We start from the raw sequence: 288,358 nt of genomic DNA on the forward strand, positions 1-288,358 counted from the left end.
CCGCAGCTGACCAGGTTAATATTGTCGCTGGCAGATGTGGACCCTCTCGGCAGACATGGATCTTATGCGACAGGCAAAGATTCACAGAGTGCGCAATGAAATTTAGAAAATTCGACTTGAGGGCAAAGAGGGGAAAAATGTGGTAATAAAGAACTTTATGGGACAAAATGAGCTTCCTTTGGTGGACACTCTTTGTTAATGTTGAAACACATCTATAAACCATGTATCCAAAAGTAATTAATAATTAAATAATGGGTGTTTTAGCTGCACCTATGGCTAACAGGTGTATAAAATGTTGTTTTAACAGTTTGGGAAAGGTCTGTTTTCAGCATTACTGTGCACCGCTGCATATTTGTAACCAAAAAGTTACAAATGTACACACACAGGCACACTCGTTTGTGAAATGCCCAGATTAGTTAGGGCTTTTATAACTAATAAGGGAGGCAAGTCCATTTTAACGTCCATGGTTTTGAAATGGTCCAGCAAGCTCATGGTCAAATGTCCACATACTTTTGACAATAGAGTGTAGTTTTCCACACCCCTTATACCCTATATTTATTATAGCAATTATTTTAGAGGTGACACTAAGTACCGCTGGCACAGAAGTTATGGATGTAGCTTGTGATTAGATTCCCCTACACTGTTGGGACATGGTTCAGCCTTCAAGGATGAAGGAACTCAATATATAGTGTATAAGACAGCAAAAGAGGCTGCATATCATTTACACTCTCAGAAAATTGTGTTTGGTTAACCAGGAGACATATGGCCAAGAGACCGGGGAATAGGTATTCTGGCACATCCAGATGTGTGATAGCCATGGGAGGGTAAATGATCTGTGTAAATCCACCCACTATGGCAACCACATTAGATTATGATGTTAAAGAGATGAAAGTATCATAATTCAAAGCATGATTAGGACATGTCTAATTGAAATTGCCATCATTAACATCTTGTGCATATTTGTCATGCCAATAAGCTACATTTGAATTTGAATTGAGAGTTGGGAGGGGGTGGTGTACATGGTGGTATATCTAAGCATGTCTATGCTGTTGAGGTGTGATGATTCAGACTCACAGTAGCGATGAAGGCTCACTCACACTGTCTCACTCTTACTGCGGTGACAGAGGTGTTTAAGCTTTTAATCCTCTCTTATGTAGTATTCTTCTCCTAATCCCAATTTCTTCTCTTTCTGTCCTTCACAGCACTGTGGATGACTATTCACCCCACCAAAAGGTAAGATGAAGTGAAATCTGGCACTGGGATGAAATAATGTTTTTTTAAATGTCTAAATGATAAAATATTGAATCTTAAAAGACTATCTTAGCACTGGCCATTTAACGCCAGGACACACATGCCACTACTCTGTGCAGTGACGTTGCTTTAAGAATTTTGGCCTATGTTTTCTGCAAGCTGCACAAAGTGCTATACAATCAACAGTAAAACCAAACTAAAAATAGATTAATGTTGACAAACAAATACACATTTTATAAGAAAGCCTGCTCTGCAATCCAAATGCTGTATCTGTAAATGATCATTGTATGCTGGCTGTTACGATCCAGCTGTTTGGTGCCAGATTAATTTCTGTCTATTTTTTTAGTGCATATGTGATTATCATGAACATTAACGTCTACACATGTTCCTGTATTAAAAGGAAAACACAATTCACTTATAATTAGAGTCTAGGAGCAGTTGTTGTTATGTAGTTGCAGATTTAAAACATTTGTTATTTGGGGCTCTTAGATGGCGCAGCGGTAACACACCAGAGCTGAAATCTCGAACTTGTGAGTTCAAATCTCAGCTCTGCTACTGACAGGCTGGGTGCCAATACGGACTACGATTGGCTTATCCGTTGGGTTGGATGCGGAGGGGATTTTCTCATAACTGATTTACAATTACAACCTCTGCAGGCCGATCAATGGTGCCTCTACAGAGACAGGGGTTGATGGGGATCAGTGCACGAGACTGAGCCCCATATAAACCTGCCTCGTGCAGAAGCAGAAAATGGACCAGACCTAGCCCGGCACCTAGTGTGGCAACAAAAAAGCTGGCAAAACTGACACATCAGTCATCTACGCCTTTCATGCCCCCTCTGTCTGCCAAAATGGCAACACAGAAAGACACTACTCTGAGCATGATTCTTTTTTTAATAGCATGTTCAGTTTAGCTCTTGTAATGTACTGTTTGCTATTAACTCAATATAAAATCTACATTCATGATGCTGAATGGTTTCTGCTTACTGTGTTTATGTTCATCTTGCTGTTCTACATTACTGCCATGTTCACAATATTACACAGTTTTTCATTAAATAAGCATTAACCTTGTTTTCAATTATTTATCTGCCCGACAATATAAACAAAAGTGTGTATTCACTGGACTGCCTTATTTTATTGCAGAACAAAGCTCTGTTCCAGCAGCTGAGTCTGAAGGAGAATGGTGTTCAGCTCCGTGGAGCACACAGTGACAACAGAGAAGGTGAGTTATTTATTGGACATCAATCTAAGAGCTAATTGGTACATGGAATAAAATAACTGCCACAAACATGTATGTCATGGGCAGAGGTAGCTCAGCTGTTAAGGTACTGGATTAGTAATCAGAAGGTTGCTGGTTCAAGCCTAACCACTGTTAAGTTGCTACTGTTGGGTCCCTGAGCAAGGTCCTTAATCCTCAATTGCTCTCATTGTATTCAGTCATAATTGTTAGTCGCTTTGGATAAAAGCATCTGTTAAATGCTGTAAATGTCATGGTGATACTCATAACTATTTTTTGCATTCTTCTTGTGTGGAGTTATTTTATGCAGTGAGAATTTTGTAAGAATGTTGTTTTTTCTGTAAATAAGACCGTCTGCTGGGCCAAAAAGCAACTTTGATTAATTCAGTGCTGTAAAACGTTCTGTCATTTAACTTTGTGTCCTTATTAAGTATAATGAACTACAGCTGGCAACATATCTGTGCTTGTTTGACTGCACCCATTTCACTGAGCCAAAATAAATAAAAAGGGAAAATCTAGGACACTCTTTGAACATCTCAGAAATTGAATTATGGATAAAAATATAAAGTCTTTTTAAAGAACTTCAGGTGCCAATGGTCATGAGCCAATGGCCCTCTTGCCCAGGCCGGAGAGAAAAACCAAATTGTCAACTTATGTTAAGAAAAACGATTGTCCAGACCTTTTTTAGGACACATTGGCCACACAGTGGACAAAAACTCAACTTGCAGGCAGTCCAACAACATTAATGTATAGTGATTTTAGGCAATAAGGTGAGAGGTTTTGCCCACATTTATAAGTGTTGTTGTTCACAAATGCCAAATCGGCCAAAGGTTAGGAACCTGAATTAGAAGATCACTGTTCACAGTTGAGAAACCCAGATTCAAATTTGGCAGCCTAGGCAAAATTATTGACTAATTCAGCATTAACCAATTAGTATTGCCATGTTAATGTAAACTCAGAATTGGTCAAATTTGGTTTTGGACCCATACTTACTGACAAAGATTTACACCCCCATCCTTTTTGTTATTTACTTAGTGGATTAATGACTTACATTCATTATTAGCATCCATTTACATTACAGCATTTGAAAAATGTAATTATCCAAAGTGACTTACAACTTAAACAAAACACATTTCCATGCAACTGATGGGTAGAGGCATTATTTAAGGCTTAGTTAAATGCCACCAACTGTTGTAGCTTGGCAGTTGTCAGGCTTGAATGGTTGATCTTCAGATGAATAGCCCAGTACCTTAACTGCTCAGCCATCATTGCCCAAGTAGAAGTTACTTTCAGCTGTGAGTTGCTTCTAATGAACCATTTGTACAGAAATAATAATAAAAAAATTACAAACTGTGGCTTTAACTGTTACTAGCCTGCTTTAGATTGCATGTAGATAGATAGAGAGCATCATGCACCAAGTTCAAAGACTGAAAAGATCTGAAATCTGCAGACAGCTGGTCTCAAAATGGTTTGCATTGATTGATTTTCTATTATTTTACCAAACTGGACTTGGATCTTTCATGGATTTGTGGATAATATTCACATAGTACAAGAGTACTGAAATTACTATGCATAAATGATACAGTTCTCTTTAAACGATCTTTCTTTGAGCAGATAATAAGGTACAAAGCAGCACTGTGTGTAGTACTGTTTATACAAACAATAGTACCACTGGAACTTTGATGTGATGTGATTATAATTAGCTACACCGATTCTGTCTCATAGCTTAAACTCTTTGTTTTTCTGGATCTCTTTTTCAGTGATGTGCCGTGTGTATGTGAGCTCAGATTCGTATCTCAGTGTGAGGCTAAGAACAACAGTAGTGGCTCAAGAGCTGATACACATCGTAGCTCAGAGGATGGAGAAACCTGCAGAGGAAATGGTGCTGGTGGCACAGACGTACAGTGGAGGTTTGCTTTATATTGGATCTACACATAATCATACAGTATATAGTAAACTTCAAATTGTTGGCACCCTTGGTAAAAATGGGCTAATTACAATATGTTAATATCAAAGCACAGAGTCTTCTCCTCTAACACTTAATAATAATGGATAATCCAGAGAAAGACCGTCAACAGCACTCCTCAATACAGCATCTCTGAAGACCCCTTAAACTCAAAACTCCCCTATTAGTCTTACACTAGGAAGGTTGCCAAGACCTTTTGGAGAAAACAGCCCCAACTTATCCCCTATTCTTTACAATACTTAACAGTTGGTAGAAGGTTATGCTTTGTATAACTATTCTTCTTTTTATACCAAGCTTTTATGCCAAGCTACAGTCTTAAGATTTACTATCTAACCATAGAACCTAGACCCAGTCAAAGTTTCAGTACCGTTCTGGAACACCAACAGTTTGTTGGCTTGAAGTTGATGTCTAATTGTGGATTTAGAGTGTCTTTAAACCACCAACTATGACGCTTGAAAACATTCTTACTATCCTCCTCTCTGTGCATGGGTACAAATTGCACTTGAATCTTCTTACAAACAGATTCAACACAATTCCTTTGTTTTAATTTTTATCCCAACACGGCATTTTCTGGTTTAAAGCTTTTTTTTATAACTATTACCTAGTTTATAAAGGTCAACACACTTTTGTCTCTTTTTGTTTAACAGTGTTTACATTTTAGGTCAGATTTATCTTACTTTGTTTAGAGAATTATTTAATAAAAAAATTTTATGACCTTTTTACCCATATTACAAAAAATCTGAAAATTACTATACACATTTACATTTTATCTGACAGTGTATGTATGTATAACTTTAATTACATGTTGTGTGTTTAGAGAAACGGATCCTTCAGCCGCATGACTGCATTATCTCTGAGAATCTGACACTGCCATTCAGACTAATGGCCTGCTGGAAGGACATGAATGAGATTCTGGTATGTTGAACCTGAAAGTCCATCACAGGGCAGACACTCACACATACATATTCCCCCCATACACACACTCACAAAGTGTGTACCTTCAATTGGCCTGACTTCATGTCTTTGGACTTTGCAAGACATATAATTAATCCTTTCTCTTAATTTTGTCTGTGGTGCAGCCTCCTCTTACAGACTGTGTGGAATTAGCACAGCGACCTTCACGCCTCCTGGGCATCAACACTTGGGACGTGTCTGTGGCTCTCACCAACCTCGACTGGGCGCTTTTTAACTCTGTGCATGAGGTAAAGAATTTCAAATGAATCACAGCCATTTTAACTGCTCATAAATAAAAAGATGACAGACTCGCTTGCCAAATAATGAGAATCATTTTATAAAATGACAGTGGGAAAAAATGTTATCTGCTGATGTTCTCAGCAATCATTGAAGCCAAAATTCAACCCGATGCACATTAGGTTTGCTGGAAAGCATCATAAACCACATTTGCACATTAGAAAGTCATGTTGTCTGACAAGATGCTTGCTTATTTACTTACTTGTTAATACTTTAGCCTTGTAGCCCCAGGATCAAAGCTAAGAAAGCTAATATCAGATACTGTAAAAAGTCCAGTCAGAATGCAATGCAGAGAACACACATCTGTGATATTCTTTTTATTATATTCTTTTTATTTTTTCTGTTTTCTCTTTGCAGCAAGAGCTGGTCTATTACACGTTCAGTCGTCAGGCGAGCAGCGGGCACACAGTGGCACTGGAGCAGCTCCTGCAGCGCTGTAACGAGGTTCAGCAGTGGGTGATGTCAGAGGTGCTGTTGTGTTCCTCGCTCGGAAAACGTGTACAGCTACTGAAAAAGTTCATCAAGATCGCTGCACAGTAAGAGCCTCATTCTCTACACCTAATGACATTTTATTACATTCTAAATATAACGCAACTTTATCTCGTTTGGGATGATACACTACAGCTGTGGGTTAATATAATACATTTGGGGTAGTGGTCTGTACACAACATACATTTAACTTCTTAAAACAGAATTTGAGAGTGTGGGGTAACATTTACCAGCAAATTCAACTCTTGTATTAAGCAAATTAATATAGACAGTGCAGTGGGTAGTGCTGTCACCTCACAACAAGAAAGTCAGGGTCCTTTCTGTGTGGAGTTTGCATGTTCTCCCTGTGTTCGCATGGGTTTCCACCAGATGCTCTGGTTTATTCCCACAGTCCAAAGACATGCAGTCAGGCCACTTGGAGCTACTAAAAACTGCCTTGTGTGTAGCTATGTGTGTGTGTGTTTGCCCTGTGATGAAGTGGCGACCTGTCCAGGGTGTTTCCTGCCTTTCACCCAATGAATCAGTCCCACCAATACTGTGTCCAGAATGAAGTGGTGGTGAAACAAACAATTAATTAATGAATCAATATATTAGTTGTCTGCTGTTTTAAGGTAAAAGTTTGAAATGAAAAAATTTTAAATTAGTTTTTCTTATTTTTATATGATGGAATACGTGCTGAGATGAGGGTCTGAACTTTTGACATTTTTAGAAATTTGACATTTAAAAGGAAAGAGGGTCTAAACAAGCTGCTTCATTGGCCGATAGCACTGAGTAAAAAAGGCATATTTTACATGAACATACACTTACATTCCCATTGTAACATAAACAATTGTGAAGAGGGAAAAAAGGAAAATATTTACATAATGTTGCTATACATTACAGATCATACACAGATCTGTTTTTGATGGGTTCTTGTCTCACCAGCATATAAAGTGCATTAGATGAGTCTGAGGAATGGACATCAAATCCTGCAGGGTAAAATAAGACCCCTGATAGCTTGATGTTTGTAATGTATATATGTGATATGTTTACATAGTTAAATTAAAATTTTCTAGTAAAAGTCATAAAAGCGCCTACATTTTTCATTAAGATTACAGTTAAGCCCCCAACACAGGAGGTTGTCTTCAAAATTTAAAAAGCAAGTGACCAGTATGTGCTTGACTTTAAAGGAAAATAGTATTGGAAGAAAGGTTTTGGTAATACAATGCAGTACTAAAAACTAACATAGGCTTATTATTATTATTATTATTATTTGATGGTGGCACAGTGGTTTGGTGGGCAGCACTGTCGCCTCACAGCAAGAAGGTCCTGGGTTTGATTCCCAGGTTGAGTGGTATGGGTCCTTTCTGTGTGGAGTTTGCAAGTTCTCCCTGTGTCCATGTATGTTTCCTCCGGGTGCTCAGTCTAAAGAAATGCAGTCAGGCTAATTAGAGATACTAAATTGCCCATAGGTATGTGTGTATATATGTGTGTGTGTGTGAGAGAGAGAGAGTGTGTTTGTCCTGTGATGAACTGGCGACCTGTCCAATATGTTTCCTACCTTTCACCAATGAACTGTACCCACTGTCACCCTGAATCTTATAAAGTGGTTGTAAACCAGACAATGAATGAATATTATTATTTAAGTATTATTATTACTGCTACTATTATATAAACACCACATTATGGATTTAACCTTTATGTCTGTTTCTTCATAGCTGTAAAGCACAGAGGAATCTGAACTCATCATTTGCGATCATAATGGGGCTGAACACAGCAGCAGTGAGTCGACTCAATCAGACCTGGGAGGTAAGAGACAAGCCCCTTTACATAAATTTATGAAAGTACACTCTTTTTACATCTTAACACTGCACAATAACACTCCAACATTTTAAACATTCGGGTTCTGTTTATTCTCTTTCAGAAAGTTCCTGGAAAATTCAAGAAGCTTTTCTCTGAACTCGAGTTATTAACTGTAAGTAAAACACATTATGCTAAGAGAAACTAAATGTATTTTATATTGATTTATGCTGCAGTGTTCATCATGTACTGTCTGGCATTGTAGACAGAGTGTCCTGATTGTGCGTTCTCTGTTGCAGGACCCGTCTCTAAACCACAAAGCCTACAGAGATGCCTTTAGGAAGATGAAACCACCCAAAATTCCTTTCATGCCCCTGCTGTTGAAAGGTAAGCTCTCAGCTTGCTGACTGTATGCTTACACAAATTAAAATGTTTGACTAAAGAAGTGTGACAAAATCAGTGTGTACAATTATCACAACTACTGGAACATTCTAAAATGAAGTCATTGGTTAATATATTAATCATCAATCATAGTATTGTGTAGTGCAGTATTGCACTTGTCAGTCTCAGTATCTTGTCAAAAACATCTATACTACAGTTCTGTTTATCTATTTATGTTTCCTGACCAAAGGCCCAAAAAATTATTCTCACAAGCTAGCCATTATTTGTTAAGAGAAGAAACTACCAACCAGCCGTAGCTCAGATTTGCAAAAACACTTGCAAAAAGTTTAATTTAGGGAAACTGGGCGGCACGGTGGCTCAGTGGGTAGCACTGTCGCCTCACAGCAAGAAGGTCCTGGGTTCGATCCCCAGGTGGGGGTCCTTTCTGTTGGAGTTTGCATGTTCTCCCCGTGTTTGTGTGGGTTTCCTCCAGGAGCTTTGGTTTCCTCTCACAGTCCAAAGACGTACAAGTGAGGTGAATTGGAGATGCAAAATTGTCCATCACTGTGTTTGACATTAAACTTGTGAACTGATAAATCTTGTGTAACCAGTAACTACCGTTTCTGTCATGAATGTAACCAAAGTGTGTAAAACATGACGTTAAAATCCTAATAAATACATTTAGGGAAACTTCCCCCACAGTATTGCTAATTTTAAGATTATTTTAACTATAGTTCTAAATATTTACCTCTGAGCAGAAGTTGCCTGCAATGGCTCAATGGCAGCAAAAATATTCATTTTTGAATTTACTTACAGTCTTAAAATACATAAAGATTATTATCCTTAATTAATTCCAGACAATTACAGATATATTTTAATCACAGTTAATAAATGTACCGACGGTGTTGAGGTGGAATACTGAGGTATTGACAATAAGAATCATACTGAAAGGGTGTGAAGCAAAGAACTAAAAGATATCAGCTACTCGGTCCACCATAACATTTATACATAATAACAGTCCAACGCTTCTCTCTGGACCCTAACTTATAAAAAAGGAAATAACAGAAGTAGTAAGGGAGCTGATCCGAACTCCAAGAGTCATTTGACCAACAGGCAATTAACCAATAGGCAATTAACAAGAGTGCTCTCTGAAATATCACAATGTATCGCAGATCCAGACGTCTGCCTTACCAGCTGGGTTGATAGCAAAACAAAGACTTAGCAGCACTCTGAACTTCTGTGCTGTGCTTCAGCACTTATAACCTATGGGATGTGTAGCCTTCGTAGAACTACAACGGGTCATTCTATACTTCTTGCCGTGGGAGGTAGCAGTCGAAGATAAGCACCCCTTTACACTAAGGTTCTGGTCCTACCAGATTATGTACTTCCTTGAAGTTAGAGTCAAACATTAGTTACAAACAGTTACACTAGCAGATTAAATAACCACCACTGATTAGAAAATCCAAAACAAATCTGGATTCATGGTCCAGAACTAGGTACCACTTCTCTACAAACTATTGTAATATTGATGTAACAGGTAGATTGGCATATCAACAACAACTGTATTAATGGGTGCATTTTGTATTTATCTACATTGTCTCTTTAATACCCTTATACAGCTATTCCCAAAGTAACCTATAAATATAACAGGATTTTATAAATAGTTATAGATAGTTTATCTTGGCTAACTGTTTTAAATTCCTTGTTGCAGACATCACCTTCATTCATGAAGGCAACAAAACATTTCACGATAACCTCGTCAACTTTGAAAAGCTGGTACGTGACTCACATAAAGTTTCCCAATCACACCTGTAGCTTTTTAATAAAAATGTCTGGAAACATGCATTTGGTGGCACCGCTGGATGCATTATCATTTTTCTTTGTTCTTTCTCAGCACATGATTGCAGACACTGTCCGACTCATCCGTCACTGTCAGACTGAACAAACAGGTGTGTATCTCCTCCTATTGGGAAAAATGCTTCATATAGTCTAAACCAGGGTTTTTCAAATAAAAAAAATGGGTTACAGAGAAAAAAAAAAAAAAATTAAATAAACTTGTACACGAACACCCCCTTGTGAAGGGTTTATGTTACATCTTGTATAGAGAGAGTAAAATTCATTGTGTTGCCTGGGTTGCTTAAAAATGGACAAAATGTGGGTCGCTTAAAAAAAAGGTTGGAAAAGCCATGTTCTCCACTTCATTTATTTTTGATAAGTCTATTAATTTGGTCTGTCAGTAGACCAGAATGAAAACATAAAACAAAAACAATTGTTTTGTTAAAATGAAGGTTGCATCATGTTTTATGACAAAATACACCAACAAGGCATAACATTATGACCACTGACAGGTGACGTGAATAACACTGATTATCTCTTCATCACGGCACCTGTTAGTGGGTGGGATATATTAGGCAGCAAGTGAACATTTTATCCCCAAAGTTGTGTTAGGAGCAGGAAAAATGGGCGAGCGTAAGGATCTGAGCGAGTTTGAAAAAGGCCAGTTGTGATGCCTAGGCAACTGGGTCAGAGCATCTCCAAAACTGCAGCCCTTGTGGGGTGTTCCTGGTCTGCAGTGGTCAGTATCTAGCAAAAGTGGTTCAAGGAGGAAACAGTGGTAAACCGGCGACAGGGTCATGGGCGGCCAAGGCTCATTGATGAACATGGGGAGCGAAGGCTGGCCTGTGTGGTCCGATCCAACAGACGAGCTACTGTAGCTGAAATTGCTGAAGACGTTAATGCTGGTTCTGATAAAAAGGTGTCAGAATACACAGTGCATCACAGTTGCAGGGCTGTTTTGGCAGCAAAAGGGGGACCAACACAATATTAGGAAGGTGGTCATAATGTAATGCCTGATCAGTGTATGTTGCCATTTGCAGTTATGCATTTAAGCTACTTAGGTGTAGCATTCAAAAAAAAAAAATTTTTTTTAACTTTTTTTCAAACAACCCACATTTTGTCCATGATTTTTACTGCGACCCAGACATCACAAGCAATGCATCAAGACAAAACACAAAACGAAATATACTTAATTAATAAAAAAGAATAGTTTATTTATTTATTTATTTATTTCTGCGGCTCATTTAAAAAAATAAAGCCTGCTATCGGGGACAACAGTTGCCACTTGGTGTTGGTGAGAATTAAACTCCTAACTTTCTGATCAGTGGTCAAGTATCACCACTGAGTCAACTCTGCTCTCTGAATCAAATCAGTGTTTGATAAATGTTGATGAATCAGCTTCACTCACATGTGCTTCATGTGCATCTTTGTTTTCCCAGGAGGTGAAGCTGCACAGAGTGATAGTGTGGATGTGAGAGCCAGTGTGCACTACCTTCACATCATTGACAATCAGCAGACTCTTTTCGAGCTGTCTCACAGACTGGAGCCCAGAGCGTAACAGCGCCATCTGATGGACATTCAATAATAATGCAGCAGAACGCGTGGCACTACTGAGACTGATTCTCCCAGCACTGACTGAATGAACTGGCATGGTTGTTGGTGGCATGCACTGGATGGATGGAGGGTTTCAGCCTCTTCACAGCCAAATCGAAGACAAGACTGAATGAGAATTTATAATGGTTTTATTATGGACTGTCAATGCAGAGTCATTAGTAGTCTGTGGGTAAACGACCCAACATGGCAAGTGTGAAGTTTTTCAATATTGTTTTGTTGAAGCGTCTAATATTCATAATGAGGAATAATGTGTTGTTATTTATGTATTTGTTGAGTACAAGTAACGGTAAATGGGAACTTCAAAGGAGCTTTTAGGGTTGTGCTTGACTTTAAGGTTCAGTACAGAACAGGCATTGGAACTAGTTTTGCTATTTAATTATCTGTGAATAGTATTTAATTATATTAACAAAAAAATATTAGCGTAGATGTCCCAGGCTTAGTCTATCAAACATATAGCCTAAAACCTTCTTCAGGAATAAATATACCTATGTTTTTATTCTGATTCCAAATTCCCAGAGGTGGGTAGTAACACATTATAAACACTTTTTTATTCAATTGAATGGGACCACAGTTGACTATTTTTAATAGTGTAAAATTGTACCACGTAAAAAAAAAAAAAACATAAAGCTGAGCTGTGCTGATCGTTTCATGCTTACTCCAGGCTATCTTTCCTAAAATGCCTCACAGTGGTGTAAACAAGCCCTTCCCATCTGCCATCCCATTTTCTTTGCCAGTCCATGAACACTCAAAGTAACAAATATTCATATTCAAATATTAAATATTTAAAATATTTGCATACTGTATGTAGTGAACACTAAACCATTTGGTATCCCTGAGTAAAACTAAATAGAATTGGGTGGATTACTGTGAGTAAGTAGAACTGACAGCGTTTCTATAATGTGTCGTGCCTCTACCCACCTTTGCTAATTATTTATGCTTAATTGACCAGACTTGGTAAACATAACCTGTTGAGTTTGGATGTTTGGATAACCGTGTCCATTCTTCATATGTGCCACAATGTTGATTCAACCCAGGAGAGAGAAGGAAATCCCTGACCCAGAGATGTAATACAGAGGTTAATACTGTACATACCTCACACATATCTTTGTCATTCTAAATATTGTTGGTTGTTGTGATTTCATTTGGATTTAATAACAGAAAGCTGTAATTGCTTTTGTGACAGCAGTATTATTTAATACTTTGTTCTTTTGGACTGTGCAATGCTTCAGACTTCTGATCCACTGGATAATGGAGTGCAGTGTTTTCTCACATGAGCCATCAGGTTTTTCTTCTGACTTCATATTGGACTACACATTTCATTTAAAAAGCTGGTGACGCATGCACATTGTATTTGCACTTTTATCTTTGTTTATACAGTAATGTGTAAGATTGTATATAGTTTATATATGTACATGTTTATTGTGAAGCATCTGCAGACACATTTCTGTGCCAAATATAATTATGGGAGAGTGATTTATTATTGAAGATAGTAAAACCTTGTTTAGCCTTACCTGCAGTTATAACAGATCCATTCCACAAAGAGATGTCGTGCTCTAGTACACACATGTTCACTGGATTATATTGTTTGTGTGGTTAAGTTCCTTTTACTGTTAAAACTATTAGAACTAGTCTTTGTTCAGGACTAATAAAGGGAATATAAATTGTAAATTGGTTTAGTGAAATCCCTGTCACTTGTTTTAGAGACATTTAATAAAAAGTCATGAATAATTAGCTGTATTTTGCAATAAAAATACATCATTTTTTCATATTTGGCTCTAATAAATAAATACTGCACATTTCCTACTGCCATTCAATTGCATTGGATTGAAGCATTATTATTTATTTATTTTTATTTATGTTCAAGTTCAGCCTCAAGGACAATATAGGTGCAGATTAAACTATCCAAACAAATCATTTAATGTGTAATATCTGTAATATTTCAATATGCCTGTTGTATTTTGTTGCTCTTTCTTCATGTTCAGCTGGTTTGCATGTGCTAAAGACGCTCACAAATTCACTGGTTGGTGTAATCTGCAAATGTAAATAGAAATAGATATGCTTATGTTTCAAACCCCAAAATGCAAAGCAATATGGTCACCCCGTTTTGTGTGTTTATCCTTGTTGATATAGAAACCACATCCAACTTTTCTATAATATGCATTTTTACAGCAAATGAGTGAATAAAACATTCATGTAATATGACTCAGTCTGTAGTGGAGTGTCTGTGGTTATCTGTAAATAACAGACAGACAGTTTGGAGTTTCGTCTGTTTAAGGAAAGATTTTCAAAAAACTGTTAATAGTCAGTGTGTCAGCAGGTAGACTGGAAATGGGAGGCAGTGGCTTATTCTCTTAGTGGGCACAAAATTAGGTGGATTACTGTGAGTAAGTAGAACTGACAGCATTTCTATAATGTGTCGTGCCTCTACCCACCTTTGCTGATTATTTATGCTTAATTTACCAGACCTGGTAAACATAACCTGTTGAGTTTGGATGTTTGGATAACCGTGTCCATTCTTCATATGTGCCACAATGCTGATTCAACCCAGGAGAGAGAAGGAAATCCCTGACCCAGAGATGTCACACAGAGGTTAATACTGTACATACCTCACACATATCTTTGTCATTCTAAATATTGTTGGTTGTTGTGATTTCATTTGGACTTAATAACAGAAAGCTGTAATTGCTTTTGTGACAGCAGTATTATTTAATACTTTGTTCTTTTGGACTGTGCAATGCTTCAGACTTCTGATCCACTGGATAATGGAGTGCAGTGTTTTCTCACATGAGCCATCAGGTTTTTCTTCTGACTTCATATTGGACTACACATTTCATTTAAAAGCTGGTGACGCATGCACATTGTATTTGCACTTTTATCTTAGTTTATACAGTAATGTGTAAGATTGTATATAGTTTACATATGTACATGTTTATTGTGAAGCATCTGCAGACACATTTCAGAATCAGAATCTTTATTGTTCGCCAAGTACCAGATGTACAAGGAATTTCTTTTGGTGCCAACATACATACATCAAGTTAAATAATTGAAAAGAAACACTATATATAAACATAGAATAAGATATATAGCAGTGACATGAATAGTACAGCATCAGTCATTGTGCAATGAAGATGTGCAGTACAGTACACTGACAGACTTTAAGTAAAAAAAGAAAAGGTATATCATATATAAACAATAAAAAAAACAATATAGCAGCAACATGAACAGTACAGCATCAAAGTGTGCAATGGATGTGTACAGTATGGTACTGACAGACTTCAAGTAGAAAGATTGTGCAATAAAGATTATTTACAGTAGGTAAGGTGCATATGTGCATTAACTGTATAAGTGAATATATATATATTTCTGTGCCAACTATAATTATGGGAGAGTGATTTATTATTGAAGATAGTAAAACCTTGTTTAGCCTTACCTGCAGTTATAACAGATCCACTCCACAAAGAGATGTCGTGCTCTAGTACACACATGTTCACTGGATTATATTGTTTGTGTGGTTAAGTTCCTTTTACTATTAAAACTATCAGAACTAGTCTTTGCTCAGGACTAATAAAAAGAATATAAATTATGGACTGGTTTACTAAAATCACTGACAATCATTTAGACACATTTATTAAAAGGTCATGAATAATTAGCTGTATTTTGCAGTAAAAATACATAATTTTTTTCACATTTGGCTCTAATAAATAAATACTGCACATTTCTTACTGCCATCCAATTGCATTAGATTAAAGCATTATTATTTATTTACTTTTATTTATGTTTATGTTCAACCTGAAGGACAGTATCAGTGCAGATTAAACTATCCAAACAAATCATTTAATGTGTAATATCTGTAATATTTCAATATGCCTGTTGTATTTTGTTGCTCTTTCTTCATGTTCAGCTGGTTTGCATGCGCTAAAGACGCTCACAAATTCACTGGTTGTTGTAATCTGCAAATGTAAATAGAAATAGATATGCTTATGTTCCAAACCCCAAAATGCAAAGCAATATGGTCACCCCGTTTTGTGTGTTTATCCTTGTTGATATAGAAACCACATCCAACTTTTCTATAATATGCATTTTTACAGCAAATGAGTGAATAAAACATTCATGTAATATGACTCAGTCTGTAGTGGAGTGTCTGTGGTTATCTGTAAATAACAGACAGACAGTTTGGAGTTTCGTCTGTTTAAGGAAAGATTTTCAAAAAACTGTTAATAGTCAGTGTGTCAGCAGGTAGACTGGAAATGGGAGGCAGTGGCTTATTCTCTTAGTGGGCACAAAATTAGGTGGATTACTGTGAGTAAGTAGAACTGACAGCGTTTCTATAATGTGTCGTGCCTCTACCCACCTTTGCTGATTATTTATGCTTAATTGACCAGACTTGGTAAACATAACCTGTTGAGTTTGGATGTTTGGATAACCGTGTCCATTCTTCATATGTGCCACAATGCTGATTCAACCCAGGAGAGAGAAGGAAATCCCTGACCCAGAGATGTAATACAGAGGTCAATACTGTACATACCTCACATACTGTATATCTTTGTCATTCTAAATATTGTTGGTTGTTGTGATTTCATTTGGATTTAATAACAGAAAGCTGTAATTGCTTTTGTGACAGCAGTATTATTTAATACTTTGTTCTTTTTGACTGTGCAATGCTTCAGACTTCTGATCCACTGGATAATGGAGTGCAGTGTTTTCTCACATGAGCCATCAGGTTTTTCTTCTGACTTCATATTGGACTACACATTTCATTTAAAAAGCTGGTGACGCAAATATTTTTTCATATTTGGCTCTAATAAATAAACACTGCACATTTCCTACTGCCATTCAATTGCATTAGATTGAAGCATTATTATTTATTTATTTTTATTTATGTTCATGTTCAACCTGAAGGACAATATTGGTGCAGATTAAACTAGCCAAACAAATCATTTAATGTGTAATATCTGTAATATTTCAATATGCCTGTTGTATTTTGTTGCTCTTTCTTCATGTTCAGCTGGTTTGCATGCGCTAAAGACGCTCACAAATTCACTGGTTGTTGTAATCTGCAAATGTAAATAGAAATAGATATGCTTATGTTTCAAACCCCAAAATGCAAAGCAATATGGTCACCCCGTTTTGTGTGTTTATCCTTGTTGATATAGAAACCACATCCAACTTTTCTATAATATGCATTTTTACAGCAAATGAGTGAATAAAACATTCATGTAATATGACTCAGTCTGTAGTGGAGTGTCTGTGGTTATCTGTAAATAACAGAAAGATATTGTGTGTACAGAAGCATATTCATGCTGGAAAGGGAAAACACTCACTCAGACTGATGGCAGGTTAAAAGCATATCATTTATGTGCTATCATTAATTTTATACAACTCAATTACTTTCCAAACTTATTAGAATGGGTGCCCACATACTTATGGCTTCTGGATCTGCATGTGAAAACCCTGTCTGGGTATCTGAGCAGTCTGTCTAATTAAATGAAAATAGAAATGAATATACAAAGTCAGCACATCTATCCAGCTGCATGTGGGCTGTGTTCATTAAAATCTTGCTGACTTGAGGTCTGAATAAAAAAAACACATTACATTTACTTTGACTTTTACTTGATTGCAGACAGGATGAACCTGAGATATTTCATGTTTTGTCTGCTTAACTTCATTTCATTTATTGATAAACATCCATTTCTGCATTTCAGGCAACACATTCCAAAAAAAGTTGGGACAGTAAAGCATTTATCACTTTGTAATGTTGTTATTCCTTTTCACCACACATAAAATATGTTTTGGCACCGAGGATACCAAGTGATTTAATGTTTCAGCTTTTATTTTGTCTCACTCTTCCTGCAAACACGTCTTAAGATGTGCAACAGTACTGGGTCGTTATTGTTGCATTTTTTGTTTCAAAATTCTCCACAAATTCTCTATTGGGGACAGGTCAGGACTGCAGGCAGGCCAGTCCAGTAGCCGTACCCTCTTCTTCCACAGCCATGCCTTTGTAATGTGTGCAGCATGTGATTTTGCATTGTCTTGTTGAAAAATGCATGGATGTCCCTGGAAAAGATGACGTCTTGAAGGCAGCATATGTTGCTCTAAGATCTCTAAGACCCTGGCTTTTGGACTTGTTGCTGATCACAGTCTGGATGGTCCTTTTCGTCTTTGGTCCGGAGCACACAGCATCCATTTTTACCTGAAATGCTGATTCATCTGACCACACTACGTATTTCCACTGTGTGATGGTCCATCCTAGATGCCTCTGAGCCCAGAGAAATTGATGCCGCTTCTAGACATGGTTAACATAGGTTAGCTTCTTTTTTGCACTGTAAAGTTTTAAGTGGTATTTGTGCATGTAACTCCGTATTGTAGTGCTTGACAAACGTTGGTCAAAGTAATCCCTCACCCATGTGGTTATATCAAGTATTGTTGAGTGGGGGTTCTTGATGCAGTGCCGTCTGAGGGATCAAAGATCACAGGCATTCAGCTTAAGCTTGCACCCCTGGCCTTTATGCACTCAAATTCCTTCTGATTCCTTGAATGGTTTAATGATATTATTTACTGTAGAGGGAGAAATATGCAAATCTCTTACAATATTTCTTTGAGGTTCATTGTTTTTAAACATTTCAATCATTTTCATACATTTGTTGACAAACTGGAGATCCTCTGATCATCTTTGCTCATCAAAGACTCAGCCTTTCCTGGATGCTGCTTTTGTACCAAACCATGATTACAATCACCTGTTAGGAAGCTTGCAGCTAGCAAGAATTTTTACCAAATCCATAGACAGGAGAAATTGAGTTCTTTATAAGTATACGGTGAAGTTTCTGAAAATCATGGATGCACATGTCAACCCAGTTTGAAAAGTGGTGTGAAAGATTTTATAACGTCAACTTTGAAACACTGTGAGCTGGTGATATCTCTGCATTAATATTAATATGGATAATTTATGTGCATCTATTCAGAGGTACATTGAATAGTGGCCTCATGCCAAAGTCAGGAAAAAAGACAAAGCTAAGGGCAACTTAGCTGGTTGCTCAGGCATAATGCAAAATCCAGCCGTCAATCAAGCTTTATGTTACAGTAAGTTAAAAGTAAGCACAGGTGTTAATTACGATCAAGGAATTGAAAAGTCATGCTTGTTACAGCTGTTCTACAGCTGTTGGTGTGTCTGTTAGGTGGAGCTATGGCATACATGGAGTGCATTATTACCTTTCCTGCTGGGAAACTATAAAAGAGGAAGGACGAAGAAAAAAGAGGTGTGGAGAGAGGGTGTATAGTGTTTTATTTAGATAGTCAGTGTTAATTTATCCTAGTGAATTAGAGGTGAACTGTACAGTCCCTGACAGAAGTTCTGTCGCTTATCCATGTTGTGGAAACAAAAGCTTATAACCTGACTTTAAATTCATCCATTGGTTTTAGAAATGACTCATATGAAAGCTGAAACCCTCCCAAATGAGGTTTAATTTACGAAAATAAATTTGCTTCACTGCAGAAATATTGATCATTTAATGAACACAGAAAGGTCAGATTTTGGCAAGACAAAAGTTTTGTCGCCCACAGAAAGTAATGTGAAAATCAAACAAATAATTTACTTCAAATATAAAGATATGTTTCATAACATTGGTGAATGAAGTTGTGGTGCTATTAGAGCCATATTTAATATTTTGTGTGACTTCCATGAGCTTTAAGGACTGCATCCATGCGGTTCGACAATGATTCATACAATTTATTGATGAAGTCATCAGGAATAGCAAAGAATGCAGTCTTACATGCCTTGGTTTTGTCTTCCAAGCTTCCTCTTTCATCCTACCCCAAACATGCTCAATGATGTTCATGTCTGGTGACTGGGCTGGCCAGTCCTGGAGCACCTTGATCTTCTTCGCCTTGAGGAACTTTGATGTAGAGATGGATGTATGAGATGGAGCACCATCCTGCTGCAAAATTTGACCCCTTTTATGATTGGGAATGTAAGAGGTAGCTAATACTTCTTGATATTTTAGGCTATTGATATTGCCTTCCACCTTGCAAATGTTTCGCACACCCCCATACTGAATGTAACCCCAGACCATGATCTTTCCACCACCAAACTTAACAGTTTTCTGGGTGAATCTTGGATCCATACGGGCTCCAGTAGGTCTCCTGCAGTATTTGCGGCGGCTGTGGTGTAATTCAACTGAAGATTCATCTGAGAAATCCACCTTCTGCCACTTTTCCAGCGTCCATCCGTTTAGCAGGCTGTGGGCCTTTTAATTGCCTTTTGTTTAGTGCTGGCTTCTTGGCACTGATTCGACCATGGAGGCCATTTCGAGACAGAATCCTACAAACTGTTCTAGTTGACACAGGGACTTGAGGTGACCAGGCCTGGTGGAGCTCTGCTGCAGTGGAAGAGGGGCTGGCTTTGGATTTTCTAACCAACAAACGTTCCTCCTTAGCAGTTGTCTTGCGGGGTCTGCCGGACCTGGGCTTGTCAAAAACATCTCCAGTCTCTTCAAATCTTTTTTTAATTCTTTGTACTTGACGCTGAGACACATTAAAGGTGCCAGCCACCTCTGCAGTGGATCTGGTCTTCAGCCTCTTGATAATCAAGGCTTTGGTCGCAGGGTGGATTTTTGGCATGTTGTCAGAGGTGAAGTTGCAGTTCAAGTGAAGGTCTGGGGTGCTGGGGTTCTTTTTATACACACCCACTAATTAACCGATCAATTAGTGAGCACAGGTGAGGCTGTAAACTAGGATTGGGTGCATTATATGACAAGGCGACAAAACTTTTGTCTTGCCAAAATCTGACCTTTCTGTGTTCATTAAATGATCAATATTTCTGCAGTGAAGCAAATTTATTTTCTTAAATTAAACCTCATTTGGGAGGGTTTCAGCTTTCATATGAGTCATTTCTAAAACCAATGGATGAATTTAAAGTCAGGTTATAAGCTTTTGTTTCCACAACATGGATAAGCGACAGAACTTCTGTCAGGGACTGTAGATACTGTAAATACTGTGTGTGTTGTATAATCGTATAACCTAAGCTGACATGTACCATATTTGGGGGCTCATCTGTAACAAATGTTTATTATGTTTATTTATAATGTACAAAAGTAGATCATTTAATAAATCAATTTCTCCAGGGGTAAGCCAGGCCAAAACAACAAACAAAACCCAACACTTCCCTGACTTCCAACCCAAATCTTCTAACTAACCTGTAAACAAAAATAAAACAAAAAGACAAGCTTCTACCATGACTCCCTAACTATCACAAAACCAAGGGGAAAAAAAAACAAAATTTTCTTATTATTAATTATGTATTAAAACAAAGTATTATAGATATTAATATTATAGAACAAAAAATAATATGCTATTAATATTTTAACCCAGGCAGTTCTTTCTGTATTTACTTACATTAAACAAATGGGCATGGCTTATTTAAGTTGTCAATAATAAACCACAAGACATATAGATATAGTTGACTATTACATAGTAAATATAAAATTCAGTTATAAATGCTGACTGCTGACAAGTTACCATACTGAGTTACTGTGCACAGTAGAGAATACCATGACCAATATCATGACCACACAATGAATCCTCCAAGTTATTATAAATGTAAGGTGTTCCCAAAATCCCACTGGTGTGTAAATGCGCACTGTCTTCCACCTGCACCAATGACATCAGTATCCAACGTTGTTAATGAATTAGGCTGCTAACGAGGTATGAAACAATTAGCACTTGGTTAATTAATTCCCAGTTTCTCTGCAAATGCCTGCTCAGCACTTTGTCCCAAAAATGATGACGACTAATACCCTAGCCACCACTGTCTAATAAACGAGAAGATACCAAATCAAATTAATGTTGTAAATTTGATCAAAAATTAATATTATTGCTATTTTAACTATCACTCTGCATTTAATTGCCTAGGATGACAAAGTGAAAACATATTATCAGAGTTTTTTGAAAATGTATTAAAAAGATTTGATTAGAGTAAGTATCTGTGAACTGCCATCTCTTATTGTTTGTGGATGTTTGATGGATTTTAAATCTAGGCTTTAGCTGGACCACTCAAGACATTTATTTCCTTGCCTGGTAGCAAGTCTAGTGTTGTTACCATTACATTGTTGTATTGAAAGGTGACCTGTCACAGCTGAGAAGCACCCCCGTTTCACAAGCACCACCATGTTTTACATGTATTAACATGTGGTCTGGGCAGTCTGGTACTCTCATGTTCTAGACCTGTTTGTATAATATGTTGTGGTCGGTGCAGTTTGGTACTCTCATGTTTTGGACCTGTTGTGGTCTGGGCAGTGTGGTACACTCATGTTCTGGACCTGTTTTTATAATATGTTGTAGTCTGAGCAGTCTGGTACTCTCATGTTCTGGACCTGTTTTAATAATATGTTGTGGTCTGGGCAGTCTATCATGTACTGGACCTGTTTTCATAATATGTTGTGGTCTGGGCAGTCTGTCATGTACTGGACCTGTTTTCATAATATGTTGTGGTCTGGGCAGTCTATCATGTACTGGACCTGTTTTCATAATATGTTGTGGTCTGGGCAGTCTGGTACTCTTGTGTTCTGGACCTGTTTTATGATATGTTGTGGTCTGGGCAGTCTGGTACTCTCATGTTCTGGAACTGTTTTCATAATATGTTGTGGTCTGGGCAGTCTGGTACTCTCATGTTCTAGACCTGTGTTTATAATATGTTGTGGTCTAAGACGTCTGGTGCTCTCATGTACTGGACCTGTTGTGGTCTGGGCAGTCTGGTACTCTCATGTTCTGGACCTGTTTTATGATATGTTGTGGTCTGGGCAGTCTGGTACTCTCATGTTCTAGACCAGTTTTTATAATATGTTGTGGTCTGGGACATCTGGTGCTCTCATGTTGTGGACCTGTTGTGGTCTGGGCAGTCTGGTACTCTCATGTTCTGAACCTGTTTTTATAATATGTTGTGGTCTGGGCAGTCTGGTATTCTCATGTTGTGGACCTGTTTTAATAATATGTTGTGGACTGGGATGTCTGGTGCTCTCATGTTCTGGACCTGTTTTTATAATATGTTGTGGTCTGGGCAGTCTGATGCTCTCATGTACTGGACCTGTTGTGGTCTGGACAGTCTGGTGCTCTCATGTACTGGACCTGTTTTTATAATATGTTGTGGTCTGGGCAGTCTGGTGCTCTCATGTACTGGACATGTTTTTGTTTTTTTTAATGCATTTTCTCCCCATTTTCCTCCCGATTTAGCGCAGTCAATTTTGTCTTCCGCTGCTGATAGATGCCAGATTGTATCCAAGGAGAGCACGTCACTGTAAACGCCTCTTTCGACACATGCACAGCCCTCTTCTTCTCGCCCATGCATTCTGCACAGGCGTCTCTTCCGCCAATCAGGGTCCATACACAGCGTATGAAGACCCACCCACCCACACATAGTCCGGCCCCCACCCTGCAGATACGGTGGCCAATTAGTATCTGCTGCAGGCACTGCCAATTATGCCCGCAAGATGGCGCACAGCCGACCGGTGGCAACACCGAGTTTCGAACCGGGGAGTTCAATGTACTGGACATGTTTTAATAATATGTTGTGGTCTGGGCAGTCTGGTGCTCTCATGTACTGGACCTGTTTTTATATATGTTGTAGTCTGGGCAGTCTGGTGCTCTCATGTACTGGACATGTTTTTATAATATGTTGTGGTCTGGACAGTCTGGTACTCTCATGTACTGGACCTGTTTTTATAATATGTTGTGGTCTGGACAGACATTTAAAGTGTTTCCGGAGAATATTTTTCAGAGAAAGTAGCATTTATAGCATATATCTTACTGAAAAATGTTGGTTGCACTGTTAACGAAAACCTTCACTAATCCTTCAGTCTCTGGTGGTCTTCAGAAAATAAACAGCTCAACCTTTTTCCCTCGCTGATGCTATTAGCAGCGGAACTTCATTCAATTAATTAGTTGGCTAACGAAGTGTGTTTTGATAAGACAGAGTTAATTAATCCCCTGCTCCTCAGAAGAATGCACGCTCAGCCACTTAGCCAAAAACGTGTCACTATGTCTGGTGAAATGCGGTTGATAGGCAATGTCCTAATTGATCCAGTGTGGCACCTGAGGGAGATGATTCCAAGCCTGGTGAGGTCAATATTCTTTGAAAATCTGATCCATGGAAATAAGAAGAGAACTCAAAATAGATTGGACCTGTTCAACCCGAGGGGGTGGGATCAAACATGACGATGAGAATAGGGTCATTGACAATTTGTATCTCAGGAGTCAGAGATGAAGTACACTTAGACGGAGTATGGGCAAAACAAACCAGCCATAACACTCAACACTATTTACTTTTTTTATTGATAAGGAAACGATTTTTTAACAGCAATGGCCAATTCAACTGTTACAGTGGTTAAAAAGGCATCAAGCCAAATGTGTTCTGTGTCTATGGCTTTTTACGTTATCCTTGTGCTCACAGGTATTCTGGGAAATTTTTTGGTAATGTGTGTGGTAGGTGACAATATCAAACGGGAGCCTGGAGGAGGACGCAACTCTGACATGATCCTGATTAACATGGCCTTTTCCAACCTGATGGTGTCTTTGATAAGGAACATTCCACTGGTCATCACAGACCTAGGATATGAGGTAAAGTAAAATAAGGGGTAAAGTACAATGGTAAACGATTAATATAAAGGGAAGGGATGGGGAAGTAAGGGGGTCAAGAGTAGCAGGTATTCTAAATTTAATTGGGTAATGGACTAAAATATTATTCATGACTTGTTTAAGAATTAGAATTGTTTAAGAATTAATATAGGCATGTTTTTGCTCACTCCAATACTGATTTTTACCACTTTATTTAAGACTTACTTAAAAGATTCACAAACAGTGCTCTATCTACTAGTATGAAACAGTGATGTAATAATGTTTAAGAGTTCAAGAGAGGCTTTATTGTCATTTCAGCTATATACAAGTACATATTGAAATGAAACAATGTTCCTCCAGGACCAGGGTGCAACACAGAACAAAAGTGCAAGACAATACAATACACGCAATGTGGATAAAAAACTGTACAATAAAAAAGACATTTCTAATCTAAAAGTAACTGAGAGGGACAAGACTAGAGACAAGTGTGTTGGCCAGTACATGGTACTGAGTAAATGATAGGAGGTAAATTTCTGGGTAGGATAGGTTTGAGTTTGAGCTGAGTTGATAGTAGGTAAAAAAATATATTCTAATACAGTTAACAGCGTAGGGTTTTTATAACAGCAGAGATATAAAAAGAGTAAGGTGCAAAAATGCAATATTGTGCAAATTGCAACATTGTGCAAGACGGTGATAGACCTAATAGAAAATATTAGATATTTTGTTATTTATTCTTTTTTAATTTGTTGTTAATATTACTTAGTTATTCCTAAATAAATTCAAGAAAACTCAACGACTAATAATTTTGTTAACTGTGTAACATCTAAGTTCTCTGGAAATTCTTAACCGACCTTTTTTCTTCTCTCGCTACAGGTCATACTCAGTAGGGATTGGTGTCGCTTTCTGATGGGCGTGTGGGTCTGGTTGCGTGCTGTAAATGTTTGGTCAACACTTTTTCTTAGTACTTTTCATTTTTACACTTTACGACGTATGGGTCCTCCCTCTGCCAGTCTGAGTGCATCACGCGGGCCCCCAAAACCTCTTCTTATGGCCTTTTTTCTCATCTGGACCCTCAATCTGCTGTACTCAGTCCCAGCTTTTGTGTTTTCCACCAAAGGAGGCAAAAATTCAAGCGAGGTAAGAGCATCATTTTGCAGGTTCTAAACATCATAAATACTGATAATACTGATAATAATATCTTCATTATGCTAGATATAAAAAGGCATTTGTTTATTGTCCAGCTTTACATGTGGATTTAGGCATTTAGCTACAGCATTTCTGCTGTTTTTTGTCTTTTGTCCACTACAGACACTGATGTTAGTGAGCAGTACGACCCGGCCATTACTGGGTTGCATCTGGGATTTTCCCTCCACTTACAGTGGGTTGGTATTTGCCACTACCTCCATGGTGATCCACGAGCTCATCCCTATCTTCCTAATGAGTGGCACTAACCTGGGTTCACTGCTCATACTTTACGCCCATGGAAATGTCCACAAAGCTGCCAGTAAAAGTCAGGATGCTCCTGTTGTACGCAGAGTGCCTGCAGAGAGACGAGCAGCCAAGGTCAGACATTTGTGGCACTAAAGCTGCACTGGGTAGAATTTTGGTTGTAGTAGTTTATATACTTCTTCATCTTATTTCCTTTACAATGTGTACATGAAGCCCAAATTTCCATTTGTTTGTCATTGCTTTGAGATGAATTACTGCCAAAAGAATGTTAATGAATCAGTCTATAATTCTAATTTCTCTAAATGCTTGTGTGCAAATTTAAGACTTAAGACTCTTTTCCTTTTTTTAGCAGATGAGTTTTGTGTGGGGTGTAGGAATGAAGGTTATTAAATTGCAGTTTATTATTTATTGTGCACTGTTACATTTAAAGCATTTAGCAAATGTTCATATTCAGAGTGACCAACAGAAATTGCAATAAGGGAGCAACTGAGACACAAGTTAAGAATGCTAGTGCAGATATTTATTACAAAGTAAAACAAAAACTACGTATGAAACAATCCAATTATACAAACTGCCACCAGCTAAATACAAGTAAACAATGTGAAAGTTATAAATACATACAGACCCAATAGGATAAGAAATGCCTGGCATCACAGTTTCAGAAAAAGCAGGTTGTAAATAGAAGAGCTGGCAAAATTGTGAAAAAGAAACCCTCATAAATAGAAACACTTCCATCTGGAGCAAATTGATGCTTAGTAAAAATGCAGTTGAATGTCAGTTAAGAGACAATCATTTGTGCCTCCGTGCCCCATTTATATTTGGGAAGGCAGAAGCTAGCATTTTGCTAAGATGATACAATTAGCTTACCATGTTATACACTTACATTATACTGTATGTACACATTTTATACAGCATGGTGTCTGCATCGTCATTTTTAGCCAATCTGGCTCTAGCCTTGTTTCAGCATTACATTTTCAGAGAAAATTGAGCCTGTTTAGCACCTGACATTTCTCTTAACTCATGTTGATATTGTGTTTATATCAGTGCTAATACAATTATGTTCATTTGTGTTTATATTATCTCCTTTCCAGGTGATTCTAGCCCTGATCCTTTTGTTTATCATCTCCTGGGGTGCCAGTGTCATCTCAGTAAACTACTTCAACTACAGCCATGGTGGTTCAGTTTCGTACCTTCTGGTTGTTGCTCGTTTCTCCAACAGTGCCTTTATTGCCCTGTCGCCCATTGTACTGGCTGTGGGACACCGCAGAATGAGAGAAGTCATGAAGTCCATCATGAAATGGAAAAAATAAGCTGTGATCTGCTGTTTCTAACAACGAATGTCTGTGCCCTAACTTAATGTTCAATTTTAAAATAGCAAATATTTGGTAAACAGTACGTAAAAAATACTTTTTAAAATTAATTTAAAGAACATACTTGAGTTAGATCAGAATAATATGGTGGTAAAACACCACTTTTTGAATGAATGAAAGAATGAATATTAATTAGCCCTTACTATTTCAACTTTTACTTATTCTTGTACTTTCATAGTTACATAATCGTTGCATAGTTTGGGGTTATTTGGTCTGTATGTAACGTATGTAATATTTATATACATTTCTTTGGAAATATGTATTGTAATATTTTTATTAAATTAATAAAGTAATAGAATATGCATTGGAACTTGGTGGTTAATTAACTGGACTTGTGATCAGAGGGTCGCTAGTTTAAGCCCTGCCACAGCCAAGTTGCCCTTAAACAGAGCCCTTACCCCTCATGTGCATGCATTGTATTTGGTCACAACTGCATTTGGATAATTGGAAATTCGAAGAAACATGTTCATTTTTATTCTCTCATTAATCAGTGTGGTAATGGAGGGAATCAGAGGTGGGCAGAATTGAATTCTTGATATACATTGAACATGTGTGTACACTAATAATAATCTAGAAAAAGAACCAGGGTGGCATGATGCCAAAGTGTGCGCCACATAGCAGCATAGGTCCTGATGACCTGGGTTTGATTCTCAGGTTTTGAAGTTTGGCATGTTCCTTAAAATAAACATGCAGAAAGTGTATTGGCACTCACACAGTCCTGAGTGAGTGACTAAATGTGTGTTTCCTGTGATGCATTGGCCCTCTAGCTAGGGTGTATTTCTACCTTGAGCCCAGTGCTTAGTGGGTGACTTAGAACTCACCGCGACCCTGACCAAAATATAGAGGTAACCGACAATGTATAAATAAAAATGAATAAACAAGGTAAACTTTCAGCTTTAGTGTTATTTCTTAGCCACGCTTTATACTGTGTAGCTGTGGACTCTTATTTTGATAAATGTTAAATGGCGACGCCTCTGTTCTTTGTGTTTGGCGCGCTTCGTTTAAAGCGTTTCTCTGTGACAGTCGGTTTGTGTATAAAGTATAACGCTAATAACAACTTTAATATAAAGGTAGTAATTACAGGTCTCACAGGATTATAATTGTAATATTAAAAGCTTATTATTGCTGTTTTTATCGCGAAAACGGATTCAGCTTTTTAGCAATGTGTTAATGTCAAAGCGGTAAATATTGCTGCTAATATTGCGGCTAATATTGCCAAGTAAACAATATCTGTCAATAGAAACAGACACTAGTGTAAAGTCAGTATAAAATGGACCGATATAATGATGTAAAAATACTGTTAAAGCTGTGGGAGAACTCGTTTGTTCAAACACACAGCAGGAAACCAAACAAGGTAAGAACAGTGTTATTCTTTATTAGGTACACATACTGTGTATGTTCAATAATTATGAATTTTATAAGCTGCACCTGCTATATAGATGTAATTTGTGGGTATAGTTATTGACTTTAACCCTGGTGTTATTCTTTACACGTTATTACTTTAATCCCTATGCGTTAATTAACCCCTATAAGACTGACCAGATAATGTTTGGGTGGTGAATTATACATTCTCAGCACTAACTTGGTGATATCAGGAATAAGAATAATAATACTTGGAAGTGTTTGTTTTGATGTAAGGACATCAGGTGAAGCACCAGACCCGATGATTTACATGTTCTTTAAATGTATTGATAACACACACATTCATTGTAGGTGTACAGTCTGAAACTAAATATTAGCACCCTCCCCCAACCCACAATGTGTAAATCTTCATCTAGTCCTTTATCAGTGAACACTTTCTGATCACAGCATGCTGCTAGATTCATATTTTTGGCTGGAACACACTTCTCATTCAAGCATTACTACTGAGGTGTTTTAAAATCCCAACAACACTGCTGCACATGATACACTCATACCAGAACAACACACACTATCATGGTAGCATCTTTTATCAGTGGACACTTTTTTAAATACAGGATGTTGTTGGTTTTGTATTTTAGAATAAAGCGTTGGAAAACAGGTGTTCAAAATAACCCTGGAACTTTGTAGTTCTACAATTACTGACTGTAGTTCATCTGTTTCTCTGCATGTTTTGTTAGCCCCCTTTCATGCTGTTCTTCAATGGTCAGGACTCCCAAAAGACCACTACAGGGCATGTATTATTTGGGTAGTGGCTCTCAGCACTGCAGTGACACTGACATGGTGGTGGTGAGTTAGTGTGTGTTGTGCTGGTATAAGTGGATAAGCAGCAGTGCTGCTGGAGTTTTTAAGCACCTCACCGTCACTAATGGACTGAGAATAGTCCACCAACCAAAAACAACTAGCCAACAGCACCCCGTGGGCAGTGTCTTGTGACCACTGATGAAGGTCTAGAAGATGACCAACTCAAACAGCAGCAACAGATGAGCGATCATCTCTGACTTTACATCTACAAGGTGGACCAACTAGGTAGGAGTGTCTAATAGAGTGGACAGTGAGTGGACACGATATTTAAAAACTTCAGCAACGCTGCTGTGTATGATCCACTCATACAGCACAACACACACTAAAACACCACCACCATGTCAGTGTCACTGCAGTGCTGAGAATGATCCACCACCTAAATAATACCCGCTCTGTGGTGGTCCTGTGGGGGTCCTGATCATCGAAGAACAGCATAAAAGGGGGTTAACAAAGCATGCAGAGAAACAGATGTAACTACATTCAGTAATTAGAAATACAAAGTGCTTCTATATAGTAAGTGGAGATGATAAAATGGACAGTAAGTGTAGAAACAAGGAGGTGGTTTTAATGTTATGGCTGATCGGTGTAGATTGTGCATTATAAAACATGCTTTAGATATTTCACTGCAAAATCTAATGAAAACTGATAATGCTGCTAACTAGTAAATGTAAAACACACAAAAAATGATTTATTATAAATTTTATAAGTGCACTCATTCATAACCGAGATATATTGACCTTAAAAAAAATCATTGTTTTATAGGACGATATAGCTGCTGCTCCAGAGGAAACAAGACGTAAGTTTAAAGCAAATCTAATGTTCTCTCTCAGGATTTCACCTTTTATAAGCTTTTGTTTGGGATTATTATTTCTTATATTCCAAATGTATGCCTTATTTCAGAACTCTATAAAGAATACCGTCTACTTAAAGAGGAAAAAGAGAAGAGTACCAGGGACAGTGAGAATCATGGTCAAACTCAAGAGGTCCACTCTGCATCTGCATTAAGTTACTTTATTTTCCTTTTGTTTTTCAGGTTATTAAAACACTAAGGCTTTTTTGTTGTTTCTTTTATAGGATTGCTGGGGCTCTCACCTTAACCGGAAGAGCATGCCAGCAGCTGTCCCAAAACTCACATCCAAAGACAAGGAAACCTTACAAACTTCTGCCCAGTACTTTGGTATGAAGCTGAAGTCCAACCTTATTAACTCGGCATCAAAGGTAGATATAAAGTTTGCTGTAAGAAAGCATTTGTTTCAGATCTTTATATTGACACAGACTTTTTCAATGATCGTGTTTATGATTGGAGCAATAATTTATTTCACATTGACTGGCCTGTGTAAAAAATAAGTAGTACCTGTAGGTGTCCCAATGCTTTTGTCCATAGTGTATTTAGTGTAGCCCATATATGCCAGGGCCACACAAAATGCTTTTTTAAAAGCTGTAACACTTTTGGAATGCCCTACAGTGCTTCAAATAAAATAAGACACTGTGTGAAGTGCAGAAAAAAGAGGGCCAAACTATCGAAAAGCACACACTTGTTTAAAGAAAATTGTAATCTCCATTTTTTTAAGGAAATTGTTAATCATTCTTATTGAAGTCTGGTATTTTAGTATTTTAATTCTGTTAAATTTTGAAATTCAGGAACGACCATTTTCTTTGAAAAAATCCGTCACGCCACTCCGGATGACAGGAAAAAACTGGAAAGACAGCGGCGCTGATAGTCCATGTCCAGAGCCATGTCCAGAGCCATGTACTCCTTCTGTTCAGAAAACTGGTACTGAGACACAGAATGAACCATCTGATCCATTTCCCTGCTTCACCTTTACACCCACCACATATGACCCACTGGACACAAGGACTCCTGATAAAAGTACTAAGAAAGCCCAGTTCCTCAGACAGTCTATGAACAAGAGGCTGTGCTCTGTGGACCAGGGCTGGCTGGGGCGCTGCCAGGTCTTCAGTGAAGTAGAAGATAAACACAAACCTGTTGCCGGCAATGTGCCAGAAGAGAAAATTGTTCAGACTAGCAGTGCTAGCAGTGAAAATGTGACTGTTAAAAAATCTGCATTAAAGTCTCCTATTGAGAATAGTGTTTCTAAAGAAGTGACACCAAAGCCATGTCTAGAGGATCCCTTTCAGATTGATTTGGACGAACCTCCAGTAAAGACCAGCGCAACGATGGATTCCAAACACAGTCCTGAAGCTGCTAATGAAGATAACAGGCTAAATGATGTTACAGACTGCCAGGATGCCCCTGTAGAAGCAAGTTCAAAACGACAAACGAAAAAACCCAGATCCAACAAAGTTAAAGACTCAGAACCAGCAAGGAGGTCTGATCATGAACAGAGGCCTGTTAAGAAAAAAGGAAGAAAAAGGCAGAGAGAAGTCGAGGAAGGAGAGGAACAAGCAGGAGAAACTGAGGGTGTTCAAAAGAAACGCAGGACTAAAAAAGAGAACTCCACTGAGAGAAGTCCTCCAAAAAAAGGAAGGAAAAAGAAAGTAAAGCCAGATGAGGAAGAAAACGGTGGTGGTGCGGAGAAAAAGATGCCTCAGAAATCAGCCATGCCTCAGGAGAACTTACTAGGAGAAGTCGATGAGGAGGATGTGAGAGCTGCCTCAGCCAGGAGGTATAACCCACCCAAAAGCAGGTACGGTGTAATATGGGTTTGATATGACCTTGTGAACTGATGAATCTTGTGTAATGAGTAACTACCGTTTCTGTTATGAATGTAACCAAAGTGTGTAAAACATGACGTTAAAATCCTAATAAACAAACAAACTAGCTCTTAAATAACATATAAACTGTCATAGTTGGGCCTGACCAACATTAAATTTCTGATTACTGTACATATTTTAGAACTTTCAGATCACATTTTCAGACTTTCATTTTTGGATGGATTTTAGCATCCTAAAATATTTTACACAATTCATATCAAGTAATGGTAAGCAATATCAAATTCATATTAAAGGACTCGTGGTATTTTAATCCATAGTTTTCACCTTTTACAAATAGACAGCTGCACCACACAAGATTTCACAAAGTCTTCTTAGACTAATAATAAGTACATTTACATTTTCATTTTCGGCATTTAGCAGACACTTTTATCCAAAGCAACTTACAGTACTGTGACATTACATTGTCTAAGCAATTGAGGGTTAAGGGCCTTGCTGAAGGGCCCAACAGTGGTAACCTGCCAGTGGTGAGGCTTGAACCAGTGACCATTGGATTACTAGTCCAGTACCTTAACCACTAGGCTATAACTGCCCTAGGGTAAAATAAAAGTAGGGGAAAAATAAAAGCCAGCAGTTACTCCAAGTGTTGCAGAACGACATAAAAACATCTGGAACAACTGCTTTGCAGAACAATAAGCAATGAACTGCACAGCATTCATTTCTATTACTATACATACATGTCAGATTAAATAATAATATCCTTTGGCTGCCAATTAAGATCCCTTCACCCAGAACCAACATTGTATCTGGACAGAGAAACCATTAAGATAGAAAAAGAGACCAAATTCCTAGGTCTATATTTAGACCAAAAACTCTCCTTTAAACACCACATTGAGTACATCAAAAACAAATGCCAAAAAACCTTAAACATTATAAAAGTCCTAGCAAATATGGGGAGCAAACTTTCATTTGTTGAAACACCTATACAAAACACTTGTACAACCCCGAATAGATTATGGCAGTACCATTTATGGAGCAACTCGAGCAACATATCTACAACCACTGAACACAATACATCATCAAAGACTAAGAATGGCCTTGGGTGCTTACAGAACATCTCCTGTAGAAAGCCTCTATGTAGAAGCAAACGAACCACCACTCCATCTACGACGACAAAATCTGGCACTAAAATAAGCAATTAAACTCTATGAGAACAGGTCAAATCCAGCTCACCAAGCCATCTTTGAAAATCGATTTGAGAATCAATATGTTTCTAAACCGACCCCTTGGACTTCATATTAAATCAGACCTGAAAGCCCTAAAACTCCTCTTGGACTCACTGACCCAGACCTACCAACCAATATCACCCTGGGACTGCAAAACACCAGAAATCATATGGAAACTCTCTGAAAAACATAAGCAAAACACCCATCCTAATGAATATCACAGACTATTCCTAGAAACCAAAGAGTGCTTCCCACACCACAAGACAATTTATACAGATGGATCCAAAACGGAGACCAAAGTAACAGCAGCAATCTCCACTGCAAACCATCAACACAGCATCCGGTTACCAAATCATAGCTCCATTTTCACTGCAGAAGGCCACGCCCTATTATTAGCTTTGGAGTACATCCAAACAAGCAAACACCAAACATTTCTCATCTACACAGATTCGAAATCATGCCCTAAAGCCTTGGAACATCTTGACACAGACAACCCCACCATATCCGAGATACTAACCAAAGAAAAAGAACTGAGAGAACAGCAATATAATGTTGTCTACTGCTGGATCCCAAGCCATATCGGAATCCCAGGAAATGAAAGAGTGGATCGGATTGCTAGAACATCAATGGAAGATAAGGTCACCACGCGATGCATGGTGACCTTATCACCCCCCCCCCCCCCCCCCCCACAGATGCCTTCTCAAACATTTCTTCACTTAGCAAAAATAAATGGCAGAATGAATGGGACAGTAAACCACACAACAAATTATATGAAATAGAACCAAAAGTAGGAAAATGCTACACTAGAATGGACAATCGTCAAAACCAAACTATTATTACAAGATGCCGGATCGGACACTCCAGACTAACACATGAGCACCTTATAACAGGGAAAACCGCACCAACCTGCCAATCATGCAAAACCACACTAACAATCAAACACATATTAACGGACTGCCCAACACTAAACACAGAAAGACAGAAATTCTTTAATGAAAACAACATGCAAAACTTACTTAAGACATCACCAGGAAAAATACTAAACTATTTGTCACACTTAAGTCTAAAACATCTTTTATAACTTGACTAAAATGACAAACACCTAAGATACAACCTATGTTCCGCCATATAAATAGCCTTAATGTGCTGATATGGCGTTAAACATAAATAAATAAATAAATAAACAATCCTTTGGATATGTATTTCCAAGAACACCATGGTAACAGTAAGCTACCAACCAGGGATAAGTTATTGGACTAGTAATCAAAAGGCCAGCACCAGCAAGTTGCCACTGTTGGTCCCCTGATCAAGGTCCTTAACCCTGAATTGCTTGACTGTAATTACAGTTATATTTTTGACATTTAGCACACACTCAGAGTGCACACACTCAGATCGACTTACAAAAGTGTTTCCTCAATAAATAATTTCTTACGCTAGTACAAATAGAAAATGTACTATGAATACAAATCTGCTGAAACCCTATTAGAACAAAATATGGGTAGACTGTAAGTGTAAGTAGTTTATTTTAGATGGTTCAAAATATGCATGCTAGCACTATTAATGAGGGCTCTGTACTAGCACCACCTGGCTGTAACCTCGATGCCTGTCTTTCTCGAGTTCTGAGTGGTGGATCAAAACGAGCAAATCTTGTGGCTTGAAGGTTGGATGGTACAAAACAGGGTTTTATAAATTCTCTATGGTAGATTGGAGCTGGTCCATTTTTGGCTTATTATGCAAGCATTATTGTTTTGAATTGAATGCAGGCAGCTACAGGAAACCAGTGAAGAGTGGGATGATGTGGCAGTGTTTTGGTTGGTTGAAAGCCAAACAGCTGCATTTTGAATCAGCTGCAGGGGTTTAATAGTGGACATGAGAGCACCTGCCAGGAAGGAGGTGCAGTAGTCCAGCCTTGAGATGATAAGTGATTGGACAAGAATTTGAGTGGCTTCCATGGAGAGAAATCTTTTTTCAGTGATGTAGAGGAGGAACTGGCATAATCTTGTCATGATAGCTACAGCAGAAAAGGATAGCTGGCTGTCCAGAACACAAAGGTTTTGTACATTATCAGATGGTTTGATCTGAGAGTCATTGAGAGAAATGACTAGATCTTGCCATTGAGGCACAATAATGACTAATTCCAAATCAAGCTATTGAGGGTTGGGCCCCTGAGCCCCATATGTGTGTGTAAATGAAAAAAAATATCTGAATGTTTACATTATTTCCCCCCCAATTTAACAAGGGCTTCCAAAAACACAGATGGAAACTATGTAAAGATTAACCTGAAAAAGAAGTCACATGTTAAAGGTTTTGCCTTGAGGGGTGCTGTACTTCGCAAGCAGGTAAATACAAATCATTTTACAAAGGTTACAAAGGTGATTAATCATTATGTTGTTATGACTGTTTGTTCGTTCCTGTGTTGTGATGATAGATGTACATTCAGAAATTTCAGCTGAAGGGAGAAAGGTTTGGTGGAGGAGGTGGCCGGGGTAGAGGAAGGTTCGGGGGTTTCAATCGACAAGGAGACACTTGTTATAAATGTGGTGGCACAGGACATTGGGCAAGAGACTGTCGGGGACCAGGTAAGAAAATCAGAAGGATGAAGTAAAATAGTATTAGTAATACATTTTTATTTTTATTAAAAAAAATAAATAAAAAAAAATCTGCTTTTTGTTCTTGTGTAAGCTCCTGCTTTGGCTGTGAGTAATACAGCTCAGCAGGACACTCCTGTTGAAGAGGAGGAACCATTTGAGCTGCCCACTTTAGAGGAAGTTGCCAGAGCCACAGGGACCTTGCGCTCGGAGCCTGTTGGTAAGTAAAGACTGACTGTGTACAGTAGTGTGCTGATTTAGACTGTGTGCATTGTAGTTACAGTAAGTACACTTTGGTACTTGTTACTTTGTGGATTTCTGTGTGCCAATACATTGCAGGGCCTTGGCCACCTAACCCCCCCACCCATTCCCACCAGACATAGCCAATCATGCATGTATGTACACACCTGACTAACTGATAGCTCTGCTGGCTATTCAAACCCCTGATCCCAGCAGTATTTATTTATTAGTGTGATTGCAGAATGCAAGCACACTATTGTTATCCGTTAGTCATATTATTATTATTATTCTGCCCGTTTTTTGTCCGGCTTTCTTCGTCCGCAGTTTTCGAGATATCGACCCCGTTCCAACGCCAAATCGTGCGGCCCATACGGGAATAGAGCGCTTGTATACAGGTTTTCGATCCGCCCGCCCGTCCGCCCGCCACGCCCGTTTTTCCGGAAATTTTGTCCCATAGACTTCCATTCATTTTTGAAAAAATGTTGAGATATCGACGCCGTTCCAACTTTAAATCGTCCGGCACGTTATTGAAATAACTTTGTGTTTTTTGCATTTCGATCCGCCCGCCCGTTCATCTGCCACGCCCGCTTTTTTACCGTTTTTTGGTCCCATTGACTTCCATTCATTTTTTCTGAATGGTTGTTGAATGGTTATTTGTACAACCTTTATTTAACCTATAAGAACCCCATTCACTTCCATTCATTTTTTGAAAGTTCGAGATATCGACGCCGTTCCAACTCTAAATTGTAAAGCCCCCTGATGTAACCCCGACATGGGTACAGCATGGGGATTCGAACCCACACCCACCTGCCACGCCCAGTTTTTGTCCCCATTCACTTCCATTCATTTTTTGAAAGTTCGAGATATCGATGCCGTTCCAACTCTAAATCGTAAAGCCCCCTGATGTAACCCCGACTTGGGTACAGCATGGGGATTCGAACCCACACCCACCTGCCACGCCCGTTTTTCAGCCCCATTCACTTCCATTCATTTTTTGAAAGTTTGAGATATCAACGCCGTTCCAACTCTAAATTGTAAAGCCCCCTGATGTAACCCCGACATGGGTACAGCATGGGGATTCGAACCCGCGCCCACCTGCCACGCCCGTTTTTCAGCCCCATTCACTTCCATTCATTTTTTGAAAGTTTGAGATATCAACGCCGTTCCAACTCTAAATTGTAAAGCCCCCTGATGTAACCCCGACATGGGTACAGCATGGGGATTCGAACCCACACCCACCTGCCACGCCCAGTTTTTGTCCCCATTCACTTCCATTCATTTTTTGAAAGTTCGAGATATCGATGCCGTTCCAACTCTAAATCGTAAAGCCCCCTGATGTAACCCCGACTTGGGTACAGCATGGGGATTCGAACCCACACCCACCTGCCACGCCCGTTTTTCAGCCCCATTCACTTCCATTCATTTTTTGAAAGTTTGAGATATCAACGCCGTTCCAACTCTAAATTGTAAAGCCCCCTGATGTAACCCCGACATGGGTACAGCATGGGGATTCGAACCCGCGCCCACCTGCCACGCCCGTTTTTCAGCCCCATTCACTTCCATTCATTTTTTGAAAGTTTGAGATATCAACGCCGTTCCAACTCTAAATTGTAAAGCCCACTGATGTAACCCCGACATGGGTACAGCATGGGGATTCGAACCCACACCCACCTGCCACGCCCGTTTTTCAGCCCCATTCACTTCCATTCATTTTTTGAAAGTTTGAGATATCAACGCCGTTCCAACTCTAAATTGTAAAGCCCACTGATGTAACCCCGACATGGGTACAGCATGGGGATTCGAACCCGCGCCCACCTGCCACGCCCGTTTTTCGGCTCCATTCACTTCCATTCATTTTTTGAAAGATCGAGATATCGACGCCGTTCCAACTCAGTATCGTAAAGCCCCCTGATGTAACCCCGACTCAGGTACAGCATAGGGATTCGAACCCACACCCACCTGCCACGCCCGGTTTTTGGTCCCATTCACTTCCATTCATTTTTTGAAAGATCGAGATATCGACGCCGTTCCAACTCTATATCGTAAAGCCCCCTGATGTAACCCCGACTCAGGTACAGCATGGGGATTCGAACCCACACCCACCTGCCACGCCCGTTTTTTGGCTCCATTCACTTCCATTCATTTTTTGAAAGATCGAGATATCGACGTCGTTCCAACTCAGTATCGTAAAGCCCACTGATGTAACCCCGACATGGGTACAGCATGGGGATTCGAACCCGCGCCCACCTGCCACGCCCGTTTTTCGTCTCCATTCACTTTCATTCATTTTTCGAAAGATTGAGATATCGACGTCGTTCCAACTCAGTTACGTAAAGCCCCCTGATGTAACCCCGACTCAGGTACAGCATGGGGATTCGAACCCACGCCCACCTGCCACGCCCGTTTTTCAGCCCCATTCACTTCCATTCATTTTTTGAAAGTTCGAGATATTGACGCCGTTCCAACTCTATATCGTAAAGCCCCCTGATGTAACCCCGACTCAGGTACAGCATGGGGATTCGAACCCACGCCCACCTGCCACGCCCATTTTTCAGCCCCATTCACTTCCATTCATTTTTTGAAAGTTCGAGATATCGACGCCGTTCCAATTCTAAATCGTAAAGCCCACTGATGTAACCCCGACATGGGTACAGCATGGGGATTCGAACCCACACCCACCTGCCACGCCCGTTTTTCAGCCCCATTCACTTCCATTCTTTTTTTTAAAGTTCAAGATATTGACGCCGTTCCAAAAGTAAATCGTAAAGCCCACTGGTGACACCCCGACTTGGGTACAGCATGGGGATTCGAACCCACGCCCACCTGCCACGCCCGTTTTTCGGCTCCATTCACTTCCATTCATTTTTTGAAAGTTCGAGATATCGACGCCGTTCCAACTCGAAATCGTAAAGCCCACTGATGACACCTCGATTTGGATAAAGCATTGGGATATGCATGCCCGCCCGACCGGCACACGGCAATCACACTCGCATTTTCTCCGGAAATGCACTCTCTAGTTTTTATTTTTATTTTTATTATTCTGCCGTTTTTTGTCCGCGCTTCTTCTCCCGCAGTTTTTGAGATATCGACCCCGTTCCAACGCCAAATCGTCCGGCCCATACGGGAATAGACCGCTTGTATACAGCTTTTGGATCGGACAAAGCGTGTGCCCACGGTGCCAGTTTTTCCGGGCAAATTTTCCCATAGACTTCCATTCATTTTGTAAAAAATGTCGAGCTATCAACGCCGTTCCAACTCTTGATCGACCGGGTTATTAATTGGACCCCAAATCCAAAACATTATTCGGATATGCCCATTCGTGTGCCAGCTATGCCCATTTTTCTGCGAATTTTTTGACCAAAATTTTGACACTTTTGGGATTCCATAACACGTTAACGTGATGACGTATCCGGAACTGTCCGAGCCGTCCTGAGCACAAAAAATGGCCGCCAACCAAATATCTGACTTATTTTGGTCTGTAACTCAAATATTACTGATTTTTAAAGTGAAAACACTACACAAAATGAAATTATAAGCCAGTTGGACTTGGCAGTGAAAGTGAAACTTTTCGCGTTGCAGCAAAAAGACATATATTTACATTCGTTAGCTTCCATGCTAACGAAGCCATTAAAAACAATGGTAACGGGCTAATCGCTAATGCACTGCTATAGGAGTGCAGTAAAAACGGACTTATTTTGGTCTGTAACTTCAATATTACTGATTTTTAAGGTGAAAACACTGCACACAATGAAATTATAGCCCATTTACACTTTGCAGTGAGCGTCAAAGCGTTCGCGTTGCAGCATAAAAACATATATTTATATCCGTTAGCTGCAAGGCTAACCAATGCATTGAAATCAATAGAAACGCGCTAACCGCTAATAGCGACCTGAACTAATATATGTGGAAGTGCACCACAACGAGTGCACTTGTGACTGTAACACCCAAATGACACACTCCCGCTCACATTTTGCTAAAAAAAATGGCCGCTGCACTGTAAATAAATGAGGCCAGATAAGTAATGAGTAAAAACGTGCAGAAATGCATTTATTTACATTTTAGGCTTCTGAGACACACCCAGAGTGAACTTGTGCTCACACCACAGCTTGTGCACAGATACAGTGGCCTGTCTGGGAGAAAGTATTCACACCCCACACACTGCACCCCTTTTAAACACATGCGCACCCCCAACCTGCCACGCCCGTCCACCTGCTGCACTGCGATCGACGCCGTTTCGACTCTGGACCGTCCGGCCAGTCCATGACACCGGGACGCGGATGCGGATTTCGGATAGGCACCCCCGGCCACCCGCCACGCCCGTTTCTGAGACGTTCGGATATCGACACCGTTCCGACTCTGAAACGTCCGGCCCGCCGACCTGCACTCGGCAATCACACTCGCATTTTCTCCGGAAATGCACTCTCTAGTTTTTATTATTATTATTATTTTTTTTTAATTATCTATTTTTTCCCACTTTTTTCCCCAACTTTTATCCCCATCGTGTCCAATTACCCTGATTGTGTCCTCTATACTGATTCGACCCTTTTGCTGCTGACTGAGGACGCCACTCAGCTGACTTGCGCCCCCTCCGGCACGCAGTCAGTACAGCCTGCATTTTTCACCTGCACGAGCCGAGTTCATACACCGAGAGACACTGCGCACGTAGGGTCACACCCCCCCTCAATGTTATTCCTCAGCCCTGTGCAGGCGCCGCCAGTCAACCAGCAGGGGCCGCAGTTGTACCAGTTACGAGGACCTATGCTCCGACTCTACCTCTAAGCCCGTGAACAACAGCCGAACGTTGTTCATGCTGCCGCCCAACCCAGTCGGAAAGGTAGAGCTGAGTTTCGATATGATGCATCTAGAAACCCAACTCTGGTGCGCTAGCGTACTTTACCGCTGTGCCACCTGAGCGGCTGATCCCAGCAGTATTGAGGTAGAGAAATTTACTGCTGCGCCACTCAAGCACATCATTAGGTATGATTATAATTTAGAAAACGGATTCTTTTCTTGTATCAGATTCATTCACCAATGTTTAGATTTGAAGTGATTCCCTAATTTGCCACTAAAATATTAACTCCAATGGCCTACATTAAGCCCTGACCCTTATCATGTTGAACACTTACGATGAATTGGAGCTCTGATTGCAATTTAGGCCCTCTCGTCCAACACTAGTGCATAGACGCAAATTGTTACGAAGACACTTTATTTGTGGAAAACCCTTTTCAGAAAAGTTGGGTCTGTTACAGTTGAAAAGGTGGGTAGTGGGTCGGGTAGGGCCAGATGCATATTATTGTCTGTTTCTTTTAAAAAGGATTGTACCTCAAGCTCAAAGTCAGCTGTCCAACCACATTCTCTTAGCTATGTAGTGTTGTTGAAATAACAAAGATTTTGCCTTATTTTAAAGAGATTTCAGGTTTAAATACTGATGATGCCCCAATTATCCAAAAACGCATAGGCACTTGCACCCTTTACAGTGTTTCTGGTTGGTAGGTTCATACTTTCTGTCTTTGTTGAGACTTTTAATTATGTTTTCAAGTCTAACTTTTCTAGCACTTGGTCCTAACTCCTTAATATGTTACTGAATAAAGGAAGATTGTGTCTCTCTATTAAAGTAATGAAACTCTGGCCACCTCTTTCAGCATCATTGTCCCCTAGCGTGAGAGAGGAGGCAGATGACAAGGACCAAGACAAAGGGGAGGAAATTCTGCTTAATGTGATACGACCAGATTACGAGCGACCGCCTCCACCTCCTCCCATGGAGTCTCTATACCAGCCCAGAGAGATTGGCAAAGTACAAGGTAAATTAGTTCAACTGGCCAAGTTGTGATTAGATTCATCAGAGGATTTTCACTCATAGAGGAATAAAATGTAAATATTTTTTTGTTCCACAGAAGTTCCGGCTGAGGTATACCAAGCCCTCCATGACTTTGGTTACAAGTCCTTCAGGCCTGGCCAAGAGAGTGCCATCATGAGAATTCTCTCAGGTTTGTCTCACATATTAAGATTATGCAAACAGGTTATACACAGACATTGCATACACCTAAAATGGGCAAGTCTAGATTTCAGCTCATTTTCAGCTCGGTTGTATCTATGTTTAGGTTTGTCTACACTTGTTGTTCTCTCCACTGGCATGGGAAAATCTCTGTGCTACCAGCTGCCTGCCTACCTCTACGCTCAAAGGTCAAACTGCATAACCCTGGTTGTGTCACCTTTAGTATCGCTAATGGATGATCAGGTAACTTGTTATACAGGGCTTTTCTACTTTACTGTACATCAAATATGATAGAACTTACAGCCGAAAGGTTTGATTTTAGGACTATACTGGATACCGGGGCATTGCAGAATATTAGGGAATGAAAAAACTGACCAGTTGGCAAGAGGAAGAATTGTGCAAAAAATCTACCAAGCAACATCAAACCCCTTATAACCAAACAATAAACTACACGAGATTCATCCCAACATCAGGAATAAACCAAAAAACATTCTGTAAAACGTACAGACCAAGTTATCTACACTAGATATAAAATAGGACATTCCAGATTGACACACCAACACTTAATACTAGGAGAAAACCCCATGCTTTGCAAAGAATGTCAGACACCAATCACAATAAACATCCTGAATGAATGCCCAAAGTACAACAAAGACAAAGTGTACATATGCCCAATACATTACCCAATATTGTACAGAAATAAACCGCAAATTCCTCAATAATATAAGATTAAAAACATAAATATAATACAAGACCAATAATTCCTGTTGTGAATATTACAAATTTGATGAAATGGTGATACAAAAACAAACAAACTGTACAGCAAATACAGCATGGATAAACCAAAATCTTTGCATTAAGCATACTATTGTTTTGTAATGTTTTATATGTTTGTTTTTCAGCTTTCTGGTTTACCCTCAAAGCTAAAAGCAGCCTGCATCCACTCAAACATGTCTCAGAAACAAAGGGAGGCAGCTATTGAAAAGGTAAGTATGAAATATTCCAGATGCCACAATTATGTTTGTACTATATAGCATAACTAACTGTAATTATAACTGTTATAACAATGTTGATATTGGATTATGTTTTGGGTGTGTATGGTTATGCATAGGTAAAAGCAGGTCAGGTGCATGTTTTGTTGCTGTCTCCGGAGGCTCTGGTCGGTGGAGGACACTCTGGCTCAGGCTGTCTTCCACCTGCTGACCAGCTTCCCCCAGTAGCCTTTGCCTGCATTGACGAAGCTCACTGTGTGTCTGAGTGGTCACACAACTTCAGGCCCTGTTATCTCAGACTTTGTAAGGTAAGACTACTTGAGGAGTGTAGCAACTGTATGCTTAAGTGCAGAGATTATAGCTTACAGTCGTCCACTACTGGGCAGTGTTGCTTTAAACAATGAATAAACTGTTGAGTGTGTATAGGTGCTAAGGGATCGTCTGGGTGTGCGTTGCTTACTGGGTCTAACAGCCACTGCCACCCTGTCCACCGCCCTGGACATTGCCCATCACCTGGGCATCAGTGATCAGGATGGTATTGCTGTTCGCTCAGCAGCCGTGCCCCACAACCTTCAGCTTTCAGTGTCCATGGACAGAGATAAAGACCAGGTATGTTTTTTTATTTAAGTGTGATCATTTAGAAATATACAGTATACTGTATATATAATGCTGTCTTAATAAATGAAAGTCACAGCATGTCTGTCTTCCCTTTCAGTCATGTAAAATCTAGCCAGTCATGAACACGAGAGAGCTTGTGCGGTTTTATATGGTTGGGTAGATGATGTCACACCCAATGACAGTTTATAAAAATGTAATTGAATGTATATATGTCCCAAAATAAGCAAATGCTAACCCCTATTCCTTCTAAATAAGAAGCTGATGGGAAGGGACAATGTCTTACCTGGCAAAAGACATAATAGTTTCAATAAAATCATAGTTTTTGTGCTAAAACCTTTTGTCCAGGCGCTGGTGACTTTGCTGAAGGGTGAACGTTTTGGCTCACTTGAGTCCATTATTGTGTACTGCACAAGGCGAGAAGAAACAAACCGCATCTCTGCACTACTGCGTACCTGTCTGCAGGGGGTGATGCTGAGAGAATCTTCACGTCCCGTAAAGGAAACGGATGAGGATAATCCAGTGGGCAAGAAAAAGAAAGCGTTGGGTAAATCTTGAGAAGCTTAAGATAATGTGCTAATAATTTTGTTGGATGCACAGTATGAGTATGAAGTACCTTTAAAATTGCCTTTCAATAATTTAGTTCCACTAATTATTTTAACCTGGTCAGGGTCATGATAGGTTCACTACTGATAACACTGGAACCAATACTGCAATACTCCTAGGACAAATGCATAATGTTACAACCTCAAAAGTTCACTCAGCCTTGCCTATTAGAGTAGCCAGTCCACCTTCACCTGTGTTTAAAAAAACTGTTAATAGCTGGAGATCAGTCATATCACTTTTTAGTCCACATTGAACTGCTTGTTTAAGGCTCTGACATGTCTTAATTGATTTCAGGTCTTATTTTTGAGGTATTCAAAGGTAATTTCTTGTACTTTTAATTGTTGTCTCATTGCATAAATCAATTAAGCTGAAGCTTTAGGTCATGGATTGATGACCAGTCTTTTGGTTTTATCAATTATGGTTAGACACCCAGAAGCATAGGCACGCCCTGAAGCTGCAAAAACACACCATCCCCAGACCATCACACTTGCAATGTTTGACTGCTGGTGTTCTTGTTGTGTAATGCAATCAAATGTCCTTCAAATATCCACCTTAGGCTATTCAATACACAGAACATTTTCCTAAACGGCATGGCGGTCATAAAGGTGTCCTCTTTTTAATGATGGACTCATGAATGCTGATCTTATCTGAATTGAACAAGATCTTCAGTTTTTTTAGATGTTGGTGCATTTATTTAGGGAATTCTTTCAATTGACTCTCACTGAAATTTTTTAACCTGTTGAACGATTCTTAGCACTGTAGCCACACTAATGTAATGATATGGTACTGTGTCTTGTACTCTGTGTCAATCCCAGTGCTGTTAATAATACATAGTGTGTGGAAAAATGAAAACAGCTTTTGTCTGTTTACATGTACAACAAGCACTAACATGGTATGTGTTTCTAATAAAGATGCCGCTAAGTTTAAACAGTATTTAATAATCCCAACAACACTAATGCCCCTGTTATTAATGATTATTTTGCCCCTGTTATGATATTGTTCTTGTAGCAACAGCACTTCACTAGGTAAAAACTGCTGATATTGATGAAGTCTGCAGAACTGTCAGTGATATTACTATGCATTTCTATAACTGTCCCTCAGCAAGGAAGAAGATCCGAAAGCCCCTGAAGTGGATCGCCGAGGCGTACCACGCAGGAATGTCTGCTTCAGAGCGCCGGCGTGTACAGAACAATTTCATGTGCGGCGAGCTCCGTGTGGTGGTAGCCACTGTGGCTTTTGGAATGGGTCTGGACAAGTCAGATGTGCGCGGCATTGTCCACTACAACATGCCGAAGAGCTTCGAGAGCTACGTGCAGGAAATCGGCCGCGCAGGTCGTGACGGAGAACCCTCCCACTGCCATCTGTTCTTGGATCCAGATGTGAGCTCAGTAACATTCATACACATGAACTAAGACTATTGGTAACATCATCACCTAACATTAATTTGAAATATTTAAACGCAGCTGTAAAACATGCTAGTCCATTACAGCTGGGATCTCGGGCTCTCAAGTTTGAAACTCAGCTCTGCTATCGGCCAGCTAGGCACCAGCACAGACGTAATAGGCTAATGTCTGAGGGTGGGTGGGCCGAAGAGATTTCACATTGCTGCTACAGTTGCGGCCTTTCCTGGCTGGTCGATGGTGCTGTGTGTGATTCTCTGTACCAGATACTGATCTCTGTGTAAACCTGCCTTGTGCAGGTGAAAAGAAGCAGTTGGCTACTGCACACTTGTCGGAGCGGGTGTGTTAGGAACGCCCTTCCTCGGTCAGGGTAGAAGTCTGCAACAGTAGAGTACAGTAGAGGAACTGGGTAACTGAATATGACTAAATGTGTCTGGATTTTAGATGACTTACACTTAATAACCCACAATGACAAAGTGTGCAAAACATCAAAGCTTCTGAATACTTTAAGTCCACTGTGTAAATGTTTTCGATTATACTTTTTTATTTTAACTTCATTTTTATGTTTTACCACTGCTTTGTCCTGATCAGGGTGAAATGCAGTAACCCACCCCTGACGGGGCACAAGATTCCGGCGGTGGTGGGCTATCTTTTTTGCTAGCATTCAATCATATCTTGAACTATATAAATATATCTAATTTGTTTTAGTAATATGAAATGCATTTTATGCATAATGGCTTGATACTTGCTTTTTATACACTCATAAAATGGCAAACAAAGAACCTGTGGATTGTGTGATTTGGTAGCTTGTTGGTTCATACAGGGTCATGTTGTGTTTTTTCTTTAAATTGTCAATTGTAATTGTAATCAATTAAGAGCAACCTGCTTTGGGAAGGTTTAAGCTGTGTTTCTTGATGCCCACAGTGTGTAGATCTTCATGAGCTACGCAGGCACATCTATGCAGACACTGTGGACTTCTTCACTGTGAAGAGACTGGTGCAAAAAGTCTTCTCTCCCTGCAAGTGTAGACTCATCCATCAGAAAAACCAGGAATTAGCCCAGGTGACTGCAGTTTGATTACTATTTTGTCTAACAGAATCCTCCACAATAAAACAGCACTTATTCTTCTCCTGTGAGACTAAGTGCTTTCTTATAAGATGGAGAATACAGAGCGGGCGGTTTATGTTCTTTATACTGTACTTAATCTCTACAGATCATCCCTTGTGCACTCTTCTTTTTTAGCTAAGCTCATATGTTTTCTATGGCGTTTAGATCATGGGACTGAAATCACCGTGGCAGAAGCTTGATTCTGTGTTCAGTAAACCATTTTGTGTTGATCTGGTCACAGAGTTGCAATCAAATCCAAAAAAATAATGGTTGCTGTAAACTTTTGCTTTAAATTAAGTCCTTGTCTGTTGAATGATGCAGCAAGTTAACAAAGAATATGAATGATTTTGTATTTTAGTGTATTTTTTAATATAATCATGTATAATGAATATAATGAATAATTATTTAACCCCTACATAATGTATGATCTGAACACCACACAGAGATTCAAATGTTCAAGATGTGTTGTAACTGTTGTGACAATTAAGTCACAAAAGCAAGGAGAGGAGATCATTTCACTGCACCAAAGCAGGTAATGGGTAGAAGATTTTGAATGTTCTTAGAGGCACCACTGGTAGGCAACACAGGGCAGTTGTAGCCTAGTGGTTTAGGCACTGGACTAGTAAGCAGAAGGTTGCTGGTTCAAACCCCACCAGGTTGCCACTGTTGGGCCCTTGAGCAAGGCCCTTAATCCTTAATTGGTTAGACAGTATACTGTAAGTCGCTGGGTCTAATATGTCTGTGGCAACTATAAGATGATCACTTAACAGCCAAAGATGGCCGGACTCCACAAGCACACCACTGTTGACCAAGAAGCACAGGATAGGTCTGCAGATTTGTGCAGTTATATAGAATGACAAGTTAAACCTGGAACTGTTCGACTGAATGGAACAGACGTTTGTCTTGCAGAAGAACGGCAAGACTTATGAGAAGAGGAATACTATTCGTGCAGTCAAGCATGGAGGTGGGTCAGTGTGACTGTACCTCTGCCCCACCTCAGCTTCGGAATGAACTGGAACATCGTTTGACCACCTTTCTTGATCAACATCAGTGCACAGCCATACAAATGCTTTTTAGTCTTGTGAGAAGCCTTCTCTAAAGTTTACTTTTTAAAGTATCTTTTTAAAATATTTTTGTAGTAATGGTCCATATGTAAAAACTTAAAGTGCTTTTACATCTCCACCTAAAAAGTAGTTTTAGTTTCAGACATGCTCATATTTAAGCAGGCCATGAAGATAAATATTTACTTCGAGATGTGTGATGGGGCATCAGTGTATAAATTTTTGCTTTATGTATTTTGCTTGCTTTATTCAGTTGCTACAGTGGTTGTGTACAGTGGACTTGGTTGCTGTGCATCAATGCCAGCTTTGCAAACAAGCCTCTAGAGTCCTGTTGTTGACTTATATGAATAAGTGTCTCAGAATATTAAGTGTCTCAGAATGCTAGTGCACTAATTATAGACTCTAGTTCACATTCATTCTTTAAAAAAACAATTAAGGGCTTGAGTAATATGCAGTCTATCAGAATAAAAGTTCCTCTTGAGTGCTAAAATGAAATATTATGATTCCTTTGCTATACACCTGAGGTCATGACAGTTTAAGCTGGGTAAGGTTTGAGGTGAATGTGTGGCCATGAATTCTGGTTTTGCTCTTCTCGTAGGTCATGGAGGTGAATGATGCTGAGCTGATGGAGTTAATGGACCACTGTGATGAATCTGGAGCAAACCATCCGGAGCAGCAAGAAACACTTACACCCACAGAAACTCAACACACACAACCAGAGCAGTCAAACACTACACACACAAACCCACATTGTACAGAGAGCTCACTAGAATGGAACAAGCCAAACCTACAGGAGGAATGTCTGGGATCCATTGTGCCATCTCAGAGAGAAGAAAAGCACCATGAAGGCCAAGGAGATGACAAGGATGTAGGGGAGGAAAGCAGAAATGACTGCGAGATGGAGGAGAGCGAGGGGGGTGATACAGGCCAGCGTGTTTGTCACACTCATGAGCGAGCTGTTGCAATGCAAGATACAGTGGATGAGCTGGACATCACAGAGGAGGGTGAGATGGAATAGATTACTTGAAGATAAATCTTTACTTTATAGCATGTTGAAGCCACTTCTATGTTCTAATATTCTGACTTTGAGTTTATGTTTATGACTTAGGTTTGGAGACACTGCTGTGTTATCTGGAGCTCCACCCTCAGCGCTGGGTAGAGCTTATGCACCCCACCCTCTCAACCTGCCGCCTGGTCTGCTACGGAGGTCCTCGACAGCTTCGCCAGCTCACTAAAGTGTATGTTTTTTGTTTTATTTAATTTTTTATATAGACAAATTACAGAAGTCCTACAAATTATAAGCCATCAGACCAAACTAGGTAAAAATCAACAGAGGAGGAGGAATTGGCAATTGTATCAAATGATGCTATCATACTTTTAGAAAGCAAATACTTTTTTAATTCTTCTTCAAAAAAAGGCATGTTTGTATTCAGAAGTCTTAGAATATTAGGTGACCTACCATTTGTGCAGAAAATCAATTTCAAATGGTGAATTTATTCAGATAAAAATATAGTTAGGCAGATTTTTATCTTTAAAATCGTTTAAGAAAATAGTGTGTAAGTATTGCATCAGAAAGGATGTGAGAGTTATGACTATAGGGCTCTACTACATTTATGGGACAATTTGCTTAATTTCATGTACCTCATTTTTCAAAAGTCACAGATTTCACGGATTTTTTTTAAAAGTGAAAGATAGAATAAATGGAAGCTACAATACGCAGCATAGCCTACGATGCGATGGCCTCAAAAACGAGAATACTAGTCTGTGTTTTGACACCCCCCCCTTCTGGGTCTACAAAATTGGTTTCAATTTTCCATACTAGTGTTTTTAGCAGCTTTACACTTTAACATCTTGGACATTTTGACTAACCAATTGCTAAATCAATAGCTGTAGCATTGTTAGGACCACCTCAGTGCAAATTAACCAGTGAACGTAAGACACTTAAACGAAAAATGAATCTTAAATCTTGAATTTCATAGCAATCTTCATATTACACGGGTAACGGCTCATTTCTCGGTCAGTGACGCAATTTTCATGGCCGTGAATTAGGAAGGGCTTTAATTATGACTGATGCAAGAATTCTGTTTGATTTTGTTAAGGCATTCACCTTATAAGTGTTTTATGCTTTATTCACTGCATGGTAAGGCACATATTGCCACTTACGTATTGTTGCTTACCTGGTGTGCTTTCACATGATACACGGCAAAACTGCTTTGTACAGGCTGTACCACTAAGCATCAAGCTTAAAAACAATACACTGCATTGATAGTGTTAAAAGTTTATTTAAAGGCTCTGCAGAGACTTCACTTGGAGACGTATTAAATATATATATATATTTTTTTTTTCAGTCGTAGGGCAGATTAAATTTTATTAAAAGCCACAACAAGCAATTCCAGGATTATTTAATGAGGAATGGCTATCTAAACTGCAAACCCTGATCCACAATTTACAGCTCATTAGTCGCCATGCTGTATTTTTCTCAAAATGTTGAATACAACGATTCAGGGTTTTGTGAAACAGTGAGAATCAGATCCTCTCTGTTATGTCTGTGCATTGGTGGCTCATTGGCAGCGCTTTGAAAATGTCAGTGGCAAAGTGCATCCAAGTTCAATCAGATAAAACTTTGAGTGTGGTGGCAAATGCTAAAAACCATATGTCAAGGTGTCAAATTTGCATGGTGCATGCAAATTTCACCTATTTTTTTTTAAAACTTTTTTTATTATTTTTTTTGCTACTTATTGATTTACTCTGCATTGAGATGCCCCTGGATTGCTAAAAATGGGGATACGTCATTTCTATGTTTTTGTAGGTGTGCCCCAGTGGCAGTGGTGCTGGCGAGAAAGCGTCTTGCAGGGGAGAAGGTGGAAGACTTTGATTCTTTGGACTTTGATGTTGTGGAACTGGCTGACACTATGGGCTGGCAGCTTCCACTGGTCAAGCGAGGCTTGAGACAGCTGCAGTGGGGCAGAGACGGTGGTATGGATTACACTCTTTTCTTCTCAGTTCTTCTCAATTTTTTTTTAATTTACAATAAATTTCCTGTTGTCTCAAACCACTCTGGCTGTTTTCACATCAACACACTTTTTCCTGCTTGCAAAACTGTTGCTTACAAACTACTGGACGATTAATAAGTACAAAAATAAATGGTTCTGAATTTAGGGCAGCAGATTCCAGAATATCTTTTTGTTCCAGCATGACTGTGTCTTTTATAAAAATAGGAACACTGATTGTATAACTGGACATTTTCGTCCAGCATTAGTCTAGGAGTATTGCTATGATGCTCCTGGAAGCATGGCCTGTAGGTGTATGTGTGCACATCCGTGCAGGTTGGATCCATGGATTTATGCTGTGTGTTTTTGTAAAAATTTAACCCTACTTCTTTTCAGCCATTAAGTCATGTACTGGTCTCCATTATTCCCAGTCTCTCCCAGCAGAGGCTGTAATTGCATCTGTGATGAGGAATTCCTACAGCCGCCTGCTCGGCAGACGTTAGCCACTTAGGTCTGCATACAGGTGCCCGGCCAGCCGTTAGCAGAGCTGAGATTTGAACACACAAGCTTGAGCTCTCAGCACTGGTGGGCTAGCGTGTTCTACCACTCTGCCAGTCAGTCAAGCACCCTAGATGGAGACACTTTTAGCTGCTTTGGTTGTGGGATGACCGTGTTAAAGGCAAAGTCCATAAACAGCAGTCCAGGTGCGTGAGGATGTACTGCAGAGCCAAACTGGCATTACTAACAGACCTGTTCGCTCTATATGCAAACTGGTGTGGGTCTTGTAGAGCATCTCTCATGGATTTGAGAGCCCAAATAGATTAAAAAACACTTTGTGATTACAGAGGTAAGTGCAACTGGTCTATAATCACTCAAACAGATGTTATGTTTTGGACAATGGTGTGATAATGGATGTTTTGTAAGAAACTGTTACTGTGCGCTTATGTAAGTCAGTAACTGTGCTGTCTTTTTTACTCCAGTTGGTCTGCTCGGGTTGTTAGCTCATTTAATTACCTCACCTATTGACCTTATTGTATGTGATTGTCCAGCGGTGTAATGCTTGTGATGTGGTGTGTTTAGGATATGGTGGCTCAGGCCGGAGCGGTGTGCATGTTGAGTTCTCCGCTCTGTCCTTTTACTTCCGCTCCTACGGAGACCTGACGCCTGAGGAAATGGATGAGGTGTGTGCGTTCCTGCATGGCCGGGTTAAATCGCAGGAAAGGACTCAGCTCTATCAGCTTAAAGCCTGTTTCAAAGCCTTCCGCAGGTTTCTATAGTGCACTCACTACTCCCTTTTATTATTCATTTTAGTTATTTTATTGATGTTTAGAAGTGCAATAGATTTTATTTTCATCAACTGCTTTGTCCTGGTCAGGGTCATGGTGGGTCCAGTTCAACCGGAATACAGTGGGTGAAAGGCAGCCAGTAATGTCTGAGTAGACACTTTTAAGATTCGGCTGGTGTAATAGACCGCTGCGCCACATGAACACCTAAGTGTTATGTAGTGACTTTAGTATTACACTGAGGTGGCTCAGTGGCTAGCATTGTCGCCTCACAGCAAGAAGGTCCTGGGTTCGACTCCCAGGTCTGGGTCCTTTCTGTGTGGAATTTAAAGTTCTGGTTTCCTCCCACAGTCCAAAAACATGCAAGTGAGGTGAATTGGACATACAATATTGTCCATAACTGTGTTTGACATTAAAGACTTGAACTGATGAATCTTGTGTAACAGTAATTACCGATCCTGTCATGAATGTAACCAAAGTGTGTAAAACATGACATTAAAATCTTAATAAAATAAGTAAATATTTAGTTATTCATATTTTTGTTATTATAATTTTTGTAGCAACTTATATGTACCAGCATTTGTAAGCATTTGCTAAAATATACCTGTTTCTGCAGTGTTGCTTTTCGGAACTGTAGCTTCTGCATGGATGAGCTGGACGAAGCTCGAAGCCTGAAGCTGAAGGAACTCCTTGCTGATTATTTCGAAAAGAGACGAGACCTAAACATGAGTAAGACGTTTGATGACGAGCAGGACGAATACGCTGAGGACCTCCGCAAGTGCAAGGTGTGTGTGTGTGTGTGTGTGTGTGTGTGTGTGTGTGTGTGTGTGTGTGTGTGTGTGTGTGTGTGTGTGTGTGTGTGTGTGTGTGTGTGTGTGTGTGTGTGTGTGTGTGTGTGTGTGTGTGTGTGTGTGTGTGTGTGTGTGTGTGTGTGTGTGTGTGTGTGTGTGTGTGTGTGTACCGCTGCAGTCAAATTTTGTTCCTAACATGAGTGTGGATTTTGAGTTGACTCTGTGTCTGTGCTGTAGGAGTGGGAGGAGCAAATTCGTGCTGATGTGAGGGGTTTACTGTCCAGTCGAATTGATGAGAAGTTTTCTGGTCGTGCAGTGGCAAGAATCTTCCATGGGATTGGTGCGTCTCCTGGCTTTCGTATTGCTTCATCTTTGTTAATCTGTTGACTTTTTTTACTTTTTAAATTGTATTTTAGCCTTGATATGGCTCACTACATGAGCTTTTAACTTATCGCAATACATTAGCAAATCAGGTCAGAGTGGCTTATCAGCACCAGTCAAAAATGTGCCTCTATTATGAATAAAAAGTAGTTAAACTTTGCAGCAATGGCTTCTCGGAGTTAAACTGTACAGTTGTTCTCAAATGTTTTGGCACCCCTGGCCACATGATATATTTTAGTTTATTTTTGACATGATATATTTATTTATTTTTTCTTTTTTTGACTGCTCCCATATTTTTTTAATTTTTTGTGGTTGCAACAGCTTATCATCCTTTCATGCCGTATATCGTGTTGTGTTATTTAATCAAGGCTTCATGTTTGAAAATACTTGTCTGTGTTTTGACACAAACAACCCCCCGTGTCCACAGAACTGGTTGAGAGTTTCCCAAACTCAGTTACCTGAGTAGTTTTTCATTTTGAATAACTGATTGCTAACTGAATTGCTGTAGGATTGCTAGGACCTCCTCATAGTGCAAATTAACCAGCAAATGTGAGGCACTTGAAGGCTGCGCAAATGAAACATTTGAAATCACTAAACAAAAAACCTTACATTTTGAATTTCACAGCAAGTTGCATATTACACAGGAAACTGCTTGTTTCATGGTCTGTGATGCAATTTTTACAGCTGTGAATTTGGTAGGGTCTTAATTATGACCTTCCTGAACCAAACCCTCCTTGTTTTATACAGGTTTTTGAACAGGTGCACCTCCCAATGGCTAGTCTACTGAACTAGTAGTGTGCTAGTGTAATTTACCGCTGTGCCACCTGAGCACCCTTGTTACTTAATATTTGATAAACACCCTTTTGAACCTGCAAATGCTTTTTGTTGCCAGCTTTAAAATCTTATTATTCTTGTTGTCAGAATTATCACCCACTCTTCTATCAAGAATGCTTTTAGTTCTGAGATGTTCTTGGGCTGGGGATGTCATGTTTAAGCTTCATTCTAGATTTCAATGATGTTAGGTTAGACTTTAAAGGTCATTTTCAATGCTTTATCTTTTGTCTATTACAGTAGTTTATTATATATTTTAAAACATGTTTAGTTTTTTTTCCTGTTGTAGAAGACAGCATTTTGTTATCCTAATGTTTCTTCACTGTTGTATTTGCTTTCAAAACTGGCTGATATTTAGTTAATACAATTTTTCTCATTTACACATGCAAAGCTTCCTGTTCCACTGGCCCACAGCACTTGTTATTAAAATGCTTCAGGCTTAACTTGATGTTCTTTGCATATTTTAGACACATATTAGGTTTCTTACTGATGACGCAAATCCTGTTTGTCCAACAAACATTGCATGTTTTGATAATGACCCACCACCATTCTTTTGATAGTAAAATGATTTTGTGAGTGTTTGTAGTTATATGAGGATTTTGCTTCACTTTTTTGGCCAGCTTTTGATCAGTTCTATCTAAGAGCACTTTTGGTCTCTAGATCTTGCCTTAAACTCAACAGTGCCTCTAAACTAGCTGGATATTCTTTGTGTTATTTATCAGTTAAATAAAGTTTCAAGAGAATTAACGAATAACATATTTTTCTTTTTATTGCATTTTACAAAATGACCCAACTTTTCTGGAAATAAGGTTTGCATAACAGCAGCTGCAGTTAAACTATATATAAATATAGAAATATTCAAATGTCAGATCAATGTTTTCAATACAAATATTGATTATCTTTTTGTATCTTTTTGTACTTTTTGTACTTGATATAGTTTATGCAACTATGCATTTCTTGTCTGTTCTTAGGAAGCCCGTGTTATCCTGCACAGATGTATGGTCGGGACCGGCGCTACTGGAGAAAGTATCTGAACTTTGATTTCAATGAGCTTATTCGGTTAGCCACTCAGGAGATTATTAGAACCAGGTAACAGAATAAATGTATCAGTGGCTCTTTGTATATTTAGTACTGATTTGTAGTCACTGATTTGTGTATGTACATGTTGTTTGTCCTCTATATATGTACATCATATCTGCATGTTTTTACAAATGATCCATTTTGTTATACAATAAAAATTAGTTTTTTTTATATTTTTCTTTTTATTTCTGCATAATGATTTAACCCATATCAAAGTTACCCGAATCTTAACAGGTGATCATATTGGCTGCATTCGACATTTGTTCATTTAACTACCATCCACTTAACATTATGCATCTTAAAAATTTTAAACATGTATTATTTTGAATTGATATGGTTTTCAGTATATAACAGGTCAAATAGAACTTCCAAATCATTGTACACCGTACAGATCATTTTAAATTTTATAGCTTTTTGTGAAAGGTTTGATTTTTCTAATTTTTTATTGTGAGTTAATTCACTAAAAATTTAAACATTTAAAATTTAATTTCTCATAACAGCTTTAATATCAGTCTCCTTTTCTGTTCATGTTTGTCTTAACCTTTGGCTCAAGCCCACATATGTTGCTTTTTTTCTTTTCTAAGCAATAACACAACCTTTGCACAAGAGAGCAGTGTTGCACAGCAGTGCCTGACTCAACAGTGTTGTACATAGAAAGCAAACATGCTTCTAGAATGGCAGTGCTGATGATGAAACAGGCAACTTGTAACATGTCAGAGTAACCTTTAAGCAAGCACCCCTTGTTGTTTTGGAAATCCATCAACCCCCTTAATTGGCCATAATTAATTAGCCCATATCAAAGTTACTCGGATGTTTATGCATATCTGTATGCATTCAATATGTGTTACCTTATATGCTGCCATCAGTAACATGCACAATTGTTACGAAATAGGCTTTTCTACGATGCACATTTTTGGTGAGTGGTCCTAATATTTTGGATAATCATTATAAGTATTCTAAGTAGTCTCGTTTGTGTGTGTGTCTGGAGATAGGGATACAAACCCTATTTCTGGCAGTTTTAGACATTAGAAAATTTATGGATAAAAGCAACCTGATGCTCACTGTATTTAGTTTGTCACTAAGGGTCAGCTAATTAACTAGGGTTAATTGAACCCATTTTTTCACACGCAAAACCTTTTTTTTGGCATGGTCAATAGTTGTTTTTTGATTCCAGTTACTTTTCAGGTACTACTAGCAGTGCTTTTGCCACCCAGCAGGTTCTATTGTAAGAGAATAGTGATGACACAGTGGTACATTTTCCTTGCTAAATAAGATTAGCTTCAGGTAATCATTTAATCAGTACCTCATTAAGTGGAATGATTGGTGTGTGTGTTGGAATTAAATGGTTGCCATGCATGTAGAGATGTTAAAGAAATAAATTCTCTTAATTTTTACAATCCAAACCTCATTTTTGCAAACAGTAGTACATTTTGTAAAATGTAGTAAAACAGGAAGACAAACTACCTCCTCTTAAGCCATTGCTCAACTGACAAGAGATTTAGTAACTGAAGACATTAATTGTAGTTTTTCAAGTGGAATGTATTTTTTGATACAAATCTTCACCTGCTCAACTGTCCAGTCTGATTCTTCTCATCATGACGAGCAATACATTTATAATAGGAGACAGGTCTGGACTGCAGGCAGACACACGCACACTCTGTCTGTGAATATTTATTTATTAGGATTTTAATCAAATGTTTTTCACTTTAGTTACACTCATGACAGAAACTGTAGTTACTCATCATTTCACAAGTTTAATGACAAACACAGTCATGGACAATTTAGTATCTCCAATTCATCTCACTTGTACAGTGTATCACAAAAGTGAGTACACCCCTCACATTTTTGCAGATATTTAAGTATATCTTTTCATGGGACAACACTGACAAAATGACACTTTGACACAATGAAAAGTAGTCTGTGTGCAGCTTATATAACAGTGTAAATTTATTCTTCCCTCAAAATAACTCAATATACAGCCATTAATGTCTAAAGCACCGGCAACAAAAGTGAGTACACCCCTTAGTGAAAGTTCCTGAAGTGTCAATATTTTGTGTGGCCACCATTATTTCCCAGAACTGCCTTAACTCTCCTGGGCATGGAGTTTACCAGAGCTTCACAGGTTGCCACTGGAATGCTTTTCCACTCCTCCATGACGACATCACGGAGCTGGCGGATATTCGAGAGTTTGCGCTCCTCCACCTTCCGCTTGAGGATGCCCCAAAGATGTTCTATTGGGTTTAGGTCTGGAGACATGCTTGGCCAGTCCATCACCTTTACCCTCAGCCTCTTCAATAAAGCAGTGGTTGTCTTAGAGGTGTGTTTGGGGTCATTATCATGCTGGAACACTGCCCTGCGACCCAGTTTCCGGAGGGAGGGGATCATGCTCTGCTTCAGTATTTCACAGTACATATTGGAGTTCATGTGTCCCTCAATGAAATGTAACTCCCCAACACCTGCTGCACTCATGCAGCCCCAGACCATGGCATTCCCACCACCATGCTTGACTGTAGGCATGACACACTTATCTTTGTACTCCTCACCTGATTGCCGCCACACATGCTTGAGACCATCTGAACCAAACAAATTAATCTTGGTCTCATCAGACCATAGGACATGGTTCCAGTAATCCATGTCCTTTGTTGACATGTCTTCAGCAAACTGTTTGCGGGCTTTCTTGTGTAGAGACTTCAGAAGAGGCTTCCTTCTGGGGTGACAGCCATGCAGACCAATTTGATGTAGTGTGCGGCATATGGTCTGAGCACTGACAGGCTGACCCCCCACCTTTTCAATCTCTGCAGCAATGCTGACAGCACTCCTGCGCCTATCTTTCAAAGACAGCAGTTGGATGTGAAGCTGAGCATGTGCACTCAGCTTCTTTGGACGACCAACGCGAGGTCTGTTCTGAGTGGACCCTGCTCTTTTAAAATGCTGGATGATCTTGGCCACTGTGCTGCAGCTCAGTTTCAGGGTGTTGGCAATCTTCTTGTAGCCTTGGCCATCTTCATGTAGCGCAACAATTCGTCTTTTAAGATCCTCAGAGAGTTCTTTGCCATGAGGTGCCATGGTGGAACTTTCAGTGACCAGTATGAGAGAGTGTGAGAGCTGTACTACTAAATTGAACACACCTGCTCCCTATGCACACCTGAGACCTAGTAACACTAACGAGTCACATGACATTTTGGAGGGAAAATGACAAGCAGTGCTCAATTTGGACATTTAGGTGTGTAGTCTCTTAGGGGTGTACTCACTTTTGTTGCCGGTGGTTTAGACATTAATGGCTGTATATTGAGTTATTTTGAGGGAAGAATAAATTTACACTGTTATATAAGCTGCACACAGACTACTTTTCATTGTGTCAAAGTGTCATTTTGTCAGTGTTGTCCCATGAAAAGATATACTTAAATATCTGCAGAAATGTGAGGGGTGTACTCACTTTTGTGATACACTGTATGTCTTTGGTCTGTGGGAGGAAACTGGAGCTCCCGGATGAAAACCCACACAGACACCGGAAGAACATGCAACCTCCACAAAGAAAGGACCCAGATTGCCCCACCTGGTGATCGAACCCAGGACCTTCTTGCTGTGAGGTGACAGTGCTACCCACTGAGCCACGCTTGTCTGTGATTAAGGTCTGGCATTGTCTTAGTAAAATAACCATGGACTTCTTGGGAAAAGATATTGCCTTGATTGCAGCGTGTGTGTTTCTAAAATCCCAGTATGCACCTTTTCATCAGTGGTACCTTCACACATATACATGTTACTCATGCTGTGTGCAATGATGCACCCCTAAACAATGACAGAGTTTGGCTTTTGTACATTTTGCTCATAATAGTCTGGATGGTCCTTTTCATCTTCAGCACAGAAGATTCAGTGTCTCTTTTTCCCCAAAACAGGCTGAGACATGGACACACCTGACCACAGCACACGTTGTCTTTTAATCCATCTGAGATGAGCTTAAGCACAGGGAACTCTGTGGTGTTTCTGCATAGAACTGACATGGTTTTCTCTTTGTGTAGTAGTTTCAGGTTGATGCAGTGATCGGCAGTGTTAAGTTTTGACGTGTTTTATAAGTACTTTATAACCCATGTAGCTATGTTTGTCACAGCATGAGGATTCATGCAATGCCATATGAGGGCACATTCAACAGTGGTTTCTTTGCCTTACAGATACAGACTGATACTTTTCACAATATTATGTTTGGTGGATGGTAAAAGACCTAAAATATTTGCAGTCTTGTCTTTGTATGTTTTTCTGGTTTTAATATTAACATTTTGTAAAATTTTAGAAACCACTGACAATATTTTTACTAGATGTCAGACAAGATCTTTCACACTACATCTCTATTTATGCATATTATAAATAAACTAAATAAAGTTTTGCAACAACTATCGAAGACCAAAGACGATCACATTTTTCTCCACAGTGACCTAACCCAAACCTCTTGAGCATTTATGGGGACACTTGAAGATATAAAGTCAAGTGTTCAATAAAAATACAAGATGATCTTTGGAATATTGTGCATGCTGGGATAACATGGATCAAAAGTCCATGCCAACTCAAGTGCATGCTGTCATTGCTGCAAAAGGAGGGCATACCAAATACTAATGTAAATTTTTCAAATATGTAACTTTTTGTTTAGTAGTGTTTTTCTATGTAATTTGAATTAAAAAAGAAGCAAAAATAAGCATTTTTACTTGTCCTCTAAGACTTATTCTCCAAGTTACCGAAGGAGGATTGGGGTCCCTGATGAGTCTGGTTCCTCTCAAGATTTCTTCCTATGATTTTAAGCGAGTTTTTCCTTGCCATTGTCGCTCTTGGCTTGCTCAACAAGGATTTTTGGTTGTCGGTCCTAGATTCTGTAAAGTTGCTTTGGACAATGTCTTTTGTAAAAATACATTTGACTTGACTTTTGGCTTCCACTGTCCAATCTTCCACTGTCTTATTGCATTGTTAACGTCCAATTAATGCACAACAGCTACAGCGATGAGGCATAACATTATGACCACCTTCCTAATATTGTGTTGGCCCCCTTTTTGCTGCCAAAACAGCCCTGCAACTGCAACTTTCTATCAGAACCAGCATTAACTTCTTCAGCAATTTGAGCTACAGTAGCTCGTCTGTTAGATCGCTCCCCACGTGCATCAATGAGCCTTGGCCACCAATGACCCTGTCGCCGGTTTACCACTGTTTCTTCCTTGGACCACTTTTGATAGATACTAACCACTGCAGACCGGGAACACCCCACAAGAGCTACAGTTTTGAAGATGCTCTGACCCAGTCGTCTAGCCACCACAATTTGGTCAAACTCGCTCAAATCCTTACGCTCGCCCATTTTTCCTGCTTCTAACACATCAACTTTGAGGATAAAATGTTTTCTTTCTGTGTAATATATTCCACCCACTAACAGGTGCCGTGATGAAGAGATAATCAGTGTTATTCACTTTACCTGTCAGTGGTCATAATGTTATGCCTAGTCGGTGTATGCTGGTTGATGCTAGGCTCTAAGACTAGAACATGCCCCATTCCATAAGTGTTAAGGGCAACAGTGGTTTAACATCATCAAAGAGCTGTATCATGGATGATGGACCATGGTATACTCCAAGTATTCCTCTGCTGCATGTACTGAGGCCTTGAACTGATGTAGCAGCAGACAGGTGATACGCCACCTCACCCTCTTTCACGGAATCAACTGTTTTATTAGAGGGTCTGAAAAGGTTGGTGGCACAGCTGAGACTTAAACCCAGGTCTCTGTGGTGATGGGCTGGTGTAATAGACTGCCTCTCTATTCAAATGCCCTATTACTGATCTATTGATGTAGTATACTACTAAAATGATCCTTGCAATTCGTTGATCATTTTTAAATGCATTGTTTTCTCCAGACAATGAAGAACCAAATCTATCCCAAAGCAAATGTTTATTATGTTTCACCATTTGTAAGAGGCTTTGGTGTGTCATTTTGGTTTTCTCCATTGATTCAGGTGGTCTTTTGCAAATTTGTAATATGCAACAACGTTTTTGCGCAGCAGTGGTGTTGCTGTCGTGTTTTACATTAATATCATTTTGCTCATGAACCTATAACTGAACAATATAAAGATTTATGTAAAGCTTTTGCTGGTACACTGGTTGTTCTTTTCCTCCCTTAGAAATAGAAATAGAGCTTTTGGTGTGATCTGTAGCTCCAATAATTTTTTTGACACTGCTAAATTTCTATTCCAAACAAATGTGGACAGCTAAGGGTTAGCAGCCCTCATTAAAGCATTCAAAGTGGCTCTTTGAATTTGGTCTTAACCTTTTGGTTATTAGCACAGACCCAAGCAGCAGGGTTGAACAGTTGTCTGCAATGTCCCTTTTCCACTTAATGGCCATTTTAAAGGCCACAGAATTGGGGTACTTTACTTTTCACAATAAAGTTATTATTGGGCAGGCAGGAAACCAGTCCCGAAGCGCTAGTTACAGCTCTAGGTGCGAGTTAATAGCAGTTCTTTGAGGACAACATTGTTGTTTTTATACTATATGAGGTTGCTGGGTGCACGTTATCACCTGTTATTATAGCACAATAAAGGCCATACTTCTTTGGTAGTGTCTGTACTGCCCTGCACTAAAGGTGAAACTGAATTATTATATCATTCTTTTACAGTGTCTATTATATAACTTGTTGGACTTGATTCGCTTTTTGCAGGAGTGATGTGTGTTCTTGCTGAGGTCCACAATTCAGCTGAACAGTCCTTGTTCTGAGAGCCGAATGGATCTCGACCACCTTTTCCCATGCCTGTTTCTTAAAATTTTAGGAAGCTTAAGTGAGTATTAGCGTTAACAGAATATACATAACGAGATCAAAAGTATGTGGACACCTTCCTAATTTTTGAATTCAGGTGTTTCAGCCTCACTTATTGCTAAGGGGTGTATAAAATCAAGCACATTAACCTTCAAATTCAGCATCCAAAAACTGAATATAACAGGTGGTTAATATAACAGGTGGTAATAAAGAGCTCAGTGACTTTACATGAGTCACTATAATAGGATGCCACCTTTGTCACAAGTCCATTTAAAAAAATTCTGCCATGGTGGATCTATACTGTTAGCGCTGTTAGCGCTGTTAACTGTGAAATAAAAGCATCTAAGAGGTAGTAGGCCATGCAAACTCACAGATCAGAGCTGCCTATCCCCTGGTTTTTCAAACTTTTTATCAAGCGACTCACATTTTGTCCATGATTTTCACAAAACCAATCACAAGCCGCTCAGGTGGCGCAGTGGTAAAAACAGAGCTGGGATCTCATTACATCGTATCGATTCTTGGCTCTGCCTGCCGGCTGGGCTGAGCAGCCACATAAACAATGATTGGCCTGTTGTTCAGATAAGGGTGGGATATTAAAAAAGCCGGATATACTTAACTAATGCAATTGCGACCTCTCTTAGCTGATTGATGGTGCCTGCACAGAGACGGGAAAAGAGTGCTGTCAGGGTGTGTCTCTCCGTACACAGTGCTGATCGGCATTGCACTCGTCAACGTGTAGGTGACAAAATGCATACGACTGCTGCCACGTGTCGGAGGGGGCGTGGGTTAGCTTAGTTCTCCTCAATCAGAGCGGGGATCGGCATTGGTGGAGAGAAAGCATGGCCTAATCGGGCAATTGGACATGCTAAAAGGGGGAAAAAGAAGAGAAGGCTGCTCAGGTGGCGCAGAGGTAAAAACACACGCTGGAACCAGAGCTGGGATCTCGAATACATCATATCGAATCTCAGCTCAGCCTGTTGGCTGAGGCTGAGCAGCCACATAAATAACGATTGGCCTGTTGTTCAGATGGACGGGACTAAGCCGGATGGGGTCTCTCTCTCATGACTGGTGCAATTACGACCTCTGCTGGCTGATTGGTGGCACCTGCACAGAGATGAGAAAAAGAGTGCTCTTAGGGTGTGTCTCTCCGTACACAACGCTGAGCTGCACTGCACTCGTCAAAGTGTAGGTGACAAAATGCATACGACTGCTGCCCACGTGTCGAAGGGGGCGTGGGTTAGCTTCGTTCTCCTCAATCAGAGCGGGGATCGGCATTGGTGGAGAGGAAGCATGACGCAATCGGGCAATTGGACATGCTAAAAGGGAGAAAAAGGGGAGAAAATGTATAATACAAAATAAAATAAAATGAAAAAACAATCAGAAAACAAAATATACTTAATTAATGAAAATGGTGGCAATCTGGTCCTACTGTGGTTTACAATATGTAGTGTAAAGCCTCCACAAGGAGGCGTTCATATACAAGTTCATTTCATGTTTATGTACCTGTTAAAATTCTTTTATTTAATTCCTTGGGTTTCAAGAGTTCATGAGTTCATGAGAGGCTTTATTGTCAGTTTAGCTATAAACAAGTACATATTAAAACAAAACAACAGTCCTCCAAAAAGTGCAGAAAAACCCTGACCTATCCTATCATATGTTTTTATATCTTATCCTACATCAGAACAAGAAGAAAATGTTTCTAAAATATCATAAAATTGGTTTCCAAGTCGAGTAGCTACACACAAACCCTAAATAACTATTTACAATGCCAGGTGTCAGCTGGACTGTTGCTGCTACTCGACTTTGGAGCAGTGAAAACATTCTCCGAAACAATGAATTATGCTTTTACTATTTAGCAGTCTAAAGGACAAAGCTGTCAGCGGCACATTTCAGAAGAATGTCACCCACCAAAATGCATAGTTCTAATCTTAAAAAGGTTCATATAGGATGTCTGGAACTGACTGTCAGGGTTTGGACTATGGATCTTGGTTCCTGCCAATGGTTATGCTTAATGTTGATGGTATCACACACAAAGGCATTTTAGACAATTATCTAAATCCAACTTTGTGGCTACAGTTTGGGAAGGTCCTTTCTTGTTTCAGCATGACTGTGCCCCTGTACACAAGGCAATGTCTATAAAGACATGGTTTGATGAGTTTGGTATAAAGAAATTCTTATTGTCTTCACAGAGCCCTGACTTCAACCCAGCTGAATAACTTTAAAATGCTTTACATGAATTAAAAAGCTAAATATGTATATGATGGCCAGTACATAACATTATGACCACTGACAGGTGAAGTGAATAACACTGATTATCTCTTCATCACGGCACCTGTTAGTGGGTGGGATATATTAGGCAGCAAGTGAACATTTTATCCTCAAAGTTGATGTGTTAGAAGCAGGAAAAATGGATAAGGACTTCAGCAAGTTTGACAAGGGTCGAATTGTGATGGCTAGATGACTGGGTCAGAGCATCTCCAAAACTGCAGCTCTTGTGGGGTGTTCCCGGTCTGCAGTGGTCAGTATCTATCAAAAGTGGTCCAAGGAAGGAACAGTGGTAAACCGGCGACAGGGTCATGGGACTTTTTAGACTTGTTGCTGGTCCTTTTTGTCTTTGGTCCAAAGCACATGACGTCCATTCCTTTCAATACTAAATCATCTGACCAAAATACATGTTTCCACTGTATGATGGTCCATCCCAGATGCCTCTGAGTCCAGAGAACTTAACACTGCTTCTGGACATGGTTAACATGAGGCTTCTTTTTTTGTACAGTAAGGTTTTAAGTTGCAATTGTGAATGTAACTCTGTATTATAGTGCTTGACAAAGGTCTGCCAAAGTAATCTATTGTCCATGTGCTTATGTCAGCTACTGATACATTTTTATAGCACATAAAATATGCCTTTCCAGGGTCATGGGCGGCCAAGGCTCATTGATGAACATGGGGAGTGAAGGCTGGCCTGTGTGGTCCGATCCAACAGACGAGTTACTGTAGCTCAAATTGCTGAAGAAGTTAATGCTGGTTTTGATAGAAAGGTGTCAGAATACACAGTGCATCACAGTTTGTTGCATATGAGGCAGCAAAAGGGGGACCAATGCCTGATCAGTGTATATGGTGGATGACAGTATACAGTGGAACAGTGGTAGTCTAGTGGGTAGAGTTTTGGGCTATCGGAAGATTGTCGGTTTTAATCCAACCTCTGCTATGCAGCCACTGTTGGGTCCTTGAGCAAGGCTCTTAACCTTGTCTGCTTCAGGGGTGCTGTACAATGGGTGACCCTGCGCTCTGACCCCAGCTTCCAAACAAGCTGGAATATGCGGAAAAAGAATTTCATTGTACTGTACACGTGTATATGTACAGTATATATGATAAATAAAGGCTTCTTCTATAAGGTTTACCTATAACACAGTTACTCAGGGTAAACCATCTACTGCAGCACAATGTGCCATCATCCTGCTGATTTGAAGGCGTTAGATATTCCGTTACTCTTATCTCTTCTCACAGATGAGCCGCTGATTTTGCTGAATCACACTAGGTCTTTACAGCTGCTGATAAGATTTACAGTCTGTTGGTCAGACTGAACTTTGTTATCCAACAGGTCTTAGTTGCTTGGTGATAATGGTATACCTTTGTTAATTTGTGCTTGCTAGGAAGAGCCAAAGATAATGGTAGGGGAAAGGAGCAAATAATTACATAAAGGATGTCTTTTAGATGAGATGAAATCAGATGAGATAAAGTAAAATGATCTTAGCATCTACATAGTGTAGGACATTTAATTATCCATGATGTCAAAATCCTAATATCTTATATCATTATTTTTTTTACATCAAGGATTATGTAATTGGAGACAGTATAAACACAAGATATGTAATGTTTTGTCTGGTAAACTTCATTTTATTTGTTAATATTCATTAATTCCTTCATTTCAGGCCTGCAACATGTTCCAAAAAAAGTTGGGACCGTAAAGCATTTACCACTTTGTAATGTTGCCATTCCTGCTCACAACACTTAAAAGACGTTTTGTCACCGAGGAAACCAAGCGATAAAGTGATTGAGTGTTATTTTGTCCCATTCTTCCAGCAAACCCATGTTAAGGTGTGCAACATAACGGGATTGACACAGTCTCTACTGGGCACAGGTCAGGACTGCAGGCAGGCCAGTCCAGTACCCGTACCCTCTTCTTCCGCAGCCATGCCTTTGTAATGTGTGCAGCATGTGGTTTTGCATTGTCTTGCTGAAAAATGTATAGACGTCAGAAGGTTGTCGGTTCAAGCCCCACCTCTGCCAGGTTGCCACTGTTGGGCCCTTGAGCAAGACCCTTAACCCTCAATTGCTTAAATTGTATACTGTCACAAAACTGTAAGTCGCTTTGGATAAAAGTGTCTGCTAAATGCCGAAAATGTAAATGTAAATCTATACAGTTTATTCAGGTTATTCAATTGCATGGTTGTAAACATGATTTATATTTGTACACGTAAGTCCATTTTACATATAAAACCAATGGACTGATGACCTGATAAAAATATATTTTTATTTCTGTGCTGAATTGTATCTAAATGTTGCCATCTGTGGTTTGTTTACATCATTACTGTCAGGGTGAAGAGATACGTGTTTTTCATCGGACAGCGACGATATGTTGCTCTAAGATCTCAATGCACTTTTCAGCATTAATGTAAATGACCTTTGCCAAGGGCATTGACACAGCCCCATACCATGACAGACCCTGGCTTTTGGACTTGTTGCTGATAACAGTCTGGATGATCCTTTTTTGTCTTTGGTCCAAAGCACATGACGTCCATTCCTTTCAATACTAAATCATCTGACCAAAATACATGTTTCCACTGTATGATGGTCCATCCCAGATGCCCCTGAGTCCAGAGAACTTAACACTGCTTCTGGACATGGTTAACATGAGGCTTCTTTTTTTGTACAGTAAGGTTTTAAGTTGCAATTGTGAATGTAACTCTGTATTATAGTGCTTGACAAAGGTCTGCCAAAGTAATCTATTGTCCATGTGCTTATGTCAGCTACTGATACATTTTTATAGCACATAAAATATGCCTTTCCGGGTTCAGTTACTTTCAAATTGGCGGTTCATCTGGTGATTATGAGAGTTTCCTCACACATTTCTCAAAAACATTTCCAGTGCAGGATGTAAAGATAAATGAATTTACACAGGACATGGAAATTAGTCTATGAATTATATAATCGGTTCAGGTTTTATATAACTGAAATACTTTTTCAATGTATAACTTTGTACAAGCAGCTTGACCCGAGTACTTGCACGGTTATTAGTGTTACTTCACTTTGACGCAGTACTGCTGATATGAAGGGCGTAATTGTGGTCAGGGCGGCCTGCCATTACATAAGAAGACTAAGTTGTTAAAGCTGTTAAACATTACTCTGGTTCAACAGAGACATACTGTAATACTCATTAGCATATCTTTTAGAACATTTAATGTAGGTTTTGACTACTAGTGGAACTGTAAAGCACTTACTAGAAGATTGCTATTAACTGAAGACTATAAGGAACAGAATTAAATGCTACTGAAAAGAATGCTACTGCTGGTGTTTGGGAGTGGGATAAGACCAGATTATATTAAAGACACCCACACAGACACAGGGAGAATAAGCAAAAGTTCTTTTAAATCCATATCAAGTAAGCGTCATGCTTTTTTTATTTTATATTCTAGCATATTTCTCCCATTTATTCTGATCCCTGTTAAAATCTACAACAAATGTCTAGTTTGGTTAAAATTAGTTCTATTTATTCTTTAAATAAATAAAAAAAAAACACTAATTATATGTTTCAGTTTGTTTGCACTACTATACACCGAACAGCCATAACATTAAAACCACCTCCTTGTTTCTACACTCACTGTCCATTTTATCAGCTCCACTTACCATATAGAAGCACTTTGTAGTTCTACAATTACTGACTGTAGTCCATCTGTTTCTCTGCATGCTTTGTTAGTCCCCTTTCATGCTGTTCTTCAATGGTCAGGACCCCCACAGGACCACTAGCGAGCAGGTATTATTTGGGTGGTGGATCATTCTTAGCACTGCAGTGACACTGACATGGTGGTGGTGTGTTAGTGTGTGTTGTGCTGGTATGAGTGGATCAGACACAGCAGCACTGATGGAGTTTTTAAACACCTCACTGGCACTGCTGGACTGAGAATAGTCCACCAACTAAAAATATATCCAGCCAACAGCGTCCCATGGGCAGCGTCCTGTGACCACTGATGAAGGTCTTGAAGATGACAACTCAAACAGCAGCAATAGATGAGTGATTGTCTCGGACTTTACATCTACAAGGTGAACCATCTAGTTAGGAGTGGACAGTGAGTGGACACGGTATTTAAAAACTCCAGCAGTGCTGCTGTGTCTGATCCACTCATACCAGCACAACACACACTAACACACCACCACCATGTCAGTGTCACTGCAGTGCTGAGAATCATCCTCCACCTAAATAATACCTGCTCTGTGGTGGTCCTGACAATTAAAGAACAGGGTGAAAGCAGACTAAAAAGATATGTAGAGAAACAGATGGACTACAGTCAGTAAATGTAGAACTATACTTCTATATGGTAAGTGGAGCTGATAAAATGGACAGTGAGTGTAGAAACAAGGAGGTGGTTTTAATGTTATGGCTGATCGGTGTATGTGTCCAAGTTAAAATTGTGGTTGTGACTGTCGAGGTAGGTCACCTCCCAAACACCTCTCTCAAATTGTACAACATAATGGTTCCTCCATCCTAGACTAGGGCTGTTCAATTATCTGGTCACATGACATGAATAAATGTTTGTTCTTTTATTGTTTCTTTTCAGCTCCTTCATTAGAGAAAATGAACATATAAAGTAAATGAATAAGTTATTCCTGCACCTTCATTGTTAAAAACCAGTTATAATTAGCATTCATAACTGATGTTTTTCTTAACAATTAGTGTACAGAAAGGTACTTGTTAAAGTTAGTACTGTGTCTTTGTACTGTATTAACTGATTAGCTTACTGGTTATAAATGAGTTAATGTTGTGGAGGCACTTTAGGATAAACTGAATCAGTGAGAGATTCATTAAAACAATTGGTGACACTGAGTGCAGGGCTTTCCATCAGACATCTCACTCGTCAGTTGAAAGGACAAGGACATAATTTTAAAGAAATCAGTTATTCTTCCTGTTGCCTGTTAAATACTTTGTGTAATACAATCACCATGTTTATCATTAAGCACCATACCATTTCTAACTAAAGTTAGAACAACTGTGGATGAACAAGTTCGTCTACGTTTTGTTTGTTTGTAAATCAGAACATGACCGAGGAATCACTAGAAATAAAGTCCAATAAAGAACAAAAACCTTTATGTGTCATGTTCATGCCACTGATTTACAACCTGAAGCAGATTTAGAGCTTCCAGATAACCCATCTTAAGGTGTGCAACATAATAGGGTTGACATAGTCTCTACTGTGCACAGGTCTGGACTGCAGGCAGGCCAGTCCAGTACCCGTACCCTCTTCTTCCACAGCCATGCCTTTGTAATGTAATGCATGGACAATCCCTGGAAAAGATGACGTCTTCAAGGCAGCATACGTTGCTCTCAAATCTCAATGTACTTTTCTGCATTAATGCTGCCATCACAGAAGTGTAAATGACATTTGCCAAGGGCACTGACACACCCCATACCATGACAGACCCTGGCTTTTGGACACTAACAATTTACAACATGAAGTGGATTTAGAGCAAAGGAAAAAATAAAGACACTTTAAACCATGTTATGGTTTATTTTTTTTCATCGTCTTACAAAGCACTTACACTTATATACATACAAAAGGCATAACGTTATTATTACACAATTCTAAACAGGTCAGCTTAAAAACAGCAGAATATCATAACTATACCAAAAATACTAATTTTAAATAGGAAAAAAATCCTACAAATACTTTAGAAACTAAAGTACTGTGTATACACACACACACACACTGGTCATTATATCAGATAAACCCAGTTCACTGGTATGGTCAGTTATAGGTGTACAGTTACCTAAAGTAGACTACATTCTGTATGCTTAAATAGTAAGGGACTGTTATAGGACCACCACTTATCACCACTATTCAAGTTGACTGTAATTAACAGTTAGATTATTAGTTTTTTGCATATTACAGAATGTCAACAAGTAAACTAAAATTTACTGAAGCTGTAGCTTATTAGTAGACATTAGATTTTTTTTTTTAGCTTTTACTGTTCAGTAACCGCTTTTTTAAATAAATATCTTTTTTAATTAAATATGTTTAATGCATAGTCTAAAAGGCAGACATTACTGTTGTTGCTTACATACAGAGGGGTCCAATGTATATGTATACACACTTTAACTAAAGAAAAACCTGTATAAAACTTTATAAATAGACATCTAAAGATGAATATATGTCACCTGTGAACTTAATACACTTTGCTACAGTATTTCGATTAGTGTGTACACCAGTGGCAGCTGCTGGTCTTTCAAAGAGGGGAAGCTCATTGTCGGCTTACATCATAAAATTTGTCAATTTATTTATATATAAATGTATAAATTCTCCCCTTTGTTAGTTTTCAAGAAAATGGCATGAAATGGGTTGCAGTTTGTCTTCCGACTTCACTCGCAAAATCCGCGATGGTACTGAAGCTCCCAGCGACAGCTGTCAATCAAAACGGGATTCAGCCTTTCGACTGATCCTCCAATCATCTTGCAGAAGCTCAGCGTCCAGACCCGCCCACAGCCCCATTGACCCCCAGAGACGCTCAGCGTTTGCGGGTAAATGCATTGACGCTCCGGGAATGTACGAGTTAAGTTAACAAAATTGAGTCGATTTGTGATAAGTAAGTCTTCAAGATGAACATATTCTAACGCATTTGTAGTCAATAAAATGTTACACAACTGTACATATTTGACCATTTAATTTTTGACATTTTAGGGGAAGCTGAGCTTCCCTTGCAGTCTTAGAGAAATCGCCACTGGTGTACACATATTTTGGCCCCTTCTGTATTTATTGCAAATTCCAGGCTGTTCTTCCTGAGTATGGAAATTATTGGACTTCTGTTAGGATCATGTCATTTGAGTGCCAAACATCATCAGAAAAGACACATTTTGTCCTTTTTAGTAAAAATTTCATGACTTAAGTGGCTTAAGTGAGTGTTATGCTGGTATATGTGGTACTGCAGTGTCTAAAAGATATTTTTAAACACTGTACACCATGAAGGCCATATTTTGAAACAGTATCTATTGCGCTAATATTGGATATGACTGTACGAGTATAATCCAGTACTAGCTAACCTTAGTGGTAATAAAGCAATTAGTGCAAATGCATCAAATGTCTTAACATCAAATGTTCAGTATAGTTTAATGCACAATAGGTTTTGTATATATTTCCTGACTAAAACACTATTTTAATTGGCATTAAAGTAAATTTTCTACATAAAATATTCTACTACAGGTAGTATTTTTTAACTTTAAGGCACTATTCAAGTGGCAAGTACCAAATTTTTACATTATTTCATTGTTTTTAAAACAATGTAAAATCTGGAGTTAGCGATACTAAAATAAAAGCAGGCTACCAGCTGCTTACCCTCTTTTTTAGATGCCTATTTGGTCCTCATAAACAGAAAGCAGCAGCAGGATGCCCCAACCAGTCAGCAACCCTAGATTCTGCAGTAGGAACATCAGCCACGGTCTATTGCTGTCCGCATGAATCATGGAGGGAAGCTAGAGATAAGAACAAACAGATAAAGTGTGTGTTAGTGAGTCTGGCACACTCAGTCTATTAATGTATAAGCAAATAAAAGACAGAAGAAAGAAAAAGTGACAGATTGTTTTATGATTTAAGTCACAATGCTTGTTTATGTAAGACGTTTTATACTGCACAATGTTTGAACCCCCATATTAAGGTGCAAGAAATAGTGTGTAATCATTTTGGATATAGCTTTTGCATTGTGTTTCTACATTATTCATAAAATATAATTAAATTATTATTCGTTATTATTATTCCTAAAGTATTATCCTCACCCAAAACACAATTATATTATATAACACAATCTGCCTAAGTTTTCTTTTACTTTTTTTCTTAAATACAGTCAAGGCTGAAAAACGGTGAACGGTTAACAAAGTCTCTGAAAGGTCAGGTGTTCTAATTAATGAGATTAAAGGTGTAAGTAGTAAAGGTGCCCCACCCTTTTAAAACTGTGCAGAGGTTGATGTACAACAGTTCAAAAGCATTTTCAAAGGATAACACAAAAGGACAAACTGTTTACAACTCAATCGGAATGAGCTTTACCAAAAACAATAAATCTCTGGAATCTTTGAAAACCACTGTTAAACACACTTATGTTGAAATTAGTAGGCCAGCAACTGGTGACTATTTTTATAAGCAATTAATCTGACTATTAATCTGATTATTCTTTTTTCGCAGTTTATTCAATATTTGGCAGCATTTAGCCCAGTATAATACACCAAAAACAAGAAGCAAAATTCCAACAGTCAACCTACCACCTAAAGTTACAAGAGGTAAAACCCAATTGCAAGATGTTTAACCAAGGCAGAACAATACTGTGGCTAAACAACCACAAGACAAGAGAAGGGATATAATGGTTAAAGAATGAACAATCTACTAACCCTTGACATAAACACAGAACAAGAACAAACCACAAACCCCAACCTGAAAAGCCTAAGAATAGCAAAGCCATGAGCAGAAATGAAAGAACTCCATGCAATTCAAACAAAGAAACTGGGATGCAACTGTGCAAGCTACTCGAGCCACCATTGAGCATCAACCCTCTAAAGGGAACCAGTAAAGGAACAATTGCTCATGGTGAGTAAATGTAGCCGATCTGATACGTAGAAACACTTCCACCTGGAGCAAATTAACACTCTGTGACAGCGTTTCCCAACCTTTTTTGCACCACGGACCGGTTTAATATAAGATATAATTTCACGGACCGGCGGGGAAGGGAGGATTTAATAATATTGTTCACAAACGATGTAAAATGAGCTTTTTTCACTGCAACGAGACGCTGCTCCCACCTAGGTGTGACAATAAGACAATAACACCTGAAACAGAAGCAGTGAAAACTGCTTTTCTAGCGATCTCTAATTATTCATTCTTTCTGTGTGGCCTGGTAATAAATAGCCCACGAACCGGTACCGGGACCACTGCTCTATGAGACACAGATGACTGTCAATAAAAAGGAACCGACACATTTTGTACCTCCATGCTCCCTCTGCTGAGTGTAAATAAGACAATTTATCAGCAGAGTAGAGTAATCAATAATCAACTTTGTTTTTATTAATATTTTATTACAGCAGTCTTAGAAATTAGGTTTGCAAAAGACCAACATCTTGGCAACAAGATTTTGGAGTCTGTCTACAAATATTTGCCTTGCTACAAATCTTCTACAAATACAAATGCTCTTTTGGTTAAATGCGTATAATCAATACATCAATTTATTTAAAATCTGTTTAGTGGGGTTGTCAGGGCTATGGGCAGGCACAGTTATACTGGAACAGAAAAGGGCCTTCCATTACAATGCTGCCACAAAGCTAAAAGCATATCATATATTTAAAATAAGTTATGTGTAAAAGTTCTGGACTCGGTAATAAGGAGATGTATCCACATCTTTTCACCACACCCACAGATGGAGTACATACCATATCTGTAAGTCCCACGTAGAGGAAAAGGCCAGCAGTAATTGCTGCAATCCACTGTTGTGTTGCAGTGTCAGTGGAGATAGAAAGTGCAATGTAGAGTCCTATAAAGGAGGTCAGGGCACTGCCGACATTCAACAGCAGAGCTTTTTTCACTGATACGCCGCAGTGCAACAGCACAGCAAAATCACCTGCACACATCAAAGGTATAAAAATACATTTTTAGGACTAGCACAATTTAAATACATGTACACATTACCTACATTATCCTAATCCATAATGCTATGTATCCTAACAAGGTTTTCAGAGCCTTTCAAGGAAAAGCCTTTTTAAAAAACTATCCTTTTGAAACCATGTGCTATAAGCAGATTTTGATTTCCCCAAAAAGGCTCCAATAGTGTCCACTAAACTTGTACTTACGTTGCTGGAAAATTCAGAGGCTCCACTAAATACTCAACACACTTACTTTAATATTTACATAAATCCTGGGCGCTCGGGTGGCCCGTGCTAGCCTACCGGTGCTGACATTTCAAACTCGTGAATTTGAATTTCAGCTCTGTCATTGACAGCCGAGCACCTATACAGACAAGGGCTGCGTCTAAAATCGCATACTTAATCAGTACATACTAGATTCGAGGCAGTGCGCACTGCTCGGCCGGTACAGCAGTACACTCTTTCAGTAAGCAAGTGTGCAGTATGCATGCAACCTCGTACGTACTACGTCCTCTATCTTAACCAACGTCACATGATGTATGATGTCTCATCGCCACAGTTATAACTATAATTTTAAAATCTGACAAAATTAATTCTGTCGTTCTCCACAAAGTTACTCATAACGTTAATCAGGGATGTACTTAACTATAACATTTTTAATGTTTGTCTTACTTCACATTCTGCCATCTTTCTTCTTCGCTACGAATGACTTTGCAGCTCCAGTTGAATTATGGGATAGATTATCGGACCGTAAGTGTGCATCGTTGGCATACTCAAAAATGGCTGCCCAGGCATTAGGTCATCCGGGTACTTTTTGCATACTTTTTAATGTATACTATGTATTCGGACACACTAACCGCTCTCGCATACTGCTTTTGTATACTGTTCAGTATGGAAGTATGCGATTTCGGACACAGCCAATGATTGGCTTGTCTGCAGGTGGGAATGCCGGAGGGATTCCTAGTACCTACAGCAGTTACGACCTCTAATTGCAGGCTGATCGATGGCCTCTGCACAAAGACAGAGGATAATGGAGATTGGTGCATGACTCTTCATGCGTATTACAAATCTCCATATGAACCCACCTCATGCAGGTGAAAAGAAGTGGTCAGCTACTGCACACGTGTCGGAGTGGGTGTGTATTAGTTACAGTCAGGAGTGTAGGTTTGCAGAAGTAGAGATGAAATATAATCGAGTAATTGGATATGACTAAATTGGGGGAAATGCAAAAATCCATGCTTCACCTCTACCGATACAACCCTCACTGCTGACTGACCAGCTTCGCAACTGACACACGCCCCCTCCGACACATGATACCGACTACATTTTTTCACCTGCACAAGGCGAGTTCATATGCGGATCAACTTTGTGTACTGATCACACCCTGATCAGCATTATTCCTTAAATCTGTGCAGGTGCCATCAATCAGCCAGCAGAGGTCATAATTGCACCAGTTATGAGGAACCCTGGTCCGGCTCATCCCACCCTGAACAACAGCCAATCGTTGTTCATGTGGCAGCCCAGCCCAGCCGGATGGCAGAGCTGAGATTCGATACGATGTATTCGAAATTCCAGCTCTGGTGCGCTAGTGTATTCTATCGCTGTGCCACCTGAGCGGCCCCGAGGTGTATATTTTTTATGAAAAAAAAAATTATATTAATACAAACTGAGGAGGCCTATTGTCTGACAATTAACATTCAACCTTTTTGTAACATTTTCTAACATTTTGTACTTTTCTAATAGCAAATACCACGATTTATTACAACACACAAAAACCTTGGAGATTTGCCATGTGTTTTGTTTATAAGAAACATTTTTGAGATTGTATTTATTATATTGTGCAGCCTTATCACAGTATTTCCCATGTTTTTTTTCTCTCTGTTTAGTGCTCAGCTCACCCAGCTCATGTGGCAGTTCGTGGCAGAGTACAGCCAGCGATGTAGCCAATCCAGAACGCCAGGAGACTGAAAAGGCGGCGCCCATGGCCAGGCCGTCTGCAAAGTTGTGAATGCTATCTCCGATGGTGATCATGTAGGGAAGCAGGCGCTGCTCTAAATGGGAGAGAGAGAGAGAAAGTTATGTACGCGGTTTTATTTCTTTTTTTTGTACAGTCCTACAGTATTTCTACGGTCTGAGTTATACAGCATGAGCAATGATATACTTCATGGGATCTTCAAAAGGTTTTCGCACTTTTATATTTTGGTTGGAAATGATGAGGGCTGGAGGAGTAATTGGTTGTGTCTGAGAGACTGAGAGAGAGCTTATAGTTCAGATTTAACACCATCTGATTTCCACCTTTTTGGACACTCAAAGAAGCTTTAAGGGGAAGAAGATTTTCATGTGATGATGATACACGCTTAAACAAAAACATTTTTTGCTGATGGTATTAAAAAGTTGGTACTTAATAGAGTTTAAAAAGTGCAGAATCTTTTTGAAGAACCCTTGTAATTGTGAAGTTATTTACGATTTGATCATGTGCAAACAGAGGTTTCCAGTATGACTGAATGACACCACAGTGGTGGGGACAGAGCTTACCTCTTGTTCTGTGTGCTGTTTCTGCCTCTGAGGACTTGGCTTTGTTATCTCCTTCGACCTGCAAGCAAAGTAAAACCACACTTCTCACTGAGACAATGCTGTTGTTCACTCAGAAGGATTACTGCCAGGGGTAAAGGTCTTGTACCCACAAAGCGTAATTACTGTGAGTAACTTCAGAACAAGCCAAAGCATTCGAACATTTCTTTTAGAAAACAAGAGATAATACACTGGATTTATTTCATTCATTGTTTACTTCATTAACTTCTTTATAGTGGTCAGGGTTACTGTAAATTCAGAGCTTTTGCTGAAAAGGATGGACTTGAGGTGGTAATTCACCCTGGATGTGATGCCTATCTATAAAAAACACACCCTCACTTCCACCTAGGGCTGATGTAGAGTGGCCAATCTACCCACTGGCATTTTTGTAGAGTAAGAGGAAAGCAGAGTACCTATAGGTAACGCACACAGAGACCGGGGGAAACTAAGAATAAGATAATAATTGTGCTGGTATGAGTGGATCAGACACAGCAGCTCTGCTGGAGTTTTTAAATACCGTGTTCACTCACTGTCCACTCTATTAGACACTCCTACCTAGTTGGTCCACCTTGTAGATGTAAAGTCAGAGACGGTCGCTCATCTATTGCTGCTGTTTGAGTTGGTCATCTTCTAGACCTTCATCAGAGGTCACAGGACGCTGCCCACAGGGCGCTGTTCGCTGGATGTTTTTGGTTGGTGGACTATTCTCAGTCCAGCAGTGACAGTGAGGTGTTTAAAACTAGGGCAGTTGTAGCCTAGTGGTTAAGGTGCTGGGCCAGTAATCAGAAGGATGCCGGTTCAAGCCTCACCACTGCCACTTTGCCACTGTTGGGCCCTTGAGCAAGGCCCTTAACCCTCAATTGCTTAGACAGTATACTGTCACAACACTGTAAGTCGCTTTGGAAAAAAGCGTCTGCTAAATGCCGAAAATGTAAATGTAAACTCCAGCAGCGCTGCTGTGTCTTATCCACTCATACCAGCACAACACACACTAACACACCACCACCATGTCAGTGTCACTGCAGTGCTGGGAATGACCCACCACCCAAATAATACCTGCTCTGTATTGGTCCTGACCATTATAGAACAGCATGAAAGAGGGCTAACAAAGCATGCAAAGAAACAGATGGACTACAGTCAGTAATTGTAGAACTACAAAGTGCTTCTATATGGTAAGTGGAGCTGATAAAATGGACAGTGAGTGTAGAAACAAGGAGGTGGTTTTAATGTTATTGCTGATCAGTGTATATATACCCTTAGGTGTGAGAGACCGACTAAGTGAATGGATAAGTCTGTCTTGTAATGGATTACCTCCCTGTCCTAGGTTTACTGACTGGACCTACCATCACCCTGGTCAGGTTGAAGTTGGTATAAACACAAATCATTCAGAGCAATGCTCAGTGCTCAATATGTTTTTTTTTTATTTATTTTTTTACATTCCTCACATTCCAGTATCAAGTCAATATACCTTTTGTTTTTCCCCTCCCTCTGGGTCCAATTTTCTCATTCTCAGATTTCCTCATAATTAAAGGGTGCAAAGTAAATGTCCTACCAGGTCAGCTTGTGAGATGGACAGCTTGTTTTTCTTTTCTCTCTGGTACATCTGCAGGACTTTGCCATGGTCACAGTGATGTGGATCTTTTTCGTCCTAAACCACCAAAACAAAAACAGTCAGCAAACAATTATCAAATTTTCCTTCTTATGATCTTGGTTGACCCAAGTCTCTGGGGTGATGGGCTGCACATTTCTACAATTTATTTCATAAATTAACCTCATGAATGAACTTGCAATTAATAAAATACACACACCATTTCTTGAAAACGTGGGACATTTACTGTAAAATGCAATAAAAAGAAGGTTTGAATGTTTTAAACGTGTTTATATTTACAAAATACAATAAAATTGATCAGTGATCAAACATTGGGAATGTTTTCTTTCTACTTTTGTCAGTTAACTAAAGATACTAGAGAATTAACAAATCACTAGTTGTTGTTTTTGTTGTATTTTACTAAATGTTCCATCTTCTCCAGAAATTGTAACTGTACATATACAGAAATATAATTCTGGATCCACAGAGTTTTTAAAGAGATGATTTAGTTGATCTAGCAGATTTATTAAAAGTAACTTACTTCATGGTGATGAGAGTGGCTGCCTTTGCGAGTGATGATGGAGAATATGGTTTCCATCAGGTAAAAATAATAGATGCCTCCCAAAAGCACCAGCCATTTATAGATAGATTCATGTGAACTACTCCCATCTTCTTCATGCACATGTAGGCCCAAGAACTATACACACAAACACGCACAGACAACAGTCACCACCACAACGATGCAATTACGTTCAACCAAAACAGTTTTTTCCCCCAGGTCCCGAAAGCCCAGTAAAGCAATTACAGCATTCTGTTCAATTACAGGCAGCTCTTTTTCAGCTTTAATCCTGTTATTTCTCACTCATGTTGTTGACACTGTTTGACAGGTTGCCTATTTTGTTCTTATGACAAGCATCAGAACTGATGAAGTTGCAGAGGCGTTATTGCCGGAAGAGGCAACCCAGGGGAAATAAGAGGCATGAAATCTCACAAAGGCCCTGTGACTGATTCATCCACAGTGGGAAGCAGCTCAGCGCCCTTCTGGACAGCATTGGATCTGCTCTCACCCACAGAAAGGCATTAACACTTAGACCAAGTGGCAGGTGACCCAATCAATCCAAGATTTTCTATCTGGTCTAAATGTAACTAATTCATACCCACTAGTGATATCAAATATGTTTAATGTCGCTAACCTAAGAAAGCTCTTATAAAATAAATTTAGGATACTGTGTATTGCCATTTACATTGGACACACTGCTGACACACTACAATAACAAGAATCACTATAAGCTGCTAATACCGAAAAGATACTGAGGCTTAATTTACAAATTTTAGCTTGGTGCCATTGCATTTGTTCTTAAATTTTCTCTTACAGTCCCTGACAGAAGTTCTGTCGCTTATCCCTGTTGTGGAAACAAAAGCTTATAACCTGACTTTAAATTCATCCATTGGTTTTAGAAATGACTCATATGAAAGCTGAAACCCTCCCAAATGAGGTTTAATTTACAAAAATAAATTTGCTTCACTGCAGAAATATTGATCATTTAATGAACACAGAAAGGTCAGATTTTGGCAAGACAAAAGTTTTGTCGCCTTGTCATATAATGCACCCAATCCTAGTTTACAGCCTCACCTGTGCTCACTAATTGATCGGTTAATTAGTGGGTGTGTATAAAAAGAACCCCAGCACCCCAGACCTTCACTTGAACTGCAACTTCACCTCTGACAACATGCCAAAAATCCACCCTGCGACCAAAGCCTTGATTATCAAGAGGCTGAAGACCAGATCCACTGCAGAGGTGGCTGGCACCTTTAATGTGTCTCAGTGTCAAGTACAAAGAATTAAAAAAAGATTTGAAGAGACTGGAGATGTTTTTGACAAGCCCAGGTCCGGCAGACCCCGCAAGACAACTGCTAAGGGGGAACGTTTGTTGGTTAGAAAATCCAAAGCCAGCCCCTCTTCCACTGCAGCAGAGCTCCACCAGGCCTGGTCACCTCAAGTCCCTGTGTCAACTAGAACAGTTTGTAGGATTCTGTCTCGAAATGGCCTCCATGGTCGAATCAGTGCCCAGAAGCCAGCACTAAACAAAAGGCAATTAAAAGGCCCACAGCCTGCTAAACGGATGGACGCTGGAAAAGTGGCAGAAGGTGGATTTCTCAGATGAATCTTCAGTTGAATTACACCACAGCCGCCGCAAATACTGCAGGAGACCTACTGGAGCCCGTATGGATCCAAGATTCACCCAGAAAACTGTTAAGTTTGGTGGTGGAAAGATCATGGTCTGGGGTTACATTCAGTATGGGGGTGTGCGAAACATTTGCAAGGTGGAAGGCAATATCAATAGCCTAAAATATCAAGAAGTATTAGATTCCCAATCATGAAAGGGGTCAAATTTTGCAGCAGGATGGTGCTCCATCTCATACATCCATCTCTACATCAAAGTTCCTCAAGGCGAAGAAGATCAAGGTGCTCCAGGACTGGCCAGCCCAGTCACCAGACATGAACATCATTGAGCATGTTTGGGGTAGGATGAAAGAGGAAGCTTGGAAGACAAAACCAAGGCATGTAAGACTGCATTCTTTGCTATTCCTGATGACTTCATCAATAAATTGTATGAATCATTGTGGAACCGCATGGATGCAGTCCTTAAAGCTCATGGAAGTCACACAAAATATTAAATATGGCTCTAATAGCACCACAACTTCATTCACCAATGTTATGAAACATATCTTTATATTTGAAGTAAATTATTTGTTTGATTTTCACATTACTTTCTGTGGGCGACAAAACTTTTGTCTTGCCAAAATCTGACCTTTCTGTGTTCATTAAATGATCAATATTTCTGCAGTGAAGCAAATTTATTTTCGTAAATTAAACCTCATTTGGGAGGGTTTCAGCTTTCATATGAGTCATTTCTAAAACCAATGGATGAATTTAAAGTCAGGTTATAAGCTTTTGTTCCACAACATGGATAAGCGACAGAACTTCTGTCAGGGACTGTACATTAATGTTTATGTGACTAAAGCTGTAGCTCATCACACAAATTGAGCTTAATACCTCCAACTAAGTATGCTATGTTCAAGAAGCAAGATCTAAAAACTGCAGTAAACTGGTAACAAATATCAACCATCATGGTTGGAAAATGCTCTGAACTAAAAAGCGTGACTGTCCAGGGTATTTCTGCCTTGAACCTAATGTTTCTTTGTCTAAAGTATTTCTTGCACCCAATGTTTCCTTGTTGGATGTTTCCTGATGGGACCAGACCCAACAGCATCACTCAAACAATGACTAGATTGCTGGGAATCAGTTGATCATTACCATTCCTAGTTTAATGTGTATTAAGAAAACATTCTCCATATCATTACACCATCAGCAGCCTGAACTGTTGACACAAGGTATATTGATTTCATGGTCTCATGCAGTTTGTGTCAAATTCTCACTCTACCACCTGCATTTCACAGTAATATTTGGGGTTTATAAGACCAAACACAGCTTTATCAATGCTTATCTGTCCAGTATGGGTAAGCCTGTATCCACTGTAGCTTCACATTCCTGTTCTCGACTAACATGACCGAAACACATGTTGTAGTCCAGCTGCCTCAATATTTAAAGTTTTGTACAATTTAAAATGCTTTTATGCAAATAAAAAACCACTAAGCATCATTATGTGTAAACTTTGCTGTTGTGTATAACAATTCCAGTTCAGTTTCTGACAAACTGATCTAATACTTAATGTGAACATTTACTGAAGCTCCTGAGTCTGTGGGTATAATTCTATGTACTGGACTTTTGACACATCACTGGTTGGATAACAAGCAGATACTAAGCAGACAAACTTCTGTTCATAATGTATCTTAAATTAAATTTAGAATATGTGTCAAAATAAGGGAACAACATGGAAAAAACAGGCAATATTCAAATCATCCACTCATTCAAATTCTTCATACAAATTTTTCCAGACTGATTAGGGTTGCCAGATTTATGACATAGGTGTAGAAAAATGGCAAATAGACAAGGGAAAAATAAAGCATATTTCCTGTATGTTTGCCAGTGGTTCATATTAAACCATACTAAATCAAGTTTGTACAATATACAGGGTGTCCCTAAAGTCTAAACACATAGGGAATATCACTAACTATAACTAACTATATGTTTACTAAAATACACACACATACATATTGCATCACAAATAGTGGAAAACACATGAAACATTTATTGAAAATATGCATTTTGCCTATGTGTCCTGACTTTAGGGACACCCTGTATAATATGCCATATAAAACTCCCATCAGTCTATTTTTTGCAGTGATTCCCACTTTTTGTGCAATCCCTTCTCATTTATGTAAGCATGTACACAGTGCTAAGCTGCATGCGTTTTATACATCACTGGCAAGTCTTTTTAGCCGTAAGCAACTGGATTGCACCTAAAAATGGTGCACAAGGTTCAGTACATTTAGCCCTGAATGTCTCAAATGTGTAAATGTCATGAAAACAACCCATTCAAATCAAGACTGTCTTACCGTGGGCAGGAGGTGGAGCAGAGCATCACCTGTCAGCGAGCCTACGGCAAGACTAATGCAGAACTGAATACACAGCTGGAACAGACTGCTGCAGGATGTACACAGCAGCACCACAATCCCAAACATTGCCATAAGACAAATAACCATGTTGGCCAGTGTAGCATATATGTATCCTACAAAGAACAAAAAGTGGATTAAGCTAAAGCTAAATTAAAACTGCAAGTCAAAGAGTAAAGCATTACAGTGCTAATTATTAAAAAGGTGGAATACAAAGATGTATATATATTTATGACCAAAAGTATGTGTCCACCTGACCATGAGCTTACTAAACATTTAATTCCAAAACCATGGGCATTATTACAACGTTAATGCAACATGACTCTGATATACATGCATGCCAAAAAAATGCATGTTCTAAATTAATATATCTAGTCATTTTTTAAATAGGGTTTTATGCTTTAAGTGAAATTATAAAGGGGATTGATATTTAACATGATAAATGTATATGACTTTAATATAACCCATTAAAATAAACAATGCAGCTTAATACAGTATAAAGTTCGAAAACCACACAAGATTACTCACGCTCCATAGTGCTCAGTGGGTCAGGGTTCTCTGTCGGTGGTCTGGTGGTAGTACAAGCTTTACTAAGGAGCTGCTGAATCAGAGCAGGGCTGATTCGAATAAACTCTTCTTTGTTGAGTCCTGAACTATTCAGCTGGTAGATCTTTAACAAATCTTGTGCAGTAAGACATATCTGTACACAAAGCACAATGAACACAACTTAAGATATTTTTACTCATATTTAACCTTATAACACTATACACACACATACTACATGGACAAAAGTATTGGGGTGTTTTTAATTACCCTTACAGCTTTTATGACACCCCATTTTAAATAATAGCCATTAATTGGATCTTCCACTTCTGGGAAGGCTTTTGGAGTGTGTCTGTGGGGGTTTTGCCTATTTACTCAAAAAATAGGCAAAACTGCCTATTGCACTGATTTTCGCTCGCCGACTGGTCGGCGCTAGATTTGCCGGCTTGGGAGCAACTTGGTGTTCGCTCAGCAATCAAAACTCGGCCCTCAATCGCTATGTGTGAACTACTCAACAACTCGATCCGAGCGGCTCGCCGAGCAATCGCTTGTTTTTGTAACAAAACTTAATTGGGAGACCAGAGAAGCTCGTTTGCAATTCCAGTTAGTGATTGATCGTGTAGTGTGAAATCCCCTATCGCTGATCAGTCGTGTAGTGTGAAAGCCACACCAACTTGAAAGACTCCCGATTACAAGAGATCCAGTTGCGTAGTGTAAACTGTACAGCAACCTGACGACTTGGAAAGTCGTGCAGTGTGAACTTGGCATTACCCAACCAGACCTTTATGGACCTTGCTTTGTGCACTAGGGGACAGTCATGCTGGAACAGAAACAGCCTTCCCCAAACTGTTCCCACAATGTTGGAAGCATACAACTGTCCAAAATGTCTACTGGAACTAAGGAGCCTAGGCCAACCCCTGAAAAACAACCCCATAGCATTATAGCTCTTCCACCAAACTTTACAGTTGGGACAATGCAGTCAGGCAGGTAATGTTCTCCTGGCATTTGCCAAACCCAGTCTAGACAAGCAAGCATTTATTACACCACATGTGTCTTGTCCAAAGTATTTCTTGCGCCCAGTGTTTCCTGATGGGACCAGAACCAACAGCATCAATCAAACAATGACTTGATTGTTGGGTATCAGTTGTTTATCAACATTCCTAGTATAATGTGTCAGGAAAACATTTTCCGTATCATGACACCACCAGCAGACTGAACTGTTGACACAAGGTATATTGGTTTCATGCAGTTTGTGTCAAATTCTCACTACCACCTGCACGTCAGTGCAAAATTTGGGTTTTTTAAGACCAGAAAAAGATTTTACAATGCCTATCTGTCCAGTATGGGTAAGCCTGTGTCCACTATAGCACTATCCACCATTCAGACTCCTGTTCTTGACCCAATGTGGTCTTCTGCTGTTGTTGTCCATCTGCCTCAATATTCAAAATGATTTGATTGATAAGTAGAAAAACCAAAAAATCTATTAAGCATTGATTCTGTGGAAACTTTACTGTCGTGTTTAACAGTTCCAGCTCAGCAGTTTCTAACAAACTCTAACTAGACTATCTGGCACCAATAACCAAGCCACTAAGTCACTTAGATCACATTTTCCCCCAATCTAATACTTCATATGAACATTAACTGAAGCTCCTGAGTCTGTGTGTATAATTTTATATATTAGGCTTCTGACACATCACTGGTTGAATAATAAGCAGGTACAGATTATTGTAATAATAAAATTTCTCAGTGCAAATGAAGTTTCAACACAATTTAATTGTTACACAGCGCCCAATATTTTGCAGTTTCAGAGACTATTAATTTTAGATGGCAAGCTTACAAACCTAAGTAAAGATTATTACTGTGCCACTGAGTGCTGTTCACTCAGCATGCAAATACCATGGTTCCAAATTAGATGTCACATTATGCAGATTTTAAGTACCCATCGTAAACTGGAATGAATATTGCAAGCAGGTCTTTTTTTAAACATACTTAACTGTGATTACGAACGACAGATGCAACTGATTCCTCAAATAAATCATCTAGCAAACCGTGTCCCAATATTCATCTACACTGATCATCCACTGACGTTCCATGTCAAAACCTAATGCGAAGTGTTTTGCTCTGCCAGAAGACTTATCCCTTGTTGCCACTGAATTATGTTTTTGCCCTCGAAGGCATAAACTAAATACAGTTCATTTAGATTTCTGTCATTCTGCATAAATTTCCCATATGACTGTCTTGTCAGTAGTGTATATACTAACGCTTCATCATTACCTACTTACACTAATCTGAAACCAGTTGTTAGATATATATTATTCTAAATATGTTAGGTTATCGTTTAGGTGAGCCAGAGTAGCTAGATTGGCATGGCTGTGTTTGCCAAGACTAAGGAGGCAACAGTAATGGAGCTGAATGGCCCTGGATGTAACAGCTTCAGTGGCTCGGTAATTACCATGTCCCAGCTGCTGTTGGAGGCCCGGGGCTCATTGTGACTCTGCCTAAGGGCCTTTCCATCATGTGGCTTGAGTTCCTCGGAATGATGAGCATCTGGGCCATGACTGTGGTCGTTGTCATGCTCATGGTCAGCCATTCGTCCCAGGTTCAAAGCCGCCATTAGCTTCTCAAGACCTGGACAAAGATATTAAATCAACATCAGCTTGCAAGACAGCACAAAATGAATTTAGTTTTCATTAATTATGAATTCAGACACTAGACAGAAAAATGTGAACTCTGCTTCTAAATATTGATTTATTTTGTTTTGGCCTCTTATTTTGCTAACAGGGCATTAAACAAACATACAGCATTGAAATCTTTAAACAAACAAAAATCAAGGTGTTTTACCACATTGAACCAAGTCTTTATTGGTGCAACCTATTTTATACATATTGCATATTATTATGCACCACACATTTTAAATGGACTGCAGACAGGCCAGTCTAGCACTTACACCTGATTACACAGGCATGCAGTTTTAACACATGCAGGACAAGAATTGGCACTGTAGAGTGAAAATCATCACTGACATCCCAGACAAAGATGTAGTCTGGAAGATGTTTAGGGTGAAATACCTTATCCTCACTTGCTGTTTTTTTTAGCATTGGTACCCTCTAACAAAAATGGATAAATAATAAAAGTAGTTTTAGAAACTATTGACTTTTTGCACACTTATTGTATGGTGGGTTTTATTTGTATATATTTTGAATATATACAGTTGTTTGCATCTTAAACTGGCTTTTGTTGCCATAAATACCTGATTTATAAAATGCTACAGAGATATACAGTACATCAACAGGTTCTTCCATCTCTTTACAGGACTTTTTGATTTCTTTCATTTTTGACCTCTCTAACCAAGACCCTCCTTGCTGGATGCCTAGTTTGTCTGGGTGGCCAAATCTACTAAGGTTCAAAGCTGTTTCAAGCTTCTACAATTGTAAAATTATTTGGGCTGCTGTGATTTATGGAACACCCAATACATTAGATATTGTTTTAATTTCCTGCCCTGATCTATGCCCTGCCACAGTTTGATCACAGAGATTAAATTGGGCATTGCACATTATTGCTTGGTTTTTGTTCTGTTGCAGTGTAAGTCGTGGGCTGTTTTAGACCAAGGTTTGTGCCTTTCAAAACTGTCCAGCAATTAAAATTGCAACAAGGGACACATTTAAAACAATTACAAGTGTAGACTGATGGTTAAAAATAACAATTATATCTATTTAAAATGAGGAACACAAGTACCCATAAACTCACTGGGTCTGAATTCTTTCCAAATCCACTGTATTTGTATATATACACCCAGAAGCCCACTAGTTTTAAAGTTAGATGATGTAACCATGGTGACACTAAAGAGCAGACACCACTATCTGCACCACTGCTGAAAACAACAAATTGCATTATTATGTGTTTATACCTTGCAGATTGATGTTGTCTGGGCCAAAGTTGTTAAATATGTAATCGAGGAAGAACTTCTCTCCGGGCAGGCTGTGGGCACTGATGCAGTCTCCCAGTAACACATGGTAGACAATATTACCAAAAACTGTATTCATGTCTGAGTGAGAGTCTGTATGCTGATGGTCTTCATGAGTGTGAGTCATGTTGCTCTCTTCCATTATGTCATCGAGTGTGAGACAGTGCTGCAAAAATAATAAACACAGGCAACAGAGTTGGAAAACATATAGTGTGTAATACTACAATTATGACTGTTAGTGTGTTGGTGTCAATGGTTAGTTCAAGTATTTACATTTGTTTATTCATTTCCAATACTTACATCATTGTGTGTTTCAGGCAGATAATGCTCTTCTATATGAGAAAGCAGTTTTTCTATGCTGTGAGAGATGTCATGCTCACTATGCTCGGTGAGTGTGTGAAAAAAGTCTGTGGTCTCCTGTGCCCAGCGACCCTCTGTTATGGCTTTGCAGGTATTTAAGGGGTTAACGAGGAGAAGACTGCAGCCAGCAGCCAGCCTGAAGAAATCCTCGACTGGTACACCACCAGAGCTGGAGTAGTTCGTCACCAGCTGACCTACACTCTCCTCTGACAGACACTGCACACACACAAACGTCAGAAAATTATAAATGAAATAGTCACTGACATTCTGGATTTTGGCAGGGGAGAAACAGGTTTAAAAAACAGACTGCTCAGAAATTGAAAATGCTAGGTGAGTAAATGATGGCCTCCACAGATGGTTATCTGTACAAAAGCATTTCCTGTGGGGAGTTCTTAACAAAGGGAGCATAGACTGTATGGATACGGTTACACTGTGGGAACCATGGAGTGGTTTGCTTTGATAGCAGCAAGCTACACATTATATGTGCAAAGGAGATGCCTATTAAGAATGGATGTTATGATGTCTATATTGTTAAATGGTAAAATTAAAATAGACAGCAATGATTTGCACTATTCCTTTAATTAATGCATCAGTTAATCATCAGTTTAATTACTTTGTTGTTGTATTAATTACATTCATTTTGTATTAGGTAATTATGTGCTATATTATTCAATTCAACACTGGATCAGTTCACTGCATTAACTTATTACTTTTTGTCTGTTTTACACTTTATCGCTTTATCCTGGTCAGGGTTGCAGTGGGTCTGATTCCTTAGGCAAAATACAGGAAACACCCTGGAGAGGTTGCCAGTCCATCGCAGAGCAGACACAGATTCACACTTTAATTGGCCTAACTGCATGTCTTTGGACTTGTGGAAGGAAACGGGTGAAATCGGTGGAAACCCACACAGACACAGGGAGAACATGCAAACTTCACACAAAAAGGATCCGGCTGGGGAATCTAACCCAGGCCCTTCTTGCTATGAGGTTACAGGGCTACCCACTGTGCCACCATGAACTCAATGGCGTATTTTATAATTTAACACAATATAAGTTATTTGAATAATTCATTTGTTAAATCAGTGATGTATTAGGTAAGTTGATGGTGTATTGGTTAATAAAATGCTGCATTAAATTATTTAACAATACATTACTTAATCCAATACAATGCTAGTCAATTTAATGCTTAATTGTTAATCTACATAATCTACACAAAGCTGTACAAGGAAATTTAATTTTGTAAGAATTATTAATATATTTAATGCAATATAAGTGCATTAGTGTATTTCATTCTGCATTGGTTATTTTACATTGAAGTTGTTATTTAGTGACTGCCTTCATCCAGAGCATTCCAATGAAATGCAAGCATTTGAGGGTTAAGGGCCTTGCTCAGAGACGCCACAGTGGCAACTCAGAGATGGTGGGGATTAAACTTGTTCCACTACTGTATTACTTAGATCAATACTGCATTAATACAATTATTATTGTGTTAGTAAATGTTGTGTTACAAAATACCATATTACTAAATGTAATATTATATTGTATCAGCTGATTCAATACTGTATTGGTGTATTTAATGCACCATTTGTTAATTCAACAATATTTTATTTAATTCAATACAATCTTAGTTTATTTGATGCTGTTTTCATTAATTTAATGCTAAAGTAGTTAATGTAGTATTAGTAAATAAAATAATGAATTAGTACATTTATTACTATTAATGTCATTTTAATATAGTATTTGTTAATTAAATGCTACATCAATTAACTTAAAAAATGAACTACATATTTAGTTGTTAGTAAAGTTAGTGCTGTATTAATTAACACTGTATTACCTAATAGCTAGCTTTGTATATAAATAAATAGATAGATAGATAGATCTACTATATTCAATTATGCTGTGCCTCATCAATCATTACATTGTTTAATTTCATGCTATTGATATTATGTCACTGTAGCAAATTATTATTATTAATGTTGTTATTATTTGGTACATTCGCTTCTGTATTAGTTTAATATTGTGTTAGATAACTTCTAAACTAATTCAACATTGTGTAACATAAATTTTATATCTTTTTTTATTTATTTACTTCATAAATAGACATTAATCTACTATATTCCACAATGCTTTGCCTTATCCAACACTACTTTATTTAATTTCAAGCTGTTAATGCAATGTACTAGTAGCTAATTTAATATATTAAATCCTGCATTAGTTTGATACTGTATGAGACATTATAAAGTTATATAAATTAATACAATATTTTATTATATAACTGAATGTTGTTGTATTTACTTCAACACTTTAGGTTAAATCAATGCTTTATTAAATAATTTAACACTGTATTCAATTAATTAGGGTTGTTAGAATAAATTTAACACTGTATACCTTAGTTAATGCTGTAATAGTTAATTTAACACTAATTTAGTTAATGTAACGCTATATTAGTTCATTCAATACTGAATTAAAATTCAAAATAAATTAAATACAATGTATTAGTGTAAGGCTGTATTATTTAATATTTTAGTAATAGTTAATGTATTATTGTAAATTGTATTAGCTGTTTTAGTTAAATAAACACTAGATTAGCAATTTCAATGCTGTATTAGGTATTTCAAGACTACTTATAATTCAATACTGTATTAAATTCAATACCGAAGTTGATTAAACAGTATAAAAGATAATAAACACGTGTAGGTGTTTAATAAACATTCAGATTTGAATAGTTGTAGATGTAAAACTAGTTAAGGTAGACGTTCAGGTGTAGCACACGGTACTTCAGCGGGTGCGAGTTTGGACCTCGACCCCGTGAAAGCGTGCTGAAGCCTGAATTTTCCACACGACACACCGAGGAGAAAAGAGCCGTTACCTTTTCACACGACACCGCTGCATTACACTGCACACGTTTTTGTAGCACTTTAATAAAAGACAGCAGTCCAGTGTTCGTCAGCTCCTCTTCCCCTGGAGATACCAGCTCCACCACCTTTCTGTACACCTGCTCCTCTCTACCGTCTCCAAAAACTCTCAACAGCCTGAGCAAAAACAACAAAACTAGTAGCATGCACTTCATGTTCTTCATAGCTCTTCACTCGTTATATTTCTGCACTGAAGAAAGTAGAAGTTTAGTGAGGTGGGGGAGTGGGGGAAGTTAAGGGTAGGTGGCGGTGAAGACGACTGTGACAGTACAGCAGAGTTTGAATCTGAGCTGGTTCATATAGGTATAACTCAGCAGTACTCGGGTACTGACTCGCGCATCTCAATGCTGATTGGTCCTCAGTGACTGCCGAGATAAATACAACAGCTAGCATTTTTACCTCAAAATTACTCACCTTACTCCTCTCAGCTCAATAAACTTAAGTATTTTACCAGCTAATAAATATTTTAGAAATATGTATGCTATATGTATAGAACAAATAACAGTCTGGGACAAAAAAGTTTTCCTTTCTTCAGCCTTTTTAGGAAATCATTGGTTCCAATCTCACACTCCTTATTTTAAAATTATATTTTAATTTACTCAAACCTAGTTATTTAGTGTTACCATGTTCTTGGAAGGTGAATGTGAAATATGCCAAACTCTGACAGACTGAATCAAATCCAGATTTCCAGGAGCTATACCGCTGTGTGACATCTACATTACCCATTACCCACAACTGTGCTACCCTAACTTTACAGCAGTTAAAAACAAAATTTACACCAACTAAAAAGCAACTTGAGCAAGACACAGTTTTATGTAGTATTTTTTTTTAAATAGAAAAATTATGTAAAAAATTGTAAGATCTTGAGAAAACCACTTTAAATGCAGGTCAGGGCACAATGTACTTATGACTGCCCTCATGGACTACCACACCGCTCTATACCTGTTTATATATCTTCTAGTTGGGTTTATATTCAGCCTCTAAAAGATAAACAGTTAGGACCCTGTCTTATTTTTATCTCAACCACTTATCCAGCTTCTCCTGAGAGATCCATAGGCATTCCTAAACCAGCTGTTAAGATAAAAAACAAAAGTGCAATAAAAGCCCAAGAAAATATAACAAAATATTTAAGATTTTTAGATCATTTAAATATTACTCTTTAGTTAATTTATTATCAAATATTAAAATATAAAATAGTAAAACATTTTGCCCCAGTTATGGCAGATTTACACATCATAATCACACTTCTAAAAGTCATTTTAATAGACAATTTAAGGTTAAGTCTTTGCCTTCAACTTATTGTTGAATTACCATTTAAATTGGCTGGCCCTAGTGGTAAGAAATACACATAAAAATGACACATACCCATGTATATTTATTTTACTGGCACTGCACAACTCTTAACCCTGTACATAGTACACAAAGCTACATTTAACCTATGAGATACTATCTGTGACGAGGGATATTGGCCTGCCCAGTGAGACTAAACTAGATCCAACCTTTCCAAGAGAGCAAACATTCAAGGTTTGCCTAAAGTACACAGCAAGAGCAATCATACCAAGCCCTTCTTATAAACACAACTTTTAAATACAATTATTTACACTGGCATTATGGTTTTATTAAGTTTAAGACATTATATTGCAAATAAAGTTCACTGTTTGTATTTTGCAGATTAACCATACTCATATATATGCTAATTTCTAAAAGAATGAGAACCCCTGAATATGAAGTTGTTGGATATTCCATTCTAAAATCACGGTGATTACTATGGAGTCCTATCCCCTCTCCATTTGCTTGAGTTTATATGAGTTTGACAAGACTCCGGCACATCACCACAGCCACCTTCACCACCACCTTCTTTTAACCTTCTCACAATCATCTCTGCTCTTTCAGTCTGTTGATACATAAGAGAAGCAATAGAGAATGGAAGGGCATGCTGTTAGTTTTGTTGTATTTGTTTGGTTTGTTAGGAGTTTTTGGAGGTGATAAAAGGGGCAGGTGTACACTTTATGGTCAAAATATGTGAACACCTGACCATAAGCATGTTGGATATCCCATTTCATTTAATATGAGCTGAGGATTATTATTGTTATTATTAAAATACATCTTCAGTACATTAACCTATGGTTTATCATCTGTTGGATGTGACAGATGCTGTTATAGTTTTAAGACAAAAAAAAAATTCCAACTCAAAGTTGCTCCAACAACTGGAACAACTGAAAAGAAACCTAGTATGCAGTATGCTTAGCCAAGGAGGAAGAATACTGTGGCCAAAAAGCCACAAACAAAAATGGTAAAAAATGTCTGCAGTTCCCAAGGGAGAAAGTGGAGCCTGCAACAACCCAGTTCTCAAAAAAAGAATAAAGAAAGCAAACTCAGAACAAGCCAGTGACAGCAATGCACAAGTGACACCTCACCTTACCAACTATTGCAGTCTACACCTAGTGTAGATCCAAAAGTAGGACCCAACCAAAGGATGGTTCCCTAGTGAGGCCTAAAAAAAAAGACAAAATTGTGCTGGCTGCATATGCCAGCAACAAAACCAGATCAGACTGGTGTCATCAATACAGTTTCAAGACAAAAGCAGGTTTACCAACAAAGGAGCTGGCAAATCTGTAAGGAAGAAACTGTGAAAAACAGAAACTTCTGGAAAAGGCATTACTGTTCCAAGTTTTCTTTATTTGGAGACAATGGTTGTCACAGCAGTTTGTGAGAGTTCCAGGCAGGCATTGTCATGCTTCTTAGACATATTTTAACTTGGCTGCTTGTTAAGAGCTTGTAGCTTCTTCACACTGTTGGACATGTTTGATTAAAGTGATGTTAAGATTTAACAGGGCTACACTGATTGCATTTATGATTAGTGTGTCAAGTCTAATTAAAGTCAGTTATAAAATATTTTTAGATTATAGGTTGCTGTAGTGACTAAGGGGTCGACTACTTTTTCATAAAGAACAGTTGGTGCTGCATAACATTTTTAAACTGCATTTAGTCATTGTTTATAATTTTATAAACAATGTTTTATAAGTTTATAATGAAGACAAATACATTTTCCACTGCACTGCTTCTGTGGAAACCAAGTAGCACCAAACTTTACCATATTAAAACATATAACAATGTAAAGACATAATATGTTATAAATATACACTGATCAGCCATAACATTAAAACCACCTCCTTGTTTCTACACTCACTGTCCATTTTATCAGCTCCACTTCTCCAATTCTCAGCACTGCAGTGACAATGACATGGTGGTGGTGTGACACTTCTACCTAGTTGGTCTACCTTGTAGATGTAAAGTCAGAGACGATCGCTCGTCTATTGCTGCTGTTTGAGTTGGTCATCTTCTAGACCTTCATCAGTGGTCACAGGACGCTGCCCATGTGGAGCTGTTGGCTGGGTATTTTTGATTGGTGGACTATTCTCAGTCCAGCAGTGTTTAAAAACCCCATCAGTGCTGCTATGTCTTATCCACTCATACCAGCACAACACACACTAACACACCACCACCATGTCAGTGTCACTGCAGTGCTGAGAATGATCCACCACCCAAAATAATACCTACTCTGTAGTGGTCCTGTGGGGGTCCTGACCATTACAGAACAGGGTGAAAGCAGGCTAAAAAAAGTATGTAGAGAAACAGATGGACTACAGTCAGTAACTATAGAACTACAAAGTGCTTCTATATGGTAAGTGGATAAAATGGACAGTGAGTGTAGAAACAAGGAGGTGGTCATAATGTTATGGCTGATCAGTGTATGTTTGCTCTTGTATAGATATGTAGCATAACAAAAGTGTGACCTTTGAGATTTGAGTTGTTTCTTTTGTGTGTAAAATGTGTCCATGATGTCTTTTCTACTTTTATACTATTATAAAAGCAATTTGACCTCCTACCAGCATACAAAAGCACTCTTTTTTCCCTAAACACACACACACACCCAGAGAGAAAGAGAGAGAGCTGAATCAGCTGTTACAGGGTAATAACAGCTGAGATTTTCTGTAAGTGTAACAGTCAGCTTTTTCTGACAAGTCATAACACCTTTATATTATAGGCTGCAACTGGACAACAGTCATTATGTCTTATTACTTCAACTCTGCTGTGTCGTTTTGCGTTTCTCCTAAACTTAAATAGACACTCACTGAGAACTTTATTAGGTACACCTATCTGGTCTGTGCATTTACTGATAATTTTATAAGCTCCATACATATAAAGTCCTGTGATAGATTGGTGACCTGTCTGGGGTGTGTCCATTGATTCCAGGAAAACTGAGACCCTGACCAGTATAAAGCCATGGTAAAAAGATGAAAACAAACAAACAAAACAGAAATAAAAATGCGGATGAGTTGAATTACCGCCTGTAGCCTATTTGTTGCTCTGTACACTTGTACCCATTTACATTTTCGGCATTTAGCAGACGCCTTTATCCAAAGCGACTTACAATACTGTGACAGTATACTGTCTAAGCAATTGAGGGTTAGGGGCCTTGCTCAAGGGCCCAACAGTGGCAACCTGGCAGTGGTGGGGCTTGAACCAGCGACTTTTGGATTACTAGTCCAGAACCTTAACCGCTAGGCTACAACTGCCTGTACGCCGGTACCTAATTTGGGTGGATCACTCAGTATGACACTAATTAAAAATATACACACTTTGAGCACTTTCTAGGTCGGTTTACACATTTGTTGATCTCTCTGTAGGACTAGGCAACTGGACCTGGTGTAAGTAAGGTTTTCTCAAAGTCTGACCATTAGACAGTACTCATAAACCTATACACCTGCTGTGACTTCCTTGTGCTAGTTTTCACCTTTGTGTGATAGCTCTGTGTTTTATAATCAGCTCTGTCCCGCTAAGGAACTGTAGAGTAGTTACTATTGCACTTTTATTACTTTGCACCCTTGTGACACTGGAAACGTGTCATGGTTGCGTGTTTAGGGTGTGGGACTTTATGTTTTATATTTGTGCGTGTTAAAAATGAATTCACATGGTAAATAAGTATATATGGTAATGTGAGTAGAGGATAAAATGTGTGCTTGTGATTTGTCCACAAGAGAGAGCCCTAAGCCCTTGTAACTCAACCATAAGCTTCAACCATCTTTATGGACGGAGTTCATCCTCTACAGCAGCGTACTTTATATTTTAATAATAATAATAATAATAATAATAATAATAATAATAATAAAAATAATAATAATAATAATAATAATAATAATAATAATAATAATAATTATTATTATTATTACTATTATTATTATTATTATTATCAACACTACTACTACTACTACTAATAATAATAGAAATAATAATAATAATGTCATATTATCAACACTACTACTACTACTACTAGTAATAATAATAATAATAATAATGAAAATAGTAATAATAATTATAAAAATAATATGTCATTATTATCAACACTACTACTACTACTACTGCCAATAATAATAATAATAGTAATAATAATATTAATAATAATAAGTCATTATCAACACAACTACTACTACTTCTTCTACTACTTCTACTACTACTAATAATAATTATAGTAATAATAATATTAATTATGTCATTATAAACACTACTACTACTACTACTAATAATAATAGTAATAATACTACTAATAATAGTAATAGTAATAATAATAGTATTCATAATAATAATAGTAATAATAATATTAATTACATGTCATTATCAACACTACTACTACTAATAATAGTAATAATATTACTAATAATAATAATAATAGTAATAATATTAATTATATGTCATTATCAACCCTACTACTACTAATAATAATGTCATTATCAACACTACTACTACTACTACTACTACTACTAATAATAATGTCATTATCAACACTACTACTACTACTAATAATAATGTCATTATCAACACTACTACTACTACTACTACTAATAATAATAATAATGTCATTATCAACACTACTACTAATAATAATAATAATGTCATTATCAACACTACTACTACTACTACTACTAATAATAATAGTAATAATAAAGTCTTAGAAAAGCAATGCAGACACTGATTCAGACAAAAATATGTAACAGTACATCTTTAATATTGCGGTACACTAAATGAACAAAATTATATGAATGACCCCTTAAATTATTACATTGAGCTAGGTGTTTCAGCCTCATACATTGCTAACAGGTTAAAAAATATGACATGAAATAAATGATTTGCTTTCTTGCAACAGTTTGTTGAAGGCCCTTTTCCTTTTCCAGCATGTTTGTTCCCCTGTGCATAAAGCAAGATCCACATAGAGTAGACAGTTTAGTGTGAAGGACCTCCAGTGGAGTGCACATAGCTCTGTCTTTAGGATCAATTAGAACATCTACTATAAGTCCAGGTTAAAATATGACCTAAAATTATAATGTTTAAAAACAAAGCAACTGTACTTGAATTATTTAAAAAAAAATGAATACAATCATTATTATGAAGACATTCTACAAGTCAGGAGAACAAGCTGGTTTGGGCACTGGCTGTTTATTAATTCTTATGTCACTCAGAACAACTGACAAAAATACTATAATGTATAATGTTATTTAAAAAGACCCAAAATAATCATTGTGGAACAGTGACAGTTAGTAGCAGTTTCTTGAAATGCTGAAACATTGTAGCCTTGGCTCATGGTTTGGCTGGTTTAATTACCCATGTCAGGTGTTTTTTTTACCCTGCTTGTGTTGAAGGCTGTGTAAACAACCCATGTGTATTAAATGTAATAAACTGTTATTTACAATCTCTTTCACACTAGAACTCTTAAATGTGCTTATTCAGTTATAAGAGCATGTTTTATAGACCTTACTTCGTGCACAGAGCAAAGTCATGATGAAAAAGTAAAGTGCCTTTTCACAAACCTCAAAGTAAAGTCAATTTAAAAGCTGAAAAAAAATCTCTGATTAAAAAAACAAGTATTATTAACAAAACCAACCAAATGCCACATTATAAGCACATCTGGATTTAATACTTTGTACAATAAAAGCACTTGTTTTCTCCTATAACATTTCATAAATTGGAGAATACTGAGCAAGTAATCCATTTATTTAATTTCTTGATGCATGCTTTATAATCCAGGTACACAAATCCACAAAGTTCAATCAGTTTATCTGGACACAAGTTTGTTGCTGGACACAACTTTGTGGACATTTACTTAATTTTTCCCCCCAATATCTAGGCATGGCCAATTATAACTTATCACTCTCTTGTCGCTGCCGCCACCCCCAGCTCCAATCTAGGAGGCTAAGGCTGTCATATGCACCCTCCAACACTCATGCAGCTAACCATTTTTTTCACCTGCTGGGGGCTGGGTCTAATGGGGGAGCAACACACTGGCATGTGTGATCAGCACCCCCACCTTACCCGCCGTACAGGTGCCTTGACCAAACAGCAGAGGCCGCACTTTCACAAGCAACTAGGATTGCTGTTTCAGCAATCATCCCTCCCCCTACAGACCTGCAGCCAATCATGAGTCTGTGTGTAGACACTCGGTTGGCCTATAGCAGAGATGAGATTCAAACTTGTGAGATTGAGTAATGAACATTTTGACTTAAAATGTCCTGGTGCTTCATAAAGTCCATGATATCATGTACCATTAAGAAGTTGCCAGGGCCTTTGGAAAAAAAAACAGCCTCACAACATCACAGACTCCTATCAGTGTGCATCAGGTTTTTTCAATGCTATCAGCCTTCTTTTTATACCAAATCCACTGGTTGAGTGTTTGTTGCCAAAAAAAACCTTAATTTTCATTTCATCTGACCTTGGAACACGATTCCAGTCAAAGTCCCAGTAGCATTTAGCAGACTCCTGGATCTTCTGTTTGTGGTTAGATTACAGGAAAGGCTTTTTTCCTGGCTACCCTTTCAAATATTGTTGGCATGACAGTTGTGTCTTATGGTAGTTTTAAAGACTCAAGATGCTAATTTCATGTAACCCCCTAACAGTGATCCTTGGGGTTTTTTTGCCGCACTTACCATCCTCCAAACTGTTGATATTTTAAACCGTTAATATGGGTATTTTTAGGCAGGTAGCTATTTCTTCTTATAGCCATTCCCTGACTTATAAAGGTCAACACACTTCCCTTATTTAAATTGTATTTTCTCTTGCCTTTCCTATGTTGAAGAATGAAAGAATTTGACCTCTGTGCCACCTCATATAGATACTCCAGTGAATTAAGTCATGGCATGGTTGTTCGGTTGGTAGCACTGTCACCTCACAGCAAGAAGGTCCTGAATTTGATTCCCAGATGGACCGGGTCTGTGTCCTTTCTATGTGCACGTTCTCCCAATGTCAGCATGGATTCCTCTGGGAGCTCCGGTTTCCTTTGACAGTCCAAAGACATGTAAGCTAAGTAAGTTAGGGACACAAAATTGCCTGTGATGGTGTTTGACATTGAACTTGAACTGATAAATCATGTGTAACCAGTCCTGTTAAATGGAAATGTGCTTCAGTTAATCTTTGTTTCTAGAGTTTTCTAGGGGTGCCAATAATTGTGGCACATTTGGTTCTGTTATAAATAAGTAACAAATAATAAATACATTGACTTTAATTAAAGAATGTGTTTTCTCATTTTTTAGTGTGAGAGTAACTATTTTTATATACTATAATAATTATATACTATAATTATAAACTATAATTTATCAAAATGAGAATTTTTTTTTACAATTTTTATAACCCTTTTTACAAGTGGTACCTTGTAACTCCCCTAAACTCAAAATCTTTAAAACAACACCCTTCGTTAAGAAATTTAAACTCAATGTTTCCCTTAAACCCAACTCGTTTCTTTAAAAAAAATATTTATTTAATTTACAAATTACCAATAACCAGCCGCTTTGTTCAGTGCTTTGTTTGAGCGGTGCAGTAAAACATCATCAAAGTGTGCACATGAGACGAATCTGCATTTGTGTGAAATAACTGTCAAATCCACTGAAAGCTTCCACATGTATCTGTGTTTAGCTGGATTTTTCTCCTGTTTCACTTTTAAACTTGTGTTATATCTCGGGGTTCTGAGAAATTCATCATTAAAAAAAAGCGCAAAAGCTAATGTGCCGCTGTTTATGTGAAGCACCTGAAAGGAATACGGTATTCCAAGATCAAGCATCTCAACGATTAAGAAGCATAAGGATACAATTAAGAAACAAAGGTAAAGTGCAGGTTTTATTGTATTTATTTTAAACTGTTTTCAATTGTATTTCAGTGTTTTTTTATACTATATTTGTTTTATTTTCAGTGTATAAATGTCATAAACAACCCCTTTATTTTACATCAGCCTAAAATATATACAGTTCCATGGGACCATGGAACGCATTAACAGGTCTCCCATACATCATTATGGGAAAAAAAATACCTTAAAACTAGGGCTGTCACACGATAATTTTTTTTAATCGAGATTAATCGCGATTAAAGAACAAAATTAATCGAGATTAATCTCGATTAAAATTTGTAATCGTGTGACAGCCCTACTGTAGATATATATGTATTCATCTCAATTAATCGCAAACTAATAATTAAGCAAAATTTGAACAGTTATGCACATTGTTATTGCAAGAACGTGTTTAACAATAAAACATTCATAAAATATGATAAAATTATTAAATCTAAATTCATTGTAGAAAGCACATTATCTGACAAAAGTGAGGATCTTTTCCTGTTCATGACCCTGACACTGAAAACAGGTGCACCAACCATAATGTTTTGATCTAATATAAGGCATCAATAAAGCATCAAAACACAGATATGATTATTTCATAGATCTATTAAGAAAACCCTTTAATACTGTGTTTGTGCAGAAAGAATTCTGAGAAATACTGTCCTAAATGACCATTTAAACATCTATAAATACCTGAAACAGTCAAGTTAGCAGACATTATCTATAAGTAATTGACTGTAGCTATATAAAAAAGTGTTGATTAAAACAGTCCATGTAAACGCTTAGTCCATATAAATATCAGATACGAATGTGTTTTTAGAAAACTACAAACATCACAAATATAAATCATGTTTATAACCATGTGATAGAATAAGATGAATAAAATGTAGAGATGAAACCACACAGAGTTTCACTTTTTACCGGAGGGGGAGGAGGCGGAGCTACACGGTTTTGATGTACAGCTCTAGCAGCCAATGGAAATACTCGTTACAAAGCTTGCGTGGTTTCATTCATCTTTTCATCAACACGTAAAAAAAGTGAAAACCGCTAAAAGTAGTTTATCATCGGACAGTTCATGCGCTGTACATCCTAATTCATCTGAAATACAGTTAATTACCACAGAGACACACATGTATATGCCAAATAAAAATAGTTAGATTAAAAATTTTAATCTTGATAAATTTTTTTAATCGCGATTAACGACAGCCCTACTTAAAACTCAACGCCTTTTAAACTCAACGCCACTCCCAGAACCAATTGACGTTTCAAGATACCACTGTATTTAGAAGCACAAAGACATAATATGTTATGTGAAAACTTAAAGTGGATGCATGTGCTTCACTAAAAATAGTTAATATTTTGTTTCCTGTTTCTGCAAGACAAGATTACTAACAATGAATTAATTAACATGCTGTTGGAAAGCAAAGCTTTATTATTTTTCTGTGCTTTTTGCATGTCAATTCTTGTAAATCTTGTACATAGATATATTTACTGTTGCTTTACTCTAAGAAGTAACTGACCACCACAAACAACTGGAAGTGCATTAATGCCAGCTCATCAGACAATTTTATTGACAGTGTACTATCTCCTGGTCAATAACGTAAACAGAACAGAGCATAAGGCCAGAGACGGAGCACCAGCAGGATACAAACTGCCATTCATCACATTGCTTTATTATAAGCAACAAAAATCCATTACATCCTAAACATAGGCAGCTTCTTTTTGTGAAGCATCTCCAGCCCGGAGAGCCAGTGACATGTAGCTGAGGAGAAAATGAGCTTGTATAGCATTGATTTGAACTGAGCTTTTGCTGAGTAGAAACTAAGCCTAAAGAGAAGATGTCAGACTGGGCTGATTAGTTCCTGTTGCTGTGCTATTTTCTAGAGAGAATCCTACAGCCATTCAGTAAAAGAACATGGCTGCTATTGTTATGCAAAGCATGACTGTAGACCTTAAAAGCTTGGCAGGAGAAATAGTATGCTTAAACAATCCTTCAGAGTTATTTAACCTTATCTGCAGCTTGTGGTCAATTATAAGCCATAATAATTTTGTAAAAATACCAGAAAATGTACAAAACCCACTAGAGAAGTGCAGTTTTTATTTTTAATTAGGTTTACACTATACACCAACATGCAGTCACTGTCCATTTTATCAGCTCCACTTACCATGTAGAAGCACTTTGTACTTCTACAATTACTGACTGTAGTCTCTGAATACTTTTTTAGACTGCTTTCACCCTGTTCTTTAATGATCAGGTCCACCACAGAGCAGGTATTATTTGAGTGGTGGGTCATTTTCAGCACTGCATTGACACTGACATGGTGGTGGTGGTGTGTTAGTGTGTGTTGTGCTGGTATGAATGGATAAGACTCTGGTATGAGTGGATAAGACTCTGTGCAGGTATCATCAATTAGCCAGCGGAGGTCGCAATTGACCCCGGTTAAACAACAAGCCAATCGTTGTTAGTGTAGGCGCCTAGCCTGCCAAGTGGCAGAGCTGAGATTCGAACCAACGAGTTTGAGATGACAGCCCTAGTGTGTTAGCGTGTTTTACTGCTGCGCCACCTGAATGTTTATGTGCCCGATTACTTTTCAAACAAGCAACTGGTTATGGTACATTTGGTAGGTCTGATTGCAGGGATTGTAGGGAAAGTGTCAACAGATTTTTCCTATTTTTAATTTTATAAAAATAGAAAACCTCATCACCTTTATTATTAAAGCATAACTAGTCTCGCAAGCACAACTGTCTTTTCAAATGAGATATGTTGTCTGGAGAAACATATGGGACTTGTTTGGGAAGATGGCATTTCTTAAGTTAGACTTCTGAAGGAAGAGTTTAAACTAACAATGGCAATTAAAGCAGGACGTGTCCTAAATTGTATACTGTTCTGTACTAAATAATAATAAATCTACATGTAAATAATACTGTACTAATTCATATGCACTATAACAGCTATTGTAGTAAATGTAGTTCACAATTTTTGGTATACAGCCATGCATTTTAAACTCCTATAACCCCACTGTATACTTTTGAAACTGACTGGAACCTTAATTGCAAGTCAGGCTTTCTCCTTAAACATTAGGTATCTTTAAACTTTAGGCCAAATCCTATACGAACAAAAATGTACATCGATCAGGCATAACATTATGTTATATATAACATAACCTAATATTGTGTTGGTCCCCCTTTTGTTGCCAAAACAGCCCGTCAAGGCATGGACTCCACTAGACCCCTAAAGGAGTGCTGTCGTATCTGACACCAAGATGTTAGCAGCAGATCCTTTTACTCAGATTTGTTTGTCCAACACATCCCACAGATCAGATGCTGGATTGGATTGAGATCTGGGGAATTTGGAGGCCAAATTTGGACCTCAAACTCATTGTTGTGCTCCTCAAACCATTCCTGAACCATTTTTGCTTTGTGGCAGGGTGCATTATCCTGCTGAAAGAAGCCACAGCCATCAGGGAATACTGTTTCCATGAAAGGGTGTACATGGTCTGCAACAATACTTAGGTAGGTGGTACGTGTCAAAGTAACATCCACATGGATGGCAGGACCCAAGGTGTTTTAGCAGAACCTTCTTTCAATAGTGTATCCTGGTGCCATGTGTTCCCCAGGTAAGTGATGCACATGCACCCGGCCATCCACGTAAACCACTTTTGATAGATACTGACCACTGCAGACCGGGAACACCCCACAAGAGCTGCAGTTTTGGAGATGCTCTGACCCAGTTGTCTAGCCATCACAATTCGGCCCTTGTCAAACTCACTCAAATCCTTACGCTTGCCCATTTTTCCTGCTTCTAACACGTCAACTTTGAGGATAAAATGTTCACTTGCTGCCTAATATATCCCACCCACTAACATGTGCCGTGATGAAGAGATAATCAGTGTTATTCACTTCACCTGTCAGTGGTCATAATGATCTTAAATGAAAAAATAGAACAAAAGATATAGCAATGAATCTAGTTTATAATTTGTGTTTTACATTTCAGTAATTCAAGGATTCAGTAAGTGCCCACAGCTGCACAGTGGTACAGCAAGGAATGGTGGAGCCACACCTAAGAACCTGGATTTGAAACCTGAACACTGTCTTAAAGAAGTATGTACGGGTTTCCTTTGGACACACCAGGGAACCTCCCAACTCCCATAGACATGCCTGTAGGTGGATTGTGAGTGAACTAATTATTTTTGAATGTGTGATGCTCTGCATTGAATTTTGCCTTGTATCTAGTATTTTGGAGTGGGCACTTTAGGGGTAACTCAAACAACTGAAATACTGTATGGGTATATGGGTGTGTAGTGTAATTTTATGGTAAATTAAAATTTTAATATAAAGCGTATTAGCATATAAAGCCTAGGGCTATGTTTATAGCTTGTTGTTTAAAACAGAACACAACATTGTTTCTCTGTTCTATAGAAAAAGGAAGATATTGAGAACTACACAAACTCTAGGTTTTTAGCAGGGGTTTGGTTTAGATCCACTCTAAAAAAAATAGGCAGACGGAGAGATGGGGTGAAAGAGAAAGACTAACCTTTAATTGGCTGTTGTAGTAAAGAGGCGGAGGGTGTCTCTGTGAGGCTAATGATGGTGTGGTCTCAGTCGGGTACTCCCTTTGTGTAGGGGCGCCCCTCTCTCTAGGGAATGGCACTATCTGTTTCTTAATTTAACGCTTCATTTGTGATTGCTGTCAAACTGGGTCTGTGTGTTTGTATGAGAGCAAGATAGAGCAGGACACTTGTGAAGTAGTGAGCAATGAGTTACTCGAATGCATCTCTGATAAGTGTGTGTGTGTGTGTGTGTTTTTTTTTAAGCCTGTGTTGTATGAATGAATTTCCTGATGTGCATGTGTATATGTGTGTATTTTTACCAGAGGGAGGAAGGCTAAGTGAAGGATGGCATTAATGTCTTCAGTCTCTCATCTACCCAGACACAAAGAGCGCTGTCACCATGTGGGACGTGTCCCCATCCACTGCAGGGTCCTAAAGGTCTCTTAATGGGAGGATCATTAACTGGAGCAGCACGATGAACACAAGGCACCCAGGCTGGCAGCGGCCCTGCACAACAGGAGGACCCGCCATAAATCTTACGTTTACACAATACAAAATCAAATGAGCGGAGGATAATAAACTCCCAGTCAGAATTGTAAATTAGATACAGGTAGATTTAGAAATGATATTTAACGAAAAAAGTGACATTTCTGCACGGGCGCTACGATATGATTTATGTTCCTAATAATACAATATAGTGCTGTAATACTGAACAAAGGACAGAACTTGTAGACCGTGGTTTGTACTTGTCATCTGTTGAAAAGGAAGATTACTTATTTCATGTGTTATCACATTTATGGAAAACTAAAATTACATCAAAATTAAAGAAACAAATGTGTTTGTGTATAGACTGGTGGTGTATTCACACACACACACACACACACACACACACACACACACACACACACACACACACACACAAAACATTCTGCTGCCAAATTCCTTCTTGAGCTGCCATTCACACAGCTTTTCCTGTATTTTTCAGACTAATGTCTATCCACCATACAGTGAGGGACAACTGATTTATTAAATTAATTGAAATATTGGTCATTAAAATATTCATCTTCACATAAAGATTTTTTGTTGCAGCTCATTGCTAATGTAACAGCTGTTTTTGCTGTTATTTTGACACTTTTTGTACCAGTAGGTTATTAAAACAATTATACCTGCAGGAATGGTAACTGTTAATGTTTTCTATAACTCTCTGCCTTTTCCATTTAATCTGACAATACTCCCCCATCTTAATCATTTTGTTATTTTACAACCCCAAATCAGAAGAAGTTGGGACAGTATGGAAAGTGCAAATACAATAAAATGCAGTATTCCTTACATTTAATTTGACTTTTATTTTATTGCAGACAGTTTGAACCCATGTTTTATCTGCTCAACTTCACTTCATTTGTTAATATACCTCCATTCCTGTATTTCAGACCTACAACACATTGCAAAAAAGGGCTAGTAATGAGGTGAAAAATTAAATAATGTTGTCATTCCAAACAGGTGATGTCAACAGGTGATTGTAATCATGGTTTGGTACAAAAGCAGCATCCAGGAAAGGCTGAATCTTTGATGAGCAAAGATGGCCAGATAATCTCCAGTTTGTCAACAAATGTGTGAGAAAATGATTGAAATGTTTAAAAGCAATGTACCTCAAAGAAAGATTGGAGGGGCTTTGCATGTTTCTCCCTCTACAGTGCAGAATATCATTAAACGATTCAAGGAATCAGGAGGAATTTCAGTGTGTAAAGGCTAAGGGAGCAAGCTTAAGCTGAACGCCAGTGATCTTCGATCCCTCAGATGGCACTGCATCAAGAACCCCCACTCAAAAATAGCTGATATAACCACATGGGCAAGGGATTTTCAAGCACTACAATACGGAGCTACATGCACAAATGTCACTTAAAACTTTACTGTGCAAAAAAGAAGCCTTATGTTAACCATATCCAGAAGCGGCGTCGACTTCTCTGGGCTCTAAGGCATCTAGGATGGTCCTTTTTATAATAAGATATTTGTTCAAACAGTTGTTGCATGTTCTAAAGCCTTAATAAGGTGGCAACCAAGCATCATTCTTGTGCATTGGGCATATTCTTGTGTATTTAATGGTCTAATTGTCTTATAAAAACCACAACCTACCATAATAATTAGTATGTAAAATGAAGACCCTTCCAATACCATTATATTCTATTTATATTCTATTCACTTTGCTGTGCAAAAGAGAAGCCATGTCCAGAAGCGGCATCAACTTCACTGGGCTCTGAGGCATCTAGGATGGTCCTTTTTATAATAAAATATTTGTTTAAACAGTTATTAGACATTCTGAAGCCTTAATAAGGTGGCAACCATGCATCATTCTTGTGTATTGGGTTTTGAACATCTTGTTATAAAACAGAAGACAGTTACTGTATGCATGTACTGTATGTGAAAAGGTTACACCAGTTACACTTGTTGGAAAACATCTAAATCATTAAAGTAGTCATTGTGTGGGAGTGAGTGGACATTGAATGAAAACGCGAGGGAGTTAGTTGGCACAGGACTTTGGCAGTATCCAGAAGATCCTAATCCAGCAAGGATAATCAGATGAACTGTATATAAGCAGAGAAATAGTGTGTCTATAGGGATGTCTGACAGAAGTAAATGAGCAGGGTTCAGGCATTTAAGGACAGACTTGCTGAAATGAACTCTCGACAGGCAGATTAGGACTGACTGGCCGTCTCTGTCAGCGGATTGCTGCCTATTCTGACCAATCCAATTTTCTCAGCATTCTCATTTCAGCTCATCTTCCCATTTCATTCCTGAGCTGTGGTGATCGTGTAAGATGGGGCTTAGCGTCTGTCACATTACCAACTCACTTTCATTTCATTTTAAATGGTTCCACTTTTATGTCCACAGACTTTGAACTGCCTGGTGCTGTTGTGCTGTGTTTGGATTGTAATATTTCATGGTAGCTTAGTAAAGCAAAAATAAAATAAAGCCTTGTTATTTCAGAATATAGTTACCATCAAGAGGACCCTCATGGTTAACCTTACTTGGAGAGAAAGCCTTGCTTGCTAACACAGAACTCCACAGAATTATGCCAGCTGCTTAAAAGAAGATTTATGATGGGTAACCGTAAGATGATACGTTTTATTGTGTAACAAGTATTGTTGTCCTAATCAGCTGTAGAGATGATGAATCTTCTGGCTAAAATGTGAGACTTGGTGGGTACTGTGGTGACTCTGACACTAATGCTAATGCTAAGGGAGCCAGATTAATGCTCTGGCTTAGGAACTCTCCCTTCATCGTTGCCTTCCATGACAAATGAACTCTCTTTTCATTGCACTAACACTCAGTTTTAAAACACCTCACCTCATTGAATCTATTTGTTAAACAAAATGTAATCTAAATTTGGACCCATTGGAGTAACACCTTTTCAGTTTAAGTCTGCACACCATGCTAGCCATTGCATGATGTAAAGCCTACCATCTTCTTGTATTCTATGGCAGTTCTGACATTTCCTTGTGGTACGTTTCAAGTCTTTGTTTTGCTGGAGGATGAAAACCAGACCAACTAGAGAGAATATTGTGTGATGCTACAAATGCTATGGTAGCCTCATTACATCAGGATTTCATTCAAATCGCTGCTTGGAAACTGTCACTACCTCTTCTTAAATACTGCTAATGCAATTTGTGGAGCAGCTGAACACTCTGGAGGGAGGTACTAACTGTCCTATTTAGGAATTATGAACTAACAGAAGTCATCTATCTTAAGAATAGCATGAATAAACATCTGAAGTACTATGTGAGTGAACTGGCTTGAAGGTTGCTTGAAATAGAGACTTATCAGGGTTTGAGCCTGCCTAAGGTATTTTAATGGTGATTAATTAGTATGTAAAATGAAGACTCTACCAATATCATTACATTCTATTCTGAGGATAAGATTAAAGACAACTGCTTTAAGCTGATTACAGTTTGAGAGGTCAAAGGAAACTGGCGAACCCAAAGGACACCCTACAAACATAAGGAAAACAGGAAAATTAGACTGGTTACATCCAGTAACTGGAGCAACAGCAACTCCTACTGTCTGGTAGAGGCTTGGAAATGAATGGTTAAACAATTCTTAAAGTATAGCGTGTTCCTCCATGTGTGTTTTGGCTTTGTAGTAGTCTGTGGCTGGCTGGTGCAAAAAACCTAATAGCTTTCATGAGTGTTATGTGCACCTTTGTTGTCCTCCTTGATCAACGAAAGAGAAGAAATTGGCTATTTTTCCCTTTTTATTATTTTTAAACATTTTTTCTCAATTCTCTTCCCAAGCTAGTCGTATTCAATTACCCGATTACATTACGCTTCCTCTCTACTGATGCTGACATCAACTTCTGATTGAGGTGAGTGAGACACGTGTGCAGTATCCATTTGCATCTTTTCACCTGCACAAGGCGAGTTCATATGTGGATCAGCTTTGTGTATGGAGATCCACACCCTGTCCACATTATTCCTCGACTCTGTGCAGACACCATCAATCAGCCAGCAGAGGTCGTAATTGCATCAGTTATGAGGTCCCTCTCCAGCTTCCCGCCCTGTATGAACAACAGGCTAATCATTGTTTATGTAGCTGCCCAGCCCAGCTGGATGGCAGAGCTGAGTTTTGAACAGATGAGTTCGAAATGTCAGCTCTGGTCTGCTAGCGTGTTTTACTGCTGTGCCACCTGAGCGGCCATTTCCCCCTTTTTACTTCCAGCCTAGTCATTTCCAGTTCCCTATTACAAAATCTCTGCTCCTTGTTCCATCCTAACGATGTGAGGAGTTTTGCAGTCTAGCCAGCTTTTCCTCAGATACATGTGCAATCTCTTTTTTTACTGCTTTCTTTAGCTGCTTTACATCAGCCAGCGATAATCACAATAAAGCTTTGCCTTATGAAATGTACTTTATGCTTGTCAATCTGTTAGAATTATATAATACAGCTATCCTAGAATGCTCATATGCTAACAAAACTTATATTTAAGTAATGTTCTTGGAATGGTCAGTAAGTCAGATTATAATATTTTTATAACATTGAAAAATAACAAAAAATCAAATGACCATGAACTTTATCTAATTTATTAGCTAAACCAAATGCCAGACACAGTCAGTGAGAAACAGGTTCAGGTGACTGCAGCATAATATTTCTTTTATTAGAGACTTAACCACACTTAATTGAGTTGGATACATCACTATGGTCACTGGCCTGTGTGTTGGTGTATGTCTGAGTCAACATTAAGGGGATTCCTGTTCTGTTACTGCATGACTTCCTTCTGGGATATGGGACCCTGGACATCTGTACACTCCTGCCATGCGTGATTACACTAGCATTTCTAATCCTTCACCCTTTATCCCATCATACGCTTCTGTCCAGTGACCTGCTTTGTGTCTCTTTCCTTCTATTCTCACTTTCTCATTGTTATACCTCTTCTTATTTCTTCTTTTACTCTTTGACTCTATATTTTACACCACTATAGTTGGATCCAGATGGATTACCAGGCTACCACTAGTTACCACTGACAACTGATTAACCATCCTTGGGGCCTTGTGTTTGCTTTGTTTCCTTTTAAATCTTTGGCTAAACACAAATGCTAGCATGGTAAATGTAAGGTTTGTTAATTTCCAATATATTCCTGGTGCAAATTAAATGAAAGAATGTTTTTATAGGTTAACTTGCCCATGGTCAGCTAGTTGAGAACAGAAGTTAAGGAATTGTCTACTTTTATAACCAGTTGCTAAATAAAAACATCATTATAAGGTTTGCAACCTAAAATTGTATTTGTCTGAGCCAGTAATTTGCTAGCAACAGTTTGCTGATACATGCAAGTAAAACTTGAAAGCTGAAAATGTGAATAAAGCTTAGCTCAATTAAACTAGTATTATATTTCCAAAAAATTACAATTCAAGGGGTGGCTCAGTGGGTAGCACTGTCGCCTCACAGCAAGAACGTCCTGGGTTTGATTCCCAAGTGGGGCAGTCCGGGTCCTTGTGTGGAGCTTGCATGTTCTCCCTGTGTCTGCGTGGGCTCCGGTTTCCTCCCACAGTCCAAAAACATGCAGTCAGGTTAATTGGAGACACTAAATTGCCCTATAAGTGAATAAGTGTGTGTATGTGTGTCTGCCCTGTGATGGACTGGTGCCCCATCCAGGGTGTTACTGTGTGCCTTGCACCCATTGAAAAGCTGGGACAGGCTCCAGCACCCCCTGCAACCCTGATTGGATAAGCGGTTAAGAAAGTGAGTGAGTGAGTGAATTACAATTTAATCCAAAGAAGATGTTACTGTTACTAAAATAATGTGTGAAGGCTAATCGGTATAGCCTTCTCTGATATGGTTTGCTGTATCTGTTGTTTAAAGCATGCCACAAGCAGGAAAGCGGGGCACTTGGCTGATTAAAGCTGAAACCCCTGCTGTGTTTTTACGTGAAACCACCGCTAGCTCCAAAAAGTAAACAAAAACACTAGTAAAAGTTTCCTTTTTTGTCTCTCTCTGGTGAGGTGTTCCACTTCTCTTTCTTTACCTTTTTGACATAACAGATGAAAGAAATATAGACAGTTATTTACACATAAAAACAGAACAATATATTGGAGTATGAACTGAACAGTAATTCAGTTCACTGTGGAGTAGTGTTCCAGTTCACAGCCAAACAATACGAGAATTTAATGTTACACTATTACGCCAATACCAACTCAATTAAGCATAAAAAAGAGAATTTTCTGATAAATAACATAATAATCCAATTCACTGTTAAACAGTAACCAAATTCACTGTCATCCAGTAACCAAATTCACTGTCATACAGTAACCAAATTCACTGTTAGCCACCAAATTCACTGTCATACTGTAACCAAATTCACTGTTAGCCACCAAATTCACTGTCATACTGTAACCAAATTCACTGTTAGCCACCAAATTCACTGTCATACAGTAACCAAATTCACTGTTATCCTGTAACCAAATTCACTGTCATCCAGTAACCAAATTCACTGTTATCCTGTAACCAAATTCACTCATCCAGTAACCAAATTCACTGTCATCCAGTAACCAAATTCACTGTCATACAGTAACCAAATTCACTGTTATCCTGTAACCAAATTCACTGTTATCCAGTAACCAAATTCACTGTTATCCTGTAACCAAATTCACTGTCATACAGTAACCAAATTCACTGTCATCCAGTAACCAAATTCACTGTCATCCAGTAACCAAATTCACTGTTATCCTGTAACCAAATTCACTGTCATACAGTAACCAAATTCACTGTCATCCAGTAACCAAATTCACTGTCATCCAGTAACCAAATTCACTGTCATCCAGTAACCAAATTCACTGTCATCCAGTAACCAAATTCACTGTTATCCTGTAACCAAATTCACTGTCATCCAGTAACCAAATTCACTGTCATCCAGTAACCAAATTCACTGTCATCCAGTAACCAAATTCACTGTCATCCAGTAACCAAATTCACTGTCATACAGTAACCAAATTCACTGTTATCCTGTAACCAAATTCACTGTCATCCTGTAACCAAATTCACTGTCATCCTGTAACCAAATTCACTGTCATCCAGTAACCAAATTCACTGTCATCCAGTAACCAAATTCACTGTCATCCAGTAACCAAATTCACTGTTAGCCACAAATTCTCTGTTAGTCACTAATTTATATATATAAGACTTACAGTAGTTATTCAACACTTACAGTAGTTATTCAACACCAATCAAATCATAAGGGCAGTTGTAGCCTAGTGGCTAAGGAACAGGACTAGTAATCAAAAGGTCGCTGGTTCAAGCCCCACCACTACCAGGTTGTCACTGTCATCCAGTAACCAAATTCACTGTCATACAGTAACCAAATTCACTGTCATCCAGTAACCAAATTCACTGTCATACAGTAACCAAATTCACTGTCATCCAGTAACCAAATTCACTGTCATCCAGTAACCAAATTCACTGTCATACAGTAACCAAATTCACTGTCATCCAGTAACCAAATTCACTGTCATACAGTAACCAAATTCACTGTTATCCTGTAACCAAATTCACTGTCATCCAGTAACCAAATTCACTGTCATCCAGTAACCAAATTCACTGTTATCCTGTAACCAAATTTACTGTCATACAGTAACCAAATTCACTGTCATCCAGTAACCAAATTCACTGTCATCCAGTAACCAAATTCACTGTCATCCAGTAACCAAATTCACTGTCATCCAGTAACCAAATTCACTGTCATCCAGTAACCAAATTCACTGTCATCCAGTAACCAAATTCACTGTTAGCCACAAATTCTCTGTCAGTCACTAATTTATATATATAAGACTTACAGTAGTTATTCAACACTTACAGTAGTTATTCAACACCAATCAAATCATAAGGGCAGTTGTAGCCTAGTGGCTAAGGAACAGGACTAGTAATCAAAAGGTCGCTGGTTCAAGCCCCACCACTACCAGGTTGTCACTGTTGCCTTGAGCAAGACCCCTAACCCTTAATTGCTTAGACAGTATACTGTCACAGTACTGTAAGTTGCTTTGGATAAAAGCGTCTGCTAAATGCCATAAATGTAAATGATAATTACAATATTAATTATTTTAAGTGGCTTTGAAGGAATTAGATCAGTATAAACTGTAATTTTGAAATTAAAATGGTTTGATGGTTTGGTGATACCATTTGTCCTATATGCTTCAGAGCTAGGTCAACAGAGTTAATTAAAAGTGTTATAATAGCACTTATATGCACCACTACACAAAAATTGGACTGAAAAAAAAACTTGAATGTAATGAGAATGATTTGCTGAAGTTCTTATCTGTTAAGTATGTATTTGATATTAATTGGGATTTAGTGACCTTTAATGACACTTTAATTAACTACTATTTTTTTCTATTTCTTTATAAAATTAAATGCTGTTGAACCACTTAATCTCTAGGGTTCTTGAACTCTTATTTTGGTATGCCATGTTGAAAACTAAGCCTGTTGAAAAGGTGATAATAAAACTATGGACACTGAGTCAGATATGTTAAAACATAAAAGGGATAGGTCAAACTGCTGATCAGACCAGATTGACCAGAGTACTGTTGATGATGAGTGGATGTTGATACAGCTAAAAAGAGGTCACTGGATTTTAATACAATTTGTTTTTGAAATGGAATGTCCAACAAACTTATGGTCAAGTGTCTAGTACTTATATATAGTGCCATAATATACATTGTGTATATTTACCATGTCACCATCTGTTTTACATTTTGCTTGAATTTAATACAATGTTTTTTTATGAAAAAATTTTTTGTTTAATTTTTCTTAGATGTTTAAATACTAAATTTTATTTTTAACTTTTTTAACATCAATTACGGCTTTCCTAACCATCATCAGTGTCCAGCCACACAAACACTATTTTGACTGAATGGGCACCAATTCCAACAGAAGCCTTCTCAGAATAGTGGATGTTGTTAAAGCTGAAAAAAGTTCACTTGATTTTAATACTTGGGATGTCCAACAAGCTTATGGTCAGGTGTCCAGTCCTTATATATGGTGTTATATAGTTTACATTTAAATTGCTACATGTAAATGGTCACCACTGGTGAAAATGCATTTGTTTTGCATTTTGCTTGAATTTAATACAATGTTTTTTTATGACAAAACATTTATTGTTTACTAATTCTTAGGTGTTTAAGTAATTAATTTTATTTTGTACTTTTTTGTATTAAATTATAAATTTTATTTTGTACTTTTAAATTAAATTATTAATTTTATTTTGTACTTTTTTATTAAATAATTAATTTTATTTTGTGCTTTTTTATTAAAAAATTAATTTTATTTTGTACTTTTTATTAATTTAGTAATTTTATTTTGTGTTTTTTATTAAATAATTAATTTTATTTTGTGATTTTTAATTAAATTATTAATTTGATTTTGTATTTTTTTATTAAATTATTAATTTTATTTTGTACTTTTTAAAAATTAAATTGTAAATTTTATTTTGTACTTTTTTTAAACATCAATCAGTGCCCAGCCACACAAATGCTTTTTTGACTGAATAGGCACAAATTCCCACAGAAGCCTTCTCAGAAGAGTGAATGTTTTTATAGTTGAAAAGAGGTTACTCTATTTTAATACCATTTGTATTTAAAATAGGATGTCCAACAAGCTTATGGTCAGGGGCCCAGGTGTCTAGTACTTATATACACTGATCAGCCATAAAATTAAAACCACCTTCTTGTTTCTACACTCACTGTCCATTTCATTAGCTCCACTTACCATATAGAAGCACTTTGTAGTTCTACAATTACTGACTGTAGTCTATCTGTTTCTCTACATACTTTTTAACCTGATTTCACCCTGTTCTTCAATGGTCAGGATCCCCACAGGACCACTACAGAGCAGGTATTATTTAGGTAGTGGATGATTCTCAGTACTGCAGTGACACTGACATGGTGGTGGGGTGTTAGTGTGTGTTGTGCTGGTATGAGTGGATCAGACACAGCAGCGCTGCTGAAGTTTTAAAATACTGTGTCCACTCACTGTCCACTCTATGAGACACGCCCATCTAGTTGGTCCACCTTGTAGATGTAAAGTCAGAGACGATCGCTCATCTATTGCTGCTGTTTGAGTTGGTCATCTTCTAGACCTTCATCAGTGATCACAGGACGCTGCCCACAGGGTGCTGTTGGCTGGATATTTTTGGTTGGTGGACTATTCTCAGTCCAGCAGTGACAGTGAGCAGTGTCACTGCAGTGCTAAGAATGATCCACCACCCAAATAATACCTACTCTGTAGTGGTCCTGGGAGAGTCCTGACCATTGAAGAACAGCATGAAATGGGGCTAACAAAGCATGCAGAGAAACATATGGACTACAGTCAGTAATTGTAGAACTACAACATGCTCCTATATGGTAAGTGGAGTTGATACAATGGACAGTGAGTGTGGAAACAAGGAGGTGGTTTTAATGTTATGGCTGATTATTGTATAGTGCCATATAGTGTACATTTAAAGTGTTACATGTAAATTGTCATCAGTGTTTTGCATTTTGCTTACTCTTACTTGGGTGTTTAAATAATTTTATATTATTTTGTACTTTTTGTCCTATACAAAACAGGCATAACGATTTTGAGCTAAAGGCTAGTGTTAACCAGTGAATTTAACCTACAAACTAAGAGAGCTTATCCGAGCTGAGTCTTTACAATAAAAGTACAATCAAAGCAAAACGATTGAAATATTCTAGATAAAGTGCAGCAATTAAAGCCAGCGTACAGAGTTCTCAATTATACATACCCTAGTGAGAATTCCTGACTGTTTATGGTCACTGTAATGCACTCGCTTGATGAAAGATGAGAGCAACTATTATAATTACCACAGTGCCATATGGTCAACACAGGGATCCTGAGAGGAAATATTTACTCAGTCCTTTATGCTTTTTTATTTCTGATGATGTCTTTGTGTGTGCACGCCAGCGTGCGCTGTCAGCCCTCGTCACTGCTCGTCTGTGCTGCGGACCACCATCCAGCGCTAGGCCTTAATTAGCGTCTGTGCAGCAGTCATTACTGCAATTAGCGTGGCTGTGTGTATCTGCCTGGGGTACCTGAACACAACCTCACTCTTCCCACCAGGAGCTCTGTGGGCCAAACAGCTGCTTAACGTGTGCATGTGTGTGTGTATGCATGTGTGCATGCAGAATGTGTGTCTGACATGACTTAATTACTTGTTTTTTGTTTATTTATTTATCCACCAGTGCCATACTTGTTTCTTTCTGCTTTTATAAAACACACTCATTATCCTGTTATGTTAACAGTTGTTCCCTGACCTGAAAACTGACCTGGACCAGAAAACATTATGAGAAACCAGTATGAACTCAAGATTTTTCATGTTTTGTCTGGTCAACTTCATTTCATTACTTAATAAACATCCATTCCTGCATTTCAGGTCTGCAACACATTCCAAAAGAAGTTGGGACAGTAAACCATTTACCACTTTGTAATGTTGCCATTCCTTCTATAAACATTGAAAAGACGTTTTGGCACCAAGGATACCAAGATAAAGTGTTTCAAGTGTTATTTTGCCATTTTCCATTTCTCTGCAAACACATCTTAAGATGTGCAACAGTACGGAGTCGTTGTTGTTGCATTTTTTGTTTTAAAATTCTTCACACATTCTATATTGGGGACAGGTCAGGACTGCAGACAGGCCAGTGCAGTACCCATACCCTTTTCTTCCAAACCATGCCTTTGTAATGTGTGCAGCATGTGGTTTTGCATTGTCTTGTTGAAAAATGTGTGGACGTCCCTGGAAAAGACATCTTGAAGGCAGCATATGTTGCTCTAAGATCTCAATGTACTTTTCTGCAATAATGCTGCCATCACAGAAGTGTTAAGAACAAATGATTCAACGTTGACCGAAGTAAATATCAGAAAGTGCAATCCTTTTCCTCTGATTATACTTTTATTGCAGACTTTTATTTGCATGTTCCACACTGTCCAAACTTTTTCTGATTTGGGGTTGTACATAAGATAGAATATTCTGAGGTTCAGAGTGTACCAGGTGTAATAAATCAGTCATATAAAGAAAGTTTATGCTTCCACTGAACAGCTTTGGAATGAACTGGGACATTAATCAAGGTTTTCCTGACCATTATCAATGGCAAGTTACACAAACGCTGAGTTTCGAACCAAGGAGTTCAGAATCTCGGCACTGAAGTGCTTGCAGAATATCCCGCTGCGCCACCTGGGTGCACCCTTACATTTATTTTGACTATTTAATTTCAGACTGTATGAACCCAACAAATTTCATGTTTTGTCCAGTCAGCTTCATTTAATTTCTTAATATTTATCCATTCCTGCATTTCAAGCATTTACCACTTTGCTATGTTGCAGCTCCTTCTCCAGGTTTAAAGAAGCTCTGCACAGAGCATTGACCACAGCCACACTAAACAGCTTTGCAATGAACTGGAACATCAATTAAGACTTTCCTGACCATCATCAGTGGCCAGTCACACAAACACTCTTTTGACTGAATGAAATTCCCAAGAGACATACTTTAAAAAAATCTTAAGAGAAGCCTTCTCAAAAGAGTGACTGTTATAATACCATTTCTTTCTGATGTCCATGGTCAGGTGTACAAATACTTTTGGCCATATAGTGCAGATCTGGGTTTGGTGGATGCCAAAATAATGTTGCCTGGTTTAATGTTTAATGGTTTATGCTGGTTCCTATAGTTCTAGTGAAGTGTGATGCTTGGTGTCCATATGTTTTAGTCATATAGTGTACTGTTGGTAGATGTGTCACCATTGAGGGTATTGCATAGAATAATAGGACTTCATCAACACTAGAAGCAGATGCTTTGTACCTCAGTCTCAACACTGTCCTTAAAATCATTTAGATCAAGAATAGAATCGCATAACCTGTGAGAACTTTATGACTAGACTTGTGGAATGACTCAGTAATGAATGACATTTGCTATTTTCTAGTTGTTTACAGACTTGCTTTTGCAGTTCATGCAAAATATTTGCCATATTTTAAATGGAAAAAGTACATGTTTTTGTCTTTGCAGAGGCTCGTTCTGAAGATTATTGATTTTACTTTTCAGTTTTTCAGCTTGTCATCCTCTATTCTCGCTTATATCTGCTTCATGTGCCAATTTGTTCCAGTAAAATGCAGCGGGAAATTGCTACGGACAAGACGCGAATCTCGGTAGCACTCTACGCGACTGATATCACAAAGCCCATCTTGGTCCACATGTTCCTCTCCGTTGATCCGACTTTCTTTCTAAATCTTTCCGAGCTGTTGTCTGACACAGGGAGGTAATTACTTGAACAATTAGACAAACAATAAGCCTAATTGACTAAACAGAGAGCAGAGGTCGACATGTGGTCTAAGATTACCTCTGTTTAGCAGACACAGTGGGTATGTTTGCGTAGCTGAGCAGCAGTTAATCCCTGAGATTCTGAGACAGACGCGGGCTTGTCAGCTATCAGGCTGACAGAAATGCTGGAAAACATCTGTTTCAGAAACGCCCTCTTACAATGAGGCATTTTACTGTACTTACACACACAGATATTTTAACAGCACTAACTATTAAATAATTTATAATTTATTTATTGTTTATCAATCATTTATTCATTGTTTATTTTTACTTACTCTTCATCTCAGAGTTACATTAGGTCTGGCATCACCGAGAAACACTGGGCACATGGCAAGACCTGCCACTCTCATCTCTCATCTTCTGCATGTTGCAGAAAATTGTCTGAAATTGTCTGACTCTCAAACATGCGAAGAAACACTGAATGGAAGCAAGATTCAAACCAAGGTTGATCCATGTTGCTGGGTGGCATGGCACTGTGGTTGGCAAGTAATGCTAGCAACATGGAGACTTTGGTTCTGCAGTTATTTAACAGAATAACTGAATTTTAATGGAGTTTAATTAAGCAACAGAACACGAGAGGGAGTGTGTTATCGCGAATAACATCACGGCTGTGATTCGGTCGCAGGTAGATCATCACAGCCGTGATGTTATTCGCGATAACACACGACCTCAAGTGTTCTACTGCTTTTATACAACAGTTTTTACAAAATAAAGAAAGAAAATAAATCAAAGAAGCCCTGAATTTCATAATAAATATGCTTTAATATTGACAATACCTTCCACCAAAAAGTAGTTCCACAACGAAGTTTAACACTACAAAGCTGACATCCCAAGTTGCAAAAACTCATTTCAGGGAGGTAAGAACAACAAGAAGAAAAAGGCAAGAACCTCCGAAGGGAAAAAAAGAAATAAAAAACTTCTCACACACACCAAAGGATTATGGATGATAACAGAACTCTTAGGAGCTGCTAACTGGGCTATTAAGCTAACTGTTCGCGTTACTAACACATTAAAGTTCCCTACATAGTGCACTAGATTGTGTATCAGATCGCGGATTTATGTTCCCTACATAGTGCACTAGATTGTGTATCAGATCGCGGATTTATGTTCCCTACATAGTGCACTAGATTGTGTATCAGATCGCAGATTTATGTTTCCTACACAGTGCGCTAGATTGTATATTAGATAACGGATCTAAAACGCGATCGGGAAAAAGGCTGTGTTGCCTGAGTGCGCGTTTGTGTGCATGAAGCTTGTCGTTACTGGCAACGCGTTAGCGGAGTAATACAGTTGTGGTGTGAAAAGGCCGTGCTGTTATCACGAATATCAGCACAGTTAGAACGCTTCTCAACCAATCAGATTGTAAGGTTGGAACTACCTGTTGTATAAATAAAAAAAGAGTGCATTGCAAGATTAAATTGTTTCAGGTTTGTTGTAGTGGTTCAGGTCAATGGTTCAAGCCCCAGCGTTGCCACTGTTGTTCAAACTTGAATGGAAGTGTTCGCTAGATGCAGTAAGTGTAAAACTGTGTTAAAAGACACACGGCGCCCAGGTGGCGTAGCGGGAAATTATGCTAGCACACCAGCGTCGAGATTCTGAACTCCTCGGTTCGAAACTTGTCATTGCCACCGGTCAGCTGGGCGCCATCTAGTGGGCATAATTGGCAGTGCCTGCAGCAGACATGTTTCTGCTAGGGCAAGATGATCAGACTGTGTGGGTGGAATAGGTGAAAAAGTGTTCCGCTAAGGGCTGCATGCGAGTCGGAGGAGGCGTGAGCAGCAATATACCCACTTCAACTGCATTCAGGGATCCCCCAGCAGCGGAACAAAATTGACTATGCTAAATTGGGAGAAAAATGCTTCAATAAAATAAAAAAAGACACACAAAAAGCACTTCATTTGAGGTACCCAGGATATTCCGATAGCACACCAGCTGTGCTACCAGTCGGCTAGGTGAACCTAGCAGACACAATTGGCAGAGCCTGCAGCAGACAAAACTGGCCACTAGTCTGCTGGGTGGGAAAAAATGGTTTAAAAAAGATGCCAAAAGGACCCAGACCACTCCACCTGGAAACTGAACCCAGGACCTTCTTGCTGTGAGGCGACAATGCTATAAACCGAGCCACAGGGCCGCCCTAATCAAAAACCTGAGTAAGTAAATATGTTTTCAGTCTGGACTTGAAATTTGAGACTGTGTCCGAATCCCAATCAGAGGCGCAGAGATTATTATAAATATGTGAAGAAAAGACATTAATTATACTGAAAATACAAAAGAACTCTTTTTTAATTTGTATTAGAATTTAGCCTTTTAAATAGAATTGAACCTAATGTAGCTGTTGTATGATTATAAAGAGTTATACTCTATATTCTGATCATAATTTAAAAACACAGATATACATGACACACACATTTTTCTCCTCACCCTCACACCTACAAACACACAGATGTTAAGCGAGCCCGTTCCTCTCCATTTCCCAGTAGTCCTAAAAGTCTGGACACAAAGCCCCAGAGACACACGCTCATCCATCACGTGCTGTCGGTTGGCCCACACTCCACTGTCCCACCGATGATTTAGCGGCTGACATACAGAACCTTCATCATCCCATAGAGGACGAGCGAGGAGATTTACAGCACACAAACAAAGCTCCACATCACTCACCATCAACCTCACAGTCGTACAGCCATGTAAAGAGCCATCGTTTTCTAAACAAAAACACAGCGCAGACAGTAACACGGTTTATATGTTGTAACCGGTATGACAAGGGAGCTGTTATCAATGTTGAACGGCCTGCGCCTGCGACCGTTTCTTCATTCCAGCCCTGGGCCGGCGAGCAGACCCGCGGATTAGCCTCCCGATTCATTTTTAACGCAAAGCGCTCTGAAAATTCATTTTAACAGTTTCACTCCAATTTCTCACTTGGTTGATCTAATATTTAAAAAGGAAACTAATCGACCCATGACACAGGGTTATTATTTTGCTAATGTGAATTGTTATTTTTTCACCTTACTTCATTTTTTTTCATTTCCCAAAAATCCAATCAACATTCTGACCACAGAAACGACCCTCGATTTTATTCCCGCAAGGTGAGATTAGGCGGCCTTCGAATTAATAATCGTTAGCTCCTGACTCGCAAACCAGCCACTGTGGAGGCTGTTAAGGGCCCTCGTTTGCATATTTTAACATGCTTTGTCAAGCCTTCATCCTGAAAGAGAAATGCTTTTGTGCAGTCCTGCTTCACGGTTGCCAGATGTTTCGGCATTATGCTTAAAGCTGATCTGTCTGCTTTGTATAGAGAAATGGTAGGCTGTTTGCTTCAGCCCAAGTGGCAAGGAGGCTGCAGATTGATGCTTTAGAGTGTGTGATTGTGGCCTTGTTATCGGAAAGGATGAGTGAGAGAAAAATAAACCCCATGCCAGGCTCAGGGAGAGGGAAAGGGCAGAGTTGGGCACTCTGAAGGAAGAGATGATTCTGCAAATTAAGCATTATTGGCCCCTTTGCCTCTAAATATTACTTTTGTAGGGGCAGTTGTAGCCTAACGGTTAAGGTACTGGACTAGTAATCAAAAGATCGCTGATTCAAGCCCCACCACTGCCAGGTTGCCACTGTTGGGCCCTTGGGCCCTTCATCCTGAAAGCAAAATGCTTTTGTGCAGTCCTGCTTCACGGTTGCCAGATGTTTCGGCATTATGCTTAAAGCTGATCTGTCTGCTTTGTATAGAGTAGGCTGTTTGCTTCAGCCCAAGTGGCAACAAGGCTGCAGATTGATGCTTCGGAGTGTGTGATTACGGCCTTGTTATCGGAAAGGATGAGCGATAGAAAAATAAACCCCATGCCGGGATCAAGGAGAGGGAAAGGGCAGAGTCGGGCACTCTGAACGAAAAGATCATTCTGTATACTAAGCATTGATCGTCCCTTTGCGTCTAAATATCACTTTTGTCTTGAACACATCTCAATGTATTGCAGAATGGTGAAAAACAATCCCCACGTGAGAGTGTCCAGACTGTTAGAGGGGACTTTAAATACACAGCACCCAGGGAACAGACTGTCCAGAGATTATTGGTCAAATATAGACTTACAGACATCAACATGACATAAATATAGAACTTCTGTACATCTTGTTTCACAGTTTGGTAAAAATAAGACTATTAGATTACATATTATCAGAAAAGACTTAATAAAAAATGCCCCCTTAAATGCCCCCTTAACTAAGAATCCCTTACTTACACACAGAAACACCCTGGACAGGGCGCCAGTCCATTGCAGGGCAGACACACACAGTTAATTTTCTTGTCTCTTATCAGTGGTCACATAATATGATTACATGATGCTGTTGGCTTTATCTTTTAGGTTGAAGCACTGTTCTCCTCCCAGCATTGACACTGAGCTTTTAAAAAATCCCAACAACACTGCTGCATTTGCTATACTTACACAAGTAGAAAACACTATGTCATTTCCATGTTAGAGTAATTGCAGTGCACACACTTTTACATTTAAGGGCAATTTTAGCATCTTCAATTTACCTCACTTACATGTCTTTGGACTGTGGGAGGAAACCGGAGCTCCCGGAGGAAACCCATGCAGACACGGGAAGAACATGCAAACTCCACACAGAAAGGACCCCGACCACTCCATCTGGGAATCAAACCCAGGCCCTTCTTGTTGTGAGATGACAGTGCTACCCACTGAGCCACCGTACCTTCCCTAAGAATCCTTACTTAGACGTATAATAATATAACATGATTGTTTACATCATCATCAGTAATAAATTATCATTATTTTACTTAAATGACATAGCACATTGGCTAAGTGGGGAGCACTGTCACCTCACAGCAAGAAGGTGAGGGCGGTCCGGGTCCTTTCTGTGTGGAGTTTGCATGTTCTCCCCGTGTCTGCGTGGGTTTCCTCCGGGAGCTCCGGTTTTCCTCCCACAGTCCAAAGACATGCAAGTGAGGTGAATTGGAGATACTAAATTGTCCATGACTGTGTTTGATATAACCTTGTGAACTGATGAATCTTGTGTAACAAGTAACTACCGTTTCTGTCATGAATGTAACCAAAGAGTGTAAAACATGACGTTAAAACCCTAATAAACAAACAAACTTAAGTGACATTTTTATAGTCATAATTACTATATCTATTGACATTTGGATATAGTAATTGGTGACATCTATAACTTAAAATCTATTCATGTTTATTGAATAGTGCAGTAGTCAAAGGTGCTAGCTTAACACAGCCGAGATCTGAGTTCAAATCTACACAGCCACGATTGGCTCTGTCTGAGGGTGGTTTTGGTGGTTAGATTCCTCATTACTGCTGTAACTACAACTACGACCACTGCTGGCTAGTTAAGGTACATGCAGTAAAAATGGCAAATATCACAGATAGTAGTGTGTGACTCATTATTTCCATCTCATTATTTTCATTTCACACATTGTCACCCCCTGTACCCCATTTATCAACTGAAACAGACCCCAGAGGGCCCTCTTTGACCAGATGTTTGGGTGGTGGAACATTCTCAGCACTGCCATTACTCTAACATGGAAATGACAGTGTTTTGTACTTGTATAGCTACAAGTATAGCAATTGCAGCAGTGTTGTTGGGGTTTTAAAACATGTCAAAATAGATAGATAATAGATAAATAGATAGATATATAGATATATCTTCCTTTTCGAACAATGGATGGATGGGAGTGGGTGGGTGGATGGATAGGGTGGGGGGGTGGCTGAATGGATGGATAGATAGATAGATACATAGGTAGATAGATAGATAGATAGATAGATAGATAGATAGATAGATAGATAGATAGATAGATAGGTAGGTAGATGGATGGATGGATGGATGGATGGATGGATGGATGGATGGATGGATGGATGGATGGATGGATGGATAGATAGATAGATAGATTGTGTGTCTAACCTAATATTCTGCAAAGAAGAGTTGTTTGAATTCCTTTAGTGTAATGTTTTGTTTAATAATCTAAAATAATTTCTATGCAATATTTGAAGGAATCAGACATGGGATCTTTACTCACAGCACTGTATAAAAAATGTGATTATGTAAGCAGTTACTAGCAAACTACTAATAATCAATGTAGCTTGTAAGTCAATATAGACCTACAATATAAAAACAAGTCCCCAAGATGAACGTATTCCTGATGTCTTTTATAGATTTTCCTAAGATGCATTTGCACTTATGTTTTTATGAGAGTTAAAACCAAGACTTGCTGCTTCGTTAACTTGCTGGGACACTATCGGGCGACGAGTTGCTGAAATCGCTCAAGTTTTGTCTTTTGTGAGTGTCTAGAGAGCAACTACTGTCGTTTTTAGTATACAAGCACTGTCCATGAAATTGTAGAGGCCAAAATATAACCACCCTGCTGTATAATTTCTGCACACCAATGTTTTACTTTTGTTTGCATTGTAAAGCATTATTGTGGCTTAGTCTTTCCACCAGATCTTGCGGCCATTCAGTTAGAAGAGCATTTTTAGGTCAGGCATTGATATTGGAATGAAAAAGACTAGGTCCCAATTGATGCTCCAATTAATTTATGACTGCACCTTTTAGGCTTACTCCCCCTTAGTTTTTGTTCTGTGTTAGATGTCATATTTTATTCTTAATTTTGTATATTATTATTTTTTATAGATCTTACTTTTGCATAACATAATTTTTAATTATTTCTTTCTTTTGATTTAGGGATCAATAAAGTACTCAATCAATCAATCAATAAAGGTGTTAAATGAGGTTGAAGTCAGGACTTCGTTAGCACTAGTCAGACTCTGGTCTGTATGGACCTCATTTTGTGCCTTTCCCCAAACTATTGCCTAAAAGTTGTAAACATAATTTCATTTTTTTTCTGGTTGCAGTGGATCCAGTTCCCTGGAAACACTCTCCTCAAGGCAGGGACACAGCTAGAACATGGTGCCAATCCATAGTTGGTCATAAACCTAATTTATTTAATATAATTTATTTAACTTCTGTTAGTGGCACTTGGGTGGTGCAGTGGTCTATTATGCTAACCAATACCTGGGCATTGTACAGCCCCAGGACCACATCTGGCCCTTTGGCTGTTCCCAACCGGCCCACATGAGGTCAGTGGTAATGAGAAATCAGACATAAATACGTGTACATCATACATGCAAAACAATAGCTTTGTTTTTTCATTTAAACGGATTGCTATTTCTAAAATTTACGTTATTCAGTTTCACTGTAAAGTGTTGGCGAGCAGAACAGTGAGTGCGATTGATAGAGACAGTAAAGTTTTTAACAAGACCTGGACGTCTAAGTAATTATTTACTGAAGTCAGATGTAAAGACATGTTGTTCAGTTTATGGAGAACAGATCACTATGTTTAAGAATGACAATTTAAATTGCTATTATGGTACAAAACACAGAGAAATACAAGAACTTAATGCTGAGCAGTCACATCTTTAGCTTTGCTAGCTAAACTGCAAGTTTTACACATCCAGGACTGGAGCAGTTAACTCCAGCTTTGTGGTTTAAAAAAATATATATTAGAACAAAGGACTGAAAAACAGCAAATGAGGTAATTAGAGTTCAAACTAAATAGCCACAGCACTTTGTGTAAAGTTAATTTGAAAACATGCACTTTTTTCCATACTTGTTTTCGTGAAAGTTGATACATAGTGAAATAATGTTGAAGTTTTTACGCTGCCTGCTTCTCATTTTTATTGCCTGATTGTAACATCTACCCTTACCAGTAACAGCTTATCAAAACAATTTACTATGTTTTATAAAGAGATACAACTAATATTGGGCAGAATTAAGTTCACCCTATTTGTCCGGCCCTCCACAACAGTTCCAGTTTCTCATGTGGCCCCTTGGAAAATGTAATTGCCCACCTCTGTGCTAACCCATACCATTTACAGTGTATCACAAAAGTGAGTACACCCCTCACATTTCTGCAAATATTTTATTATATCTTTTCATGGGACAACACTATAGAAATAAAACTTGGATATAACTTAGAGTAGTCAGTGTACAACTTGTATAGCAGTGTAGATTTACTGTCTTCTGAAAATAACTCAACACACAGCCATTAATGTCTAAATGGCTGGCAACATAAGTGAGTACACCCCACAGTGAACATGTCCAAATTGTGCCCAAAGTGTCAATATTTTGTGTGACCACCATTATTATCCAGCACTGCCTTAACCCTCCTGGGCATGGAATTCACCAGAGCTGCACAGGCTGCTACTGGAATCCTCTTCCACTCCTCCATGATGACATCACGGAGCTGGTGGATATTAGACACCTTGAACTCCTCCACCTTCCACTTGAGGATGCGCCACAGGTGCTCAATTGGGTTTAGTCCATCACCTTTACCTTCAGCTTCCTCAGCAAGGTGTGTTTGGGGTCGTTATCCTGTTGGAAAACTGCCATGAGGCCCAGTTTTCGAAGGGAGGGGATCATGCTCTGTTTCAGAATGTCACAGTACATGTTGGAATTCATGTTTCCCTCAATGAACCGCAGCTCCCCAGTGCCAGCAACACTCATGCAGCCCAAGACCATGATGCTACCACCACCATGCTTGACTGTAGGCAAGATACAGTTGTCTTGGTACTTCTCACCAGGGCGCCGCCACACATGCTGGACACCATCTGAGCCAAACAAGTTTATCTTGGTCTCGTCAGACCACAGGGCATTCCCGTAATCCATGTTCTTTGACTGCTTGTTTTCAGCAAACTGTTTGCTGGCTTTCTTGTGCGTCAGCTTCCTTCTGGGATGACGACCATGCAGACCGAGTTGATGCAGTGTGCGGCGTATGGTCTGAGCACTGACAGGCTGACCTCCCACGTCTTCAACCTCTGCAGCAATGCTGGCAGCACTCATGTGTCTATTTTTTGAAGCCAACCTCTGGATATGACGCCGAACACGTGGACTCAACTTCTTTGGTCGACCCTGGCGAAGCCTGTTCCGAGTGGAACCTGTCCTGGAAAACCGCTGTATGACCTTGGCCACCATGCTGTAGCTCAGTTTCAGGGTGTTAGCAATCTTCTTATAGCCCAGGCCATCTTTGTGGAGAGCAACAATTCTATTTCTCACATCCTCAGAGAGTTCTTTGCCATGAGGTGCCATGTTGAATATCCAGTGGCCAGTATGAGAGAATTGTACCCAAAACACCAAATTTAACAGCCCTGCTCCCCATTTACACCTGGGACCTTGACACATGACACCAGGGAGGGACAACGACACATTTGGGCACAATTTGGACATGTTCACTGTGGGGTGTACTCACTTATGTTGCCAGCTATTTAGACATTAATGGTTGTGTGTTGAGTTATTTTCAGAAGACAGTAAATCTACACTGCTATACAAGCTGTACACTGACTACTCTAAGTTATATCCAAGTTTCATGTCTATAGTGTTGTCCCATGAAAAGATATAATGAAATATTTGCAGAAATGTGAGGGGTGTACTCACTTTTGTGATACACTGTACATGATTGGCCATGTCTGAGGGGGGATGGCAGAAACCCTGCAACAGATTGGTGCCCTGTCAGAGAGATGAGAATAAAGCGATTGATGAAATAAAACGAAACAACTGTTAATAGGTGTGGCTAAAACTCAGTAATTAGAAGGGGGTGTCCACATACTTTTTCTCCCGTTAATTTAGTATTAGGAACTTATTTGTTTATGCTTTTCAATACAGAAATTCTGTTCATATCTAAAAGTTTGAAACATAAGACATTGTGCTGAAACTGATAATGGATATTTATACTGTAAATAATAAACAGTGGTTGAATGTTTCCACCACATACTGTGAATGTCGACTGTCTGATCTTGTCATTATACAGTAAACACGTATTTACACAATTATTATCATATCAAGCTGTAACAGTGACAAATAAATTGCTTATCCAGTCTGTATTTAATGACTTGACAGCACTTAACTGTCTGTATCCCAAACAGCCAGGATACAGTGGTGGGAATATTCTTTTTAATTTGTCAGACGGAAATCAAACTTAATTAAGGAGAATGGTTGCATCTGTTCCACGTGGAGTTTGCAGGGTCCATCAACCCCCCAGGTGGTCTGATAATTAAAAACATATTTCTTCCTACTTAAATGAAGTTAGGCCCTCAGCAAACATCTGTTTGGAGAGAAGTGCCAGGTTTGCGAAAGAGGCCTTGTCTTAGGCAAGCTCTGTTTATGGGGAGTTTGGTTTGAGAGGGAAGAATTGTTTATTTTCTATTACTGAATAGTATAAAGTCTACACTGCCATACATACAATTAATTTTATTTATTTTTTTTAGTTTTAATGCTTTTGCAAAACTAACACAGTAATGCTTTCATTATGTGTGTGTTGGTTTGTCATTAAATACCTGTTTGATTGCTTGCTTAGTCAACCAAATTTGTTGGAGCTCCTGTGATGTGTTTCGCTATAATTGTTGGCCATATGTTTCTTCTTTGTGAGCAAAGACGTCATCCTGTTCGATCTGAATTTTAAAGTTTGCTTTACTATTTTTATGGTGATCCGATCTGTTCAGATCTGCGCCACCCAAGCGCCACCAACAGTTGTATAAAATTAAATAAAATTATACAATTAAAATGAGATGAAATAAATTTACATCTGGTCAAAGTGGCCATCCAGTGGGGACTGAGAATAGTCCACCAACCAAAAACATTCAGCCAACAGCGTCAGAAGGTCTAGAAGATGACCAACTCAAACAGCAGCAATAGATGAGTGATCATCTCTGACATTACAATACAAGGTGGAACAACTAGGTAGGAGTGTCTAATAGAGTGGACAGTGAGTGGACACGGTATTTAAAAACTCCAACAGTGCTGCTGTGACTTATCCACTCATACCAGCACAACACACACTAACACACCACCACCATGTCATTGTCACTGCCTAAATAATACCTGCTCTGTGGTGGTCATGTGGGCATCCTGACCAATGAAGAACATCATGAAAGGGGGCTAACAAAGCATGCAGAGAAACAGATGGACTACAGTAAGTAATTGTAGAACTACAAAATGCTTCTATATGGTAAGTGGAGCTGATAAAATGGGCAGTGAGTGTAGAAACAAGGAGGTGGTTTTAATGTTATGGTTGGTGTAACTGAGATGACAACAATGCCTCTTGAACTTAAATGTACCCAGGGTTGTTTTGTGGTTAACATTTACATTTAAAGTCTGTAAATGTATGGTGTAAAACAATGCAGTACTCAGAAACAGATAAGAGACCAAGTTACACAAACAGGGCCTTTGAGGTCCTGGGCTGGTCACTGACATACAGACAGAGAGTTCAGAGCTCAAGCTTGTTCACTTTCTTCAGTGCTAATTCTGTGCCAATTAGTTTCAACCCAGGAGGGCCAGGCATAATGGTGCAATACAGAATTATCACACTCCTTTCCACCCACTCCTATGCCATCAAATTAAATATGAGAGGAGTCGCGAATAATGTCTTATTAAAATCAACAACTGAGTTTGTCTTCGCTCATACAGCTTGTTCAATTAAATGAATGTATATGAGAGACTGATGCCTTTCGGGTGTGTGTGTGGGGGGGGTTGGGTTCAAGAGTTCTGCGCGCTGCCTGCACTCTGTGGCTAAGTTACAGTAATGACTGACTTACAGTGTTATTAGCTAATAAACACAGTATCAGTGTGCCAAAGCTGCTATGATGACAATCTTTGATTAGGAGCAGCAGTCAAAACTAGTCTGTCTTTTTGTTTTGGTTTTATTAACCTCATATACAATCCAAATGCAGAGATTTATGAATTTAGCTACTTATCATTTATTTTATGAACCGCGTCTTTCTGGTAATGCTGGTAATACAGTTCCCACTACATGACTTTCAAGGTATTCAGATCGCTGTACGGTTCACACTACACGACTTGATCTTTTGAAATCCGGAGGCTTTAAAGTCGTTGTGGTTTTCACACTACACGACTTATCGCTGATAGGTCACACACTACACGATCTATCACCAGGAGGAATCTCAAACGAATCTGTCTGGTCTCCCAAACTATGTTTTGTCACAAAAACACATGCAAGAAGTAACAAGGGGTTTAATGACACCATGTCCAAAAATGTACAGCGATCAAAGTTGTTTGTGTGCTGATATGCAGCGTAAAAGCAAGTATGAAAACTAAATGAATCTGACTGAAGGAGTGGACTGGGCTACGCGGCCAGCAGGTATAGCCTGTTCTGCAGAGAGAGTTGGAGATAAACAAATATTTTTGCAATGCAATGTTAATATTATGGTTTGGCGTGGACGACAAGGTCACAAATACTGTAAAGCTTGTGTTCTGTAAAGTCGATGTATTCCGATAGAAACTATGTTATGCCCCTGCCCTACACATTTACATCTCCTCCTCCAGGGTATCCCTTCACTCCATATCTTGCATGATTTTGGGTAGCCGACAAGTCCAGATATTTAGCATGCTAGATATTTTTCTTGAGTCTGTGAGTTATTGAACAGTTCACACATAGTGATCGAGAGCCTCTGAGCTGGCACATCTGGCAGTGACTTGTCGGCGAGCGAAAAATAAAGCAAAAATCATATAGTGTGGACTAGGCATAAGTGACAAGGTGGTCCAGCATCACACTGGAAACGTAGGGTGCAAATTATTATTACACAATGGACAGGCCATCATTCCAGGGCAGCATACACTCACATTTACTGACTTCCATGCACCTCCTGGGTGGGATTTAGAGCACCTAATCTACTGCAGGTTTTTAGGAGCTGGTGGGAATCCAGAATACTTAGAGGAAACCTGCACAAACACAAGAAAAACTGATGTTGCTGTGCCACTGTAGTATCTCTTTCCAGAAGTTGGGTTTGTATATCTTTACCTTCTTCATTCCTAAAGAACTGTTTTAAAAGCATCCTGTTCAGAGTCTAGGTGGGTCTGATTCATTGGGCAAAAGGCAGGAAACACCCCGGACAGGTAGGAAAAGCATCAAACTCCACCCAGAAAGAACCCTGTCCGCCTGGCTGAGAAATTGAACCCAGGCGTTTCTTGCTGTGAGACGACAGCGCTACCCATTACGCCACAATATTGCTATTTGAGGACTTGTATTACCATATACAGACATAATAAAATCTATTCTGGAAGGTCCTAATCAATTGTCTTAATGATATTATTTTACTGTTATAGATTTCCAATATTTTGTCAATTTCCTGTAAAAAGAAATCTTGTGTAACCAGTACCATACATCAACACAGCTCCAACCAAATGGACATCGGTTGCTCAGTGGTTAAGATACTGAACTTGTAATCAGAAGCTTGCTGGTTTAAGCCCCACCACTGCCAAGTTGCCGCTGTTGGGCCCATAAGCAAGGTTCTTAACCCTCAATTGCTTAAAAATGTAAGTTGTTTGGATAAAAGTGTCTGCTAAATGCCACAAATTGAGGGCATTGGTTCAGGGAAGCCACAGGACCTAGGACCACAGTTCTACAATCTGTCATGAAAGAAGCTGCTTTTACTACGTGGTTATGATTTATTGGGTGAAAGGCAGAAAACACCGTGAACAGGTATAGAGAGCATCAGACTCCACCCAGAAAGAACCCTGGCCGCCTGGCTCAGGAATTGAACCTAGGCGTTTCTTGCTGTGAGGCGACAGCGCTACCCATTACGCCACAATATTGCTATTTGAGGACTTGTATTACCGTATACAGAGATAATAAAATCTATCTAATCATTGGTAGCTCAATGGTTTAGAAGGTTGCTGGTTACCACTATTGGGCCCCTAAGCAAGGCTCTTAACCCTTTCATAATTCATAATTGTACAGTATATTGTAAGTCTCTTTGGATAATAGCATCTGCTAAATGCCACAAATGTAAAGTAAATTCAAATGGACATTGGTTCAGGAGGGCCGCTGTGATATGACCTAGGACCACAGTGCTACAATCTGTCATAAACGAAGCTGCAAAACTGAACCATCAACACCAGTCTGATGTTGGGAAGTGGTAGATCTCACAGGGGTTATGAAAAGAAGGAGGTGTGGAAAGCAGCCCCATGAGGGGCAGACGTGAGAGAACAGGAGAACACGATTGTCCTGCTGTCATTAGGACCCGTCATCTCCATCGGGAACCCCTCACATGTTTCAACACTTCAGTCGGATGATTCCGCTGGCCTGGATTTGCACATTGCACCTGAGAGAAAATGACAGTAAGGCCTGCCATGATTATAAAATAGATCTAAAGGCCTGGATAGAGCTTTGCTGAAGTAAACAGCATTTCTTTAAAACATTTACGTGATAGCCACTTCAGTTCAGCCAGGGGCAGCGGAGTGTTAAGCAGACTAGACTCATTACAGATGAAGGGAGAACAAAAGTTATTAGTTAAATAAAAGAGAAATGTTAAGGAAGCAAGTATGTACATCAGAGATGGAAATCTCCGAAGAGGTAAATAAAATAAAAAAAACAGGAAATAATAAAATAAACACCAGGAATAAAATGAGGCCAAGGGTCTATGCAGATGTGACAAAGAAAAGGACATTGGAATCCCAGTCTTAGAACTTAAAGTATATGATGCGGGCATCCAGGTGGCACAGCAGGAGTGTTAAGCAGACTAGACTCATTACAGATGAAGGGAGAACAAAAGTTATTAGTTAAATAAAAGAGAAATGTTAAGGAAGCAAGTATGTACATCAGAGATGGAAATCTCCGAAGAGGTAAATAAAAAAAAAAAAACAGGAAATAATAAAATAAACACCAGGAATAAAATGAGGCCAAGGGTCTATGCAGATGTGACAAAGAAAAGGACATTGGAATCCCAGTCTTAGAACTTAAAGTATATGATGCGGGCATCCAGGTGGCACAGCAGGATATTCTGCTAGCACATCAGCACTGGGATGCTGAACTCAAATCTCAGCCCTGCGACTGGTCAGCTGTGCGCCCCCTAGCAGACACAATTGGTAGTGCCTGCAATTGGCCAGTATGTCTGCTGGGTGGGAAAAAAAAATGAACTAATAAGAGGGTGGGGTTTTCAACGTTGTATATACAGTATATATGATGCACAGATGTCTATTAGCCTTTAGTTGTATAAAGTTGTATAGATACTAGAAAAGTCTGCACACACATAAACTAACACTCAAACTCACATACAATCACATACTCAATTGCATTCATACATACGCACACACTCACACTGTGAACGTACACACACACACTAAACTTACCTTGCACACACAGATACACACTCGCACACACTGTCCACACACAACAAACACAGTCTTGTTCCCTGGACTCAATACAACTACCTAGTGACTATATTACCTGCATCTTTGCACAATATTGCATTTTTGCAGCTTACTCTTTTTATATCTTTGCTGCTATAAAGACCCTACACTGCTAACTATATATCAGAATATGTTTTTTTTTTACCTTACCTATTATTTACTCAGTAACATGTACTGTCCAACACTACACTTGTCTCTAGTCTTGTCCCTTTCAATTCCTTTAGATTAGAAATGTATTTGTAATCATTGTAGCACTTTGTATTTATTGTACTGTTGTTTATCTACACTGTATGTATTGTATTGTCTTGCGCTTGTGTTCTGTGTTGCACCCTGGTCCTGGAGGAATGTTATTTTGTTTCAATATGTACTTGTAAAGCCTCTCTTGAACTCTTAAAAACCTTTTTAAAGTTGTGTTACTGCTCCTGTCCTACCCATCAATGGTGCCTTTATTTTTTCTTAGAAGATGTTACTACACAGTGCTAAGAGAGCAAATCCTATTGGTGGCTGTTATATTCAGGGTTTGACGAGGTTTTTTTCTCTTTGTTGGAAGTTTCTGGACCAATCCTCCATGACGCAGACTCCAGGGAGATTCACCACTGCTGGCATCTGTGTTATTTCCCTGAGGGAACATGATCCAGGAGCTCGGTAAAAACCTGGGTCTGACTTAGGCACACAGCAGACACTTGAGCAGTGACGATGGGCTGCTGGTGCTCACAGCTGTCCCCGGGCAGACCTCCATCGGGAATAACAGGCCATTCCCTCTCACAAAATTGCTAGTCTCTGGATGTTTTTTTACACCCTTTTGTGTAATATATGTAATGTATAATTTTGTGCAAAATTCTAAGGATCTTGACCGTTTCTAACATTACATTATTTATTTATTTACACACTTTGGCTACATTCATCACAGAAACAGTAGTCACTCATTACTCAAGGTTTATCAGTTCACAAGGTTATATCAAACACAGTCATGGACAATTTTGTATCTCCACTTCACCTCACCTGCATGTCTTTGGACTGTGGGAGGAAACCAGAGCACCAGGAGGAAACCCACGCAGATACAGGGAGAACATGCAAACTCCACACAGAAAGGACCCGGACCGCCCCACATGGGGATCAAACGCAGGACCTTCTTGCTGTGAGGCAACAGTGTTACCCACCAAGCCACCCTTAACATTACACTAGCTTTGCACCAACAACCATGCCACAGTCAAATGGAAATTTGCTGTGCTTTACAACTGTTACTAAAACATGTAGTGTAGAAAACACTAGCACTGTTGCCTCATAGCAAGAAGGTCCTGGGTTCGATTCCAAGGTGGAGTGGTCTGGGTCCTTTCTGTGTGGAGCTTACATGTTCTCCTTGTGTCTGTGCTCTGGTCTCCTCCCATAGTCCAAAGACATGCAGTCTGGTTAACTAGAGATACTAAATTACCCCAGAGTGTTTACTACTATTTGCCCGGTGAACTGTACCCACCGTGACCTCAAATCGGATAAAAGCGGTGGTGACAATAAATGAACTTAGTGTACACATAATCCACTTTGTTCACTCAGTCAAAAGGTCACTGGTTCAAGCCCCACCACTGCCAGGTTGCCACTGTTGGGCCCTTAGGCAAGGCCCTTAACCTTCAATTTCTTGGACAATATATACTGTCACAGTGCTGTAAGTCGCTTTGGATAAAAGCAACTCCTAAATGCTAAAAATGTAAATTTTAACATGCAATTATTAATAAGACATGGCTTAAATACTAAGTCACAGCAAAATTTCTTACTGCACCACAATGGTCACAGTTGTCTCAGCCTGGATACATCGCAATCTACCAGCTTCTAGCATGACCGTGCTTTAAGGTATATAAATATTTCAGACTCTGTGAGACCATGTCAGACGACAGTTCTAAACAAAGCTATGTAAATGTGAGATCTGGAAACGCCGTCTTAATTGGCCTCTAGCTGTAACAGCGGGCTGCGATGTATACCCGCGCTACGCAGGAGGGGAACCACCCCCACCGCTCTACAGGTCCTCTTTGTTCAGACAGACAGTGACGATGTCCCCCTCCACAGGCCTCTCCGGCGGGGAAAGCCTTTGTTCACTTTCTCCTGTGTATTGGGCGCCTTGCCACACCTCCGGATTTATATGCGCATACTGATGCTGTTCAATCATGAAGAGAAAAATGAAAATCAGAAAAGATACACAGGAAAAATTAGGTTATTATTTTTAAGAAGTGAAAACGCCATTCTGACAGATTTGTTTAAAATTGCATTAAAGTAAGTAGATAAATGTACAATCTGGATTATAAGCAGGCAATATATTTTCCTGTAAAATAGGGATTAAATAATTAAAACCACCTCAAAAAGATGAAGTTATTAAAGTTATTGTGTACTGCCATTTACACACTGATTTATTTGTAATACAACCCAAATCAGAAAAAACTGGACAGTATGGAAAATACAAATCAATTTTATTTAAATTGACATTTATTTTATAGTGGGCAGTATGAACCCAATATTGTTTGTTTGTTTATTAGGATTTTAACATCATGTTTTACACTTTTGGTTACATTCATGACAGGAACGGTAGTTACCAATTACACAAGATTCATCAGTTCACAAGGTTATATCGGACACAGTCATGGACAATTTAGTATCTCCAATTCACCTCACTTGCATGTCTTTGGACTGTGGGAGGAAACCGTATAAGTAGAGCTTTTAGTAATAATAATATGCTTTATATGCTTTATAAGTTTGATGTCTTATTAGAATCCTCTACTTAAGCAGCTGCCCAGGTAGGCAGTGAGCAGCAAGGTAGCTCACTTGGTTTTCAGACAGACCCATTATGTTCCTCAATGCAAGATTGGAAGGGATTTGCATATTTCTCCCTCTACAGTGCAAAACACTATTAAAGAAATTTGGAAAATTTTTAGTACGTAAAGGGCAAGGGTGCAAGCCTAAGCCGAATACCCACTGAGTTGACCAAACATACATGAAATATGTTGGGTTCATACCGTCTGCAATGAAATGAAAGTCAAAGTAAATGTAAGAAATACTGTGTTTTTTGTATTTGCATTTTCCATACTGTCTCATTTGTTCATATTTGGGGTTATATATTAATGTATTTATTTACATATGCTCCAAACAAAAAGTGTATTATAATGTATTACATGGCACAGTGGCAGAACTGATAGAGTGGGTGCCCATAGTTCACAAAACTTTGAATTCACCACAGTTTTTTTTTTGCATGTAGAATTTCACATGGAATGTCTGCCATGTAAAACTGTTGATTGTGCTGAACTCATTCTAATAAATGTAATTTTTCTTGCTGAAGTGAAGTAACAAAAGCTAGTATGACCCCAGCTTAACCGCAAAACCGACCCTCAGTTAAAACAACTCCTACAAATACAATGTATTCTAAAATGGTATAAAAAACAACATGAAATGGATCAAACGTAGTGCATTATTAGCCACCTCTGGTCTGTACACAACAACGAGCCGATATACACTCCCACGCTCGGCCTAGTGTTTGAAAAGTGAGACGGGTTCATCAGCGTGCGCGTGTGTGTGTATGTGTGCGTGCGTGTAGGGGGGGTGGGTGCGAGCTTGCTGTGTGATTGTTGATATCACTGAGGTCCCAGGCCACAGCTCCCCAGTCTATTTGCCTCTCATAACAAAGCCTTTTAGGGCCAGCACTAATCAGGCTTAGCTGGGGAGCACCGCTGGCTTATCGCACCCGGTCAGGCTGCCAGCACCGCCAGCGTGTTCAGAACTGATAGCAACATCAGCAACTAAATTAAATCTAGATCCCAAAAATGAGAAGCACCCTGCATTTCCGTGATGAGACCAACTGCTGCTCTGGTATAACCCAAGTCTCCTCCCCTGACTTTTGGACATAATCGATTCCTCGTGGAATAAGTAAAGATAGACACCGTCATCATGAGGCTTTTAATTCATGCTTGTGTGCTTTTTTTGTGAACAACTTTAGTGTCTGGCCTTTTCTTCAAGCCAACCGGAGTCATGAAGACGAGAGGCGATTATATCCGAATGCCCTCCCCTGTAATTAATTGCTCATTTGTTGATCGCAGATAGCTTTCCATTCTCCACGGAGAAAAGAAAATCAGTGGCCTTTATTGTCTGTTAAGCATGTGGTGAGTTTTCTTAAGGTGCAGCAGGCCTGCCTATTGAGAGGATGAATAAGTGCTTCAGGGTCATTTAAACTGGAGAGCTCTTGAGCGTGCGGCGAGCTGAACCAGCGCGTAATGAACTCCCCCCAACACACACACACACACACACACACACACAATGCCATTCCAGCCTGCCAGGCTGAATAGGGCAGACAATTATTAAACAGGCATTCGTACAAGATAGCTTAAGGTGCAAAAGTAGCTGCCAATTATGATTTTCCACATATGAAGAGACTTGAATTACATCTATGTCGCTTGTCTGCGATAATGATGATGTCAACGGATAGTTAAGAAAGGCGAATGATCAGTGCTAATGAACCGTATTGTTTTTCAGCGCTGAACATATAGGTAGGCCTTATCCGCACAGCTCATGCTGTATAAAATGCTATTCTTTAAACATGTAAATGTGTCTTTTGTTTTGTCTGGGAACATAAACAGCACCTGTTATTGACTATGCATACTGTCTGCATTCAAAATGACTCTAAAATTTATATTAGCCCACAAACACTAGCACTGCACTCTTTTTTTTTTTTTTTTGTAAAAAGCTACAAAAAGGGCAAAATTGTGCAGAAGACAATATTTACACCTGTTACTATGAAACAATATTTTAATTTAATAATTTGATAATAAACATAACTCCTTATGAGACAGTGGTGTTGGATATACAGTTTGTTGCAGGATATATTAGATTGCAAAGTTAAAGGCCAGTTAGGACAGTTGGGGGGTCATCTTTATCTATCTGTCTGTCTGTCTGTATATAATATATACAGTGGGGGAAATAAGTATTTGATCCCCTGCTGATTTTGTAAGTTTACCCCCTTACAAAGACTTGAACAGTCTATAATTTTTATGGAAGGTTTATTTTAACAGAGAGAGACAGAATATCAACAAAAAATCCAGAAAAAAAACATTAAATAAAAGTTATAAATTAATTTGTATTTAATTAAGGGAAATAAGTATTTGATCCCCTACCAACCAGCAAGAATGCTGACCCCCACAGACCGGTTATGTGCACAAAAGGCACACAAATTAGTCCTGTCCCTGTATAAAAGACTCCTGTCACAGAATCAGTTTCTTCCGTTCAAATCTCTCGACCACCATAGGCAAGACCAAAGAGCTATCAAAGGACGTCAGGGACAAGATTGTAGACCTGCACAAGGCTGGAATGGGCTACAAGACCATCAGCAAGAAGCTTGGTGAGGAAGAGACCACTGTTGGTGTGATAATTCGAAAATGGAAGAAATACAAGATCACAGTCAATCACCCTCACTCTGGAGCTCCATGCAATATCTCACCTGGTGGGGTAAGAATGATTCTGAGAAAGGTGAGGTCAGCCCAGAATTACACGGGAGGAGCTTGTCAATGATCTCGAGGGAGCTGGGAGCACAGTCACCAAGAAAACCATTAGTAACACACTTCGCCGTAATGGATTGAGATCCTGTAGTGCCCGCAAAGTCCCTTTGCTCAAGAAGGCTCATGTACAGGCCCGTCTGAAGTTTGCCAATGAACACCTGAATGATTCAGAGAAAGCTTGGGAGAATGTGATATGGTCAGATGAGACCAAAATTGAGCTCTTTGGCATCAACTCCACTCGCCGTGTTTGGAGGCAAAGAAATGCCCGGTGGGGATGGTGTTCTTGGGGTCATATCCAGCATTTCTCTGCTCCCAGCTCCCTTGAGATCATTGACAAGCTCCTCCCGTGTAATTCTAAACTGACCTCACCTTTCTCAGAATCATTCTTACCCCACCAGGTGAGATCTTGCATGGAGCTCCAGAGTGAGGGTGATTGACTGTGATCTTGTATTTCTTCCATTTTTGAATTATCGCACCAACAGTGGTCTCTTTCCCACCAAGCTTCTTGCTGATGGTCTTGTAGCCCATTCCAGCCTTGTGCAGGTCTACAATCTTGTCCCTGACGTCCTTTGATAGCTCTTTGGTCTTGCCCATGGTGGTCGAGAGATTTGAACGGAAGAAACTGATTCTGTGACAGGAGTCTTTTATACAAGGACAGGACTAATTTGTGTGCCTCATGGGCACATAACCAGTCTGTGGGGGTCAGAATTCTTGCTGGTTGGTAGGGGATCAAATACTTATTTCCCTTAATTAAATACAAATTAATTTATAACTTTTATTTAATGTTTTTTTTCTGGATTTTTTGTTGATATTCTGTCTCTCTCTGTTAAAATAAACCTTCCATAAAAATTATAGACTGTTCAAGTCTTTGTAAGAGGGTAAACTTACAAAATCAGCAGGGGATCAAATACTTATTTCCCCCACTGTATATACCGATCAACCATAACATTAAAACCACCTCCTTGTTTCTACACTCACTGTCCATTTTATTAGCTCTACTTACCATATAGAAGCACTTTGTAGTTCTACAATTACTGATTTGTAGTTCATCTGTTTCTTTGCATGCTTTGTTAGCCCCCTTTCATGCTGTTCTTTAATGGTCAGAACCCCCACAGGACCACTACAGAGTAGGTATTATTTAGGTGGTGGGTCATTCTCAGCACTGCAGTGACACTATTAATACACTTTATTGTTGTCTGTATTTCTGAATTAGAGTGCATCAACAGCATGTTGACAAGTGCTAACATCAGCTAACTAACAATCCCTACTGTTGTTTTTACCTCTTTGTTGGGGGGGCAAGTATTAATGGGAAAAAATATTGAAAATTATTGTTTGAATGTGTGTGATCTAGCGAATGCAAATTTCTCGAGTGACTGGTCTGAAACAAAGCAGATTTTGTGCAAAATGCTTAGGATGTAAATGAAAGACCTTGAGGTTCTGTCCTGTAAAGCCATTAACAAGCCAAAGCTCAATAAGTGAGTTTTTTATTGAAGGAATAGATGAAACACTTAGACAAGGAACACAATAGTCTTGCCAGCACACACAAACACTCACACTCACACTCACACTCACTCACACACACACACACACACACACACACACACACACACACACACACACCACCTTTTCAGCCAGCACAAAAGGCCATCATGGTGTAATGAACAGGACAAAGAGTTTATCAGTGCATTACTGTCACCCTTCTGTTTAAACATCGATGAGATACTGACCACAACCTTTGACTCGGCAAGGTCACAGGTCTAGCATTGACCCTGAAGGAGGTCAGGAGAGTACAGAATTGTGCACAGAGAGATCACATTGTTGTAGGTGAGAGCGTATTAAATGAGAAAGCTTTAAGAGGCACTTGGATGTCACAGCGATCGAACATATTGGCCCATAACTCTTGAGTTCAAGTCTTAGCAGTGCCACATGCCTGGCTGGGCACTCATCAGAAATAATTGTGTTGTGTCTGAGGCAGAAGAGTCAGAATAGGGATTCACTTACTTGCCACCGCAACAGTGACTCCAACTGTCTGGGCAAGGTGGCACAAGCGCTTCTGTACATGGTGAGTGTCAGAGTGGGCACTGCGACTTTCATAGGCAGGCTAATGTAAAGTTCATCTGAGCCTTTCAAGCTTGGATGGCAAAGAGGTAAAACCATTTTGATTCATCACTATACTGGCCATTAAAAATAATAACCTCACACAGGGTGCATTTATTGTTTGTTGTTCATGTTGTTGGATGGATTGTTAATTGTTCATTAGTGTGCATTTATTGTTCAACACTTTATATACTATATTTAAATTCCAAACCCCATATCCATAACAGTTGGGACATTTTTAAAATGCACTAAAAACAAAAAACCCGTAATTTATTCATTCTCTTATACCTTTATTTACCTAACAAAAGCACAAAAGATGACAAAAGACATGTAATGTTTTCACTGACTGATTTGACTGTATTTTGCAACTATTATAAAATGTAAATTTGGCTCTCTAAAAGTTGGGACAGGGCAAAATAAATGTAAAAAGTTTATAAGTTACACATAAGTAAACATTCCACAATAAGCAGGTGAATTGGTAACAGGTGAGGGAGTCATGATTGGGTATCAAAGGAGGATCCAACAAAGGTTCAGTCTGTACAAGCAGTGATGGGTCATGGCTCACCACTTTGTGCCAAACTTTGTAAGAAAATTGTCAATCAAACAGAAAATGTTTCAATGTAAATTTAATCCAGGTCTTACACCATCTACTGTATCACCCTGATTGCGTTACGCTTCACCTCTACGGATACAACCCTCCACTGCTGAGGAGCCTCACAACTGACACATGCCCCCTCCAACACGTGTGCAGTAACGACTGCATCTTTTCACCTACACGAGGCGAGTTCAAATGCGGATCAGCCTTGTGCACAGAGAGCCACACCCTGATCAGCATTATTCCTCAACTCTGCACAGGCACCATCAATCAGCCAGCAGAGGTCGTAATTGCACCAGTTATGAGGAACCCTGGTCTGGCTAATCCCACCCTGTGAACAACAGCCAATCATTGTTTATGTAGCCGCCCAGCCCAGCCAATGTATTCGAAATACCAGCTCTGGTGTGCTAGCGTATTTTACCGCTGCGCCATCTGAGTGGCTGTATTTAACATTTAAAAAAAATCTGTGAATCCTGACAACTCTTAGTTGGTGTAGCTTCTGTTAAATGTTTGTTACCTTTGAGCCCACAGATGGCAATAAATAAAAACCTGTCATGATAAATTATGTTGACATCACCAGTTTGAAATCATATAATTATTTATTTTTGTTATTTTTTTACCTCATAACTAGCCCTAAATTTCCCCCGTCCCCCCGCTAGAATGTGTTGCAGACAGGAATGGATGTATATTAATAAATTAAATGAAGTTGACCAGACAAAACATGAACTATCTTGAATTGATACTGTCTACAATAAAATAAAAGTCAAAGTAAAGTGGTCGGGGCAGTTGTAGCCTATTGGACTAGTAATGAAAAGGTCACTTGTTCAAGCCCCACCATTACCAAGTTGCCACTGTTGGGCCATTGAGCAAGGCCCTTATCTCTTAATTGCTTAGACTCTATACTGTCACATTACTGTAAGTCGCTTTGAATAAAAGCATCTCTGCCATGCTGAAAATCTAAATAACAATGTTAATGTTTTTATGTAATTGCCTTTTCCAAACTGTTTAATTTTTTCTGATTTGGAGTTGTACATTTTAATATCCAAATACAGGCCGAGCAATAACAGAAGGAAAAATTAGGAAAGCAAACATTAGTTGCATCAGGGTTAATCAAATTGTAAATTCTAGATTATTGTACGCTGTACAACTGACAGTTTTGTGCAATCGCCATGCAATTTCTTATCATAAAACTCTTGCCAGAACTATTGTTGGATCAGATCTACCAACGGCCGAGTATCGAGGATGGGCTCTGAAGGTACTGCGACCCTAACCCCAGTGGTTAATGAAAATTAATGAATAAAAACAGATACCAATAGCACTTTCTGCATATTTGTTTAAAATTAGAGGTAAACAATAAGCTAATGCCTGCTTGCTTACTCTCTCATTTTCCTTTATTTCCGTCAGTCCCTCAGTCCGGCCCATCTCAGGACGGTAGGTTTCGTCAGCACTTTCAGAGGCCCCTGGAGAAGTGTGCGCATTTCAAACAAACAATCCGGTGTCATCAGCAGAAAAAAAGGCTGAAGAAAGGAAGAATGAACCTAATTCAAAAAGTCCCAGCTCCGCAGAATCAAGGGGGAGGTGAAAGCGGGAGAAGGCGTTATCATATTGTATGCAAAGTTCAATGAGCTCTATTGCATGGCTCAGGCAAATTGGTGGCAGGTCTATATGGAACGAGGACCTGTATATATATATATTTCCTTACGTCCCAACGCTATGATGGGAGCTGGCCTGGGCCCATCGCTGTGTCTGCATGTTCTGACAATACTGTAGAGGAAAGTTACTTCTGAGATGCTGACATCTCACATACTGCAACTGCCATACACACACTGTCAAATCATAGATGTCTTAAGTGTCACTGTATTACACTCATATTTCATTGTAATAAACTTTGCCTTTAGAGTCCTATGCAACAATCATCTATCCATCACTGTTTATATCAGTCCTGTTAAGTAAAAAAAAATACAACAGCCTTCTTGCAGATTGCTAAACAACATGTAAAGGACTAGCAACATGAAGGAAATTGGATTCTTTTGTATGACAAGTTAAAAATAAACTCCTTGGGCAGAGGAGTGTAACTATGTCTGGTGTAAAACAGACACTGCATATTACTTGACTAATACAATTCCTACAGTGAAACAAAGTGGAGGCAGCATTAAGCTATTGAGTAGCTTCTCAGCTGCAGGAACAGTAAGATTGTTTAAAACTGAGGAGACTGTGAATGCATCCAAATACAAGAACATTGTCTTGAAGACAACTCATACTGGTGATACAATTCACCTATTGCTATGACAGTGACCCCAAGCATACAACCAAAACAACAATCAAGATGTTTTAAAAGAAGAATCTTAATTATCTTGAGTGAAACAACAAAAGTATTACTAGTCTTTAGTAATACCTGAAGAATGCAGTTCACAGATATTCACCATCCAATCTAACACAGCTTGAAATGACCTGTATTCAAAAATGGGATAAATTGCCCAAATCCAGGTATACAAAGCTTGTAGAAATACACTATATTGCCAAAAGTATTCGCTCGTCTGCTTTCACATGCATATGAACCTGAGTGACATCCCATTTTTAATCCATAGGGTTTAATATGATGTCGGCCCACCCTTTTGCAGCTATAACAGCTTCAACTTTTCTGGGAAGGCTTTCCACAAGGTTTAGGAGTGTGTTTATGGGAATTTTTGAGCATTCTTCCAGAAGCGCATTTGTGAGGTCAGACACTGATGTTGGACGAGAAGACCTGGCTCGCAGTCTCCGCTCTAATTCATCCCAAAGGTGTTCTATCGGGTTGAGGTCAGGCCACTCAAGTTTTTCCACACCAAACTCGCTCATCCATGTCTTTATGGACCTTGCTTTGTGCACTGGTGCGCAGTCATGTTGGAACAGGAAGGGGCCATCCCCAAACTGTTACCACAATGTTGGGAGCAAGAAATTGTCCAAAATCTCTTGGTAGGCTGAAGCATTAAGAGTTCCTTTCACTGGAACTAAAGGGCCGAGCCCAACTCCTGAAAAACAACCCCACACCATAATCCCCCCTCCACCAAACTTTACACTTGGCACAATGCAGTCAGACAAGTACCGTTCTCCTGGCAACCACCAAACCCAGACTCATCCATCGGATTGCCAGACTGAGAAGCATGATTCGTCACTCCATAGAACACGTCTCCACTGCTCTAGAGTCCAGTGGCGGCGTGCTTTACACCACTGCATCCGACGCTTTGCATTGCGCTTGGTGATGTAAGGCTTGGATGCAGCTGCTCCGCCATGGAAACCCATTCCATGAAGCTCTCTACACTCTGTTCTTGAGCTAATCTGAAGGCCACATGAAGTTTGGAGGTCTGTAGCGATTGACTCTGCAGAAAGTTGGTGACCTCTCCGCACTATGCGCCTCAGCATCCGCTGACCCCGCTCTGTCATTTTACGTGGCCTACCACTTTGTGGCTGAGTTGCTGTCGTTCCCAATCGCTTCCACTTTGTTATAATATCACTGACAGTTGACTCTGGAATATTTAGTAGCAAAGAAATTTCACGACTGGACTTGTTGCACAGGTGGCATTCTATCACGGTACCACGCTGGAATTCACTGAGCTCCTGAGAGCGACCCATTCTTTCACAAATGTTTGTAGAAGCAGTCTGTATGCCGAGGTGCTTCGTTTATACACCTGTGGCCATGGAAGTGACTGGAACACCTGAATTCAATGATTTGGATGGGTGAGTGAATACTTTTGGCAATATTGTGTATATCCAAGAAGACTGGTTTTTTTTTATAGGGGTGATTAAGTGTAAAAATGGCAATTATATCCAATCAAAATTAAATCCACAACACAAAGTATGCAAAATGCAAAGGGTTTAAATATTTCTAAACACGAGGGTTCTTCAAAAAGTTTCCGCACTTTTTAAAACTCTATTTAATAAAAATTTCAAAACCAAATGACATCACTTTTCTAGATGCTTTGTCACATTCTGATGCTTTTTCCCAGCGTCATACAACTTTTTAATGCCATCAGCAAAAAAGTGATTTTGGTTGTGTGCGTAGCCACTGATGCACCGCTGCTTCACATGAAATCATCACTGAATCATCACATCATCATCACATGAAAATCTAATTCCCCTTAAAGCTTCTTTGAGCAGTCCAAAATGGTGGAAATCAGATGGTGCTAAATCCGGACCATAAGCTCTCTCTTAGTCTCTCAGACACGACCAATTACTACTACTCCTGTCCTCACTGTTTCCAACCAAATATAAAAGTGCTGAAACTTTTTGAAGATCTCTTGTACTATTAAATATAAATACATACAAACAGGTGACAAAGTGGGGCAGTGGTAGCTCAGCGATTGAAGTACTGAAGTACTGATTGAAGTATCATAAGATTGGTGGTTCAAGCCCCACCATCGCCAAGCTACCATTGTTGATTTGGATACAAGCGTCTGCTAAATGATGTAAATGTAAGTAAGTTGTTGGGACACCACCAGTGACAAAAAACTTTACTGTAATCCTGAAAATGTCTAAAACTGGGAAGTACACTAGAGATATGGAACATTATATGACCAAAATATATTTCCTGATTGATGTTTTAATGATGGTAGCAGAGAACACTGTCAAACACCTCAGTCCAAAATCTACCATAATGGTTCCATAGGATTAAGATCTACTTATTGTAAAGACCAGAGCTTAGGACCATCATACTTATCAAACCAGTGAGCAGGTATCCTGGTAGGTATCACATTGTTCTGTTTTATTGATCTGGTTTCCAGCCAGAAAAAAACACTGATCAGGCATTACATTATGACCACCTTCCTAATATTGTGTTGGTCCCCCTTTTGCTGCCAAAACAGCCCTGACCCATCGAGGCATGGACTCCACTAGACCCCTGAAGGTGTGCTGTGGTATCTGAAACCAAGATATTAGCAGCAGATCCTTTAACTCCTGTATGTGGCGAGGTGGGGCCTCCATGGATCGGACTTGTTTGTCCAGCACATTCCACAGATGCTTGATTAAATTAAGCTATTCACTTCACCTGTCAGTGGTCATAATGTTATACCTAGTTGGTGTATATTTCTATGTAGGGAACCTTTCCTATAGTCTGATAATGGTCAATGCAGCTCAGTAATGGTCATCCTATAGATATCTCTAGTTAGGGGGTGTTCAATTTATCCTTTAATGCCATGTTTTACTTCATTGTCTATTATGTTTCTTTTATCTGTATATTGGTAAAATACACTATAGATCAGCACCTATTGAAACAAGTCTAGGGCTTTAGTGCGAGCAGTTTTCTCTCACACTGAGGAGGTTTTACAGATTATTCATAAGAAAACAGGGTCCCAGAAAGGTATTTTGGGATGGGGTTAAATCTCCTTACCATTACTCAGATACAAGTTATCCGTGAAAGTACAGGGTCTCATGAAGAGAGTTTGGGGATGGGGTTAAATCACCAATCACAACTCAAATTCAGATTATCCAGTGGGAATATAAGGTCTCTCAAAGGAAGGATTGTCCTTTCTTTTTAGCTCCTTCCCAGGACACTAAATGTTCCGGTTTTCTATGGACTAGAGTTTCTGTTGCATCCCATCATTGCTTCCTTTTTTTTTTTTCATTAGGCAGTCAGTCAGTTAGCTGCCTGAGGGTCTTTGTGGAGTAAGGAGTTGGGCATCAAAGCGGCAGTTAATGATAGCTAATTGCGCTAAATTTACTACTAAGTAGTAAGGCTATTCTTGAGGAAAGGCCATTAACATGGGTGGCGAGACGGAGGACAAAGATGTGACTTTGTCTACTGAATCTACTGAATCTAACAGGCCAGTCAACCCAGGGCGATCCACCTTCTGCTATCTGTTTCATATGCGCAGTTAAAATTTTGATATACACAAGGTAAAAGGAGTCCATCAGTATTACAGTGACCAGGTTTTTTTTTGTCAGACATAGGTGGCTACCCTACTCGAAGGGATTTTGGATTTTGGGATGGAGTTGAACTACCGATCATAAGTCATATACAAGTAATTTGTGAGAATATACACCGATCAGGCATAACATTATGAACACCTCCTTGTTTTTACACTCACTGTCCATTTTATCAGCTCCACTTACCATATAGAAGCACTTTGTAGTTCTACAATTACTGACTGTAGTCCATCTATTTTACTAGGTACTTTTTAAAGCCTGCATTCACCCTGTTCTTCAATGGTCAGGACCCACACAAGACCACTACAGAGCAGGTATTATTTAGGTGGTGGTATGTTAGTGTGTGTTGTGCTGGTATGAGTGGATAAGACACAGCAATGCTGATGGAGTTTTTAAACACCTCACTGTCACTGCTGGACTGAGAATAGTCCACCAACCAAAAATATTCAGCCAACAGCGCCCCGTGGGCAGTGTCCTGTGACCACCGATGAAGGTCTAGAAGATGACCAACTCAAACAGCACCAATAGATAAGCAATAGATCGTCTCTGACTTTACGTCTAAAAGGTGGACCAACTAGGTAGGAGTGTCTAATAGAGTGGACAGTGAGTGGACACTGCTGTGTCTGATCCACTCATACCAGCACAACACACACTAACACACCACCACCATGTTATTATCACGGGAGTGCTGAGAATCATCCACCACCTAAATAATACCTGCTTTATGGTGGTCCTGACCATTGAAGAACAGGGTGAAAGCAGGAAAAAAAAGTATGTAGAGAAACAGATGGACTACAGTCAGTAATTGTAGAGCTACAAAGTGCTTCTATATGGTAAGTGAAGCTGATAAAATGGACAGTGAGTGCAGGAACAAGGAGGTGGTTTTAATGTTATGGTTGATCGGTGTAGGGTCTCAAGCTGGTATTTCTGTGTATAGGGTTAAATCCCCCCATAACAACACTAATACAGGAAAGGAAACAGTTGTAGGAAAGTTGTAGCTTAGCAGTTAATGTACTGGACTAGTATTCAGAAGGTCACTGGTTCAAGCCCCACCACTGACAGGTTGCTGCTGTTGGGCCCTTGAGCAAGGGCCCCTGAATTGCTCGGACTGTATACTGTCACACTGTTATAAGACACTTTAGATAAAGGCGTCTGCTAAATGCTGAAAATGTAAATGAAACATGTAAAAGTTCTATTTTTCTCCAACATGGAGACGTTTCCCTAAAAAGCATCATTAGCTTAAAATCCCACAAAGTCTTATTTACAGGGTATTCATCCATTCATTTATTTATTTAATTAAGCAATTTATTTGTTTATATTATTTTATTTGTAGAATAAAAGTGCTTTGCACTGCTGCTGTATAAAAGCTGCTATATAAATCAATACTTCTAGATCAACTTGGGGTTATTAAGGACAGTACTGGAGCAGGACCTTACAAAATACACTAGTCCTCTATAAGAGCAAGCTATTTCACCACCTGCTTTCTGTCATGAGAAAGACTTACTAAATGTGAACACCATTTAGCTACCAGACCAAAACTTTGGTTTTTCAATTAGCCACACAAAAGGTCCAGTCCAAAAGCCCTGCTGACAAGGCCTGTACGACTGCTGTTCATTGTACAGGAAGCTTTTAAATCTGCTCCATTTGTGCTCTCGTACCACATCCTCAGAGCCAGGTTAAAAAAGGAAACATTCGAGAATCTCAGTGATTTATATTCTAACATTCAACCATTTTAAGAATTTCTGCCCCCCTTCAGGGACTGTAGACTAAAGTCAAAGTTGACACATCATGTCGAGGTGAATGTAGTACACCAGGGGTGTAGTGTGGGCCCAATGGGGAAATCTTTAACCTGCTTTCTCTCTTTCATTAACGGGATGAGAAACTGCTATTGCTGCCAGAAAGAAAGCAGCTCTCACCTGTATGCAGTAGAGGGGGGATAATTGCCTGAATGCAGGTTATTACTTGGCTGGCGAGAACCCCGCTGAGGCCATTCAGTCTCCAAACTGAGGCATCACAATTTCTCTCTCTTCCCTCTTCCGCCGGTGTAACGCTTAAAGATTCGCTGACCGCCGTTGAAAACCAGAGGCGTTTATTACTGATCCATGTTCACCAGCAATGTAATGATTAAACGATAAACCAGGTTGATAAACTGCTTTTTTATTCCAGCATGAAGTACTAATGGTACTTGAGAGTGAGCTGTGTGATTAGCGACGGTGTTAAGCGAGCTCCTGCCGTTAATGCAAATCAGCGCAACCCAGAGCGTCGTTCAGGCCATATTTACATCCATTAGTGCTCTCCTTGGTGCCACTCTGCCATCTAAAAATGGAGTGTTTAACTTTACATGCTGAACTGCTTGAGCAACAGTTGGAATTTTATACCAACGGCTTTTTATTTTTATTTTTATTCTTTAGAGCAGGGATGTCCAAACATTTGCGGCCAGTTGCCATTTTTGAATTGGTTAACAAGGTATTTTAGAAATTAAATTACAGTTTAATTTAAATAAGTATAATAATCTTCCCATTAGAATTATACACTTGTGAGTGATACAATACACTTTATACACTTATACACTTTGAGTGCGACACACTCAAAAAAGTTGAGACAGGCTGCTTAGGTGGTGCAGTGGTAAAAACACACGCTGGAACCAGAGCTGGGATCTCGAATACATCGTATTGAATCTCAGCTCTGCCTGCCGGCTAAGGCTGAGTGGCCACATGAACAACGATTGGCCTGTTGTTCAGATAAGCAGGACTAAGCCGGATGGGGTCTCTCTCTCATGACTGGTGCAATTACGACCTCTGCTGGCTGATTGATGGCGCCTGCACAGAGATGAGAAAAGAGTGCTGTCAGGGTGTGTCTCTCCGTACACAACGCTGAGCTGCACTGCACTCGTCAAAGTGTAGGTGATAAGATGCATACGGCTGCTGCCCATGTGTCGGAGGGGACGCCCCCTCCGACACATGGGCAGCAGCCGTATGCATCTTATCACCTACACTTTGACGAGAGGGTTAGCTTTGTTCTCCTCAATCAGAGCAGGGATCGGCATTGGTGAGAGGAAGCATGATGCAATCGGGCAATTGGACGTGCTAAAAGGGAGAAAAAAGGGGAGAAAATGCACAAATAAAATATAAAAAAGTTGAGACAGAGGTTTGATTTACATGTTTTAATCATGTGGGAACTGAAGATATGAATTGTTGCATTTTTTTTTGCCCATTCTCGAGTGATACTTCAGTCTCAGCTTCTCACAAGTCTGTGGTCACCGTTGTCTGATTCTCCTCTTCATGATGCATTATACACATTCAATAGGAGACAGAACTAGACTGCAGGCAGCTCAGTCAAGCACATGCACTCTGTGTCTACAAAGCCATGCTGTTTCAGCACCGTTTCAGTGCCTGACATTGTATTGCTGAAATAACCAGACTTCCTGAGGAAAAAAAAAGTCACTTTGGCTCTATAAAATGCCAATATACGCCTTTGCATTAATGGTACCTTTACATATATGCAAGTCGATCATGCTGTGGGCACTGATGCAGCCCCATATCACGACAGGTATTGACTTTTGCACCTTCTATTATTCTGCCTCACTAATAGTTCAATGTTTTTTCTCAAAATCCAGCTGAAACGTGGACTCATCCGAATGTAACTCATTTCCACTGTCCATTTGAGATACGTTTGAGCCCAAAGAATTTGTTTCCAATAAACCTGCTTATTGTGCAGTGTTTGAAAACATTAACATTTATTTTGTACATTTGTCAGTTAAATAAAGTTTTTAAGAGAATAAACAAAACTCACAAAGTTGAATCAGTTCATCTGCGTTTCTCCTTGTCAAGGAGCTGCACATAGTCATCATTAAATGAGTGGCCGCTGGCTTACAGGTGAGTGTAAACCGTGGCGTCCTGGCCAGAAGAGGTCGATCTTCTATGTAAACAAACCAATGCTGATGTGTCAGATTAGGTATAAAATTATTTGTGAAACTAATACAAAAGTATATCTTTACCAAATCCTCATTTCAAGGCCTCTGGCCATAATATTTCAACTTTATTCTTGAAATCATTTTGACTTTATTCCCCAAATCATTTTGACTTATATTATTATTATTTATTACTTATATATCGTGGTATCATGGCTTCCTCATTCTCTGTTAGGACATATGATTGAATACAGCTGGTGTGCTGTGCCCATATAAATAAAGCTAGTACCTATTTTATTTATTTATTAGGATTTTAACTTTATGTTTTACACACTCTTGTTACAGTCATAACAGGACAGGTAGTTACTGGTGACACAAGATTCAAGTCTTTAATGTCAAACACAGTCATGGACAATTTTGTATCTCCAATTCTCTTCACTTACATGTATTTGGACTGTGGGGGGAAACCTCATCACCTGGAGGTCATGACAGGACAGGTAGTTACTGGTGGCACAAGATTCAAGTCTTTAATGTCAAACACAGTCATGGACAATTTTGTATCTCCAATTCTCTTCACTTACATGTATTTGGACTGTGGGGGGAAACCTCAACACCTGGAGGAAACCCAAGCAAACTCCACACAGAAAGAACCAAAGAATTGAACCCAGGACCTTCTTGTTGTGATGCGACAGTGCTACCCAATGAGCCACTATGCCACCCTCTTCTGTGCCCATATAAATAAAGCTAGTACCTATAAAACTATGGTCTCATACTATGGTCAGAAAGAAAACCCAGGCACGTTGATCTAAAATAAAATGCCTTTATATGAAACCAGAAACCACCAAAAACTGAGCTGCCATTAATTAATAGCTGCTAAAGCAAGAGTGTCTACAGGAAGAGTAAACCTACAGTTAAGCTGTAACAGCCTCCCCGGTCTCTCCTCTTGTTTGGGCATGTCAATTACGTTACGTTTTTGGTTTCTGTTCCCACGCCCTGTCTATGCCCCCATCTGTGATTATCCCTATGCCTTTGTCTGCACCTGTTTCTGATTATGGTCATGATTATCTCGTCTTTATATACTCCTGTTTGTTCCTAAGCATCTTCTTATTTTCAGTTATCGTTCTTGTATCATGTGCCAAGTCTCACTATCCTGACATGTTTTCATGTATGTAGTATGTTTTATGATTTTTGTATATATTGATCTGTAGGTTCTGACCAACACCTGTTCAATTAATGTGATTGTGGTGGGACAGTGGTAGCCTAGTGCGTGGAGCTTTGGGCTATCAGTTTAAAGGTTGAGAGTTTGAATCCCAACTCTGCTATGCAGCCACTGTTGGGCCTTTGAGAAAAGCCCTTACCCTTTCTGCTCCAGGGGCACCGTACAATGGCTGACCCTGCACTCTGACCCCAGCTTCCAAACATATGGGATATGCGAAAAAAGAATTTCATTGTACTGCACATCTGTATACACTGATCAGCCATAACATTAAAACCACCTCCTTGTTTCTACACACATTGTCCATTTTATGAGCTCCACCTACCATATAGAAGCACTTTGTAGTTCTACAATTACTGACTGCAGTCCATCTGTTTCTCTGCATGCTTTGTTAGCCCTTTTTCATGCTGTTCTTCAATGGTCAGGACCACCCCAGAGCAGGTATTTTTTGGGTGTTGGATCCTTCTTAGCACTGCAGTGACACTGACATGGTGGTGGTGTGTTAGTGTGTGTTGTGCTGTTATGAGTGGATAAGACACAGCAGTGCTGCTGGAGTTTTTAAACACCTCACTGTCACTGCTGAACTGAGAATAGCCCACCAACCAAAAACATCCAGCCAACAGCGCCCGTGGACAGCGTCCTGTGACCACTGATGAAGGTCTACAATGAGTGTGTCAATGCGATCTTTCAACAAACACTGACTGCTAAGTGGCCTTGAGAATGGGTCTTTACGCACAGCCCATCATCTCACCTGGTCAAGTCTAGTGTTTTCTCTTTTTCTCTATACTGGACTTTGATTTTCCTTTCCCTCACATTGCCATTATGTGCATCTGCCCCATATGATGGACACTCTTTTCCTCCTAAAATGATAATTTTTCAATATAGAAATCTCATAGGTTTATGGTGGACCTGAAACCAAACGAGAGAGACAAAAAGAGAGTTTGTTTTTTACCATCACGGCTCACTGGCAAATCACATAAGTGTGCAGAACACGTAATCATGGGACAGCACCCAGGTCTGAACAAAGTTAAAGACTAATATTTTAAATTGTATGTTTTCTGTAGTCTCTGGCCCTCCCTGCCCTATCAGCTGAGTTTGCTGACATGCCAGCATACAGGTTTCAACCACAATTCCTAAAGTCAGCACTGTGTTACCGCCTCCACCGGAGTTTGCTGAGGACATTATACTTGCAGAGGACATTATTCCGCCTCCGTCCAAGTTAGCAGACAATGCTGTTTTGCCAATGACTGTAATAGCTAAGGACTTTGTTCTACGACCACCTGGGTTATCTAAGGACATTAATTTACTCCGGGCATTTCTGAAATGTTTTTAAAATGATCTGTAAGGGAATTATGTGGCTTTTCTCAGTTAAACCCTAACTATTCAGTCATGTCTGTGTTTCCAGCCAATTATAAGGTCTTGCCATCGTTCTTATCTTTTAGGTCTTAAGATCTTGTCACTTGTTCCAGCCTGTCCGTTAGTCATGTTACTGGTCCCTGCCAGCCCACCAGTCCTGTTCTTTATCCTGTCACTGTGTAAATCCAGAGATGTCTATGTCTCGTGATATCTAGTGATGCTACTGGGGCCAAACCAGCCTCAAGTAACACACTCCTGTGTTTCCTGGTCTCTTTTCTTGGACTGTAATGTAATTACAGTGAATCACGTGTGTTATGTTTTGGGTTTCTGTTCCCATGCCCCGTCTACACCCCCATTTGTACACTATATCACTGTCTGCACCTGTTTCTGATTATGCTTATGATTACCTCGTTTATATACTCCTGTTTCTTATAGAATGTCCTTATTTGTCATATATACTATACATATACAGGTACAAAATACAACGTAATTCTTTCTTCACATATCCCAGCTTGTTTGGAAGCTGGGGTCAGAACGCAGGGTCAGCCATTGTACAGCACTTCTGGAGCCGAGAGGGTTAAGGGTCTTGCTCAAGGGCCCAGCAGTGGCTGCATGGCAGAGCTTGTGATTCGAACTCTCAACCTTTCAATTGACACCTCAAAGCTCTACCCACTAGGCTACCACAAAGTATTGCTCTTTTTAGATGCATATCAAGCATATCCTAATCCTTTCCCAGTCTTCTTTGTTATATCATAGGAAGATTGAGAGTTTAAATCCAGGCTCTGCTATGCAGCCACTGTTGGGTCCTTGAGCAAGGCTCTTAACCCTGTCTGCTCCAGGGGTGCTGTGCAATGGCTGACCCTGCACTTTGACCACAGCTTCCAAACCTGCTGGGATATGCGGAAAAGGAATTTCATTATACTGTTCATGTGTATATGTATATATAACAAAATAAAGGCATTCTTCTTCTTTTAACCATGTTCATTTTTCTAGATATCCTAAGTAGTTGCTTGCTTCTTATATAAATTGATTCTATCGATTCTGATCAGCACCTGTTCAGTGGATATTATAGTGGATTCTTAATAACAAAACCCTTTGCCAGGTCTATGCTCACGTGTCCTGCAACCTACATTCACCCAACATCACACAAGCAGTCTTTACATTGCTACAGGCATTTAAGAATAAAGAGTATTGTTTTGCAATTAATAGATCTTAATCCAAGTAAATGCCTATTGTTTTACTTGGATTGATTTTGGACTGATTGGCTAGGCTCAATTATAGCGACTGTTGCTTTTACCCCAAACTTGTCATCTGTTTGTAGAGGCAACATTTTATGACATAAGATGGTCAGGCCTGATGCAAAATGCTTTAATGTGTAGCAATAACAGTTAATGCCCGGTATTATAACAGCCTTATGTTATTAGTATCTGTATTTTTCATTACAGCTGTCATTTACATTCATTACATTTACATTTTTGGCATTTAGCAGACGCTTTTATCGAAAGCTACTTACAGTACTATGACAGTCTGTATTGTCTAAGCAATTGAGGGTTAAGGGCCTTGCTCAAGGGACTTACAGTGGCAACTTGGTAGCGGTGGGGCTTGAACCAACAACCTCTCAATTACTAGTCCAGTACCTTAACCACTAAGCTACAGGGTGTCCCTAAAGTCTGGACACATACAGTCATGTGAAAAAAGTTAGGACACCCCTTAAGAACCTTTGTGTTCTTGAACATATTTAAACATATGAACATTTGGGCTTCATTTGAACAGTACTGAGAGATGGAGCTTATATAACTAAACAAAAAAAACCTAAATAAATTACTTTTAAACACAAGTTGTAAAATGTAATGAACAAAAATGGAAATTGATTGTGAGGAAAAAGTTAGGACACCCTATGTACTACTAGCTGGTATTTCCCCCTTTGCCTGAAATAACCTCAATTAGACATTTCCTATAACCATTTACCAGTCTCTGACATCAGCTGGGAGAAGGTCTTTCCCTCTCCTTCGTGCAGAATTTCTTCAGCTGTGTGAGGTTTGAGGGGTTTCTTGCATGCACAGCCCGTTTCAAATCACCCCACAGCATCTCAATAGGATTAAGATCCGGGCTTTAACTTGGCCATTCCAGAACTCTCCATTTATTTATTTTGAGCCATTCCTTGGTGGATTTACTGATGTTTCTCTTTCTTTTGATAGATGCATGTACCTTGACATCAACTGTGGCAAGAGCTACCTGTAGATCACGTGATGACATTGTAGGATTATTGGAGACTTCTTTACCCATATTGCGGTCTGCTCTTGGGCTGAACTTGCTAGGATGGCCTGACCTGACCATGTTGGCAGTTGTTTTAAAGGTTCTCCACTTGTAAATTATTTTCCAGACAGTAGAATGACTGCTTTCTAACTGTATTTGGGGTCTTTTTAAATCCCATATCCATCTACAACCTTCTTTCTGTAGGCCTCAGAGAGCTCTTTAGATCTGACCATGGTGATAACACTCACTTCAACAATCAAGAACCAAACTAACATCTGAGGTTTAAATAAAACTCCAATGTCCTCTAACAATGGTCTAATCATTGCAGCTGATGTGGTGTACCTGATTCTAATTTTAGACATTTTAAGTAGTAATTTAAGTAAAGAAAAAGTAAAACTTTTTCCTCACAATAAATTTTCATTTTTGTTCATTACATTTTACAGCTTGTGTTTAAAAGTGATTTTTAACAATTGTGTTGTTTAGTTACATAAGCTCCATCTCTCAGTACTGTTCAAATTAAGCTCAAACGTTCATATGTTGAATATATGTTCAAAAAGACAAAGGTTTTCATGGGGTGTTCTAACTTTTTCACATGACTGTATAATAGATTTTTCATGTTATTTTATAAGAATATTAGTTAATAACATTTTCAATGTGTTTTCCACTATTTGTGATGCAATATGTATATGTGCGTATTTTAGTAAACATATAGTTAGTTATAGTTAGTGATATTTCCTGTGTCCAGACTTTAGGGACACCCTGTACAACTGCTGTCATAATGTGTGATTTTATAAAAGCTCAGTGCTGTCATGACCACATGTTATGAGAACATGTATGGTTAATAAAATAAATACTACATCACGGCATCTGCTATAACCAACCATGACAAGTTTATGAAATTTTTATGTCAGTGGCATGAGGAAGAGTTCAACTAAGGTGGTACTGTATCTAATAATCTGATATGTCTGTGTGAAACAGTGATGTGAACCTTCAGCTGTGCACATTGTGACATGCAGGCGTACATATCTGGGTCAAGTCAGGCTGAACTCCCACAGGAGGAAGCTAAAGTTTAACACATTTTCAACATCTCTCCTTCTGTTTCCCACAATCCCCTCACCTACACACATATACACAGACAGACAGACAAAATTCTATTTCAGCTAAATATTCACCATGAAGGACAAAAAGGATAAAAGAAATAAACAAACAGTGAGCAGTTAAACATGTTCATTTGCTGCCCTGGTTGAATTCTGCAGAGAAAAAAAGGGCAGATTGTGCAGGAGACATTCATCGATCAGAGGGCAAAGCAAACACAGGTTCGAGCAGATCCCCTCCCTCCGGAGCGTTGCGGGCTGCAACAATGAACGCTCAGCACGGCCAGTCTCAATACGGCCCACAGGCTGCTCATTCAACCGCCTGAATGAGAGACACGGCGAGGGGGCGAGCAAACGGGAACCGGAGTAAAAGGAAGTGGTGAAAAAGCCACAAGAGGGGCCAATTGATGCTGCTAGCAGGTGGATGGTTTTCCTTTCAGGCCAAACTGGTGAGGGGGAGGGAGAAAGAGTCGACACATTTCCTCATTTAAGGGGATCACTTATCTCAAATCAGCAGTCTATTGAAATAGGTCTAGTCTCTTCTACGCTCACACTCTCTTTTTGGCATACTCGGGCTTTGCACTCTACACCACACACACACACGCACAGATCTCGCGGCATCTGACAGCATGCCTCCCTATCCAGCAGCACCTGCCTCTCTGCACAGCAGGGCGATGAGCTCAATAGTGGCAAAGCAAGGCGGTTAGGCATCATTATATCTGTGTTCAAGCGCTAGCAGGGAACATACACACATACACATACAAACCGGTCTGGACACACAAACGCACACACTGAGATACACACAGGACAGAAACCTGCAGAGGTTTCTGATGCCATCAGTGCACATTGTTCAGCCTCCCAAGTTTCTGCCTATTTGTGGGGTGGAATGTCATGTTGCTTTTAAAATTGGCCTCAGTTTGAGATGTAGAGTCCTATTCCATAATGGGAGGACTTTGTGTGTGTATATATGTTTGTGTGTTTGGATGTGTGTATGTGGTATAGCTCTCATGTACTTAATCCTCAAATTGGTCTCAGTGGTGTTTAAGACCAAATGCTGCCAATGGTGATCCTCCCTCCTTTTTGTTAAGCTTTGACCCAAAACTGAAAATTCACCATATTTGACTTCTTTCTCTCATTCTGATTTCAACAACTTGGTTTTACAGTTTAGGTCAAAAGTTCACACACATCTATCAGCCATAACATTAAAACCACCTCCTTGTTTCTACACTCACTGTCCATTTTATCAGCACCACTTACCATATAGAATTACTTTGTAGTTCTACAATTACTGACTGTAGTCCATCTGTTTCTCTGCATGCTTTGTTAGCCCCCTTTCATGCTGTTCTTCAATGGTCAGGACTCTCCCAGGACCACTACAGAGTAGGTATTATTTGGGTGGTGGGTCATTCTCAGCACTGCAGTGACACTGATCCACTCATACCAGCACGACACACACTAACACACCACCACCATGTCAGACACAGCAGCGCTGATGGAGTTTTTAAACACCCCATTGTCACTGCTGGACTGAGAATAGTCCACCAACCAAAAATATCCAGCCAACAGCGATCCATGGGCGGCCTCCTGTGACCACTGATGAAGGTCTAGAAGATGACCAACTCAAACAGCAGCAATAGATGAGTGATCGTCTCTGACTTTACATCTACAAGGTGAACCAACTAGGTAGGAGTGTCTAACAGAGTGGACAGTGAGAGATGGACACGGTATTTAAAAACTCCAGCAGCGCTGCTGTATCTGATCTGAGACCTGAAGATGGCAGTTTAAAAATGCTCACCATCCAATCTAACAAAGCTTGAAAGGATCTGCCATGAAGAATGGGATAATCTGCCCAAATCCAGGTGTGCAAGACATACCTAAGAATACTTGCTGCCAAAGTGGTTTCTGCAAAGTGGTAAATGAAGGATGTGAATACTTCTGTGATTAATAGATTTAGTTTTTAAATGATTAATTACGTTTTATTAACCAAAAACAGTTTATAGAGTTTATTGCATAGGTAAAAATGACAATTAAATCAATCTACAATCAAATCCACAACACAACCAAGCATGCAAAAAGTCAAGGGGTCTGAATACTTCCCATATTCATTGTGTATTACTTGGCCATACAACTGTAACAAACAGTCAAATTCGTGACTGCAGTCAGTAAAAACAGCCAAAGAGCCGAACAGAACAGCACAACACAACACGACACTTCGCATCTGACCTTCTTTTGCCCTCTGGCCCTGATCATGAACAAATGATGAGCCTCTGCTGACCTCCAAAGTTAATCACGTCGATGATGAAGGCTTGTGATGATAGTTTATTAATTTTATTGCTGAGCCAGTGATGGATTATCTCACAATGTATGTGGTTTTAATGTTTATGACACATGTGGGTCATTTAAAAAAAAAGATCTGTTCACACTTGTGACAGATACGGGTCACTTACACACATAAATGTAAAGCTTTAGGGCAAGATCAGATCGGGGAACAAGAGTCAGAATTGAGCAGTAATGTAAACGTATCCTTGGGCAAGTTAAAAGATAATCCATAATATTACTGTTTTTGCAATTAAATACCTTTGTTTGTCTTTATACATACATTTCTTTATCAATAGTATCAATAGGAGCATATACACCGATCAGCCATAACATTAAAACCACCTCCTTGTTTCTACACTCACTGTCCATTTTATCAACTCTACTTTCGCTACTTCACTTCGTAGTTCTACAATTACTGACTGTAGTCCATCTGTTTCTCTGCATGCTTTGTTAGCCCCCTTTCATGCTGTTCTTCAATGGTCAGGACTCTCCCAGGACCACTACAGAGCAGGTATTATTTGGGTGGTGGGTCATTCTCAGCACTGCAGTGACACTGACATGGTGGTGGTGTGTTAGTGTGTGTTGTACTGGTGGATAAGACACAGCAGTGCTACTGGAGTTTTTAAATACCTCACTGTCCCTGCTGGACTGAGAATAGTCCACCAACCAAAAATATAGCCAGCTAACAGCGCCCCGTGAGCAACTCAAACAGCAGCAATAGATGAGCGATCGTCTCTGACTTTACATCTACAAGGTGGACCAACTAGGTAGAAGTGTCTAATAGAGTGGACAGTGAGTGGACACAGTATTTAAAAACTCCAGCAGCACTGCTGTGTCTGATCCACTCATACCAGCACAACACACACTAACACACCACCACCATGTCATTGTCACTGCAGTGCTGAGAATGATCCACCACCCAAATAATACCTGCTCCGTGGTGGTCCTGTGGGGGTCCTGACCATTGAAGAACAGGGTGAAAGCAGGTTAAAAAAGTATGTAGAGAAAAATATGAACTACAATCAGTAATTGTAGAACTACAAAGTGCTTCTGTAAGTGGAGCTGATAAAATGGACAGTGAGTGTAGAAACTGATCAGTGTATGCACTGTAATTGAGGTTTATATTTATCTTACGTTGATCAGAGAACTTAAATTAATTGGTTCTATTTATTTGTGCCGTCTGGACAGCATGGACGTTTTTGTATTCTAATGATGTGTATGATTAATATATTTTCTTCGCTTAGTGTCTTGATAATGATTTTTGCATATTAATCATCACGCCTCTAGCTTTAGAATAAGGGACTGAAAAGTTTGGTGTCTGCATTAATGAGGGTCACATTTGGGATCATCCAGACCATTTCGGCTTTGCCATAAACCTCAGCAAGCATCATCTGTGACACCTAAGCAATTATGCAGCCTATTACTTATGGTCATGCCGGGGTGGCACATGTGCGGTGTGTATTTAGATGTTTAGGATCACAGCGCAAAGAAAGCGTCTGGCTCTATCAAGGTGCCAGTTAAAGAGATCACAGGGGAATACGTGCCACCCCGTCGGCAGCCTGGAGTATGTTAATCAATGCTGTTAATGTAGCAATGAATTAGGAGTTTAGACGTCACGCGAGGGTTAACACAGCTGAGCAAAGGCAGAAGCCCTAGATCTCCCAGTCCGGCCCTGTATGGGGGCTAATTACGGCAAATTGGAAAAGTATCGGTGGGCGGCGACGCATGTGGGGACCTCCCTTGGCGTGTCACTTCCTGCTGTCAGGGTCTAATGGCGACTGCCCAAACCACACCTGCTCTTTACTGTGATAGATGGCAGTGGGACGAGACTCAATTACAAGCCCCTCTTCATCAAACCCACCCTGACTGCCCCACCCTGCCCTTTATTGATGGGCAGCGAGGGGGCCACAGGCTTCATGAACGCCCATCATCTGCTGGAAATTGCCTTTCGGCCCCAGCAGCACCTGCGCTAGCCGATGGGCAGGTGAGGATTGGGATGGGTGTACCTCGGGGATCAGTTTTTGGAACTGACCCTTCCAACCCCCCCATCTGCACCCCAACACCCATTCCTGAAAATGCAGAGCCCCAAATCCTGCAGGCCCTGGAGATGGATTGGTGTGGGTGTGGAATGAACAAGCCCGCAGGGTTTGCTGCAGCAAGGGACATCAGCCCAGCACATGTGTCCTGCCTCATCTCTTTATTATTCAGTAATTAGCCCTTTGGCTGTCGGCTGAAGGATGGCTCAGCCAGCCCCACCCCCTTCGAGAGCCGTCTGTGTTGACAGACTCACACAGACCTAGCAAAACAAACACATGGTCCATGCAATAATTATACAAAATCTGTGTGATTTTGTTGCGTTTCATAAAACCATTGTTGCTTTTACTTTTGAACCATGATCAGAATTAATGATTTGTGTATATTCTTGAATTGAGTATATTCTTAATGTGTTTATGTATTTGTTTATTAGGATTTTAATGTCATGTTTTACACACTCTGGTTACATTCTTGACAGTAACGGTAGTTACTCGTTACATAAGATTCATTAGGTCAAGTTTTAATGTAAAACACAGTCATGGACAATTTAGTATCCACAATTCACCTCACTTGCATGTCTTCGGAGTGTGGGAGGAAACTTATACAGACACAGGGAGAACATGCAAACCACACAGAAAAGACTCGGACTGTTCCACCTGGGAATCGAACCCAGGATCTTGTTGCTGTGTGCATAGCTGGCTGTTTATATTCTTGATCTGACTATATTTTTAAACTATGTATATTCTTGATCAGTATAGTATTCTAGTATATCTATATACAGTATATACACCGATCAGCCATGACATTAAAACCACCTCCTTGTTTCTACACTCACTGTCCATTTTATCAGCTCCATTTACCATATAGAAGCACTTTGTAGTTCTACCTTTACCAACTGTAGTCCATCTGTTTCTCTGCATGCTTTGTTAGCCCCCTTTTATGCTGTTCTTTAATGGTCAGGACCCCCACAGGACCACCACAGAGCAGGTATTATTTAGATGGTGGATGATTCTCAGCACTGCAGTGACACTGACATGGTGGTGATGTGTTAGTGTGTGTTGTGCCGGTATGAGTGGATCAGACACAGCAGCGCTGCTGGAGTTTTTAAACACCTCACTGTCACTGCTGGACTAAGAATATTCCACCAACCCAAATTATATCCAGCCAACAGCGCCCTGTGGGCAGCGTCCTGTGACCATTGATGAAGGTCTAGAAGATGACCAACTTAAACAGAAGCAATAGATGAGCGATCGTCTCTGACTTTACATCTACAAAGTGAACCAACTAGGTAGGAGTGTCTAATAGAGTGGACAGTGAGTGGACACGTATTTAAAAACTCTAGCAGTGCTGCTGTGTCTGATCCACTCATACCAGCACAACACACACTAACACACCACCACCATGCCAGTGTCACTGCAGTGCTGAGAATGATCCACCACCCAAATAATACCTGCTCTGTGGTGGTCCTGTGGGGGTCCTGACCATTGAAGAACAGGGTGAAAGGCTTAAAAGGTATGCAGAGAAACAGATGGACTACAGTCAGTAATTGTAGAACTACAAAGTGCTTCTATATGATAAGTGGAGCTGATAAAATGGACAGTGAGTGTGGAAACAAGGAGGTGGTTTTATTGTTATGGCTGATCGGTGTATTTAAGAGAGATAGATAGATAGATAGACAGACAGACAAACACGCAGTATACTCTGGACCACACAACCATACGTCCCCTTCTAGACTTTAATAGTTTAGAATTATAACCTCTAAGCAATCACTGATTTTAATCTTGTTAAAAAAGTAGCTGCACTTAATTTGGTGTCAAATACATCTATTTTCCAAATAAGCTTTACCGGTTTCCTAAAAAAGCTTGTGCTGCAGCACAATATCTAGTTTGTGAAATGATTTAGCCACTGCTAAAGATGCCATCAGGCGTAACGTGTCCCCAAAAAAAGCACTTATTGTCTGAAAGTTTCTGGAGTGAGCAGACAGGCAGAATGAGCGCTGTATAACCAGCTGGTGCTCAATCAGCACAGGCCTCTAATGATGTTTCATTCTGTAACAATTTATGAAATGGCTGTTCAACATCTACTAATGGGATGTTGTCATGGAGCAGATTCCAGTCTGTTTTGTCAATAAAAAAATGCTGTCATGCCTTATGGGGGCTCTTGCTGCGTTAGTCAGATGAATTTTGGTCTAAACTTGGAATAAGTAAAAAAAAAAAAAACACCTATAGGCTAGGGAAAAAAACACCAGATCTTCTTCGAAATGTTCTTGTTAAGTTATTCTTGACGTACAGAGTCAATATCTGTCGAGACAGCTGTCTAGCTTCCCAAGAAAACATCCAGCTCTGGATTGATGTCACTGCAGCTGAGGTTTGAGAGAATAAATAAAAGATAAGCAAATACTCTGATCGACTAAAAAGTTACATTTTCATTGTCTGATGAAAAGCAATTGCAGTATGCTCATGCTCATGCTTTTGTTCTGACTACATATGCTGTTGTTTGGCCTCTTAAGCTTCCTCGACACCCCACGTCAGTATGTGTGTTGTGCCATGAGCTAAACTTGGCTGCTCAGCTGAGGAAGCAGGTGCCACTTCAGTGCTGATGCAGTTCTGCAGCCATATTTAAAGACTGCTAAACATACACACAACGCAACTGTATACTGGCACAAAAAGTGGGTTCGGTTAGCAAAACAAATATAGCTCGATAACACTCCGATTGTCAGGAGCAAACACAAGAAACACACTGGAATTTGCAGTAATATGAGTTTTTCAAGTATGGAGTAGACTGGTGCACATACACCGATCAGACATAACATTAAAACCACCTCCTTGTTTCTACACTCATTGTCCATTTTATCAGCTTCACTTACCAAATAAAAGCACTTTGTAGTTCTACAATTACTGACTGTAGTCCATCTGTTTCTCTACATGCTTTGTTAGCCCCCTTTCATGATGTTCTTCAATGGTCAGGACCCCCACAGGACCACCACATAGCAGGTATTATTTAGGTGGTGGGTCATTCTCAGCACTGCAGTGACACTGACATGGTGGTGGTGTGTTAGTGTGTGTTGTGCTGGTATGAGTGGATAAGACACAGCACCGCTGCTGGAGTTGTTAAATACCGTGTCCACTCACTGTCCACTCTATCAGACACTCTTACCTAGTTGGTTGCGATGATTGCTCATCTATTGCTGCTGTTTGAGTTGGTCATCTTCTAGACCTTCATCAGTGGTCACAGGACGCTGCCCATGGGGCAATGGATATTTTTGGTTGGTGGACTATTCTTAAATCAGCAGTGACAGTGAGGTGTTTAAAAACTCCATCAGTGCTGCTGTGTCTTATGTACTCATACCAGCACAAAACACACTAACACACCACCACCATGTCAGTGTCACTGCAGTTCTGAGAATGACCCACCACCCAAATAATACCTGCTCTGTAGTGTTCCTGGGAGAGTCCTGACCATTGAAGAACAGGGCAAAAACAGATTAAAAAGTATGTAGACAGAAGGACTACAGTCAGTAATTGTAGAACTACAAAGTGCTTCTGTATGGTAAGTGGAGCTGATAAAATGGACAGTGAGTGTAGAAACAAGGAGGTGGTTTTAATGTTATGACTGATCAATGTATATTCATCTTCCTAATACTGTTGCATTCAATCAAGCTTCCTAGCACACTGCGTTTAACACCCACTAAATACGAGAGGAGGTATTCTGCCTTTTCTCCTGACCAATTGATTCACATAAGCGAGTCATTTTTATTAAAAGAGCAAAAATGATTCCTACTGACTAATTATCTCCTTACTACATGGTAAAAAAGCTGTGGTCTTTCTTTAACACATCTATACCTGTTTTTACATTCAAATGTAAATGGATTTAGGTTACCAATGTCCAGCTTTTGCTAATTGCAATCATCTGTTTATTTATATGTACAAATACACACCACATTTGTAAGGCATGAGTTGCAAAGCAGACCCAAATACCAACATGCCAGCAGACTATTCACCTTTTCTGTCAAATAACCACAAACATAAGCATCTAGAGGTTATCAAGAGCAAACACAAGACACACACTTAACTTAAACCACTGTAACCTAAAAATAGTATAAAGCCTGGCTTACTTGACATATACATTTTATACCAAAGCTGCTAGAAGAGATTAAGGTCAGGACTTTGTTTAGGGTCTACAAGTCCAGCCTTGGCAAACAATTTCCTTAGAACTGTTTACACCAAATGCACAGTTATCCTAAATGTCATTTTATGATCACAATCACTCATTTAAGCTGGTTTCTAGAGGATTCTAAAAGCCCACACCATCAAAATGAAATAATGTCATTAATCCACCCTCACCTAAGCTTACAGTTGGCACTGTTTATTCAGGCAGGTGTTCATGCCTTCATCTACTAAACCCAGATGTGTAATGCGTCACACCAGAAAAAGCTTTTCTTCTTTTTCTACTAACTTCCTGTTGGCATACTAGACTAGAACTCAGAAGGTTGCTGGTTCAAGCCCCATCATATCACCACCAAGTTGCCACTCTAGGGCCTCTGAGCAAGGTTGAAAACAATCTTTTCAGGATCTTTTAAACTCAGACAAAATGAATAAAGAAAATGAATGATGTAGTATTTTTAGTTTAGCAAAATATTATATTAATACAGCCATGTCACAGTTTTTCAACCACTACATAATATAGTCTTATAATATTAATATAGTCACTACATAATTGCTAGTCTGTATGACCTAAAGTTGCATTATGACACAATAAAACCATTAGAATTTTTATAACAACCCTTTTAAAGAAGTCAATTGATATAATTTGACATCAGAAGTTATAAGAAGCTTCTAAAGTCATAATGTTGTTTTCTGGAACTGGCCAAGCTATATGACTCTGTATCTCTCAGATTGTCAGGAGCAAACACAAGAAACACCCTCAACCTAAAACACTGTAACCTAAAAAGATAATAAAGCATGGCTTACTTGACATATACATTTTATACCAAAGCTGCTAGAAAAGGTTAAGGTCAGGGCTCTGTTTAGGGTCTTTTTTACACCAAACCTGACATTATTCTAAATGTCATTTTATGATCACAATTAAGCTGATTTCTAAAAGATTCAAGAAGACATAACCATCAAAATGAACATCTTGTCATTGACTCTCACCTAAGGTTAAAGTTGGCACTATTTATTCAGGCAGGTGTTCATGCCATCATCTGTTAACCCAGATGTGTAATGAGTCACACCAGAAAAAGCTTTTCTACTTTTTCCACAACCCAACTTTTTTTTCTTTTGGCACCAAAATATAGATGGCACTAAAGGCAGTGGTATCTTAGTGGATAAGATACTAGACTAGAACTCAAAAAAGTTGCTGGTTCAAGCCCCACCAACACCATATTGCTGCTCTTGGGCTCCTGAGCAAGGCCTTAAGCTCTCAATTGCTCGCATTGTACTTGATCGCAATTGTAAGTTGCTTTGGATAAAAGCACCCAATAAACGCTGCAAATGTAGATTGGAAACAATCTTTTCAGGGTCTTGGGATGATATTATGTTGTCTTTAGAACTAAGAAGACAAAATGAATAAAGAAAATGAATGATGTAGTATTTTTAGATTAGCAGAATATTCTGTTAATACTGCCATGTCGCAGTTATTCAACCCATACGTAATAATCTTAAAACCTACTGCTAGAATGTATGACCTAAAGTTTGGTTACGACATAGAGAATAATAGAATATAATGCCTTTATTTGTCATATATACATATAAACATGTAGGGTACTATGAAATTCTTTTTTTCTCATATCCCAGCTTGTTTGAAAGCTGGGGTCAGAGCGCAGGATCAGCCATTGTATGGCGCCCAACAATGGCCCAACAATGGCTGCATGGCAGAGCTAGGATTCGAACTCTCAACCTTTCAATTGATAGCCCAAAGTTCTACCCACTGGGCTACCACTGTCCCGATGGCAAAATCATCAGAAACTTCATAACAACCCTTCTAAAGAATCGAACTGATGTTTTTGACTTGAGAAGTCATTGGAAGCTCTAAAGGCATGAGATTTTCTGGAACTTGCCAAGTTTTAAAAGCACAATCAATTTCTGACCCATTGGAATTTTGATATAGCGGAAAAGTGAATTAGCAAAACAAATATGGCTCTGTATCCCTCAGATTGTCAGAAGCAAACATAAGTAACACACTTAACCCAAAACACTGTAACCTAAAAAGATAATACAGCCTGGCTGTAGAGTCCAATAATGATGTACCTTACACTACTCCACTTGCTCTTAAACACCATTCAGCTCCCAAAATAATTTCTTGTACTTGTCTCAAAATGTACACCGATCAACCATAACACTAAAACCACCTCCTTGTTTCTACACTCACTGTCCATTTTATCAGCTCCACTTACAATATAGAAGCACTTTGTAGTTCTACATTTACTGACTGTAGTCCATCTGTTTCTCTGCATGCTTTGTTAGCCCCCTTTCATGCTGTTCTTCAATGGTCAGGACCACCACAGAACAGGTAATATTTAGGTGGTGGATGATTTTCAGCACTGCAGTGACACTGACATGGTGGTGGTGTGTCCTGGGAGAGTCCTGACCATTGAAAAAACAGCATGAAAGGGGGCTAACAAAGCATGCAGATAAACAGATGGACTACAGTCAGTAATTGTAGAACTATAAAGTGCTTCTATATGGTAAGTGTAGCTGATAAAATAGACAGTGAGTGTAGAAACAAGAAGATGGTTTTAATGTTATGGTTGATCGGTGTAATTGATAATTTTGAATTAATTGTACAAATCAGTAGTAAGACTTTGTAATTCAAAACAGGCTACATGATTTAACACTTTGTGGTTCGTTTCTGTAAGCCTGAGTAGCCAACTGTTGAATTGAATAGTATTTACAGTAACAGATTGTACAGCTACCTTAAACTGTTTGACATATTTAAGTAGTAATTCTGTGATTATTTGTGCCTGTTGCCACCTGTAATGTATGGTTAAAAAACCAGAACCGTCTAACTAAAGGGGTGGCAACTTTCTTCAAGTGATGTATTAGTACTTTTCACTAGAGTTCCTAAAAGTGATTAAAAATACTAAGACTATGTAAAAAGCATGTTTCACATCATCATATTATGGCGAGCCAGCTAGCTCCCTATGCTATCAATGTAAAATGTAGACACTGTGAGACTTCCAAAATGCTCACAGTGTCTGCTGCTTGCTCGGGTATCTGAGGGAGGCGGGATCTTTCAGAAATCAGCACAGCACCAGCTAAACCAGGCTGATAAAAAGGTTTGCTCTGTGTGGAGAGATAAATAAAAGTGAAAGCATTTGTGAGATCTACAGTATCAGATGAATCACCTCCTGTGTTCTGTTTGGTACATCTGTTTCATACATTTCTCTGTATTTGCCATGTTTTTTGCAGGCTTCGCTGACCTCGAGAGAAAGTATTCAGCCTTTTTTCCTGATTCATCAGAGAGTCATTTTAAATAAAAGTGCAAAAATGATTCCCACTGACTCGTCTCTGTCTGGTCGAAGGCACAATATTCATTATCTCCTCACTAAATGGTTAAAAATGCTGTGGTCCTCCTTTAACACATCTATACCTGTTTTAGCATACAAATGTAAATGGATTTGGGTTACCAGCATATATTTGTTAACTTCATTTATCTGTTTATTTAAATGTAATGGTAAAACATGTTGCCTTTTAACCTGACTCGCGGGTCGTTCTTTTTCAAATTCCCATTAGATAAACAAACGTAAGACAACACCAGCAGTATAATAAAGAGAGCTGTGTTCTAATAGGTTTGTGCTGTGTTTCATTATGAATATGTGAACCTCAAGGGCACATTTCAAAACAAATGAAATGCAAATAGCCTTTTGAAGACAACTGCTTGGTGTAAAAACGCTTCATTTACACACCAAAACTGCAAAACAAAAACCTAAACATACTAACAAACCTGGTACTGGCACACTGACTGAAAATGATGTGACGCACTCTAAAAACTGATGCCCCAAACACAAGACAAAGCATGAACAAATGTGCGTATTTTGTATGAAGTAATATAGCTATAGTAGTAATATAACAGTAGTAGGCAAAATATAATGAGGGTACAAATCCTGTACATTGTAATTACATTGTGTTTAGCTGAATAAAAGTACCGTCATTTAAAAAAATTTAAACTCGGGTAGAAGAACACAATTATCCTAATAAATAAATAAGCAGGAATATAAAGAAAATAAACAAAAGACAATTGAAGGGTGAAAAGTTACATTTAGTGATTCTTTTAAATCTTCTGTTCAATTTTTCTGTCTTCAAACTGGAAATTTTATCAAATTCATTTAATTCCTGAAAAGCAGCATGCAGAACTGGACTTTTATGTTTTCTCTAATTCTAGACCTGTTCTAACGCATTTTCAAATGTAATCCTATCTCAGAATTAAAATAGGATTTGCCACCATTCACAATTTGTGCTCTTTAGAGAAAAGTATGGTTTCATTAAACTAGGCACTTTTACTTCTACAAACCAAACATCAACAGCTAGAAATCCATCTTTACTGTTTTCTCTGTGAAGACAAAATTCATTCATTTTAAAAAGAGTCACAAAGTCTTTTGTCAACACTCAGGTAACACTCAGTAATCCATAGATCACAATAGTTAATAAAATCTATGGCTCTTGGAATGGGTTTCACATCTGTCTAACAACCTATAATTGGGATAAATCAACAAACCACCAGTGACAAAGTTGGATGGAAGTGCCACAACCACCTACTGAATCATTATGGTACACTCATGCTAACTTTGGAAAGAAGAAAGTAAGAAACGGAGTAAGTAAATAGGAAAGGAAGGAAAAAAAAAGAAAAATGGGAGGAATGGGTGTAAGGAACAACAAAACTGCAAACACACTGCATTTAACACACACCAAATATGCACCACATGTATAAGGCATGGGTTGGCCGAGCCTTCAAAGCAGACCCAAGTACCAACATGTCAATAGATTATTAAGCCTTTCCTGTTATTTAACCACAGATGTAAGCATCTAGAGTCTGCTTAAAACATTAGGAACCTTGACTGTACCCCAGGCAGAAAGCCAATATATATTGGTTATAATAATATATATTATTGCTTATACAGTATATATATATATATATATATATATATATATATATATACAGGTCCTTCTCAAAAAATTAGCATATTGTGATAAAGTTAATTATTTTCCATAATGTAATGATAAAAATTAAACTTTCATATATTTTAGATTCATTGCACACCAACTGAAATATTTCAGGTCTTTTATTGTTTTAATACTGATGATTTTGGCATACAGCTCATGAAAACCCAAAATTCCTATCTCAAAAAATTAGCATATCATGAAAAGGTTCTCTAAACGAGCTATTAACCTAATCATCTGAATCAACGAATTAACTCTAAACACCTGCAAAAGATTCCTGAGGCTTTTAAAAACTCCCAGCCTGGTTCATTACTCAAAACTGCAATCATGGGTAAGACTGCCGACCTGACTGCTGTCCAGAAGGCCATCATTGACACCCTCAAGCAAGAGGGTAAGACACAGAAAGAAATTTCTGAACGAATAGGCTGTTCCCAGAGTGCTGTATCAAGGCACCTCAGTGGGAAGTCTGTGGGAAGGAAAAAGTGTGGCAGAAAACGCTGTACAACGAGAAGAGGTGACCGGACCCTGAGGAAGATTGTGGAGAAGGGCCGATTCCAGACCTTGGGGGACCTGCGGAAGCAGTGGACTGAGTCTGGAGTAGAAACATCCAGAGCCACCGTGCACAGGCGTGTGCAGGAAATGGGCTACAGGTGCCGCATTCCCCAGGTCAAGCCACTTTTGAACCAGAAACAGCGGCAGAAGCGCCTGACCTGGGCTACAGAGAAGCAGCACTGGACTGTTGCTCAGTGGTCCAAAGTACTGTTTTCGGAAATCAAGGTGCCAGAGTCTGGAGGAAGACTGGGGAGAAGGAAATGCCAAAATGCCTGAAGTCCAGTGTCAAGTACCCACAGTCAGTGATGGTCTGGGGTGCCATGTCAGCTGCTGGTGTTGGTCCACTGTGTTTTATCAAGGGCAGGGTCAATGCAGCTAGCTATCAGGAGATTTTGGAGCACTTCATGCTTCCATCTGCTGAAAAGCTTTATGGAGATGAAGATTTCATTTTTCAGCACGACCTGGCACCTGCTCACAGTGCCAAAACCACTGGTGAATGGTTTACTGACCATGGTATTACTGTGCTCAATTGGCCTGCCAACTCTCCTGACCTGAACCCCATAGAGAATCTGTGGGATATTGTGAAGAGAAAGTTGAGAGACACAAGACCCAACACTCTGGATGAGCTTAAGGCCGCTATCGAAGCATCCTGGGCCTCCATAACACCTCAGCAGTGCCACAGGCTGATTGCCTCCATGCCACGCCGCATTGAAGCAGTCATTTCTGCAAAAGGATTCCCGACCAAGTATTGAGTGCATAACTGAACATAATTATTTGAAGGTTGACTTTTTTTGTATTAAAAACACTTTTCTTTTATTGGTCGGATGAAATATGCTAATTTTTTGAGATAGGAATTTTGGGTTTTCATGAGCTGTATGCCAAAATCATCAGTATTAAAACAATAAAAGACCTGAAATATTTCAGTTGGTGTGCAATGAATCTAAAATATATGAAAGTTTAATTTTTATCATTACATTATGGAAAATAATGAACTTTATCACAATATGCTAATTTTTTGAGAAGGACCTGTATACAGTGTATCACAAAAGTGAGTACACCCCTCACATTTCTGCAGATATTTAAGTATATCTTTTCATGGGACAACACTGACAAAATGACACTTTGACACAATGAAAAGTAGTCTGTGTGCAGCTTATATAACAGTGTCAATTTATTCTTCCCTCAAAATAACTCAATATACAGCCATTAATGTCTAAACCACCGGCAACAAAAGTGAGTACACCCTTTAGTGAAAGTTCCTGAAGTGTCAATATTTTGTGTGGCCACCATTATTTCCCAGAACTGCCTTAACTCTCCTGGGCATGGAGTTTACCAGAGCTTCACAGGTTGCCACTGGAATGCTTTTCCACTCCTCCATGACGACATCACGGAGCTGGCGGATATTCGAGACTTTGCGCTCCTCCACCTTCCGCTTGAGGATGCCCCAAAGATGTTCTATTGGGTTTAGGTCTGGAGACATGCTTGGCCAGTCCATCACCTTTACCCTCAGCCTCTTCAATAAAGCAGTGGTCGTCTTAGAGGTGTGTTTGGGGTCATTATCATGCTGGAACACTGCCCTGCGACCCAGTTTCCAGAGGGAGGGGATCATGCTCTGCTTCAGTATTTCACAGTACATATTGGAGTTCATGCGTCCCTCAATGAAATGTAACTCCGCAACACCTGCTGCACTCATGCAGCCCCAGACCATGGCATTCCCACCACCATGCTTGACTGTAGGCATGACACACTTATCTTTGTACTCCTCACCTGATTGCTGCCACACATGCTTGAGACCATCTGAACCAAACAAATTAATCTTGGTCTCATCAGACCATAGGACATGGTTCTAGTAATCCATGTCCTTTGTTGACATGTCTTCAGCAAATTGTTTGTGGGCTTTCTTGTGTAGAGACTTCAGAAGAGGCTTCCTTCTTGGGTGACAGCCATGCAGACCAATTTGATGTAGTGTGCGGCGTATGGTCTGAGCACTGACAGGCTGACCCCCCACCTTTTCAATCTCTGCAGCAATGCTGACAGCACTCCTGCGCCTATCTTTCAAAGACAGCAGTTGGATGTGACGCTGAGCACGTGCACTCAGCTTCTTTGGACGACCAACGCGAGGTCTGTTCTGAGTGGACCCTGCTCTTTTAAAACGCTGGATGATCTTGGCCACTGTGCTGCAGCTCAGTTTCAGGGTGTTGGCAATCTTCTTGTAGCCTTGGCCATCTTCATGTAGCGCAACAATTCGTCTTTTAAGATCCTCAGAGAGTTCTTTGCCATGAGGTGCCATGTTGGAACTTTCAGTGACCAGTATGAGAGAGTGTGAGAGCTGTACTACTAAATTGAACACACCTGCTCCCTATGCACACCTGAGACCTAGTAACACTAGGTCACATGACATTTTGGAGGGAAAATGACAAGCAGTGCTCAATTTGGACATTTAGGGGTGTAGTCTCTTAGGGGTGTACTCACTTTTGTTGCCGGTGGTTTAGACATTAATGGCTGTATATTGAGTTATTTTGAGGGAAGAATAAATTTACACTGTTATATAAGCTGCACACAGACTACTTTTTATTGTGTCAAAGTATCATTTTGTCAGTGTTGTCCCATGAAAAGATATACTTAAATATCTGCAGAAATGTGAGGGGTGTACTCACTTTTGTGATACACTGTATATATATATATATATACATCTATATTTGATATTTTATATTTATATCTGTATATTTGTATATATTGGTTATATTGCACATTTCTGCCATGTACATCTTATTTATATTCATTCTGTATCACCCACCCTGGTACTTAGACTATATTTTATTATACTGTTTTTCTTGTATACTGTGCATTGTATATATGCACATTGTATATCTGATACACCCTACTTGCTATCTAGCGATCTATGAAAATACATTAAGCTTTCTGGCAACAAACACTTAACAGTTGATGGATAAATGAATGGATGAATGAAAGTAAGAAAGGAAGGCTGGATGGATGGGTGGAAGGAAGGGAGGATAGATGGATGGATAGATGGATGAATGGATGGATGAAAGTAAAAAAGGAAGGATGGATGGATGGATGGAAGGGAGGGAGGATGGATGGATGGAGGGAAGGATGGAGGAAGGAAGGATGGATAAATAGATGGATGGAGGAAGGAAGGAAGGATGGATGGAAGGAAGTAAGGATGGATAGATAGAAGGATGGAAAGAAGGAAGGAAGGATGGATGGATGGAAGGATGAATGGATGGATGGAAGGAGCAATGGAAGGAAAGATGAATGGATGGATGGAAGGAGCAATGGAAGGAAGGATGGATGGAAGGAAAGATGGAAGGATGGATGGAAGGAAGGATGGATGGATGGAAGGATGGATAAATGGAAGGAAGGATGGATGGAAGGAAAGATGGAAGGATGGATGAATGGATGGAAGGAAAGATGGAAGGATGGATGAATGGAAGGAAGGATGGATGGACTGATGGATGGATGGATGAAAGAAAGAAAGAAAAAAATGATGGATGGATGGAAGAAAAGATGGAAGGATGGATGAATGGAAGGAAGGATGGATGGAAGGAAAGATGGAAGGATGGATGGATGGATGGATGGAAGGATTGATGGAAGGACTGATGGATGGATGGATGAAAGAAAGAAAGAAAAAAATGATGGATGGATGGAAGGAAGGATGGATGGATGGATGGAAGGATGGATGGATGGAAGGAAGGATAGATGGAAGGATGAATGGATGGATGGAAGGAAGGATGGAAGGACTGATGGATGGATGGATGAAAGAAAGAAAGAAAAAATGATGGATGGAAGGATGGATGGATGGATGGATGGATGGATAGATAGATGGATGGATGGAAGGATGGATGGATGAAAGGAAGGATGGAAGAAAGGAAGGATGGATGGATGAAAGGAAGGATGGATGGATGAATGGATGGATGGATGGAAGAAAGGATGGATGGAAGGATGGATGGATGGATGGATGGATAGATGGAAGGATGGAAGGAAGAATGGATGGATGGATAGATGGATGGATGGATAGAAGGATGGAAGAAAGGAAGGATGGATGGATGGATGGATGGATGGATGGAAGAATGGATGGAAGGATGGATGGATGGAAGGATGACTGGATGGATGATGGAAGGAACAATGGAAGGATGGATGGAAGGATAGATGGATGGAAGGAAGGATGGATGGAAGAATGGATGAAGGAAGGATGGATGCAAGGATGACTGGATGGATGATGGAAGGAACAATGGAAGGATGGATGGAAGGATAGATGGATGGAAGAATGGATGAAGGAAGGATGGATGCAAGGATGACTGGATGGATGATGGAAGGAACAATGGAAGGATGGATGTAAGAATAGATGGATGGAAGAATGGATGAAGGAAGGATGGATGGAAGGATGGATGGAAGGAACAATGGAAGGAAGGATGGAAGGAAGGATGGATGGATGGAAGGAAGGATGGATGGAAGGATGGATGGAAGGAAGGAAGGATGGATGGAAGGAACAATGGAAGGAAGGAAGGATGGATGGATGGATGGAAGGAAGGATGGATGGAAGGATGGATGGAAGGAACAATGGAAGGAAGGAAGGATGGATGGAAGGAAGAAAGAAAAAACTGATGAATGGATGGATGAAAGAAAGAAAGAAAAAAAATGATGGATGGATGGAAGTATAAAAGAAAGGAAGGCATGAGGGAAGGAAGGAAATAGAAAGACATTTATTGTTTTGTTCTTAGGGCAGCAGCATTAGCAAGTGGCCTATGTGGACGCCAGCCTGCCCCAGACTGGGGTGATTAATCTGAGTCTGTCATGTCACTGCAGATGTTTACACAGCAATATTCAGGATGCATATGTTTGATGAAGTGCCCCCCCCATGTCTTCTCCCTAGTCACTACACACACACACACACGCTCAGCTAACGTCACCTGAGCCATCTGGAGAATGAAAGCGTGGGGGTCCGTACACACACACGCACAGTGACAGTGCCTGCCAACAGCTACGTCTGTAATCTGTCCCATGCTTTTTTCGCCCACTATGGCTCTATCCTTTTCTATTTCTCTGGCTCATTTGTTATAGTCAGACCTCATCAAAGTGAAAAACAAGGACTGCCATGTGCACTTAGCGCTAATGTGAAAAACACGTGTATAATGCTACATTTCATTTTTGATTTGCACTTACCTGCAATTACATACCACAATTATATGCATGGTGTTTAAAGCTTCTTTGCATTTGAGATCGAGGATGGCACAGTGGTGCAGCAGGTAGTGTTGGGATTCACTCAACGCCAGGAGCCTAATGCCTAGTTCACACTACATGATTTTCGCTCTCTATCGCTATGTGTGAACTGTTCAGCGACTTGATCTGAGCACTCGCAGACTTAAGTAAAATATCTAGCATGTTAAATATTTGGACCAGTCGGCGACTCAAAATCATGTAGTGTGAAAGGCGTTGCGAGCAGGTTGCAAGTGGCAGCAGGTGCTATGTCTACAGCCAATGAGAACGCACGATACAGGGTGAGGGGAAACCCAGGAGAGGAGTGTAAAAATGTGGGACAGGGGCATAATACAGTATCTATCAGAATACATTGGCACACACACAAGCTTTATAGTGATATTATTGTCCACTCCAAACCATAATACCAACAATGCATTGCAATAAATATTTATTAACCCCCAACTCACTGCAGAACAGAAAATCCCTGCTGGTCGTGTAGCCCAATCCACTTAAATTCATTTATATTTCTTACTTGCTTTTACGCTGCACATCAGCACACAAACAATTCTGATCGCTCACTACTTGTTGGCGTGCATTTTTGAACATGGTATAATTAAACCCCTCCTCATTTCTTGTGTGTGTTTTTGTGACAAAACGTAGTTTGGGAGACCAGATAGACTCGCCTGTGATTCCTCCCGGTGATAGATTGTGTACTGTGTACCCCTATCGTCGATCAGTTGTGTAGTGTGTAATCCCCTATCGTCGATCAGTTGTGTAGTGTGTAATCCCCTATCGTCGATCAGTTGTGTAGTGTGTAATCCCCTATCGCTGATCAGTCGTGTAGTGTGAAAACCACAACGATTTAAAAGACTCCAAATTGCAAGAGATCCAGTTGTGTAGTGTAATCTGTACAGCAATCTGACGACTTGAAAAGTCATGTAGTGTGAACTTGGCATTAGCTGGAATAACAGCTCTGCTTACTGTCTGTGAGAAGTCTGCCATTTACTCTCTGTATTTGCATAGGTTTCCCCCGAGTGATCCTCTTACCTTCCTAAATCATACAGAATGTTGCTCTAAATTGGCCCTAGGTGTGAATTAGACCTGTCGGCGAGTGAAAATCAGGGAAAACTAGCTTGTGTTGCAACTACGGACTGATTAATCAATGCATTAACGCCTCAGCTTTTGTGCGGAACTCATCTATTATGCTAAAGCTTATCAAGAGGACTTGATTGATTCCTATGCCAGCTTCCAAAAATTGTCTTAAATTAATGTAACTGTTAGAGTAAATTTCTACAAAAAGGTATGCAAACCAAAGCAGAATTTACTAAGGCTTTTTGCTGAGCTGTGTTTATATAAATTAATTAAACACAGACATGCTGGGTATTGCATTTTCCATTTATATTTTCTTCAACAAACAAATTCTCATAAAGATCCATTAATCATAATCAGGATCTACATACAGTGATTTAAAAAATGCCCACTTTCTGTTATTGCATATTTGTTGCACTGAATATTTCAGATAATTAAACAAAACATGACACAAGGAGGTTTTTAATTTGATTCTATATTGTTTTTTTCATATTCTTTGCTTTAAATAATTATTCATTTATTTGGGGAACATAGTTATCCAATACACATCACTCTGAAGTGATTGCTGCCAGGGATGGACTGGCCATCAGGAGGGTTGGGAGTTTTCCCGGTGGGCTGCTCTGTATGTGGGCCGCTGAGAGAGTGAAAAATAAATTCTGTTTTAAATATTCCTGAATAATAATCCTGATGTGTGCATTGGCCCACCACAGTATCCTCATTGCATGTCCATTGGCCAATCACAGAAATGTCCCTCCCCCAGGATAAACCGTAATCACAACCACCGGTACAAAAAATACATAGTGAATGAGTGCGAGATGGAGAAAGGGTCGAAAAAGCGTAAAGGAGGTGCAGACAAAGCCCGTGATAAAAAACAGAAAAAGCTGCAAGCAGATGCAGAAAAGTGCAGGAAACTGAACAACCTGTTTGGCAGTGAGGAACTACAGCACAGCCAGAGAACAGAAAAGGTGTAGTTAGTGTTCAGTGACTCTGCTTTGTTAGTAACGCCGTTTAAGAAGAGACTGTGGGCCCATCTCAAATGTTACCTATGCCCTATTTAGGGTACTTCCTAACAGTACAAAACATTTCTTTTAACAGTCACTGAATGATTAATAAGTAGTTATCTAAGCTACTGTTGGATACCAGGGGCTTTAAACCAGCCGTTTTAAGGACTATTTTTGTGAAAGTTCTATGATGTCCTGTCCAACATAGTGCACTACATAGGGCGGTGGATATAATTTGAGATGGTACCATTAGTCTCTGCTCCTCAGAAAAAGTAAACACTATCTTGTCCTCTATAATACAGAAAGGAAAATGCAGTTGTTCAGGAAATTTTTTAGAGTGATTATGTGCATAGCTCACATGGTTAATTTCCCTTGTCAACATATTAAAGTATTTACACATGCGATTTATTTCTTTGCTCATCGAAGCAATGCGCTAATTTGGAACAAACGTGAATCACGTGTGAATAAAAGTGCAAAAAAAGCATATTTACCAGTGTTAAAGCTTTAAAGACTGATTTTATTTATTGTGGTTTAATGAGACAGGATGGGGAAATCCAATAGAACCATTTAGGAAACTGTAATTTAAGAAAATTTGTTTGTAGTTATTTTTTTACTTTTATTATTATTTTTTTTTACTGTTATTATTTAAATTTTTATTATAGTGAGTTGTTAATTTTAGTGGTAAGATAGATGAAAACTATCAATATCAATCATCTAACATTTGATTAGGGGGTGATATGTGTGGCGCGATGTGCCTGTGCCTGTAGTGGGCTGGTCAAGAAAAAAGTCCTGGGCTGAATTTTGTTCCCAGTCCAGCCCTGACTGCTGCTAAACTTGGTACAACCAGTTAAGGGGGCAATGCCTGCATTTTCCTCCTCTTTGTACTCTAGTTAGACATATTTCCAATACTCTCCTCCACTCTGGCTACTGCTGCCTGTCCATCAGGAGGGCTGCAGAAGAGCACACTCCTTTTCCAACCCATATAAAGCTACTCCAAGGTCGCTTTTCAACAGCAGTACAGTAAATAATAAAATTATCTGGACAGGAGAAAAACTATAAGACAGACGTACAGTCACAAAGAGTTTGTGGAAAGCTTGGGGGCAGCAGCACTAAATCTGCCATCTATTGAGGAGAGTCTAGTATAGGGAACAGTAAGAAGCCTGCTACCAGAGGACCTCAGGGTGTGAAGAGGTTTGTAGGGAAGCCAGAGCTCCTCGAGATGTGCCAGGGCAGGTACCAGACCATGAAGCGCTTATATGCAATAAACAATATTTTGTACTTAATACATGAAGTTACCGGTAGCCACTGCAGCTGGTTAAGAATAGGTAGGCAGATTTTTTGGTTGTGTGTAAACACTCTTGCTGCAGAGTTTTGGCTGTACTGTAGTTTATTGATGGTTTTTTTCCAGTAGACCAGAGAAAAGGGAACACCAATCACCAATACAGGAGAAAATGGAATGTGTTTTGGCATAACTGGTAGTGAGTAATGGAGTCTCAGAGTTGAGTGAGGAATCAAACAGAACTCAGATTCTTCCTGTTTGTGTTATCTGTGAGATCATCTAGAACTCAGTTGGAGTCCACCTTTTAGAAAGGGAAACATCTGGGTCCATAAAAGCCAACAGTTATTATCAGAAAAGTGAGTGGATTGCTGCAATAAAATTGTGGCAAAGCATAGTTCAGGGCAAGGATATGAAACAATATCTAAGGCTATGAGGGTTTCCATAGCTACAGTGGCTTTAATAATTTTGAAATGAAAGAAGCTTGGCACAACCTTGAACCTACAGGGAGTTATCTGGCCAAATTGGCCATCTTGGCAAAAAAGGCCTTGGTCAGAGAGGTTAGTAGGAACCCAAAGGTCACTCTGAAAGAGCTCCATAAGGGCAACCAACTTTGCAGCACTCCATATATTAGGCCTTTATGGCACAGTGGCAAGACAGAGCATGGTTGAGTAAACTGGTGAATAGCATTTGTACTGTGAAATATTGTGGTGGGCGCATCATGCAGTTGGTATGCTTTTTAGCAGAAAAGACAGGAAGACTAAAAATGCAAAGACAGATCAATGCAACCAAGTACAAGAACAACCTTGAATAAACACTTCTCCAGAGTGGACAGTTCACCTTGTTCAGCATGACAACGATCTGAAGCTTCAGTGGCTGTAGTGGCTTAGGGCAAGTCTCTCAATGTTCATGAGTGACCCATGTGGGCAGACCTGAAGATGGCAGTTAACAGATGCACATCTTATGTAGCTTGACAGGATATGCAATGGAGAATGGGATAAACTGCCCAAATCTAGGTGTATGAAGCTTCTAGAGATGTATCCAAAAATACTTGCAGCTCTAATTACTGTTAAAGTGGCTTCCAAAAAATAAATCCAGGGTCTGATTACTTTTGTAAGAGATTTTAGATTTTAATTCTGTAACATTTTTTAGGCACTCGGGTGGCGCAGCTCTAAATGGCTAGAATCCAGGGTTGGAATACCCAGCAGGTGTTATCAGTCAGTCCAACATGTACATACAGACATGATTGGCTATGTCTGAGAGGAAGGTAACCAAGGCCCTGCAATGGATTACATCTTTTCCGGGGTGTGTTATTGCATATACACTGATCAGCCATAACATTAAAACCACCTCCTTGTTTCTACACACACTGTACATTTTATCAGCTCCACTTACCATAGAAGCACTTTGTATTTCTACAATTTCTGATTGTAGTCCATCTGTTTCTCTACATAATTTTTTAGCCTGCTTTTACCCTGTTCTTCAATGTTCAGGACCACCACAGAGTAGGTATTATTTGGGTGGTGGATCATTCACAGCCCTGCAGTGACACTGACATAGTGGTGGTGTGTTAGTGTGTGTTGTGCTGGTATGAGTGGATAAGACACAGCAGCGCTGATGGAATTTTTAAATACCGTGTCCACTCACTGTCCACTCTATTAGACACTCCTACCTAGTTGGTCCACCTTGTAGATGTAAAGTCAGAGACGATCGCTCATCTATTGCTGCTGTTTGAGTTGGTCATCTTCTAGACCTTCATTGGTGGTCACAGGACGCTGCCCACGGGGCGCTGTTGGCTGGATATTTTTGGTTGGTGGACTATTCTCAGTCCAGCAGTGACAGTGAGGTGTTTAAAAACTCCAGCAGCATTGCTGTGTCTTATCCCCTCATACCAGCACAACACACACTAACACTCCACCACCCAAATATTACCTACTCTGTAGTGGTCCTGGGAGAGTCCTGATCTTTGAAGAACAGCATGAAAGTGGGCTAACAAAGAATGCAGAGAAATAGATGGACTACAGTCAGTAATTGTAGAACTACAAAGTGCTTCTATATGGTAAGTGGAGCTGATAAAATAGACAGTGAGTGTAGAAACAAGGAGGTGGTTTTAATGTTATGTCTGTGTATATGTAAAATGATACCAATGATAACCAAAATTAAATTTACAATGTAATAAAATGAGCTGAATAATTTTAACATTCTGCAAATCTCCATGTCAAAATAAAAAAAATTTAAAAAATAAATCCTATAAATCATTCACACTTTCTCTTCATGGTCTTTGTTGCTGTTGAACCATCATGACAGGCTTTTGCATGCTTAATGAGATGCACCACATCTCATCCATTAAATTGAATTTGCTTTATCAGATCTTATTTTAAATCGACCAATTAGTTTCAGGCTTAAAGGCAAATGCTCATTTTTGAAGGAAAAGCCAAGGTCTGTTAAAAATAACCAATTATTTGACAGCACTTTTAGGTAACACCTGGCAACCTCGAGTATGAATTACACACATGTAAGTTTCATAGTCTAAATGAGCCACTTTCTATGCAGCATGATATTTTCTATCAATCGTCACATATTGGTATCTTTCCCTGTGTGTTTATTGCCGTTTTCACTTAAGTAAGTAGGATGTCCACACCGCAGGTCACTGTCGCTCTTTAAGATGTTCCAAGGATCTGAGCTTTGCAGTAGCTGAAAGCAGGAACTTCTAAAAAGTACTTTCTGAATTTAGCTCAGCGTGCAGTCTTACTGCTACAGGCATGTATACTGCATCCAAATCACTGATTAAAGCATGAAGGAGCTCCACAGGGAACCAGCAGTGATACAGCACAATGTAATAGCATGCACCCCAGTGCAGCTCAGAGGGAGCACAATGTAGGAAAAGAGTCTAAAGCTCTTGAGATGTTTAAAAAAACATACATGTAGACTTTAAAGGGTCACTACAGTTACACATTCAGTCATTTAGCAGCTGATCAAAGGCCAAACAACATAAATTTTTAGAAATGGACTCAAGATCTCTGTACATTAAACTTGGTCTACTCTGGTCTACTCTCCCTTGTCCAATTTGTTTTTAACATAAGTCCCTACATTTCAAATAAATGTTTACAAATAGATAGATAGATGGTTGGTGGGTGGGTGGATGGTTGGTGGGTGGATGGTTGGTGGGTGGGTGGATGGTTGGTGGGTGGGTGGGTGGGTGGATGGATGGTTGGTGGGTGGTTGGTGGGTGGTTGGTGGGTGGGTGTTTGGTGGGTGGGTGTTTGGTTGGTGGGTGGGTGGGTGGATGGTGGGTGGGTGTTTGGTTGGTGGGTGGGTGGGTGTGTGGGTGGATGGTTGGTGTGTGGGTGGATGGTTGGTGGGTGGGTGGGTGGGTGGATGGGTGGATGGTTGGTGGGTGGGTGGGTGGGTGGGTGGATGGTTGGTGGGTGGGTGGGTGGGTGGATGGTTGGTTGGTGGGTGGGTGGGTGGGTGGGTGGATGGTGGGTGGGTGGGTGGGTGGATGGATGGATGGATGGATGGATGGATGGATGGATGGATGGATGGATAGATAGATAGATAGATAGATACTTTATTAATCCTGAAGGAAGTTAAGAATACATTTTTCTAGTAGATCTCCCCTCAAATACACAACGTTTGTACCACTAGCTTACATAAAAGTAAACTCCATATCCATAAAAGTACTGCGACACAGAGCTGCTGAGTAGGGAAATTAAGTGTAAACTAGGGCAGTTGTAGCCTAGTGGTTAAGGTACTGGACTAGTAATCAAAAGGTCGCTGGTTCAAGCCCCACCACTGCCAGGTTGCCACTGTTGGGCTCTTGAGCAAGGCCCTTAACCTTCAATTGCTCAAATATAGGTACACTGTAAGTCACTCTAGATAAAAGCATCTGCTAAATGCTTAAAGTGTAAATCTAAACTAAGTGTACTTTATGTACACTATATGGCCAAAAGTATTCGAATGCCTGACCATGAGCTTGTTTCACATTCCATTCCAAAACCCAAAACCACATAAATAATTATAGAATTGCCAGTACCTTCGTGTCTACAGTATAACAGCCTTCACTCATTTGAAAGGGCCTTTTACAAGATTTTGAAGTGTGTCTGTGGTAGTTTGGGCTCATTTAGTAAAGAAAAAAGCATTTGTCTGATAAGGCACTTAAGTTGAATATGAAGGCCAGGCTCACAATCAATGTCATGAAGGCCAGTCAAGCCGAAAGAGGGAAGGGCCTCACCCAACTGTTGCCACAATTTTGAAAGCAAATAGTTTATTTTATTTATTTATATTTACATTTTCCTTTATTCAAAGCGATTTACATTACAGTTACAGTACACCGTCTGAGCAATTGAGTGTTAAGGGCCCTGCTCAAGGGCCCAACAGCAGCAACCTGGCAGTGGTGAGACTTGAACCAGCAACTTTCTAATTACTAGTCCAGTACCTAAACCACTATCACATCACATTTGATGCAGTGGATGTTGCTGCTGTTGGCATTTCAATCAAAAGCCTAGTACAGGGCCGCTCAGGTGGCGCAGCTGTAAAATACGCTAGCACACCAGAGCTGGACTTTTGATTACATCGTATCGAATCTCAGCTCTGCCAGCCACATGAATAGCGATTGACCTGTTGTTCAGGGAGGGGATGAGCCGGACCAGGGTTCCTCATAACTGGTGCAATTACGATCTCTGCTGTCTGATTAATGGTGCCTGTGCAGAGTTGGGGAATAATGCTGATCAGGGTGTGCCTCTCCGTGCTCAAGGCTGATCCGCATATAAACTCGCCTCATGCAGGTAAAAAGAAAAAGAGGCAGTCGGTACTGCTTATGAGTCGGAGGGGGCATGTGTCAATTGCAAAGCTCCTCAGTCAGAAGTGGATGGTTGTATCGCTGGAGGTGATGCGTAACACAACCAGGGTAACTGGATACGACTAGGTTAGGGGAGAAAATGAGGGAGGGGGGGTAGGGTTAGAAGCCCAGTACAAACAAGCCACCATAGTCTCTAGAGTTTAACATCTCTAACCAGTGGTAAAATATCTTAACATTTTTAGTCTACAAGTGTCTCATTTTCGTCTACATACTCCAAAAAAATACTTTGAAGCAAAAACAGGTTGACTGCTAGGTTTAATTCTCTACATCATGTTGATCATTGTTGTCTACATTTATAGAAAATAAGGTTCCTTCTAGTAACCTCAAACATTCTTTGGTTTTTTCCCTGTAAGGCACCTCACAACAAGTACACCCCCTTAAAAAAGTGTTGTTGTTTAAACTTTTAACAATTTAGGTAGTTTCTGTTTAAAAGACTGTTCCTAAAACAGTTCACTTTAGAACAATTTTGTAGGGCATCTACTGACAGAGAAAATGACACAACCAAACATCTGGCAGGAAGAAAAAAGGAGAAAAGGGAAAAGAGGAGGGAGAAGATGACAGTGCCCAAACAAATCCTTATTTTAAGAATCTGTAGGGCTTCCTGCAATTACCGGAAAGTACTGATGCTGGACTGAACATGGGATAGAGTGGTCTAGTCTATTGCTAAAAAGAACCATACTAGGCCTAAGAGGTAAATCTCAAATTACAGAAATGTATTCCGAGGGTAAGAGAACACATTGGGTAATGACCAGGGATGCACATAAGTGGTGCGCAGGTGCACATGCGTGCTCAAAATTAACGATGTGCAGCATGCATTACAATGAGAAGCGCGTTTGCTTACCAAAAGATGAAGTTGTTTTCAGTTTGCACAGACGGAGCTGCAGTCAACGTTGTGGTTTACAACGGAGTAGTTCCCAAATTGCGTCAGATGGTTGCGATCGGGGATTCCCTTGTGCATCTTTTGTGTACCGCCCACACCCTGGAAAACTGCGCCAAGTCAGGTGATTGCAACCCCCCCCCCCCTTAAAAAAAAAAACTCTCGCACACACCAAAGGATATGGGCGATAACAGAACTTTTAGGAGCTGCTAACTGAGCTACTTAGCTAACTGTTCACGTCACAAACACATTAATGTGTACTACATAGTGCACTAGATAGTGTGAAAGATAATAGATTTATGTTCCCTACATAGTGCACTAGATTGTATATTAGAAAATAATTTATGTTCCCTACATAGTGCACTAGACAGTATATTAGAAAATTGATTTATGTTCCCTACACAGTGCACTAGATTGTATATCAGATAACGGATTTAATACGCGATGAGGAATAAAGTCTGTGTCGCCTGCGTGCGTGTGTGTGTGTCGCTCTTGGCCGCTCGTTCTGGATTCCGGGAGATTTTATCTGACTTGCGGGCATCAGAGAGCTGCTATGTATACAGTGTATCACAAAAGTGAGTACACCCCTCACATTTCTGCAGATATTTAAGTATATCTTTTCATGGGACAACACTAACAAAATGACACTGTGACACAAGGAAAAGTAGTCTGTGTGCAGCTTATATAACAGTGTAAATTTATTCTTCCCTCAAAATAACTCAATATACAGCCATTAATGTCTAAACCACCGGCAACAAAAGTGAGTACACCCCTAAGAGACTACACCCCTAAATGTCCAAATTGAGCACTGCTTGTCATTTTCCCTCCAAAATGTCATGTGACTCGTTAGTGTAACTAGGTCTCAGGTGTGCATAGGGAGCAGGTGTGTTCAATTTAGTAGTACAGCTCTCACACTCTCTCATACTGGTCACTGAAAGTTCCAACATGGCACTCCATGGCAAAGAACTCTCTGAGGATCTTAAAAGACGAATTGTTGCGCTACATGAAGATGGCCAAGGCTACAAGAAGATTGCCAACACCCTGAAACTGAGCTGCAGCACAGTGGCCAAGATCATCCAGCGTTTTAAAAGAGCAGGGTCCACTCAGAACAGACCTCGCGTTGGTCGTCCAAAGAAGCTGAGTGCACGTGCTCAGCGTCACATCCAACTGCTGTCTTTGAAAGATAGGCGCAGGAGTGCTGTCAGCATTGCTGCAGAGATTGAAAAGGTGGGGGGTCAGCCTGTCAGTGCTCAGACCATACGCCGCACACTACATCAAATTGGTCTGCATGGCTGTCACCCCAGAAGGAAGCCTCTTCTGAAGTCTCTACACAAGAAAGCCCGCAAACAGTTTGCTGAAGACATGTCAACAAAGGACATGGATTACTGGAACCATGTCCTATGGTCTGATGAGACCAAGATTAATTTGTTTGGTTCAGATGGTCTCAAGCATGTGTGGCGGCAATCAGGTGAGGAGTACAAAGATAAGTGTGTCATGCCTACAGTCAAGCATGGTGGTGGGAATGCCATGGTCTGGGGCTGCATGAGTGCAGCAGGTGTTGGGGAGTTATATTTCATTGAGGGACACATGAACTCCAATATGTACTGTGAAATACTGAAGCAGAGCATGATCCCCTCCCTCTGGAAACTGGGTCGCAGGGCAGTGTTCCAGCATGATAATGACCCCAAACACACCTCTAAGACGACCACTGCTTTATTGAAGAGGTTGAGGGTAAAGGTGATGGACTGGCCAAGCATGTCTCCAGACCTAAACCCAATAGAGCATCTTTGGGGCATCCTCAAGCGGAAGGTGGAGGAGCGCAAAGTCTCGAATATCCGCCAGCTCCGTGATGTCGTCATGGAGGAGTGGAAAAGCATTCTAGTGGCAACCTGTGAAGCTCTGGTAAACTCCATGCCCAGGAGAGTTAAGGCAGTTCTGGGAAATAATGGTGGCCACACAAAATATTGACACTTCAGGAACTTTCACTAAGGGGTGTACTCACTTTTGTTGCCGGTGGTTTAGACATTAATGGCTGTATATTGAGTTATTTTGAGGGAAGAATAAATTTACACTGTTATATGAGCTGCACACAGACTACTTTTCATTGTGTCAAAGTGTCATTTTGTCAGTGTTGTCCCATGAAAAGATATACTTAAATATCTGCAGAAATGTGAGGGGTGTACTCACTTTTGTGATACACTGTATATGGGAGACTCCCGGAACTTCCGGGAGACTTGGGATGTCTGTTAGATGGTCTGCGTGGAGGCAAGAGACTCAAAACATAAACTTAAAACATATTGCCACAGAGCAGTCAGGAGGGAAATGATGAGCACTTGTAGGATATTCGTGCATTGTACAAGGTGAGCACCAAGCAACAACCTCAGGTGCTCTTTTGAGAACCAGACCAAAAATGTTATGTGCACCCCTGGTAATGACTCTCCCAAAACATGGCAGTAGTTGAACTGGCTGCTCCAAATAGTCATTCATCTGCTCACACAACCTTTATGGCAAAGTGAAACCTTGAAATCGATTGCCACCCTATCTAGGGTACACCCATGCCTTTCCACCAAGCAGTTCCAGGTAGGCCCTGTGTTTAGGATGAAGTGGTTACAGAAGATCAATGAATGACTAAAAATACATCAGAATGGCAGAAACCAGTTTCTAAAGTAGAAATTGTTTTGCCCAGACCGTTAGCCGTCTTCGTGGAGCACTTAAAGTGCACATTTTATGTATATTTGCTCTGTGATTGTCATTTGGTTAAGTACTTCCCCCTGAGTTGTGTCCTTCTAATTGTTTTTGAATGTGCCAAGCTTCGATTTAATAGTGTTGTTTACCTTTGTATGAAAATCTGTAACTAGCCAATTACTTGCATTTAGAATATATTAAGCTTGCAAAGCAGCAGTTGGAAAAATCAATACTGCAGCTTTCACCCTGGAGCACTTTTTTTTCAGATCCGCTTAAGAAGACGTTTATAGAAGCTTGTTTTATTTAGCCAGCATAGGAGACGCCAGGTAAACTGATTTTCTAAGGCTTCTTGAAACACTTAATGGCATGTAGTATCTACTTGATAGGTTTTTTGACATGCCTAGGGATTGTTTGCACTTTAGAAAGCGCTACAGTTCACAACTCTCAATTTGAAAAGTGTCTATTTAATAGCATTTCTAAAACATTTCATTGTTAAAACTAGTTTGTAGGGCATCTTCTGACAGGAAAAATGATCCAGTGACCCTGACCAGAATAAGTGGGGTTAGTGAAAATGAAGTGAAATTAAATTATATAGTAAAAGACTAAACTAAAACTGCTTAAAGGTCCTGTCACACCAATAACTTCTGCTACAATTTGCTATAATTTGTGAAGTGGGCGTGGCCAAGCTAGGAGAACTTTGCAGAAAATTGTCCCCCATTGTGGTTCAGTCAGCATTCTAGCTGTGATTTGGGATTGTAGCTATGCCCACCTTGCAGTTTAGGAATTTCTGGAAGTTCTGAATTTGCAGACTTAATGCATTTAATAAACTTGGGGTAGCTCTGTCACCCCACAGCAAGAAAGGCCAGGGTTCGATTCATGGTATGGATCCTTTCTCTGTGTAGTTTGCATGTTCTCCCTGTGTCCATGTGGATTTCCTGCACGTGCTCCGGTTTCCAAAGATGTGCAGTCAGGCCATTTGAGGCTACTGAAATTGCCTTAAGTGTGAATGAATGTGTGATGTTAGTAAGTAATCTGTGATGGACCACCTACCTTTGGCCCGATGAATCAGCCCCACCGTGCCCTGACCAGGATAAAGCGTCCAACCTCCACTTTATAGTGGGTCCAGTTTTCTCCAAAATCACTGAGCAGGATGTATCAACACACTCTGGACAGGACTGCAATCCAATCAAAGGACCACACCAACTCCTCTTTATCAAACATAGCCAATCATGTCTGTATGTAAATGCCTGACAGGCTGATAGCCCCGTTAGGGATTCAAACCCTGGATTGCAGTGGTAGTGGGTTAGCACAAATTAACGCTGCATCACCCAAATGCTTAGCTATGCCATTTCTCTAGCTCAAAATACACGCTTATGCTTGTGCCTTACAGGAGAATAGGTCTCACTTTTTAAACCTACATATCTGGTCAAAGATTGATGAAGCATTGCACAAAACAGTCAACATTTGGAGCCTCGTCTTCTATAATGAGCAAGTCCAGGGTTTTAGATAATTGCCTGCAAGTCAATTTCAAGCAATCTTTCAAAAGAACTAGAGGAAGAGCTGAACGTTGTTGTAAGGCTTGTCACATCTAACAGGCCTCATTATCCTCCCACTTTAATAGGAAGCTATGCGCTGAGTCAGTGCAGCGGCGTCAGATTTCAGTCCGGCACTAATAAGAGAAAGACACATAGTGGCGCAATCGACACATCAGCGCACTAAGACGCCAAGATGAAAAAATGGGAGAGAGGATGTGGGAGAAAAATGGTAAGGAAAGAGAGTGAAAAAGCAAGAGGTTATCACTGTGTTCAGGACTACAAACAGCCCTATTCCTCTGTACCTGATGTTGGTCTCTTGACGCTGATAGACTCTGCTTCTCCTATTTAGAGGATAATGAGATTGCTCTCCACACAAAACTGTGCAGACTACAGAGCAGTGATGTACAATACACTGACACGCCGAATCTCTTCTCACTTACACTGATCTCTGAGCCAAGATCCACACATCCACCACATATCTCCCACACTTACACCTGCGTTTAACACGCGATACACAAACAAGTGCACATAGAGGTCAAGAAAACGAAGGCGAGTGGGTTAGCGGCACATTCTATCGGCTCAGCCTGTGCCGGCTTTTAATAGAATTCCACATGCCGTCTTCCTCAGGTGGTAAAAGGATGCAATAAGGCTGGAAGGGAGGCGCTGACTAATTGAAAAGAGCCCAGCAGAGCAGAATTTGATACACGGCCATTCCTCACGGCCCTCGGCTGGCGTATGAAATCTCACACTAGTAAGCACATACAACAAGAGAGAGAGAGACTCGTTCTCCCACGCTGGTATACCGAGTACGGTTCACAGCAGTCGTACCATACTGTGACCGCAGCATGTGGGTGTGTGTTTGCGTTGAGACGAGGTTAAGACATGGTGGATAGCTGCTGGCTATCCAGCAAAAACACACAGCAGATTGACTCACCACTGAGCCGACGCAGAGCCTGCATGGTTTTAATAGCAGAGAAATATTAGCATTGGAAAGTAATGCCTAGAAAACATGGTAGAAATGTCTTGATATCATGAACCTGAACAAACCTAGCCATGCATAAAATCATGCTTAGTACTCTGTAAAAATGATCTTTTAAATGGCTTTTTAAAGCAATCATGCATTATTCACATCTCTGAGGAATATAAAGGAGATGTATAATGTATCTTTCAGCTTATTTACAACACAAATAAGTGGCTAGTGTACAACCCCAAATCAGAAAAAGTTGGGACAGTATGGAAATTTCAAATAAAATAAAAATGCAGAGTTCCTTACATTTACCTTGCTTCTTATTTGATTGCAGAGAGTTTTAACCCAAGATATTTCATGTTTTGGCTGCTCAACTTCACTTAATTTGTTAATATAAATCTATTCCTGAATTTCAGGTCTGCAACACATTCCAAAAAAAAGGGCTAGTAATGATGCGAAAAAACTAAATATTTAAGTGATTCCAAACAGGTGATGTCAACAGGTGATTGTAATCATGGTTTGGTACAAAAGCAGCATCCAGGAAAGGCTGAGTCTTTGATGAGCAAAGATGATCAGAGGATCTCCAGTTTATCAACAAATGTGTGAGAAAATGATTGAAATGTTTAAAAACAATGAACCTCAAAGAAAGATTGGAAGGGATTTGCATATTTCTCCCTCTACAGTGCATAATAGCATTAAACGATTTAAGGACTCAGGAGGAATTCCAGACTGTTATGAACAACAAATCCAAAAGCCAGGGTCTGTCATGGTATGGGGTGTGTCAGTGCCTTTGGCAAAGGTCATTTACACTTCTGTGATGGCAGCATTAATACAGAAAAGTACATTGAGATCTTACAGCAACATATGCTGCCTTCAAGACGTCATCCTTTCCAGGGACGTCCATGCATTTTTCAACAAGACGATGCTAAATCACATGCTGCACACATTACAAAGACATGACTGCGGAAGAAGAGGGTACTGGTACTGGACTGGCCTGCCTGCAGTCCTGAACTGTCCCCAATAGTGAATGTGTGGAGAATTTTGAAACGAAAAATGCGACAACAACGACCCCGTACTGTTTCACATCTTAAGACGTATTTGCAGGAAGAATGGGACAAAATAAAAGCTGAAACACTAAATCACTTGGTATCCTCGGCACCAAAACGTCTTTTAAGTGTAGTGAAAAGGAATGGCAACACTACAAAGTGGTAAATGCTTTACTGTCCCAACTTTTTTTGGAATGTGTTGCAGGCCTGAAATGCAGGAATGAATGTTTATTAATAAATGAAATGAAGTTGAGCAGATTAAACATAAAATATCTCAGGTTCATCCTGTCTGCAATGAAATTTTTTTTTTATTATTTGCATTTGCCATGCTGTCCCAAGTTTTTCTGATTTGGGGGTGTAATAAAAACAAGATAATGTACACTTTTTGGTAACAAACCCCCTTTTTAGAAAAGTTGGGACACTTTGTAAAATGCAACTGAAACAAGAATCTGTGATTTGTTTATTCTCTTGAACCTTTATTTAACAAAAATAAAAAAAAATTCTTGTTTTCCAGCATTTTCATTGACCAACTTTACTGTATTTTTTTAATATAAAAATATTTAAATTTGAATTTGGGGCCTGCAACACCCCGTAAAAGTGAAGACAGAAGCATGTTTATCACTGTTATATCACTTTCCTTATTATTTACACTTTTTAATAGGTTTGGAACTGTTGATGCTAATTGGAATACTTGCTCACTGATTACAAGAAAGCTGCTCAACAGTTAATCATCACTAATGTCTGATTCTGCTCATGATGTGCTAATCTGGATTGCAGGCAGGCCAGTCAAGCACACTTGCGTCTAGCAAATGTATCTACAAAGCCATCCTGTTAGAGTGTATGTAAAATTAGGCCTGGCATTGCCTTGCACAAATAACCATTGACTTCTCAGGAGAAGATGTCGCCTTGATGGCAGCATGTGTCTCTCTTAAATCCCCAGCACCTGTATCTATGGTACTTTCATACATACGCAAGTCACCCATGCAATCCCATACCAGTTTTTGGCATCTGCCTTGATTTTTTTGGCACCAAGGTCGTCCATTTTTCGAGAAAACAATCTGAAACGTGGACACATTTGCCCACAGCATACATATTTACTCTCTTTTGGTCCATATGGGATGACCTTGGGCCCAGAAAACTCAACATCATCTGCATATAATTGATGGTCAGCTCTCTCTCCACCTATTAGAGTCTTGTTGTGTTTCTTATGTAGCGGAGTCTGTGTTGTGTCTGTTTTTCAAGATATCCCCAAGATATCCCCAAGTCCATGTGGCTATATTGATCAGAGTGACATGCCATCTGAGGACATTCAACAGTGGTTTTAACAGTGCCCATTTTTTTTACAGTGTTATGTACGATGGATGTTTGTTTAGTTTGTTGTTTTCTAATTCTTAACGCCACGTCAGCTGCTTTGGCTATCATCATGGCTAGCTAAAAGTGGTGGGTAGATTTGCTTTCTTAACAAGTCCGTATGATGAGTGATTATGTAACAATGTGGCTATAGAGTTTTAATAGTTTTTTTTTTTTTAATCTTTTTTTTTATATGGCGTTTTTAATTGTGAGTGCTTCCAAGAATTTAAGCAGTTTTTGGGAGGGTACCGAGGTGAAAATTTCCCTGTAGCTGTCTGTACTGTAGAACTTTGCTCTGATGGCGTTCATCTGTTGGCATGAATGGAGAATGTGTTTAATTGAAGTTCTTGATCCACAGAATGAGCAAGTGGGGGCCTGGTCTCCTTTTAGCAAGTATGTATGGGTCAATTTGGTGTGTCCTGTGCAGTACATTATGTATATACAATATTATGTATGGTAGATGATAAAAAAATACATGTGAAAACCATAGTTTGATTGACAATTTCCATCCTTTTATACCCAATCTTGATTCCTCTAGCTGTTACCAATTCACATGCATATTGTGTAATAAATAATAATTATTGTGTAATAAAGATTTAATTATTTATTCTCTTATTTGACTTTTGTCACATTTTATGTTGCTCAAATATAAATCATTTCTTTATTCCTTTGCCCGATATATAGATGTTCAAGAAAATTAAACAATTACAGATGCCTTTATTAAGTTTTACTAAATGTCCCAGCATTTCTGGACATGTTTGTTGTCAATTTGACAAAAAAACTAGGGCGGTTCGACTCCAAAAACTGTGGAATCAGCTTGGATTCCATGTTCTTATGCTTATCTTATTAACCTAAATATGAGGGATCTTCAAAAAGTTTCTGCACTTTTATATTTTTGTTAGAAACGATAAGGATGGGCGGAGTAGTAACTGGTCGTGTCTGAGAGACTGAGAGAGAGCTTATAGTCCGGATTTAGCGTCATCTGATTTCCACCTTTTTGGACGCTCCAAGAAGCTTTAAGGGGAAGAAGATTTTCATGTGATGATAATGTGAAAGCAGAGGTGCATCACTGGCTAAACGCTCAACCAAAAACATTTTTGCTGATGGCATTAAAAGGTTGGTACGACGCTGGTAAAAATGCATCGAAAGGTGACTATTTATTAAGAACTTTAAAAACAAATGACATCACTTTTCTACATAGAGTTTTAAAAAGTGCGGAAACTTTTTGAAGAACCCTCGTAGTTGTTTTGCTTTCATTTCTCATTTTGAATATAACTTCCGGCTGTCTCTTGCTGTGTATCTATTGACACCATACATGTGTTGTTGGGCATTTTAAATGCTTTGAAATGTATCATATGCAATGTAAACAAAGATGTATGTTTCCTAGTAATGTAAAGATAATTGCCCACACAGAAACTCACAGTGCACATTAATATGTTTTCTCTTGTCAAGCATTACTTGTGAACCCAGCCTTAACCTGTGCATCCTCAATAACAATATAAGTGTATTATTTTATCTGCTGTGAATGCAACACTATTAGATAAACATGCTCGAAGAAAATTCTGTCATTATCATACATATATACAGTACATTACAGATTCGTCCTAATTCGCTCGTGTCACTCAGACAACCAGACAGTGGGAGCTTTTATTACTGTTTCAGACCTGATATTGCTGTAGCGCTGTCAGGAGTCAAAGTTAATTTCATAATGCCTGTATGACATGTAGCGCATCAGGATTTATAAGCACTATTAATCACTTGTTTTACAAGGTTTTGCCCAAACAAAACAAGCAGGTGCATGGAGACCCACACAAACAGGCTCAGGATTAGTGGTGTTATAGTGTCACAGTTGCATGGTGTAATAACCTTATTAAAATGTCATAATTTAATTGTCTAACAATTAAGCAATCATTTTAAATAACACACGCAGGCTGTAAGTTTTAAATTAAACTACAGTATTTACACATGCTTTTCCATAGTACACTGACATTCATAAATACTATTGTATTTTATTTATGCATTTTCTCCCATTTTCTCCCAAATGAGTGTAGTCAATTTGTCTTCCGCTGCTGGGGGATTCCTGATTGCAGTTGAGGTGGGTATATTGCTGCTCACGCCTCCTCCGACCCGCACGCAGCCTTTAGCGGAACCCTTTTTTCACCCATGCATTCTGCACAGGCGCCTCTTTATCAGGGTCCTTACACAGCGTTTGAAGACCCCACCCACGTAGTCCGGCCATCCCTCCCTAGCAGAAACATGTCTGCTGCAGGCACTGCCAATTATGCCTGCTAGATGGCGCCAAGTCGACCAAGGTATTGTATTGTTTTTTTTAAAGGTACATGATTTTACTGTAAGTATTGTCAAAGGGAATAAACATAAACACACATTATTTTAATAAGTAAAACATTAAAAGCATTTTAATTAACGCCTTATGTGCCACCCCTCCCTCACTTTCTTATATTAACACATTAAAAATATGTAGCATGTCCAATACCTTTGCCACATTTGTTACTCACATACATTGCAGTGTCTCTGTGTACGTCCACATATATCAAACCACTTATTAATAAAAAAAAAATCTAACAAATTGATTGAAGCAATAATCAGCTGAGTTATAGAGATTAATCGGACAGATATTACAAAGCAATGATTTATTTTGCAGTGCCCATCTCATTTCTACTCAATAGACAAAGACAGGCGACTCCTGGTGATTATTTATTAACTATAATAAATGCAAGTCCACATTAGGCAAAGCACGGCTGGTTTAATAGTTTAAATATAGCTGTGTTTACTTATTTAAATGGAGGCTTTAGAACACTTGTAGTCTCTGTTGGGCTAACAGGGCCTTGCTGACCGGTTGAACAGGGTAAGCAGAGTAAGAGCTAAGCATCACATCATAAACTGTGATAATCTTAAGTTTAACCTGGATGCCAGCTTCCTGTGTTGAAGAGTTTAGAATAACTAGGGCTTTTTTATTTTTTAAAGAAATGGGACATAGCACTGTCACCTCACAGCAAGAAGGTCCTGAGTTTGATCCCCAGGTGGGGCGGTCCGGGTCCTTTTTGTGTGGAGTTTGCATGTTCTCTCCGTGTCTGCGTGGGTTTCCTCCAGGAGCTCCAATTGTTGTTCATGCAGCCGCCCAGCCCAGACAGATGGCAGAGCTGCGCTTCGATACGATGTATTCGAAAAGCCAGCTCTGGTATGCTAGCGTATTTTACCGCTGCACCACCTGAGCAGCCTACATGCAGTCAGGTTAATTGGAGATACAAAATTGTCCATGACTGTGTTTGACATTAAACTTGTGAACTGATGAATCTTGTGTAATGAGTAACTACCTGTCCTGTCATGAATGTAACCAAAGTGTGTAAAACATGACATTATAATCCTGATAATTAAAACATAATTTAAATAAATGTAAATTCAGTAAATGCACCTTATAAACCTGCTGCCAATGCAACATCATAAAGCAGCTAAACATGCTTGGAGAAGAGCACTAATTGTGTTATTTTGCATACTGTATGTACGACCTTACATATGCCCATAATTAACTTGTGTCACTCTGATAGGCAGGAAGCATCCTCAGCTGGCTGTGCCCTCGTCATGATTCAGACTAATTTCTAACACAGCATACTAAGAGTTATCAGTTATCTCACCTGCTTGCTTCATTGGTTTCACATTGTACAAGCCTACATTTTGCCCAAACAAAACAAGCAGGCACACAGGTGCACTCACAAACAGGCCCAAGCTTGGGGACATGCCAAGGGCGAGGTGCCATCATTGGCATGTTTGCAAGACAGAGGGACAGGTGACGCTGCATCACCAGTGAGAGAGTGGGGAGCTGAGCCTGCCAGAGCAGCCAGGATGGGGCATGAGGAAAAGGTGCCTGGGGATGGGAGGGGGATGGGTGTGTGTGTGTGTGTGTGTTGTGGGGCCTCCTTGTTCTTTGCCATGCAATAAAAATGCTAATCTGCTCAGTTCCCCTGTTGATAGGCTCTATGGAAAACAGGTTAGAGTTCCTCGCTCCACATGTGTACCCTCAATTTACCAGTTGGCCTTTTCTTTATTCTAATCTCTTTAGGTGTTCTTCATTAAAAGCCAGTAGCCTGGATGTTTTTACACCTCAACTGGTCTGATAATGGCAGCAAGTGGACCTGATCTGACGAAACCACAGCTGTGTCTGAGAGAAAAAACAGGAGCTGCAGCAATATTAGCCCAATAAAGGTCAAGAAGAGAAGGGATTCAGACAGATCACGGGATCTTGGTGAGGTCTGTTCTAGTGGATACATTTTACTACCTCAAGTGTAGCGGTGTATATTAGATTATATTCACATGTAAGATTTTACCTCAGACACATTTGATACACTTCATATCATACCAAACACCTTTGATTTTAAATGGTGGTTGTGTGGGAACCAAGGTTCATATGAGATCATGATTCCCTGGCTTTGTGTATCCTACACCTACACCTCAATTACAACAATACAACAATTCTATCTAAAATCAAGTTCAAATAACTTCAACAACAAAAAAGCAACACTGTAATTAGCCAGGTGATGTCTCCATTAAAACAGGGCTGGCAAAACTGCCTGTGATCAGTGAGCCAAAGCAAAGTCGTCTGCCCGGCTTGGCCTCCGTAATCGCCTCGCCCTGCTCTTCCACACAAAAAAATAGAGTCAAAAATAAAAGGAGGGGTAATAAATGAAAATCAAACATAAATCTGCATAATGTCGCCTTTGTTCCCATTTTGGCCTCTTTAACTTTCACATCGAATTAGCTTCAGGGAGTGTTTTTGAGGAGATACGGGGCCTCCCATCCCCTCTTTCCTCCAGCTGGAAGAAGGGGTTGGCGTGGTACGGGCTACTCCCGAGAGACTGGTTATGACAAATAAGATTAATGTCTCTCAAGTCTGAAGAGGACCACAGATTAGGATGATAGGTGATTTTCTCAAGAGAACGTACATGCGAATGCATGCATGTGGTTGCTAGAGAATATGTCCATCCTCTGTGTTGGGGACCTATGCTGGGTCTCCATCCTCCCCCTTTTCTATTGACCTCTAAAACATAAGGGGTCAGCAGGGCAGGGGTCAGGGGTGCTTTGGAGGGTTTCCCTATTTTACTCTATCTTAAGGAGCAATGAAGCGGAGGATGTGGAAAATCGCTCATAAACCAGCAGCGTAAAAACCCTATTATCATCAACAGTGAAAACAAAGGAGCATCGAACTAGCACCGGGCTTCTTCACCGACGTTAAGTAACACTAGTTTTGTTCTATCAAGTGAGCAAGAAGGACAATACGGATTGATAATGATCCTCAATCTATGGTACATTACCTTTACCAAGATATAAGCGGCAAATCCGACATAACACATTCTAATTCTTTCTCAATGCAGATAGATTTTCAATTTATCGACTCATCACATCATGTCTCCAGAATGAAACAATCAGCTATATCACTGGAGTTAGCGCTACTGGCTAATTACAGTCTATTACTCTCATCCTATCCCTCTAATAAGTAGTACTAACAGACTGTGAAGCAGCAGTTCATTCAGATTTAGATCTTATAGTGCCATCAGCATTGCATTTAGTTCCTCTCTATTTCAGTAAGTGCCTCTGTGTATATGCATCAAGATGCTGGAGAAAACAGAGCATGGGTCACCCACAGTGTTGGGAAGATTACTTATTAATGCATATTAAGTTATCAATGCTTGAATACTAAATATAGTGTCCAAAATGTGTAAAATAATACACAAAGTATTCTCTAGGAACAGTGGTAGCCTAGTGGGTAGAGCTTTGGGCTATCAACCGAAAGATTGGCGGTTCAAATCCAGGCTCAGCTATGCAGCCACTATTGGTTCCTTGAGCAAGGCCCTTAACCCTGTCTGCTCCAGGGGCGCTGTACGATGGCAGACCCTGCGCTCTGACCCCAGCTTCCAAACAAGCTGGGATATGTGAAGAAAGAATTTAATTGTACTGTACATCTGTATATGTATATATGACAAATAAAGGATATCTATCTGTTATATCTATCTCTCTAAAAAAGCACTTTAAAACTTTAGCAGGTTGGTTCAGGAGGCTTGGCACCACTGATTCAACACTTGCTTCCCCCCGTGGCTTAAATAGAATTATTTTATTGAATCAATTTCTAAAACTTACTGAAACTATGAACGAATGAAATGAAGTGTGGGGGCAAATGTCACTGTTGGGCTGAACACATCCAATATAAAACAAGCCCAATGGACGACCAATATTAAATTACATACTGTAGCTATCTGATCAAGTTTTAAAACTGCTCTAATATTACAGTTCAGTAGCTTAACCTCTTAGCTACCTCTACATACACTGATCAGCCATAACATTAAAACCACCTCCTTGTTTCTATACACACTGTCCATGTTATCAGCTCCACTTACCATATACAGTGCCTTGCAAAAGTATTCAGCCCCCTTGAACTTTTCAACCTTTTGCCACATTTCAGGCTTTAAACATAACGATATGAAATTGTAATTTTTTGTGAAGAATCAACAACAAGCGGGACACAATCGTGAAGTGGAACGAAATTTATTGGATATTTTAAACTTTTTTTAGAAATAAAAAACTGAAAAGTGGGGCATGCAATATTATTCAGCCCCCTTGCGTTAATACTTTGTAGCGCCACCTTTTGCTGCGATTACAGCTGCAAGTCGCTTGGTGTATGTCTCTATTAGTTTTGCACATCGAGATACTGAAATTTTTGCCCATTCTTCCTTGCAAAACAGCTCGAGCTCAGTGAGGTTGGATGGAGAGCGTTTGTGAACAGCAGTTTTCAGCTCTTTCCACAGATTCTCGATGGGATTCAGGTCTGGACTTTGACTTGGCCATTTTCACCTGGATACGTTTATTTGTGAACCATTCCATTGTAGATTTTGCTTTATGTTTTGGATCATTGTCTTGTTGGAAGATAAATCTCCGTCCCAGTCTCAGGTCTTTTGCAGACTGCAACAGGTTTTCTTCCATAATGGTCCTGTATTTGGCTCCATCCATCTTCCCATCAATTTTAACCATCTTCCCTGTCCCTGCTGAAGAAAAGCAGGCCCAAACCATGATGCTGCCACCACCATGTTTGACAGTGGGGATGGTGTGTTCAGGGTGATGAGCTGTGTTGCTTTTATGCCAAACATAACGTTTTGCGTTGTGGCCAAAAAGTTCGATTTTGGTTTCATCTGACCAGAGCACCTTCTTCCACATGCTTGGTGTGTCTCCCAGGTGACTTTTTATAGATATCTTTGAGAAATGGCTTTCTTCTTGCCACTCTTCCATAAAGGCCAGATTTGTGCAGTGTACGACTGATTGTTGTCCTATGGACAGATTCTCCCACCTCAGCTGTAGATCTCTGCAGTTCATTCAGAGTGATCATGGGCCTCTTGGCTGCATCTCTGATCAGTCTTCTCCTTGTTTGAGCTGAAAGTTTAGAGGGACGGCCGGGTCTTGGTAGATTTGCAGTGGTCTGATACTCCCTTCATTTCAATATGATCGCTTGCACAGTGCTCCTTGAGATGTTTAAAGCTTGGGAAATCTTTTTGTATCCAAATTCGGCTTTAAACTTCTCCACAACAGTATCTCGGACCTGCCTGGTGTGTTTCTTGGTCTTCATGATGCTCTCTGCGCTTTAAACAGAACTCTGAGACTATCACAGAGCAGGTGCATTTATACGGAGACTTGATTACACACAGGTGGATTCTATTTATCACCATCAGTCATTTAGGTCAACATTGGATCATTCAGAGATCCTCACTGAACTTCTGGAGTGAGTTTGCTGCACTGAAAGTAAAGGGGCTGAATAATATTGCACGCCCCACTTTTCAGGTTTTTATTTCTAAAAAAAGTTTAAAATATCCAATAAATTTCGTTCCACTTCACAATTGTGTCGCACTTGTTATTGATTCTTCACAAAAAATTACAATTTCATATCTTTATGTTTAAAGCCTGAAATGTGGCAAAAGGTTGAAAAGTTCAAGGGGGCTGAATACTTTTGCAAGGCACTGTAGAAGCACTTTGTAGTTCTACAATTACTGACTGTAGTCTATTTCTCTGCATGCCTTGTTAGCCCCGTTTCATGCTGTTCTTTAATGGTCAGGACCCCTACAGGACCACCACAGAGCAGATATTATTTGGGTGCTAGATCATTCTCAGCACTGCAGTGACACTGACATGGTGGTGGTGTGTTAGTGTGTGTTGTGCTGGTATGAGTGGATCAGACACGGCAGTGCTGATGGAGTTTTTAAACACCTCACTGTCACTGCTGGACTGAGAATAGTCCACCAACCAAAAATATCCAGCCAACGGCGCCCTATGGGCAGCATCCTGTGACCACTGATGAAGGTCTAGAAGATGACCAACTCAAACAGCAGCAATAGATGCACGATCATCTCTGACTTTACATCTACAAGGTGGACCAACCAGGAAAAAGTGTCTAATGGAGTGGACAGTGAGTGTAATAGAGTGGACATGGTATTTAAAAACTCCAGCAGCGCTTCTGTGTCTGATCCACTCATACCAGCACAACACACACTAACACAATAGCACCATGTTAGTGTCACTGCAGTGCTGGGAATGACCCACCACCCAAATAATACCTGCTCTGTGGTGGTCCTGGTAGAGTCCTGACCATTGAAGAACAGGATGAAAAGGGGCTAACAAAGCATGCAGAGAAATATATGGACTACAGTCAGTAATTGTAGAACTACAAAGTGCTTCTATATGGTAAGTGGAGCTGATAAAATGGACAGTGAGTGTAGAAACAAGGAGGTGGTTTTAATGTTATGGCTGATCGGTGTAAGCTGCTGTGTTTATATCTTTAACCTACAATCAACTTTTAAAAGAACTTAAATCATGAATTTTTAATTTGGCTACAGAACTGTGTAAGTACAAATAGTGCTAGACACATCCTCTGTGGGATTTCTAACAACTTGCTTTTAAAGTAGGCCTTAATAATCTGAGAGCTGCGGCACTTAAAAAACTTCTTCCTACACATTGTTGAACAGATGTGAACATTACAGTTGCAGCTTTAAAGTGGCACAACAAATAGCCACAGGCGTTTATGTTCCCACACATCTAATTTACAAATCTGAATTAGATACGGCACTCTCATCAGAGCGTGCAAATATACACAGATTTACAAGCAATAAGCAAATATTAAAAATAAAGAAATAAATCAGATAACGTACTTTTCTATACTGCAGAGTCACTGTGAACTATGCAAAGTGCTTCTGTTTTCTTCAGGCTGCTTATATTGGCATATGCTTTTGTTTTAGAGCTTGAGACACCCCACTGCGGAGCCCTCCAGACAGGGAAAAAGACAGAGACAGAAGAAGACAGAAAGGAAAATGAGAAAGGCAGCCACAGAGGGCATCAGGTTGCCATGATACATTTGTAAAGTGCTTTATAAAGTATGTACCTAACTATTTCATGTCATTTCATCAGATGACACTTTTATACCATATATTAAACTACGCTACGTTAAACTACACTATAAAATAGACTCATAGTTAACATTATATTAATCTCTTTTTTTTTTAAATGCTCATGTCATGTGGTCACATGTCCCGAGATATTTTACTATATATTGGGAAATAGGGCGGCACGGTGGCTAATGGGTAGCACTGTCGCCTCACAGCAAGAAGGTTCTGGGTTCGATCCCCAGGTGGGGTGGTCCGGGTCCTTTCTGTGTGGAATTTGCATGTTCTCCCCGTGTCTACTGGGTTTCCTCCGGGTGCACTGGTTTCCTCCCACAGTCCAAAGACATGCAAGTGAGGTGAATTGGAGATACAAAATTGTCCATGACTGTGTTTGATTTAACCTTGTAAATTGATGAATCTTGTGTAACTAGTAATGCCTAGTTCACACTACACGATTTTTGCCCTGATTTTCGCTCGGTGACTGGTCGGCGCTAGATTTGCCGGCTCGGGAGCAACTTGGCGTTCGCCGAGCGCTCGGCAACCAAAGCGAGATTTCTAGCATGTCAGATATCTCAATCTGAGTTGCACAACTGGCAATGAGTGCTCTGTCGAACAGCCAATAAGAACGCAAGATACAGGGTGAGGGGAAACGCAGGGGAGAAGGTGTAAAAAGGTGGGACAGGAGCGTAATTGTATCAGAATACATCGGCACACACACAAGTTATACAGTATATCTGTCCTAATCGTTCTCTACAAAACACCAACGGTGCATTGGAAAAATATTTATTAACCTCCAACTCACTATAGAACAATCCATGCTGTTCATGTAGCCAAATACACTCAGATTCATTTATTTTTCCTCTGTGCTTTAATGCTGCACATCAGCACACAAACTTTGATCGCTCGCTACTTGTTGACGTGCATTTTTGGAAGTGGTATCATTAAACCTTTCGTCACTTCTCGCGTTTGTTTTCGTGACAAAATGTAGTTTGGGAGAGCAGAGAAGCTCGCCTGCGATTCCAGTTGGTGATAGATCGTGTAGTGTGAAACCCCCTATCGCCAATCAGTCATGTAGTTTGAAATACAGACCGACTTGAAATACTACCGATTACAAGAGATCCAGTTGTGTACAGCGACCTGACAACTTTGAAAGTCGTGTAGTGTGAACTTGGCATAACTAGCGTGTCTGTTATGAATGTAACCAAAGAGTGTAAAACATGACGTTAAAATCCTAATAAATAAACAAACATACAAGTGGAATTTAGCAAGTTCTTCCCGGGTTTTGTCATGGTAGGCCAGTTTTTTTTTCTTCCCATAATGCACAGAGGCTGTATCATATCTGCACAATCTGATTAATGTGTCTTACACCAAGAGGAACACACACACACACACACATACACACACAGGCCCTTCATTGTGACCTTTTCCACATCCTTTAGAAACTCTTCCAAAGAACAAGCTTTGTTCACAGTTTGAACTTACACACTGATCTGAACATCTCAAAATGAATACATGACAATGTGGAATGAAAGGTCAGTGGCTTGCTTGGATCTGGAACTTAGCGGAGTTGTTTTAGTTATGCCACACTATGTACTATTATTGTATAAATGTGTCTTTTGCGGGTGCATGGTTTTTTGCTGAACTCAGCACTTTTCTTAAAAATCCTCTCCAGCACTCATGCATTGGTAAATAAATTCGGTCACCATGCACCGCAGCCGCTCTTTGCAGTCTGTGGTGCGCAGCTGAACAACTGCTGATAATCTCTTTCAAAAGGCTGACATTTCACAATGGTTATACCATCATAACGGCAAGTTTAGGCAACAGTCTACAACGGAAAGGTAGGTTGCAATGACATGAGCAATGGGGCTGTGGATTCAATCCAATTCATTAGTTAGTGTGTGTGAAGAGTTTGCCATGTTCTTCCTAACGTACGTAGATCTCCTTTGGGTAATCCAGTTTCTTCCTACCTCTGAAAGAGAAGCAGAAGGTTATTTGACTACTGTAAATTGCACCTACTTGTAAGATTTATTTATTTATCAGGATTTTAACGTCATGTTTTACACACTTTACACTGGTTACATTCATGACAGAACAGGTGGCCACTCGTTACACAAAATTAATCAGTTCACAAGTTCAATGTTAAACAGTCATGGACAATTTTGAATCTCCAATTCAGCTCACTTGGGAGGGAATCGGAGCTCCCGGGGAAAACCCACCCAGACAGGGAGAACATACAAGCTCCATACAGAAAGGACCTGGACTGCCCCACCTGGGGGTCAAACCCACTTCTTGCTGTGAGGTGACAGTGCTACCCACTGAGCCACTGTGCCGCCCCCTACTTGTTAGAACATGAGTAAAAGTATGAGTGTTCTTTTTCTGTGCTGACTGCCATTCTACCCTGCATTAATAGATTCCAGGTACCCATGGCTGGTTGAAAATTAGTAAATGCTGGTATACTTAGTCTGCTTTGCATCCTACATTTCAAATACAATACATATAAAGGATTATATATTTTAAAAATGATGTATTTTAGTAAGTAAAGAAAACAATAACTGATATGGGTCATTATCTGACAAGTGTTGTCTACAATTGTTTTAGAGTTATTATTCTTATGAATTCAAAAGCTTAATGTTTAATTTTTATTTTCATCACTCATACAAAGTTCTTGTGACCTATATGTGGAATATAAGTGGTAAACAGAATCTGCATCTGTTTAGTGTCTTCATCTCTTTTTAGTATCGCAAAACGTGATTAAACATGATAAATGGGTCTTTTATTTGTTTTAATATTAATGATATTTTTTGAAAGGCTCATGTGTGTTTGCTTGTGTTTGGTACTGGAAATCTTGTAATAAAACAGTAAGATTTAAAGAGCCCTGCCAACAATTATAAATACGCTTTAGACATCAAAAAAGACTTTTATAGTCCTGCTAAGTGCCATGTCAATGTCAAATTATCACAATGAATTATTCTATATTATTATGCTGTATTTATAATATTTTAACAGGTAGTATTACAGGTGAAAAAACGAATGTGTCATGAAATCTTATCAGGAGTTATGCCTATAATGTTTGTTTAAAATTATATAGGTAACAACACCTTAGATCATTGTTTTCTTAAACAAAATGTTTCTTTATTTGTGTGATCAGATTATCACTAAATTGCAGTTGTAAGGCTTCAGACAAAGTGATTTTAACAGTCTGATGACATTAAGTCTTTCACTGTTACATTTTGAAAAGGTCAGTAGGTTATTTTGCCATAATCTTTAACAATAGATATTTATTTATTTATTAGGATTTTAACGTTATGTTTTACACACTTTAGTTACATTCATGACAGAAACGGTAATTACTCGTTACACAAGATTCATCAGTTCATAAGTTTTAATGTCAAACACAGTCACGGACACTTTTGTATATCTAATTCACCTCACTTGCATGTCTTTGGACTGTGAGAGGTAACCGGAGCTGCTGGAGGAAACCAACGCAGACTCCACACAGAATGGACCCGGACCGCCCCATCTGGGAATCAAACCCAGGACCTTCTTGCTGAGCCACACTGTGCATAAGTACATAATTGACTTTTTATAACGTGGACGTGATTGGATATTGTTTGGGACACTTTACTGAACGCAATACTACGCAAATGACAAAGTACATTAGAGTACAACTATGTTTTACTTTGCTGAGTAAGCACGTTAGGTGACAAACCTGCCTGTGCACAGTGAAATTTATAAGAGAATGTCAATAAAAAGTGAAACCAAATATAATTGCACAGATATAGTCATAACTAAGTGGCGCAGTTAGACGATCGGTGCAGGACTGAACAATAAAAACACGATGTCGGACAGCAGTGATGATGCATCCCTCTCCTCCTGGATCTGCTCTAACTGAGCGCATATGGTTCTTGCAGAACTCACTGAGGAAGCGGACCTTCTGCTGCTCTCAGTCTCATTTGCATGAGAAGAAAGCTATTGGTTTATGAAGTGTGATGTAAAACAATGACCTGCGAGCCTGGGGCCAAAGCCAGAAGATGATCTCATGGTTGGCGTGTCCAGAGAGAACGCGGTTTCACGCGGTAGGGAGGATTTGGTGTTTAAAAAGAAGTGAGTCAGAAAAAAACTGCGTTCTCTCTGTTGCGCTACTCGGTGTTCTTTTTTCTGACTTGTTGTTGAGTACAGTTGGGAAACACACAAACACTCAATAGTTAACAAAAGTTCAAAATTTGCTTTCATGTGCATTCAATATTAATGCAATTTTTTTATCAATACATGAGACAGCACGGTGGCGCACAACTACTGTAGTGTTGGTGTCTCCGGGTACTTTGGTCTCCTCTTAGCTTAAAAACTTGCAAAATGTGGCTTGACCGCTTTAAATTATTGATATAATGCAGTGAACAAGAATTATTACATTTGCTTAATTAAAATACGTACTGTTTACGACATTTCTTGGGATTTTACTCATTTTGTAACTGTCTCTTATGTGACTGAATGATTGGAAAACAAGTCGTAAGCTCGTTAAAAAAATGCTCTAATAATAATACAATGCATCAATTTAAAAGTGTGTATATGATTTTTAAAAAGTCAAATGTTGTATGTACTGATGTATGTGAAAACTTTACAAACAAAAGATTTACATACACTGATGTGTGTTGAACGTTTAACTTTCGTCAAAAACACGAACACACACACACACACACACACACACACACACAAAGAAACAAGGTTTAGATACACTGTGCTGTGTGTTGAACGTTTGATTTTTCTCAAAAACAAATACCAATGGAACATACTGTGTTGGTGCATTTAACTAAAAAAAACTGTAACACAACCATATGGTGGCTTAGTAATGCTATGATTTAGAAATAACGCTCTACCTTACTCGATCATGCTGCGTTATCCCAAAAATTGCTGATTCTCCTCATGGTGCAAAAAATGGTGTAGGCGTCGACGTGCCATAGCGTCATTAAATCATCTAGTTCAATGTTAGTCTCGGGAGATTTTTTTATGGATTAAATTAAGCACTTCCATCTTCATTCCCACCTGATCACAGCTATATAAATCCCAACAGCTGATCAGCAGACTTCAGAAAGCGCGACGCCTTCAGACGGTGCGGGTTGCAGGAGCAAGAGCGTGCAGAACTGTTTCATTTTTTTCGAAGGATTGGAGCTGAACTGAGAATCAAGCTGAATATAATAATAATAAATATATAAAATAATAATAATAAGTTGTGCAAAATCTTGATGGAAACTGGAAGTCACACCTTGCAGAATCGGAGCGATTGAAGCAAGCGCGCAGCTCGCTGAGGTACGACGGGAGCTGTCCGGTGCTGCATGCGCGTGTGTGCGCGCACCACTGCTGTTAAAGGGAGCTGTCCGGTGCTGAAGTTGCATTTTCACCACCAGCAACGCGCCAGCAACAGAGCGGACTGATCGAGGGCTGTGAGGTGTTTGCCATCGGACTGAACCGAAGCGTCACCATCGCAAAAAATTTGGGTTTCCCATCAACGGTGCATGAAGAGCGAGAGATCTGATCGAGCGGGCGGACGGACGAGTGGTTTTTTCCTTTTTTGCTGCACCGTGAAACATGCCAAGGTCTTTCCTGGTCAAAAAGGTTAAGCTCGATGATTTTTCGACTGATGACCTCGAGAGCTCGTATGGCAGATCCCGAGCGGACCTCAGCATCCGATTTCACGATAAAGGTAAAATACAAGGATGTGCAAATATGTTAGGCGGTTATGCATCGCATGATGTGATAAGTAGGCTATCTCTAAAACGTTTAGGGCAAAATTAAGGGGTTGCATTTATACCTAAAAGCATTGAAAACAGTGTGATATAACACACACTGACACTAAACCATTAATACTGAGCGCATGGATAATTAAATGTTTTAATTGCTCTCTAGAATACACGCGGTCGTCGAACAAGTGCAGGCATGAAGTGCACGCATGTTTTCCAATGTGATCCATGCTTTTACACTTATGTACCTAGTGGCAATCCATCACACACTGGCATCACCTTGTTTTCTTTCCAGAAGACACTCATTTCTATTTTTCTGTCGAGTCTACACATTTTGCATCATGTGTTGCGCCTAATACTGTTCGATTTATACGCATAATTGACATCTATGCGTAGAATACACTAAATCTTTCTTGAAAGTTAATGCATGCTTTCAAATGTGATTCGTTCTGGGTGTAGCTAAGCACACGATCCTTCGCATTGGCATGAAATATTCTCCGGGATCACAGATTTTGCCGAGTCTGCACATTCTGGTATCATGTGTTGCGCGCTGCCTCCGAAGTACTCCGAGTACTGAAGGACTTCACATGAAACCTGATCCTGAGTGCATAAGTAATTGCTGAATCGCTGGTTTAAAGCTTTTGATTTGCAATTAATATACACATGTCCTATAATTCGTGCACGTTTTTAAATGTGATCTGTAAGTTGTGCACCTGCTTGTCAGAATTGAAACACCATCTATGCCCGAAAATATTGTTTTGTTGAGTTGGCATAATGTGTTGCGCATGTGGCACAATTCAAAATACTATTTAAACACACTGATGATTCTCTGTTTCAAAAAGGAATTGTCATGTTTGGTCATTTTGAAATGACAAAATAGACAGAGCTGGGAAAAATAAGTTTGCAATGTAAAGGCAAGAAATAAACTGGAACAATAATGCCCTTGTGTTTATACTGTGCAACAAAATAAGTCCCAGTAACTCCCAGTAGTTACAGTGGTGAACAATTTATTAGTATTTATTAGTAAAATGCAGCCTGGAGAAAGAAGTTGAGTTCTTTCTTTCTCCACTGGATACAGACAAGATTACCTAATCACCCCATTTACTGGTATTTAGTTTTAAATTGTTTTAAGAATGCTCTGGAATTATAAAGATTCCTGTTGCTAAAACGGACACATGACCTTTCCCTTAAACAAGCTATTCCCTTTGATCTATATTTATTATTCACCCACGATTTTAAATGAGATCCATACCATGCAAACTTATGCACCTGACGCACCTGTGATTTAGATCAAGAGTCTGCACGTTTGCTATGTGTTGCGCTTAAATATGTGTTGCGCACAAATAAACATTAATACTCGGTGTTCTGATTGCTGACTTTGTCTATATAGACACCTGTATAATTCAAATTACATATCTAAATCATTTATAACTCGTGCATGTCTATGTAAATCGATGCACCTCCCAGCTGCATTCCATAATCATAAAATCTGCACGTTTGCCACCATGTGTTGCGCAGCTTGTGCACTCATATACTATATATATACTATACATATATCACATGTCCATAAAGCAACAACATTGGCAAATATCTTTAAATTTGCTTTGTATCATCATCATACCCACAGACTTAATTCCTCCTCCTAATATGAACAATACCGTACCGCCCTATCACTTTGTTTTCCAGGAGCGTGAGCACAGATTTTGTCGAGTCTGCAAATTTTGGCATCATGTGTTGCGCACAACCCCGATATGACGCAAAACACTCCTGATTACGTGTCCTTAGACTATTCAATGTATTTTGATTGCTTTCTGTATGTATTATAGAACCATGCTACACACAGATGTGTCATGAATTTATTCACGCTCCTACACGGCGCGCGCACACAACACACAGAGTGCATTAGGAGCGCGCGCTTGATCGTGTCTCGAGCTATTATTTCCGCACTACATAATACAGTACTCTCTCTCTCTCTCTGCACACTATTTGTCCACCAGTGCACTGACTCTTCAAAGATGTGCATTTTTCTCGGGCACACAGTCACATTACCGTGTTACACGTCGTCGTGCATGTGTGTCTACGCGGTAAAGCGTGTGCAGACCTGAAGATCGACCTATTTCTGCTCTGATCTTCGTCAGAGCAAACGCAGTTTTGAGTAGGGGAGATCATTCCCCCGTCGCCTTTGTCCTTAAATGGGTTAGCACACTAATTGAAATGGAGAGCTATTGATTTTTGGTGAGTGTTGCACTGAAAGACCTTTATGAGAAGTCATAGTAAATGCTAACCTGTAGAAAAAAGTGCTAAACTATAGAGATTTGTATCATTTAAGGGTAGCCTATTAAGGTAGTAGTACTAGTAAAGTAGTATGAGGTTTGAGAAGCTGTATATATCTATGTTGTATATATATTATATATATACATTGTTCATTCTTTATGAAGTGCTTTATTTCCCTAAAACAGTTTTTAAGCATGACACAACTGGATCACTGTGACTATATCAAACATTTAGTGAACTAGTTTGTGCATGATTTATCAATAATAATAATAATAATAATAATAATAATAATAATAATAAAAACAATCCAGGCACTATACTGTACATTTTCATGACTGAAACTGATACATTTACATCACTGGTCCAGTTTACTCTGGCTTTTTCCTTATAGGTGTAAGGTACAACTAAGCTCTTGCCCTGTCTGCTACATGAATAAGCAAATTTGATTCCCCCACCTCTCAAAACTTAACTGTAGTTGGATGAGTGCATATGAGGTGTGGGCAATGTCCTGCAAGAAACTGACACTCTTTCCAATTCATATTTCTCCCTCATTACTAATGCTGGGTAATGTCCAGATACAGTGTAAACCTGATCAGGTTTAATGGGTTACTAAAAATCAATGACTAAATATATTTATATTGGGAAGATCGAAATTCATTGTGCAACAAGAATATACTGTTGCATGTTTGTTAATGTAAGTGAAACTGTTGCTCACTGCTTCTGTTTTTTATTTGCAGGGTACATTAGTGACTACATAACCCCCTCCGTGTATGATGCAGAAAGTGATCGTGGGATTAAAGTGCCCTCACCCGGGCCCATCTACGAAAGCCTGCATGTTGACTACAGCGCACCTGATTCGGACCAGCCAGACAGCCCTCGCTCGGAGATCTCCTCCGGCTACATCAACGGCGACAACGCAGTAAGCGAGGGCTACACTGTAGATGCCTTTTTCATCACAGATGGCCGATCACGAAGAAGAGCAGTGGCCAGTGGGAGAAACGTGCAGCGGCACACATGCAACGAGTGTGGAAAAAGCTATGCCACATCATCCAACTTGAGTCGCCACAAGCAGACACACCGCAGCATGGACAGCAAGATGGCTAAGAAGTGCCCGACATGCGACAAGGTGTACGTCTCCATGCCGGCCATGGCCATGCACCTGCTGACGCACGACCTCAAGCACAAGTGTGATGTGTGTGGCAAGGCGTTCAGTCGGCCATGGCTGCTGCAGGGCCACATGCGCTCGCACACGGGTGAAAAGCCGTTTGGCTGTGCACATTGCGGCAAGGCTTTCGCCGACCGCTCCAACCTGCGCGCGCACATGCAGACGCACTCGGCCTTCAAACATTACAAGTGCAAGCGCTGCAACAAGACCTTCGCCCTCAAGTCCTATCTGAACAAGCACTATGAGTCAGCCTGCTTCAAGGGAGCCTTCTCACCGCTTATACCCGATTCATGAGCAAAAAATTTGCAGGTGCACCCACAGGGCTAAGTGCATTTCCTGCAACAAGGATTACTCGCATGCAACTTTTCTTTTACATGCATAACTATCTTCCCTTTGTTCACCCACTCCGATTTGAAATAGCAACACGCATTTCACCAAAAAACTCAAAAGACATTAAAAATGTCAAACTTTTTAAAAGGTCAAACCTTTTTTTAAGTATTGGATCACATTATATTGCTGCAAGTGGCCACTAAAGTGTTCAGCGTCGAGGTAAAACTATTTATTTATTAACTTATGTATGCCTATTTATTTATTTATTTATTTATGTATTGATTCTTTTTTACACCTAATTTGCACTTTAATTTATTTCTCAAGCCTTTATCATGTCATTAATATGCCAAAGCATTTGCCACTTTTACATTCTTTTTCTTTGCCACGTTGTTGCATGCAAAAAATATGAAATCTATGCCAATTTGTATCAAGCTTTTGATTTTTTTTTTTTGCAAAACAATAGTTAGAATCACTCGGCAATATTTCTCGGGAGTCATAACAATGAATAGAGCAATAATGCATGGTATTTTTAAAATAATAAATAAGAAATAGCTATAACATTTTTAATCATGATTTTAATCCAATACAGTTAGTTGTGGTGACGCAGAAGCTCAATATCAGGGAAATGCCAGTGTAGTACTAGCGGATATAGATGGGCTAGGGGTGGGTGGGGGATTCAGGGTTCTTTTCTAACTGGTTATGCACTGCCTGCCTCTTATTTACAGTAGGGTTAGATAGGTAGTCATGTGATGCTGATTAAACAGCTCCATGTGCTCTGAACCTCCGCCGTGTGATCTAGGCTGCGTTTCAAACCACTTATTATTATAAACAACAACTATACTGATGACAGTTGTCTGTTATGCCAATTTGACACTTTGTTTAGTAAGGTAGTATGAGGTTTGAGAAGCAGCCCTTTGCTCCAGGTGTGCAAGCAGCACTTCCACTGCAGCGGACCTCACCGGCAGATCTATAAAAGCACTTCTTTTTAGACATTTCCAACTTTCTTTGTTGAAAAACAATAAACAGTAGCACAAACTTTAGAGATTCAGGTAGTAGACTGGCCTTGTATTAGCTGAACCTCTGCTTTTGTATTACAGACAAAAAAGGGAACTCTTTATTGCAACATTGCCTTGTAAATAATCCTTTGGAATCAAACATTTCTACAGAACTGTACTATAGAACAAATGACATTATTTCTGGAGTTTCCTCCCCACTGGGGATTTCTTTTTTTTTTGCCTAGTGTTTGAACAATGTAAAAGCACAATGACACCGGGCATTTTGTCTCTCTTCCTAAATAAAGAATAAATAAGTACCTCATCTGGTGGTCCTGTTTGTGTTTAGAAACTCCCTTTGTTAAACACTGAAGCTGAGTCTTCATTTTAATAGTGTGATCATATTGAGTGTTATATAGTTTGCTGTTTGACTGAATGTAATGTAAATAGAAGAAATCATATGATACAGCTGAGCTCATTAGTGATGCATTAGTGCTGTAGTATTGAATCCTGCAATCTGACACAAGTCAGAAGTTTTAATTTGACTTTGTTAGCTTATCTATGACCCAAGGTGCCTTAAATGCAAACATCCATAGAGTCTTAAGTACACTAGGAGCCCACAATGCACTAAAGAAGTAAAATTGCCTAAAATAATAAAAAATGTCCAAGGCATTAATCATTAAATAAAGGTAAAAGTCAAAGGGGCCAAACTCTACTGGTGCTCCTGTTTAAGATTTAATACCTCATTTGATTTGGTTAGAAATTTGTAGAGTTTGATTGTGAATATAAGAGTGAGATTTGACTTATTTATATCCATTAAGGTCTAAGTTGGGCTGTGTAACTTTATAATGATTAACTTTTTGTGGTTACAAGTTGATCAATATCATTGACTTTGGATTTTTACTAGGGCTGGCTTGATACCTCTTTTTTATGTCCGATACCGATACTGCAAATATCTGCCGATACCGATACCAATACCAATCCGATACCATCATTTCTCCTCTCAAACAACTAAGCAGTAATAACACGTCTCAATGCACCACGGTTAAACTAGCTATCTAAATAACAATGCTCAGACTGTGAAACAAATATTCTACAGGAATAAATACAGAACCTACAACACCACACTTATGCAAAACTGCTGTTTTTATTTTAACTTTTACACACAGAACATTTAGCAGCATTTTTGGTTTCACTTACGTTCGAGCTGTTGTTCACGTGACACATCTCGCTTTACAACGTTTTGTCCAAAGTGTCTACAATTGGAAAATGTGGATGTCAATGAACCGCGATGGACCAATTAGAATTGACGCAGAGTTGAAATTTTCCGTTAAAGTTCCGTCACGTTTTTAAATGTTAAAACCTGCAGGATTTTGAAGAACACATCTGTGGCTAAACGGGAAACGATGTAGTTTGTTTTATTTCAAAACACTAATGGACTAATCACTGAGGAAATGAGATATCTCCAAGCCGGGACAAGATAGGTTTTCTTTATTTGAGGTGAGCGATTTATCATTTATAAAGCGATTTTTTATTGTGTTTAAACAGTGTTTTTAGATGTGGCAGTAGTAGATGATTTTTTTAAATGCTAAAAGTTTAAGTAGTGTGGCACATGTTAATGATGTCATCAAGATGCACCTTGTTACGGTAGTTGCCGAGTAAGCTGGCAATAAACGGCACTCTGTTGGAACGTATCTTCCTGTGTTATTTACTTTACACACAAACAATAGCCTTATTTACATGAGTGTTATTTACATTAAGCAACAGTATCGGATCGGATTACATGTTTTTTTCCATTCTGATATTGGATTCAGTGATTTGGACCAATATCGGACCGATACAGATACCGAGTATCGGATTGGTTCCAGCCCTAATTTCTACCCTTGACAGGTAAGTATAAATTAAAGGTTACGCATGTATCTGTTTAACCTTGAATTGGAAGGGTTTTTCTTGCTACAGTCAGTACAATCTGATAATACTGCCAGTGCTGTAGACTACAGTAATCCCAACTAAAATAAGATGTGTGGGGGCTAAATAATTTAGAACCTGAGGTAAATGTTTCAACATTTTAAGTTGTTGTGCTACGTATTTAAATCTTTAATTTCCTTCGGGATCAATAAAGTGTCTGTCTGTCTGTCTGTCTGTCTGTCTGTCTGTCTGTCTGTTTGTCTGTCTGTCTGTCTGTCTACCATTTACTAAGCATAACTGAAAGACAAGTCATACTGTTTTTCCTGATATCCAAAAGAGAGAGTAAACAAGCTCCAATTTTGCTATGCATAATTTAATGTACTGTTTTTAGTTTAGCATCATTGGAGGATATAACTAAGGATATAACTGGCTACATTAGGCCTACTTTTAACAAATACTTTTGTTTTGGACCTAACCTCCAGTCTGCAGTCTGACTTTAATCACATTTGTCTTCCTCTGTACCTCCGGCAAATGTAGATAATTCTTTCACTGTTGCATTCAGAATTAAATATGTAACAGTGATAATTATATTTACTTTGTTATATTCACCTGACCTTACGCATGTAGGCCCAATATCTTGTGAAATGATTAATTTATGCTGTGTGTGTGTGTGGCTATAGTCTAAAATTAATGTTTATATATGCTTAAGCATAATGCATTGTACAGTGTTAGTAAAATAACCATGGACCTCCTGCCAGAAGATGTTACTTTGATTCCACTGTTTTGGTCCATCTGAGATAAGCTTGGGCCCAGAGAACTCAGCAGCATTTCTGCACAGAATTGATGTATAGTTTTAGGATGCATTTCTTGTTGCTGTGGCAGACTGTTAAGTGACAACAGTTTTGTGTAATGCTTCTAATATATTGTAGTTACATTTATCGCAGTAGCATAACTAATTCTTATGCAATGCTGTCTCGGGGCTTGAAGGTCACTTATATTTAACAGTAGTCTACAGCTTTACCTTACACATACTAAAAATTATCTGGAGTCCCAGAATTCTTTCACAATATTATGTATGGTAGATGGTAAAAGATCTAAATTATTTGGAATCTTGATGCCAAAACATTCTTTTTGAACACAGTTCTCTTCACCTGTGTCCTATTTACTTGCTTAATGTGGAGTTTCTAAATTAAGTAACTTATTTGTTTAGCTTTACACTTATGTTGCCTCTGTCCTAACTTTCGAGTGTGTTGCAGGCATTACATTCAAAATTTGCTTATATTTACAAAATATAAGTCTGTTAAATGTTCAAGGGAATGAACAAATCACAGATTCTTGTTTTGATTTTTCTGGAAATGGGGTTTGTACAATAATTGCAATTAGTATATACATACACCAGTACACAAAACATTAGGACCACCATTCAGAAATGTGCAAATGTATTAACAACTGTTGAATGTTTAATGCAGCAGATATAATTTGATAATAGTTATATCTGGGTTGATGTATTTTCGAAACAGCAAAGGGTGCTCTGAGGTGAGCTGAGGTGATTACCCACCGACAGTGGTCGAAGGATTCATGACCCACCGACAGGATTTACTGCCAAAGCGACAAAGGCTATGGCATCTAGTAAAGTCCTACAGAAGTTATATTGATGCTTAGATTTTAGAAATTTTAATACTGTTGGAAGGGAATGTGGAACAAACCCTTGTGTGTACAGGTCCAGTCAATATGGAGCAATGGAAAAAAGTCAACTGCTTCAACATATGATGTTTTCTGAAAGATCATGTGAATGGCTAGGCACTTGAGATGGCAAAAGAGATGGCGTCTGGATGCATTGAAGCATAATCCACCTCAGAAGTTAAAGGATTTGTTTGTAATGGTTTGATATTGGACTCCTACAGATGTTTCATGTAGTCCATGTCTTGGTGAGTCACAGCTGTTTTGATGGCACATCAGCGAGTTGATCTAATGTTTTAACTTATTAGAAAGTTCCAAACTTATGGTGCAGCAGCAAACCTGCCTGGCTGTGGGAGAACGGCCAACATTTTGTCTAGACGCCTTAGCAATCTCATCAGTACAATGAAGAAAAATACTCTTACATTTGTCCAAGCCTTTATCAGGTTATTCTGTATCAATGGCAACAAGAAGATGATCATTTAACAACCAAGGACTTCTAAGCATGTCACCTAAACTATTAAGCACAGGAAGGCTATACCGGAATATGCCAAAAGGCATTTGGATAGCCCTGCAGAAATCTGGGACACAGATCTACAGAGTAATAAATCAAAACTGCTTGGACACATGGATCAGCAGTTTTTCTGATGTAAAAAAAAAGAAGAATACTATTCCCACGGTCAAGCATGGAGGTGTGTCAGATGACGTGGGGATGTTTTCTGCTGCAGAAACCGGCACTCTCGACAGTCTGATCAAAGCATTTTATACTTAGACAATGATTCCAAGCACACTTCCAAGTAAACCAAAGCTTGGTTAAGTAATCAGTCCTGGATTCTGGGCTCTCAACCTCCAAATTGAAATTACAGAGAAAATGCAACTAAATACAAATACATGAGTACATATACCGATCAGGCATAACATTATGAACACCCTGCTAGGCAGGTGGTACATGTCAAAGCAACATCCACATGGATGGCAGGACCCAAGGTTTCCCAGCAGAACATTTCCCAAAGCATCACACTGACTCCGCCGACTTGCCTTCTTCCCATAGTGCATCCTGGTGCCATGTGTTCCCCAGGTAAGCAGCGCACACACACCCGGCCATCCACATGATGTAAAAGAAAACGTGATTCATCAGACCAGGCCACCTTCTTCCATTGCTCTGTGGTCCAGTTCCGATGCTCACGTGCCCATTTTGTTGGAGCTTTCGGCAGTGTACAGGGGTCAGCATGGGCACCCTGACTGGTGTGAGGCTTTGCAGCCCCATACGCAACAAACTGCGATGCACTGTGTATTCTGACACTTTTCTATCAGAACCAGCATTCACATCTTCAGCAATTTGAGCTATAGTAGCTTGTCTGTTGGATTGGACCACACGGGCGAGCCTTCACTCCTCACGTGCATCAATGAGCCTTGGCCCCCCCATGACCCTGTCGTGGGTTTAACACTGTTCCTTCCTTGGACCACTTTTGATAGATACTGACCACTGCAGACAGGGAACACCCCACAAGAGCTGCAGTTTTGGAGATACTCTGATCCAGTCATCTAGCCATCACAATTTGGCCCGTTTCAAACTCACTCAAATCCTTACGCTCGCCCATTTTTCCTGCTTCTAATACATCAACTTTGAGGATAAAATGTTCACTTGCTGCCTAATATATCCCCCCACTAACAGGTGCCGTGATGAGGAGATAATCAGTGTTATTCACTTCACCTGTCAGTGGTCATAATGGTATGTCTGGTGGGTCTATATTAACATATTACCTTTAAACTGAATAAATGAATACAAATACATAAGTACATATTTTGTCCATTTATTTGTGTTTACTTTAATACTTTAATAATTTAGGCTGATCACATTTTCTGCAGTCATATAACATATAACTTGAGTCAGGTGTATATAAATAAGAAGTGCACTTAAATTGGATTTGAGTACACTTCACAGATTCAAAAATTAGATTGGGCCAGATGTACTCAGTACAATCTTGCAACCCTGAGCTTCTAAGGGTCCTGGAACATTTGTCCTAAAAACTGTAGAATTTTGGTGGGTTGAGGGCAAAATGTCAGCATTTTTTACAGGGTAAATGGTTTCTACCCTTGACGGTGACTGCTGGAGGTGAGTGTGTCGACTTTGAATAATAACTGAGCTGTATAATTTTAAATCAGCATTTCCAGGAGACAACTCAAGCTAGTTCTCTCATTTATGATGCCATTCATTAGTTCATAATGACGTATTTAACGAGTAACAGAACACCTTATTGGCACCGTTTCCACACATGGCTGAATTTTATCTGCATTGTGTTTTAACACAGACCTTGAAAGCAAAAAGTCAAGTTATACCCCCTAATAAGACCATCTAGACTACTAGTCACTATGAAAAAACAATGACTGATGATTTAGCACCATGATGATAATTCACAGCTTTTTGCCCCTACGGCTGGCCAGAGCAAGGTTTTTGACCTTGAGTCAGGCAGCCCCCGGCAGAACCCCTATCAGCAAAAATAAATAAATAAAAGCATCAAAGAATTTACTGCCTGATTTACACCGATCAGCCATAACATTAAAACCACCTCCTTGTTTCTACATTCATTGTCCATTTTATCAGCTCCACTTACCATACAGAAGCACTTTGTAGTTCTACAATTACTGACTGTAGTCTATTTATTTCTCTACATACTTTTTTTAACCCCCACAGGACCACCACAAAGCAGGTATTATTTAGGTGGTGGATCATTCTCAGCACTGCAGTGACACTGACATGGTGGTGGTGTGTTAGTGTGTGTTGTGCTGGTATGAGTGGATCAGACACGGCAGTGCTGCTGGAGTTTTTAAATACCGTGGTTCACTCACTGTACACTCTATTAGACACTCCTACCTAGTTGGTCCACCTTGTAGATGTAAAGTCAGAGACGATCGCTCATCTATTGCTGCTGTTTGAGTTGGTCATCTTCTAGACCTTCATCCGTGGTCACAGGACACTGCCCACAGGGCGCTGTTGGCTGGATATTTTTGGTCGTGGACTATTCTCAGTCCAGCAGTGACAGTGAGGTGTTAAAAAACTCCAGCAGTGCTGCTGTGTCTGATCCACTCATACCAACACAACACACACTAACACACAACCATCATGTCAGTGTCACTGCAGTGCTGAGAATGATCCACCACCTAAATAATACCTACTCTGTAGTTGTCCTGTGGTGGTCCTGACCATTGAACAAAAGCAGGAAAGGGGGCTAACAAAGCATGCAGAATAACAGACGGACTACAGTCAGTAATTGTAGAACTACAAAGTGCTTCTTTATGGTAAGTGGAGCTGATAAAATGGACAGTGAGTGTAGAAACAAGGAGGTGGTTTTAATGTTATTGCTGATTGGTGTATGTCAATAACAGATTTATTACTGATTGGTTAATATTTTACACAAACCCTTATCACTTTTTCTACCGCCTACCAATTACAGTAAGCCTATTTCAACACAAAATAGAGTGTTCACATGTTCATCTAAAACCAAACCATTGCAAATTTCAGCTTTATGATATCATCCAGCAAAATTTTGATTGGACACTGCAGTAAGCTGAGTGTTCTTCTCTCAACAGTGATATTAACTGAAATAAAGCTCTAACTAAATCTGCTATCTGAATCCTCTAAAGAGTCCATACTGGGGAGTCAGAGAAGATAAATACTGCATGTATGCTGCAGATTCTGGTGCAGGGTGAGTCACAGTCATTAAAAGAGAAAGCAAGGCCAAAGGGGCACCATCATGGTTGCTCTGATGCCAAGGTCTGCTATTAAAATATTTGCACTGAATTACAGAATGGAGAGACGTCTCCACTCCAAACCGATTGTGCACACTCAGGGTAGGATGAGTAATAATTACTTGGAAATGTTATTTAGTTTTGAAGGAATACGTCAGCATTAACAAGCCCAATATACCAAACGTGGAGTTTTTTTTCTCTTTTACTTCTTCTACCTACACATTAACCTAACCTAACCTGACCTAACCTAACCATGACCCACTCTAGCTGCTTATATTAATCTACAAATGCAAGAACATGTATAATTACATGTATGACTAGATGATATGGCTGTGATGGGTTACCTCACGGACAGCATGGTGGCTTGCACTGTCGTCTCACAGCAAGAAGGTCCTGGGTCATCACCATCTCTGTGGGGGTTTCCTACGGGAGCTCTGGTTTCCTTCCACAGTCTAAAGACATGCAGTCAGATTAATTGGCAGTTGGGCAGTTGTAGCCTAGCGGTTAAGGTAATGGGTTAGTAATCTAAAGGTCACTGGTTCAAGCCCCACCACTGCCAGGTTGCTACTGTTGGGCCCTTGAGCAAGGCCCCATAATCCTTAAATGCTTAGACAATATACTGTTACAGTACTGTAAGTCGTTTAGGATAAAAGCGTCTGGTAAATGGCAAAAATGTAAATGAAATTGAAGATACTGAAATTGCCCCTAGGTGCGAATGTGTTTGCCCTGTGATGAACTGGCGACTTGTCTGGGATGTTTCCTACCTTCCGCCCAGTGTTTGTACTCACTGCGACCCTGTATAGGATGAAGCAGTGGTAAAACAGACAATAAATAAATGAATGGGTGTCCTTACTATAATGAGGGGGTACACTGGCACTGTTCGCTCTCCTACAAAATACTACAGCACACTTGGTGGCACATGCCAGTTTCTTCCCTAGCAAAGGCTCTGATTAATGAAATAATTCATCATGCCAGAGATATGATCAAAATTATTTCATTAATTCTTGTAAATCAGCTGTCCCCACACCGAACTGGAAAGTACATTCAAATACTGTGTGTGTGTGTATATGTAGTAGTGTGTGGGGATGAGGGCATAATAATGTCTCTCCCTTCACAACTTCAAAACAGGGTGCCAATCAACATTTTATAGTACGCCAATCAAAACACGACATTTTTATCTTGCCTCTATAAAGCTTTTCACTGAGTTTTTACAGACTCATGGCAGATCAGCATCATCAGCATATGGAGTGTGTGAGCTCTAATGAAAAGTTGTACAGTAGAACTGACATAAGCAGAATCCATAACTTACCCAAGAGACAGGAACACGTAGGCTGTGTATGCATGCTGATATGGCGTCACTGCCTTGCCCTCCTATCACCTGACCTTTTTCAGCCGCCCGACTACACTCCAATTCTGACCCTTCTTGTCAACAGGCTAGCCTTAAAGGGGGCAGCACAGTCACAGTCATCCTGGGATGAATGCCAACCTGACAGTGTTATTGACTTCTTTGTGCATTATCCAGGTTCAGCTCGTAGAGCTGCTGTACCCATCTGGACGCCAACTAAAGGATTTTTAGACAATTTTAACTCATTTTTTTCTGGTAAATGTGATGCTTGTGTTAGTAAGATCAAAAGCAGTTAGTTTGGAGGGTGTTCATGTTGACAGGAAAACTAGCCAAAAGTATGTGGACACCCCTTTATTATTAATTATTGAGTTTGTGTGTTTTATCCACACTTCTGGCTAATGTTTGTTTGTTTGTTTGTTTATTAGGATTTTAACGTCATGTTTTACACTTTTGGTTACATTCTTGACAGGACAGATATTTACTCATTACACAAGGTTCATCAGTTCACAAGTTTAATGTCAAACACAGTCATGGACAATTTAGTGTCTCCAATTCACCTCACTTGCATGTCTTTTGACTGTGGCAGGAAACCGGAGCACCCGAAGTAAACCCACACAGACACGGGGAGAACATGCAAACTCCACACAGAAAGGACCCGGACCGCCCCAGCTGTGGATCGAACCCAGGATCTTCTTGCTGTGGTCGACAGTGCTACTCACTGAGCCACTGTGCCACCCTATTTCATGCTAATAGAAGTATAAAATAATTGACAGAAAATGCATTTTATGCTTTCAGCTTTGTGGAAACAGTTTAAGGAAGTCTTTAAGCCTTAGCAATGGCTTTATAACTCTTTCCAGATTGATGGATTTCACATCTGTATTTGCATCATGTGCTGCTTTTTAAGATCTTCTAGCCTGCTTCACATGGCCATACAGGTTCTACTTAAGCAATGTTTAGATTCAACAGGTCTGGCAGTAATCATGCCTGGGTGTGGCTGGCGAAACTGAATCTAACCAAATTAATTTGGTTAACTAATTAAACAAAGCATTTTGTGTTTAGTTGGGTTATCTTTTTCTAATATTAAAAATACTTATTTATTTAAATTTTAACGACATGTTTTACACTCTTTGGTTACATTCATGACAGAAACGGTAGTTACTCGTTACACAAGATTTGTCAGTTTACAAATTTAATGTCAAACACATTCATAGAAAATTGTGTATCTTCAATTCACCTCACTTGCATGTCTTTGGACTGTGGGAGGAAACTGGAGCTCCCGGAGGAAACACACACAGACACGGGAAAAACATTTACATTTACATTTGCGGCATTTAGCAGACCCTTTTTTCCAAAGCGACTTACAATTATCAGTGAATACAGTTTGAGCAATTGAGGGTTAAGGGCCTTGCTCAAGGACCCAACAGTGGCAACTTGGTGATGGTGAGGCTTAAACCAGCAACCTTATAATTACTAGTCCAGTACCTCAACCACTAAGCTACCACTGCCCTAAAACATGCAAACTCCACACAGAAAGGACCCAGACTGCCCCACCTCAAGATCGAACCCAGGACTTGCTTGCTGTGAGGCAACAGTGCTACCCACCGAGCCACTGTGCCACCCATTAAAAGTACTTTGATGATCTGAAACATATACGTGTGACGAATTTGCAATTTGCAAAAATAGAAGAGATTGAAAGGGGAGCATGTATAAGAGCATCCCCTTGGTTAAAAAAAAGAAAAAGGTCAGTGTCTTGATATGAGGTGCAGATGGATAAAAAATGAAAGGAAAACACATGACTGGAAAACCAAGAGAAGCAGAAGCTTTTGGGCAGTTGCACCACCAGACACAAGCAATAAGCTGGACACAATTAAGCAGTAATTAGTGGTTAATTATTAGGACACAGGTGGCAAAACGCTTTAGTCACAAAGACTGCTCTGCTACCCAGCGTTTATGTGCTGTGGTAGACAATTTGCTGGAACCATCTTTCCCTTAGGAAATGATCACTGGAAATGAACAGAGAGTTATTCTGATTGACTACCAGCTGAACATCATTGGGTTACCTCCAGCGGAATTTTCAAACCACAGACTGAGAAAATATTTCTGGAAGAGACGAAGAATCTATACCAAGGTGTCTTACAGCTGTTCTGCCCTCTATGTGCACATTTAAATTACAGCAAGAAGGTCCTGGGTTTGATTCCCAGGTGGAACGGTGTGTGTCATTTCTGTGTGGAATTTGCATGTTATCCTCATGTCTGTGTGGGTTTCCTCCTACAGCCCAAATACATGCAGTCAGGTTAATTGGAGATACTAAATTTGTGTGTGTGTGTGTGTGCATGTACACTGATCAGCCATAACATTAAAACCACCTCTTTGTTTCTACACTCACTGTATATTTTAACAGCTCCACTTACCATATAGAAGCACTTTGTAGTTCTACAATTACTGACTGTAGTCCATCTGTTTCTCTGCATGCTTTGTTAGCCTGCTTTCACCCTGTTCTTCAATGGTCAGGACCCCCACAGGACCAGTACACAGCAGGTATTACTTAGGTGGTGGATCATTCTCAGCACTGCAGTGACAATGACATGGTGTTGGTGTGTTGGTGTGTGTATTGCGCTGGTATGAGTGAATCAGACAGCAGTGCTGCTGGAGTTTTTAAATACCGTGTCCACTCACTGTCCACTCTATTAGACACTCCTACCTAGTTGGTCCACCTTGTAGATGTAAAGTCAGAGACGATCGCTCATCTATTGCTGCTGTTTGAGTTGCTCACGGGGCGCTGTTAGCTGGATATATTTTTGGTTGGTGGACTATTCTCAGTCCAGCAGGGACAGTGAGGTATTTAAAAACTCCAGCAGCACTGCTGTGTCTTATCCACCAGTACAACACACACTAACACACCACCACCATGTCAGTGTCAATGCAGTGCTGAGAATGACCCACCACCCAAATAATACCTACTCTGTAGTGGTCCTGTGGGGGTCGTGACCATTGAAGAACAGCAGGAAAGGGAACTAACAAAGCATGCAGAGAAACAGATGGACTACAGTCAGTAATTGTAGAACTACAAAGTGCTTCTATATGGTAAGTGGAGCTGATAAAATGGACAGTGAGTGTAGAAACAAGGAGGTGGTTTTAATGTTATGGTTGATCGGTGTATGTCTGCACAGTGATGGACTGGCACTCTGTCCAGGGTGTTTCTTTGTGCCTTGCACCCATTAAAAACAGAGATAGGCTCCAGCACCCCTGCGACACTGATTAGGATAAGCTGCTTAGGAAGTGAGTGAGTTTATACATGTTGAATGTTAGTAAGGACTGGATAACATCACTCTGGTCTCAAGATCCTCATCACTCTAATGTAATTGAAGATTGGAGGGTAGTTGTAGCCTAGTGGTTATAGTACTGGGCTAGTAATCAGAAGGTTGCCACTGTTGGGCTCTTGAGCAAGGCCCTTAACCCTCAATTGCTTAGATTGTATACCATCACAAGTGTAAGTCACTTTGTATAAAGGCATCTGCTAAATGCCGAAAATGGAAATTGAAGTATTTTAGTGAGTATTACTTGTGTTCACGTCTGATAAAGCCACAGCTCATGTTAGAGCTGGACAAGTGGAATAAAAAGCTTGTGCTAAGGGAAAGAATGTGTCAGTTCATGCATTTGTGTGTGTGTGAGTGTGTGTGGAGGGGGTGGTGCTGACCCACTTTGGCTGACGTGCTGTTGGAGCAGCTTGCCAGGCAGACTGTGGCCTGTGTCTCAGAGCAGCATGCTGTGTGTTTGTCGTGTGTTTCGCTCCGCGTTGCACCGTGTTTGCTATGCAGACGAGGGGGCGATGGCTCTCGGCTCCACTCTTCACCCAGGGAGCTGTAATGCATACAGTGATGCCAGCCAGGCTTCTGATTGGCTGTACGCCGCTCTGAGTAAGGCTTTTCAATTAGCCTGGGGCTTGCATGCTAAAACAGGATCCTCACATCTTGCTGACAGCCTTACTGTGTGTATGTGTGTGTGTGTGTATGTGTGCGCCTGCTGATGACCCTGTTGCTGCTCTGGGTGGAAAGTGGTGCTTGGTGAATCCATGTATTAGTGAGTTAATATATGAAGAGATAAGAAAATTTGCACCGATGTGATTTTGTAAAGATGTGCATACGTTCAGTTTGATTTGGGTAGAGAAATGTGACGTCAAATATGACACACTAATCACACTTAACGATATATTGAGACATAAGATGTGCTTAGATGTGTTGTCCTTTACCATACTGATAATAATAATAATAATACAGTACATTTTATTTAAGGGCACCTTTCTAGACACTCAAGGACGCCTTACAATACAGGATAACATCATCAATAACAGTATATTAAGGAAAGGCACATTTAAAAATTTAAGTTTTAAGACGAGATTTGAAGATAGTGAGAGAGTTAATAGCACATAAGTCAGGGGGAAGAGAGGTCCAAAGGGGCAGAGCAGAGTAACTAAAGGCTCTAGCCCCCATGGAAGATAAGTGGATGGATGGAGTAGAGAGAAGAAAAGCAGAAGAAGATCTTAGAGTACGGGAGTGGGTGTAGACATGGAGAAGATTTGTAAGATATTTAGGTGCTAAGTTATAAAGAACCTTAAACGTTAAGATCAGTCTATTCATACTGCGATGACTTTTCCACAGAATAAGACAGTACAATTTTCTGTACCTCTGTCTGTATCCGTTTGCTAAACAGTATATGTGAAAGTAAAACATTACTGGACGTTACTGATGCTACTGTCTTAACAAGCACTTATCACTTTATTGGTAATATAAACTATGTGGTCCATAAAGCAAGGTTGCCAACTGCACATCAATGCCCTAGTTTTGGAATGGATTGTCCAACAAGATAAGGTGAAAAGGTCCTGGGTTCGATACCCTGGTGGAGCTCACCGTGTTCTCACCGTGTCTGTGAGGGTTTGAACCAGTTGTGCCTACTAAGCATTCAGCCAGGACAGTTTTACCAAAGAACCTGAAATAATGCCTGATTGAACACAATGTTTGACCTAGATGTTTTTAAATACACAATAACCTATTTGACTTATTAAGCTTTAAACTTACTCTTTGACTCAATTTGATGTGGAATTCTTTTGCTTTGATTAGTATAGAGATTTGATTGACAAACTATTGGAAAAGACCCAAATTAGTGAAAGTTTAGCGTTTTTAAATTTTGATGCGTTTCATTTGTTTTAGCTGCAAGCAGGAGTCAACTTGATATCAAAGCCCAGTTTTGGAATAGGATGCTCAACAAAATAAAGTGGCACAGTGGCTCTGCTCTGTAGGTAATAGACACCTGACAATAAGAACCTGAAATACTGCCTGTTTGAACACAATGTTGACCTAGAAGTTTTTAAATACTCAATAAGCTTATTTGACTTATTAAGCTTTAAACTTATTCTTTGACCCAATTTGATGTGGAATTCGTTTGCTTTGATTAGTATAGAGATTTGATTGACAAACTATTGAAAATATTAGACCCACAGCTGCCTGCAATAAAGAAATTAGTGAAAGTTTAGCATTTTTAAACTTTGATGTGTTTAATTTGTTTTACCTGCAAGCAGAAGTCAACTTAACATCAAGTTAACAGCAAGCCCAGTTTTGGAATGGGATGCCCAACAAAATAGAGTGGCACAATGGCTCTGTGAGAAGCAGGTACCTAGGAACCTGAAATAATGCCTGTTTGTACACAATGTTTGAACTAGATGTTTTAATTACTTAATAAACTTATTTGACCCATTAAGCTTTAAACTTATTCTTAGTCTTTAACCCAATTTGATGTGGAATTCTTTTGCTTTGATTAATATAGAGACTCGATTGACATACTATTGGAAACATTAGACCCATAGCTTCCCTTAATAAAGAAATTAATGAAAGTTTAGCGTTTTTAAATTTTGATGTGTTTCATCTGTTTTAGCTGCAAGCAGGAGCCAACTTGATATCAAAGCCCAGTTTTGGAATGGGATGCCCAACAAAATAGAGTGGCACGATGGCTCTGTGGGTAGCAGGTACCTAAGAACCTGAAATAATGAATACAATGTTTGAACTAAGTGTTTAAATTACTTAATAAGCTTATTTGATTTATTAAGCTTTAAACGTATTATTTTTCTTTTACCAAATTTGATGTTGAATTCCTTTGCTTTTGTTTAGTAAAGAGATCTGATTGACATATTGTTGGAAAGATTGGACCCCTAGCTTCCAGTAATAAAGAAATGAGTGGAAGTTTTGTATGTACAGTGTATCACAAAAGTGAGTACACCCCTCACATTTCTGCAAATATTTTATTATATCTTTTCATGGGACAACACTATAGAAATAAAACTTGGATATAACTTAGAGTAGTCAGTGTACAACTTGTATAGCAGTGTAGATTTACTGTCTTCTGAAAATAACTCAACACACAGCCATTAATGTCTAAATGGCTGGCAACATAAGTGAGTACACCCCACAGTGAACATGTCCAAATTGTGCCCAAAGTGTCAATATTTTGTGTGACCACCATTATTATCCAGCACTGCCTTAACCCTCCTGGGCATCGAATTCACCAGAGCTGCACAGGTTGCTACTGGAATCCTCTTCCACTCCTCCATGATGACACCACAGAGCTGGTGGATTTTAGACACCTTGAACTCCTCCACCTTCCACTTGAGGATGCGCCACAGGTGCTCAATTGGGTTTAGTCCATCACCTTTACCTTCAGCTTCCTCAGCAAGGCAGTTGTCATCTTGGAGGTTGTGTTTGGGGTCAGTTTTCGAAGGGAGGGGTCATGCTCTGTTTCAGAATGTCACAGTACATGTTGGAATTCATGTTTCCCTCAATGAACTGCAGCTCCCCAGTGCCAGCAACACTCATGCAGCCCAAGACCATGATGCTACCACCACCATGCTTGACTGTAGGCAAGATACAGTTGTCTTGGTACTTCTCACCAGGGCGCCGCCACACATGCTGGACACCATCTGAGCCAAACAAGTTTATCTTGGTCTCGTCAGACCACAGGGCATTCCAGTAATCCATGTTCTTGGACTGCTTGTCTTCAGCAAACTGTTTGCGGGCTTTCTTGTGCGTCAGCTTCCTTCTGGGATGACGACCATGCAGACCGAGTTGATGCAGTGTGCGGCGTATGGTCTGAGCACTGACAGGCTGACCTCCCACGTCTTCAACCTCTGCAGCAATGCTGGCAGCACTCATGTGTCTATTTTTTAAAGCCAAACTCTGGATATGACGCCGAACACGTGGAGAGAATTGTACCCAAAACACCAAATTTAACAGCCCTGCTCCCCATTTACACCTGGGACCTTGACACATGACACCAGGGAGGGACAACGACACATTTGGGCACAATTTGGACATGTTCACTGTGGGGTGTACTCACTTATGTTGCCAGCTATTTAGACATTAATGGCTGTGTGTTGAGTTATTTTCAGAAGACAGTAAATCTACACTGCTATACAAGCTGTACACTGACTACTCTAAGTTATATCCAAGTTTCATGTCTATAGTGTTGTCCCATGAAAAGATATAATGAAATATTTGCAGAAATGTGAGGGGTGTACTCACTTTTGTGATACACTGTATGTACAAAAATAATCAATATATGAATGTTTGGTTTTAAAGAACAACCTAAGCAGTTTAAAGATTGTGTTTGTTTGTTTTATTTGGATTTTAACGTCATGTTTTACACAGAAACTGTAGTTACTCATTACACAAGATTCATCAGTTCACAAAGTTATATCGAACACAGTCATGGACAATTTAGTATCTCCAGTTCACCTCATTTGCATGTCTTTGGACTGTGGGAGGAAACCGGAGCACCCAGGGGGAACCCACACAGACACGGGGAGAACATGCAAACTCCACACAGAAAGGACCCGGACCGCCCCACCCCAGGATCGAACCCAGGACCTTCTTGCTGTGAGGCGATCGTGCTACCCACTTAGCCACCGTGCCGCCCCAAGATTTTGTGTAAGTGAATATCAATTTAAATGTTTGTTTTAAAGGAAATCAATTATCATTTTAATTTGTAATTTGTATTTATGGCTCATTTATTGCTTATTGCTTGTATTTATTGCTTATTGGTAGTAAATAATTTGCCACTGTATGAGCAAAATATGGTTTTATTAAAAACAAAAATATTCATACTGATACTAATGTGTTCATTATAATTATTGATTCACACAGTTATTTATGTAAATTTAAAGCCTGAAATGACTAATGGGGTTGAAACAGAGCCTTAGTTTTGTCCTCTTTTATCCAGCCACAAACAGCTACTTTTAAATTGTGTTTTATTGAGACAAAACATTGTCACCATCATGCCGGCGGCTTGTTTAGTGCTGACGGGTGATGAGGCCTCCATGGATCGGACTTGTTTGTCCATCCACATCCCACAGATGCTCGATTGGATTGAGATCTGGGGAATCCGAAGGCCAAGTCAACACCTCAAACTCATTGTTGTGCTCCTCAAACCATTCCTGAACCATTTTTGCTTTGTGGCAGGGTGCATTATCCTGCTGAAAGAGGCCTCAGCCATCAGGGAATACCGTTTCCATGAAAGGCTGTACATGGTCTGCAACAATGCTTAGGTAGGTGGTACGTGTCAAAGTAACATCAACATGCATGGCAGGACCCAAGGTTTCCCAGCAGAACATTGCCCAAAGCATCACACTGCATTCACCGGCTTGCCTTCCTCCAATAGTGCATCCTGGAACACCCCACAAGAGCTGCAGTTTTGGAAACGCTCTGACCAAGTCGTCTAGCCATCTCAATATGGCCCTTGTCATACTCGCTTAAATTCTTACACTTGCCCATTTTTTTTGCTTCTAACACATCAACTTTGAGGATAAAATGATCACTTGCTGCGTATTATATCCCACCCATTAACAGGTGCCGCGATAAAGAGATAATCAGAGAGTTATGCATGGTCGGTGTATCATTGCACTGTGTAGCATATAGAATTAAACAAGATATTTCTAAATAATCTCATATAGGGAGACAAAAAATAATGCAACAAGTCCTACTGAAATTGGATAGTATAAACCTGGCTATTGTACTCCGTATGTGACCTAAAGATGTATAGGTACATAACATTTAAGAGATGTGGAGCCATGTGGAGGCTGTTGTAGCAGGATTGCTGCAAACCTTGTAAAAAACATTAATAATTTATATAGAAATGTTTAAAAAGTACACACTGACGTGATGTTTGGGTGTCCACACACAGTCGATGCTATTTGCTTTACTGTGAGCTGTGTTTAGTGTAATATATTGTACAAACATAATATACTGTCTACTGTGTATTCATGGCTCGAGGGGTCAGCGTATTATTGAAGGTGAACACTCCAGCTAAATAAACAGATAATGTGTTTAATGCACTTATCTCTCCTTGTCTCTCACACACTCTCACAATAACACACTCAGTGCATTATGAACTGAGAGAGAAGCTAAATATGAAAGCGGCAGGCCACTCCATGACTCATCACAAGGTTAAAATAAGGTGGACGCACAGAGCTGTGTGTCTGTTCTCTCTGCTTGTGATGAAAATGTAAGAGTTATGAATATTCAGTGAGCTCAAAATGTGCAATAACAAGCTTTGATCTGACTCGTCTAGCAAGCTGAGAATCCTTCTCCGAGACCCAAAAGAGATAGAGGACCACCCATTGTCAATTTTTATTTCTGTTAGTTAAGGAGGAATGCAGTATGAGTTGTATGAGCATGCATTACATTATAGGGCCATATATATGTGTGCCATTCGTTATTAAAGTATCATTATGTCTAAATATTTACAAGTGTATAAATGTATGCTACCCTAAAATTAATTGACACCTGTCTATTCCCACCCAGTGATAATTTGGTATAGGCATCTTGTGTTTCAGTATATCAATGCATGCAAGTTGGGAATACAGATTTCTTCTCGAGTCTAAGGAATACAGCCAAGAGGCATGACCCTACTTTATTTAATGTAGTTATCTATACACATACACACACTGAGAGTCTGAGAGAGAGCTTATAGTCCGGATTTAGCGCTTTCTTATTTCCACATTTCTAGAACGCTCAAAGAAGCTTTAAAGGGAAGAAGATGTTCATGTGATGATGATGAAAAAGCAGCAGTGCATCAGTGGCTTTTTTTATATTTATATAATTTTTTTATATCAGTGGCTTTTTAAAAATATTTTGTTTATGCATTTTATCCCCTTTTTTCTCCCTTTTAGCGTGTCCGATTGCCCAATTGCATCATGCTTCCTCTCCACCAATGCCGATCCCTGCTCTGACTGAGGAGAACGAAGATAAGCCATGCCCCCTCCGACACGTGGGCAGCATGCCGTATGCATCTTATCACCTACACTTTGACGAGTGCAGTGCAGCTCAATGTTGTGTATGGAGAGACACACCCTGAAAGCACTTTTTTCTCATCTCTGTGCAGGCACCATCAATCAGCCAGCAGAGGTTGTAATTGCACCAGTCATGAGAGAGAGACCCCATCCGACTTAGTCCCACCCATATCTGAACAACAGGCCAATCGTTGTTCATGTGGCCACTCAGCCTAGCCGGCAGGCAGAGCTGAGATTTAATACGATGTATTAGAGATCCCAGCTCTGGTTCCAGCGTTCTCATTTCCCATTATCCCGCAATGACTGGGGATCCAGCAGTATTTTATGTCAAAGTTGCGCTCTGTAAGTTTGTACTTTTTTTCCCCAAAATTTCTATGAGGGTTGGGTGGAGTAAAGTATGAGATTCTAGAACTTGCAGGCAGGATTTGGAGTCAGTGAATATCAGTGCTTTGTCTGTTTTGGTAGTATCTATATAGTCTAAAGCCATTAGAAGAGCATAAGCTTCGGCTGTAAAAGAGGAGCTGTTCTGTGGTAGATTTACTTTGTTTGAGTATCTTCGGGAAAGAAACTTAACTCCACAGGTAATGTATTAGCTCTACAGATAATTAAATTACAGTTTTAAATTACAGAAAAATAAATAGCAGTTCCGGTCAAGGAACTAAAGGTTCCTTCAGGAAAGAAACCCACATAGGCAAAGATACAGCAACTCATAAGTAAGGAGCTGACATGTTGGATAAGACACTTTCACTTTGAGAAATGAAAGAAATGAGAAAAGATCTACTTTTGAGTGGTTAGAACTCACACTTTAGATAAAGTAAATCTGTGTTTAAGAAAAAAATCATTTACAAGGTAAATGGGTGAAGAACCTAAACAGATTTTTAATAGAAAACCTAATATTGCTAGTAATATCTTAACCAAATGATTAAAATAAATGACCCACATGTGTACGCTTACTTCTAATTTCTGCTTTATTGGAAACAAGCAAGGTGGTTATAAGTTTGTGTGTGTGTTAGAAGTTAAAAAAGCACAAATTTACTGTAGTATTGATTGGTCAGAAAATCTGACGTTGCTAATACTATCTTAACCAAATGTTTAATGTCTAAAATTATTGTGTTTGTTTGTTTATTAGGATTTTAACGTCATGTTTTACACTTTGGTTACATTCATGACAGGAACGGTAGTTACTCATTACACAAGATGCATCAGTTCACACGGTTATATCAAACACAGTCATGGACAATTTAAGGTGTGTTCGAAAACCTAGTGAGATCTCTACATAGACGGCATTTTACGTCATCCTATGCGCGCTCCCGAGAAGGAGGCTGTTCAAAATCATAGATGCCTTAGTATGTTGTCTACTAAGGTATCTTAAAATTTCAATGTTATTTTGACTCAAGAACAAGTGAGCATCCAATGCTGCCTTAGCGGCCAAGGCAATCCCAGCATTCATTGCAGCACAACTTTTTCTCACAGAAAAATGACATGGCGGCTGGTGCGGACTGCGGAGAACTGAACAGAGTTATTTTCTAATGTAAATAAATTATTGATTTTTAATTTGTATAAACGTGTACAAGTGTATTTATTTGCAAGTTCGGGCTTGTCAGGTACAGTCGGTACACGGAGGGAGATGTTATTTGACATGCTAGCACGTTGTGCCACCTCATCCTATTGGTTTGAATGGCATGATGCTAACTGTGTTAGCTTAGTAAGCGAAAGCCGAAGTTATCACTGTCTACGTAGTGCGTTCGAATAACCTGACTTATAAGTAGATGACTTATTAGAATCCTCTCTACTTAGGCAGCTGCCTATGTAGACAGTAAGACAGCAAGGCAGATTCCTAGGTTTTCAAACACACCCTTAGTGTCTCCAATTCACCTCACTTGCATGTCTTTGGACTGTGGGAGGAAACCGGAGTTCCCGGAGGAAACCCACACAGACACGGGGAGAACATGCAAACTCCACACAGAAAGGACCTGGACCACCCCACCTGGGGTTTAAACCCAGGACCTTCTTGCTTTGAGGCGACAGTGCTACCCACTTAGCCACCGTGCTGCCCCTCAAAATTATTGTATCAAACAAGCATTCTTACATGTCTTACTAGGTTACTTGTGAGGAAATAATAAAAGATTGAAAGGCAAAGAACTGTTGTAAGATAAAAACATTTAATTTACAGCATTTAGGATACGATTTAGTTCATCACTGTTTCGGATGGTTTAAATTTTCACACACTGGTGATTATTAATAATTGTTTTAAAAATTTTATTGTAACAATACTTAACATAAATACCTTAACATAAAAATCTAATGACAGTTTACTACAATTCTACCCTAATTTAAATTACAACCCAAAATCAGAAAGTTGGGACAGTATGAAAATTGCAAATAAAATAAAAATGCAGTGTTCCTTACATTTACTTGCAGACAGGATGAACATGAGATATTTCATGTTTTATCTGCTCAGCTTCATTTCATTTATTAATAAACCTTCATTCCTGCATTTCAGACCTGCAACACATTTGAAAAAAAGTTGGGACAATGTAGGGCTAGTAATGAGGTAAAAAACCTAAATAATGATGTTATTCCAAACAGGTAATGTCAACAGGTGATTGTGATCATGGTTTGGTACAAAAGCAGCATCTCAGGTTCATACTGTCTGCAATTAAATAAAAATCAAAGAAAATGTAGGAAACTCACTCACTCACTTTCTTAACCGCTTATCCAATTAGGGTTGCGGGGGGTTTCTGTGGGCGCAAGGCACACAGTAACACACTGGACGGGGCGCCAGTCCATCGCAGGGCAGACACACATACACACACACACATTCACCTATAGGGCAATTCAGTGTCTCCAATTAACCTGACTGCATGTTTTTGGACTGTGGGAGGAAACCAGAACTCCTGGAGGAAACCCACACAGACAAGGGGAGAACATGCAAACTCCGAACAGAAAGGACCTGGACCGCCCCACCTCGGAATCGAACCCAGGACCTTCTTGCTGTGAGGCAACAGTGCTACCCACCGAGCCACCGTGCTGCCCATTTATTATTGTTTGTTATTATTTGCATTTTCCATGCTGTCCCAACTTTTTCTGATTTAGGGTTGTACTTCTGAGGTTTGAAAAAGTTTTTTTCTTTCTCCTTCTTATTATTAGACTTTTAGCTCAACTTAATGCTTTATGCTTTTGTGTTTTAGTTCTCTAATGCCAGCAGTGTCTTTTCATTCCTACATGGTTTTGTGTGCTCCAAACAGAACACAATGATGGTAAAATCCATGACAATGTTCTTTTATTTGTTAAATAATGAACGCTCAATTAAATGATCATACTGCTTACAGTCTAGCATGTACTAGCATTTCTTATATCTTAATGCACACATGGTTTAAAAACTAAATGCAAAGCAACAGCAAAATGCCACTTAAATGTAAGCTTGTTAGATCTATTCCACTTGTATGGTTGGTATTCATCTTAGTGCTGTTTTTCACCAGACTACTCCTTTCACTCTTTAATTCCACCATTTAGCTTTATGCGTCAATTTCTAAAAATCCAACTGGCATGTAGAATGTTTGATCAGTGCCAAGTGTGCCATCTGTTGCTGTAAGCTGCGTCACTGGAGAAATTAATTAAAGGCAGAATTCTGGATACGTGAATAGACTCTTCCTGGCTGCTGAATGACGGTGTAAAGCATGGCCTTTGGCAGAGACTTATCTCTGCTTTTAGACTGAGTGCAGTCATTTGAAGATACTAGAACACTCTCTCAATCTCTCACTCATGGAGAATTAATAGAAGAGAAAAGGGAATCAGAGGGAGACAGAGAGCCTTATGCCAGCCATTAGGAAGACTAATGAAAGATAATGTTATAATCAGCTGCAAATGCAGCTCACTAACTCTGGGTTTCTTGGCTCATTTTGATTTAAATAACTGCATATTGCCAGGATGTCACATTGTTCATGCCGGTGGCAAATTGCTGAAAGTGATGCTGCTAGCCATGGGAATTCACCACCCTTCCCTTCACCCACCAGACACACACCACTCTATATTCAAATAAGTACACGCAATCGCAATTATATGTAGACAGACTTACCGCAAATTGAATATATAAATTTAAGTGTAAGCAGCATGCAAATTCATATTTTAGACTTGGGATTTTTTCAACGAATATATAAATATACAGATGTTACAACTGGGGGAAATCCTAAATAAAGAAATAATTAGAGAAATATAATGAGTGCAGATGGTTAGATCAAATGCTAAAACAATTTCTAGGGTACAAATAGCAGAACCTTTCATCACCTGGCTTGTGGTACTATAGGGACAGAGACTAAAGTACCATCTATTTTTAGATATATGGAAAAGACATTAGTAAATAAGGTTAAATTTTATTCAAAAACTCATTTTAATAGCCATGGTGCCTGAGCATTAGCATAATATGTAAGAAAAACAAAAGAGAAACTGTTCTGCCGGTTCTTGAAAAATAATCTGCTAAAAATAATGAGAAGTTTTTATACAGCTGGTGAGTAAGTGCTGCACAAATAGGTAACCAAAAAACACAGTTACATATACACTGATCAGCCATAACATTAAAACCACCTCCTTGTTTCTACACTCACTGTCCATTTTATCAGCTCCACTTACCATATAGGAGCACTTTGTAGCTCTACGGTTACTGAATGAAGTCCATCTGTTTCTCTGCATGCTTTGTTAGTTCCCTTTCATGCTGTTCTTCAATGGTCAGGACTCTCCCATGACAATTACAGAGTGGGTATTATTTGGGTGGTGGGTCATTCTCAGCACTGCAGTGACACTGACATGGTGGTGGTATGTTAGTGTGTGTTGTGCTGGTATAAGTGGATCAGACACAGCAGTGCTGATGGAGTTTTTAAACACCGCACTGTCCCTGCTGGACTGAGAATAGTCCACCAACCAAAAATATCCAGCCAACAGCGCCACGTGGGCAGCGTCCTATGACCACTGATGAAGGTCTAGAAGATGACCAACTCAAACAGCATCAACAGATGAGCGATCGTCTCTGACTTTACATCTACAAGTTGGACCAGCAAGGTAGGAGTGTCTAATAGAGTGGACAGTGAGTGGACACAGTATTTAAAAACTTCAGCAGCGCTGCTGTGTCTGATCCACTCATACCAGCACAACACACACTAACACACCACCACCATGCCAGTGTCACTGCAGTGCTGATAATCATCCACCACCCAAATAATATCTGCTCTGTAGTGGTCTTGTGGGGGTCCTGACCATTGAAGAACAGGATGAAAGCAGGCTAAAAAGATATGTAGAGAAACAGATGGACTACAGTCAGTAATTGTAGAACTACAAAGTGCTTCTATATGGTAAGTGGAGCTGATAAAATGCACAGTGAGTGTAGAAACAAGGAGGTGGTTTTAATGTTATGGCTGATCAGTGTATACTATAGATTTCATAGTTAACACATAACCCAACTGAACATCTGGTGAAGAATTTGGACTGAGGTGTTGACAACCCCATCCTCCACCATCGAAACACCAGTTGCTGCTAAAGGTAGCGGCGAATGTGTTAAGGGGGTGGTTACTCTTCACACAGGTTTGTGAATGTGCGATACCACTGTCAGTTTAACAACATTATGTTTTGCAAAATGTGTTTTATTTAGGCGGACTGGACGGTGGCTCAGAAAATCCACAGGTGGAGTAATCTGGGTACTTTCGGTGTGGAGTTTGCTTGTTCTTCTCGTTTCTGCATTGGCTTCCTCCTACAGTCCAAAGACATGCAGTCAAGTTAATTACTTGTCGGTTCGAAACTCAGCTCTGCTGTTCATGTAGGCTGGGCGCCTAAGTGTCCAAAAGCAGGGTGCCGAAGGGGATTCCTCATAAGTGATGCAATTACTACCTCTGCTGGCTGATTGATGGCGCCTGCACAGAGACGGGGCATGATGTGATCAGGGTGTGGCTCTCCGTACACAAAGCTGATCCACATATGAACTGGCCTCGTGCAGGTGAAAAGATGAAGTCGGCTACTGCACACGTGTCGGAGAAGGAGTGTGTTAGTCATGGCTCTACTCACCAGGGCGGAGATGGACTTATAAAGAGGAAGCATGATGCAATAGGGTGATTGTATATGACAAGATTGGGAGGATAATTGGGGGGAAAATGGAAGACAGAGCTTCTTAAATTGGCCTAGGTATTAGTGTGTGCGCGTGTGTTTGCCCTGTGATGTACTGGCAACCTGTCCAGGGTGTTTCCTACCTTTCACCCTTTGACTTGTACCCATCATGACCCTGAGTAAGATAAAGAGATGGTAAAACAGACAATGTGTAATATGTTTTATCTATCTATCTATCTATCTATCTATCTATCTATCTATCTATCTATCTATCTATCTATCTATCTATCTATCTATCTATCTATCTATCTATCTATCTATCTATCTATCTATCTATAACATTTATTGTGACAAATATTCAATAACAGACAATCAGAAAGGGGCAAATACTTCTCTCAGTACTGCAGCTGACAGTCTGAACACTGCTAGTGTATATTTCTAACTCGAACGTCTACAGTTTATGATCAGACGTAAAAGAAATGAGGATTGAAAGCCACTCCACAGTGATACTACACTAGACCCTACGCTCGTTTATCACCCTCGGCTGCCACTTCTTCCTTGCGGTCACAAATCTCAATTCGATCTGTTCCTGAAAGTTGTCACCGCTGCTATATTGCACATTTCCTTAATACATGCACCTATAGCTCACTATTTATATTTGCGGTAAATGTAGGGCTGTTATCATTCATCGCCGAGTATAATATCTCCTGGCCAACTCCAGCTCTGTTCTCATTACAGTGAAAGTGCCTGGTTAACAGACAGGTTGGCTATGCTGTCAAACCTATTTGCGGCCCAGAGCGATCATGTCAATACGTGGAGGCAGGCGGCCTGCGAGTGACTGCTGGAGGACTGTGGGCTCAGCAGATAAACAGACTCCCTGCGTGTGTTATCTCCCGCCAAAGATTAGTCATTATCTGCAGAGGAGACAGTATCCTCAGAGTTTTCTTAATGACCTGATCCTTATCACACCAGCAATCAGATATGGGTGTTTTTCATAGCCTCGGATATTTGTTTTTAAGGCTTTACTTCAGTTTCTTAGTTTTCAAACAGGAATTAATGTGTTATTTAGCAGGGCCTCAAAGTAAACAACCTGCCCTGAGAGAGACCAAAAGTGGGACAATATATCATAAGCACATCTACGTTTTTGAAAGGAAGAGCTTCCATGATCACCATAGGCCGATTCTCTTCTATATGATGCTCCATACACTTTCAATAGGAAACAGATGTCGACTGCAGGCAGGCCAGTCAAGCACACATAGCCTGGGTCTCTCTGAAAACCTAGTGAGCTCTCTACATAAACAGCATTTAACGTCACCCTACACGTCCCTGAGAAGAAGGCTGTTTAAATTCTTAGATTCCTTAACATGCTGCCTACTGAGGTGCCTTAATTCTGAGCAATAATCTGACTGAATAACGAGGGAGCATCCAGTGCTTCCTCAGCAGTGAAGGCAATCCCAGCATTCAGTGCAGCACACCTTTTCTCTTGAAAAATGCAGCAAACGAATGCAAACAACAAAGAGTTCTTTTCAAATGTAAATTAGTGTATTTATTTGCCAATTTATTGTAATTTATTTGCAAATTCGGGTTTGTCAGCAACAATTTAACTGTTTTCGGTACACAGAGGGAGATGTTAGCTGGCATGCTAGCGGGTTGTGCCGCCTCAGCCCATTGTTTTGAATGGCCTGAGGCTAACTGTGTTAGCTAAGTAAGCGAAAACAATGTTTTATTGGAATCCTCTCTACTTAGGCAGCTACCTAGGTAGGCAGTAGGCAGCAGGCAGCATGGTAGCTCACTAGGTTTTCAGACAGACCCTCTGTGCCAATGATGGTTGTTGCACGTACAGAATGAGGCCTGGCATCATATTGCTAAAATAATCATAGACTTCTCGGGAAAAGACGTCACCTTAATGGCAGCACGTGTTTCTAAAATTCCAATATGTGCCTCCGTGTCAATGGTACCATCACACATGTGCAAGTCACCCATGCCATGAGCACTGATGCACCCCTATACTATGACAGATGGCTGGCTTTTGCACCTATCACTAATAACAGTCTTTATGGTCTTTTTCATTTTTGCCAAAGAGAACTCAACATCTGTTTGGCACAAAAACAAGCTGAATGGACTCAGAGATTCATCTAACCACAGCACACATTCCCACTGTCTATGATGAGCTTAGGCGCAAAGAACTTAGAGGTATTTCTGAATAGAAGTGATGGACGGCTTTCACTTTGTGTCATAGTTGCAGAGTTTCGAGTTGAATTTCTTGATGCAGCGGTAGACTGTTAAGTTACAATGGTTTTCTGAAGTACTCCTAAGCCCATGTGGCTATATTTATCACAGTTGCATGAAGGTTTCTCATGCAATGCCATCTGAGAGTGCAAAAGATCACACACATTTAATAGACATGGACTAAGATCTTTCCAGATTCCCTAAATCTGTTCATAATATTATGAGCAGTAGATTATTAGATTATAGTAGATTACTGTAAATTATTTACAATCATGCATTGAGAAATGTTCTTTTTGAACAGATTGGCAATTCTCTTATGAAGTTTGGCACAAAGTGTTGAGCCACAACCCATCGTTGCTTGTACAGACTGAACCTTTGGTGGATCCTCCTTTTATATCCAATCATGATTCCCTCACATGTTACTAGTTCACCTGCTTATTGTGGAATGCTGTAACCTGAATATTTTATAACCTTTCACTATTATTTTGCCTCTGACCCAACTTTTTTGAAGTGTGCTGCAGGCATTCAATTCTAATTGTGTTTATATTTCTAAAATACAATTAAGGTGATCAATGAATATCTTTTCTTTCTACTGCTATCAGATAAATAAAGAGTCAAGAGAATTAACGAATTACAGGTTCTGAAGCTGAAAAACAATTCAACCTTTTTGGAAATGGGGTTAGTAGAAAATACATTATATGGCCAAATCTTTTTAAACACCAGACCATGAGCTTGTTGAGTGACCTCTATGTGATCTTTTCAGCTATAACATCATCCACTTTTCTGAGAAGGCTTCCGACAAGACTAAGGGCATAAATTCCAACAGACGTAAAGTAAGTGACTTTATACACCTGTTAGTTGTGACTGTTACATATTTAATAATTAGAAGGGGTGTCCCAATACTTTTGTTCACATGGTGTATTTAAATTTCCAGATGTGAGGTACTAAACAGCAAGTATGTAAAGACACAAATACAACTAAAGTATTTAATGTAAAGTGTACTCAGTTAAAATAGCATTTGTATGGCTGGGCACTAATGTTGGTCAAGAAAGCCTTAACTGAAATTCTAGTTCATCCTAAAGCTGTTCAGTGGGGCTGAGGTCAGGGCTCTGTGCAGACCCTTGAGTTTCTTATCTTCAAACCAAGCTTATTTTCCTGTCTTTATAGACCTTGCTTTGTGCACAGGGGCACGGTCATGCTGGAACAGGCCTTTTCTAAACTGTTGCAGCCAAGTTGGAAGCATATGATTCCTTAATATAAGTGACTTTATACACCTGTTAGTTGTGACTGTTACATATTTAATAATTAGAAGGGGTGTCCCAATACTTTTGTTCACATGGTGTATTTAAATTTCCAGATGTGAGGTGCTAAACAGCAAGTATGTAAAGACACAAACACAACTAAAGTATTTAATGTAAAGTGTACACCTGACATTATAAACCCAAATGTTGACGAAACACTGTGGTAGATTAAAAAGCATTTGCATGCATTTTTAAATAGAAGGGTTTTAAATATTTAATCCTTAAGCACTCATGGGCACCATATGCCAAAATAAATGTTCTCAGAATCTTTGTGAAGTGTTAACGGTGAGACCTTTGGGAACACCTGAGCTGAGGTACTCCAGGCCAGACTTTACGTGAGAAATACTCTGGTACTTGAGGTATTATGTATAGGATAGGAAACAAGTTAGTGACATTCTTTAAAACACTGATATACACCGATCAGCCATAACATTAAAACCACCTCCTTGTTTCTACACTCACTGTCCATTATCAGCTCCACTTACCATATAGAAGCACTTTGTAGTACTACAATTATTGACTGTAGTCCATCTGTTTCTGTACATACTTTTTAGCCTGCTTTTACCCCCACAGGACTACTAGAGAGTAGGTATTATTTAGGTGGTGGATCATTCTCAGCACTGCAGTGACACTGACATGGTGGTGGTGTGTTAGTGTGTGTTGTGTTTAAAAACCCCATCAGTATTGCTGTGTCTTGTCCACTCATACCAGCACCTCACTGTCACTGCTGGACTGAGAATAGTCCACCAATCAAAAATATCCAGCCAACAGCACCCTGTGGGCAGCGTCCTGTGACCACTGATGAAGGTCTAGAAGATGGCCAACTCAAACAGCAGCAATAGATGAGCGATCGTCTCTGCCTTTACATCTACAAGGTGAACCAATTAGGTAGGAGTGTCTAATAGAGTGGACAGTGAGACGGTATTTAAAAACTCCAGCAGCGCTGCTGTGTCTGATCCACTCATACCAGCACAACACACACTAACACACCACCACCATGTCATTGTCACTGCAGTGCTGAGAATGATCCACCACCTAAATAATACCTTCTCTGTGGTGGTCCTGACCATTGAAGAACAGGGCGAAAGCAAGCTAAAACAGTATGTAGAGAAATAGATGGACTACAGTCAATAATTGTAGAACTACAAAGTGCTTCTATATGGTAAGTGGAGCTGATAAAATAAACAAGGAGGTGGTCATAATGTTATGCTTAATCGGTGTACTTACAAATCCTATGAAATGTTGTTTGGGGACAGTGTCTGTGTGGGTTTTATTTCAGCTACTCTGTTGACTTCTCCCCTCCCAAAACACTGAGCTAAATTTAGCAGGTAAATGTGTGCTTTCAGAAGAAGTCTGACCCACCACAACCTGGATAAAGATAAAGGTGAAAAATGAATGCTCAGTTTCAAAGGTAAGAGCATTTTCCTTCCTTTTTAATATGATGCATTCTTAAACAAGTACAAGTAGTAGGTTTTGACCTACCTGACCTTCAAGGCTCAAACCCAAAAAACCTCGGACTCTTCAAAACTTTGCAAACTCATCCTGCTCATCTACTAGAGACAGATGGTGCTGTTTTAGACGAGGCAGGGAGGCTGGATCGACCTGGATCACTGGACCTGGTCCACGGGTCAACTTTAAAACTCTGTGCCAAAGGACATGGTAGTTCGCAACACCTGCACTGTGATCTACATCCGCTTCACACTGTGACCTCAAATAATGTATACTACATTATATACAATAGAAGAACATTTGCTGTCAATGGTGTTTACAAGCGGCTACTTATTACAAGCTAGAGTTTGTGACATATAGGTATGCTAGCTAGCTAGATGATATTATCAAATAGGTAAATCATGTAATGTCACTGGCAGGTGACCTGGCAGTTCTCTGATTCAGGTGATGAAATGGCCACAGGTAATATGTGATAAGTAGCTAAATTTGTTTAATCTTGTCTTTAAATCATATGACTAACATATAAGTTTGGTAGCACAATAAACAGCCTGTAACATTGTTAGGTAGCACTAAGATAATTTATTTAATTAATATTACAACCCAAGTTTAAGTTGGGTAACTGTAATTACATTCAAGGCAGCATGTTGGCTCGTTGGGTAGCACTGGTCCTGGGTTCGATTTCCAAGTGGAGCCCATGTACTCCCCATGTCTATGAGGGTTTCCAGGAGAAAAAGTTTTCTCCCACAGTCATGCAGTCAGGCCATACCAAAAGAGATACCAAAATTGCCCTAGGTGTAAACGTGTGCACGCGTTGGTGTGTGTGTTTGCCCTGTGATGGACTGGCGACCTGTTTGGTGCATTTCTGGACGTTCTGTGAATTGTACCCAACGCAACCCTGATTAAACTAAAAAGGTGGTAAAACAGACAATGAATGAATTAATGTCTACATACCTTTACAATTGGAAAATTATACAACATTCACATACACCAATCAGCCATAACATTAAAACCACCTCCTGGTTTCTACACTCACTGTTCATTTTATCAGCTCCACTTACCATATAGAAGCACTTTGTAGTTCTACAATTACTGACTGTAGTCCATCTGTTTCTCTACATACTTTTTTAGCCTGCTTTTACCCTGTTCTTCAATGGTCAGGACCCCCACATGACCACTACAGAGTAGATATTACTCGGGTGGTGGATCATTCTCAGCACTGCAGTGACACTGACATGGTGGTGGTGTGTTAGTGTGTGTTGTGCTGGTATGAGTGAAAAAGACACTGCAATATTGATGGAGTTTTTAAACATCTAGAGAAATTGAGAAATAGACAGTGAGTGTAGAAACAATGAGGTGGTTTTAATGTTATGACTGATCAGTGTAGTTAGAAAACAATAACTTCAATATTGCAAAGTAAAATCCATTATTTTCCTGATATAACTGATTTTATGCTTACTTGTCCAATTTCAACCTGCTATCAATCTAGTGTGTTTTTCAAATGACATTAGACGGCAGTGTTATGACAATACTGATATTTATTTAAATGTTGACTCAGCACCTAAAAATGCATGTAAAAAGTAATTGCTCCCCTAAACTATGACAGCTGTGCCACCTTTAGCAAGAACAGCTGCAACCAAACACTTTCCATTACTGGAGATCTTTCAAGGCCCAATTTTATATGCAGAATTGCTTTAATTCAGGCACCTTGAAGGGCATTTAGGCATAAACAATTTATTCTTTATTTCAAGAGAATAGCACCTACTGTGATTTACTGGAGTTCCAGATACTTGGACGTGGCTTTGTAATCTCAGCACTAACCTTATCAAATATATTTAAATGCATTACGTTTACATCTTCTCTTAAATGTATTCTAATTGCAGCATAATGTAAATGCAAAACTTTACACTGCTCAAAAAAGTGATTGATTGATTGATTTAAGCAATATTTAAACTTAACAGAGCTGCAGTAAACAAGCATTAGTGTATCTAGACTCTCAACTCAATTATCATATATTTTTGGTTAGTTGGTTGATTAAGTAATCAATTCATGGGCACCCAGGGCATCAATTCCACTAGCACACCAGTGCAGATATTCTGAACTCCTCGTGTTCGAAACTTGCCGTTGCCACTGGTCCGCTGGGCCATGTCTAGCAGGCATAATTGGTAGTGCCTTCAGCAGACACAGTTCAAATGCTGCGTAAGGACCCCAATTGGCAGATAGCGAGGCGCCTGTGCAGAGTGCAAAGGTGATAGATCTGAGATGGTTCTGCTAGGGTGGGATGACCGAACTTTGTGTGGGTGGGGTCTTCAAATGCTGTGTAAGGACCCCGATTGGCAGATAGAGAGGCACATGATAGATCTGAGATCTGAGACAATTAGGTGCAACCAATTAGCAAATTAAAATAAATCAGAAAAGGTAAAATACTGTTTACAGCACTGTTACCAATACCATACTGCTACTGACTGTCCAACAGTGAACAGTTCCTGTAAAAAATCATCATACTCTTCTCAAGATTCTTTCTCCAGCAGTATTTACATATTATAATCCTCACCATCAAAGTGAAAATTATACTTATGATAATCTGATTCTCCGGCGGGGCAGCCAGGGTCCTTGTCTGTGAAGTTTTCATGTTTTCTCTGTGCCCATGTGGGTTTCCACTGGGTGCTCAATTTTCCTCCAACAAGTTCAAAGACATGCAGTCAAGCCAACTAGAGGTACTGAAGTGTGTCTACCTTGTTATTGCAACCTGTTAGGGGTGTTTTCTGCCTCTTGCCGAATTAATCAGACCCACTGCTACTCTGACCAGGATAAAGCATTGGTAACACAGACAATGAATGAATGAATGAATGAATGAATTAATTAATTAATAATCTGATTTATTATTATAATTTAATTAATAAATGACCTGATTGGGATTAACCAGTAACCAGCTTCTTAGAGCAACTGTTGTAAACATTATAAACTCAGGGACAACAAGTCACCTTCCAGATCTCAAACCAGGCTAATCAGCCCACACACTTGGATTACTTGGATACATCCAGATGTTTCTTGAGGATTCCACTACTACATGCTACACTACATGCTAATAAAAAATCTGCCATATGTTTGGAAAGGTGCTTTCAAAAGGTCTCTGTGATGAAGTAGTGGAACGGCACAAGTTAGGAGAAGGATACAAAATATTTAAATTACTTTAGTCTTTGAGTACCACTCAGATCATCATCATAATCAAGATCGGCACACATTTACATTTTCAGCATTTAGCAGATGCTTTTATCCAAAGCGACTTACAGTACTGTGACCGTATAAGCAATTAAGGGTTAAGGGTCTTGCTCAAGGGCCCAACAGTGGCAATCTGGCAGTTGTGGGGCTTAAACCAGCAATACTTTGATTACTAGTCCAGTACCTTAACCAGTAGACTACAACTGCTCACAGTTGTACACTGGATGACAGAGACAGAAGAATTATTAAGAAGCTACCACAACAACAATGGCAACTTTGAAGGACTTACTTGTAACTGTTGTTGAGATTGGTTGTTCTGTGCATGTGATAATCTCACAAATGTACACAAAACTGGCCTGTATGGCAGGGTCGCAGGAAAGAAGCAGCTCCTGAAAAGTGCCATGCTGAAAAGGAAGATTCTAATGCCATGTGGCAAAAGCTTTTATGATCTGATAACACCAAGACTGAACTTTTTGTACTGAACACCAAGAGGTATATTTGAAGAATACAAAACACAGCATACAACCAGAAATAAACCAAACCTACTATGAAGCACAGTGGTGGAAACAATAGGTATGGGGGTGTTTCTCTTCAGCAGGAACTGAAGTAAAAATAAATGTTACCAAGTACATTTAAATTCATGGGGAAAACAGGCGACCTTCTGTTATAAAGCTGAAGATGGAAAGAAAGTTTAAAAGGTTTAAAAAAAAATAGTGGCTTAACCATAGGAAATGTTGGTGGTCAATTCAGAGTCCTAATCTAAATGTTCTAAATCTAAATCATCTATCTGTGAATAAACAGTGCATTGGTCACCAAAAAACTCAATTCTGCAAGGAAGAAAAGGCAAATATTCCCCAATCTATGTGTGCAAACCTGGTAGGGACATATCCAAACATACTGATGGCTGTAATTGAAGCAAATGGTAGTTCTACAAAGTACTAAATCAGAAAACTGATCACTTTTCCAATCCTACTATTCTAGTTTTTAAAATGTTTCAGAATTTTTAGAACAGTGATTTTCTCATTACTTAATAGCAAATTCCTAAATTGTGAGTTTTGATCTTAGGCTATAAGGCAAAAAAATGACACTTCTAAAGGCGTATGAGTATTTTCTGTAGATTTTTTTAACCATGCAATGCCTCTGACGTCAATAGTTTTCAATTGTAATTGACCAGGCCTGATACATTTTCTCTCTGAAAAGCCTTCATTCAGATCCACTCTGTGCTCTTATTTATCCTCTCTTAATAAACTGCCCAAGAGTGTGTTAAGAAGACAGAATGGGTCTGAATGACATGTCAAGTGGCGTTAAATAGCTGTTTAATAGTAAGAAGCGTCATTTCAAAGACAGTCTTGCTCATTACGGATGGATGGGTTAGGTTAGATCTACTGAGTGCACTCTGAAGTTCAATACAAAGTATACAGACTAAAATTGGCACAGACCACTTCTTATTTGCCCATGCTTTGGTGGAGAGTCATGCACTGATCTAGGGGTGTGTTCGAAAACCTAGTGAGCTCTCTACATAGACAGCATTTTACGTCATCCTACACACGCTCCCGAGAAGGAGGCTGTTTGAAATCCTAGATGCCTTAATATGCTCACTACTAAGGTATCTTAAAATTGTAACTGTATTTTGACTCATCATCCGATGCTGCCTTAGTGGTAAAGGCAATCCCAGCATTCAGTGCGGCCCAAATTTTCGCACAGAAAAAATTGAAAAATGTGGCGGATGGTGTGGAGAAACGAACGGAGTTATTTTCAAACGTAAATAAATTATTATTGATTTTTAATTTGTATACATTTGCACAAGTGTATTTATTTGCAAATTCGGGCTTGTCAGTGAATTTACCTATTTTCGGTACACGGAGGGAGATGTTAGTTGACATGCTAGCGAGTTGTGCCACTCCATCCCATTGGTTTGAATAGCATGAGGCTAACTGTGTTAGCTTAGTTAGCGAAAACTGATGGAATCTCTGTCAAAGTAGCACGTTCGAATAACTTGACTTATAAGTCAATGACTTATTAGAATCCTCTCCATGTAGGCAGTAAGACAGCAAGGCAGCTCACTAGGTTTTCAAACACGCCCTATGTGTTCATCCAATTCTGTACAGGTGCCTCGGGCTACTAACCAGGATCCTTACACAGCATTAAAGACCCCACCCTTGGTCTTTTTTAGTGGCTCAGGCATTGCCTGTTAGGGGTCACCCAGTCAACCGAGAGGATTAGGATCCCAGAGCTGGTAAGCTAGCACAATATTTTGCTGTGCCACCTGGGCACCTAGGCATCACAGGTGCAATCAAGATTACCGTTTGTTTATTGGGATTTTAACGTCATGTTTTTACACTTTGGTTACATTAATGACAGGAACGGTAGTTACTCATTACACAAGGTTTATCAGTTCACAAGTTAATGTCAAACACAGTCATGGACAAATTTGTATCTCCAATTCACTTCACTGCACGTCTTTGGACTGTGGGAGGAAACCGGAGCTCCCGGAGGAAACCCACACAGACACAGAGAGAACATGCAAACTCCACACAGAAAGGACGCGGACCGCCCCACGTGGAGATCGAACCCAGGACCTTCTTGCTGTGAGGCAACAGTGCTACACATTTTAACAGTTGTTTCCTGATTATCAATTGCTAAAATCAATTGCCACCTTACCCTGAGCCCAAGGAAATTAAACCTGTCGTGTAGAACAGGACCTTTGTAGGGTCAAGTGTCATAAGCTGATTTGCATACTGTCATTTTGTTTATTGATCTGCACGAACACCCAGTTACATCCAAGAATTAAGTGTTTTCGGCCAATTTAAAAAGTCTTTACTGTACCAGTTTTATATGCAGCAAAACAGCCACAGTGAATAACATACACTATATGGACAAAAGTATTGGGACACCTACACACTACACCTACAAGAGCTAAATCTATATTCAGTACGAGTTAAGAATTCCCATCAGCAACCAAAGTGTAGTGCATTAAGAATTATGAGGCTGGAAACAGGCAGACAGGAAGATGCTTTTAGTATGGATGCTGGTGAATGAAAGTAGCCAGTTCACATTTTGCAGGTGTTGGGAGGTGTAAAGAAACCAGAGTACTTGTAGAAAACCCAAGCCAGTGTGCAGAAAACTTGCAAAGCCATATAAGACGGATTGAACCCAGGTCTCCAGGAATCATGTTGTTGTGTGGCACCATCTCTATATCAAGGGCAATGCAGTTTTAGCAAGAAATAAACAAAAACTGCTGGCATTATTCCAGCCCTTTATGTTTAATACATAAATCAATTAAATACTAGGGATTTTGCTGTGTATACAGAGATAGACTTGGCCATAGGCAGAAACCATTAAACGGAAAGCTTTGCACTTTTTTTCTAGCGTTTTCCAAAAGGGTGAGCAAACATCACAAACACTTAAAATGCTAATGAGCTCATCTTGTGTTTAATGCTGCAGGTGGAAGCACTAGACGCTGTTTTCAACAGGTAGTCTTCTGGCCTGCAGCCAATATGAAGAACATCTCTCTTTAATCCCATCTCCCTCTCTCCGTCTCTAATGTCATTTAGCTCCGCGCGTTCGGTCGACCACATTTCACAGCCACTTACAGTCCCCTACCGCTCACTATACACATGTCCCTCAGCGAGACACTTTGGCCCATCTCCCGTAAGCCATGCACTGAATCAAGACAGCTGTTTTTTTTCTACCTAATCAGAACATTTACAGTCAAGTGGCTCCAACTAATTTACCTTAATAGCGTGTCAAAAGCTTCTTTACAGAACATGTCCTCCAATTCTGCCAGTGCTTTAAGTGCAGATTAATACCTTATGCGTGTAGAAAAAGAAAGCAGTGAGTCAAAGGACCTGATAAATACCAGATGAAATGTGATACACTTACTGCTTTATAACTGTTACTTACAAAAATTCAAGCATGTAAAAGAGTGAACAGGCAAGTTTAAATGATTTGTATTATACTAAAGTATTTTATTCACTACAACTTTCATTTGGCTAACTTAAGAAAAACACTTTAGGATTAAACTGGATTTTTATTCTTTACATTTGCAGCATTTAGCAGACACTTAAAAAAAAATCATCCAAAGGGGTGGCACAGTGGCTCAGTGGGTAGCACTGTCACTTCACAGCAAGAAAGTCCTAGGTTTGATCCCCAGTCGGGTGGTGTGGGTCCTTTCTGTGTGGAGTTTGCAGGTTCTCCCCATGTCTGTGTGGGTTTCCTCCCACAGCCCAAAGACATGCAGGTGAGGTGAACAGGAGATACAAAATTATCAATGACTGTGTTCGAAATTAAACTTGTGAATGGATGAATCATGTGTAATTGTTTCTGTCATGAATGTAACCAAAGTGTTTATTGACATTAAAATCCTAATAAATAAATATTTTTATCCAAAAGGGACATACAATTGTGACTGAATATGATTTAAGCAATTCAGGATTAAAGCCTCACTGCGGCAACCTGGCTGTGGTGGGGCCTGAACCGGCAACCTTCTGATTACTAGTGCAGTACCTTAACCGTGGAACTACCACCACCCCATTTATTATTGTATCAGACATGTATTATTTTATCAGACAGCTTCAAACTGTCATTTCAAACTTTACAAGTTTATTATATTACATATTACATCTTATCCAATAATATTGAGTTGAGTTGACACTAATAGTTTATTACATACTACATTTCTTTTTCTATTTTTTTTAATTAAGTAGTGTTGTTCATAATACTTGTGTACTTTAATACTTTCACTTTATCCATCCATAAATTTTAATTTTTCATATTTGCCTTGGTAAATTTATAGCAGGACTGGAAGTCAACTCTAAGTTTTGCCATTAAGAAATAACCTAACTTAAAAGCTTTGGAGTGTCCCTAATCCAATAATCAAAGAGGCTGTCACATTATGACAGTGACAGTGAGGTGTTTAAAAACTCCAGCAGCGCTACTGTGTCTTATCCACTCATACCAGCACAACACACACTAACACACCACCACCATGTCAGTGTCATTGCAGTGCTGAGAAGGATCCACCACCCAAATAATACCTGCTCTGTGGTGGTCTTAGGAGAGTCCTGACCATTGAAGAACAGCATGAAAGGGGGCTAGCAAAGCATGCAGAGAAACAGATGGACTACAGTCAGTAAATGTAGAACTACAAAGTGCTTCTGTATGGTAAGTGGAGGTGATCAAATGGACAGTGAGTGTAGAAACAATGAGGTGGTTATAATGTTATGGCTGATCAGTGTATGTTGTAGATAAAAAAAAACAATCCATAATAGGTAGGTCAAAACATGTATACATTATGTTTAAAACTAGAAGTAAAGAAGATAATGATTAATTGTATTCATTTCAGCATCATACTGGGTCTAGATCCCACTTAGGAACATTAACCAAGGGCAGGAATACACCCTGAAAACTGCACAAATCAATAGCATTTAATTACTCATCAACTTACTTACTGGAAATTATTATTATTTTTTTTTTGGGAAGGGGAGGTGGAAAAACAAGAAGGATCCTATAGAGGAATAAAAATGTCTTACCAGCAGTGACCAGAAACGAGGTTTGAACCCAGGTCCTCAGGATTTTAGTTAGTTACTTGCTGTGCAGTATGCGTTCTAGCAGCTTTGCCACCATGCAACACATTTCCAGTTTCCATTTTTTATCATTATTATTAATAGTAGTAGTTTGTTTACAAGATTTTAACATCATGTTTTACACTCTTTGGTTACATTCATGACAGAAACAGTAGTTACTCATTACAAAAGATTCATCAGCTCACAAGTTAGTCAAACACAGTCATGGACAATTTTGTAACTCCAATTCACCTCACTTGCATATCTTTGGACTGTGGGAGGAAACCGAAGCACCTAGAGGAAACCCCATGCAAACTCCACACAGAAAGAACCCAGACCACCCCACCTGGGGATTGAACCCAGGAGCTTCTTGCTGTGAGGCGACAGTGCTACCCACTTAGCCACCGTGCCGTAATAGTAGTAGTAGTCCAGGACCAAGCCCCGGACCTGGGGTGACAGGGCCTTTTCCATAGCTGCTCCATCTTTATGGAATGCTCTCCCCAAACACCTACGAGATTGTCCTGACCTGTCCAAATTCAAGTCACTTCTCAAAACTCATCTATTCAGAGTGGCATTTAACTTGTAACAACACAAAATAAATGCTTTTATTTTTGCTATTCTTTTTAATAGTTTTTATACTTAGATCACGACAGAAATGTGAAGTCCTAGATCCTAAAACTTGTAAAGTTTTCAGTTTCCTGATTGCATGTAAATCTGTCCTGCTTCTGTCTAATTTTAAGAAATTGTTCTATATTTGTTGTTCTCTCTCATAATTTAGCTAATTTTTAATGAACTGTCTTATGCTGCTCTCTTTGTTTTTATCTTAATTATTCTTGATGTAGATGTACTATTTTGATTTTGTACTATGATTTGTATGGTGTATGTACGTATTTGTTTTGATTATTTGTCTTATGTAAAGCGTCTTTGAGTATCTTGAAAAGCGCTATATAAATAAAATGTATTATTATTATTATTATTATTAGTAACAGTGTCATTGGAAAAACTGTTTGCCCAAAGTTAATGTTAATATGGAATGTTCTGTGATACACTGTATGTTATATATCTATTAACCATACATTTCCATTCAAGTCAGTTTGGGGAATATTTCTATATTTCTGCCCTGTTAATAATACTGTTTTTGTATAATGGTATTTATTTATTAGTATTTTAACATCCTGTTTTACGCACTTTGGTTACAATCATGACAGGACAGGCAATTACTCATTACACAAGGTTCATAAGATCAAGTTTAATGTCAAACACAGTCATGGACGATATTGAACCTCCAATTCACCTCAATTACATGTCTTTGGACTGCTGGAGGAAACCGGAGCTCCCACGAGAAACCCACACAGACACGGGACAAACATGCAAACTCCATACAGAAAGGACCTGGATTGCTTCACCTGGGAATTGAACCCAGGACCTTCTTACTGTGAGGCAACAGTGTTACCCACCGAGCCACTGTCACCCTTGTATAATGGTTTTATCTACAATATAAACTCAAATGTGCTTTGTTTTAACCTTTTTGTCCAGTTTATCCCAAACCAGCTTAATGTGGTTTTGCTTTGTCATTGTCTGACCAGGCACAGAGCAAATAAAGCGTCCGTCCGTCCGTCCGTCCGTCCATCCATCCATCCGGTTAGTTTGTGTCATGCCTTGTAAAAGTTACAGTGACTAATGTAAAATGCAATGCTTATAGTCTGTGAGTGTATTAACTATTGTGTTTGATGCAAGGTTATCGGAATGTGTAGGGGTGTGTGCTGTGATATATTGGTGGGTGTTAGTCACTGGCTAATGTAGTGAATGATTTGTGCTTTTGGTTGCAGCTTACTTATAGTCTGTAGCTCAATTGAAATGTAACCTGTAAATCATTTGAGTATACAGCTAGAGAGAACTGTCTGTGTTCCTCTGCTGCTCCCTGTCTGTAAGAAGAATCTGAGAGAGAGAGAGAGAGAGAGAGAGAGAGAGAGAGAGAGAGAGAGAGAGAGAGAGAGAGAGAGAGAGACCTGCAGGAATTTAAAGGGCACAGTGGAACATTTAAAGATTGAACCTTTATTCCAGGGATTTTTTTGTGTGTTTGTGTATTTCATGAGTCCAGGGAAGTAAATAAATATTCTATATGTATGTTTACATGATTCTGGTTCAATACAGATTGAATTTATTGCAATGGCTTTGACAATCACCTCTGTATTTTCTTTATGCTGTTGAAAGCCAGCTCAGTCTGTTTACACATTTACAGCAACAGTCACAATTTGTGAGCAGAGCAGGATGCTGAACATCTCTGAGGACAACTTGAAGATTCATCATGCGACATTCAGGCGTATTAGTGTAATATCCTCATTGATTCTCCCCGCTGCATGCTCATTAAGTCGTATATCTTTTACTGTAACAGCGCACTCAAAGTAAAGCTTTGTGTCTCTCAGAGGAACTTTAATTCACAGTGCTGAGTCGGCCAGAACTTATTAGAAGAGGAAGTGTTTGTGCTGCATGGCATTACAGGTCAATTAGGAACAGTTTCCATTAAAAAAAAAAGTTTGCTGGGTTATATCACATTTCTTATTCCTTCTTTTGGGTTATATAATATTTTCTTATTCTTTTTTTTCAACATTGGCCATTATATGAAGAACCTTGGTTTACCCGAATAAAAAATGTTTTGGTGATCCATTTATATTTTACTCCTTACACATGCATTTTATACCATAATCATAATATTTATTTATACACTAGGTTAAATCTATTAAAGCTTTCCCGGGTAACTTATTTCCAACACAACTGATTGGATGGATGGTTTATTTGGATGGTTTGTATGGATGGATGATTTGTATGGATGGATTGTTTGGACGGATGGATGGATGGCTGGATGGTTTGGATGGATGGTTGGTTTGGATGGATGGCTGGATGGTTTGGATGGATGGTTGGTTTGGATGGATGGATGGATGGTTTGGATGGATGATTTGGATGGATGGTTTGTTTGGATGGATGGATGGTTGGTTTGGATGGTTTGTTTGGATGGATGGATGGATGGATGGTTGGTTGGTTTGTTTGGATGGATGGATGGTTTGTTTGGATGGATTGTTTGTTTGGATGGATGGATGGTTTGGATGGATGGATGGATGGTTTGTTTGGATTGATGGTTTGGATGGATGAATGGTTAGTTTGTTTGGATGGATGGTTGGTTTGGATGGATGGATGGTTGGTTTGGATGGATGGTTGGTTTGTTTGGATGGATGGTTGGTTTGGATGGATGGATGGATGGATGGTTTGTTTGGATGTTTGGTTTGGATGGATGGTTGGTTTGGATGGATGGTTGGTTTGTTTGGATGGATGGTTGGTTTGGATGGATGGTTGGTTTGTTTGGATGGATGGTTGGTTTGTTTGGATGGATGGTTGGTTTGTTTGGATGGATGGTTTGTTTGGATGGATGGTTTGGATGGATGGATGATTTGGATGGATGGATGGTTTGTTTGGATGGATGATTTGGATGGATGGATGGTTTGGATGGATGGATGGTTTGGATGGATGGATGGTTTGTTTGGATTGATGGTTTGGATGGATGAATGGTTGGTTTGTTTGGATGGATGGTTGGTTTGTTTGGATGGATGGATGATTTGGATGGATGGTTTGTTTGTTTGGGTGGATGGTTTGTTTGGGTGGATGGTTTGTTTGGGTGGATGGTTTGTTTGTTTGGGTGGATGGTTTGTATGGATGGTTGGTTTGTTTGGATGGATGATTTGGATGGATGGATGGTTTGTATGGATGGTTGGTTTGGATGGATGGTTTGTTTTAAATGGATGGTTTGTTTGGATGGATGGATGTATACTTTACTTATGCTAAGCAAAACTTTTGGTTAAATGGTTAAATGATTAACTGGTGATGTTGGTTTAAGGTTTCATTTCTGTTTCAATTTTTACGTGCATTCATGTTGACAAGGCTGCATTGCATAACTGCCTCAAACATGCTACAAATCTATTTAACTACTTCAAATAGTAGTAGTGAAGTACTATGAACTTATTTTTATGTACATAAAACTATTTTGGGATGAGCTGTGCTTTGTGACTTAGCACATTGCTCTACTAGAAGAAGCCAGTTGTGCAAAAAAAGCACATGGTCAATAACAATACTCAAATGGGCTGTGACATAATATAAACAGAATTTGTATTAAGGGGTCTAATGTGTGCCATACCATTGTCACCACCAGCTTAAACTGTTTACAAAACACCGGTATTTATAAATTTATGCCAAATTCTAGCCTTACCACTTGCATTTTCATTCATTTCACTGCATGTTTTACCAACACTTTATCCTATTCAGGTTTTGTGGTGGGTATAATTCACTGGGAGAAAGAAAGGTAACACCCTGGACATGTGACCAGTCCATCACAGGGCAAACGCATACACACACTTATACATTTACATTTTTGGCATTTAGCAGATGCCTTTATCCAAAGTGACTTACAGTACTGTGACAGTATACAGTCTAAGCAATTGAGGATTAAGGGTCAACCTGGCAGTGGTGAGACTTAAACCAGCAACATTCTGATTACTAGTCCAGTACCTTAACCACTAGGCTACAGCTTGCCTCTATACCAAGGAAAGCTTGTAGTATCTTTAATTAACCTGACTGCATGCCTTTGGACTGTGCAGGAAAACCCATGCAGACACAGAGAGAACATGCAAACTTCACACAGAAAGGATGCAGACCACTCAACTTGGGAATCAAACCCAGGGCCTTCTTGCCATAAGGCAACAGTGCTACCCACCAAGCCACTGTGCCGGTTAAGACCAGTACTTGTTTTTGTAAATTGTACCTTTCCTTTTCAGAGACTGTACCCCAGATTACAGTTCTTTGCTTGTGGAAATAAAACCTGAACCTGTCTTCTTTAGCCCATTTTTACCATTCCTATGTTTAAACTATAGCAATTCTATACATTAACATTATATTACATTTTCGGCATTTAGCAGATGCCTCTATCCAAAGTGACTTACAGTACTGTGATATTACACAGTCTAAGCAATTGAGGATTAAGGCATTGCTCAAGGGCCCAACAACAGCACCCTGGCAGTGCTGGGGCTTAAAACAGCAACCTTCTGAATACTAGTCCAGTACCTTAACCACTAGGCTACAACATCCCTAGATTGGCTATAAGATTTTGTGAATTGTGCAGCTGCTACATTATATACTATATATACATGAATGAGCAGGTGCTTGTATAAAAGTTTGTTTAACACAAAATTGTTTAACACAAAAAAGTATTTATGTAAACATATGAAAAGGGTCCTGATCCATCTGCAAGCAACTCTTATGTTTATATATGACATATTTATGAATATACACTGATCAGCCATAACATCTGTTTCTCTACATACCTTTTTGGCCTGCTTTCACCCTGTTCTTCAATGGTCAGGACCCCCACAAAGCAGGTATTATTTAGGTGGTGGATCATTCTCAGCACTGCAGGGACACTGACATGGTGGTGGTGTGTTAGTGTGTGTTGTGCTGGTATGAGTGGATCAGACACAGCAGCGCCGCTGGAGTTTTTAAATACCGTGTCCACTTACTGTCCACTCTATTAGACACTCATACCTAGTTGGTTCACCTTGTAGATGTAAAGTCAGAGACGATCGCTCATCTATTGCTGCTGTTTGAGTTGGTCATCTTCTAGATTTTCATCAGTGGTCACAGGACGCTACCAACGGTGCGCTTTCAGCTGGATATTTTTGGTTGGTGGACTATTCTCAGTCCAGCAGTGACAGTGATGTGTTTAAAAACTCCATCAGAGCTGCTGTGTCTGATCCACTCATACCAGCACAACACACACTAACACACCACCACCATGTCAGTGTCACTGCAGTGCTGAAAATGATCCACTACCCAAGTAATACCTGCTCTGTGGTGGTCCTGTGGTACATAAAAGGGGGCTAACAAAGCATGCAGATAAACAAATGGACTACAGTCAGTAATTTTATATGGTAAGTGGAGCTGAAAAAATGGACAGTGAGTGTAGAAACAAGGAGGTGGTTTTAATGTTATGGCTGATCAGTGTATGTCCAATGGTTGTTGAACCGGTTTGAGTATTAGCTTTTTTACACACACACAAAGTCTGTTAACAGTTTCTACTTTCTAGTTACTAAAATAAAAGCAAGTGCTAGTTTTTAAAAGGGTGATAGACCTATTGAAAAACCTTTTATGGCAATGATATTGCTGCTAAAGGTGGTTTATCCAATTAGTAAGATAGTAACTGTTTATTTTTTACAAGGTGATGTGGGTGTAATGTTTTTTTTTTTAATTATACGCTCTACAAAATGTTATCAGGTTTTTCTTTTTTATTGGCGTAAAATAATCTTCTGACCTACAATCAGATAAGTGGGCAATAACTTTTCTAAGCCATTTTGACCTAATGTAACTCAAAACATATTGTAGCACCAAATTTGCAGATCCATCCATTAAACGATCTACTACTGGTGTAGGCATTACTCATGGTTTGAAAGAATTAGTACCATGGTGAATTGCAGTCACAAATCCCAGTAGAAGCAATAAAGCCAGAGCTTATAAAGAGTCTATATTTAAGTCCTGTGGCCGTTTGCTCATTTTCACCCCACAAAAGTGCTTTACATGCACAAAATTGCAATATGAGGGCACCTGTAATAGCCAATTTTCTTATATTCCCATATTGTGATGTGTGTGCTGTAAAGAGAGTGTGTGTGTGTGTGTGTGTGTGTGTGTGTGTGTGCTGTAAAGAGTGTGTGTGTGTGTGTGTAGTCGTGCAGGAAGCGAATATTCTTGTTTCAGAGGATGGTTCTGCAGTACCTGAAATTGATTAGTGGTGAGGTGATGAGTAATGTTACTCAAAGGAAACTGCTGCATTCCCTCAGGTCCCTCTGCTGATAGGCGCACATACACTCACGCGCGCACACACGCACGCACAGGCAAGCGCACGTCTTTCTCTTCCTAACAGCTGAGTCAGCCCAGCTTACCAAAATGAAGAGTCTCTGTCTCTCTCTCTAAAACTTTCTCTTTATTAGCTTCGGTTATTTGCTGCGTCATTGCTCTTCCCTTGTTCTTTTACGGTCCTTTCATTGTTTCACATCCTTAATTCTCACTATTTTTCTACACGTTCCTCACTTTCTTAATTATTCTACAGTACTAAATACTTCACGAACATGTAGAATATTTAAGGCTACTGTAAAGGAACAGCACGAAAAGCTCAGGGTTAAGGATAGACTACTAAGTTTATTTATTTATTAGGATTTTAACGTCATGTTTTACACACTTTGGTTACATTCATGACAGAAATGATAGGTACTCAAGATTCATCAGTTCACAAGTTCAATCTCAAACACAGTCATGGACAATTTTGTATCTCCAATTCACCTCACTTGTACGTTTTTGGATTGTGGGAGGAAACCCAAACAGACACGAGAAGAACATGCAAACTCCACACAGAAAGGACCTGAACCGCTCCACCTGGGGATCAAACCCAGGACCTTCTTGCTGTGAGGTGAGAGTGCGACCCACTGAGCCACCGTGCCATCCAGACTACTAAGTAAAAAGGCTAGAATTTATGACCGTGGTCCACACTGAAGTCCATTCCCATAATTTGCCTTAACCTTTCTGAAGTGTATCTTACCCAATGGCTCTGTTGGGTGAATAAAAATACCAGCAGTTTGGAATGCATTTCCAATTTACTTAGTAAAGGCTTTGTAAAGTTATGATGAAAAATAAATAAATGCAATGTTGAAAACTTGAACTGAATTGCATGTATGAGCAAAAATATAAAGAATGCCTTTATTTGTCATATATACATACACCGATCAGCCATAACATTAAAACCACCTACTTGTTTCTACACTCACTGTGCATTTTATCAGCTCCACTTACCATATAGAAGCACTTTGTAGCTCTACAATTACTGACTGCAGTCCATCTATTTCTCTACATAAATTTTTAGCCTGCTTTCACCCTGTTCTTCAATGGTCAGGACTCTCCCAGGACCACCACAGAGCAGGTATTATTTAGGTGGTGGATCATTCTCAGCCCTGCAGTGACACTGACATGGTGGTGGTGTGTTAGTGTGTGTTGTGCTGGTATGAGTGGATCAGACACAGCAGAGCTGCTGGAGGTTTAAAATACCGTGTTCAATTACTGTCCACTCTATTAGACACTCCTACCTAGCTGGTCCAGTCGGGACCAGAGACGATCGCAAATCTATTGCTGCTGTTTGAGTTGATCATCTTCTAGACCTTCATCAGTGGTCACAGGACTCTGCCCATGGGGAGCTGTTGGCTGGATATTTTTGGTTGGTGGACTATTCTTAGTCCAGCAGTGACAGTGAGGTGTTTAAAACTGTGTCATACCAGCACAACACACACTAACACACCACCACCATGTCAGTGTCACTGCAGTGCTGAGAATAACCCACCACCCAAATAATACCTACTCTCTAGTGGTCCTGGGAGAGTCCTGACCATTGAAGAACAGCATGAAAGGGGGCTAATAAAGCATGCAGAGAAACAATTGGACTACAGTCAGTAATTGTAGAACTATAAAATGCTTCTATATGGTAAGTGGAGCTGGTAAAATGGACAGTGAGTGTAGAAACAAGGAGGTGGTTTTAATGTTATGGTTGATCAGTGTATACACGTGTACAGTACAATGAAATGCTATCTTTACATATGCCAGTTTGATTGGAAGTTCAGGTCAGCCATTTTACAGCACCCTTGGAGCAGACAGGGTTAAAGGCCCCAACAGTGGCTGCATAGCAAATCCTGGATTGAAACCGACAATCTTCTGATTAATAGACCGAAGCTCTACTCACTAGGCTACCACTGTCCTAAATGCAATTCAGTCATCATTCTTTTCTCAGTAATCATCCATCAAAGGTCAGTCAAGTCAAATGTATTTGCCTATCAGTTATTACAATGGACATTGTCTCAAAGGAACGTTACATATTCCAGGATCAAAAACTCCCTAAATATTACAAGTAAGAAACCATGTGAGAAACCAAACTCAACAGGAACCTGTAGCATTGAGATTTGAATGAATTAAATTATATAAGCAGATGAGGTAAAAAAAAAATTTCTAATAAAAGTTAAGAAACAAGTTCAATCTGAAGTAAGGTCAATATAGTGAGTTACTGGACATTGTGAGTACAATCACTGCAGATTAACATCACATCAAGCAATCCAGCAGGAATAGCATTGTTGGCATGGTCATCTACAAGCTTCTGTCTCATTTGGTTTAAAATGTACACATCAGAACCACCCTGAGGTTAAAAAAAAGCCCTAAAGACCCTAATGAATGACAACCAAATAGCTGTTGAGCCTTTAACAAGCTTCCTAAAGATATGACGACTTTTTTTTTTTTAGACCTCAGACCAAGGTATGACAATCCAAAGCTACCAGTACTGGCCCCATAGTATTGAGCTCAGGTTTAAGTCATTTTAAAATGTAGATGTTAGGCTTCAGTACTTAAATGAATGAACATATGCTCTAAGTGTAAGTATAAGCACACAGTAACAACATTCATATAAATCACATAAAATAATCCATTAGCTAAGCTATTAGCATGAAGTTCTGTTTTCAACCTCTCTTTTGCATTTTTGAAAAATTCATACTGTGTTTTGACTAACAAACATACAGTTTTTGAGGAGAAAGCAAATGGGAAGGGAAGGGAGGTAGATTTTGGCAGGAAAAAGAACAATAGATGGTGTTTGTTGATCAGGAATAAAAAATGTGAAAACCAGAAAGTTGATCTTCAAACCATTTCATAGCTTAGGCCCAAAAGATTTGCGGACAGGTATTACAAATACAAGATGCCTGTGAGTCATACCAGCCAAAGGTCTTGAGATTAATGTTTTACCTTTTTGTCACTTTGTTGAAGACCAATGTCTTTTAATTCATGTGGGAAAGTCAAATTATCACATTTAAACTTACCTTATTTAGATTTTGAAGACTTGGGACTTTATTGAAGGACTGTAATACTGCAAAGAATGACTTCGTTGCTGACAAACGTTAAACAATGCATTGCTGGAGATTGCTATGTAGATTAGAAAGCACAATACAAGACGTCTAAACACAACAAACTCCATTGCTTTTGCTTTACTGTGTGCTAGCCCCATTTACATTTCTTCCTCCAATTAGGTTGGCTGACATCCAGTGTAAAGACATGTTATCACCTCCTACTGGATTGGAAAGTGCACCCAGCTGCCAGGACTCATGATGTTTTGTTTTTGTATATTTTCTATAGACAAGTGTAACTGCTCTTGACTACACTCCTGGGCAAAAACAGTACCAAGCCCAAAATGGCAAACATTAAGCTTGTCAAGAGTCAAGAGAGGTTTTATTGTCATTTCAGCTATATACAAGTACATATTAAAACGAAACAACGTTCCTCCAGGACCAGGGTGCAACATAGAACAAAAAGTGCAAGACAGTACAGTACCATGCAGGTAGACAACATTACAATAAATACAAGAATGCATAAAATAAATAAAGGAAGACAAGACTAGAGACAAGTGTTGGTCAGTACATGGTACTGAGTAAATAATGGTGAGGTAGATAAGTTATGTGTATCAGTCAAGTTAAGTCAGGCTCATTTATATAACGCTTCTTACAATGAACATAGTCTCAAATCAACTTTTCCCCTTATGAGCAAGCCGAGGGCGACAGTGGCAAGGACAAACTCCCTTAAAAATTACAGGAAGAAACATTAAGAGGAACCAGACTCAGCAGGGACCCTCATCCTCCTTGGGTGGCCTGGAGGAGTTCTTTATTTTTAATCCAGTCTTTAAAGAAGACCTGGACATTATAAGTTCTGGACATTTTTGTTGCAACATACCAGATTCCCATCCCATCTAGTAGGGGCAGCTGCCAGCGATTTAGATCTTAAATCATTTACATGCCACTTTTCATCCTTACTGTACTCCAGCACTGAAAAAATAAACCAACATACTTCATCCCCACCCCAGACATAGCCAGTATGTCCAGATTTATAGGGTTTAAATCTGGACTCTGACCAGGCAAAAACCATTGGTAAGAACATTATAGTTTGGGCTTGGCCCATTTCTCTGCCCAGGATTGTATGTTTAAGCTTATGTTAATGGCTAATAATTTATGGTTTATGACTGCTATCTACATTTACATTGGCGATGTTTCATTTAATATGTACGTTTACATTTTCGGCATTTAGCAGACCCTTTTTGTCCAAAGCGACATTTAGTACTGTGGCAGTATACTGTCTAAGCAATTGAGGGTTAAGGACCTTGCTCAAGGGTCCAACAGTGGTAGTGGTGGACCTTTTGATTACTAGTCCAGTACCTTAACCACTAGGCTACAACTGCCACCGATTTAGAACTTAAATCATTTACATGCCACTTTTCATCCTTACTGTACTCCAGCACTGAAAAAATAAACCAACATACTTCATCCCCACCCCAGACATAGCCAGTATGTCCAGATTTATAGGGTTTAAATCTGGACTTTGACCAGGCAAAAACCATTGGTAAGAACATTATAGTTTGGGCTTGGCTCATTTGTCTGTCCAGGAGTGTATGTTTAAGCTTATGCTTATGGCTAATTATTTATGGTTTATGACTGCTATCTACATTTACCTTGGCGATGTTTTATTTGATATTTAAATCACAAATGTGGTTTTGTTAGAAGACAAATACTGTACATTATTCTGTATTAAAGGTAAATTTGTTTTTCTATGAAGTTACCATTCTTATCTTGTCCTTAGGTTTTCATAACAGGCTAAAATATATTCTTCATCATTCAACAAACCAAATGACACAGTTGTACTACACTATTACCTAAAAGATCTTAAGATTATGAAACTCCATTAACCTCCACACTTGTTTGTCCTGTTTGCTTTCGACCTCAGTGCCAGCATGGAAGCTTTCCTGGCAGCTGATAAATCAAGCCTAGTACATTGCTTCGTAAGTTCTATAGATGCCAAAAAATACTTTCTCAGCAAGCATCTTTGTGACTTTTGACCTTTTTAAATCTACTCTGTGATCCAAAAGCCTTTGTTCTCTAGATAAAGAAGGTTGGAAAGACATTAGGAAAGAGTAGTAACTGTACACTGTGTTAACCCACTAGGGGTATGGTTTGCACATGTGGTGTAGGATGGTATATTACCAACATATATCTTCATTAAGGCCTGTCATATAATAGCATTAAGTAATTCTCTTTAGAAGAAATTATACGTTGACCGTTGCATATTCTGAACTTGCTAGCAACTGAAGATGCAGTTTGTTAATATTTACATATTATTAAACCAAGCATATTATTGACAGCTCTACAAGTCCCCTTGCTGAATGTGTGCTTCTCAGTATGTTAGGTGATCAATGAGCAGATAGCATAACTAGTAACGATCATTTATATTCATCTAGCAGTCTGGCAGGTAGTTAAAAGGCAGCTCGCTCTCTCAGGTAGTGACTTGAAGCTTTACATAATAAAAAGGACACTATCCATTACACAATTCATGAGGAATACATTCTCATCCAAAGTGCTGTCAGTCTTATTGATTAAAAACTAAATGAAAACATTCAAATATAAGTAATTGGATTTAATTTATATGTGCACAATGTGGTGACTGTGACCGAAATGTCATCCATCTATTTGATTTTTCTATGCACTTAGCAAACAGAGCTTTTCACAATGCAGTGCAGTGTCTGCTTTTGTTTCATTCTGATGCCCTAAGCTCTCCAAAATTAAAAAAAATACTTGTCACCATGCATCCAATAAATGAACCTTTAACAGAATTTAATCCTGCTCATAATTAAATAAATCTATTTTACTAGAGAATGCAGCACTGGTAATGGGAAGCAGCCGATACATACCAGTGTAAAACTGGGTCAGGATCTCTGTACTGTCACCTGGATCTCAAACAAAAAAGGAATTTTAACCTTTGAAGTCTTGATAAAATACAATTCAGAAAACAGGTAGGAAAACAATTCCCCTGCAAGAAAAAACCCTTTATACTCATCGTAAAGGGAAGCTAACTGAACTGTGTGTGGACAGTGTTGCCTGTGTTTAAGCAACTTGTAATTTATGCAGATTTTCTTTGTGGTTCTTGGATTACATCTGACCATCTAGACACATTTGTTCTTAGCATAAGGTGATAGATAGTTAGGGGACATTGGAAAAAAGACCTGTAACAGGGTGGTGAATGTAGGCTGCCACCTAAAGACTTTGTATCTTAACTTAAGTGGCTGAACAGAATCAGAACAAAAAGGACAAATATCAGCCATGCTAAACAGGGGCTGATCAGAAAGATCACCAAAAGGCGAAGAAGTGAATAGAAAAAAACCCACAGAAACTAAATAAGCACTAATGAGGTGCTCGAGCACAGGATGCCAGCTACTCATTCCACCAAATGGTCACAATGTGATTACTGACCAATGCTTCTCGCTCAAGCCTTAACTATAAGAGGGATGAAATGAAGGACACCATATCCCTTTAAATCTATGTTGACCATGCAGTTGAGAAAATGTCTTAATTTAATATAATAGATAAATAAATAAATACTAACTTTACATTACAACTACAGCATTTAGCAGATGCTTTTATACAGAGCAATTTATAGTTATGACTGAATACTATCAAGGGGTCAAGGGTTTTGCTCAGAGGCCAACTGTGGCAGCTTGGCAGTGTGGGAATTTAACTGGCAACCATCTGATTACTAGTTCAGTATCTTAACCACTGAGCTACCACTGCCCTTACAGAAAATTTAATAAATAGTAATGAAAATTTATTTTTTTGACACTGGCATTGTCAGAAAGATCTGCAACAGGGTAGTGGATGTAAGATAAAGATTTTGGACCTAAGTAAAGTGGCTGGACAGAATCAGAACAAAAGGGACAAATGTCAGCTATGCTAAACAGAGGGGCTGAACGGAAAGAAAAAAGGACAAGAATTCAAATGCCTGGGGTAAGATCCAAGGTTATGCTGTAAAGCAGTAGAGACGACTGCTTTACAATGTGATCTACTGTATGACAAGAAACAAAAAAAAATAAAAAAAATAAGAAGGGGTTAAAGCCCAAAAGGTGAAGAACTGATTAGAAAAACCCACAGCAACTAAATAAGAACTAATAAGATGCTTAAGCACTGGACACCAGCTACTCCATTCACCAACTGGTTGCAATGTGATCACCGACCAATCCTTCTCCCTCAAGCCCTACCAATAAGAGAGAAAAAATAAATGATGCCGGATCCCTTTAAAACTCTGTTGACTATGCAGTTGAGAAAATGTCTCAATTTAATATAATAAACAAATAAACAAACAAATACAAACTTTACATTACAACTACAGCATTTAGCAGATGCTTTTATGCAGAGCAGCTTATATAGATATAACTGAATATAATGCAAGCAGTTGAGGGTTAAGAGTCTTGCTCAGTGGTATCTTGGCAGTGGTGGGGACTGAACTGGCAACCTTCTGATTACTAGTTCAGTATTTTAACCACTGAGCCATCACTGTCCTAATATAAAGCAACATAAAAAATAATAAAAATATTAAAGGCTGCTCGAAACTCAGCTCTGCCATCCAGCTGGGCTGGGCGGCTACATGATCGAATGTTGTTCATAGGGTAGGAAAAGATGGATAGGGATTCTTTATAACTAAGCGAATTACGACCTCTTATGACGCTGATTGATGGAGTCGAGGAATTATGCGATCAGGGTGTGGATCTCTGTGCACAAAGGTAATCATATGAACTCACCTCGTGCAGGTGAAAAGATGCACTCGGCTACTGCACACGTGTCAGAGGGCGTGTGTCAGTCTCGCTCTCCTCAATCAGGGCAGGGGTCAGCTCCAGTAGAGAGGAAGCGTAATGCAACTGGGTAAAAATTGGACACGCTAAAATCGGGAGAAAAAGGGAGAAAATGCATACAAAAATAAAAATATAAAAAATAGTGACAGTTTGTGTCCAGTGTTCAACTCAGTTCAACTCAGATGTTTGCATTTCTGTTTTTACGGTTGTTTTGGATGCATTTTTTGGCAAGACCAAAAACGCATTCTCTACCACTGTCATTTATATTTGTCCTATTATATTATAAGAGTCGTTTTATTCTGTTTCTTGCTTCCACAAAAGGCATTACCAAGGAAAGTAACTTTGTAAGTTTTGACAATATTATTGCCAATTATAGTCTATAATTTATTCAGTCATTATCTTTTTTAACACCTTCATTCCGGTCAGGGTTCGAGTGGGTCTGATTCATTTGGCAAAAGGCAGGAAACGCCCCAGACAGGTCACCAGTTCATCACTGGTTAATAATGTATCAGATTTCTTCACATTTTTCTCAGTACACTAGATACCCAACATGGGCGTGGGTAGCACTGTTGCCTCACAGCAAGAAAGTCCCGGGTTTGATCCCTAGGTGGGGCGGACCGGGTCCTTTCTGTGTGGAGTTTGCATGTTCTCCCTGTGTCTGCATGGGTTTCCTTCAGGTGCTCCGGTTTCCTCCAACAGTCCAACAACATGCAGTGAGGTTAATTGGAGACATTGAATTTTCCTATAGGTACCTAGCCGCTAGGATGCATAAACCAGTGCATTGTAGTGCCGGTCCCAAGCCCGAATAAATAGGGAGGGTCGTGTCAGGAAGGGCATTCGGTGTAAAAACTGTGCCAAATCAATAATGTGGATCACGATCCGCCGGCAACCACTAATGAGAGCAGCTGAGGAAATAGATAGAGACTAGATACCCAAGTATGAAACGTGAGAGACAGAAGGAGACTATATAAAGGGAAGATTGACAGGCAGGTGAGCTCTCTCAGTAGGTATGCTCATGAGAAGACAGTGATTTATTACAGGGATACTGGTGCTGTATAAAACAGAATTGACTCCCTCACTTGTAGAAAGTCTTCTGGTTTACTCTGGCATGGCCAGAGTAACTTGGGATTTGCTTTCACACACAGCCAGCACTCAGAGGTGCAAGCCAGGCTTAGAATAAGCATATGCAGTTTATGTAGATGCAAGCGTTGGTGTGATGGGAGGTGTAAATGGCGGATCACACCCTTTTGCTGAGGAAATTGGGCAGAAAGCATTCAAAAAATAAAACCCCATTCTGCCTCCAGCTTGTCTTTTGATCAGTGTAATGTGAATGACGGATTTTAGGGAGGCACTGAAAGCAGGTGTATGTATATTTCAGCAGTTTAGAGACTGCTGTGGAAAAACACACACATACTGAGCAGCAGTACAGTACAGCACAGCACAGCAAGTACAGTAGAGAGAGAAAACTCAAGAGATGTACTTTGTGGGATGTAAATTCAAGCATCCAGATGCTGGCTGTTGATTCTAATTTGTCAGAACATCTTCCCCAAGAGCATTGAAAAGGCTGGCAGTCTGCACAGTCTCCACCACTTGGTTGGTTTTCTTCATGCTGAGGCTCACAAATAATGTACCGCACAAGCACTGTGCCTTTCACGCAGGTCCAAACATATGGCCCTGGAGTGAGGGAGTGATGTGATGGGAACTTTACTTTGTTGGATCATCACAATTATGACCTGTAATTTAATGAGGAACAATGTTGCATTTACAATGATGCAAAGCATTTCACTGTTAGTTAGTTATACCTTGTATGACCTGTAGGTGACAAATAAACTTTGATTTGATTTTATGATTTATTAGTACACATTTTACCAATAGATCTAAAATCGGTCTGCTTGAAAATCTAGTGAGCTGCCTTGCTGCCTGCTACCTGGGCTGTTGCCCAAACAGAGAGGATTCTAAATCACATTGAACTTTAGAAGACAGATTATTTAGACACACTACTTACACAGCGATCACATCATCGATTGTTCCTGCCTACCACTGTGGTGGTAGCTTATGCCTAGTTCACACTACACAATTTTTGCCCTGATTTTCGCTCGCTGACTGGTCGCTGCTAGATGTGGCAGCTTGAAAGCAACTCGGCATTCGCTCAGGAATCAAAACTCGGCTCTCGATTGCTATGTGTGAACTGTTCAACAACTAGATCCAAGCGGCTCGCTCAGGGACTCGAGAAAAATATCTAGCATGTTAAATATCTGGACCTAGTGTGAAAGGTGTTGCGAGCAGGTTGCGAGTGGCAGCGTGTGCTATGAGAACGCCAAATACGGGATGAGAGGAAACCCGGGGGAGGAGTGTAAAAACGTGGGACAGGGGCATAATATAGTTTCTATTAGAATACATCAGCACACACAAGCTTTACAGTATTTGTGACCTTATCGTCCACGCCAAACCACAATACCAACAATGCATTGCAAAAAAATATTTATGAACTCAATACAGAACAGACAATCCCTGCTAGTCGCGTAGCCCAATCTACTTGGATTCATTTATTTTTTCTCCCTGCTTTAATGCTGCACATCAGCACACAAACAATTTTGATCACTCACTTATTGTTGATGTGCATTTTTGGACGTGGTATCATTAAACCCCTCATTACTTCTTACTCATCTGTGATTCCTCCCAGTGATAGATCGTGTAGTGTGTGATTCCCTATCGCCGATCAGTCGTGTAGTGTGAAAACCACAACGACTTAAGACTCCCAATTACAAGAGATCCAGTTGTGTAGTGTAAACTGTACAGCGATCTGACAACTTGGAAAGTCATATAGTGTGAACTTGGCATTACTAAGCTAACAGAGTTATTCTCAGGCCATTCAAACCAATAGGCTGAGGCAACACAATCCACTAGTGTGACAGCTAACATCTCCCTCCATGTACAGAAAACTTACCTACACTTAACTTACTTACTTACACTTAAACACATTAATACAAATTAATGAGAATTAATCGCTGCTCGGTTTTCAAATTAGACTTTTTGTGAGAAAAGCTGTTCAAGTTCAAGAGAGGCTTTATTGTCAATTCAGCTATATACAAGTACATATTGAAACGAAACAACATTCCTTAAGGACCAGGATGCAACATAGAAAAAAAAGTGCAAGACAATACAATACACAGTGCAGTAATTAAGGGAGAGACACTGTTGAGCTTTCTTGATAATAGAGCTGGTGTTGAAGGTCCAGGTGAGGTTCTACACCAGGTGAACACCAATAAATTTGGTGTTCTTGACGATCTCCACGGAGGAGCCGTTGATGTTCAGTGGAGAGTGGAGGATGGAGGATGATGTAAAATGCTGTCTATGTAGACAGCTTACTAGGTTTTCAGACAGACTCAATGATTTACAAGCAAAAAAAAAACCTTAATAAAAGTCACAATCTACAGTGATTTAATACAATCATATAATAAACCACTGCAATAATCTACAATTAATCCTATACAACAATAGATCTGCACTGCAAGCAAACATTTACAATTATGGGTCAATTATTATCTAAAAATTAAGAAATTACAGGTCAACAGGATAAATGATCAACAATAAAACATCTTTTAGCAGATGCTTATATACACAGTAACTTATAGCTAGGGCTGGAACCGATCCGATACACTGTATCGGTTTGATAAACGTGTAATCCAGTCGATACTGTTGCTTAATGTAAATAACACTTAATGTAAATCAGGCCATTGTTTGTGTGTAAAGTAAATAACACACAAAGATACGTTCCAACAGAGTGCCGTTTATTGCCAGCTCACTCGGCAACTGCCGTAACAAGGTGCATCTTGATGACATCATTAACATGTGCCACTGATCTACAACTCATCTGCGACAGCCATTCAGAAATTAAAACACACAGATCTACTTAAACTTTTAGCATTTTAATATTTTACTACTGCCACCTCTAAAAACACCGTTTAAACAATAAAAATTGCTTTATAATGATAAATCGCTTTTCTGAGATAAAGAACCTATCTTGTCCCGGCTTGGAGATCTCTCACATCCGCAACGATTAATCCATTAGTGTTATGAAATAAAACAAACTACACCGTTTCCCGTTTAATAATCTAAAAACGTTACAGAACTTTAACGGAAAATCTCAACTCTGTGTCAATTCTAATTGGTCCATCATGTTTGATTGACATCCACATCTTCCAATTGTAGACACTTTGAACGACACGCCATAAAGCGAGATGTGTCACGTGAACAACAGCTCGAACGTAAACAAAAAAAAGATGCTGCTAAATGTTCTGTGTGTAAAAGTTAAAATAAAAACAGCAATTTTGCATAAGTGTGGTGTTGTAGGTTCTGTATTTATTCCTTTAGAATATTTGTTACACAGTCTGAGCATTGTTATTTAGATAGCTAGTTTAACCATGGTGCGTTGATACATGTATTATTACTGCTTAGCTGTTTGAGAAGAGATATGACGGTATCGGATTGTTATAGGTATCGGCAGATACTCAATTTGCAGTATCAGTATCGGATATAAAAAGTGGTATCGAGCCAGCCATACTTATAGCTATGTCTAAATACAATACAACAGCTGAGCGTCAAGGGTCTTGCTCAGGGGACAACAGTGGCAGCTTGGCAGTGGTGGTGATTTAAATGGTAACCTTCTGATTACTAGTTTAGTACCTTAACAACTGAGCTACTACTGCCCTAATATAAAGCAAAATTAGTAATAATGAAAGGAAGTAATATTAAAAATATTATGTACAAATTAAGGAATTACAGATCGACAGTGGTATAAATGATCAACAATAAAACATCTTTAGACAGCCATGGTTAATACACTGACCCTATGGCTCCCTGTTTTCTTCAGGCCCTTGATTCCCACCCCTCAGTCTCATTCTTTCTTTTGTCTGTGTTTTTGTATGTGTGATTAGATGCAGTAATAACTGTGTGTGGGAGTCTGACCTGTCTGAAATATTAAGCAGGGAACCAGAGCCACTCCTGATGAATCTTTCAGAGGACGTTGGAGGCTTGGGAAAGTGCAAAAACACTCAAGTTTCCTTGCTATTCCCCCAGTTTACTGGCTATCAATCTGCAAAGAAAAGAACAATAGAAGACCATTTTCCAGACAACTTTGACTATTTTCTTATTTTCCTCTAGATCTAGTCATATTTATTTTCCCAGTTGTTGCTTTCTCTACTGCTGCACACGCTCTTTTTAACAGACACACAAAATTGGTGATCGCTTCTTTTCACCTGTCAAACATGGCATCTCACAGGGAGCATTATAGTGTGTTAACTGTGAATTAAACCCCTCTCATGCAGGCATTTGGACCAGCCAGCAGCAGCTGGCAGTGGTAGCTTAATGGTTCAAGCCCCACCACCACCAAGTTGCCACTGTTGGGCCCCTGAGCAAGGATCTTAACCATCAGTTGCTCAAATTGTATTTAGTCAATTGCATTTGTAATGAAATTGTAAATGTGTGGGCAGGATACTGTTGATAGCACAGCTGAGATTTAAAGCGTGTAGTGCTGGGCTATCATATAAGCTCATAAGCTGTGCCTACAATCTAAGCTCTTAACAGTATACAAGCATTTAATGAACTGAGCTCAAACACAAAACCTTCCCAATCACCATACTGTAATTTCACAATCTGAACTCTCTCCTTACATCATCCATAACATTTACAATAAAAACACTACAGTCTCATGCTATATGACTTACAAAAAATCCGTACTAAGACATGATCATTTGAGCTTACACATAATCCCTTATAAATGACTGAATGTAATGTGAAACTAAATCATTTCATTAAGCAATGCAGATGATGTACTGTATTGTGTCATTACAAATTGAGTTTATTTAAAAGGCCTTGAGAATTAATTAATTAATCGTTTGTTTTACCATTGCTATATTCAATTCAGGGTCACAATGGGTCCGTTTCACTAGGCGAACTATAGAAAACACCTTGAACAGTGGCACACACACACACACACACACACACACACACACACACACACACACACACACACACACACACACACGGGACTTTTAGCATCTCTAAATGAGATTAATTTACTTCCCAAATTAAATTCCCTAACCGTAAAGTCACCACATTTAAAGCTTAAACTAAATGACACTGTTAGTCCTTTTTGACCAAAGTGGAACTGGCTGTGTTTCGGGTTCACAAACCTATTTTTGAAGCATTTGATGCATTTCCACCAAAAATAAAGAGGTTCCAACCAGGAACGTAACAGGGTTTTCAGCGTGTGGCGATGTCCGTTAGCATGTAGTATGGAGGAGTGAGTAAAAACAAACATCTGTAACAGCAGCACAAATGGTCGTAGATAATCCATGTGCTAGTTACTACTGTTTACTTCTGCTGTGTGTGTTGTTTAACGCCCGCTTTTAATGAAGCATCCTTGATTCCAGTAAAGACTGGTGGAAATGTTCTCTGAGTAGCACCAAAGTTCTAAGAAGCCCAAAAACTGGTTATTTTGGTAAAAAAAAAAGGGCTGTGTATGAAAATATCTCATACATACTGATTCTTTATCACATTCTGAGCTTAAATATAATCCCTGCTGATTTAGCTACTGTACAGCGACATCACATTTCTAGCTTTAGCTACATTTAAAGATCTATTATTAGTATTAGTATATTATTTCTAATCAAGACATAAGGAAAATGTCTTCAGCAAGCTCACTGGCACAGAATGATGTTGGAATAAGTCACCCATCACCATATTATTAAAAAGGGATTGAGTGCATGTGTGGCATACACCAGATGGTAGGGTGACTCTGTTTAGCAGTTGAGGGCATTATGCTGGCATGGGTTGTGCCCATTTATCTCTTCAGAGAGAAGAATGAATACAAATCATTACAAAATTATTCTGCCCTTTTATACTAGAAGTATATTTCATAATGACAATATCCTAATTCACAGACCATAAGGAATCAATACATTATTTGAATAGACAAATGTATTAAAATTATGTACAATGTATGTACAATTTATGTATGGCCTTTATAACATAGACAAGATACTGTTACCATAGAAACCATTAGATGAAACAGTGCTCTTAGTAGCAAGTAAAAACCCGCTAGCACACCAGAGCTGACATTTTGAACTCATAGGTTTGACACTCAGCTCTGCTATCTGGCAGGCTGGGCGCCAACACAAACAACAATTGGCTGTTCATACAGGTTGGGAGCTGAACGGGACCTCATAACTGTTGCAATTACGCCCTCTGCCGGCTGATTGTTGGCGCCTGCACAGAGTCGGGGGATAATGCATTAATCAGGGTGTGGCTCTCCGTACACAAAGCTGATCTGCATATGAACTCGCCTTGTGCAGGTGAAAAGATGTAGTCGGCTACTGCGCACGTATTGGAGGGGGCATGTGTCAGTCATGGCTCTCCTCAACCAGGGCGGAGATCAGCATTAGTAGAGAGGAGGCAAAATGCAATCGGGTAATTGGATACGACTAGATTGGGGATAGGCACAAATGACTCATTGTGTTCCTTGAGCTGACAGTCTCTGCGCTTTATTGAGCATTATTTTGCTCTAGATGAAAGAACGTTTATTTAACCACGTGTTTCTTCCTACTGTATTGCTGACTTCTCTGTTGACAATCTGCCCTTTTAATCTAATCTGAATCCATGATGTCTGCATGCCTTATCTTCTTTTTCAGGGAACTCAACCAGTGTTACGACGATTGTTTTATCCATCACGACTTAACTGCCCTGGACAGGCAGAGTTTTTTGAAAAATCCCCACACTTGATTTATTTTCTTAGAACTCCGATGGACTGAGTAGCTGGCCTAGTTTTGACATCCGTTTTTTATTCTGATTCTATCCTTTTTTGTCTTCCTCTACTACAGGCTGCAGATGTCTTGATTGCATTTTGTAATGCTTTTATTTTGTCCACCCCTTACTGTCATTTTCCTGTTTGGTAGCTCTTAAGCCATAGTATTGTCCTATCTTGGTTACGCATCCTGCAGGGAGTTTCACCTGATGCTTCTGTGACGACACGTGACCTGCCCTATTTTATACATCTAGTAGAATTCCGAGACATGCATAATGCATGTTACAGTGGTACAGCAGGTAGTATGGGTTTCACATAGCAACATATGTTTGAGTCCCACCCCCAGTCACCATCTGTGAGGAGTTTAACATGTCCTACATTGCCCACATTTTGTTTTTGGGTTCCCACCTTTCAAAGACAAAGTAATTAATTTTTGGGATAATGCCCACGTGTCATACCATTAATGGCCAGCAGGGGGACAAGAACAAGTCACTCATTACGTTTCATGAACAGACAGTCTCTGCGCCTCATTGAGCGACAAAGTGAGACAAAATGAGTGGATGAATGAGTGTGTGGTGTCTGCAATAGTTTGGTGCCATGTCCAGGGTGTATTCCTGCATTGCACCCACAGGGATTCTATATGGGATGAATCATTTAATAGAATAGAAAGCCTTTAGCAGAGCTACAGTGGCTGTATGGCAGAGCTAATAAATAATGATATTATAGTGTTATGCTGTAATTCCTGACTGTGTACCTCTCCTGCTTAAAACATTTTATCTAGAAAGGGGATCTGTACTCAGCAGACCTCCCACTGGTTTGGGCTCCAATGACGGAGTATTAGTACACATTTTCTGCACACATGCATTAAGTTCATACAACCACACACACACACCAAGCATATGTATGTTAATCAACAGCTCTGCGGTCCAGTACAAGAACAAGTTACCTGCTAAAAGAGATGCTGAGTAGCCAATGGAGCATGACTACCAGGGTTTTACACACATACACACACACAAACACACATACACACATACATATAAACACAGGGGTGCACAATGTGTTCTGTATTCACACACTTCGTCACGCTCCATGAGGTCTGGCTCACGCTGAGTAAAAAGTGCTTTCGCTCCAGGAAATCCTTCAGGTGACAGAAAGCGAAAGGCAGCATTTCTTTGTCACTAAATCAGGAGCTGAGCTCAAAGCCATGTAAGTGTGAGCATTCATGCAGGTTTTTGTGTAAAACCAGTAAGATGTACCTTGGTTTATTGTTGGGATTTATTGTGACAGGATTTGTACAGTATCCTCTTATGGTGCATTGTCTCTTGGTGCCATATTTATTCTGAATTGTCATATAAGACTTGGCTGTGAGCCCAGGCTTCTTCAGTGTTGAGCCTCTAACCAGTGTTCACTTGTGCAGACTCAAACATGATAACCCTAACGTTGCCGAGTACCAGTGTTCACAGCTGAATTTGTTTATTCCTTAGCTTGTTGCATTAATGCACTATTGGTAAGAACATGGCAGAGTTAACATTTCAAAACAGGGTAACATTTGGGGAGAGGGGCATTTATCACCCTTCTTCTGTGATATTTATACCAAGAGGAAATCCACACAGACACGGAGAGAACATGAACACAAATCCAGGACCTTAGAAACCATATTGCTGTGGGACACCCACTCCACTAGATGCCCAAAAATGTTGCTGCGATTAATTTAACCCTTTAACAAATACATTTGCAGGTCACGGTTTGGACATTTTACATACAGTAATTATTTATAAACATACAATTTTTAGGTTTGTATGTTCACAGATTAATATATTTATCTTAGTAAATTGGTCTTCTAATTACACCTGTTGCAATTTGAACAATGTTTAGTAAGGCACACTTTGGATTATAGACAGAGGCGCAGAGCTTGGGGGTTCTAGGTCATAGAAACTTGTGGTGATCAGGGATGTTGGGTTGCTGTCGTTCTGCCTCTCTTGTCTGATCACTCAGGTTTGATGACGGTGGGGAAGTGGGCGCTGACATCCTGTGAAAACCTTTATGACTGTTACATGTTAGCTTTCCATTTTAGTTTTAATGCTGTTTAAGTTTTTCTGTTGTTTGACCCCGAGGTGGTTCTGACGAAAACCTCTTTACCCACCTGAGGTTGAAGACTGCTAGTTGAGACTGCTGTGCCAACAATGCTGCTCCTGCTAGATGTGAAGGAAACCTGGCATGTTTGCACCAAAAATGTCCAGAACTCACTATGGATGTTATAACAGACTGGACTGAATAATGAAGAACTCCAACTGTTTAAATTTTTTTTAGTTATAACTTAGTTCAATTTAATTTTGTGTATGTATGATTTGTGTAAATACTATTCATTCAAATTATTCTCCAGGCCACCCAAGAAGGATGGGTCCCTGCTGAACTGTGTGACGGGTTTAACTGGTACAGAAATTAATGTTAAATTCTTTCAAATCTCAAGGTGATCTTCATGTTGTGCTGTGAAGAAAGGCAGCATAAGCTCATTGTTATTAAAGCGGAATAAAGAAATGTTTACGTGGTTGAGTTAAATGTACCTATAATTTCTGACTACCTGAAAGCAACCTTTAGAATGCAAAGAAATGATCAGCTTTATTTGAGTTTGGTACCTCAGGCTTTAATTATGACCCAAATCTAACTTCCCTGATTTAGTTAATTAAGGCCTGGAGCAATTTAGAAGATACAATATCAAAGTTGCCGCTAAGTAAGGAGCAGGTTTAAGTAGAGTTTATAATATTTATAATACTTTAAGACCTCAGATGAACATTTCTTTTAAGACTAAAGCATGGCCTGAGCAAAAGGGTTGGATGATTAAGCTGTTGAGCTTACAGTGTAGGTAAAGATAACTACACAAAAATTTCAGCTGTTCACAGTAGTGCATTTACCCCACATTTCAACTTTACCGATTGAACTGAAGGTGGTACAGTGGGTAGCACTGTCACCTCGCAGCAAGAAGGTCCTGGGTTTAATTCCACATGTTTGCATGTTCTCTCTGTGTCTGTTTCCTCCGGGTGCTCTGTTTTTTTTTTTTCCCTCTTTTTTCCCCAATTTTCATCCCCCATGCAGTCTAGTCGTGTCCAATTACCCTGAATGCGTCCTCTATACTGATTCGACCCTTCACCACTGACTGAGGACGCCTCTCTACTGACATACGCCCCCTCCGGTATGCACAGTCAGTACAGATAATGCATTTTTCACCTGCACGAGTCGAGTTCATATACTTGACAGGCACGGAGGGCCACACCCCCATCAGCATTATTCCTCAGCCCTGTGCAGGCGCCATCAGTCAGCCAGCAGGGGCCGCAGTCGCACCAGTTATGAGGACCTATGATCCGACTAACAACCCTAAACAACAGCCAATCGTTGTTCATACTGCCACCCGGCCTAGTCAGAAAGGCAGAGCTGAGGTTTGATACAATGTATTCGAAACCCCAACTCTGGTAAGCTACTTTACCGCTGCGCCACCTGAGAGGCCTGGGTGCTTTGATTTTAAGTTTTTTCTTGCCACTGTCACCCTCATCTTGCTTAACATGGGTTATTGGACTGTTGGTCCTGGATTCTGTAAAGTTGCTTTAAGACAATGTTCATTGTAAAAAGTGCTATACAAAAAAATTTGACTTGACCTGACTTAAGTTAAAATTACCTATAATTTCTGACTATTTAAAAGCAATGTTGGATAGAGTCCTGGGTTTAATTCCTGTCTTTATAAAGTTTGCATGTCCTCCCTGTGTCTGTGTGGGTTTCCTCCAGGTGCTCTGGTTTCCTTCCATAGTCCAAAGACATGTAAGTTAGGTGAATTGAAGATACTATAGTCCCTCTAGGTATGTGTGTGTGTGTGAGTGTGTGTTTGCCCTGTGATGGACTGGTCACCTGTTTGTGGTGTTTCCTGCCTTTCTCCCAGTGAATCGGACCCACCTTGAGCTTGAATAAGATAAAGTGGTGGTAAAACAGACAATGAATGAATGAATGAAGATTGAACTGATTGAACTTACACCTGACTAGTAAAAATATATAATTAAATGACCAAATATGTCTAAACTCAGGCAAGTGATGTGCTGTACTTCATGATGAAAGATTAAAAAAAATACAAATGTAAAGTGTTTGTAAACATTTTACCTATCAAATAAAAACACTACAAAACAATTGATTTAATAATGTAATGTTAATGTTGATAATGTGTGTAGATAAAGGTTTTTTGGGTGGGGGGTAGTTATGCTAAAAATGAATTAGCTGCAATAAATTGTCACTAGGTGTGAGGTCTAACCCTGTAGCCTTCTTATTTGATGCAGATGACAATGTGTGTCTAAGTACTTTTTTGGTGTGGGAGTAGTTATGCTAAAAATTAAGCTGCAATAAACTGTCACAAGGTGTTAGATAAGAGACTAAGTATGTGATGCCCTGTGATGGATTGGCACACTGTCCAGGGTGTATTCCCACCTCGCAAACAGTGTTTCCATGTTTGTTGGACCTAATATGACTCAGATCGGGAATGAATCAGTGACTTAGGAAAAATAAATAAAATAAAATAATAGGTTGTGATTTGAACTAAGTGATCTGAACTGTCACTCTTTACACATCTGATATATACAGATCAGCCATAACATTAAATCCACCTCCTTGTTTCTACACTCACTGTCCATTTTATCAGCTCCACTTACCATATAGAAGCACTCTGTAGCTCTGCAATTACTGACTGTAGTCCATCTGTTTCTCTACATACTTTTTTAGCCTGCTTTCACCCTGTTCTTCAATGGTCAGGACTCTCCCAGGACCACTACAGAGCAGGTATTATTTGGGTGGTGGATCATTCTCAGCACTGCAGTGACACTGACATGGTGGTGGTGTGTTAGTGTGTTGTGCTGGTATGAGTGGATCAGACACAGCAGCAGTGATGGAGTTTCTAAACACCGCACTGTCACTGCTGGACTGAGAATAGTCCACCAGCCAAATATATTTCCAGCCAACAGCGCCCTGTGGGCAGCGTCGTGTGACCACTGATGAAGGTCTAGAAGATGGCCAACTCAAACAGCAGCAATAGATGATAGACTTTATACCTACAAGGTGGACCAACTAGGTAGGAGTGTCTAACAGAGTGGACAGTGAGTGGACACGGTATTAAAAAACTCCAGCAGCGCTGCTGTGTCTGATCCACTCATAATAACACAACTCACACTAACACACACCCCAATTTGAGTGCTGAGAATTATCCACCACCCAAATAATACCTGCTCTGTGGTGGTCCTGTGGGGGTCCTGAGCATTGAAGAACATAGTAAAAGCAGGCTAAAAATGTATGTAAAGAAACTACAGTTAGTAATTGTAGAACTTCAAAGTGCTTCTATATGGTAAGTGGAGCTGATAAAATGCACAGTGAGTGTAGAAACAAGGAGGTGGTTTCAATGTTATGGCTGATCAGTGTAACTTATAGTGCAAGGGTTAAAGTATTAAATTAGACTTGTTGATCATTGAATACTGTAAGCCCCGGCCATAGTGTTTCCATTTTGCTCTCTCTCTCTCTTACTCTCTCTCTCTCTCTCTATCATTCTCTCTTTCCCTCTATCATTCTCTCTCCCCAGGAGTATTGGAATTAAGAGGATGAATGATCAGCTGAAGATGTGCACTGAGCAGTTTGCCTGCTGGTGAGCACTGGGCAAACTGCCCAAGCAATTAATGCTTATTGTAATGGGTCCGCCTGCAACAGGAAATAAACAAATGCTATGAAACCTTTGATTAAACACTGATCTACTCTTTAGCCCCAAAGTGCTACTTTAAGCTCAGAGCACTGGCAGATCCTCTTGTGGCAGAATGAATAAACGTTTATCTGGAATATTCCTCGGTTTAAAATGTTTTGCATGTGGGTGGAAGGGGCATGTAAATGTCTGGTCATGTTATATTGGATCCTTCTTTTACACACACAAGCTCTTAAATCATTGTTGAAAGTAAGTTTTAGAGCAGTCATGTGCTTTAAAAGCTCTTTCTCTTACAATATTTATTCCTTTGCTAACAGTTTGGTGTGCTTGTTTGAATGCACTTATGGGAGACAGTTGGATTAAGGAATGCTGTCCATGTCCCTTTCTTCTGCAAATTTTATGTCCATACTATAAAGGGTGTGCACGCGAAAAATTATGCTAAGCAACAACTTAGTTAAAGGTACAATTACTGACAAATGGATTATAATACTGTAATAAAATTGTGTGCATTTTACATATATGAATTTGCAGCTACTGGAAATCATATATTTTTTTTATCAAACGAAGCTATATCATTATAAAAGAAATATTATTGTATATTTGGCTACTAATTAATGTTTTTTGTTTGTTTTATTAGGATTTTAACATCATGTTTTACACTTTGGAACGATAATTAATCTATACTGAAGATTCATCAGTTTACAAGTTTATATCGAACACAATCATGGTCAATTTAGTGTCTCCAGTTCACCTCACTTGCATGTCTTTGGACTGTGGGAGGAAACCGGAGCATCCAGAGAAAACCCACGCAGACATGGGGAGAACATGCAAACTCCACACAAAAAGGACCCGGACCACCCCACCTGGGGATTGAACCCAGGACCTTCTTGCTGTGAGCGACACTGCTAATCACTGAGCCACCGTGCCGCCCACTAATTAATGTTGTTAATAATATCTGATCCATGTACGTACATAAAAAACATATAATTATTTATGCAGTTGTATATGTGATTTTATATCAATTAATTACTTCATCAGTAATGTTTATTATATATATATACTGTATATATATATATATATATACTGTATATATATATATACAGTGCCTTGCAAAAGTATTCAGCCCCCTTGAACTTTTCAACCTTTTGCCACATTTCAGGCTTCAAACATAACGATATGAAATTGTAATTTTTTGTGAAGAATCAACAACAAGTGGGACACAATCGTGAAGTGGAACGAAATTTATTGGATATTTTAAACTTTTTTTTAGAAATAAAAAACTAAAAAGTGGGGCGTGCAATATTATTCAGCCCCTTTACTTTCAGTGCAGCAAACTCACTCCAGAAGTTCAGTGAGGATCTCTGAATGATCCAATGTTGACCTAAATGACTGATGGTGATAAATAGAATCCACCTGTGTGTAATCAAGTCTCCGTATAAATGCACCTGCTCTGTGATAGTCTCAGAGTTCTGTTTAAAGCGCAGAGAGCATCATGAAGACCAAGGAACACACCAGGCAGGTCCGAGATACTGTTGTGGAGAAGTTTAAAGCCGGATTTGGATACAGAAAGATTTCCCAAGCTTTAAACATCTCAAGGAGCACTGTGCAAGCGATCATATTGAAATGGAAGGAGTATCAGACCACTGCAAATCTACCAAGACCCGGCCGTCCCTCTAAACTTTCAGCTCAAACAAGGAGAAGACTGATCAGAGATGCAGCCAAGAGGCCCATGATCACTCTGAATGAACTGCAGAGATCTACAGCTGAGGTGGGAGACTCTGTCCATAGGACACAATCAGTCGTACACTGCACAAATCTGGCCTTTATGGAAGAGTGGCAAGAAGAAAGCCATTTCTCAAAGATATCTATAAAAAGTCACCTGGGAGACACACCAAACATGTGGAAGAAGGTGCTCTGGTCAGATGAAATCAAAATCGAACTTTTTGGCCACAATGCAAAACGTTATGTTTGGCGTAAAAGCAACACAGCTCATCACCCTGAACACACCATCCCCACTGTCAAACATGGTGGTGGCAGCATCATGGTTTGGGCCTGCTTTTCTTCAGCAGGGACAGGGAAGATGGTTAAAATTGATGGGAAGATGGATGGAGCCAAATACAGGACCATTCTGGAAGAAAACCTGTTGCAGTCTGCAAAAGACCTGAGACTGGGACGGAGATTTATCTTCCAACAAGACAATGATCCAAAACATAAAGCAAAATCTACAATGGAATGGTTCACAAATAAACATATCCAGGTGTTAGAATGGCCAAGTCAAAGTCCAGACCTGAATCCCATCGAGAATCTGTGGAAAGAGCTGAAAACTGCTGTTCACAAACGCTCTCCATCCAACCTCACTGAGCTCGAGCTGTTTTGCAAGGAAGAATGGGCAAAAATTTCTGTCTCTCGATGTGCAAAACTGATAGAGACATACCCCAAGCGACTTGCAGCTGTAATCGCAGCAAAAGGTGACGCTACAAAGTATTAACGCAAGGGGGCCGAATAATATTGCACGCCCCACTTTTCAGTTTTTTATTTCTAAAAAAAGTTTAAAATATCCAATAAATTTCGTTCCACTTCACGATTGTGTCCCACTTGTTGTTGATTCTTCACAAAAAATTACAATTTCATATCGTTATGTTTGAAGCCTGAAATGTGGCAAAAGGTTGAAAAGTTCAAGGGGGCTGAATACTTTTGCAAGGCACTGTATATATATATATATTATATACATATATTATATATATATATATATATATATATATATATATAAACACAAAACATAGAATCACATACACTAGTAACATTTTACACTAGTCTTTGTGTATATTGTATCATATAGAATGTTATTATTTGTCATATATACATATACAGGTGTACAGTACAATAAAATTTGTTTTTCATATATCCCAGCTTGTTTGGAAGCTGGGGTCAGAGCACAGGGTCAGCCATTGTACAGCGCCCCTGCACCCGAGAGGCCCAACAGTGGCTGTGTGGAAGAACTAAGATTTTTTACCCTTTTAACCTTTCGATTGATAGGCATAGCTCGACCCATATACACATATATAGATATGTTACAACTTTCAAGACTAACACTGTTAAGTGTTATGAAATCCTATGGTATTCAAAGCATTCTTTTTTTTCAAGGTAATTCTTTTAGGCTTTTAAAGTTGTTTTCTTCCTTTATATATATATACCGACCAGGCATAACATTATGACATTATGAGGTGAAGTGAATAACACTGACTATCTCTTCATCACGGCACCTGTTAGTGGGTGGGATATATTAGGCAGCAAGTGAACATTTTATCCTCAAAGTTGATGTGTTAGAAGCAGAAAAAATGTGCAAGCGTAAGGATTCGAGCAAGTTTGAGAAGAACCAAATTGTGATGGCTAGACGACTGGGTCAGAGCATCTCCTAAACTGCAGCTCTTGTGCGGTGTTCCCGGTCTGCAGTGGTCAGTATCTATCAAAAGTGGTCCAAGGAAGGAACAGTGGTAAACCGGCGGCAGGGTCATGGGCGGCCAACGCTCATTGATGCATGTGGGGAGCGAAGGCTGGCCCGTGTGGTCTGATCCAACAGACGAGTTACTGAATAAATAAATATATATAATAAACATGTATATGGGTGTTTATGGGTTTTAATTATGGAAGTGTTACAACCTTTTATAGGTAGCCACGGATGTCTGGCTGCTGTCTCGGATCTCCACTCATTTTACTGCCATACTCAGGTGATTCTTTTGTGCTTATTTCTTATTATGTAAATCTGATGGCCAATATTAGTTCTGACAAAATTTGAATTTCATATCTGAATCATATTATTTGATGTCCCTTTATAAATAAACAGTCTCAAGTGTTACACATCCCCTACAAAGAATAAACATACAAGGGATATTCAAAAGTTTCTGCACTTTTATATTTCCGTTGGAAACGGTGAGGGAGGGAGAAGTACTAATTGGTCGTGCCTGAGAGACGCTTATAGTCCAGATTTAGCGCCATCTGATTTCCACCTTTTTGGACGCTCAAAGAAGCTTTAAGGGGAAGAAGATTTTCATGTGGTGATAATGTGAAAGCAGTGGTGCATTTTTCCTGATGGCATGAAAAAGAGAAGACACTGGGAAAACGCATAGCAAAGGAAGGTGACTGTGTAGAAAAGTGATGTCATTTCTTTTTAAAATTCTTAATAAATAAAATTAAACAAGTGAAGAACCTTCTGAACTTTCTGAAGAACCTTTGTATATACATTCTGACATAAAATGTATACAACTTATAATATGTACAAGTGAATCATTGTATGGCTTAACTTTTACATGTTTAATCTAGCAAATAGGATTTTTACACTAAAGTGCTGTATTTTGCTGCCACAAGTTTGTTCCCTCTAAAGGATAATGAGGCATGATGGGACTGATTAAGAGTGGAAATCTGTTTATACACTACATTTGTTCTGCTCTCGTTTCTAATATCAATCTTTGCCTTTCACTCTTACACACACACACACACACAGCATCCCAAAACAATAACTGATGCTTTCTCGATTCCTCATTTCTACATCCTTTAGGCTATGACCTAAGGTTCACTCCCAGGAGCAAGAAAAAGGAGGTAGAAAGATTTCAGAGAAAGGCTACATTGGTGTATCCAATGTGAAAATCTGACTGAGCCTACAATATAATACATTCTCTGCCCACACCCTCACATCTGGAGCAATTTGCAACCAAATAAGGTGCTTTAAGGTCTATAAAGGTCTATAACCATTTTATGCAAAACCTTAGTTAATTTTTTCATGTTTTTAATTCTATTCATGCATTTTCTCTTTTTCTCCTAATCTACACATATTCAGTTACCCAGGTTACAGTATATCTCTTCTCCACTGCTGCAGACCCCTACCCTGGCCGAGGAGGGCCGTAACAAACACACGCTCCCTTTAAATTTCAAAAGGAAACAAAAACAGCTGTTCGGTCATGCAGCCAAGAACTGTAGAGGTGTACAAATAGAAATGTGCTTTGATAAAATAAAGTAAAAAAAAAAAAATCAGTCTACAGTTTATTTAAAGGAAGAGGTTGATGAACTGGTTGATGAATAAGATATGATATCACGGTAAAAGTACTAGACTAGTAAGCATTAGGTTGCTGGTTCAAACCCCACCACTGCCAGGTTGCCACTGTTGGGCCCTGAAGCAAGACGCTTACCCCTCAATTGCTTATACTGTACACTGTAAGTCACTTTGAATAAAAGTATCTGCTAAATGGTGAAAATGTAAATAATTACAGTGATACGGTGGAATTGGAATTATAATTGGAATTACGGGCGTGTATGTAACTTTTAATTTATCTATTTATTTCTACAGCATTTGGGTGGTGAAGTGCTCTTTTATGCTAGCCCACCACCACTAATGCTGTCGGCTGGCTGGACGTCGACACAGACATGGCTGTGTCTGAGAGGGTGCATGGTGGCTCGGTGGGTAGCACTGTCACCTCAGATGGTCCACGTGGAGCAGTCTGGGTATTTTCTGTGTGGAGTTTGCATGTTCTCCCTGCGTCTGTGTTGGTTTCCTTCTGGTGCTCTGGTTTCCTAACACAGTCCAAAGACATGCAGTCAGATTAATTAGAGATACAAAATTGCCCATGATATGAATGTACATGTGTGTGTTTGCCCTTGAGGCAGTTGTTGTCTGGCAGTTAAGGTACTGAACTGGTAATCAGAAGGTTGCTGGTTCAAGTCCCACCACTGCCAGGTTGCTGCTGTTCAACCCTCAATTGCTTTGACTGTGTACTGTCCCAGTACTGTAAGTAGATATATAGTAGATAGATATCCTTTATTTGTCATATATACATATACAGTTGTACAGTACAATTAAATTCTTTCTTTGCGTATCCCAGCTTGTTTGGAAGCTGGGGTCAGAGCTCAGGGTCAGTTATCGTACAGCGCCCCTGGAGCAGACAGGGTTAAGGGCCTTGCTCAAGGACCCAACAGTGGCTGTTGCTTTGGATAAAGGCATCTGCTAAATGCCAAAAATGTAAATGTAAATGATAGACTGGCAACCTGTCCGGGGTGTTTCCTGCCTTTCGCCCAGTGAATCTGACCCATTGCGATCCTGACCAGGATTAAGTGGTGGTGAAACAATGAATAGTTTGCATCTTTAATGAATAGATTTAACATAAAATAAATAAACAGATTTTTTTCCTTAAGTTTCAGTTATCCGTTTGTGCTGACAAAATATTTTTAATATAAGCAAATTAGTAAAATATTCCACTGTGACCAAGCTGCTTACTAATAAATTAAATTGGTGGCGGATGATGTAAATTATATTGCAATTATTTCACTCCAAAATATTTTTCTCTCAACTTATGACAGGTTAGTTAAGAATCAACAAATTGCTCTGGTCCTCTGTGATAGCTTTACTAAAACAGGGTGGGCTTTCTGTACCCCTGTGGCAACATGCCTAGGAAGATAATTTGTTATTATTAGCAAAAGCAGAATTGTGTTTTTGTGGTATTTTCATGTCACATAAAACCTGGAACTGCCTCTGGGGCTAGGGTTGCAATAAAGATAAATTAGAAATAGATTGCAGAAGCAGTTTCCATCCATAACTGTGACTTTTTATTTCATTCTATACTGTTTCACAGACTCCTGTAGTCCAAGTGCTGTGTTTTTTTCTTTCTACAGTGTGTGATTGTACATTTCCTGTGGGTTCTGTCAGGTTTAACTCAACTCTGCTCTACACACACAGCTGTGCAGCACTGCTGCATCATGTCAGCGCACCCTAGCTCTCCAAATCCGCTCATACTATATCCCAAAGCCTCCCTTCACTTTTCACTTTACACAATTAAGCAGCGTACTGTGCGTCAAATAGGAAGCCATGTGGCATTTAACCTGCCAACTTTACATGCCACTCGACCAAATCAGAGGTCTTCTCGGTCAATAAGAAGACCTTGTTAGGCACAAGGGAGGGGGAGGTTCCTGCACGCTCACGTGACCGAGCTGTAGGACGCTGGAGGACACTGGGAAGGACTGCAAGCGAGTGCGCCCATCTGGGGAGCGAGGATAAAAATACTGCGCTGACAAGCCAATTAATCAGCTTTCGGGACGCTGCAGTGCAGGGCGGAGCATCCTGCTAAGGGCACCGTGGAGCTTCCCCTTTAAAAAAGGTGGTGTGTCCGAAATTACATCCTAGTCACATGTAGTGCACTATTTTTAAATTTTGTATTTATGTTAGAATTTTCCGCATAATAATGAAATACAGGAAACTGTATATTTGGAGGGTACCTACATTAGAGCATCAAAACATTTATAAGCATTGCATTAGAAGAATTTTTGTGTTTCTGTAGTTGATTATTTATATTCTTATTTTACTTTACTTTTATTGTACAGTGCCCTTGGGTGTCTTGAAAGGCGCTTATCAAATACAATTATTATTATTATTATTATTTTTTTTTTTATTAGTATTATTATTATTATTACTATCATTATATTATTAATATCATTATTATTATTTTATTGTCATTGTTATTATTATTATTATTATTATTATTACTGTAATTATTATATTATTATTATTATCATTATTATTGTTATTATTTTTATTATTATTATTATTTTTTTAATTGTTGTTATTATTATTATTATTATTATTATTATTATTATTATTATTTTAGTGTTATTATCATTATTACTATTGTTATTATTATTATTATAATTTTATAAACATATGATCCCAGTGATCTCAGGTTATTTATTATGAGAATAGAGGAAACATATTGCTCAAAACCTCTAACATCGTCCCACAAGTGCTGATCTAGGTTTTTCTATATACCATAGGACTGCTTAGTAAAGGAAAATAATTTTGCAATGTATACGTACCCTTTAAATAAATGTGCAAGGTCCAGTAGTGCACTGCTACAGATGTTTAAACAATATACAGATTATCAATAATATACCACACTGTTTGTAGGAATATAGTAGTGCTGTGTTTAAATTTATCTACAGTACAAGTGTTGATACAATTTCTACACATTATGCTTCAACATTACTCGTCAATATTCATTTTGGACATCACTAATTTCTGACAAATGCTGACAATTCCTTATATGTTGAAACCCTGGATTTTGAATTTGT

At 39.6% G+C, this 288,358-nt stretch overlaps 5 protein-coding genes across 6 annotated transcripts in view; 4 read left to right on the forward strand and 1 right to left on the reverse strand.

Moving 5' to 3' along the window:
- rapgef5a (Rap guanine nucleotide exchange factor (GEF) 5a) overlaps nucleotides 1–14,005 on the forward strand; it is a 117,945-nt gene extending 103,940 nt beyond the window's left edge. For both annotated transcript variants that reach the window (XM_063015108.1, XM_063015113.1), the window contains exons 15-26: nucleotides 1,203–1,233; nucleotides 2,394–2,472; nucleotides 4,248–4,397; nucleotides 5,271–5,368; nucleotides 5,533–5,655; nucleotides 6,062–6,240; nucleotides 7,891–7,981; nucleotides 8,097–8,147; nucleotides 8,272–8,359; nucleotides 10,065–10,129; nucleotides 10,248–10,302; nucleotides 11,629–14,005. In XM_063015108.1, coding sequence (XP_062871178.1) covers nucleotides 1,203–1,233; nucleotides 2,394–2,472; nucleotides 4,248–4,397; nucleotides 5,271–5,368; nucleotides 5,533–5,655; nucleotides 6,062–6,240; nucleotides 7,891–7,981; nucleotides 8,097–8,147; nucleotides 8,272–8,359; nucleotides 10,065–10,129; nucleotides 10,248–10,302; nucleotides 11,629–11,747 — 1,129 coding nt within the window. In that variant the 3' untranslated portion in view covers nucleotides 11,748–14,005. The remainder of the gene's footprint in view (nucleotides 1–1,202; nucleotides 1,234–2,393; nucleotides 2,473–4,247; nucleotides 4,398–5,270; nucleotides 5,369–5,532; nucleotides 5,656–6,061; nucleotides 6,241–7,890; nucleotides 7,982–8,096; nucleotides 8,148–8,271; nucleotides 8,360–10,064; nucleotides 10,130–10,247; nucleotides 10,303–11,628) is intronic.
- A 10,146-nt stretch (nucleotides 14,006–24,151) lies between these two features.
- Nucleotides 24,152–27,165, forward strand: LOC134301532 (olfactory receptor class A-like protein 4). The gene is made up of 4 exons (XM_062986271.1): nucleotides 24,152–24,409; nucleotides 25,280–25,543; nucleotides 25,715–25,969; nucleotides 26,947–27,165. Exons 1-4 carry the CDS (start codon nucleotides 24,152–24,154, stop codon nucleotides 27,163–27,165), a joined length of 996 nt encoding a protein of 331 aa, XP_062842341.1.
- Nucleotides 27,166–28,495: 1,330 nt separating this feature from the next.
- Nucleotides 28,496–55,451, forward strand: recql4 (RecQ helicase-like 4). The gene is made up of 24 exons (XM_062990815.1): nucleotides 28,496–28,579; nucleotides 30,211–30,244; nucleotides 30,349–30,431; nucleotides 30,523–30,666; nucleotides 31,090–32,096; nucleotides 35,587–35,686; nucleotides 35,776–35,926; nucleotides 36,030–36,155; nucleotides 41,818–41,976; nucleotides 42,070–42,162; nucleotides 42,277–42,413; nucleotides 43,073–43,156; nucleotides 43,282–43,470; nucleotides 43,589–43,771; nucleotides 44,126–44,324; nucleotides 45,485–45,762; nucleotides 46,708–46,845; nucleotides 48,550–48,955; nucleotides 49,060–49,189; nucleotides 50,761–50,927; nucleotides 52,022–52,208; nucleotides 52,841–53,009; nucleotides 53,253–53,355; nucleotides 55,199–55,451. Exons 1-24 carry the CDS (start codon nucleotides 28,496–28,498, stop codon nucleotides 55,318–55,320), a joined length of 4,473 nt encoding a protein of 1,490 aa, XP_062846885.1. The 3' UTR covers nucleotides 55,321–55,451.
- Nucleotides 55,452–69,868: 14,417 nt separating this feature from the next.
- On the reverse strand, nucleotides 69,869–153,685 carry slc39a4 (solute carrier family 39 member 4). Its single transcript, XM_062986284.1, has 15 exons — nucleotides 153,601–153,685; nucleotides 153,438–153,449; nucleotides 153,237–153,345; nucleotides 90,442–90,604; nucleotides 87,514–87,789; nucleotides 87,157–87,379; nucleotides 85,702–85,877; nucleotides 83,235–83,406; nucleotides 82,650–82,822; nucleotides 78,670–78,825; nucleotides 78,093–78,188; nucleotides 76,505–76,562; nucleotides 75,868–76,020; nucleotides 73,760–73,947; nucleotides 69,869–71,821 (listed from the first exon to the last, which is right to left on the reverse strand). The coding sequence occupies exons 1-15, from the start codon at nucleotides 153,683–153,685 to the stop codon at nucleotides 71,693–71,695; spliced, it is 2,169 nt and encodes a 722-aa protein (XP_062842354.1). The 3' UTR covers nucleotides 69,869–71,692.
- Nucleotides 153,686–208,101: 54,416 nt separating this feature from the next.
- On the forward strand, nucleotides 208,102–212,060 carry scrt1a (scratch family zinc finger 1a). The gene is made up of 2 exons (XM_062990816.1): nucleotides 208,102–208,290; nucleotides 211,339–212,060. The coding sequence occupies exons 1-2, from the start codon at nucleotides 208,176–208,178 to the stop codon at nucleotides 212,058–212,060; spliced, it is 837 nt and encodes a 278-aa protein (XP_062846886.1). The 5' UTR covers nucleotides 208,102–208,175.
- The last annotated feature ends 76,298 nt before the right edge of the window (nucleotides 212,061–288,358 follow it).

This window comes from Trichomycterus rosablanca, chromosome 2 (genome assembly GCF_030014385.1).
Source record: "Trichomycterus rosablanca isolate fTriRos1 chromosome 2, fTriRos1.hap1, whole genome shotgun sequence".
Classification (NCBI taxonomy): Eukaryota; Metazoa; Chordata; class Actinopteri; order Siluriformes; family Trichomycteridae; genus Trichomycterus; species Trichomycterus rosablanca.

Bases quoted from the DNA above. Each gene is read 5' to 3' on its own strand.
- LOC134301532 (XM_062986271.1), top strand. From the start codon at position 24,152: ATGGCCAATTCAACTGTTACAGTGGTTAAAAAGGCATCAAGCCAAATG. The intron at 24,410-25,279 runs GTAAAGTAAAAT...CTCTCGCTACAG, and splicing joins TCACAGACCTAGGATATGAG to GTCATACTCAGTAGGGATTG. The intron at 25,544-25,714 runs GTAAGAGCATCA...TGTCCACTACAG, and splicing joins GAGGCAAAAATTCAAGCGAG to ACACTGATGTTAGTGAGCAG.
- slc39a4 (XM_062986284.1), bottom strand. From the start codon at position 153,685: ATGTCCTCTGCAAGTATAATGTCCTCAGCAAACTCCGGTGGAGGCGGT. The intron at 87,380-87,513 runs GTAAGTATTGGA...TTATTTTTGCAG, and splicing joins TGCCTGAAACACACAATGAT to CACTGTCTCACACTCGATGA. The intron at 82,823-83,234 runs GTGAGTAATCTT...TGTTCTTTGTAG, and splicing joins CCCACTGAGCACTATGGAGC to GATACATATATGCTACACTG.
- scrt1a (XM_062990816.1), top strand. From the start codon at position 208,176: ATGCCAAGGTCTTTCCTGGTCAAAAAGGTTAAGCTCGATGATTTTTCG. The intron at 208,291-211,338 runs GTAAAATACAAG...TTTTATTTGCAG, and splicing joins CATCCGATTTCACGATAAAG to GGTACATTAGTGACTACATA.
- recql4 (XM_062990815.1), top strand. From the start codon at position 28,496: ATGGACCGATATAATGATGTAAAAATACTGTTAAAGCTGTGGGAGAAC. The intron at 45,763-46,707 runs GTGAGCTCAGTA...TGATGCCCACAG, and splicing joins ATCTGTTCTTGGATCCAGAT to TGTGTAGATCTTCATGAGCT. The intron at 53,010-53,252 runs GTGTGTGTGTGT...TCTGTGCTGTAG, and splicing joins AGGACCTCCGCAAGTGCAAG to GAGTGGGAGGAGCAAATTCG.